General features: G+C 43.0%; 2 protein-coding genes across 6 annotated transcripts; both read right to left on the minus strand.

The window, feature by feature from the left end:
- Window positions 1-76,840: 76,840 nt before the first annotated feature.
- LOC137374121 (organic solute transporter subunit alpha-like) lies at window positions 76,841-133,123 on the minus strand. Its single transcript, XM_068039886.1, has 8 exons — window positions 132,778-133,123; window positions 101,763-101,917; window positions 98,672-98,745; window positions 95,618-95,776; window positions 85,920-86,031; window positions 85,164-85,310; window positions 78,910-79,015; window positions 76,841-77,019 (listed from the first exon to the last, which is right to left on the minus strand). The coding sequence occupies exons 1-8, from the start codon at window positions 132,851-132,853 to the stop codon at window positions 76,841-76,843; spliced, it is 1,008 nt and encodes a 335-aa protein (XP_067895987.1). The 5' UTR covers window positions 132,854-133,123.
- A 12,833-nt stretch (window positions 133,124-145,956) lies between these two features.
- On the minus strand, window positions 145,957-200,174 carry LOC137374449 (zinc finger X-chromosomal protein-like). Of its 5 annotated transcripts, none has more exons than XM_068040579.1 (10): window positions 199,371-200,174; window positions 191,450-191,533; window positions 187,178-187,275; window positions 171,850-172,425; window positions 166,568-166,726; window positions 165,618-165,761; window positions 163,292-163,333; window positions 157,143-157,280; window positions 153,908-154,048; window positions 145,957-147,910 (listed from the first exon to the last, which is right to left on the minus strand). In XM_068040579.1, exons 3-10 carry the CDS (start codon window positions 187,242-187,244, stop codon window positions 147,738-147,740), a joined length of 1,440 nt encoding a protein of 479 aa, XP_067896680.1. In that variant the 5' UTR covers window positions 187,245-187,275; window positions 191,450-191,533; window positions 199,371-200,174; the 3' UTR covers window positions 145,957-147,737. The 5 variants fall into 5 exon arrangements, with proteins under 5 accessions (XP_067896680.1, XP_067896677.1, XP_067896676.1 ...); XM_068040576.1 differs by having other exon boundaries at window positions 147,824-149,805; window positions 191,450-191,517; XM_068040575.1 differs by having other exon boundaries at window positions 147,824-149,805.
- Between the last annotated feature and the right edge of the window lie 65,181 nt (window positions 200,175-265,355).

Consider the following 265,355-nt stretch of genomic DNA (forward strand, 5'->3'; position numbering starts at 1 on the left):
CTAAAATCAAATCAAATCGCCCCTTAGCCTTCTCTACTCCAGAGTCTAGGCTAGTTTATGCAATCTCTCCTCATAATCTAAACTTTGGAGCCCTGGTAACATTCTGATGAAACTGCACTGTACTCCTTCCAGGGCCAATATATCGTTTCGAAGGTATAGTGCCCAGAACTGTATAAAGTGCTCCAAATGTTGTCATGCTAGGCCCCCACCAGCCAAGAATAAGGCACATTAATTTTGTCATGAACATTGATTTTAAGCTGTTACTGGAGTGAAGAAAGGACTTGTAAACAGATCAGCCGTGGCTGGCAAATATGTGTTTGGAAGGACAAAGCAGCCATTCCCTGACACATTCAACCTACAATGGACTTTTGATCACCAGACATTGAAGGTGGGAGTGCTTGCATTCCAGGTTGACTGCTAAAATGGCCGAATACACAAATGGACATGGTCAAACCAGCTAGTCACATGACTAACCTGCTGGGCAACCTTAGTTTTTTGAATTGGTAATAATAGTTTGGGCAGAAAGTCTGCTGGCTCCTGGGCTGAGAAGATCTCTCTTCTGCCTGCTCCCATCTCTTTCTCACAAGCCTCTGAATCCACTGAAGATACATGAACCCCAAGAGAGAAAAGTCTACGACAGCGAACAAGGTTTAAGAAGAATACTGGGCTCCAACGAAAAGCAAAATAAACCTACAATCAAGGACTCTACAGTGAACTCGAAGAACCATAACAACAACTCTTCAGATATTGCCTCAAACCTTTCCACTTTATTTTTCTTCGGCTCCTTTCTGTATCTACTTGCATGTGTGTATCGCATTTGCATGCCAGTGTGGGGCACAGTGTGTATCTGTAGGCGTTAACCAAATTAGAGTTTAAGTTTAAGTTTAATAAATTTCAACTTTTCTTCATTAAACCTCAGAAAGCCTGTTTGTGCAGGTTTCCTCGCCTTATAATTGGAAAACGGTGAACAAGGATTCACCAAAGGGGAGCTAAAAACACCTTGTTACAATAAGACCAGGTGAAGGGAACCCGAGACCTCTTTCTCAACTGGTCGTAACAGAAATTTCGATGCTAGTCTCCTGGACTTTACCCACAGACAAACGAGAGAAATTGGAAATGGGAAGCCAAATTGCTCCCAATCAAAAAAGTGCAAGTTTTAAATGCAGGTTTTCTTATGGTTGTGTGTGCTTGAATACTAACATGTCTGAAACTGAAACTAGTAGCTCTCCAAGCCAGGGTGAAGTAACTTGAGATAAGTTAAAAGCACTGTCTATGGAGGAGTTGAGGAAAATGGCTGAGCAGTGTTGGATCACTGTATGTGGCAAGGCGAGGAAGTCTGAACTCCTAAGGCTAGTGGTCAACCATTTTTCCCTTGCATCTGAAGAAGCAGAGAAACTGGGTTAGAAGTAGACCCCGACAGGGTATTGCTAGCAAAGATACAATTGGAAGAGAGGAAACTTGAATTTGAGGAGAGGGAGAGAGAAAGAATATTCTGGAAGGAATGCAAAGAACGAGAGTTGAAGCAGCTTGAGTTAACTAAGGGGTGACAGAGTAACCCCAGTGAAAGCATGGCCAATATGGACGAGCATAATTCAGGGCTGGGTACAGAATTGTTAAAAGTAGCTCAACTAATTCCAAAGTTCAATGAGGAAGATGTAGAAGCATTTTTTCTGTCCTTTGAGAAACTGGTAAGGCAGCTAAAATGGCCAGCTGAGACCTGGTCTCTCTGACTACAAAGCAAACTAACTGGAAAAGCCCATGAGGTTTATTCCCTGTTGACAGATGAGAGTTCATCAAATTATGAACTGACCAAAAATGCTATCCTCGGGGCATATAAATTAGTACCAGAAGCCTATCACCAAAAGCTTAGAACCCTTAAGAAGCAAGCAAATCAAACTTATCTGGAGTTTGAAAGAAGTATCCAGCTGGCTTTTGACCAATGGCTGAGGGCTCTTAAAGTACAGCTCAGCTATGAGAATCTCAAAGAAGTAATTCTGTTAGAGGAATTTAAACACTCTCTCCCACTCTCCATGAAGACCCATGTAGAGGAGCAGCGGGTCCAGAGAGCGCGGCAAGTGGCTGTTCTAGCCGATGAGTTTGCTTTAATTTATAAGTCGGTTTCCCAGAGGAGAACCTTTCCTAGTCACCCCCACAAATCTGAAAGGGACAAAGGGTAGGAAGGTGATAGGAACCCACGCAATCCTGGGAGAGAAGGAAAAGCCAGAGACACAGGGGGCCCTCCTGTAGCCAAAAAGGAAGGTGCTGTGAGCAAGAATGAGACCCAGAGACCTGTGTGCTTCCATGGTAATAAAGCAGGGCAGTTAAGAGCTGACTGCTGGAAACTAAAGGAAAAACCTGTAGGGTTAATCAGGGCACAGCTGCTCAGTGAACAAGGGACCCTGATGGAAAACACAGCAGAACAAGCTGTGGCTTTAACTGCAGTAAGGGTGAGACCTAGGAAGTCTACTGTTGCAATTGCAGGAAAATTTAATCGGGTTCTTGAGGGTTATCAGGGTTTTGTGGCTGAAGGGAGAGTAACCCCATACCCATCGAGTGGGGCAAGCAAGCCCATAGTGATTAAAGGGACACAGGGGCCACTAGATCCCTTTTACTGGGAAAAGGCGTGACCTTTCCACCAGAGAGTGCAGTGAACACCAAAATGGTGGTGAATGGTATTGGAGGGCAGTGTATGCCTGTACCTGTACACCGGGTGCACCTGGAGTGCGACCTAGTTTCGGGACTGGTGACCGTAGGGATTGTCCCTAGTTTGCCTGTGGACGGGGTTGACCTGCTCCTAGGTAATGATCTGGTGGGGCTGAAGGTGATAGCGCCCCCAGTAGTAAAAGAAAGACCGCAGGAGTTCAGAGAGACAGGGCAGTGACAGGAGACGGACTCCTGCAGTTTCTCTGAATTTGTAGTGGATCAGGCCATGATCAAACCAGTTCCCACAGAGGAGACTGCATTGGCACTGCAGGCAGATGACCATGAGGTCTGCCTGTCCGAGACTTTCTTTGGAAAGTTAGGAAGCCCAGGGAATGAATTAAATGGATTTTCCCTAGCTGAAGCTCAGCGAGTCGACCCTGTATTGCGAGAGTTAGCACAGGCTGCCCAATCTGAAAGTGAGGCTGAGGGAGTCCCTGATTGCTACTCTTTAAAGAATGAGGTACTGATGAGGAAATGGAGTTCTCCTCAGAGACCTGAGAGCAAGGAGTGGACAGTAATTCATCAGTTAGTGGTGCCACAGAGGTACTGGAGAGTAATATTAAGAAGGGCCCACGAGACTACAGTGGCTGTACATGCCAGTATACGAAAGACCAAAGCCCGCGTAAGACAGCAGTTTGACTGGCCAAAACTCCACAAAGATGTGGTGAAGTACTGAAGGAGTTGCCACATGTACCAGGTTGAGGGGAAACACCAACCTACAGTGAAACCTGCACCCTAAGTCCCGGTGTTAGGAGGACCCTCCAGCAGAGGGCTGCTGAACTGTAAGGGACCCCCGACGAGAACAGAAAGGGACAGCAGGCACAAGGCTGGCCAAAGATTAGACAGAGAAGGGGAAAAGGTGACCAGAAGGGCAGGTTAAAGGAAGTCCGGGAGGAATCCCGGATGAAAACCCCTACTGTCCGGTCAGCCAACCCTGAAAAATATGAAAAATTAGACCCCCACTTCCTGCTACATAAATGCAGACTCTAGAAACACCCCACCAGAGTTGCTAACAACATTTACAGGAACCTACAGAGACAAAGAAAGACCTCTAGAGGGCAGAGAAACCATGAGGGTGATGCCTCACCTAGTCAAAGTGCCACGGGGCATGCAGTAGAGTCTGCACAAATACCTGCAGGCAGGAATGTCTTCTGGGACAAAGGGGAGATTAGCAAAGAATCCTCCCCCACAGTCAGAAAAAAAGCGAACCACCCATCCCCTGAAGTCAAAAGCCTTTGCATGACTCAGCAAAGCACTGAAAGAAAGTTCAGGATAGACCCACTCACTACTCAGCAGGAACAAAGACCCTAGGCAGCCATGGAAATGAGAAAATGGAGGGGAAACTTCCCCCCAAAAAAGAGCCACATGTTCATTGGGATGCCAAAAAGGGGGCAATTAAAGCAGCACTGGCACCAAGAGAAGACAGGCTGAAAGAAGTTTTAGGATTTATGAATGAATGAGAGAAATGCATGTTTTTTTCTGTATCTTACATTTTTCCCTTGACCCTTTTAATAAAATGCACTTTTCTCAAATCGTATTTCATTCTGCTGGGTGTGGAGGTGTCATGCTAGGCCCCAACCTGCCAAGAATGAGGCACATTAATTTTGTCACGAACGTAGATTTTAAACTGTTACGGGAGTGAAGAAAGGACTTGTTAAACAGATCAGCCTTGGCTGGAAAAGACATTTGCATATTAACAGACAGTGTTTGGAAGGACAAAGCATTCCCTGACACATTCAACCCACAAAGAACTTTTGATCACCATATGTTGAAGGTGGGGGAGCTTGCATTCCAGGTTGACTGCTAAGATGGCCGAATACACAAACGGACATGGTCAAACCAGCTGGTCACATGACTAGCCTGCTGGGCAACCTTAGTTTTTTGAATTTGTACTAACAGTTTGTGCAGAATGTCTATTTGCTCCTGGACTGAGAAGATCTCTCTCCTGTCTGCTCCCATCTCTTTCTCACAAGCCTCTGAATCCACTGAAGATACATGAACCCCAAGAGAGAAAAATCTCCTACAGTGAACAAGGTTTAAGAAGAATACTGGGCCCCAACGAAGAGCAAGATCTACCGACAATCAAGGACTCTGCAGTGAACTCGAAGAACCATAACAACAACTCTTCAGATATTGCCTCAAACCTTTCCACTTTATTTTCCTTCTCTTTTGTGTCTCTATTTGCATTTGTGTATCGTGTATGCATGCTAGCTACCAACATATATAAGTTGCCCAGCCAAGATTTTATAATGGTCCATAGAGGCATAGTAAGAGAAGATTACAGAGCACAAAGGAAAATATCTGCAAGTAAAAATTGTTGGGGGAAAGGATAACAGAGAGGATAATTGTTTTATATGATTGCTAGTAACATATGAAACAAGTTTTTAAATTTGGAAATAAATATGTTGAAAGAAAAATACAATATAGTGCGTTCAAAGTAATGGAGACCACATTAAACTGGCAGTTGCCTTGGAGATTAAAATAGTTAGATATGATTCTCGAAACTGCTGCTATGTGCTATTTAGGGATTAGTTGTGGATTGCTAAAATTTTATGGGAAAATGAATTTGCTGTTTGACAATCCCTTGGCTTTGCAATTGGAGTAATTATGGTGGGTATCATTCAAAACTGTCGAGAACAGCACCAGTGTTGCTGAAAGATTTCTGGGTCACTTTATTTTGTGTATTTGGACAGAATGCTTCCTTAAAAAGGAAGCTCAGGCATTAGCTAAATGTATCTTCTTTAGCACTTAGGACATCAGTCTTCCTAGATGCACTGATATTTCAGGAGCTATACCCTTGCAATTGCTGTCTGCCTTTCCTCCTCCATGGTAGTTTTTCTTGTATAGCAAAGTTATGGAGCATGCAGCAAATATTGCGTATCCTGTGAATTGTATTGTGGTGCACCCTCTGATGTGTGACAACATTCAAGGTGCTTCTTTAGGATGACATTGTGTTCAATAATAGTCCCATGACCCCTTTTGTATTGACACGACAGATCTGTCCATGGTTGTGATAAGGATGCCTTGAGCCAGGCCTGAAAATAGCAGCCTTGATCTTCCAGGAGCCATCTTTCCAGTCTCCTCTCATATTCAAATCAGCCTGGCATAAATGATTGACACAAACTAAAAGCATCGTAGCTGCTTCTTGGAAAGTAGGCATTGACCTGCATGATATTGATAGAGTAGAATCACTTTCTGTTCCTGTAGGTCTTTGTATTATGGATAAGTGGCCAGGTGACCATATGGGGGCTATCAGCCATCCTGTTCTTTTGCAAAATCTAGTCTAGTAAAATTAGGCAGGCCTGGCAAGTCTTTGTTGTTGGTCAGTGGAAAAGGAAATGAAGGTGCTCAACCTCTTGAATAAAGCATCTGCACCTCTTTAATGTGTGTGTGGTAGCCTAGAAAGAGCTGGAGCCATAAAAGTTGAGGGCTTTTGTCATAATGATAGCTACTAGTAGTATCATTACTATGGGAAAGGTTAACTGCAGTGTCATGCCCAGTAAAGGCATGTCCTATTCATAACTTTAAACATGGACTATATTCAGCATAGCATCTTCTGAAACAGAATTTTCCTTTTAAATGAACCACAACGGACATTAAAAGTGGACATGGGCTGAAAAGATGGCCGTCAAAGGTCAACTGACCTGACCTGTACATTCAAAAACTCACGCACTCTCAGAAAGGACAAAAGAATACCTTCCAGACTAAGAGGTGTCATCAATGCCCATCCTAAAACCATTAGGAGTCATTCCTGCATTGAATGGGTTTCTCCTGAAGCAAAGAAGGTGATCGTGTTAACACTCCCCAGGATGACTGTCTTAGAACAATAAACCAGGATGGTGCTAATCAACCTAGACCTCCCCACCACCATATTTGCAAAAGGAATTGTGAGAAGTCACATAGTGGGGCAGCCACATTGGCCTCTTTTTAAAAATCTTTAAAATACAGACTGCAGGATAAAGTAGCTAGCAAACCAGACAGTACCATCGTGCCTTAAAAGAACTGGAGGCTGTAACGTCTTAAGGTCTCCGAACCTGTTCCTTTTCAAGTCCACCAGTACAGAAAACCAACCTCCTAGTGATGAGGCTACAAACAATTAACTTCGTGACCTGCTGAAAATCCACCTCTTCGAGAGAATCCTGCAATGACTTTGATGTACAACTCCAGCTATCAAATCCAGCTAACTATACTTGAGGAGTGAAAACACCTTCTTCACCGGGCCCACAACGCATGCCTTTTCCCCAAGATGAGCCAAATCACGTGACTTATGAAATATTCCTTTGCTTGTAATTTGTAAAAGAGCACTATCCTCTTTAATGGCTTTCTTTCTCAAGTGTGTGTGAGTGGTGAGTGAGTGATGTAGCGTTAGACTTTTGGGGTGAACATGTGAATAAAAATAATCCTCTTTATTTAAACCCATGAATAGCATGCTGCTGGTTATTCAAATTGGCCATACACTCAGGGTTTAAGAAACACACACATCTTCACTGATTACGGACAATAAAGGGAAAAGAACTGGGTTTCAATCCTCTATCAATTCTGTCTGTCTGTAACAGCAGATTATCCTGAACTGTGCTCAACTGTGTAACTGTTTCCCTGCTAACTGACAACCTTTAGAGTAGTGTGGTCCATGGACCAATAGTGGTCCACGAGGGTCCTCCAGGTAGTCTGTGGTCTTGTTCAAAATGTAAGTCACTGACACACAATGCCACAGCCAAGGCCATACGAGAGAACAGGTCAGAACCCTCTTCCCATCACTCACGTGACGTCACACAACCAGAGTGGCTCCTGCGTGCATGGCATGAGTTGTCATAAGCACGATGTTATGGCCACATGGTGAGGGGTGTGGGTGGTTCCCACTGTTCAACTCCTACCTGATCACGGCAAGTGTTTTGTTGTTAGGGTGTTAACCCCTTTTTATTTTATCTGCTGAATAAACAGATAGTAACAGGTTTTCTTGTAGATTTAAAGCAGAAGATTAATTATTTATTGAGCAATATGTCTTATCCTGAAATTGTCACAAATGCACCCACTCACGCATTCACTCGCACATACACAAAGAAGAAGAGACAGATAAAGAAGAAAAGGGGTGAGTGGTTTGAAGTGAGGTAGGGTTTTGGGGTTCACGGTAAACCTGTTAAATTCTCTTGGCGTTCAAGTTGTCTTAGTTGCAGGCCGAAGGTGTTTATAGATTTCTTTATTGGTTGAAAGATCAGTTTGAAGACAGGGGATCACTTCTAGTTTACTGCTGCACAAGTTGAATTATAGAATTCACAGCAGGGCGCCTTCCTTTTGGCTTGCTGGATTTTCTCCCAGCTTTCAGCTGGACAAGCTATGGTGATGCTTTTTCCTGGGTCTCTCTCTCTCCAGAGAGCTTTTTTAAAGGTCAAAAATGGTTTCACACCTTTGCCTCTCTTGGAAGACATTGATATTCCCTGGGGTGACCAACAATGGCCCAGGATGTGACTACTTCATACCTTCTTTATTTCAGAAGAACACATTCAATTCAAAAATGTCTCTTGATGAGTTCAGGATGGGTGTAATTGACACCTCTTAGCTTGGAATGTATTCTTTTGTTTGTACCAGACAGTAGACAGTTTGAGTATACAAAGGCCGGGTCTTTTGACCTTCAGTGGCCATTTTTTTGAAGCACATTGTCTATTTTTTAAAAATACCATTTTTATAACTCTTCAGGTTGAGTTCTTGTAGTTCCAATTGATGCACTTTACGTGAGTGTCATACCAAGCAACAACAATGTAGTTTAATAAGAAAGATTTATGTTACTGTTGATTTTGTTTGATGAATATAGATGTGAGATAAGTATTAGTTTCTCTGTTTGTCTGATGTGATGTGATGCGAGTGATGGGGATGAAGATTCTGACCTGTTATAAAGCTCTGGTTAGGCCCCCAACTAGAGTATTGCATCCAGTTCTGGTCACCACACTTTAGGAAGGAAGTGAGGGTTGTTGAGAGGGTGCAGAGGAAGTTTACCAAAATGGTTCCAGGGATGGAGGATTTTAGTTACAAGGTTAGGTTGGAAAAGCTAGGGTTGTTTTCCCCAGAGTAAAGATGATTGAGGAGAGATTTGGTAACACAAGATTATGACAGGTTTAGATAAGTTAGACAAGGAAAAACTGTTCCCATTAACTGATGGTACAAGGACTAGGGGAACCGATTAAAGGTTTTGGGAAAGATATGCAGGGGGAATGTGAGGAAGAACTTTTTGAGTTGTTGAGAGGGCAAATTGTGCATGTACAGGATCCAATCCAGAAAACCTGGAATCGGCAAAAGTTGTTGGTGAAGCTGAGACTCCAAGATCATATATCATCAAGACTGAAACCGGTAAGCAGATGAGAAGGAATAGAGTCCATTAAAGTGGTAATGACCTGGAACTCGCTGCCCACAACGGTGGTGGAAGCGGAGATGATCAATGATTTCAAAAGGAAATTGGATGGCTACTTGAAGGAAATAAACTTGCAGGGCTCAGGTGATTGAGTTGAGGGAGTGGGACTGACTGGATTGCTCCCCAGAGATCCAGCATGGACCCGATGGGCCGAATGTCCTCCTTCTATGCCATAAATTACGCTATGACTCTATGAAAGGCTAAATAAGGGCAGAATATCATAAGGAATTATAATCGCCCAAGATGTTGAATACAAAACCAGGGAAAGGAAAAGCAAGGAGCTATGAAGATTTCCAGCAGTAATGCAAAATGTTTTCCTTGCTCATTTGTTCAAAGGCTGACATGGTCAGTTGCTATCTTGGATCTAATTTGCAGTAATGATGTTATATCTTGTGGTTCCCAGAGCTTCTTAAATAATTACACTTTCGACACAGATACTGGAGCTTGCATCATATTTTGTCACATCTCTCCATTTATTGCAGAATGTTACAATGTGTGTTTGGTACACAGGTTGTACTGCAGTAGTGAGTGATGTGGCATTGTGGAGATATGTACATGCACTTGAACAATGTAGTTCCTAAGTCATTTTGGATAATATAACAATATAACATCACTCTTTCTTTCAAAGAAATTGCAATGCCTTTTTACTATTAGCATAACTTTTCCAAACATTATTTTTTTCTTTTCGTTTGGCAAAACTAAAGAAAACTTACAATCAACTTTTACAATTAAACTTGTAATTCTGAACACTTTATTCACGATATCACTCCGGTGGTAAAACGTTGTGCCTCCATCTCGTGGATCTGGTTGTCGTCATCCATGTCGGCAATGAGTTGGCATGCTATACGGGCAGTGTTGTACATGTTGCTTCTGGTCTTGTACAAGTTGTGCTTGATGTTGGTGATGTTGTTAATCTTGCACTGCTTGCTGGTGATGTTGGTGATGTTGTGTCACTTGTTGGTGATGTTGCTGATGACCTTCTCTGCTTTACCAGTTCTGGTGTAGGCGGAATATGGACTCTATTCCTTCTCATCTGCTTACCGGTTTCAGTCTTGATGATATATGATCTTGGAGTCTCAGCTTCACCAACAACTTTTGCCGATTCCAGGTTTTCTGGATTGGATCCTGTACATGCACAATTTGTCCTCTCAACAACTCAGGCATGTTCATTGAAACCACAGAATCAGAATCACAGAATTGTAACAGCACAGAAGGAGGCCATTCGGCCCATTCTGTCTGTACTGGCTCTCCGAATGAGCAATTCATCTAGTGCCATTCCTCCGCCTTCTCCTCATAACCCTGCACATTCTTCCTTTTCAGAGAAGTCTAATTCCCTTTTGAATGCCTCGATTGAACCTGCCTCCATCATACTGTCAGGCAGTGCATTCCAGACCTTAACCACTCGCTGCATGTAAAGTTTTTTCCTCAATGTCGTTTTTGCTTTTACCAACTCTGATTCTAAACCACTTGAGTTTTCCCAATTTATAGTTAGTTAATTGAAGCTGTGCATCAACATGATGATTCTCTTCCCACATACCCCGCCTAGCTCTTCATAGATTGCAATGTTTTCCTTCTTATGCTGTTTGTATGGTTCCCCAATTGTATCGATCTTTTTTTCGCATTAGAAATGCCAGACCAAATAAGTTCATGATGTATATATATAATATAAATATAAATAAGATAAACCCAGAGTATTACTCCAAAACAACCCTAGAAAGTAGAGCAAGAAAATATAGAATCATAGAATGATTATAACACAGGAAGAGGCCATTCAGCCCATTGTGTCCATGCCTGCTCTCTGCAAAAGCAACTCACTTAGTCCTACTCCCCTGCCTTTTCCCCATAGGCCTGCAAATTTTTACCTTCAGATAATTATCCAGTTCTCTTTGGAAGGCCTCGATTGAATCTGCATCCACCATGCTCAGGCAGTGCATCAGTGCATCAGTCTTACTTCCTCATTGTCATTTGGAGGTTGTCTTGTATCTTCTGCCATTCAATAGCTCTGCAGGCAATTTCATGTCGTCCTTGAGAGGTGTAGTTCGGAGGACAATAAGGCAAGGTTTGGGTCTTCTTTTGCCTCTCGGCATTTTATGAGAGTCTTCTTGACTATCTGGACGTGTCTTTCTGTAAAACAGTGTCCCCTTGGATAATGAGGTGATGAGGTTATGATGTTGAATCCATACTGTTCAGCAAACTCCTTAAACTCTCTGGAGGTGAATTGGGTTCCATTATCACATGTCACCCTTTCCAGTATCCCTTGCTCAGCAAGGACTCATACTGCTGTGGTGATTATTATAGCTCTCAAATCTTTCACTTTTCTGATGAATCGGAACTTTGAGTAATAGTCTGCTACTATAAGATACCATTCTTGGTTGTGCATGAATAAGTTGGTTCCCACAGTATGCTATGGTCTGGGTGGTACCTCACTAGCCAAAATCTCCTCTTTTGGCTGGGTAATTCTATACTTCTGGCATAAACTGCATGCCGATACCATTGTTTCAATGTCTTTGCAGATGCCTATCCAGTACACAGCTGATCTGGCTCTAAGCTTACACTTTCCCATTCCCATGTAGCCTTCATATATCTTCTAGAGAAGTTCTCTCTGCATTGTTTTGGGTACGATAATTTTGGATCTGGCCAGCAGAACACTGTTTTCTAGTGAGAAGTCATCTCTGATTGACCAGTACTGGTGTATTACTGGTTGTGTTTGTTGCATCTTTTCTGGCCATCCCTGAATCACTACTGAGAGAGCATATGCAACTCTTCATCTTTACAGATTTCATCTCTGATTTGACTCAATTTCAGTCGTGTCATGTTCACTAGGTGATGTATCTTTATACCTAGATATTTTATCATGTGTTTCTCATGTGGCGACGGACGAGATAGGGTATCTGCTAGCACCATTTCTCTTCCTGGCTTGTATTTCAGAGTGAAATCGTAACCATGAAGCCTCAAGAGTAACCTCTGTAGTCTTGCTGGTGCTCTACACAGATTTTTCTTGCAGACCTGTTCTAGTGGACGATGATCACTCTCCACTATGAATTTTCTCCCATAGAGATATGAATGGAATTTCTCACATCCATACACCACTGCCTAAAGCTCTCTTGCCATGTTGGCATATCTGGTCTCAGGTGATGTTAGACCTTTGAATGCGAATGCTATCACCTTTCCTTCTTGTACCAGGGCTGGTCCCATTCCTTTTGTAGAAGCATCTACTTGCAGAATGACAGGTTTCACTCTGTTGTAGTGTGACAGACTTGTCCCTTTGATTATTACATCTTTGAGTTTACTGAAACTGCTCTTATGTGACGCTGATCACTGCTACTCAACAGCTTCTCTTATCAGCTCTTGTAGGCTTGCTATGTGCTCTGACATGTGAGGTATGAAAGAGCTTATATACTGGATCAAGCCAAGGAAAGTTCTCAGCTCTTTTTTGTCTCTCGGAACTTCCATCTCAGGGATAGCTTTTTCAGGACTTGGCTTGACTCGTGTACACCATTCTGAAGAACTGGAATTTTGTCACCTTTACAATGCATTTGTCTGTGTTTAGCTTGATCCCAGCTTTTCTGGTTCTCTTCATGATGTCACGCTCATGCAAGCGGCAATTATGAACTATAAAAAATGAACTGATGAATTAACCTTCCAAAAAATTGTCACACTTCTGCTACCAGACAAAATTGAATAGGAGGTCAGGTGACCTCTCCTGTACTGCGAATATACAGAGTGACTGCTAGAGACTGAAACCATCATGATGTCTTGACCAGCCTTGAAGAAAGCATTGGAAATGCTAATGGCTCCATTCCATGTTAATGGCTACCTTTTCAACCAGTTGGACTAACAATGACCTTTGCAGACATAACGGCCGGAATTTTACCTTAATCGCTGGCTCCGGTATGGGTGGAACTCAAATGGATGCGGCCTCCGTTCCCGCGCTGCGTCTCCTGTCCACCGGCATCACGCGCGGGGCAGCCAATTAGCGGCCCCGCTGCGTAACTGAGACCTGAATCGGCTGGTGTGGGCAGGAAGATATACATCATTGGGGGCGGAGCCACATCCGGGAATGTCTGACGTAAACCCTTGAAAAATGTTTACCTCAATGAAATTGACTTGGTACTCATTCATTGTTTAAAAATCAGCAGTAGTAGTTGTGATGCACTGAGAGGCTACAGTTCTGTTAGGGCAGAAGGAGTTAGAGATTTAAACACAGGCGGAGGAAGTCATGGAAGGGAGAAGCACTTGCTCAGCCCCCCGTTTTTCGGATGCTTCACTACAGGTCCTCCCTCAGGCGGTTGAGGAGAGGCGTGATATCTTCTTCAACCCAGATGGTAGATACGACCGTCGACAGTGACAAAGAGGCTGGAGGTCGCGGAGGAGATCAGCAGCCATGACGTCGTTCGGCGCACATGGATACAGTGCCGCAAACGCCTCAATGACCTACTTCGCTCTGCCCGGGTAAGGGGCATTCTTCATTCATCTAATAGTTATTTTGTCAAGGGAGGGTGTATTTGTATTCATGATGTAATGTGGAACCCCTGGGTGATCATTGCCTGGCTGCCTCCCTCCATTGGGATGCAAGATGGGCATATGTGAGATGAACGTTATGGAGGGATTGATGAGGGCACGCTCAGCAATGGCACAGCAGTTAAAAGCCACATCAACCCATTTGGGTGATTGTGTGAAATGTGCACAAAAATGTTTGACCTAATTTTTTTCTTTCATTAGGAAAAGGGGGCACACAACGCCCGAGAGAGGTCCCGGACAGGTGGTGGCGTGGCCTGTCCAGCATTCCTCAGTAGAATGGAGGAGGACACATTGATGATAGCAGGGGAGGAAGGAGGACGAGCCGTAGCAGATGGCGAGGCCGGTGGACATGGCCATGAGGGTGAGTGATCCAGAAAGTGGTGTATTAGTGCATTTCAGGAGAGAGGGGAGGGGGCAGGGTGGGGGACCGTTGGTGGATCAATGTTGTTATGAGTTACTAATGAACATAATTAGGCTCTCAAAGTCCCATCACACTGATGTGACCATAATGGATTCAAATACATGTTCTCCACTCTGGCTTTCTGATCAAACTGATCAATATGATTTTCCCAGCAGGTGACCAACTGCATGGAACAGGAAACGTCTCAGTTGTACCACCATCCACCGCTGAGGTTGAAGAGGGTGCTTCAGAGGGCACACCATCACATCCTCGCGACGCACCAAGCACCAGCACAGATACAGACACCTCGGTTGGGATTTGCGTGTCCGTGGATTCGATTTCACATCCAGGTGTCAGCACAGCAAAGGTGCCAGGCCAGTCACTGGAGGCAGAATCCGCCGATGCCTCACACAGTTGGAGGAGTGTGGGAGGCCAGGCCAGTGCAGAGCAGCAAACTGATGACATGCCTTTGAGAACATCCATTCGGCGGGAGATGTTGCAGGTGCAGCAAGTGGTCCTTGAAAATCTGGCGGAGTTGCTTGAGACACAGCACACAATTAATCAAACTCTGGCTACATCCATCCAGAGTATGATTTCTGCTCACTCTCAGGCAATTGAACATCTAGCTTCCCCCATTGACAGATTGGCGGCTGCCGTGGAGGGGCCAGTTCTGGATGCACTTCGTGACGTCAGATCGATTGTGGCCTCCCTGGACCAGAGCACCAGAGAGCAGAATCTGATGCGCTGGCGCCAGGTCGAGGCCGTTCATCCCTCTGATGTCACCATTGAGGATTGTCCAAGCCTCACGAGGGCACAGGGGCAGCAGATCGCATATGGGAGCTCCTCTCAGGGCGCCTCTGATGCATCCTCCAGCTCCTTGCTCCCTCTGCCAGGGACATGTGATCAGCAAAATCCCAGGGTGTTACAGGGTACTCATGAGATTTCTCAGGAGAACCCTGAGATGCCAGGACCGTCACGGCCGCGAGCAAGCAGAGGACGTCCACCAAAGTCATCACAAGCAGGGCAGCAAACTGTTCAGCCACCTGCCTCTGGTGTGTCTGGTGGCGAGGGATCATGCACCTGAAAGAGCACTCGGAAAAGATTTAAGAAATCACTTTAACATCACTAATGGTTCATAGGGTTAATTGAAAGGTTTTTTATTTGAATGTGTTATAAAATATTGTAATAAATCGGGTTCTCTGAGATTTTGTCATGGCTTTGCTGAAGTCAATTCCAACATCATTGCTCAACAAAAGTAGTTCAACATGTGAGGTCTCACACCTGGGTGGCGTTCCTCATGATGTGAAGGATTGCATCATCGCATTCTCTCTCCCCATGAAGGTGAGTGAATTTGGCCTTTCAGAGCCTCACAATTAGTCTTGTCATACGGTCATCCCAATTGTGCGGAAATTTACAGACTCTCAATGGAAATGTCTGCCTCTTAAAGACACCCTTGTCCATCAAGCAGTTAGAGCCAAATTACATTCAGCTTCCTCTCCAAGACCATCAAGTCAGTGATGTCCAGCTTCATCATCAGAAACATCATCGTCATCTGATGACACATCGCGCTGACATTGTTCCACCTCCAGTGCCTCCCCATTTTCAGTCGCCAGGTTATGCAAGGCACAGCAGACGACAATTATTCTTGCAACCCTTGAAGGTGCGTACTGCAGTGCTGCACCTGAGTGGTCAAGACACCTGAACCTCATCTTAAGCAGGCCTATAGTTTATAGTCACTGTGGTGGCCGCATGGCTCTCATTGTATCGTTCCTCTGCATGACCCCTTGGATTCCTCACTGGTGTCATGAGCCATGTCTTCAGAGGATAACCCCTTGTCGCCAAGTATCCATCCCTCCATTCTGTCTGGAGGCCTGAAAAGTGCAGGTACGTGGGAGTTTCGGAGAATGAAGGCATCATGACAACTCCCAGGGTAACGTGCACACACCTGCATGATTCTCTGACGATGATCACAGACGAGCTGAACGTTCATTTAATGGTATCCCTTGTGGTTAATCAATGCCCCCGACTGACCTGCTGGGGCTTTGAAGGCCACATGAGTACAGTCATTCACGCCCTGTTCCATTGGAAACCCAGATATAGTGCTGAAGCCTCTGGCTCTCTCAGCCTCACATGTGTTGTCCGCCTTGAACATGATGAATTGGTTAGCACGTTGGAACAACACATCAGTCACAACCTTGATGCAGTGGTGCGCTGCTGCTTGTGAAACTCCGCACAAGTCTGCTGCTGAGGCTTGGAATGAGCCAGACGCATAGAAGTTAATAGATATTGTAACCTTTAGAGTGACCGGCATTGGATGGCCTCCGATTCAGTTTGAGGAAACATCCACTGCCAACATCTCACAAAGAGATGTGACAGTCTCCCGTGACAGCCGCAGTCTTCTTCTGCACTCGCGATCTGACAGCTGCAGGTAGCTGCGACGCAGCCAGTATGCCCCTCCTGGTGGGTAGGCACGTATCCTGACATGTGTTCGCTAACCAGCGACTCTGCCACCTGCTCTCCCTCCCACATCACGATGGTGCACTGGGTCAGCTTGTTGCACGTTCCCCTGCACATTTGTCCTTCTGTCCCTCATAGGGGCAAGGTCCTCCTCATCTGATGATCCACCTCCACATTGAACAATTCCCATTGCTGTACTACTCATCAGATTCTCTGACCACAGGTATTAGCTTTCAGCAGTTAGGACTGGCTCACGAGATCCCCTTCCTTTCACCACATAAATCAAAGTTGATGGGTCCCCATCAGCAGTGCAGAACACTCAGATGAATCCTTTAGCACTAGTTGCAAGTCACACACCTTGTCAGGATATACAAATAGCATTAGAATTATTTCAGAGTAAAACTGAAAATTGTACTTCCAACTCCCTCCTGAATCATTGCCTGCCGCCCTTAAGTACCTGCCGGCTGGCCGACACGCCCCACGAGCTGATTTACGGACGTTAAATCAGACTTCAGACATAAAATTGTAGTCAATTGCTTTGTAAACAACCTCAATTACCTTTCAATTACTTGTAGTCGGGCGGCGAGCGCAGTCTCGCTCACGCCCGACTTCCGACGTTGGTAAAATGAGGTCTGCGCGTAATGACGCCGGGGACACAGCCCGAAGTCATCGCGCTTCATTTTACCGTCCGGACGCCTCCGAAGAGACATGTTTAATGCCGGTAAAATTCCGGCCAGCGTCTCCAGACCCAAACTCTGGATTATAGGTGTGACAAAGCACCACTTTATCAAAATGAACAACATTCAAACACCATTGTCCAACAATGGACAAACATTCAGAGACATTGTATGAAAACACCAGGGGAGAGCAACTTTGGTCACTTGACAGAAACCAAGCCTAACAAGTTTCTTAAAAAAAAAGACTTTTCTGTGTGGAAAGTCAGAGAGTAGGAAACAGAAATCCAGCAGCCAGTGAGGCTGAGAGAGAGATCTATTCCATCCAAGAAGAAGACCTTGCTGAATATCATCTTTTAAAAAACTACCAAGAGGCAGAGACAAAAAGGTGACGTTTAAAAACTCCCCATCTAAGAGATTGAAACAGGATCTTTGTCAATGGACTGTAACTGAGAGTGAACCAAAGAAGTCAGCAGCCAAGCATCTGCCCACCTGAAACTCTCCAAAGCTTGACTCCAGGGAACCAGGGAAGAAGGGAAGAACAGCCCTGCACCATTTACATTTTCCTCCTGGGAAAACAAACAAGGTTTCACAATGAACTCTTTTTAAAAACACCAGACCTAAATGCATACTACTTTTTAATTTCTATCTTTTCTTGAGTGTGCATGTGTGCGCGTGTATGTGTGGGTGATGTTACAAATTTTCGGGTTGTTTAATTGTCATCAACAGATGAGAACTAACTGTAAATTGTATTTTTGTGCACTTGGGTGTTATTGTCAACTGCCATTATACACAACATGTTAATTTATTTTACTTCTGTGTTCCACTTGTTAAAATGGAGGAGGGAGATCATTTCACCAACAAGAGGTGGGACAACTATTTGAAGGGATCCAGTCACATGACCCAGAATTCACCCTTTTCAGCCTGCCTGGGTTTGAAACAGTATCAGTTGAGGGAACAGCTTGTTCAAAAAACACAGCTGCCTTGAAGCTGCCTCTCACTTCTCTGAGGCCTTCCTGCAAGAAGGAAAGAAGAAACCTCCATCTGCAAAACAGCAAGAAAATCTGCTCTCTGCCAGTTTTCTCTTCATCAAAAAGGATGACATCAGAAATTAAGCTGCCTCAGCTTATCTCCGAAAGTGTAAGAAGAAGAAAGTGTATGAGAAGAGATTTCAATGTCTCCTACCCCCACTCGGCATTTCCAGTTGGTTAACTCCAGTTTTGGACTTTCTGTTAATTAAAAAATGGATTCTAGTTTCAGCTGAAACCCCTGTTAGTTTGCAGTTGAGCTATTTTCTGTTTGGTAAATGTCTTTGCCCTTTTGATGCCTTTACCTTTCCTTGTATGTTTGTGAGCATGCATTGCGAAGTTAACCCCCTTCTGAGTTTGAGAGTGTCTGTTAGTAAACCCTGCTTCTTTGTTTTAACTTTAACAGCAGTGTTGTTTACAAGTCAGGGTTCAAGGGAGGAAAATTTAATCACAGTCTGCTTATGGATAAGTTGTTGAAAAGACAGAGAAATTGGTTCTAAAAATAAATTAACTACCTGTTCATAACATAATAAGCATTTATCTTTCTTTAAACCTACAAGAAAACCTGCTACAACAAAAACAAGAAATGCTGGATTCACTCAGCAGGTCTGGCAGCATCTGTGGAAAGAGAAGCAGAGTTAACGTTTCGGGTCAGTGACCCTTCTTCGGAACTGACAAATATTAGAAAAGTCACAGATTATAAACAAGTGAGGTGGGGGTTGGGCAAGAGATAACAAAGGAGAAGGTGCAGATTGGACCAGGCCACATAGCTGACCAAAAGGTCACGAAGCAAAGGCAAACAATATGTTAATGGTGTGTTGAAAGACAAAGCATTAGTACAGATTAGGTGTGAATATACTGAATATTGAACATCAGCAAGTGCAAACCTGAAGAAAAACAACCTGAAAAAAACAGTGGGTAAGCAAACTGAACAAACTAAGATGAAATGAAATAAATGCAAAAAAAGATTGTAAAAAATGTAAAAAGGAATGCAAAAAAAAAAGGAAGGAAAAATAACTAAAAATGACTAAAAATGAAAGTAAAGTGGGGGGCTGTCATGCTCTGAAATTATTGAACTCAATGTTCAGTCCGGCAGGCTGTAGTGTGCCTAATCGGTAGATGAGATGCTGTTCCTCGAGCTTGCGTTGATGTTCACTGGAACACTGCAGCAATCCCAGGACAGAGATGTGAGCATGAGAGCAGGGGGGAGTGTTGAAATGGCAAGCAACCGGAAGCTCAGGGTCCTGCTTGCGGACTGAGCGGAGATGTTCCGCAAAGCGGTCACCCAGTCTGCGCTTGGTCTCCCCAATGTAGAGGAGACCACACTGTGAGCAGCGAATACAGTATACTACATTGAAAGAAGTACAAGTAAATCGCTGCTTCACCTGAAAGGAGTGTTTGGGGCCTGGGATAGTGAGGAGAGAGGAGGTAAATGGGCAGGTATTACACCTCCTGCGATTGCAAGGGAAGCTGCCCTGGGACGGGGACGAGGTGGTGGGGGTAATGGAGGAGTGGACCAGGGTGTCGCGGAGGGAACGATCCCTTCGGAATGCTGACAGGGGAAGGGAGGGGAAGATGCGACTGGTAGTGGCATCACGCTAGAGGTGGCGAAAATGGCGGAGGATGATCCTTTGGATATGGAGGCTGGTGGGATGAAAAGTGAGGACAAGGGGAACCCTGTCACGGTTCTGGGAGGGAGGGGAAGGGGTGAGGGTAGAGGTGCGGGGAATGGGTCGGACACGGTTGAGGGCCCTGTCAACCACAGTGGGGGGAAATCCTCGGTTGAGGAAAAAGGAGGTCATATCAGAAGCACCGTCATGGAAGGTAGCATCATCAGAGCAGATGCGTCGGAGACGGAGAAACTGGGAGAATGGAATGGAGTCCTTACAGGAGGTAGGGTGTGAAGAAGTGTAGTCGAGGTAGCTGTGGGAGTCAGTGGGCTTATAATGGATATTGGTAGACAACCTATCCCCAGAGATGGAGACAGAGAAGTCGAGGAAGGGAAGGGAAGTGTCAGAGATGGACCATGTAAAGGTGAGAGAAGGGTGGAAATTGGAAGCAAAGTTGATAAAGTTTTCTAGTTCGGGGCGGGAGCAGGAAACGGCACCAATACAATCATCAATGTACCGGAAAAAGAGTTGGGGGAGGGGGCCTGAGTAGGACTGGAACAAAGAATGCTCGACATATCCCACAAAAAGACAGGCATAACTAGGACCCATGCGGGTACCCATAGCGACACCTTTTACTTGAAGGAAATGCATGGAGTTGAAGGAGAAGTTGTTCAATGTGAGAACAAGTTCAGCCAGGCGGAGGAGGGTGTTGGTGGATGGGGACTGGTTGGGCCTCTGTTCCAGGAAGAAGCGGAGAGCCCTCAAACCATCCTGGTGGGGGATGGAGGTGTAGAGCGATTGGACGTCCATAGTGAAGAGGAGGCGGTTGGGACCAGGAAACTGGAAATTGTCAAAATGACGTAGGGCGTCAGAAGAGTCACGGATGTAGGTGGGAAGAGACTGGACCAGCGGAGAAAAGATAGAGTCTAGATAGGAAGAAATAAGTTCAGTTGGGCAGGAGCAGGCTGACACAATGGGTCTGCCGGGACAGTCCCGTTTGTGGATTTTGGGAAGGAGGTAGAAGCGTGCTGTCCGGGGTTGCGGGACTATGAGGTTGGAAGCTGTAGAGGGAAGATCTCCAGAGGAGATGAAGTCAGTGACAGTCCTTTGGACGGTGGCTTGATGTTCGGTGGTGGGGTCATGGTCCAGAGGGAGGTAGGAAGAGGTGTCTGTGAGTTGGCGTTGAGCTTCTGCAAGGTAGAGGTCGGTACGCCATACAACAACAGCACCACCCTTGTCTGCAGGTTTGATGACCATGTCGGGGTTAGACCTGAGAGAACGGAGTGCCTCAAGTTCAGAGGGGGACAGGTTAGAGTGAGTGAGGGGGGCAGAGAAATTGAGACGACCAATGTCTCGCCGACAGTTTTCAATGAAGAGATCAAGAGCGGGTAAGAGGCCAGGGTGAGGGGTCCAGGTAGAGGGAGAATGCTGGAGGCGGGTGAATGGGTCTGCTGGTCGGGGGGAGGACTCCTGGTCGAAGAAGTGAGCCCGGAGGCGGAGGCGACGGAAGAAGAGCTCAACGTCATGCCGAGCGCGAAATTCATTGAGGTGGGGGCATAAGGGGATAAAACTGAGACCTTTGCTGAGTACAGAACGCTCAGCATCAGAGAGGGGGAGGTCAGAGGGTATAGTGAATACACGGCAAGGGGTCAGATCAGAAGGGGTGGGGTCAGAGGGAAGTGAAGCGGAAGGAGGATCTGGAGGGGCATTAGTCCCCATCAGCTGCTGGAGCTTGCGTTCCTTAACACCTGAAAGGAAGAAAAAAAGTTTTTTGTTAATGCGTCGGATGAGACGTAAGATGAGATGAAACTGCGGAGTAGAACAGATTTGAGATAAGGTGAGACGGTGCTGCTGGAGAGAGAGGTCCAGTGTGTGCATATGGCGGCGCATAGCACTGAGTGTGGATCTCAGGATGCGGCGAGAGTAGCAGTCCGAGGAACATTGTATTTCTCGGAGATACCTGTGATCCTGGGTGGTTTCAAAGCATGATGGGTGAAACTGCAGTTGGAATCCACGTGGAATCAGTCGGAGCCGGAGACAGTCACTGAGGAAGGAGATGTGGCTGTGAAAACGAGTTTTGGTAGATACCTTATCAAACACCAGGAGGGAAATAGAAAGCAATGAAGGTGAACAAGGTAAAAGAGACAAACGAAAATCCCGTCGGAGAGAAGAGCAGAACTTCTTCAAGGTAGGCATTCCTGGAAGAGAAGTGGCAGTGAATTAAACACTAAAATAAAAGCAAAATACTGCGGATGCTGGAAATCTGAAACAAAAACAAGAAATGCTGGATTCACTCAGCAGGTCTGGCAGCATCTGTGGAAAGAGAAAACCTGCTATTTGTGTTTATTGACCATTAAAACAATTAAGGGGTTTCAACATAATTCTAATAACACTGTCTGCGGTCAGTTGAGCGGTGAAAAGGGAAACCACCCCTATCATTTTCTACCTAACCGTAAGAATGGTTTTATGTAGATGGTAGTTATGGTCTTTCTCGTCTACACCACAGATCTGGATATCATCAGCTTTGCCGATTGCTCCTTTACATCCCTGTATGTCTCGTCTATTTTCTGCTGGAACACCTCCTGGCTCACTTTATGACCAAAAGGTAGACACAGGAATTTGTACCGTCCAAAGGGTGTGTGGAATGTTGTCAATAGCAAAGATGCCTCATCAAGCTTCACGTTCCAGTAACCATTTCTGGCATGAAGCTTGCTGAAAACATTTGTCCCTGCCAGTGCTGGTGTGATCTCTTCCAGTGTTGGAACAGTGTAGTGATTCCTCTTTATTCATTCATTAAGCTCTTTGGGATCCAGACAAATTCTTAGCTGTCCATTTGGCTTCTCTCTCACCACGATGGAACTTACTCAATATGTAGGCTCTGTGATTCTGGCAACCACTTTATTTTCTTCTATCTCTTTGAGTTCTCTTTCAAGCTTTCCTTTTAGCTCTATTGCTACTTTACGTGGGGGATGTAACATTGGGTGTCTTCTCTGGGTCAATGGTGATGTGATACTCAAAATCTGTAAAGCATCCAACTGTCTCATCAAAACACTTTACATTGGAATCAGAGCTTCTTTGCTTCTGATTGGAGGGTGCTTTTCAATGGGTGTGCTACCTTCAACCTTCATTGATGCCCCCCTCATCTCATGGTTTACCAAGATCAGCTGCAGCTCTTTACAACTGCTCAACCCCAGGAGAGCTGGACCATCTGTTTCAGTGACGTAAAATATACAGGTCTTTTCCTTTGTGCGTCTGTCTGATTTGGGTCATTCCCAGCTGTTGAATTTCAGTTCCACCATATGCCATCAGCATGACATTGCTCGGTTTTTCTTTGCATAACTATTCTCTTTCAAATTTTCAGGAAAGATCATCTGGTATAGTCTGAGTGGGATGATGTTACTCTGTGCTCCAGTGTCAAGCTTTAGCTTCAGATTTATGGTTGTGGGCTGACCTCCCACCTTGTTCCTGATCTATATGGTTGTGTAAATTTCTTTTCTCTGGGAACTTTCACATCCAGACATTTCATGTAGGTCTGTGGTTCCTATGTCAATTGCATCCTCAAACTCCCAGTTATCTTCCAGGGTATGGATGTTTTAGTTTCTTTTATTTCTCATTTGCCCCATTGCTCTGTCTCTGGTAATTCCTTTACCATCTACTTTCTTTGTCCTGCACATCTTTTTCCAGTGATTGGGCTTTCCACAAACTCTGCAGGTTGATCTATATGCGTGACATTTCTTTCTGTCTGTGAACTCATGTAGTCATCCACATCTCTTGCATATCTTTCTCTCTTTCTGGTGTACATTCCTTTGTTGCTGCTTCACCGTATCAACCCTGTTTCATTTCCCTTGACTTAACTGAATGCTAACCGTTTGGGTAATTAGCATCTTCATCTGTCTAGTCGTGGCTTCATGTTCTCTGGCAGTGTCTACAGCCTGCAATATTGTAAGCTTGTCCTTTCCAGTTAAAGCTTTTTGTACCTTAGGGTGTGCAGACCCCCAAAATGAGCTGATCAACCAACCTTTCATCAATTTCCTTGAATTTACACTTGCTGTTTCTCATCTCATTAAGAAATTGTTAATAGGCTCACCTTGTTCCTGTCTCAGCCTTTGAAATTCATAATGGTGGATCCAATGTTTTGACTTTGTCTGAAGATGTGTGCTGAATTTCTCAAAAATCATGTCTGGGTTTTTACTATCATCCTCACTCATTTCCCAGCTATTGAAAAGATCCAATCCTTTCTCGCATGTCCACAAAAGGATCGAGCTGATATTTTCCTCTTCACTAGTGCCTTTCAGAAAACTACTGAATGTCAATTTGCATTTTTGTTTAAACTTTTCGAATGCCTTCATGATGTTGTCAGCCTCCCAATTCATCATGGGCTGGAACTGCGCATTCATTGCTGCAGAAACGGCCAACTCGTTTTTTTTTTAACGCAATTTATACAGTGTTTTTTTCTGGCAGTAATTCGGGTTGTTTTTCACAATCAAATTCAACATTTACATTGCTCATTGGGTTTGAATTTTACTCACAAGCACCTTTCTGCCACCATATTATGTCTGTGGTTTGCAGAGCCTCTTAAGTAATCACACTTTAGACACAGATACTGGAACTTGCATCATATTTTCTCACGTCTCTCCATTTGTGGTAGAATGGTACAATGTGCGTTTGGTACACAGGTTGTAGCATAGCATGTGGCATTGTGGAAATATATATACATATACATATGCTTGAACATTGTCGTTTCTAAGTCTTTTGGATAATATAACAAATAACAAATGTCTGGTAAATAAATTTGGGGAGTTTCTAGGATCTAGTGTTTGTGATGCTATGCCATGATATGTAAAAAAAAAAGCAGAGTCAAAAAATAATGAACTTGAAATCAAGTAGTTTGATTGAATGCAAAATATTCTTTAAAAGAGGTTAATTAAAATGCAGTAATGGTTCGGACAATTGCAGTACAGAAATAGAAAGTTCAAGGTAATCAGATAATGACCAGATGATCTGATTTTGTGTTGTGCTTGAGGGATCAATATTGGCAAGGACAGTGGGGAGAACTCTCTTCTTCTTGCTCAAATAGCATCGTGGGATCTTTTACGTCTACTTTAGAGGGCAGACGTCTCTTGGGTTAACATCTCATCTGAAAGATGGTTAGGTAAATTACAAAGAAAAACAAATATAGATTTAAAAACTAATAAGCATTAGATGTAGGATTCCTGCAAATACATCAATTAATAATTTTCATATATATGTATATATACACAGTAAACAAAGGATGAAGGAAAGCAATTTTTTTGTGGACCTTGATTTGAGCCAAGATGAACAGTGAACCTGTATGCATTCTGTAAGTCCAATATACACATACACTATCTTTAATGGTGTGCTTCAGTAACTTTACAAAAACACTGAAAAACTTGGCTGGCAGTGACTGTTTTTGTTGATTTGTGCTCGTCTGGCCATTTGTAAATGTCACTTTCTTTGTGCATTTCTCACCACCATCCAGTTTCTTTTGTTTGGAAATGAAATCAGTGTACTGGACTGGAAAGAGCCCTGAGACACACAAATAAATATGTATTCAGGAGGCAAACCTTACTTCCAAATTAAATAGCTTGCCCAAACTTGCTTGTTTCTGCCTTTATCTTTTTGTTTACCATTCTGCCATTAATCCTATTTCTCAAAAGTCTTTTCTACTTTTGTCTGGTTTATTTCTACATTTCAAGAAAATAACAAAAGAATACAAGGAAGGTTATAAACAAGCAGTCAAAGAATTGATACTAGGGCTAGTCAGATCTCATATAGGGAAAGGGAGCAGGAAGAGAACAGCTCATTAGGAAGGTTGTGATTAACAGCAATTGAAGAAATGTCTGCAATATGGTTTCAGATGCTTGTGGAATAAAAGTGTACCCATGAATTACAGTGCGGAGTGGCTATTGGTGGGTGTGAGGGAGATGGTGACAGGAAATAATCAAAGCAGAAAAATAAAAACAGAGATAGATAAAAGCAGGGTGTTGAATTTTTGCACAATCATAATTCCCTCACAATTAAAGAAGAAAATTTCTGCTATTGTCAGAATAAACAGTGGTTTTCTTCAACAGTTTATTTAGCTCCTTGAATAACTAGTGAATACATTTTAATTTGAATACTTCTAATACAAGGATTGTCAGACTATATTTCTACTTACACAAAAAGTTTTGCAAAACTTAAAACAATATAGATCAAGTCCCATCACAAAGTTCCGTGACAAAGTCAAGGTGACAATTTTATCATTGCATACATTCCAGCAGCATTGTGTATGAGTTGAATAATGGCTAGTATTTCAACAAAGATAAAAAGGAGCAATAAAATGATCTCACAGATGGTAATCTACATGTTCTCCAGAGCAATGAACTATGAATTTAATGGTAAGTCTAAGGGCTAGGCATTAGACCGCACCAAGCCCATTTTTCAACCACTAGTAAACCCTAACAGAAAATCCGGAGCGGAACCCCGTAGGCGGTCATGTGTCACCTTTGGCATGTTTCCGGCAGTTCCTGCAGCCATACTGGTGCCAAACGTCGTGTCCTGCACTCCTTTGGACCCCACCAGAAAGGCCGAGAGGGGGGTTTTGACGACTGGGCAACTCTCAACCTCCATAAATTTGCCCAGGCATGCGCCATGGAGAGGTCACTCCATACAAACCACTGACCACCTCCAGGCGCGTATCCATTGTCTCTCGAGATAAGGAGGCCCAAAAGAAAAGAAGATGACCGACTAAGCCTCCAATCTGGTAGGAAGAAATCGCGTGCCCCTTTCCACCCAGAAGTACGCCTCCCACTAATTTGGATTGGGCTTTTCCATTGGAGTCAGGCATGCACAAATAATGAATAACTGATTTAAATTAGGACCTTGTGCTTCTTGGACCCTTTCCAGTTTTGGCCCAACAACAGGTGGCAATAACATGCAGAAAGGACCCCACACCAGCCTTATTTAAGGGCATAATGCAGAACTTACAGATTAGTTGTTGGTTTGTCATTTCAGGCTGCTAATTAACATCTGGATGTTTCTTGATGTATTTTGGCACTTTGGAAAGTTCATTTTGTCTATACCAAACAAGGTTTTGCTGGTGATGTACTTTGTTGGCTGCCCCAAATAGTTTTCCTGCACTCATGGGTGATCTTAAAAGGCTCCCTTCGGGGATGGAGGATGATGAGAAGCAGCAAGCAAGAAGGTAGACAGCAGTAGCTGATGCTGCATGAGAGAGGAGGAGGAAGACACTGCAAAGGAGGCCATATCCACAGCAAGTATTCAGGGGGCACTTCTCCATTAACTTAACTGAGGAGTAATGTCTGAGGCACCTTCACTTTGCAAAGGAGGCCGTCACTGAGTTATGTCACCTGCTGCAGCCACAACTTGAGCCTCGCACCAGAGCATGGACATCACTGTCTGTGGCTGCAAGGTCATTCTGATCCTTAACATTTGTGCCACAAGTTCCTTTCAGGCTGCAGCTGATGACATCAGTGATATATCACAGTTTGCAGTCCACCAGTGTATCGGAGAGGCCAGGCTGTCTAAACCAGGAGGAACAGCTACATTTTGTGAATCAGGAGGGGAGAGCACTAGGTTCTATCCACATAGCAGACTTCTACAGCATGCACACACATTGCTTTGCATGCTCCCTATCACTAGTCCAGCACCCTTATCATTCGTAAGGGATTTCACTCCCTCAAAGTACAGCTAGTTTGCCACCACAGGCTGCGCAGTATGCAGATTTGTGGTTGGTATGCTAGCAGCAGTTATGACTCTTTCATCCTGCACCAATCCTCTGTGATGTCATAACTCCAAATAGGCCATCAAGTTAGAGGCTGGTTACTGAACGACAAGTAAGTGCTGTTAAGAAGCAGGGCAGAGTTGTAGAGTTAGCAATTGTAGCAGTTGTAGAGCAATGTGACTGCAAGCAACGTGATCAAGCAAACATTCAGCGTGTTCAAACAATGCATCTGCTGCCTAGGTAGTTCTGGAGGAGCTTTGCAGTACACTGAGTGGGCATCCAGATTTGTGGTCATCTGTTTCAGGTTCCATAACTTTGCCATCATGAAGGACTAGCCCTTACCTGAGCAATGAGATGTGCAGCAAGAGAGGCAGAAGCATGATGAGAAGGAGAGGAGGCATCGAAAACCAGTGCCCCTAGCTGCCAGAGCTCAAAGAGAGCAGCTCATTGAAGTGTGCTTCGCTACACCACCCCCATCCTCAATGCACCAACAGTCCCACAATCTACATCACCACCACCAACAGCAAACATATTTATCAAACAACTCAATTCCATTTTTATCTAACAGTTAATACAAGTAATTATGAATCACTTTTGTGAAAGCCTTTAGTGCTTATTTTGTGTGTTTACCTACCCTTATGCTCCTACAAAGACTTTCCCAGTGGTGATAGCTTGGGAGGTGAAAGGTTGCTAAACTTCCATTGAGATGGCCCTTTCAAGGATTCTATTTCAAGTCCCTTTTCCTATCCACTCCTTGGACCGGTGCCTCTAAAGCACCACTTGAGAACCTGCAGCATGATCTATAGAATTAGCAGCCACTTCTTTGCTTCCCTGGTGTCTGCAGTCAAAATGTGCTTCTCTTTAAGAGATGCTGGCTTGTCTTTAAATGATATCAGAGCTATCCAATATCCAGCTACCCAAACAAACAAGCAGCCAATGACTAGCGTGGGTAGAACTGACTGCAGGCCTGAGTGATGATAATCAGCAAGCCGCATGAATAACAAAGCTGACGGACATGTGCAATGGAAATCATAGTTAAATCTGTTCCTGTTCTAACCCAGCCACCTACGTACCCGTTTTCAGGTGCAATCAATTTCTAGGCAATACTCTTCTAATCATTTAATTTTCCTACAAAAGCATTTAACAAGAAGTTCTGGATTCCTTTGTGGTAATGTATCCAGCTATTTCAGGATGTACAAATAGGGAAAAACTTTACAATAGTCCATCCATAATTACCATCCTTTCCTTCTCATTGGTTACTCCTCTTCCATAAAGCATATTGCCTGAGAAAAAGTAGCCATTGATGTTCCACAGGGATGTCTGCTATTTACAGTGATCATGAATGATTTAGAACAGGTTGACTGTAATAGTACTATTACATTACATGACCCTTTGGGCAGGTAACTAATAGAGAGAGGATGAACCGTCTTCAGAAAAAGTTGTACCAGTTATGCTATGATACGGCAGATAGATTTTCATGTGGATAAATATAGGATAATGCATATAGAAAAAGGCAATAGTAACATGTGAATAATATAAAAGGATCTCTTTCCATTGGTAGAGGCCAAAGACAAAACAATTTGGTGGTGATCATTGATCATACCCTGAAAGCATGCGGTCAGGTTATTATTAAAGTAAATTGGTTATTGAGCCTTATCAAGAGGGCATTGAACCACATGTCAAAACAAGTCACACTGACATTGAAAAGATCAGTGGTGATGACGGTTATGTAGAATATTTGCAGGTTTAGTTATCCTGTCTTAATGATATAGATGTTTGAGAAATAGTTTAGTTTAGTTTAGAGATACAGCACTGAAACAGGCCCTTCGGCCCACCGAGTCTGTGCCGACCATCAACCACCCGTTTACACTAATCCTACACTAATCCCATATTCCTATCACATCCCCACCTATCCCTATATATTTCCCTACCACCTACCTATACTAGGGGCAATTTCTAATGGCCAATTTACCTATCAACCTGCAAGTCTTTGGCAAATAGTTCAGACAATAGTATTATTGGAATTATTCCAGGCCAGGAGACTAAATTATGAAGAAAGGCTCAAACAACCGAACTTATTTTCACTATAGAAAGAACTAGAGGTAAAATTATATAAGCTTTCAAGGTCGTGAGAGGTATACATGAGATGATAAACAAGATATTAAATTTGGGACAATAGGCATTGGACCAACGTAGACGAGTACACAATTCCAAGCCTCACACAAGATTATAGGTTAGAAAAAGACACTCACTTCACCACGGGATAGTAGATGTTTAGAACAAATTCCCAGAGAATGTAATTGATTCAGAATCAATTGCTAGATTTAAAATGTAACTGGATCAATGTGTATTGAGAAGTAGAATTGAGGATCATTGAGGTATTGAATAACACAATAACTGAAAATTTGGGAAATACTCAGCAGGTCTGGCAGCATCTGTGGAGAGAGAAACAGATTTAACGTTTCAGGTTGATGACCTTTCATCTCTCCCCGCAGATGCTGCCAGACATGCATTTCCTGTTTTTGTTTCAGATTTCCAGCATCTACAGTATTTTGCTTTTGTATTTAATAACACTTCTTGATTTCTTTTTCAGGGAAACATACATTAATATCTCTAAAGTCAGGGATTTAACAGGTTGGTGAGGGGAATCCATGACAAAGTAATCATCACAGGATTCCAGATGGAGCAGGTTTGATGGGCTGAATGGTCTTTTCTTATATTTTTAAAAGGGAACCAATAGATTAACATTCTTTCACCATGTGAAGGACTTTCAGACTTTACTTGATTTAATTACCTGCTAAAGGAGTGGGGTTTGATTAAAAAAAAAGTGTAACTGACTGTTCAAGAGGGCATGCTGGCAAGGTTGACCAAATTCAAAAGGTTTATGCAAACTGTATATAGAAGTCGTTGCCTACGAGGGTGGTGGAAGCAGAGATGATTAATGATTTTAAAAGAAAGATGTATAGGCACTTGAGTGAAATTAACTTTCAGGGCTACAGGGATATTTTGGGGTGGCACGGGGGAGGAATGGGACTGACTGGATTCCTCTACAGAGAGCCAGCATGAACTCAATCAGCTGAATGGCCTCATTCTGTGCTATAATGACTCCAAGACGTCTGGAGGTCTACAAATAATGAGACCTAGAAAGACTGGAAAACCATTTAACCGCCAGGTGCAGTTTGCCAGCATCAGACTGTATGCATGGGAAAGAGAGAATGGAAAATTACAGAAAGAAATTATTTTTGTCAGCACGAATGGTTTAAGAGACAATCAACAAGACTGACCAGAGCTTGGTGCAGGTGTTAGACCTTAAGAATGGGAGGCAGGAGGTTGGTAGATTATTAACCTCTTACCATGCAGGACATTGGCAGAGAATTAGACTTTCAGTTTTCACAAAGCAGAATCAACCATTTAAGTTTAGAATTGTATTACTGACTTAAAGGTTGCATGCAACTCTATCTTTAAACCTGTCCTGTTAATAAGACCATTAGTTAGAAAAATTTAAAGTTTTAATTGATCTCACCTCTGATTATGCTGAAGAGTTAAGTGAGTAAAAACAGATAACTTACAGAGAGATACGGCACTGAAACAGGCCCTTCGGACCACCGAGTCTGTGCCAACTAACAACCACCCATTTATACTAATCCTACATTAATCCCATATTCCCTACCACATCCCCACCATTCTCGTACCTACACTAGGGGCAATTTACAATGGCCAATTTACCTATCAACCTGCAAGTCTTTGGTTGTGGGAGGAAACCTGAGTACCCGGCAGAAACCCACACAGTCACAGGGAGAACTTGCAAACTCCACACAGACAGAACACAGAACTGAACCCAGGTTGCTAGAGCTGTGAGGCTGCAGTGCTAACCACTGCGCCACAGTACTGCTATTTTCATATCTTACATATACAAGTATTTTATTCTGTATGTACAGCCTAGCAGTAATGGCAATTTGGGGATTCATGGATATTTTGGATTTTGCTGGATTATTTTTAAGCATCAGGAAGCATTAATGCAGGGGGAGACGGTGGTGTAGTGGTAACCTCACTGGACTAGTAATCCAGAAGTCCAGGTGAATGCCCTGGGGATACAGATTCAAATCTCAGCATGGCAGCTGTTGGAATTTAAATTCAATTAATCAATAAAAATCTGGAATTGAAAGCTAGTCTCAGTAATTGTGCCATGAAACTATTGTCGTAAAACCCATCTGGTTCACTAATGTCCTCCAGGGAAGGAAATTTGCCGTCCTTACCTGGTCTGGCCTACATGTGACTTCAGACCCACAGCAATGTGGTTGACTCTTAACTGCCCTCCGAAATGGCCTAGCAAGCCACTCTGTTGTCAAGGGCAATTAGGGATGGGCAACAAATGCTGGCCTGCCAGCGATGCCAACGTTCTATGAAAAAAAAAGGAATATTGGACTCAGGAGTTTAAATTGGTACAACTGACTCCTTGAAAGGATGCAGAGTACATGATCTACAGAAGAAGTTCACTTGATGGATTGAATGGCGATTGCTTGCTTCAAGCTTTGTTAATTCACTGAGTGAAATGAGTCAGGAAGAAAAAGGTTTCTTTCACTTATTGATAAGGAGCAACATTGAGATGTGGTAACAATTTCCATATAATGAATTTTTTTTGTATTCATTCATGGGATGAGTCATGATCTAATTGAATAGCAGAACAGGCTTGAGGGGCTTTTTTTTAATTCATTCATGGGATGTGGGCATTGCTGGCTAGGCCAGCATTGTTGCCCATCCCTAATTGCCCTTGAGAAGGTGGTGGTGAGATGGCTTCTTGAACCGCTGCATTCCTTGTGAGGTAGGTACACCCATAGTGCTGTTAGGAAGGGTGTTCCAGGATTTTGACCCAGTGACAGTGAAGGAACTGCGATATAGTTCCAAGTCAGGATGGTGTGTGACTTGGAGGGGAACTTGCAGTTGGTGGTGTTCCTATGCATTTGCTGCCCTTGTCCTTCTAGTTGGTAGAGGTCACGGGTTTGAAATGCGCTGTCTAAGGAGACTCGGTGCATTGCTGCAGTGCATCTTGTAGATGGTATACACTGCTGCCACTGTGCATCTGTGGTGGAGGGATGAATGTTTGTGGATGGGGTGCCAATCAAGCGGGCTGCTTTGTCCTGGATGATGTTGAGCTTCTTGAGTGTTGTTGGAGCTGCACCCATCAAGGCAAGTGGAGGGTATTCCATCACACTCCTGACTTGTGCCTTGTAGATGGTGAACAGGTTTTGGGGACTCAGGAGATCATGTTACTCGCCGCAGGATTCCTGGCCTCTGACCTGCTGTTGTAGCCATGGTATTTATATGGCTATTCCAGTTCAGTTTCTGGTCAATAGTAACCCCCAGGATGTTGATATTGGGGGATTCAGTGATCATAATGCCAATAAATGTCAAGGGGAGATGGTTAGATTCTCTCTTGTTTGAGATGGTCATTGCCTGGCACTTGTGTGGCACGAATATGACTTGCTACTTATCAGCCCAAGCCTGGATATTGTCCAGGTCTTGCTGCATTTCTACATGCAAATAATGTCAGAAATGTAATAGATCAGTATTATATTGGTAATGTCAATCACCAAAACTAGATATTCTTTGCTGTGTTTACTTTAACTCATTTAAAAAATAAGAATGGACAACATCTGTTGACAAATAATAATTAAATTAATGAATGTTTTGTAAATATGAAGCAGCATTTGGAGGATATTTCTTCAAGAAATATCAAAAGTTACAATAATATTAAATTTAAATTAAATTGATTTAACTAAAGGTGGCTGGAATCACAAGTTGAAAAGACCATGTAACTCTCCAACTATTTAATTTTTCCATTGCTAAGTCACTAATAAGAATTGTTAAGAATTTCTTGATCACATCAGGAAGTCTGGTATCTGAAATTCAAGTGCTAGAAAAGCAAAAGTGTTTGCCAGAAAGGACTATCATATAATGCAAGAATTGATAAAGCTGCAGAGACGTCATCCCAAAGGTGTTTTGTTGGGTTTTCTATTTCCATGGAAGAATGCACAGTATCTGAGCTCTAAAGCAAGGGTAAAAATCCTATGATCCCATGAAATCAAAATAGAATTTGGCTTACTCAGTCACATTAAACTAGTGGCCCAGTTGATATCTAAAGGCTTAGTTAAAGCAAGTGCCTATTTTACTATTTATCAGAATTTGTGTTGTAATCTTGACTACTCTCTGAAGATTCCATTAGAAAATGTGTCTCTACTTGTCAAAAGCACAATTAAACTACACCTTTTTAATTTAAATTATACCTGTTAGCCTGTAACCCCTGAGCTGTGTAGCATGTTAATCATTTATGAGGTATATCTTTTTGACTCTTACAGCTATAAATTCTTTCTGTGTGAACTCTTATCTGATTTCAAATAAAAGATTAATTGTACATAACTAATAAAAGTGATGCAAGCATTACAACAATATCTCAGAACTGCATCAACATTGCTGCTGAATTTAACCAGTTAAGCACTACAGTAGAATTTTTGAATCATATTGACATATAGAATGTTACAGCAGAACCCACACAGTCATGTGTAGCTGTTATATTTAAGCTTGATATTTCCCTTGTACTAATTAAAGAAATAAATCACTAAATTCCTGCTTGCCAAATTATGTGCTTCAATTACGTCATTCTTACACCATACAAAAAAAAATTATTGCTTGGATAAAACTTGAACTTAAGCATATCATGATCATATTTCCAGTTTTGATTTGCTTTTATGCTGTTAAAGGAATACTTAATTTAACTGTAATGCAACTTCATTCCTCATGATATTACCTTTTTAATATATATATATATATATATATATATGTGTGTGTGTGTGTGTCTGTATATGTCTACACATGCTGGAGGCTTTAGTCCAGGTGGTTAAAGGGAAAGAGGCCCTCCAGGCAAACACTGCAAAGGGAAAGGGTGAAGGTGGCTAGGGAGGTGAAATCCATGAGTTTGACCCCAAGCACCTGGCTGCATTGCTGTAAAAAGTTAAATGACCTCACACAAATAGTCAAGGTGAATGCACCTTCTAATGACACCTCCTACCCACTGCAACACCAACCTCTCATGCTGCTCAATACACCACAGCCTCATCACTCAGTAATCAGCAATCAGGACTCATGCCTAACATTTAGGTGCTCCATCTCAACCTCATACACTTACCAATGCTGCAAGCCTCACACCCACGTCTCACAGATTTATACATACTTCTAGCAGTTCAGCTATGACAGGCATATCACTGAAACATATTGCACTCACTCACTGACACCCTTCCCTCTCTTTTGCAAGACAAGGTCACACATAATAGGAGGGAACAGCAGGGAATCGCAGGGGACAGGCATGCCTGCATCGCCCGAGCCCATGGGCGGAGACAGTCCTCCGCATTATAGGATCGGCAGTGACCGAGGCCATTCCATCTAGCACTGCTGAGAATATGCAGAATGGCTCTGCATTCCTGCCTTATGTCTCTTCTCAATTCTACTTCACTCTCATCCCGCTATATGGCATGAGGTGCAAGCTGCAGATGGTGTGACCATGGACTTCTTGCTTTCCACCCCACCCCACCTTCCCTCACCCCAACTACCCTGTCTGCATAAATGCTTTCAGAGACACACCTGGCCGGCCAGTACAACCGCACCACGAAGGGTGCGAGCAAGAGCCTGACAGTCACAGCCACTAGCTCAAGAACTGACACTGCATGTACTTTAGAGGGTAATATAGAGGTGGGATCAGCAAGTGGTGAATTACTGGGCACGAGTGGTCTGCAGCCAGGGGTAAAGGATAACAGTTGTGCTAACTCCCCAGAGGACAAGGTTGTGGACAGGTTCTGCTGCAGGGACTCAGATGAGGACTTTGATGGGGCAGCGTAGAGGAGAATGCTGATGGCATGCACACTAAGATACCTGGTGCATTGGCAGGCCTGCCACAGAGCCTGCTGTAACTGTCAAGGAGCATGGAGGTGGTGGCCAACTCCATGAAAACACTCGCGGACCCAGCCATGATCCAGTGTCTGGTAGCCGATGTCTCAGCTTTCATTGCAGCCACCCAATGTCTGAGTGCTGCAGTAGACGTTCAGACTAATGTCATGAGATCCATGCTTGCTGTCATGTAAACACAGCTTGGTCCCATGCAGACTCAGATTGTTGCCATCATGGCTGCAGATACCAGTGATCAAAGGGATAAGCAGGCTCTCACAGAAGCTCAGCAATCTGTGCGCCAGTAGATTACTAAAATTGCCGAGGTGCCGCCCCAGGGGGAGTGACAGTGGTTCCGTGGTGTAGGAACCTGCTGTCTTCTCTCAGGATGACAGCATTTGGTCTCTCCCCCACCCTCCACTGCCACTCTGCCACTGCCCTTGTAGTTGCCTGTCAGCCAGAAAGCCCAGAGTGCTGCCACCCATTCCAAGGTGGTGCAGTCCAAAGCCAGGCCTTCAGGGCCCAGAGCTGCTCAAGGTCATCCTGCAAGACTATCTGGAGTCTCCCGCACTGAAAGCAGCCTTCCACCAGTAATGCTGCAGCCATTGAGGTAGCACTTGTCACTCTCACGGGAACTGCAATGATAAAAATACAAAAATAAACCGATGAATTATATAAAAAAAGAATATAAAGACTGGTACACTTGCTTTCAACAAGATGGAAGACAAAGTCACAGGACATATACCTTCTTCTGCACCGAAATACACATTCATATCTGCTAGAAATGAAACCCATTAACCCCATCTGTATTTAAATTAAACAGCTCATCAGACATGGATGTGAGCTGTCCACAAAGTGAGCTGATATAAAGGCACCAGCAGATGCTCCATCTCCAGATACAATCACTACAATGTTTTGAGCATCCCCATCTAATCAAAATGCGCTGAATTCAAAGCTATTGTATAGCCCCTCAGGCACTGGAACCTAAAGTCACACGGGCGAAATTAACACTTTATGAATTTACCTTTAAAGGTAACCTTTTTGGAGAACAAAGGAAGTTATCAGTCATCAAGTCAGCTTTACATCAATCTGGGATCTCCAGAGAGAACATCGAAGGCCATCTTGAATTCCAGCACAAGGTTGAGAGAGAGAGAGATCAATTCCAGCTAAGACAGTTGAAGCCTGCTGAGACGAGTTTCCAACCAACTACAGCAGAGAAATAAAAGAGTGCCTTTTGAACAACTCCTCTACCTGTGAAAATTGAACTAAGAAATACCAGTACCTTCTGAAGTGTTGACTGCCAGGAGACTTCAACAACCCAGCAAGGGCAAGGCAGTCAGCACACAGGCTTGCAACTTTAAAAATGTACATTTCAAGATGATCCCACAGGTTTTTCCTGAAAACAGCACACTTTTACACCTTGAATTCTTAATGCTTCTTACCCTTTACCTTCGATCTATCTTTTCTTGAGTGTGCATGAGGGACTGAATGCATGCATGGGTGGTGTTGCGAACATTTTGGGGGATTATTGTTCAATAAATATTTAATCTTCTGTTTCAAACTCACTAGAAAACCTATCACTGTTTGATTATTTAACCGACAAAACTCAAGGGCTGAAACATGAGATAAACAAAAACATTCTCTGTGGTCGGTTGGGACGTAACCAGTGGAAACCAGCCATGCCATTTCCCACCTTTCCATAAGACACTGCATAGGAACACTAGGCCAGGCAAAAACACCTGCAAGAGGCACTAAAGGATAACATAAGCCTAAATAGTTCAATTTTGTATATACTATTGGAAGTGTTGTTGGATAAAGTTATTATGGAACTTTTTATTGTGGTGTCGTTTATTCCAGGATTTTGGCCAAGAGGAAGCTGTGATGGTCTGTAGCAGAAAGTTGGAAAGGTGGGAATTGTAGAGAAACGGTGATCTGAGGATGAGATTTTAGGGGAACCGGAGTCTGATTAGCCACACATAGACAGCCAGTTCGGAGCAAAGGAGTCTCAGATGTCTCCTCCTCTTCCTCTTCCTCCTCCTCCTCACCTTCTTCCTTCTCTTCCTCTTACCCAGGCACAAAGGCCTTGTGGCAAGGACTGCACCTTCATGAGAGCAAGGTTATGGAGGATGCAACAGATCATCACGAATTTGAAGACACACTCCAGCATGTATTGGAGGGCTCCCTCTGAGCAGTCTAGGCAGCAGAACTGTTGTCAATGGTTCCTGGTGGCAGCATGGCTCTCATTGTATGTGTGCGCTGCACACTTGGTCTGATGGCAGAGGGGAGTCATGAACCATCTGTAGAGGGGGTAGCCCTTGTTATCAAGCAGCAGTCTCTAGATTGTCATGGTGCTGTTAGGATAGCAGACATTCATCGACATGATGTTATGTGCATGGTCGGACTCCAAATACATGTTAAGGGAGTGGTACCCCTTGTTGGTCTGTTAAATCTTCCCAGTGATATGTCACACCCCACAGAGCCACGTGCATGCAATCGATGGCTCTCTGCACCATTGAGAATCCTGCTACCCTGGCAATGCCATGTGCCTGGTACTCCTACTTCTCTTTGGTTAGAGCAAAGACTATGAAGTTACCTCATTAAAAGAAAGACTTGCTTTTATATAGCGCCTTTCATGACCACTGGATGTCTCAAAGTTCAATTTTTTGTATATACTATTGGAAGTGTTGTTGGAAGCCAATGAAGTACTTTGAAGTATAGTCACAGTGGTATGTAGGAAACGCAGCAAAAAATTTGTGCACAGCAAACACCCACAAACAGCAATGTGATAATGACCAGATATTCTGTTTTTTGTGATGTTGATTGAGCAATAAATATTGGCCAGGACAGCGGGGATAACTCATCTGGCATACAGGGCCTCTGTTACCTCCCTGATGCAGCGATGCATGGCTACTTGTGATATGTTGGCAATGTCTCTGGCTCCTGTCTGGAAGGATCCACCTGCATAGAAATTGAGGGCCACAGTGATGTTCATAGTCAGCTCTCCGGCTCAATGTCCTGTTGGAGTAGCTGGCTTAGTTCAATGACCACCTTCTTAGTGAATTGTCACCCCTTCAGATACTACTCCTGGCTGAAGTGAAGGTAAAAGAATACCCTTGGTGGGTATGGCCTTCTATTGAGAGCCCTCCACAGCCTACCTCTGCACACAGCTTCCCTTCTCTGCTGCCAGTGCTCCATTTCCCTTTCTTGCTGTGGCCCAAGAGGGACTGGAACTATAACCTTCATGACTGATAACAGGCTTTCTGCTGATAGGTCTTCAAAGTCCTCTGAAATCCATAGAAAAGTCCAACACCACTCTTGTCTGACTCTAATAATTTTTCATAACTCTTCCAACAGCACCGTAAACAATACTTCCACTCACTCTGTAGCTGCAAAAGAAAGTTAAGAGCATCTCACCTGAAAGTCCTATGCTGATCTCTTTAAAGAGCCCTAGTGGCAGGGTGGTAGTGGGGGGGGGGGGGGGGTGGTGGGGGGAATCCCTCATCCAGCTGAATGCATTTTCAGCTGGGGGTATTTAAGAGAGGGCGTTAATAGGATCTGCAAGGTACCAAATCAGCATTTGACACTGAGTGACATCACAATCTACCTACTTTTCATGCTTCCGGCACATGCATGGCACACCCCGCTAGCACCCATATAAGTATACAGCACCACACTAGAAGTGGTTCGGTTACTATTTTCGGCTCTCTGGGCTTCCGTAGCACTGACACCAACAACGCTACGGAAGCCAAAATTTGGGGCCTACATGTCTTTCATTTTTTAAATAAATTTTTAAACAAATACATTTTCTCTTACTGCCCCTTCTCCATCAATTTTTCATTATTCTCCAAATGTCTTAATTCAGACAGCACCAGGCTATTGTGAAGATGGTCTATACCATAGCCTTTGGCACTCCAAGTAGAATATGTGTTGAAGATTGATCAATAGCACTGCATCTGTTGTCAGTATAGAGTTCAAAAGGTTTTTTAAGTTCCTAATATCAGAGTAGCAAATTTACAATCAAATATGTGTTTCTGATGAGAAATAACACAACTACAAGAGCAGGCCATTTCGCCCTCTAGATTGTTCTGATATTCAATGAGATCATGGTTGATCTGCAACCTAAATCCATGTGCCTGCCTTTGCCTCATATACCTTAATACCTTTGATTAACAGAAATTATCTCAGATTTAAAATTAACAAGTGAAGAGATTTCCAAACTTCTAATATCCTTTGTATCTATAAGTGTTTCCTAACCTCATATCTGCAGTCCTTTGTTCTTGTATCACTCTTGATAGATCTGGCTATGTCCTGAATCCTAGACTTCACCCATCCAGCAGAAATAGTTCCTCTCCACCTCACAGAATCACAGAATTGTAACAGTGCAGAAGGAGGTCATTCGGCCCAGCGTGTCTGCACTGGTTCTCCGAATGAGCAATTTACCTAATACCATTCCCCTGTCTTCTCCCCATAACCCTGTACATTCTTCCTTTTCAGATAACACTATAATTCCCTTTTTAATGCCTTGAATGAATCTTCCTACACCACGCTCTCAGGCAGTGCATTCCAAATCCTAACCATTTGCTGCATGAAGAGGTTTATCCTCATGTCGCTTTTGCTTCTTTTGCCAATTATTTTAAATCTGTGCCCTCTCGTTCTCAATCCTTTCATAAGTTGGAACAGTTTTTCCCTATCCACTCTGTCTGGATCCCTCATGATTTTGAATACCTCTATCAAATCTCCCCTCGGCCTTCTCTTCTCCAAGGAAACAGTTTTTCCCTATCCACTCTGTCCGGATCCCTCATGATTTTGAATACCTCTATCAAATCTCCCCTCGGCCTTCTCTTCTCCAAGGAAAACAGTCCCAACTTTTCCAATCTGTCTTCATACTTCAAGTTCCTCATCCCTGGAACCCTTCTCATGAATCTTTTCTGTACTCTCTCCAATGCCTTCACATCTTTCCTAAAGTGACACGCAGTACTCCAGCTGAGGTCATCTAGTATCTTATACAGTTTAACATAACCCCCTTGCTCTTATACTCTATGCCCCTATTAATAAAGCCCAGGATATTGTAGGCTTTATGAAAGTCCTTTGTTCTTGTATCACTCTTGATAGATCTGGCTATGTCCTGAATCCTAGACTTCACCCATCCAGCAGAAATAGTTCCTCTCCACCTCACAGAATCACAGAATTGTAACAGTGCAGAAGGAGGTCATTCGGCCCAGCGTGTCTGCACTGGCTCTCCGAATGAGCAATTTACCTAATACCATTCCCCTGTCTTCTCCCCATAACCCTGTACATTCTTCCTTTTCAGATAACACTATAATTCCCTTTTTAATGCCTTGAATGAATCTTCCTACACCACGCTCTCAGGCAGTGCATTCCAAATCCTAACCATTTGCTGCATGAAGAGGTTTTTCCTCATGTCGCTTTTGCTTCTTTTGCCAATTATTTTAAATCTGTGCCCTCTCGTTCTCAATCCTTTCATGAGTTGGAACAGTTTTTCCCTATCCACTCTGTCCGGATCCCTCATGATTTTGAATACCTCTATCAAATCTCCCCTCGGCCTTCTCTTCTCCAAGGAAAACAGTCCCAACTTTTCCAATCTGTCTTCATACTTCAAGTTCCTCATCCCTGGAACCCTTCTCATGAATCTTTTCTGTACTCTCTCCAATGCCTTCACATCTTTCCTAAAGTGACACGCAGTACTCCAGCTGAGGTCATCTAGTATCTTATACAGTTTAACATAACCCCCTTGCTCTTATACTCTATGCCCCTATTAATAAAGCCCAGGATATTGTAGGCTTTATGAAAGGCCCTCTCAACCAGTCCTGCCACCTTCAATGACTTATGCACATATACACCCAGGTCCCTCTGCTCCTGCACCCCGTTTAGAATTGTACCCTTTATTTTATATTGTCTCTCCATGTTCTTCCCACCAAAATGAATCACTTCACATTTCTCCGCATTGAACTTAATCTGCCACTTGTCCGTCCATTCCACCAACTTGTCTATGCCCTTTTGAAGTTCCACCCTATCCTTTGATCACTGAAGGCAACAGCACAGGTAGATAAGGTGGTTAGGAAGGCATATGGGATACTTGCCTTTATTAGCCGAGGCATAGAATATAAGAGCAGGGAGGTTATGATGGAGCTGTATAAAATGCTAGTTAGGCCATAGCTGGACTACTGTGTACAGTTCTGGGCACCACACTATAGGAAGGATGTGATTGCACTGGAGAGGGTGCAGAGGAGATTCAGCAGGATGTTACCTAGGCTGGAGCATTTCAGCTATGAAGAGAGACTGAAAAGGCGAGGGTTGTTTTCCTTAGAACAGAGAAGGATGAGGGGGGACATGATTGAGGTATACAAAATTATGAAGGGCATTGATAGGTTAGATAGGAAGAGACTTTTTCCCTTAGTGGAGGTGTCAATAACCAGGGGGCATAGATTTAAGGTAAGGGGCAGAAGGTTTAGAGGGGATTTAAGGAAAAAAAATTTCACCCAGAGGGTGGTTGGAATCTGGAACACACTGCCTGAAGTGGTGGTAGAGGCAGGAACCCTCACAACATTTAAGAAGTATTTAGATGAGCACTTGAAACGCCATAGCATACAAGGCTACAGGCCAAGTGCTGGAAAATGGGACTAGAATAGTTAGGTGCTTGATGGCCGGCACAGACATGATGGGCCAAAGGGCCTGTTTCTGTGTTCTATGACTCTATGACTCTTCACAGCTCACAATGCTTCCGAGTTTTGTATCATCCGCAAATTTTGAAATTGTGCCCTGTACACCAGATCTAGGTCATTAATATATATCAGGAAGAGCAAGGGTCCTAACATCGATTGCTTTGGAACTCCACTACAAACCTTCCTCCAGCCCGCAGAACATCCATTAACCACTATTCTGTGTTTCCTGTCACTCAGCCAATTTCATATCTATGTTGCTACTGTTCCTTTTATTCCATGAGCTATAATTCTGCTTGCAAGTTTGTTGTGCGGCACTGTATCAAATGTCTTTTGCAAGTCCATGCACACCACATCAACAGGGGCGGCACAGTGGCGCAGTGGTTAGCACAGCAGCCTCACAGCTCCAGCGACCCGGGTTCAATTCTGGGTACTGCCTGCGTGGAGTTTGCAAGTTCTCCCTGTGTCTGCGTGGGTTTCCTCCAGGTGCTCCGGTTTCCTCCCACAAGCCAAAGACTTGCAGGTTGATAGGTAAATTGGCCATTAGCAATTGCCCCTAGTATAGGTAGGTGGTAGGGAAATATAAGGACAGGTGGGGATATGTGGTAGGAATATGGAATTAGTGTGGGATTAGTATAGATGGGTGGTTGATGGTCGGCACAGACTCGGTGGGCCGAAGGGCCTGTTTCAGTGCTGTATCTCTAAAAAAAAATCAACAGCTTGCCCTCATCAACCCTCTCTGTTACCTCTTCAAAAATCTCCAGTAAGTTAGTTAAACATGATTTTCTCTTAATGAATCTGTGCTGGCTTTCCTTAATTAACCCACATTTGTCCAAGTGACTATTAATTTTGCCCCAAATTATTGTTCCATAGAAATTTCCCCACCACTGATGTTAAACTTACTGGCCTGTAGTTGCTGGGCTTATCTTTACATTCTTTTTTGAATAAGGGTGTAACATTTTCAGTTCTCCAGTCCTCTGGCAGCACCCCTGTGTCTAAGGAAGACTGGAAAATTATGATCAGTGCCTCGGCAATTTCCAGTCTCGCTTCCCTCATCCAGCCCTGGTGCTTTACCAACTTAATTACGTCCTCTTTCACTGTGGTCTGGGTAGCCTCTTCTTCCTTGGTAAAGACAGATGCAAAGTATTAATTTAATACCTCAGCTGCCTCCATGCGTAAATCCACCTTTTAACACCCTTTTACTATTTATATGCCTATAGAAGAGCTTGGGATTCCCTCTTATGTTAGCTGTCAGTCTGTTTTCATATTCTCTCTTTGCTTCTCTTATTTGCCTTTTCACTTCCCCTCTGAACTTTCTATATTCAGCCTGGTTCTCCATTGTATTTTCTACCTGACATCTGTCATAAGCATATTTTTTCTTCTTCATCTCTATGTCTTTTGTTATCCAGGGAGCTTTGGATTTATTTGCCCTACCCTTCCCCTTCAAGGGAATATACCTTGACTGTGTCTGAACTATCTCTTCTTTGAAGGTACCCCATTGTTCAGCGAGTGTTTTTCCTGCCAACCTTTGATTCCAATTTATTCAGTTCAGATTAATTTTTACCCCATTGAAGTTGGCTTTCCCCCAGTTAATTATTCTTACTCTAGATTGTTCTTTGTCCTTTTGCATAACCAACCTAATCTTATGATACAATGATCACTGTCAACTAAATGTTCTCCTACTGATATTTGATTCACTTGGCCCACCTCATTCCCAAGAACCAGGTCCAGCAGTGCCTCCCCTCTTGTTGGACTGGAAACATACTGTTGTAGAAAATTTTCTTGAACACACTAGGAACTCTTGCCCCTCTCTGCCCTTTACACTACTATTATTCCAGTCTATATTTGGATAATTAAAGTCCCTCGTTATAACTAGTCTATCATTCTTGCATCTCTCTGTAATTTCCTTGCCAATTTGTTCCTCTTCATCCTTTCCACTAGTTGGTGACCCATAGACTACACCGAGCAATGTAATTGCACCTTTTTTGTTCCTTAGCTCCAGCCAAATAGATTCCATCCTTGACCCCTCAGGGTTATCCTCTCTCTCCAGCAATGCTCTCCTTAATCAATACCGCCACTCTTCCCCCTTTTCTTCCTTGTCTACTTTCCTTGAACACCTTGTATCCAGGAATATTTAACACCCAGTCCTGCCCTTCTCTGAGCCAGATCTCTGTTATAGCCACAACATTATATTTCCACTTGTCAATTTACACCTTGTTACAGGAATTTTGTTTTTGTGTTGAAAGCTTGGAATTCTGTGTGTTTTTCAAAACTGAGGAAAGGATTTTTCTCTACGGACATTGATTGCTAAAACTTGATGGGTTTGAACTGACTAAAATACACAGACTGCAAGGCACCTCTTTCCAAACATCTCAGCAGGGGACTGACAGATCAAGACTTATGACTGTCAAGTGACTGGATTGTTGAAGTTAGTTTCACTTTTGGATTGTGAAAAGACAAGGAGCAGGCAGTTGAAATTTGGCTGTGACCTGCCTGAAGACCAGAGAAAGACCTCTCTCTGTAAAGGAAGCCTGCATCTCTTGAAAAGAAATCCTGCATTTGAAATGTGGCTGTGATCTGCCTGGAGAGAAAAAAAAGACCCAGGAAAAAAAAGTTACTTCTCGCTGTAGAGCAAGACTGCATTTCAGAGAAGAAACCCCTGTATGTCAGAGGTAGCAGATTCCTATTGCCTCCAATCTTTGAAGAATCCCTGTCTCAAGAGTGGTTCCTGTTGCCTCTTGTGTTTTGGGAAACCCTGGAACCTGCAGAAAGCTTCTACTACTGTGTTGTTGCTGTGAGTCCTGAACAGACTGGTTGCTGCACCCTTGCTGAAAGACCTGTATGACACCTGCTGCAGACAAATTGCTTTGAATGCCTACCCATCACAAACTGGTCATCAACCTTGCCTGGAGAAACTTTGAGTGGCATATGACTATTCGATTCTGGGACACCTCACCATTCAAAAACATCCTACCAGAATGTGATAAACTCAATCATTTTATTTTTTCCTTTTTATTCCTAGGAAACAGCTGTAAACCAAAAAATCCTTTTTCCCCGGTTAAACGTTTTTTTTTAATGTACGTGTGTGTGCATGAGGGCTAAGGTAATAGAGTTTTTCATATATAGATTTATCTCATTAGTAGTTAAGACTTATTATTTCTTTTCTAATAAATAGTTAATGTTGTTGTTGTTTAAAGAAACCGGGTTTGGTGTGCTTTATTCCAAGGACAAATACAATGTCTAATTTGGCTATAATTTGGTAGGTGGAAAACTTTCTAGATATGCTGTGATGTGTGGAGGAGTGGGACTGAATTAACAGTGCATTACTCCCGCCTTGGTCATAACAACCTGTAACACACCAATCTTATTAACAACACTCCATGAATTAACATAGATGCACATTAACCCTGATTTAGACTTTATTACTTGCTCCCTTACTCTGACCCCACCTAATAACTTAAGATTCCCTACTCCAGTGCTATCTACCCTATCTGTTCCCCTTAATATCTAAAACTTATCAAATGTCTTCTGGAAGTCCATAAAAATAACATTTGTAGACATTCCACTGTCCATTGTTTTAGTCACCTCTTCAAAAACCTCAATTAGGTTCATCAGGCATGACCTATCCTTTACAAATCCATGCTGGCTCTCTCTAATTAGCTGAACATTTTCAATGTGTTCAGTCGTCCTATCCTTACTTTTAGATGCTCGTATTTTTCCGACAACAGATGTTAGGCTAACTGGTCTATAATTTCCTTTTTCCCTCTGTCACCTTTCTTAAATAGCAGTGTAACATGCACAATTTTCCAATCTGATTTTTTTTTCCTTTCAGTTATTGCACTGATTTGGCTCCATTTCCTCAGCTACATATTTCATTTAATAATTTCACCAAGATGGCAGTTAGAGGGAGATGAGAACACAGGTCCTGAAAGGTACGGCATAAATTCCTTTCCTAGCAGGACCCCTCAAAATTTCAAAACCCTTCATTACTGTTGCTCTTGTATTTTTCTCCTCAGTGTAAATAGTTTCAGTATTTCAAATCTTTTCCATTCCTGGCATCATCCCGATGAACCTACATTTTGCACTCGCTATGGCTTTCATGTACTTTCAGTATGGAATGTGCCATTTCTTCACATAGAACTCTTAACCAGAGCCTAACCATTGCCTTGTACAGCTTTATCATTATCCCTTTATTCTTGTACTCTTAACCTTTATTGATAAAATTCAGAGGCATTTTGGGTTTAATGCATAGGGGCTTATAATACAACAGTTTGCAGTTAAATTATACATCTCTTTCATTCATCCATTGCTAAATTTTCATCTGTCTTTCCACTGGTTCGGCTATTCCAGGTACTTGTGTTACTTTTGTGTAGCTGCTGCAAGAGTAAATGCATTAGTTGGGATAACATAAATTTTTAATGGAGCAAAAAGGAAACAGATTCAGTGTACTGGAGGATTTTGTGTTACAGGGAGAGAAATCAACCGAATGAAAAGGTCTCAAAATAGTCCATGCATGTTGCATAACATTTACAGAGTGATTCCTGATGCTGAACTGGAAGCCACCCTTCTGCATGGTCCATGCATACATGGTCCAGATCACATCTACCCTTACATGTGCAGTGCCAAGTGTTGGATGATGTCATGCCTGTCTGCCACGCATCCACCAATGCCAGGATTAGTTCAAGCATATGCAGATCTGCAGCATTCCATGCAGATGCATAATTTTAATCATGCATGATGTCTGGACACAGCAGTGGAAGCCTTTCCCATACGCTTGTTGATTTCTGCATCGAGAGACAGGTTACTGGTGATAGTTGAGTCTAGGTAGGTGAACTCTTGAACCACTTCCAGAGCGTGGTCGCCAATATTGATGGATGGAGCATTTCTGACGTCCTGTCCCATGATGTTCGTGTTCTTGAGGCTGATGGTTAGGCCAAATTCATTGCAGGCAACCGCAATCCTGTCGATGAGATTCTGCAGGCACTCTTCAGTGTGAGATGTTAATGCAGCATCGTCAGCAAAGAGGAGTTCCCTGATGAGGACTTTCCGTACTTTGGTCTTCGCTCTTAGACAGGCAAGGTTGAACAACCTGCCCCCCGATCTTGTGTGGAGGAAAATTCCTTCTTCTGAAGACTTGAACACATGTGAGAGCAGCAGGGAGAAGAAAATCCCAAACAGTGTGGGTGCAAGAACACAGCCCTGTTTCACGCCACTCAGGATAGGAAAGGGGTCTGATGAGGTGCCGCTATGCTGAATTGTGCCTTTCATATTGTCATGGAATGAGGTGATGATACTTAGTAGCTTTGGTGGACATCCGATCTTTTCTAGTAGTCTGAAGAGACCAGGTCTGCTGACGAGGTCAAAGGCTTTGGTGAGATCAATGAAATCAACGTAGAGGGGCATCTGTTGTTCACGGCATTTCTCCTGTATCTGACGAAGGGAGAACACCATGTCAATAGTCGATCTCTCTGCACGAAAGCCACACTGTGCCTCAGGGTAGACGCGCTCGGCCAGCTTCTTGAGCCTGTTTAAAGCGACTCGAGCAAAGACTTTCCCCACTATGATGAGCAGGGAGATTCCACAGTAGTTGTTGCAGTCAGCGCGGTCACCTTTGTTTTTATAGAGGGTGATGATATTGGCATCGCGCATGTCCTGAGGTACTGCTCCCTCATCCCAGCACAGGCAAAGCAGTTCATGGAGTGCTGAGAGTATAGCAGGCTTGGCACTCTTGATTATTTCAGAGGTAATGCTGTCCTTCCCAGGGGCTTTTCCGCTGGCTAGAGAATCAATGGCATCACTGAGTTCCGATTTTGTTGGCTGTACGTCCAGCTCATCCATGACTGGTAGAGGCTGGGCTGCATTGAGGGCGTTCTCAGTGACAACATTTTCCCTGGAGTACAGTTCTAGGTAGTGCTCAACCCAGCGGTCCATTTGCTTGCGTTGGTCAGTGATTGTGTCCCCTGATTTAGCTTTGAGGGGGGCGATCTTCTTGATGGTTGGCCCAAAAGCTCTCTTAATGCCATCATACATTCCTCTGATGTTTCTGGTGTCTGAGGCCAGCTGAATATGACTGCATAGGTGTTGCCAGTCATCATTTGCGCAGCGCCTGGCTGTTCTTTGTGCAGTGTTTCTGGCTGCTTTAAGTGCTACGGATGTTAACTCGCTGGGGGCTTTCTTGTAGCTCAACAGTGCAATGCGCTTAGCGGCTATGACAGGTTCCAGCTCTTCAAAATGAGATTGAAACCAGTCTGCATTTCTCTTCGCACGTTTGCCATAGGTGGTCAAAGCTGACTCATAGATGGCGTCTCTGATGTGGGCCCACTTGGTCTCAGCATCCCCTGTGGGAGTGTTTTGAAGGGCTTTTACAAGTGAATTTAGAAATTTTTGTAACAGCTGTGGATAAGAAATTCTGCTCGTGTTGATGCGCGGGTGGCCCTTCTGCTTGAAGTGATGCAGCTTCTTTGGTTTGAGTCTAACCTTGCTGCACACCAGGGAGTGGTCAGTGTTGCAGTCCGCACTGTGGAAGCTGCGTGTGACTTGAACACTGTTTAAGGAGGCTCGCCTTGTGATGATGAGGTCTAGCTGGTGCCAACGACGTGATCTTGGGTGCCTCCATGAAACCTGGTGACAGGGTTTAGTGTGAAAGAACGAGTTGGTGATGCAGAGGTTATGATAGGTACACAACTCAAGCAGTCTCTGTCCATTCTCATTCATCCTTCCAACACCATAGCGCCCAAGGCAGGAGGGCCATGAGCCACACTTGACATGAGTGAATACTTGAGCATTTATCTACTATTTATCTACTTGAGCATGGTGGAAAAACCCATCTGTTGCAGAGCTTGGAACATTACAGCTTTACTTTCTACATATTCCCCAACCCATGGTATCAGCACCATGAAAGAAGTATGCTCACTAATATCCTGTTTGAGCAGAAAAGCACTTTCCTTGGCCAGCAAGATTTGCTGTAGCTTTACTTACTGTGCTGATTGTCGTTCTTCTACATCAGTATAGAAGGTTGTCACATTTCTGCCATTTCAGAGATCCATTTATGCAGTGGCTTGCTCTGTGTAACTGTTAACAGTCTAGGTTTTCTTTTTCCATTAACGTAATGAAAAAGAGTTGTTCTGTTGCATTCAGTGTTTAGTTCCTGTTTCCATAATGAAATCTCTTAATTAACCATATTCTGATGTGATTGTGCCCGCAAGAATTTCAGGTTCAAATTTGGTAGAGAGAATCAGAGGAACCATGTAATGCACATGTTCATTTAAGGTAGCTTTTAATATATCTTAATAGGATATATGAATTTAATGTAACTCTATTTTGTAAATATTACTTTGAATAAAGAATTACATTCTATTACTGTGCAGTAATCCAGTTATTGATTAATTATTTGGCACCAGCATGTTGTAACATGCTTCACACACTGGGCAAAACTGTCCAGAAATGCTACGCAGTTAAGTGCCTAATTTGACAACAATGCCTTGCATTTATAGAGTGCTTTTAACATAGATAATCCCCTAAAGTGCTTCACAGAGGCATAATCAAAAAAATCACAGTGGATGTGAAAGCACTGTATGAGGTATTGGTAGGCGTGATCAGAAACTTGTGGTTGAAGAGATGCATTTTAGTGAGGACTTTAAAGGAGAAGAGGGAGGTTGAGAGATGGAGGAGTATTGGGTGGAAGGGAATTCAGAATATGGAACTTTTGTAGCTGAAGGCACAACCACCAATGGTAGGACAGAGATGGGGGGTGGGGTGTTGCACAAGAGGCCCGAGCCAAAAGAATGGGCAGGTTGAAGGGGTGAGAGTGAGGATTGTAGGACTGGAAAGGGTTACAGAGATGAGGATGTGGGAGGAGAACCAGTGCATGAAATGATTAAAGCACAATGGCAAGAATCATAAATTTAAGGTGCTGGGGAATTGGGAACAAATTAGTGTCAGCAAGGACAAGGGTGATGGCTCTGTAAGACTTGGTGAGGATTAAGAAACTGACAGCAGAATTTTGTATGCACTAAAGTTTATGCAGCCCAGGATTAGCGGGATGCAGTGACCTCAGAGGTTTACTAGGCTTGAAGAAGTTACAGAGTTGGGGAGGGGCAAGAACATGGAGCGATTTGGAAACAAGACTGAGAATGTTAAAATTGAGGTGTTATTGGAGCTGGAGCCAATGTAGGTCAGTGAGCACAAGGGTGATAGGTGAAAGGAACTCTGCAGGAGTTATGAACTAACTTGGGGACATTAAATGTTTAACCCACCACACGGATCTAGCTCACCATCCCATGTGGCATATTTACTTCCCTTTCCCAATACTTGAGGAACTTTGATGTATGTACTGTCCTGGAAAGTTGCAGATGAGGCCTGCGAAAGATATGCCACAGGCTTACCGACCTTTGCTGTGGCATGTAAGGCCTTGATTTTCAACCAAACTCCCCCTTGATTGGTGGGAGAGAGTTAGGTTAGAAGAGAGGTGCTTGAGTATTGGACCCCATGCTCCATTCCCTTCCCCAGATCAAGATGTGGAGAATAGAATGCAATGAGGCTGTGCCCTATGGGAGAAAAAAATAGACATTATTAGCAGAATGACAACCAGCAACACACTTTACTATCCAAATAAAATTATTGTACTCTCTTTCAGAATACAGCTGAGTTCAAAGTCAACATTTCTTTCCAACAAGAACAAAACAACTTGTATTTACATAGCATCTTTAATTCGATAAAATGCCCCAAGGCACTGGTCTCCTCCAACTCCACAACCCTCCAAGTTATCTGTGCTCCTCTAATTCTGGCTTCTTGTACATCCTTGATTTTAACTGCTCCACCATTGGTGGCCACACCTTCATTTTCCTAGGCCCCAAGCTCTGAAATACTCTCCCGACACCTCTCTGCCTCTCCACCTTGCTTTCCTCCTTTAACACATGGCTTAAAACCTCTCTCTTTGATCATGCTTTTGGTCGTTTAACCTAATATCTCCTTTTGTGGTTTGGTGTCAGACTTTGTTTGATAATGCTCCTGTGAAATATATTGGGCCGTTTTATTATGTTAAAGACACTATATAAGTTGTTGTTGAAATATGTCGCCAAGTCACATAAGGTATCAATGTTGTAATGAATTCCAGCTTCGTCAGAGGGGCAGGTTTTCGCAGCATCTTAAAGGAGGAATGAGACATAGAGAGGCGGAGAAGTTTAGGGAGGGAATTCCAGAGCTTAGGGTCAAGGCAGCTGAAGGCATGGCCACTAATGGTGGAGCAATTAAATGCAGGGATGCTCAAGAGGGCAGAGTTGGAGGAATGCAGAGATTTGGGAAGCTTGTAGGGATGGAGGAAATGACAGGGACAGAAAGGGGCGAGGACATGGAGGTATGAAAACAAGGATGAGAATTATTACAGGCAATGCTTAACTGGGTGCCATTGCAGATCATCAAGGATGATAGGTGCATAGGACTGCAAATTAAAAGATCTCACTGACATTTTCCATGTCGGAAGGAGCAGACATCGATTGGCGCACAATCATGACATTGGCCATGATGCTTGACACTCACACTGGAATGTGTGAGGGTCCACCCCAGATGGGAAGCATAAAGGTGGAACCAGCAGGAGCATCCATATTCATACTCCACCCGAGAAATAATGAGCTCTGTGCTTCAATGGCTGGATGACTTGCTCATGTGCCACAAGCTGCACATTCTGTCAGTTTTTGAGCTCAGAAATAAAAAAGGGGCAGCCATACTACTAGGAGTGTACTATAAACCCCCAAATAGTGAGAGGGAGATAGAAGAACAAACATGTAGGCAAATTTATGAGTGCAAAAACAATACAGCCATAATAGTTGGGGAATTCAACTACCCTAATATCAACTGAGATACAAACAGTGTGAAGGGCACAGAGGGTACAAAATTCTTGAACTGTGTTCAAGAGAACTTTTTTAGCCAGCACGTATCAAGCCCAACGAGAGGGGGCGCAATTCTAGATTTCGTCTTAGGAAATGAAGCTGAGCAAGTGGATGAAGTAACAATGGGTGACCATTTTGGAGAAAGTGATCTTAATACAGTTAGATTTAGCATTATTATAGAAAAGGACAAAGATGAAACAGGAGTAAAGGTTCTAAATTGGGGGAAGGCAAATTTTACAAAGCTGAGAGGTGATCTAGCGAAAGTGGACTGGATACAGCTACTTGAAGGAAAATCAGTGGCAAACCAGTGGGAAGCATTCAAAAGCGAGATTCTACAGGCACAGTGTACATGACCCCACAAAGAAAAAGGGTGGTACTGCCAAATTAAGAGCCCCCAGTTATCTAGAAGCATACAGGGTAGGATAAAGCAGAAAAAGAAAGCTTATGACAGTTACAAAATTCTTAATGCTTTAGAAAGCCTTGAGCAGTACAGAAAGTGCAGTGGTAAAGTAAAAAAGGAAATTAGGAAAGCAAAGAGAGGACATGAAAAAATATTGGCAGGTAAAATCAAGGAAAACGCTAAGATGTTTTATCAGTAAATTAAGAGCAAGAGAATAACTACGGAAAGGGTAGGGCCTATCAGAGATGTACAAGGTAACTTATGCATGGATACAGAAGATGTGGGCCGGGTTCTTAATGAGTACTTTGTCTCTGTCTTCACAAAGGAGAGGGATGATGCAGACATTGTAGCTAAAAAGGAGTTTGAAATATTAGATACAATAAGCATAATGAAAGAAGAAGTACTAGAGGGTCTGACATCCTTGGAAGTGGATAAATCACCAGGGCCAGATGGATTGTCTCCCAGGCTGTTAAAGGAAGCCAGGGAGGAAATAGCCGATGCTCTGAGGATCATTTTCAAATTCTCACTCGATACAGGTGAGGTACCAGAGTATTGGAGGTCTGCGAACGTTGTACCATTGTTTGAGAAGGGTGCGAGGATTAGGCCAAATAATCATAGGCCAGTGAGTCTGACCTCGGTGCTAGGCAAATTATTAGAATCAATTCTGAGAGCTAGGATAAACTGTCACTTAGAAAGGCGCGGATTAATCAGGGATAATCAGCTTTGATTTGTTAAGGGAAGGTTGTGCCTTGCTAACTTAATTGAATTTTTTGAAGAAGTAACAAGGAGGATTGATGAGGGTAGTGCAGTGGGTGTTGTCGAGATGGATTTTAGTAAGGCACTTGACAAGGTCCCACATGGCAGACTGGTCAGAAAAGTAACAGCCCATGGGATACAGGGGAATGTTGTGAGTTGGATCCAAAATTGGTTCAGTAACAGGCAACAAAGGGTCGTAGTCGATGGTTGTTTTTGCAAATGGAAAGCGGTTTCCAGTGGCGTTCCACAGGGCTCAGTGTTGGGTCCCTTGCTGTTTATGGTATATATTAAAGATTTGGACTTAAATGTGGGAGGCATGATTGGGAAATTTGCTGATGACACAAAAATTGGTTGTGTAGTTAATAGTGAAGAGGATCGCTGTAGAGTCCAGAATGATATCAATGGTTTGGTTGAGTGGGCGGAAAAGTGGCAAATGGAATTCAATCCAGAGAAGTGTGAGGTTATGTATTTGGGAATGGCAAACAAAACAAGGGAATACACAATAAACGGGAGGATATTGAGTGGGGTAGAGGAAGTGAGAGAACTTGAAGTGCATCTCCATAGATCCTTGAAGGTGGCAGGACAAGTAGATAAAGTGATGAAGAAGGCATATGGAATGCTTTGCTTCATTGGCTGAGGTATTGAATACAAAGCAGGGATGTTAGGCTGGAACTGTATAAAACGCTGGTTAGATCACAGTTGGAGCATTGCGTACAGTTCTGGTCACCACATTACAGGAAGGACATAATTGCTCTGAAGAGAGTACAGAGGAGATTTACAAGAATGTTGCCAGGGCTTGAAAGTTGCAACTATGAGGAAAGATTGGATAGGCTAGGGTTGTTTTCCTTAGAACAAAGGAGGCTGAGGTGTGACTTAATTGAGGTGTACAAAATTATGAAGGGCCTAGATAGAGTAGACAGGAAGGACCTGTTTCCCCTAGCGGAGAGGTCAATTACCTGGGGGCACAGATTTAAGGTGATTGGTAGAAGGATTAGAGGGGACATGAGGAAATGTTTTTTCACCCAGAGGGTGGTGGGTGGCTGGAATTCGCTGCCCAGATCACTGGTGGAGGCAGAAACCCTCAACTCCTTTAAAAGGTACCTGGACCTGCACCTGAAGTGCTGTAACCTGCAAGGCTGCAGAGCAGGTGCTGGAAGGGGGAATGGAATGGGTGGCTACTTTTTTTTTTAGCTGGCGCAGACAGGAAGGGCTGAATGACCTCTTTCTGTGCTGCAACTTCTCTATGGATCTATGGTTCTTTCTTTTACACACTGCTTCCTCATACTGAATGCTCCCCAGGTGTTTGATCCCTTTGGCCATCGTCATTGCTTGATGGACACCAGCTAATAATCTTGGAGCTTCAGGAGGTTCTGCATGGTTGTTTCAGTGCTGGCACTCCGCGAGGAATCAGGTGCTTGCCTGTGTCATTGTTTTCTTCCGTTGTTGTGGCCCATGAGGTGTATGGTCCTCCCAGTATGGTAGGCCACTGAGAAGAGGGCTCCACAGGTGAGGGAGGTGGAGCTGTATGCAAGCAGGTATATGACCTCAGAAGGAGCAGGAAGAGGAGGAGGCAGCCATTCATGTTTTGGACGGGCTGTCCGCAAGTGCCTGATTCGACTCCATTTCCCCTTAATCACACAGAGTGATCACCTTGCTGGATTTCAGGGGAGCTATCCATTTTGGTCCCCTTAATTCCCACAGTCAATAAAAGTCACCCTTGATAATGCACCCACCATCTGTATCACCATTCTGCATCACCGAGATCTATTCACGACTCAAATCAAAGCAGCAAAATAAGAATGACACACTGCACTATAAGTCATGTACAACTGCAGCACCTACCACTGATTCAGTCTCACTCTAGTGGAATGGATCAGTGGCTGTCCATTGTGAACTAAACATAGGTTCAGCGAGGCATACTTGAAGTGGCTGGGAATTTGGATCCTTTGTCACAAGCACTGTTGTTTGTCTGTAATAATAACAATTATCAGTTAAACAGCACTTTTAACAGAGTGAAATATCCCAAGATGCTTCAGAGATGTGCCTGCAGACCATGGTACCTGTTGAAACTTTTCCACTTTACTGCTGAAATTGTCATAACTGTCGAACTCCAACAGCACGGAAATGGACATCAGCACCTCATGATGGCTACAAATGGATCACAAGGAAAGCATCAAATTAAGGAGACAGAAAGTGTCTACGCCAGAGATAGTGTGAGCACACAAGACAACAAATTGTAGTCACAAAGCACACCTGGTTATTCATCATTTTTGGCTTTACGTTAATCTCTTCTAAGGCATCTGATAAATCATAGAATCATAGAATGGTTACAGCCCAGATACGGCCATTTGGCTCATCATGTCCTGCCAGCTCTCTGCAAGAGCAACTCAGCTAGTCCCACTCCCCAATCCTTTCCCCGTAGTCCTGCAAATATTTTCTCTTCAGGTGCTTATCTAATTCCCTTCTGAAAGCCATGACGGAATCTGCCTCCACCACACTCACAGACAGTGCAGACACATGTAAAAACGTTTTTCCTTATGTCGCGTTGGTTATTTTGAGATTTTTGTTGAATGGGAAATTGGGGTTGCGTTGCTGGAATCAAAGTCGGATGAGCCAATCACAGACAGCCCAGCCAGAAAGGGGCTGCATTGATTGCCTCCTCCCCCTCAGCTGCTTGCTATATACCTGGTGACAAGGGCTGTGCACTGATGATGGTGAGGTTGCGCAGGATACAACAGACCACAACAAATCATGAGACACACTCTAGAGAGTACTGCAGGGTTCCTCCAAAGTGGTCCAGGCTCTGGAAGCATTGTTTAAGAATCCCAGTGGTCTGCTTAATGAAATTTTGTGTGTTGTATGTAGGGCCCTACCAAATTCTCAGTCAAAATTTACACTTTCACAGTCACAGCGCTTTAAGAATCATAAATTTGATGATTTTACATTTTTTTTTTTAATTCATTCATGGGATGTGGACGTCACTGGCCAGGCCAGCACTTATTGCCTATCCCTACTTGCCCCTGAGAAGGTGGTGGTGAGCTGCCTTCTTGAATCGCTGCAGTCCATTTGGGGTAGGTATATCCACAGTACTGTTAGGAAGGGAGTTCCAGGATTTTGACCCAGCGACAGTGAAGGAACGGCGATACAGTTCCAAGTCAGGATGGTGTGTGACTTGGAGGGGAACTTGCAGGTGGTGGTGTTCCCATGTATTTGCTGCCCTTGTCCTTCTAGTTGGTAGAGGTCGCGGGTTTGGAAGGTGCTGTCTAAGGAGCCTTGGTGCACTGCTGCAGTGCATCTTGTAGATGGTACACACTGCTGCCACTGTGCGTCGGTGGTGGAGGGAGTGAATGTTTGTAGATGGGGTGCCAATCAAGCGGGCTGCTTTGTCTTGGATGGTGTCAAGCTTCTTGAGTGTTGTTGGAGCTGCACCCATCCAGGCAAGTGGAGAGTATTCCATCACACCCCTGACTTGTGCCTTGAAGATGGTGGACAGGCTTTGGGGAGTCAGGAGGTGAGTTACTCGCCTCAGGATTCCTGGCCTCTGACCTGCTCTTGTAGCCACAGTATTTATATGGCTACTCCAGTTCAGTTTTTGGTCAATGGTAGTCCCTAGGATGTTGATAGTGGGGGATTCAGCGATGGTAATGCCATTGAATGTCAAGGGGAGATGGTTAGATTCTCTCTTGTTGGAGATGGTCATTGCCTGGCACTTGTGTGGCGCGAATGTTACTTGCCACTGATCAGCCCAAGCCTGGATATTGTCCAGGTCTTGCTGCATTTCTACACGGACTGCTTCAGTATCTGAGGAGTCACGAATGGTGCTGAACATTATGCAATCATCAGCGAACATCCCCACTTCTGATCTTATGATTGAAGGAAGGTCATTGATGAAGCAGCTGAAGATGGTTGGGCCTAGGACACTACCCTGAGGAACTCCTGCAGTGATGTCCTGGAGCTCAGATGATTGACCTCCAACAAAGACAACCACCTTCCTTTGTGCTCGGTATGACTCCAGCCAGCGGAGGGTTTTCCCCCTGATTCCCATTAAGCTCAGTTTTGCTAGGGCTCCTTGATGCCATACTTGGTCAAATGCTGCCTTGATGTCAAGGGCAGTCACTCTCACCTCGCCTCTTGAGTTCAGCTCTTTTGTCCATGTTTGAAACAAGGCTGTGATGAGGTCAGGAGCTGAGTGGCCCAGGCAGAACCTAAACTGAGCATCACTGAGCAGGTTATTGCTGGGCAAGTGCCGCTTGATGGCACTGTTGATGACACCTTCCATCACTTTACTGTTGATTGAGAGTAGGCTGATTGGGCGGTAATTGGCCGGGTTGGACTTGTCCTGCATTTTGTGTACAGGACATACCTGGGCAATTTTCCACATTGCAGGGTAGATGCCGGTGTTGTAGCGGTACTGGAACAGCTTGGCTAGGGGCGCAGCAAGTTCTGGAGCACAGGTCTTCAGTACTATTGCTGGAATATTGTCAGGGCCCATAGCTTTTGCACTATCCAGTGCCTTCAGTCATTTCTTGATATCACGCAGAGTGAATCGAATTGGCTGAATTCTGGCATCTATGATGCTGGGGACTTCAGGAGGAGGCCGAGATGGATCATCAACTCGGCACTTCTGGCTGAAGATTGTTGCAAATGCTTCAGCCTTATCTTTCGCACTGATGTACTGGGCTGCCCCATCATTGAAGTTGGGGATATTTGTGGAGCCACCTCCTCCAGTTAGTTGTTTAATTGTCCACCACCATTCACGGCAAGATGCAGCAGGACTGCACAGCTTAGATCTGATCCGTTGGTTATGGGATTGCTTAGCTCTGTCTATCGCATGCTGCTTACGCAGTTTGGCATGCAGATAGTCCTGTCTTGTAGCTTCAGCAGGTTGACACCTCATTTTGAGGTATGCCTGGTGCTGCTCCTGGCATGCCCTCCTGCACTCTTCATTGAACCAGGGTTGGTCTCCTGGCTTGATCATAATGGTAGAGAGGGGGATATGCCGGGCCATGAGATTACAGATTGTGGTTGAGTACAATTCTGCTGCTGCTGATGGCCCACAGCGCCTCATGGATGCACAATTTTGCATTGCTAGATCTGTTCGAAATCTATCCCATTTAGCACGGTGATAGTGCCACACAACACGATGGACAGTATCCTCAATGTGAAGGCGGGACTTCGTCTCCACAAGGACTGTGCGGTGGTCACTCCTACCAATACAGTCATGGATAGAAGCATCTGTGGCAGGCAGATTGGTGAGGACGAGGTCAAGTATGTTTTTCTCTCGTGTTGGTTCCCCCACCACCTGCCGCAGACCCAGTCTAGCAGCTCGGTCAGTAGTGGTGCTACCGAGCCACTCTTGGTGATGGATATTGAAGGTCCCCACCCAGAGTACATTTTCTGCCCTTGCCACCCTCAGTGCTTCCTCCAAGTGGTGTTCAACATGGAGGAGTACTGAGTCATCAGCTGAGGAAGGGCGGTAGGTGGTAATCAGTAGGAGGTTACCTTGCCCATGTTTGACCTGATGCCATGAGACTTCATGGGGTCCGGAGTCGATGTTGAGGACTCCCAGGGCAACTCCCTCCCTACTGTATACCACTGTGCCACCACCTCTGCTGGGTCTGTCCTGCCGATGGGACAGGACATACCTAGGGATAGTGATTGCAGTGTCTGGGATATTGTCTGTAAGGTATGATTCCGTGAGTATGACTATGTCAGGCTGTTGCTTGACTAGTCTGTGGGACAGCTCTCCCAACTTTGGCACAAGCCCCCAGATGTTAGTAAGGAGGACTTTTCAGGGTCGACAGGGCTGGGTTTTCCGTTGTCGTTTCCTAGGTCGATGCCGGGTGGTCCGTCCGGTTTCATTCCTTTTTATTGACTTTGTAGCGGTTAGGTACAACTGAGTGGCTTGCTAGGCCATTTCAGAGGGCATGTAAGAGTTAACCACATTGCTGTGGGTCTGGAGTCACATGTAGGCCAGACCATTTCCTTCCCTCAAGGACATTAGTGAGCCAGATGGGTTTTTACAACAATCGACAATGGTTTCATGGTCATCATTAGACTAGTTTTTAATTCCAGATTTATTAATTAAATTCAAATTCCACCTTCTGCTGTGGTGGGATTCAAACCCATGTTCCCAGAGAAATACCCTGGGTCTCTGGGTTACTAGTCCAGTGATAATAACACTATGCCATCGCCTACCCCGGTGTTGCAACAAACCATGAAAATTATCTATTTACAACAAACAAAAGAGACAAAAGAGGTTTCTGGTTTCAAATGACATTTATTCTATACTGAACAACTATTGTAAAAAGCTGACTATGAACAGATCATATTCTTTACTCGCTGAAGTCAGTATTTGAATGAGAGCAAGGAGCAACCAGCAACTGTCTCTTTCTTCATTCCCTGTCTCTGTGCCACAGCAACAGTCTTGCTTGTCTGTGGACTCATCACAAAATATCGCAAAGACTCACATGCATTAATCTGACACTTCATCTCCCACAATGTGTAGCATAAACCTTCAGTCGGTAGTCCTGTCGTAGTTTATTTACACTTGACAAGCAACTACTGTTTAGTACCTTATGTAGAATGAATACCTGCAGCTTTGGATGTTCAAGTGCGTTGGCACTTGCAAAAGCATCCACAAGTTCCACTGTAACCAACGGACAATTTTTTGAGCTCTCTGTCAACTTCTTAAAAAGAGATGAAATTGATGCTTGCTTTTTGCGTATTCGGTTTCCAGCAGTGCAGTGCTCTCTTTCTGCTGTGATGGCTTATGGACTAAGTGGTGCTGAACTGTTGGCCACTGTGTGTGATCCAGCAAAACATTGCAGCTTGTACAAATCATTATTTCACCATCGGCATGCAGAATTTGGCTTCCAAATTCTTCAGTCGATGTGCTGCAGTAATAGTTGTGCTGTTTTGACTTGCTTATTTTGGCATTCTCACTTGTCTGCTAACACTTGAGACTGCTATTCTCAAAACTGCACCAAAAGCCCTCTGGGCTCCGTCATAGAGTCCTAGAGTCATTTAGGGCACATAAGGAGGCCATTCGGCCCATTGAGTCCATGCTGGCTCTCCATGGAGCTATGCAGTCAGTCCCATTCTCCGGCTTGATCCTTGTAGCCCTGCAAGTCTATTTCTCTCAGGTGGTCATCCAACTTCCTCTTGAAGTCATTGATTGTCTCCACTTCCACCACCCTTGTGGGCAGCTAGTTCCAGGTCATTACCACCCACTGCATAAAAAGGTGCTTCCTCATATTCCCCCTGCATCTTTTGCTCAAAACTTTCAATCTGTATCCCCTTGTCCTTGTACCACTTGTTAATGGGAACAGTTTTTCCTCTAACTTACCTAAGCCTGTCATAATCTTGTACACTTCTTTTAAATCTCTCCTCAATCTCTTTTGTTCTAAGGAGAACAAACACAGCTTTTCCAACCTAACCTTATAACTAAAATCCTCCATCCCTGGAATCATTCTGGTAAATCTCCTCTGCACCCTCTCAAGGACCCTTATCTCCTTCCTGAAGTGTAGTGACCAGAACTGGATGCAATACTCCAGTTAGGGCCTAACCAAACCCTTATAAAGGTTGAGCATAACCTCAGTGCCTTTGTACTCAATGCCACTTGTTACGACCAGGTGAGAAAGGGGTCTAGGGGTTCCCTCTCAACCTTTTCCTGGTTTGACCGAAACAGGGTTTAATTTTTAAAACACCATGTTTTTAGCTTCTCCTCAGTGAATCCTTGTTCACTGCTCTCCAATTGTAATGGCAAAGAAATCAACCAAACAGGTTTTCTTAGCTTTAAACAAGATTTATTAACCTTAAAATTCTAATTCGGTTAAAACTACTAAAAAATACATGATGCGACCACGCTAGCTTGCATACGCAATAAACACACATGCAGATAGAGACAGAAAAAGAGAAAGAATCAAGGGGAAAGGTTTGAAGCAATAGCTGGAGTTCATTTACTGTCTTTTGAGTTTGATGTAAAGTCTTTGATTGCAGTTTGATCTTGCCGTCTCGTTGGGGCCGAGTACACACTTTCAAACTTGTTTCAATGGTTTTCAGTTGTCTTGAAATCTCGTTGCAGTTTCATCGTTTTGTGAGAGAGAGAGAGGGAGATGCTCTCTCTTCAAGTTCAGTTGCAGTCTGACTTCCAACTGTTCTGTGAACACAATTCAAACCAAACTGGGGCCAGCAGGCCAGTCATGTAACTATCTCTTTTTTTCAGGACAACCTGCCCGGCGAGGTTTTGTGGATTCTTTCAATCCTAGTAGACATCCTAAGTAAGGAGTTGGAATGCTGACTTTCACACATTCAATGTCTGGTGATCAAAATCCATTTGGTTAATTGAATCAGGGAGCAGTTCCATTGTCTTCTCCAGGCAACTGTCTCTTAGAATGCAAATGTTTCCATCCACTGTCCTGTTAGAATGCAGGTGCGGCCATGTTTTCAGTCCAGTAAGAGTTTAAAATTAATGTTCCATATGACAAAATTAATATGCTTCATTCTTGACAGTTATGGTTTTCATCACACTCTATTTATGAAGTCCAAGGTCCCATATGCTTTCCAACCACTCTCTCAATATGTTCTGCCAACTTCAAAAATCGATGCACATGCACCCTCAGGTCCCTGTTTTCCTGTACAGTCTTTAGAACTGTGCCATCCAGTCTATATTGCCTCTCCCTAGTCCTTCTTCCAAAATGCATCACCTCACACATCAGTATTCCATCTGCCACCTCTCTGCCCGCCTATCTATGTCCTGTTATAGGCAGTTCATATCATCCTCACTGTTTGCCACACCTCCAAGTTTGGTGTCATCAGCAAATTTTGAGATTCTACTCTGTATTCCAAGATCCAAGTCATTTATATAAAACAAAAAAAAAGTGGTCCCAGCACTGACCGTTGGGTAATGCCATTGTCTACCTTCCTCCAGTCTGAAAAACAACCATTTATTATGACTCACTGTTTTCTGTCCTTAAGCCAATTTTATATCCAATTGGACACTGATCCTTCTTTTCCATGAGCCTCAATTTTGTTAACCAGCCTATGGTACCTTATCAAATGCTTTCTTAAAATCTATATAAACAACATCCACCGCATTCCTTTCATCAACCTTCTCTCTTACTTCAGCAAAAAAATTCAATTAGATTAGTTAAGCATAATCTGCCTTTTACAAATCCATGCTGGCTATCCTTATTTAACTCAAACCTCTCTAAATGTCTGTTGATATTTTCCCTGATTATTATTTCTAAAGCTTTACCCACCACTGATGTTAAACTGACTGGCCTGTAGGCTTTACACCCTTTCTTGAATAAGGGTGTCACATTTGCCACTCTCCAATCCTCTGGCACTTCCCTCGTATCCAGGGAAGATTGGAAGATTATGGAAAGCCCTTCCGCTATCTCCATCCGCTCCTTCCTTTAGCAACCTGGGATGCAAGCCATCCAGACCAGGTGACTTATCTACCCTGGGCATAGCCAGCCTTTTTAGTATCTCCCCCTCTTAATTTTTATCCTATCCATTGCCTCTTTTCTCTCTGTTTCGACTGATTTTGTCAGCGTTCATTTCCTTAGTGAACACTGATACAAAGTACTTATTAAGTGTATAAACCTTGCCCTGCACCTCTCAAAATATATTACCCTCTCTGTGCCTAATAGGCCCCACTCCTCCTCTTACTATTTACTTAGTATTTACATGCTGGTAGAAGATCTTTGGGTTCCCTTTTATTTTGGCTGGCATTCTATTTTCATATTCTCTCTTTGCCAGTCTTATTTTCCTCTTCACCTCTCCTCTCAACCTATTGTATATGGCCTGATTCTCCATCAGTCTCCATATCCAAAGGATCATCCTCCGCCATTTCCGCCACCTCCAGGGTGATGCCACTACCAAACGCATTTTCCCCTCTCTTCCCCTGTCAGCATTCCGAAAGGATCATTCCCTCCGAAATACCCTGGTCCGCTCCTCCATTACCCCCACCAACTCGACACTTCCCACGGCACCTTCCCCTGCAATCGCAGGAGGTGTAATACCTGCCCATTTACCTCCTCTCTCCTCACTATCCCAGGCCCCAAACACTCCTTTCAGGTGAAGCAGTGATTTACTTGTACTTCTTTCAATGTAGTATACTGTATTCGCTGCTTACAGTGTGGTCTCCTCTACATTGGGGAGACCAAACGCAGACTGGGTGACCACTTTGCGGAACACCTCCGCTCAGTCCGAAAGCATGACCCCGAGCTTCCAGTTGCTTGCCATTTCAACACTCCCCCTTGCTCTCATGTTCACATCTCTGTCCTGGGATTGCTGCAGTGTCCCAGTGAACATCAACGCAAGCTCAAGGAACAGCATCCCATTTACCAATTAGGCAAACTACAGCCTGCCGGACTGAACATTGAGTTCAATAATTTCAGAGCATGATGGGCCCTCCATTTTACTTTTATTTTCAGTTACATTTTTCTTTTTTATTATACATTTTTTTTGTTTATTTTATTTTATTTCATCTTAGTTTGCTTACCCACTGTGTTTTTTTCATGTTTGTACTTGCGGCTGTTCAGTTTTCAGTCCATTAACACCCTATCTGTACTAATGCTTTGTCTTTCAACACACTATTTAACATATTGTTTGCCTTTGCTCCATGACCTTCTGGTCAGCTACTCTGTGACATTGTCCTATCTACATCTTCTCCTTTGTTATCTCTTGCCCCACCCCTGCTTTACTTGCTTAAAACCTTTCACATTTCTAATATTTGCCAGTTCTGAAGAAGGGTCACAGACCTGAAATGTTAACTCTGCTTCTCTCTCCACAGATGCTGCCAGACCTGCTGAGTATTTCCAGCATTTCTTGTTTTTATTTCAGATTTCCAACATCCACAGTATTTTGCTTTTATTTTATGCATCATACAACCTCTTTTTTTCTGTTTCATCACCATCTCTACCTCCCTCATCAACCAAAAAGCCCTGTTCTTGGTTCCCCTACCTTTCACCCTTGTTGGAATGTTCCTAGCCTGTACCTGAAGCATCTCTTCCTTAAAGATAACCCATTGTTCTGATACAGCACTTCCTTCCAGTCTTTAGTTCCATTCTACCCTGGCTAGATCCCTTCTCATCACTTTGAAATTAGCCCTCTTCCAATCTAGACATTCTACCTTATTTTGTTCCTTATTCTCTGCATTACTCAGCTAAACCTTAAGATATGATGATCACTCTTAACCAAGTGCTCCCCCACAGACACTTGGTCCATTTGGCCCACCTAATTTCACAGCACCAGATCCAGCAACACCTCTTTTCTAGTTGGATTGGGAACATACTGATCAAGGAGGTTTTCCTGAACACATTTTAATAATTCCTCCCGCTCCTTACCCTTTACTCTAAAATTATCCCAAACAATATTTGGGTAATTAAAGTCCCCAAATATCACCACTGTATAGTTCTTAGAATATTGCGTGCAATTCTGGTCACCACACTACCAGAAGTTATAAGTGGCATGGACAGAGTGGATAGTCAGAAGCTTTTTCCCAGGATGGAAGAGTCAGTTACTAGGGGATATAGGCTTAAGGTGAGAGGGGCAAAGTTTAGAGGGGATGTGCGAGGCAAGTTCTTTACACAGAGGGTGGTGAGTGCCTGGAACTTGTTGCCGGGGAAGTTGGTGGAAGCAGGTACCATCGAGACGTTTAAGAGGCATCTTGACAAATACATGAATAGGATGGGAATAGAGGAATACGGACCCCGGAAGTGCAGAAGGTTTTAGTTTAGGCAGGCATCAAGATCGGCGCAGGCTTGGAGGGCCGAATGGCCTGTTCCTGTGCTGTACTGTTCTTTGTTCTTATATTAAGTACCCAGTCCTCACCATTTTTCCCCTCCCTAACTCACAGGTGTTATTACCACCTGGCTAAAGTCAGCAAACTTAGCACAGACCAGAAATTGAAATAGAACATGTTAGAAACACTTAGACAGTCAGGCAGCACAATTAGATTATTATTACTACAAGATGATCTGCATTTGAAGATAACGTCACTATAGCGGCACAGACATGACATGAGCTTGGGACCCAGAAATGGTCTGGATGTTGGCTTCCCAACCTCAGATTGAAAGTCAAGCCCAACCTCTCAGTGTCTACCCTATCAAGCCCCTTTAGAATCTTGTTTGTTTCAATGAGATCACTTCTCATTCTTCTAAACTCCAGAGGTATAGACTCAATTTACTCAGCCTTTCATCTAGGACATGAGGAAAACCTTTTTCACGCCGCGAGTGGTTAGGATCTGTAAAGCACTGCCAGAGTTTGTGGTGGAGGCAGGTTCAATTGAGGCATTTCAAAGGGAATTAGACAGTTATCGGAAAAGGAAGAATGTGCAGGGGTACAGTGAGAAAGCGGGGGAATGGCACACAGTGAATTTCTCATTCAGAGAGCTGGTGCAGACACGATCAGTTGAATGGCTTCCTTCTGTGCTGTAACAAAGTATAGGGTAATGTTTCAGATGATAACTCTTGACCAGGATTTGAACTTGGAATCGACGTGACCAGCTATACGTTGCCTTCACCAACTGAACCATCAGGGAAACAGATTCTGGCCTGGAAATTCTGTAGGATCCTCCCAGCCTCTCATCTTACCTTCAATTGGATTGACAGAAGCCCAAGAGAAGCGAGGGACTGCTGGACTGTCGGAGGTACTGTCTTTCAGATGAGATGTCAAACCGAGGCCCCATCTGGCACCTCAGGTGGACATAAAAGATCCTACGGCACTATATGGTGAAGAGCAGGGGAGGTCCCCCCATGTACAGGCCCATATTTATCTCTCAACCAATATCACTAAAAAAGATTATCTGGTCCCTATCACAATGTTGTTTGTGGGACCTTGCTGTGTGTGCAAATTGCCTGCTGTGTTTCCCACATTGTAAGTTACTGCACTTCAAAAGTAATTCATTGGTTTAAAGTGCTTTGAGATGTCCTGAAGTAATGAAAGGCGCTATGTAAATGCAAGATTTTATTTTATAGTCATTGGATAGTACAGTAAAAAAAGGAGGCCATTCAGCCCATCGAGTCTGTGGTGGCTCTATTGAAGAGCAATCCAATTAGTGTCATATCCATTCAATTTTTTCTCCTTCAATCAATTATGGAAAAAATGGAATATGAGAATAAACTAGCCAGTAATATAAAAACAGATTGTAAGAGCTGTGATAGGTATATAAAAAGAGTAGCTAAAGTAAACATTGGTCCTGTAGAAATTATCATGAGGAATAAGGAAATAGCAGAGGCATTGAACAAATATTTTGTGTCTGTCTTCACAGTGGAATACATAGGTTTCTACCAGAAATAGGCAATAACCTAGGGGCTAAAAAAGTGAGGAAATTAATATCAGCAGAGAAAAAGTATTGGAGAAACTTAAGGGACTAAAATCTGATAGAATCTGACCTGATGGACTTTTTTTTATTTACTCGTTTGGGGGATATGGGCATCGCTGGCTTGGCCAGCATTTACTGCCATCCCTAATTGCCCTTGAGAAGGTAGTGGTGAGCTGCCTTCTTGAACTGCTGCAGTCCTTAGGGTATAGGTACACCCACAGTGCTGTTAGGAAGGGAGTTCCAGGATTTTAACCCAGCAACAGTGAAGGAACAGTGATATAGTTCCCAGTCAGGATGGTGTGTGACTTAGAAGGAAACTTACAGATGGTCGTATTCCCATGCATCTGCTGCTCTTCTCCTTCTAGGTGGTAGAGGTCGCGGGTTTGGAGAGTGCTGAAGAAGGAGCCTTGGTGCGTTACTGCAGTGCATCTTGTATATGGTACATACCGTTGCTACTGTGCGTCAGTGGTGGAGGGAGTGAATGTTGAAGGTGGTAGACAGGGTGCCAATCAAACAGGCGACTTTGTACTTGATTCTGTCGAGCTTCTTGAGTGTTGTTGGAGCTGCGCTCATCCAGGCAAGTGGAGAGTATTCCATCACACTCCTGACTTGTTCCTTGTAGATGGTTGACAGGCATTGGGGAGACAGGAGGTGTGTTACTTGCCACAGAATTCCCAACCTCTGACCTGCTCTTGTAGCCACAGCATTTACGTGGCTACTCCAGTTCAGTTTCTGGTCAATGGTGACCCCCAGGATGTTGATGGTAATGCCATTGAATGTCAAGGGGAGATAGTTAGATTCTCTATTGTTGGAGATGGCTGTTGCCTGGCAATTGTGTGGCGTGAATGTTACTTGCCACTTATCAGCCCAAGCCAGGATGTCCAGGTCTTGCTGCATATGGACATGGGCTGCTTCATTATCTGAGGAGTCGTGAATGGTGCTGAACATTGTGCAGTCATCAGCGAACATAGCCACTTCTGACCTTATGCTGGAGGGATGGTCAAAGATGAAGCAACTGAAGATGGTTGGGCCTCAGACACTACCCTGAGGAACTCCTGCAGTGATGTCCTGGGACTGATATAATTGGCCTCCAACAACCACAACCATCTCCCTTTGTGCTAGGTATGACTCCAACCAGCTGAGAGTTTCCCCCTGATTCCCATTGACTCCATTTTGCTAGGGCTCCTTGATGCCATACTCGGTCAAATACTTCATTGATGTCAAGGGCAGTCATTCTCACCTCACCTCTGGAGTTCAGCTCTTTTGTCCGTGTTTGGACTAAGGCTGTAATGAGGTCAGGAGCTGAGTGGCCCTGGAGGAATCCAAACTGAGCGTCAGTGAGCAGGTTATTACTGAGCAAGTGCTGCTTGATAGCACTGTCAATGACCCCTTCCATCACTTTGCTGATTAGGAGTAGACTGATAGGGTGATAATTGGCTGGGTTGGATGTGTCCTGCTTTTTGTGCACAGGAGATACCTGGGCAATTTTCCACATTGCCAGGTAGATGCCAGTGTTGTAGCTGTACTGGTTAGTTCTGGAGCACAAGTCTTCAGTATTATTGCCGGAATCTTGTCAGGGCCCATAGCCTTTGCAGTATCCAGTGCCTTCAGCCGTTTCTTGATATCACATGGAGTGAATTGGATTGGCTGAAGACTGGCATCTGTGATGCCGGGGACCTCAGGAGGAACCAAGATAGCTCATCCACTTGGCACTTGCAGCTGAAGGTGGATGCAAATGCTTCAGTCTTGTCTTTGGCACTGATGTGCTGGGCTCCCCCATCATTGAGGATGGGGATGTTTGTGGAGCCTCCTCATCCTGTCAGTTGTTTAATTGTGCACCACCATTCATGATGGTATATGGCAGGACTGCAGAACTTAGATCTGATCCGTTGGTTGTGGGATTGCTTAGCCCTGTCTATTGCACGTTGCTTCCACTATTTGGCATGCAAGTAGTCCTGTGTTGTAGCTTCATCAGGCTGATACCTCATTTTAGGTACGCCTGGTGCTGCTCTTGGCATGCCCTCCTGCACTCTTCATTGAACCTACACCCTACGATTCTAAAAGAGATAGCTGCAGAGGTAGTGGATGCGCTAGCTATGATTTTTCAAACTTCCGTAGATTTTGGAAAGGTCTAATCAGATTGGAAGTTGACAAATGTTACATCGCTTTTCAAAAATGGAGGGAGAGAGAAAACAGGGAACTACCGGCCAGTTAGCCTAACATCAGTCGTTGGGAAAATGCTGGAATCTGTTATTAAGGAAGTCTTAATAATGCAGTTAGGAAAGCACAGTATGATTAGAACAAGTCAGCATGGTTTAACTAAAGGGAAATCCTGTTTGACAAATTTATTAGAGTTTTTTGAGGATGTAGCTAGTAGGGTAGATAAAGGGGAATCAGTAGATGTAGTACACCTGGATTTCCAAAAGGCATTCGATAAGGTGCCACGCCAAAGGTTAATAGGCAGGATAAGGGCTCATGGAGTTGGGGGTAATATATTAGCATGGATGGAGGATTGGTTAATGGACAGGAAGCAAAGTGGGCATAAATGGGGCATTTTCAAGTTGGCAGGCAGTAAATAGTGGAGTGCCGCAAGGATCAGAGCTGGGGCCTCAGCTATTTACACTCTATATGAATGACTTAGATGAAGAGACAGAGAGTAATGTGTCTAAGTTTGCTGATGATACAAAGGTAGGTGGAAAGGTAAGCTGTGGGGAGGACACAGAGCGGCTGCAAAGAGATATAGACAGGTTAAGTAAGTGGGCAACAAGATGGAGTATAATGTAGGGAAGTGTAAAGTTATTCACTTTGGTCATTAGAATAGAAAAGCAGAATATTTTTTAAAAGGTATGAAACTTATAAGCATTGATGTTCAAAGAGGCTTGGGTGCGCTTGTGCAAGGAACACAGAAAGTTAGCATGCAATTACAGCAAGCAATTAGGAAGGCAAATGGCATGTTTGCCTTTACTGCAAGGGAATTGGAGTACAGGGTTTTGGTGAGACCACATCTGGAGTAGTGTGTGGAGTTTTGGTCGCCACATTTAAGAAAGGATATACTTGCATTGGAGGCTGAACAGCGAAGGTTCACTAAATTGGTCCATGGGATGGGGCGGGGGTGGGGGGGCGGTTGTCCTATGATGAGAGGCTGAGTAAATTGGGCCTATATTCTCTGGAGGTTAGAAGAATGAGAGGCGATCACATTGAAGATACAAGAACATACAAGATTCTGAAGGGGCTGGATAGGGTAGACACTGAGAGATTGTTTCTGCTGGTCGAGGAATCTAAAAGGGAGGGACACAGTCTCAGGATAAACGGCCGATCATTTAGGACTGAGATGAGTAGAAATTACTTTACTCAAAATGTTGTGAATCTTCAGAATTCTCTACCCCAGAGGGTTGTGGATGCTCCATCATTGAATACATTTAAGGTTGGGATAGACAGATTTTTGGTCTTTCAGGGAATCAAAAGATATAGCAAACGGGCGGGAAAGTGGAGTTGAAGCCTAAGATCAGCCATGATCGTATTGAATTGCGGAGCAGGCTTGATGGGCCATATTGTCTACTCTTGCTCCTATTTCTTGTGTTCTTGTGTTCCTTTTTGTAGGCTATCAACTCTGTATCCACCACCCTATCAGGAAGTGCATTCCAAATCCTAACCACTCGCTGCATAAAAAAGCTTTTCCTCATGTCACCTGTCATTCTTTCGCCAATCACCTTTAATCTTTGCCCTCTGGTTATCAACCCTTCAGCCACTGGAAACAGTTTTCTTTAGTTATTCTAAGGGATTCCACCAATCTGCCAAAGTTACAATGGAAGACATGGAAAATTTGTGTAGAATTTCAGAGCCTTTCTCTGTAATTGTTATCTCTCGTTTAATCTATTGAATGATTTAATTTTTTGCAAAGTATTCCTCTTCTTTTCCATTCTGTCTCTCCCACATTACAAATTATTCCTGACTGAGAATGCATGCAGGCATCTGCTCCTGGATCTCTAAATACTGCTGTAATATCCCTTGTTTACCTTATATGGTTGCCTCTGACTACAAGCACAGCACCGGTGGGATGTTTGTTGTACAAAGATGCAACACAATGCTGTTGGAGTCAACCCAGTTGGAACAGTTTTCGCCACCTGTGTCTGGAAGCAAATAGGTGTCAGAGTTAAAGGTAAAGAGCAGTCACCAGCAGCTGTTGGTTCTAGAAAGTATTTAGAAAACTAAAAAGATTAAATCACTCCACAGGAGTTTAAAATATTTGCTCTCAGAATCTATTTCTTGCACAAAATAATCTGCAAGACTTTTTGGGGAAAAGGTTAGGTTTTGGGCATTTCTATTACTCTCCAGAAATTCCACACTGGCATTAGCAAGGGCTCTGAAAAGTTATGGGCCTAGATACTCGGCCATGCAGCATCAGTGTTTCAGCTGCTAACCAGCTTACTAAGGCATCAATATGGCAGGTAGGAAGTACGCAGACATTTCCGGGCTGTCATATTGGTGAAGGTAGATGTGCTGGCAGCAGGTGTGCATGCTGGCATTATTTAACAGGTAGAATCATTTATTTAAAATAGGATTCTGTGTTCTTGCAGGGCTCATTTCGGTTTTGAATGCCCTGGCACTTCATTTGCCACGTGCTTAATTTGCGCTGGAAAACATGGCGCTAACCAGCAGGTAGGCCGTCTCACCAGCGATATTTGAAGGGATCATGAAGTACTTAAGGCTAGTTGATGGTTTCTCATTTCAGCCTGCTGGTTAACATCCAGACTATTTTTGGTGTGTTTCATTCCTCTAGAAAGTTCACCTTGTCTGAACAGAGCAAGATTTTGCTTTTGTTGGCTGCCTCAGAAATAGTTTGACTCAGTCATGGGTGGTCTCATAGGACTGCCTTCAGACCTGTTGGATGAGGGGAAGCAGCAAGGAAGATAGCTCAAAGCACAAACAGCTGCCACAAGCAGCAGGAGGAGGAGACTGTGCCGGAAGCCATATATATAGGTTTTCAGGGAGCACTGATCCTAACTCAACCTTATTTCAGAGCAATGCATCAGGCACTTTGACTTCACCAAGGGGGCTGTCACCCAGCTATGTCACCTGTAGACAACACAGCCTGTGGCTGTCAAGGTCACTGTGGCTCTCAACGTTTAAGGCCTCCTTTCAAGCTGCCACATCTCCCCAGTTCGCAATACACCAGCATTTCAGGGATGTCACTGAGGCTCTTCATGCTAGGTCGTACACCAACATCCCGATCGCTATGAGCCGAGCAAAGCAGGACGACAGAGCATTAGGCTTCGCCCACATGGCAAGCTTCTCCAGGATGCAAAATACCACACCTTGCCTTGCATATTCACTGTTGTCAGCCAGGCATCATTATCAGTTGTATGGGATCGCATTCCCTTAATGTACAGCTGGTTTATAACCACAGGCAGAGCATCATGCAAATATGTGCCCATTAGTTTGACTGTAGTCATGACCCTTTCATACTATGCTGGTCCTCTGTGCTGCCTCTATTCCAAACAGGCTGCCAAGTTACAAGCTGGCCAATAGGGATCAAGGGCTGTCCCCTTCAGACATGGCTTATGACTCCTGTCAGAACCCCACACACAGTTGCAGAGCAGGCCTACAACAAGAGCTATGGTACAATGAAAAACATAATTCAACTGTCTGTGCTGCCATGGAAGCGATCAGCAAAGGCTCTATCATCTTGGGTGCCACTGAGTTGATAATGGAGCTGACCACTCAGTCCAGTTTGGACAGAATGGTCTCCATACTCTGTGCAAAGCGTTGAGACAAGTTGGAGCTAGATTCCATCATGCTTCACGACATTGTGTGCAAACTCTCTGAAAGGCTTCCCTTTTGTGATCGATGCTCATCAGTCTTCTTCAGTATCTTCAACCCTCAAAATCAATATCTGTGTCCTTTGTAGCAGAACTAGTATGTGATCTCACCCTTCGGCAAGCTGGCAAGTGTGGGCTCCTCTTCCCCTGTCCTGGTTACTGGGTTTTTGTGTCTGGTGAGACACCACATGTTGACAGCTCCTTGAATTCAGCCTCTGAAGTACATGTGGTTCCAATATCTGAACTGGTGCTTGCAAGAGTCAGATCATGTGATGGTGCATCTTCCTGAAGGCTCACCTCCAGGGCTTCCACATTCTCAGCAGCTGAAATGGAAGTGTAGAACAAAGGTTGGCTTGTGGTGTGAAGGAACAGCAGAGAGAAGTGGGTGGTGAAAGCACCTGAAGCTTGTCATGTAGAGTGTGTGGGATGAGATAGAAATCAGAAAGGGTCAAAGAAGACTAGGTATGGAAAAACCTGCGCAATGTCTCCTCCCATGCTGCCATTCACCACAGTGTCGACTCCAACCCTGTTCATGTTAGCAAGCATGCTTTCTTCGAGGGGGAAGGGGAGCGTGGGTGAACTCTTTCTCCTGCGGTGCTAGCCTGCTATTTGAAGTTGTAGGGAACCTTCTTCTGCAAGCAAAGAGTGCGTGAGCGCATGTCTTGTGAGGCGTTTAAAGAATATGCCCATCATGATTTTCTGTATATAACATGCGAGTTGTGGGTAAGTAGGGGTTGTAATAGTGATAGTGTGCGTATGAGGAGAAGATGGTGAGGTGAAGTGTGGTGCAGTGACTGCAGGAGAATGAAGGGAAGCCTTATGAGATCTGGAAATTCCTATTTCATTGAATCGCTCAGTGAATCTTTTCACATTTCTGAATTTTTCTTCTATAAAATAAAGTACAGCTGGATGTGTGTTAAGAGTTCACTCAGTTTAACAACTTGCCAAGAGTGTGTAACTGTGGAAAAAGTAAAAAAATTCCAAACAAGGTTTGCCTCAGATTGGGAATTACCGTGTTAGGAATGCTGATGGTTTACGTCTTTGTGGCTGAGATGACCGCCTCAATTTTTAATGCATAAACTTCCACTAATCAAGTACAATTAGGCATTCACTTAAATAAGCCCAAATAAGACATATTGGGTGCAAATTTTATATCCACCCTCTTGTGAAGGATATCGGCATGGGCATCCCCAACTTGCACCTGAAGACTGTGAAGGAGTGCTATCCTGCCGTCATACAGCCTAACCGGCTGGTGCAATGTCAGGAAACCGAATTTGGACCACACAGGTCCAGGCAAAGAATTTGCGTGTCACTCTTCAAACAACAAGCACCAAACTGCAAGATGGGCCCTTTACTAGCACTCCTTGAAGGGCCAGGCACCCAAATTGCAATAAGGTAATTTTTAACAGCTTCTTCTATTACAAAGTATCTGGAAGGACTCTGTGGAGTGTTTCTGCAGGCATGCTGAGGTCTTGGACGTGCCAGTGTTGCTGTATCCTCACATGGATGACATGGGTGATTTGTCCACACAAAGGCTGCAACAGGCAGAGGAGGGTAGCAGTAGCAGTGCCTCTGAGTCTGCAGTATGACAGGGAGATGGAGAAGAGGCTGTGGAGAGAGTAAGCTCTGAGTGATGCTCTGTGGTACTGGACTCCTGATGCTCCTTAACAGTGACAAGAAGCTGTCTGACAGCTCTTGATGTGCATGCCTATCAGTGCACTCCTGTATGCTGCTCTATTAAGGTCCTCATCTGAGTCCTCTGCAGTAGAACCCGTCTGCAACCTCGCCCTCTGAAGAGATGGCAAACTGCCCTTTACCCCTGGCCTTGCTGCAAGCCACTCATGCCTGGGTGACTCATCATGTGCTGATCCCAACTCTGTACTTGATTCCAAGGTACATGCAGAGTCAAAATCAGAGCTGGTGGTTGCGAGTATCAGATCAAATGACTTGGCTTCTTCATTAGTGCTGTGTTGTTGAGCTGTGTCTTCCTCCTGGGGACTCCATGACTGGGCAGGTGGCAGTTCTTAGGTGTCTGAAAGCAGGAAATCAGAAGGAAAGATTGGTGTGAGGGAAGTGGGGTGGAATGGGAAGCAAGAGGTCCGTGATCACACCATCAGCAGTTTTCTCAGCCTGTCAGATAACAGGATAAGTGTGTGATGGGAGTTGAGAAAGGTATAAGGTAGGAAACATAGCTTCATCCTCAATGTTCTCAGCAACGCTGATGCCACAGGCTCCGTTGCAGCCAGCCCCATGATACTGAGAGCCATCTTCTCCATAGGTCTCAGGAGATGCAAATGTTCTTGCCCCCGTCAGTTCTGCTCTGCTCCCTTATATTGTGACACTCCAATGAAGTACTGAAGGAGTGCTGCACTGTCAAGAGGTGCCTTCTTTTGGGATGAGATGTTAAACCGAGGCCCCTACTGCCCTTCCAGATGAGTGTAAAAGATCCAATGGCATTATTTGAAGAACAGGGAAGTTTTGCACAGTTAATATTTATCCCTCAACCAATATCACAGAAACAAATTGTCTAGTCATTATCACATTGCTGTTTGAGGTACCTTGCTGTGCACAATTTCACTAGCACTTTTCATACATTACAACAATGATTGTACTTCATTGGCTGTAAAGTGTTTTGGGATGGACTGAGCTCGTGAAAGGTGCTGTATATTCTTTTAACCATTCGACCACCACAATTTAAAATAAACTGATTTTATTTTATTAACAGGCACAAAACTACTACTGTACAAAGTATAAGTTAAAAAGGTATATAGGTAAGGAATGTATGCAAATAATTGACACATTATTCACACATTTGTTTGCTATTGTCTTTCATATACAGCCATAGACAGTATTATCCACTTTCATTTGACATTTCTTTTTTGCAGAATAATTCTGCAAAAATATTAATTTTAATACCTTATCTGTTTGACTAGGCATTAGTTACAGTATATAACTCCTGCGAACACATAATTCAGATCAGCGAAAGAGCACATAATTATTTCGCATCAGATTTCAACAATTTGCTTTGTAAAACTGCTGCTAATTTTAATGAAAACAGATAGACTTAATAATTTCGGATAGCCAGTTCCCACAACTAGACACTTTAAAACAGAGTAAATTAATATTAAATTTTTGTATGAAGAGATCTAATTTTCAATTAGTCTTAATGTATAAATAATCAGTCTCTTGCAGTACGCTGTATTTTGCACATTGAGTAAAGAATGTGTTTTCAAAGAGAAACTCAATGACAATTGTAGCATTTTCAGGTAGCAACATATAACCAGCATTTCCCAGATTTTGATTCCTACATGTTATTTTGCAGGTTTTTGAAAGTTGTGTAAGTAATATATAAATGGTGTTTTTGGTGGCATCCCTTGTTTTTTAAAAGTAAAATCCCTCAAATTGAACTTTTCCAAGAAACTACTGATTCATAAATTCCATAAGTAATATCTCAGAAAAATTACTCTGAAGGTGGGCCTGGAACAAAAAAAAAAGAATATTGTAGTGTTTCAGGAAGAAATTAGGATTTGGAAAATACTTTAAGTTCTGGAAATTTGTCATTAATTAATTGGACTGTCTTTAGTTAAATAACAAAGTTTGAGGCATAGTACAAACACTGAATAGGGTGGATGAACTGGTAACTTTAATGTATGTTTCATCGTGAGTATGCTATTCAGTAAAAAATGAACAATATTTTCACAATCCATCTTTCAGTTGTAAATTTACCAGAGTGTATTAGATTCATGTAGCTTTCTCAGCTTTAGATATGGATTCAGCCCTCATCCAGGGAGTTGTTAAGCCTTGCATTTACCAGAAATGCTGATCAGGAAAACACAGACCTGCAGCCTGGAGTTTCCATCCACTTAAATTAACAAACAGAAAATGCATGTTGCAGGCCCATTATTTCCTGTCCAGTGCTCCCCATAAGCACTGCATCTTGCTTGGAGCACGCAATCAGGTTATCAGCCTTATTGCATTTGCCAATGGTCCAAGTGGACCTGTAGAGGAATTAACAAGCTCATTTTCATTACTGTGAGAAACATGCCCTATCCATTGTGGGAGTCATCTGGTATATTATTGCAAACAGATGTTTCTATCCTGCCAAAACAATGTATGATAGCAGTAGCAAAGGGGCACAATTACGAGACAAGGCCCACCATCACCTCACTCACCCAACCTAAATATCCTTTCCCCAATCCCTACTGGTCCAGGATGCTCCTGAAAATACCATGGCTCAGGTTCCCGACCCCATTCCCCTCCTCTCCACCCCTATTCTCACTGCTCACTGGTATCATCTGGTAGCAGTAAGAATGGGCCCTAAACATTGCTAATGGAAAGTACAGGCCTCCTGTCCCCTCATGTGTTAAAATTGCTGACAATTGAAACAAATATATTAGCTACTGGGATGATGGCTGATGTTTGTAGCAGGTCAAAAAGAGCACTGAGAAACCATTAATGACATAACATGAATCCTTGCCATTAAAAAGGCCTTACACACTTGAGATTTCACCTTCTGTTATGGTACCATTCAAGTGGCTTTGGGCATCTTGTGTTTTTACTGAGGGTTGAATTTCATTTATTTCTTGTAAATTGTGTTTCCTCCTGTAATAAATTCGCGATAGCAACGTGATAATAAACATCTCCATTATCAGAAGCTGCTGATTCATATCTGGAAAAGACAGAACTGTAATTAGTTGAGTGACTTGGCATTTAGGAAAAAGATCTCTAATTACAATAGAGATTACCTAGGCCATTTGTAAAACAGTATAAATAATTCTTCGGGCAATTTTAAGAAGCTCCACTGTCAGCGTGAAGGATTGCTGGTGGCGAGCACAGGTTGGAGAATTGGCTACAGTATTCTAGCCCTATTGCTAACCTGATGATGAGGCTAGTGAGGCCCTACACCCTGAAACAAAAAAAAAATCGTGCTAGTTCAGGAAGAAATTAGGATTTGGCAAATATTTTAACTTATGGAAATTTGTCAAATTAATTTTGACTCTCTTTCATTGTAATATGTCTCAAACGTTGTCAATTAACAAGAAGAATCAACATATTTATATAGCACCTTTAACAAAACAAAATGTCCCAAGGCGCTTCACAGGAGCATTATAAAACAAAGTATGACGCCAAGGCACAAAAGGAGATATTAGGTCAGATGATCAAAAGCTTGGTTCAAGAGGTAGGTTTAAGGAATGTCTTAAAGGAGGAAAGTAAGGTGGATGACACCCAGCTCTACCTCACCACCACTTGCCTCGGCTCCTCCACTTTTGCTAAATTATCTGACTACTTATCTGACATCCAGTGCTGGATCAGCAGATATTTCTTCCAATTAAATATTGGGAAGACTGAAGCCATTGTTTTCGGTCACCGCTCCAAACTCCATTCCCTAGCTACTTACTTCATCCCTCTCCCTGGCAACAATCTGAGATTAAACCAGTCTGTTCGCAACCTTGGTGTCACATTTCACCCCGAGATGATCTTCCAACTTCATGTTTATGCCATCACTAAGACCGTCTATTTCCACCTTCGTAACATCACCTGATTTTGCCCCTGTCTCAGCAGATCTGCTGCTGAAACCCTCATTCATGCCTTTGTTACCTCTAGACTTGACTATTCTAATGCATTCCTGGCTGGTCTCCCACATTCTACTCTCGATAAACTTGAAGTCATCCAAACCTCCGCCGCTTGTGTCTTTACTCGCACAAAGTCCCGTTCCCCTATCACCCCTGTGCTCGCTGACCAACACTGCCTCCTGGTCAAGCAACGTCTTGATTTTAAAATTCTCATCCTTGTTGTCAAATCCCTCCATGGCCTCACCCCTCCCTATCTTTGTAATCTCCTCCAGCCCCACAACCCTCCAAGATATCTGTGCTCCTTTAATTCTGGCCTCTTGTGCATCCCTGATTTTAATCACTCCACCACTAGTGGTCATGCCTTCAGCTGCCTAGGCCCCAAGCTCCCTATACCTCTCTGCCTCGCCACCTCACTTCCCTCCTTTCAGACACTGCTTAAAACCTACCTCTTTGACCAAGCTTTTGGTCATCTGAATTAATATTGCCTTTTGTGGCTCAGTGTCATACTTTGTTTTCTAATACTCCTGTGAAGTGCATTGGGACATTTTATTACATTAAAGGTGCTGTATAAATACAAGTTGATGTTAATTAACGAAGTTTGAGGCATATTACAAACACTGAATTGGGTGGATGAACATTACTAGTATCTTTAACGTATGATTCACTTTGAGTATGATACTCAGTGGTAATAGAACTTTCAATTGCATGGTGAATACGTAAAAAAACTTGACATATCCATTTTCAAGCAGGGCTGCACCACAAGCAAAGCCAAATTACCCTGTCTATTTGTAAGATATGTGCTTTTATTCTAACCACACTGAACCACTTAGGAAGGTAGGAATGCACAGCACCTGTAAAACCCATGAGAGTACATCTGGCTGGTTTAAATTAATATTCACAAGTAATAAGAAATCGACATGCTTTCTTTTCAAGCAGAAATTTAGTGTATGATAGCTTTAAAATAAAATAATATCTAAATAACATACATGCTCCTCTGGCTGTGGGTGAAAGTGGAGGTGCACAGGCTATGCCACCTGCCAATGCCGTTATGTTGATAATTAAAGTTTGGAGTTGATTAAGAATGAATGAAATCTGTAGAAAAACCATCAGAAAATTAAAATCACCAAAGGTAACATAAACCATGATAACTGGACCTATATGGTAGGCTTTAACAAATTATAATTTCTCAGGCCAACCAGTTAGTTATTAAACTGATTCATAAAACTAATTCACACAAATGCAGGGTGTGTGTTACAAGTTTCAGGTCTACCTTAAATAGTCTCTCGGGTACATCAGTGATGGTCAATCACGTAAACAGGCAGAGTATCTTACTTTGTGGAGTGTGCCCGTACTGTCCAATATCTGTTTATAAGAAAGGATTGCTTTGTGATCTGAATTGGATATTGTGTCTTAAAACCTTCCCTCATGCACACTTCGCCAATCTTTCAAATGGGGGACTGAAACATTTGGTAAGTAAAGACTGGATATGAATTTTTATGCTGCTTTATTTCACAGATGACAAGTGAACATACAGAATGACAGTCAAAGAAAATTCCACTTAACTCAATTCCAATTCTCTCCTTGAGAAAATTGGGGGAAAAAATAAACCTGTCCTTTCACGTTACCTTTCTTTTTAAGATTACTTTGAACTGCAAAAACCAACCTCTTGCATTTTAGTTTCAGGCTTTGGGCACTCGGCTTACACCACATGTTTACTTGTTTTAAAAGCTGCCAGCCTTTGTGCTCCTTTAGTGGCCCATTTGTTCTTTTTTTCAGCCAGGGAGAGATAGGCTTGCCAAATCTAGCTGGAGGTAGACCTGAAGGTTTGATGACATGACATTTGACCATGTGAACATCTGTCTATGAAGATCTTTCTTTGGCCTTGAGTGTCGAGGTTGCCTTTGAAAAGGTAGGAAAGTTTGTTTTCCTTGTGTCTCCAGTTCCTTGGGTAGGTCTGGGGATTCCCCCGTCACCGTAGCAAATTGGCTCCATGGACTTTTACCACACTAAATTTCATTAAAAACTCAGTTAAAGGATGTTACGACTTTGGACTATTATTTTTGAACAGGTTAAATAAAAATCAATAAATAACTGTTAAGAGGGTAAATCAACATCTGACATGTGGGAGTCTTTCAAATGTCAGTTGATTAGAATTCAGGACCAGCATGTTCCTGTGAGGAAGAAGGATAAGTTTGGCAAGTTTTGGGAACCTTGGATAACGCGGGATATTGTGAACCTAGTCAAAAAAAGGAAGCATTCTTCGGGACAGGATTTACTCCCATTTGGAAACAAACGAACTTATTAGCGAGAGACAGCATGGTTTTGTGAAGGGGAGGTCGTGTCTCACTAATTTGATTGAGTTTTTTGAGGAAGTGACAAAGATGATTGATGAAGGAAGGGCAGTGGATGTTATCTATATGGACTTCAGTAAAGCCTTTGACAAGGTCCCTCATGGCAGACTGGTACAAAAGGTGAAGTCACACGGGATCAGAAGTGAGCTGGCAAGATGGATACAGAACTGGCTGTGTCATAGAAGACAGAGGGTAGCAGTGGAAGGGTGCTTTTCTGAATGGAGGGATGTGACTAGTGGTGTTCCGCAGGGATCAGTGCTGGGACCTTTGCTGTTTGTAGTATATATAAATGATTTGGAGGAAAATGTAGCTGGTCTGATTAGTAAGTTTGCGGACGACACAAAGGTTGGTGGAGTTGCGAACAGTGATGAGGATTGTCAGAGGATACAGCAGGATATAGATCGGTTGGAGACTTGGGCGGAGAAATGGCAGATGGAGTTTAATCCGGATAAATGTGAGGTAATGCATTTTGGAAGATCTAATGCAGGTGGGAAGTATACAGTAAATGGCAGAACCCTTAGGAGTATTGACAGGCAGAGAGTTCTGGGCGTACAGGTCCACAGGTCACTGAAAGTGGCAACGCAGGTGGATAAGGTAGTCAAGAAGGCATACGGCATGCTTGCCTTCATCGGTCGGGGCATAGAGTATAAAAATTGGCAAGTCATGCTGCAGCTGTACAGAACTTTAGTTAGGCCACACTTAGAATATTGCGTGCAATTCTGGTCGCCACACTACCAGAAGGACGTGGAGGCTTTGGAGAGGGTACAGAAGAGGTTTACCAGGATGTTGCCTGGTCTGGAGGGCATTAGCTATGAGGAGAGGTTGGATAAACTCGGATTGTTTTCACTGGAATGACGGAGGTGGAGGGGTGACATGATAGAGGTTTACAAAGTTATGAGAGGCATGGACAGAGTGGATAGTCAGAAGCTTTTTCCCAGGGTAGAAGAGTCAGTTACTAGGGGACATAGGTTTCAGGTGTGAGGGGCAAAGTTTAGAGGGGATGTGCGGGGCAAGTTCTTCACACAGAGGGTGGTGAGTGCCTGGAACCTGCTGCCGGGGGAGGTGGTGGAAGCAGGTACGATAATGACGTTTAAGAGGCATCTTGACAAATACATGAATAGGATGGGAATGGAGGGATACGGTCCCCGGAAGTGCAGAAGGTTTTAGTTTAGGCAGGCATCAAGATCGGCGCAGGCTTGGAGGGCCGAATGGCCTGTTCCTGTGCTGTACTGTTCTTTGTTCATACTGATGGTAATGTAAATAAATTAATCTATTTGCTTTAACAGTGGTATGACCATGTGCTATTTTGGGACAGCCTGGATAACCTCCAATGTAAAACAGTGTGGTTTCCGATGATGGTTAGCCCTTTATAATGCTCTCTCATTCATGCTGTGCACAAGATTACTCTCATTTCAGCTCATAGGAAGCAAGTGTCCGCATATGGATAATATATTTTTTTTACAATGAACAAGAGTAAAAAGGAAGCAATAATTGTAGCCATCTTATTGTTTTATACTATATTTTTAAAAAGTTAATATTGTATAATTTTATTTGTCTCCTCCATCAATACCATATACTTGGGCCCGGATTTTCCTGTCAGCGACAAAGTGTCAGCGTTCACTGCTGACTGCACAGAAAATCTGCATTTACCTTGTTCATAGGCTGCAGCGAGAACTTGCTCTCCCGGCTGGCAGCATGGCTCCCCCAGCGAACGTATGTTGAAGCCATGGAGCGAGGTGAATTCTGTGCGAAGCCACGCCCCCATTGGCATCACTGGAAGAAGTCACGGCCCTTAAGGTCAAGCAGTCAGTCACTGTTCAGGTTGGTACTTTATCATGATTCTAAGTAGTTTTGAACTTTTTAAAACTTTTACGTACTTTCAATCATTATTAAGTACTTTTTTAAACTTTGAAAAATTGTTATAAACTTTTAAATAGTTTAAAAAGTTTTATAAACCTTTTAAAACTTTTAAATACTCCAACAAAGTTTGGATTGAGCCTGGATATAGATTCAGGCTCTTCCAAAAGCTAGCACAGAGATAAATTTCAGATGTCCTGACAGTTCAATGAATTATCTGCATGGCCTTCAAAGATGTTTACTAGTGGAAACATTTCCCCTATTAGCTTTTGCTGCAGGTCACCTTCAACGCATGCTTACCACTTCACTTAAAAATAGAACACGTGTGTTCCTACACCTTTTCCTTCAATCATCATGTTCAGTTCAAAAGGGACTGTACAGTGACATGTCTAATCCAGCTTTGTCACCATTATCCATATCCTGTTTAGCAAATGCTTCAATATCTGCCACTCTCAGTCAATCATGTTCCATTATTTATTGCATGTTCTTAAACTTATGTAGCAATTCAAATATTTTTGTGATAGCACCATCCCGACTCTGAATTGTCACGAGTGCTTTGAATGATTTTACCTTTTCAGTTTGTACTGCATATTGGTTCATTTACATTCAAGAACCACTCAACTCAAATTAAATGTCACTTTAATGCAACTCAACAGATTACAGTCCAAAATATAAAACCAGGAGGCAATTTAGATAGCATGCTGGAATGACATCACAGGCAAATTTCGTACCCTCCTGTGTACATCACACTTCACCATCAGTGTCAGTTTATCAAAGACCATAGCAGCTAAAACTGTATGAAAGTATACCTTTGCTTCTGTCAATCCTCTCATCAGCCGTAGTTCAATGAAGAGAAAGTTACTTTAGCAATTAGTGTGCTGCAGAGATGCAACTGACAAGGAGATGTATCCATAGCTTTCTGGGACAGTAAAATATTCTGTATATCATTAGGATTATTATTGGATAGCAGGAAATGTTTTAAGACTCGAATCTAATCTTGGTTTTACATGACGGGTTTCACTCTTTCAGTTCAACCTATAAACTATGATATTATCAGAGTCCCCTCGATTAGATTACGGACCCAGAATTACTCCCTACTGTCTATAACTTAACTCTGATGAATCATAGCATCTTACAGCACAGGCATTAAACTGTTTATTTTCAATGAGTTTCTTTTAAACAGGTCTAACATGATCATCAGAATCATGCTAGGCATAAGCATAATTCTGGTTGGTAAGATGTAACAAGTGGTGTGCCACAGGGATCAGTGCTGGGGCCTCACCTTTTTTACAATTTATATAAATAACTTGGATGAAGGGACTGAAGGTATGGTTGCTAAATTTGCTGATGACACAAAGATAGGTAGGAAAGTAAGTTGTGACAAGGATATAGATAGGTTAAGTGAGTGGGCAAAGATCTGACAAATGGAGAAAAATGCGGGAAAGTGTGAAATTGTCCATTTTGGCAGCAAGAATAAAAAAGCATATTATCTAAATGATGAGAGTTTGCAGAGCTCTGAGATGCAGAGGGATCTGAGTGTCCAAGTGCATGAATTGCAAAAGGTTAGTATGCAGGTACAGCATGTAATTAGGAAAGCTAATAGAATGTTATTGTTAATTGCAAGGGAAATTGAATGCAAAAGTAGGGAGTTATGCTTCAGCTACACAGGGCATTCGTGAGACCACATACTGGTCTCCTTATTTAAGGAAGGATGTCAATGCATGGAAAGCACTTCAGAGAAGGTTTACTAGACAAATACCTGGAATGGGCAGGTTGTCTTATGAGGAAAGGTTGGACAGGCTAGGCTTGTATCCACTGGAGTTTAGAAGAGTAAGAGGCGACTTGATTGAAACATATAAGATTCTGAGGGGTCTTGACAGGATGGATGTGGAAAGGATGTTTCCTCTTGTGGGGGAATCTAGAACTAGGGGGTTACTGTTTTAAAATAAGGGGGTCACCCATTTAAGACAGAGATGAGAGTTGTGAGTCTTTGGAACTCTCTTCCTCAAAAGGTGGTGGAAGCAGTGTCTTTGAATATTTTTAAGGCACAGATAGATAGATTCTTGAAAAGCAAGGGGGTGAAAGGTTATTGGGGGTAGGCGGGAATTTGGGTTGAGGTTATAGTCAGATCAGCCAAGATCTTATTGAATGGCAGAGCAGGCTCGAGGGGCTGAGAGGTAGAGGCCTGCTTTAGGTCGGGAAAAAGAACCCGACCCGAACCCCACCGACCCACAGCAGGCCCGAGCCCGACCTGGCCCGAGCCCTTCGATTTTATACTGATCCCGACCCGACCCGACCCGAACCCGCCACTACTCGGCCCGACCCGCGCCCAACCTGACCATCCGCTTACTTCCTGACACCGAACCTGCAAGAAGCTGCAGCACATGCGCAAGACGTCATAGTGACGTCACTCGCTCACTGCGCAGACTCAGCTTCGTCCAAGACTCCCAGCTCAGGTAAGTTTTTTAACACCAATACTTACCAGCAGAGCACTTACCGTGTGTGTCCGGCCCGACCCGACCCGACTCGATCCGGACTCGGCCCGACCCGACCTGAGCCCGAAAACTGGCACCGGAAGATGAGCCCGATCCGACCCGAACCCGACACAGGTCGTCAGGTCCCGTCGGGTTCGGGTTGGGTAGCAGGCCTCTACCGAGAGGCCTACTCCTGCTTCTAATTCGTATGTTCGTATGCTGCCAGTGCCTCTTTAACGGTGGATGTGCTCCTCAGTTTACTAATATCAGCCCTAACGTGAAAAGTGGCGTAACTTATGGGCAATCAGCCCAAAATCCTGAATCACAGGTCTCTGCCGCTTTAGAAACCAGCCTGGCGGAACGATCAGCATGGCTCTCTGGAGCTGGATGTTGCAGTGCCATTGCATCCCTCAATCGTAACAAATGTCTTCGCATTCACTGCTATTAAGGAAGGAAAATCTTGGCTATTATGTCCAGTGAGCTTCAAACCAGCCTGGGAAGACATGAGAAATAAACAATGTTTTTTAAGTAGCTGCAAGGTGCAGAGTCTATTCCTACCTTATAAAGAATGAATTTGGGGATGATCTTCTGATTTTTAAGTTCACCTTTGACTTTGTTAAAAACAATTGCAATTGGCCACAGTGCAACTATTGTGGAGACACCAAGGGAAGTGTTAATCCATATTGCAGGCCCACTAGGAGAAAGCTGTAAAATAAGAAATCATATACTGTTATGTTCAGTGAAAATATATCTAACTGTTGTCAGCTCTATACTACAAAATATTTATTTTTTGTTGCATTTAATCAAACTTGAAATGGGTAAGTTAATCCAGCCTCCTTATGGAGCAGTGCTTGGCTTCCACTTGGTACCTACTCATTAATACTAACAGGTGAGATTGGTGACCCTTCATATGTGGACTAACAGCTTTGAACACATACTGTGAATCATGGGGCAACATTCCATAATGTGGCATATTGAAGAGTTATTCTGAGATCTAAGCTAGTTTTCCGTCAGCACAATTCTCTCGTCAGAAAGCTCTCTGCAGTTACTCCCTTTGAATTGAATCAATCTTTACTAAATATTACACTACAGAGGCACTGAGATATTATGGTGCATACTTTTAAAGGTAGAATTACAGCATTAATTCAGAAATGCAAACTTTTAAAAGTGTACTGCTTAGGCAGCTGCTCAGGAAAAAGAGCAAAATTTATCCATTTCTATCCTGTAATTAACATTTGTCAACTTATTACCAGTGTTTTTATTTATCCCATTCAACTACTAGCATCTAGCTCAACAGGGGAAAAAAAAACATACATCATTAAGGCTGAATGTCCCATTCACCCAAAGGACTAACGTGAAGGTCATTAGGACTGGCCGCAAGAAAGCTAGCTGAAATGTTCCCAATTTCAGCATGAACATCAGGCGCCTAAAAAGAAAGAAGCAGACATTAACATACTTAGGCAACAGTTTAAAATGGCAAATATAAGACATTAGTTTGGGTCTTCCATTTACTTTTAATATATTAACCTAATAAGGGATTTAACCTTTGGCCACTCTGTGGAGTGCCTTGGGATGTCTTTTATAAAGAAAAAGAAAAACTTGCATTTATATAGCACCTTTCATGACTTCAGGATGTCCCAAAGTGCCTTACAGCCACTTTGAAGTATAATCACTGTTGTAATGTAGGAAACGTTGCAGCCAATTTGCACACAGCAAGCTCCCACAAACAGCAATGTGATAATAACCAGACAATCTTTTTTGTCATGATGTTGATTGATGGATACATATTGGGCAAGATACCAGGGAAAACTCCCCTGCTCTTCTTCAAAATAGTGCCATGGGATTTTTTACATCCACCAGTTAGAGCAGACATGGCCTCGTCTCATCTGAAAGACAGGAGGATTTTTGATTTTTTGGATTGGAGCATCTCATTATGGGATTTTAGCATACCTACTACCAAGATAAAAAGGTGCCGTCATTTAAATTTTATATATTACATATTGTTGCAATCACTTATGCTAATATTTACCAAATAAGTAATAATGTCAAAACATTTTAATGTATTTGCTCCTTTCCATTTTTGTGGATTACTTCTATCTATCCAAGTTCCCAACACCATATTCTTTGAAATGCGGGAGTGCCAACCAGTTTATTTTTATCCATCTAACAAAGCAAAACTAAAGTAGCCATTGATTGGAATCAGTTGATTTTCCATTCGGAAACAACAGTACATATAGCTTGGCTATGATCAGCAGCTCACCATTTGGAGTACTGTCTCAGAAGAACCTATAACTGCAACTTTATAGTATTACATATCAGTGCATCACGGCATTACATAGCTTACAGTTATAAGAAAATATTGGGTTGGATATTTAGGTCCCGCTGGAACAGGAACTGAGATGGGCGGATAATGAAAATACCGGCGCCAGCCAGTGTGCCAATTTCCCGTTACCATTCCCGCCCACAGCGGAGGAGGCCGGCCCAGAGAACCCACACAATCTCCTAATGAGTGCAATTAAGGTTGTTAAAGAGCACATTGAGAGCGCATTGAGGAGCATGTTGAAATGTAGGTGGGGATGCATGCCAGATGCATCTGGTATGCCAGATCAGGGTCAGACCAGGTGCATGGAGGTGGCAACACAGTGAGGAACCAGTCATGGTGACACCAAGAAATTAGGTAGGGGCATAAAAAGAACAGCTCAGAGGGGAACTCAGCCATTGACACACAGGTGCCATCGGGAGTGCACAGGTTGTGGGGAGCGTATTTTTTAGCCACTCGGCAGAACAGGGGGTCATCGCCCTCCTGGCATCACAGATGCACAAGAGGGACATAGCTTCCAGACACAACTGGGAGGCCACCCAAGTGCACGGAAGGCTCCAGCTGGCAAACGGGCATAATTCTCAGATTTTGGGTCCAGTGGCAATGAGGATCAACATCCTAAGCAGGAACGGCAGAGCCGTGGGCATCAAAAGGGCAGAGGACAGGGACAAGAGGCAGGAAGGCAACAGAGGGCATACCCTCAGCATAGGATCTACCACCAAAGACGGAGCTACCTGGGCATGTCGGAGAACCAGTTGTGCAGGAGACTGCGACGCTCCAGGCAGATGGTCAAGCTGATTTGTGCCCTCGTCGCGGAAGACCTCACACCTCGCAGCATTGCTCGCCATACCCTGCCAGTAGCTGTCAAAGTCACTGTGACCCTGAACTTCTTTGCCTTTGGCTCCTTCCAAGGATTATCTGTGGACCTTCATGGCATCTTGCAAATGGCTGCACATCACTGCATCTCACAGGTCACTGAAGTCCTTTTTGTGAGAGCTGGGCAGTACATTCAATTCCAGACAGATGGGGCATCACAGGCACAAAGGGCAGAGGGTTTCACTCCACCGCTAGATTTCCCTCGGTGCAGGGCATCATCGATTGCAACCATGTGGCCATCAAGGCAGAAAGGCCAGTGAGATTTATCAACTGGAGGGGCTTCCACTCCCTCAACATTTCACTGGTCTATGACCACAACAAGAACTTCTTGCATTTGTGCACTTGCTTTCGTGGCACCTGCCATGATTCCTCCATCCTCCGGAAATCCAGGCTGCTGCAGCTCTTCACGCCAACCCCCAAACTACGTGGATGGATTCTAGGGGACAGGGGTTATCCCTTGAAGAGATGGTTACTCACCCCTTCATGAGGACCTGAGATGGAGGCATAGAGGCACTACAACTGAAGCCATCTGCTCACTTGGACCACTACTGAGCAGGCCATCGGGCTTCTGAAGATGTGGTTCTGGTGCCTGGACTAGTCGGGTGGCATGCTGCAGTACACTCCTGCAAGGGTTGCGTGCATTTTGGTGATCTGCTGTGCTCTGCATAACATGGCCCTCCAGAGAGGTGTGGACCTTGAAAACGGTGATGTGCTAGATCAACACAGCTCACTGGAGGAACAGGAGGAGGTGGAGGAAATGCAGAACACAGAGGTGCCCCGGCTGCACAGGGAGGTGGTCTCCTCAGGATGCCATCAACATCAGGGATCATCTGATCCAGGGACATTTCAGCTGACCCCTTCAAATCCAGGAGGACTGCATGGTTTAGAACTCAATTTGAGCTGCCTGTGAGAGCATTTCCATTGATGATGCAGCCTGGAATAGATCAACTCTTACCGCTAACAAAGGATGCACATTGCCCAGAGGTTTCCCTGCTCACGGACCTTGCTCCCCTTCACGTCATCCCTCATTTCTTGTCCCACCATTAATAAAAGGAAGCTCACACATCCGGCTTCATGTGTCAACATTTACATGGTGTTCAAAAACAGAATAAGTGCACAGTTATAGGAGAAACAAACCCCAGTGACCCATCCAGTGCTCAGCCCAATGCAGCAGCCTCCACTCATGGCCACTTCTACGCGTGCTCCCCATATGGCCTTGGATGAGGTAGAGGTTGTCTTGTCATGGTCCTGTATATTTTTTTTTCTCCAGGGAATATGTGGTATGTCTTTAAGGCTTGCAAAGGATCAGTACTGCTTTAAGAACCAGCAAGCCTCAGGAGTTGGAGAATGTACATTTTTGGTTGCTGTTGGATACAGCCATTTGGAGACTGCTATTCAAAGAGTGCATTCTCATTACCTTGGATACACCCATTTGGACTGAGCATCAAGTAATACATTTGTTACAATTCAATTTTCAACTGGCTTTTTAGTTGAAGACTGTCTGTTCTAACAGAACACAGACAGACAACTGGTGTTAGCACCTGAAAGAAGTGCTCTCAGTCATTTAAACTGAAGGAAGAGAATTTAGTCTGTTTAATTATTATCATCTCTCAAATTCTAAAAAAGTGAAGCCAAAACAGAGACCTCCGATGATTTAAACTGAAGGGAGGGAAGTTAGACTGAGAAAATCTTTTATCCCTCAAAAATTCTAAAGCCAAATTGATTCATTTAAGAAGTGTTTGCAAGTTGTTAATTGTTGAAATTCACTGAAGGAAGGAAAGCATCACTTACTGCTGGAATTAGACTACGGACTGTTCTACTGTGGAAGGACCATTTTTCCCTATCGGATGGTTGTGAGGACTTCAAGCAACATTGGACTGTAAATTTGCAAGGACTCTAATTTTTTTCTATTTTAAATGTTGTTTATATCTTCATGGTGTTTAAGAATTTAGTTTTTTTAATTAAATAGATAATTTGTTGATTTAAAGACACCTGGTTTGGTTAGCCTCATTTGGGGGTTAATAGATGGTACAATTTGGCTGGGTCTTTCTTTAATTTGGAAAATTTAAAATGATATGTTAGGTGATCTGTGGAAGGACGGGATTGAATTAACAGTGTGTTTCTCCCACCACCATCAGAATTTTGATTGAGGACTTTGACTGGAGCGGTCGGTTGTAACATATTAATTGTGTTTCTCGTTTGGGATTTGAATTACATATTAGTTGGGGGTTCGTCCACGATTTGAATAACATATTAATTGGGGCTCACTCGAGATTTGAATCACATATTCATTGGGTTTCTGGATTTGAATCATATCTTAATTGGGGCTTGCTCACAGTTGAATCATATTTAATTCGGTGGCTCGCATCTGGGATCAGAATCAGACTAATCTGGAGGGCTCGCATTTGGAATCATATTAATTGCTCTCGAGTCTGGGATCATATCAATTGGAAACTCTATTGTTGGGATCTAAATCTAACACCAATTACATAGAAATTAAAAGAACCAGGTCTCTTGTATAATAAAGTACAGTCTGTACCATTGTTATAACATTAGTGGTTGTAGAAGAGTTTTTGGGAAAGCAGAATGTTTCCCTGAGTGACTTGATAACTTTAACTAAGAACAAATTAAAAGAATTGGCAGCGAAATTGGGGTTGGAATTGAAATCAGGCGTCATAAAAGCAGAGATAATTGACATAATAGCCGAACATCTGGAAGTAGTAGAAGATGATGATGATACAGATGAAGGGCAATAGGAGGAACAAGAAAGGGAATATGAGAGACATGAAGTTAGTAGGTTTGAGAGTGATGCAGTGGTATTGGCTAGGATTCAGTTGGAAATGAAAAAACTTGAGGCAGAGAAAGAATTAAGAAAACCTGAATTAGAAAAAGAGGAAAAAGAAAAAGCATTAGCATTAAGAAAACTTGAATTGGAAAAAGGGGAAAGGGAGAAAGAGACAGCAATTTCGGAGAGAAAGTGAAAAAGAGAGGGAATTTAAGTTAAAAGAGATGGAACGAAGACAAAAGGGTAGTCTTGAATCCAGGGAAAATTTGGGTCAGGAGGAATCTGTGTTTAGATCAGGACCCAGCGAGACGTTGCTTAAATTTATACAGGCTGTTCCTAAATTCAAGGAAAGGGACATAGCGGCATTTTTCATATCTTTTAAAGAAATAGCCAAACAGATGAAATGGCCAAAAGAAAACTGGACATTGCTCATGCAGGGCAGGCTGGTAGGCAGAGCTCATGAAGCTTAGTCCATGCTTTCTGAAGAGGCTTCTGCAGATTATGAGATGGCAAAAAAGGCTATTCTCGCTGCGTAAGAGTTAGTCCCTGCAGCTTAACATCAGAAGTTTAGGAACTTATGGAGATTGACTGTGCAGACATATTTAGGATTTGAGAGGGTGAAGCAAATTAATTTTGACCATTGGATACGAGCATTAAAGATAGAAACCACATATGAGAACCTTCGAGAATTGATTCTCTTGGAAGAGTTTAAAAATTCCTTTCCTTCAGTAGTGAGAACTCATAGATAACCTGAAGGTTTTGAAAGCTAGGCAAGAAGCGGAGATTGCTGATGATTTTGAGCTTGCGAATAAGACAACCTATTTGGCCGTCACCCCCACTTTGACTGGAGCGGTCAGTCATAAGAGTCTCTGGTTAAGGCTGAAATGCGGTTGTCCTCATTGTAGAGGTGCCAATGGGGGCACGCCCAGAGGCAGCTGCACCGGAGTCAGTGCAGGGGTAGCCTCTGTCACTGGACCCTATTGCACAGATGGTCCCTCAGTCACAGGGGTCAAGGAGACCGATGATGATGGTGCCCGGTGAGGGATGGCACCCTCATCCTCCTTGGTGACTGTCTCAGACCTTGGCTGGCGTTCCGGATGGCTGGAGGGGACCACCAGCTGGGGTGCAACAGGCATCCCCTCCAAATATCTCTGCACTAATAGCACTACTGAGCAGTCCTTACCTAGAGTGTGGTATGCATTCTGTGAACATAAGTGCGCAGTTCCGTTATGCACTCCAAGTGCAGCCACATATGGCTCTCCATGAGGATGGCCACTCTCGCCAATGGAGGAGCTCATGGGTTCAAAGCCTTGTGCTATGGTGGCGCACATGAGCTGAATAGACTGCTTCATTTCAGCCCATGATCCCACACTGCCTCAGGGAATGATGACATGTGGGAGCGCATCTGTTATTGCTGGTCTAAGTACAGCCTCCTTTCTTGTGATCCCCCGAGGCCCTGCATCTGTGCCGACCTGAGCAGGGCTATGTCTGTCCTCCATTCTCCGAGGGGGAATGCCCACAGCTGCCTCTGCCTCACTCACCTCCTCCTGCACACTCGTAATGCCCTCATCACCCAGTGCCATCCATTCTATGTGTGCGCGAGGACCCAACGAGGTGACTATATCTGAGCTGGTGGAGGGTGCAGTTGTAAGATGATGGTGCTAGCTCTGAGGTCTCCTCTGGCAGCGCTTGGCCTGGTGCAGATACAGGAATCTGTCCTTCTGTCTTGAAAAAGAGATCATGAGAATTAGCCTTGGGAAGCAGAAGCCTCTGCAGTGCTAATGCTTCCCAATGCAGCTGAGTCTTTGGCCTGCTTTCATAGGATTGCCATGCAATGCACCCACTTAATCGATGTAATCCAATTTCTATTCACTCTCTCTACCAGAGATGCTCATCTCACCTTCCACAACTTGCTTGTGGTCAGCAACCCTGGCGATCTCCCTTTTCCATGGCAGCAACGATGTAAAGGATGGGGACCCCTCCCCCTGTCTGGGCCTTTTCTCGGGCATTGGTGAGCCTTTTTCTCTTGCAAGGACAAAAGAGGGAGAGAGATAAGGCACTGGTCTCTATGGCCAGTGCCAGTGTTCCTTAACATAAGAAGCTGCATGTATCAGTGCTGGCAAGTTATCAACAGCAATATGGCTCTGAGCCTTGCAGAGGGGTCAGTAAGTACACTGGGCACACACTCCTCCCATGCTCAGGTGCAGCAAGCACCCTCAGGGTCCTCAGCTGGAGTGTCTGCTGAAGGTTGAATACCCAGAGGCCTGTCATGAAGGGTCGGCATTACATTCATCTTTCCAGAATGAATAAGGTCATTGAACCACTTCCTGCACTGCACTCAGTTCCTCCTCACCACATTCTGTCTGCTCATGGTCTCCGCCACCTCGATCCAGGCCTGCTAGATTTGAGAGGGTGGCCTTGTCCTGCCACCCTCCAGAAAGAGGACCTCCCTCCTCTCCTTCACTGCCTCCAGCAGGACCTCCAGCTCTGCATCAGCAAAGTTAGGCGCAGTCCTGCCCCAGGTTCCCGATGTCTGCCATTTCTATTCCATCAGTAATACAGCAATTGTTTCATGAAACAGGAGCCACAGTAATGGCTGCCGTGGTGTGTTTAAATCAAGCCCGCTTTCTTTTTGTCCCACCTCTGTTCCTGTCCCCGTGACCACTAATTAGCAGCCCAACCCACCCTCCAGCCAATTAGCAATCTCCACCCTGACAATTGGCGCCTGTGACTGCTTCCCCCAGCGCCGCCCCCCCCCCCCCCCCCCCCCACCACCAAGGTGGGATCAGGACCCACAAACAGTCCTGACGTCCATTTCCCGACCCTGAAAGGAAAATCAGGCCCATTATGCCTGGTGCGGTAGGGATCTATACAGTCTAAACCGGGAATTGAATTTACTCGTTATCAAGCTGGACTTATATTTATACAGTCAGTGTCTATGCGCTGGAAAAAGCAAAATGCAGGTAAGATTTTGACTTAATTGGTGTTCAGTGATAGCTTCTGGAAGATCCATTGTATGCGAATATTAGATGAGGACAGGATCAAGTTTTACTGTGATGCCTTTCATGGGTGAAAATCCTATTAATACTCACTATCGACATTCACACATAAAAAATTACCACTTTGGTAAGATGTCAAAAGCTGCCAATACTCTCAGAGTTGCACTTCAACATAAAAGTGCTTTCAAAAAAAGAACTGGGGATAGAGATAAAATAGAGATTCAGGACTGGAAGACTTTCTGATTTTTGCACTGTCAACATAAAGTATTCCACGGTCAAGTATACTATAGACTCGAAGAAGAATAAAGATTCCATTTACAAACCCGTAATATGTCTTCACCCACAAACATATAAGAACATCTCACTGCATCGGTATGACATTTCCATTAGCAAAGAGTGGAAATCTGGAACACTCTCCCAAAATGGCGATGAGACTAGGTCAATTGAAACTTTCAAAACTAAGATTGATAGATTTTTGTTCGGTAAGGGAATGAAGGGATATAAAACCAAGACAGGTAAATGGAGTTGTGATACAGATGAGTCATGATCTAACTGAATAGCAAAACAGGCTTGATGGGATTTTTTTTATTCATTCATGGGATGTGAGCATCGCTGGCTAGGCTAGCATTTATTACCCATCCCTAATTGCCCTTGAGAAGGTGCTGGTGAGATGCCTTCTTGAACTGCTGCAGTGCATGTGGGGTAGGTACACCCACAGTGCTGTTAGGAAGGGAGTTCCAGGATTTTGACCCAGCGACAGTGAAAGAACAGCGAAATAGTTCCAAGTCAGGATGGTGTGTGACATGGAGGGGAACTTGCAGGTGGTGGTGTTCCCATGCATTTGCTGCCCTTGTCCTTCTAGTCGGTAGAGATCCCGGGTTTGGAAGGTGCTGTCTAAGGAGGCTCAGTACCTTGCTGCAGTGCATCTTGTAGATGGTATACACTGCTACCACTGTGCGTTGGTGGTGGAGGGAGTGAATGTTTCTGGATGGGGTGCCAATCAAGCGGGCTGCTTTGTCCTGTATGGTGTCGAGCTTCTTGAGTGTTGTTGGAGCTTCACCCGTCCAGGCAAGTGGAGAGTATTCCATCACACTCCTGACTTGTGCTTGGTGGACAGGCTTTGGGGAGTCAGGAGGTGAGTTACTCGCCACAGGATTCCTAGCCTCTGAACTGCTTTTGTAGCCACGGTATTTATATGGCTATTCCAGTTCAGTTTCTGGTCAATGGTAGCCCCTAGGACGTTAATAGTGGGGGATTTAGCGATGGTAACGCCATTGAATGTCAAGGGGAGATGGTTAGATTCTATCTTTTTGGAGATGGTCATTGCCTGGCACTTGTGTGGCGCGAATGTTATTTACCACTTATCAGCCCAAGCCTGGATATTGTCCAGGTCTTGCTGCATTCGTACATGGACTGCTTCAGTATCTGAGGAGTCACGAATGGTGCTGAACATTGTGCAATCATTAGCGAACATCCCCACTTCTGACCTTATGATTGAAGGAAGGTCATTGATGAAGCAGCTGAAGATGGTTGGGCCCAGGACATTACCCTGAGGAACTCCTGCAGTGATGTCCTGGAGCTCAGATGATTGACCTCCAACAACCACAACCATCTTCCTTTGCGTGAGGTATGACTCCAACCAGCGGAGAGTTTTCCCCCTGATTCCCATTGACCTCAGTTTTGCTAGGGGTGAATGGCCTGCTTCTGTTTCAATGTTCCACTCCTGAAAATATAGTTCTGAATTATCAGAAGTCTTTTGTGAACCATCAAGGGATGGTTGATATCATGTAGCCTCACTTCAGGCAGAACTAGAAAACTTAACGAAGAAAGCATAGTCTCATCCCATCATTGTTGGTTGGATTATGGCCCAGACCTCTAACTAAACTGATCAACATTTGTTACTCAGCCACTTAAACCCATTACCAACTCGAACTTCAATAACTCAGAATATACAGTGTGTGTCAGTTACAGGAATAACAGGCTGTGGTTCCATAGTTCCAAGAACATTTTCCTCAATAAGTCTACAGCTCACCTTGAAATCTTTGCAAAAGGTAAACAAGGACAGCAGCAGCAACAGGGTCCTGTACTAATTGCAACAGGAGTATTTTCAAAATGTTTCAGGAAGGCCTCATCACCTCCAAATTCTTCTATCATCATCTGCTGGAACTTGTGGATCACAATTGCAAAATACCTGTAGAAATAATAACATAATCCAAGAAATGTATCCTACAAATTATGGTTCACTTAAATTACTTTGTATTCTTCTTTGGTGTTGCATAATCCTGAATGTAATAAAAAGTGTCTCAATTTCCATGGCCATGAATTTCCATGGGGGTTTACACCATTTCTCTGGGAGTTCCTGCTCATCTCCCGCTGAGGGCCCAGCCTATATCTCATGCTGCACAATTTCTAGTTGCAGGAAACTTGGCAGGTGATAGTCAGTAAAAGAATCTTCCTCTGTGAAGTTCTGTTCCACTCACGAATTGGTTGATTGGACTATGAGCACTTTGGGAGGTTTGTCCCCTACCACTGCAATGGGTGTTACTAGCTCTAACATTAATTAACAGTAGAAACTAATGCTGTCCCACCAAGAGTGCAAAGCTCCCTTGTCAAGAGAAGTCAGACCTATCTTGCTGAAAAGAACAGGTTAAGGATGCATAATAGTGGGCGTCCACAAAGTGACAGGATGTAGATTTACACTCATGTGGCTGGATTTTGTGTAGGAGGTGGGTTTCCCGGTGCTGGGCCGAAAAGCCAGGGGGAACCCCACCTCTGCACTTTTTCAGGCCCCCTCCGGTCTTTGGCCATCAAATTTTAAGAAGGTGGAATCCCCGTCCCTTTAAACATTTAATAAGACAGGGATCCCGCCGCCAAGAGTTGCCAGCAAATCACAGGGCTGGCAGCTCAACAGTATCGGCAGCACCACTGGGTGCGGCGGCCACTGCCAGTACAGCAGAGGCCTCGGACTCAGGCCCTTCATTGGAACCCCGGACCCAAGGTAGGTGAGGCAGGGTCGCGGAGTTGGTCTGAAAGCTGAAAGGCCCCAGCGAGGGGGTATGGGGTGTTTGGCATTCGGTCCAGGGGAAAGGTGGTCCTGGGAGGGGTCCTCCATAGGCCATGAATTGCCCACGAAGGAGGGAACCCCCCCAACCCTGCAGGGAGGGCGCCTCGTTTTCCAAGGTGTCCTCCCCACGTGGCGGAAGCCCCACCCCCCGCTCCCGCTACTGCTAAGATCCCAGCGGCAGTGGGAAGAGGCCCTTAATTGGCTAACAGTAGGCTACTTAGTATGCAGGTACAGCAAGTAATAAAGAAGGCTAATGGAATGTTATCCTTTATTACGAGAGGAATTGAAAGTAAAAGAAGGATGTTATGCTTCAGTTATACAGCAGGGCATTGGTGAGATCACATCTCAAATACTATGTGCAGTTTTGGTCTCCTTATTTAAGGAAGGATGTAAATGCGTTGGAGGCAGTTCAGAGGAGCTTTACTGGATTGATACCTGGAATGAGCGGGTTGTCTTATGAGGAAAGGTTGGACAGACTGAACTTGTTTTCACTGGAGTTTGGAAGAGTGAGGGCAGACTTGATTGAAGTTTATGAAGATTCTGAACAGTCTTGACAAGGTGGATGTGGACAGAATGTTTCCTCTTGTGGGTGAGTCCAGAACTAGGGGGCACGGTTTCCAAATTAGGGGTCGCCCTTTTAGGACAGAGATGAGGAGAAATTTTTTCTCTCAGAGGGTTGTGCGACTTTGGAACTCTCTGCCTCAGAACGTGGTGGAGGCGGGGTCATTGAATATTTTAAAGGCGAGGTTAGATAGATTCTTGTTAGACAATGGAATCAAAGGTTATCGGGGGTAGATGGGAGTGTGGAACTCAAGACACAGATCAACCATGATCTTATTGAATGGCGGAGCAGGCTGGAGGGGCCGGATGGTCTACTTCTGCTCCTAATTCGTATGTTCGTATGCAAGGACCTCATCTGACCTCTCGGGGAGAAGGCAGTCGTCGGCCTCTCCCATCCCTGGGAAGATTGGCCCTGGGAATCCTGGCATCAGGTCTGTAGCGGCCGCTGCCACTCCAATCCTCCGCCCCCATCCCCCCCCGCCACGGAACCTGACGTGGGGCTGAGAACAAAATCCAGCCCATGATTTCTGCACACCATTGAGTTGTCAATCTCATCCATTTTATTGCCAGGCCATGCCAAGTAGAAACCAAATGTTGTCCTCAGGTTAGAGGGGAAATTGGAATGACATTCGTCACTAACTTACTATTATGCACTTATTAGCTGCAGCATTTGTCTGGAAGCAGACTGTCTAGTTGTCTGGCAGAGACCAAGGAAAAGAGGATAAGATGAATGAAATAATTGCTTTGCTATAGCTACTACAGAATTATGCCAACGCTATCACTTGAGGGATAATTCTGTAATCCTGTACTTCAAGTAGGTATCCGCACTTGTAGGGAGCATGGCTCAGAGAATCAGGTCTGCAAAGTGGCTCCCCCATCTCCAATTTGCATTCCCTGTGAGCATAGCTCACACTTGCAACAGGAAGGTCCTGAAATTACACCAAGGAACAGTAACATAAAATCATATGTCACATGAAATTTCCTTGATTTTAGCAGAAATGTTAACCAGTTTAAAATTGTGAAATCAGCCATTGCAGATAAAAAAAAGCTTTAAAGCTATACCTTACCAATCTTCTTGCTAAATTAATCTATTATTATGGTATAGCTCATAATGAAGAAATTATTTAGTAGGCAGTTGTATTCATCTGCATTCTCATTTCATTTTAGATGTTGTAAAGGGAAACAATTGCACATTTATTGGTAGTTCAGTCTTTGTTTTTGTTTTGTCCTTTAAAACTCTCATCAGAGGCAGTATGGAAACAGACATTATCCAATTCCATCTCCAGTGACCCTGAACATAGTTTATTTTTGTACAAAAATGGGAGGTTTCACTGACGGGCTCTTGATTCCTTGCTGTAGATAGTATGTAATTTTAAGGCATTTCTACTTCCCAGAATTTAATGCCGACCATTAAAATGTAATGTATACTAGGAGCAATAAAAACCCAAAAGAAATACATACACTGCTGTTGTCAAATCTGTGATCATTGATGCTAGAGGAATCCACATCCCAACACAAGATATAGACGCTATCACCTGGAACAAAAATATAAAGCAACTGTTACATTTAAATATTTTAAAAGTTAACATGCTTAAATGTTGTAAAACAGAGTTTCCAAACACAAAAGCAAAATACTGCAGATGCTGGAAATCTGAAATAAAAACAGAAAATGCTGGAAACATCTGTGGAGAGAGAAACAGAGCTAACAGACTAAATTTTCACTTCGGGGGCTGGAAACAGCAGCCAGGATTGTTTCAGGGTCCCAAATCTGCCCCCAAGAGGTAACAGTCACTCTTTGGGATTTTGACCAGGGCACCCCCCGCCCCCCTCCCTTTAATTGGTTCCCTGCTCGAATAAAGGCAGCAGGTGGGCTCTTGAAACTGGATTGCCAATCAGAGGCTTTCCAGCTTGAAAAGAGCAGCCAATAGTGGGTAAGTAACTGAAAGAGCACTTCAACATGGAGTTTAAATAAAAAACAGGAAAAGCAATGAGGCCACCACGATAGTAGTGGTGGGGTAATCCCTCTACAGGGTGACCTGTAGGCCGGCCTGGAGCACTGGACCCCGGCCTGCTGGGTGCACGCCTCTAGACAGTTAAACTGCACCCATCCTTTGTCCCCTTCACCGTCAGGTCAGACTACCTGAAGGTGCTGGGGATATGGTTCGGAAGGGCCGGGGCGTGCACCAAAACATGGGAGGAGCGAGTAGCCAAGGTACGACAAAAGTTGGGCATGTGGGGGCAGCGATCTCTCTCCATTGTGGGTAAGAACCTGGTCATCAGGTGCGAGGCGCTCACGTTGTTGCTCTACGTGGCGCAGGTCTGGCCCATACCCCACTCCTGCGCCGTGGCAGTCACCCGAGCCATTTTCCGCTTTGTCTGGGGATCTAAAATGGACCGGGTCCGGAGGGACACGATGTTCAAATCTCTGGACAAGGGCGGGAAAAATGTACCCAACGCGGCCCTCATCCTGATGACCACCTTCGTGTGCGGCTGCATCAAGCTGTGTGTAGATCCCCAGTACGCAAACTCCAAGTGTCACTACGTGCTGAGGTTCTATCTGTCCCCGGTGTTGCGAAGGATGGGCCTGGTCACATTGCCGCGGAACGCTCCGTGCAGTTGGGCGGTGCCGTACCACCTATCCTTCGTGGAGCAGTTTCTGTGGGAAAACACCTTTGACCACCGGTCCATCAGGCAGTGGTCTGCACGGAATGTCCTCAAGGCCCTACGGGAAAAGGAAATGGTGGATCCTGTCGGATGGTTCCCCGAGCAGACCGTCGAAGTCATTTGGCGGAATGCCTCATCACCAGAACTTTCAAACAAGCACCAAGACGTAGCTTGGCTGGTGGTGAGAAGGGCCCTCCCCGTCAGATCCTTCATGCACACCCGAAGTCTCGCCCCCTCTGCACAGTGCCCCCGCGTTGGCTGTGGTGGGGAAGAGACGGTCGCCCACCTCCTCCTGGAATGTGCCTTTGCAAAGCAGGTGTGGAAAGAGATGCAGTGGTTTTTGTCAAGGTTCATCCCAAGCAGCTCTGTAACACAGGAGTCTGTGCTCTATGGGCTGTTCCCAGGGACGCACACCGAGACAAACATCAACTGCTGCTGGAGGACTATCAATTCGGTGAAAGACGCCCTTTGGTCTGCCCGAAACTTGCTGGTCTTCCAGCGCAAAGAGTTGTCCACCACCGAATGTTGCAGACTGGCACATTCCAAGGTCCAGGACTACGTGTTGAGGGACGCACTAAAGCTTGGGGCAGCCGCAGCAAAGGCTCAATGGGGAAAGACCACAGTGTAAGGTTCCCCCACCAAGCTGGACTGAGGGGCTGGATCCATGGGAAACCCCTCGAACTGTATCGTTAATATTCTCAATTGCTGTAAATGTAAAACTGTAATTGACATGACAATTGTGAAAAGGAAGGGTTGGGAAGGAACTCATGACAGTATTGAAGGAAACTGATCTCCCTTGCAATGTTTGTATTTTTTGGTGCTGTTTGGAAACTGTCTGGCAATGTAATTTTTACAGATTTTTATGAATAAAGTATATTTTGGAAATAAAAAAAAAGTTAAACTGCACCCACTGTTGTGTCAGGAAACTGGAGGCCAACTGGAAAATCCCAGTCAGCCTCCACTCAGTGCCTTTAACAAGGCTTTTAATGGGTCGGGTGGCCCTGCTGGCCCAGAACCTGCCTCAGCAAAAATGTCCGGCAGCAGGAACAGGGTCAGGAAACATGCACGCCAGCTGGTGTTGGTATTTTCGAGCCCCGTTTGCCACTGTTCCTGACCTTGGTGGGGCCCGAAACTTCAGCCCAACATTTCAGGTCAGTGACCTTCCGTCAGAAAGTTCTGATGAAAAGTCACTGACCTGAAACGTTAGCTCTGTTTCTCTCTCCACAGTTGCTGTCAGACCTGCTGAGTATTTCCAGCATTTTCAGAGTTTCCAAATAGCCTGTATAAAAATACAGCAATTTCCTGAATAGGTATTTATGGATAGGAAGATATCTAATGATGTGTAAGGCACATTGACTTTGGCTTTTTAGTCACATTTTAAATAGATACCTTGTATATTACCTTTAAAATAAAGACATTTTCTTGTTATTCAGAATTTTTTTTTCTTTGTCATTGTTATTGTTATTGAAAATATTACATTGAGCATTCATGAAGGAACTTGCAACAGGACATCATGGAATTGTAATGTCTAAAAGTTAACATACTCATTTGAAATTTCTCTATCCATTATTTTAGCACAGGTGTTACCTGTTTAAATAAATGTGTTAATCCCTTGCTAAAATGAGTGAGAAGAGGAATTTCAGACAAACACATCAAATACTAGTCCGTCTTCATAATTTTAGGGCTACAGTTTTTAAAACAGAATTCCAAGCTATACCAGCACAATTTATGTGGGCAGACGGCTTTTCAATTTGAGTGAAACTTGGGTGAAATATTGTAGCAAGATACAAAAGGGGAGATTTTTGAAATCTTATGGAAAATTGAAGATAATTCCTGAAAAGCGGGAAGAGTATTCATTTCCCAGCTAGATATTGTAAAGAGTACTTACTGGTGAAACTCCGCTGACCCATATAATTGTCGCTCTCCTGATCGTGGAAGGGACTTTTCTCATCAGGTAGATAACTTCCTCAAGATACACAAGATTTGAAATTACAGCCATTAAAGTAAGAACGCTGTACAAGACGATAGTTGCCACATTTAAATCTGTTGAAAGAAACAAAGATAGTTACTTTAAATTAGCTATCTCCATTATCATTTTGATAAACAATTTCCTAAATGTATTTATAATGTCTATTTGTATTTGAATAAATTCTAGATATTGGTTGGAAAATGATCAATTAATATTTGTTATAGTATATTTTAACTTCTATAAGTGGCTAATTCTAGAAATGTATTAAGAATTTTCAACAGAAATTAAACTTATTGCAGATGTACTTTGAGCAGATGATATATAACTTGATTATACCTAGTAATTTTATTACTTTTACAGTTGAAGCTAGTTAATAATAAAGATAAAGATAGTTAGTGCCCAGGTATAAAAGATATCCTCCTACTTATTGGATTATATGCACTGAGCAAAACCCTGCTATAAATACTGTAATAATGGGAGCCAAGAGGTCTGTTAAGAAAAGGCCACGGGAACAAAATTTCTCACAGTAACTTTTCTTTCCTACAATTAACAGGAGCAATTTCATCTCCTTAGTTATATCTGTACAGATCTCTTGAATGGAAAGCATAACTATTTTGGAACCAAAGCACAGATTTTCTGCAAAAACTGCAGATTCTTGAACTCCCTATGGAATGGAAAAAATTTTAAGAGTAGAGGGATGCAATGGTAAACCTCCATATTCCTACTCGTTACTGAGGTTCCATGCATCTCCACTCTGAACTAATTGTATAACCAATTAGAAACAACCAGATGACCAAATGGGCTCAGTAGTGTACAAAAGGGCAGCATGTGCCAAGTCCTCCGGATGCCCTACAGCAGAGGTTCTCAACCCTTTTGCTTTTCTGAGGCCCCTTCTATGTTATAAAAATTTCATGGACCTCCTGTAACAACACAAGTATTTTAGCCAATATAAAAATTAGTTTTACAATTAAACATACATATTTATTAATTTTGTTTTACTTACTTAATGTGAAACTTGTTGCTGGTGCTGAGCAACAATTTTGTTAAGACATGGAGGTATTTTTGACAAGCACACGGGCATGTCATAGTCAATGTTCAGCTCGGTACTTTGTTTTCAACGATGTTGTTGCTGAAAATCCAGCTTTGCATAAGTAGATTGTACTAAATTGGGCCAACACTTTCAGTGCTGTAGAAGAAGCAATGCTGTATTCAGATGCACCATAGTGAACATGATTGTGCTTCATGTGATGTCTGCACACATGCACTTTCTAACAGGGGTCTCTGGATGGCATCAGAAGTGGGAATGCTGGCTGACCTTTTTTCTAGCCTTCCAACAGATGTTGCAGGCCCTCCTTTGCTGTTTGACTCAGGACCCTATCAAGCCAGGAGCTCCTATCCCACATCTGGCATTGCTTGTACCAGTAGGTACACCTAATCTTTATCTCCCGCATATATTTTACATATAATTGACTATATTTAATGGACATGTCTTAATGTAAATACAAACTCAGCAAAAACTGCTTTGTATTATTTACTAAGGCAGCAGTGAAAGAGAAAACCCAGTGAGGGAAAGAAAATAAAAGGGGAGATTGTTTAATCTGGGAAGAGAACAAGAGATTGGGTTGAAAAAAAAAATTACAACAGGACCAAGGCTGTGGGGAAATAAGAACGAAAACTGATTGACAAAGATGGGAGTTTGTTTGGTTTAGTCCCCGTGTTGAGTTTTTTTACCCGCAAAGGTAAATTGAGACAGCATTCAGATTCTTAATACAAAAAAAGTCAGTGGCAATAAAATAATGCAACTTGTGGTCAAAGACCACTGAACACATTATGTGGAAACGGTCGTCAGTGAGCTGAGTAAATGAACAAAGGAAAGGAAAATGCATGTTTACCTCCTGAGAAAATGATTGAAAAGAACAGGCACATGTTAAAAGCAAGCTTTAGAGCAGATACAATCCAAACTTATCTGTTCTTAAAAGCAGAGGTGGATGGTTTTGATAAACTTGTAAGAAGCAGTAAATGTAGCGTGGAAGGGAGGGGGAAAGGTTTGTCTTTGAGTATCAAAAACAATCAGAATAGTTTTGCTGAGAATATATCTGGTGATTAGAGAAAGATCACTGAGGATAATAGAGCAGTTTGGAAAGATCTTGAAAAAGATCTGTAGCCGGACAGAAACAAAGTTACGGTGTAGCCGATTCTGGGACTCATGGATAGGACTGTAAGTTTATAAATGAGGATCTATATCCTGTAATTATTTTGGGTGGACCCCTTGAAATCCTCTTATGGCTGGCCTTTGTGGGGTGGGGTGAGGTCGGGCACGGGGCCCTGGTTGAGAATAAAATAAGTCTAATTCTTTTGGTGGCAGATACTTCTCTAACTCTAAATTAAGTCATGCTGACTCCAATTCCTTACCCCCACTTTCTTACAAATCTGATAAAGTGGCCAAATTGCAGTGATTTTGTTACAGAATGCCAGCCAGACTTAATTTGGAATCTTACCAAAAACACATTTCAGCTTCAGTCCTCCGAAATTACTCCTAGCAGTTCTATGATCATATATTTTAGCAGTTTTGACTATAGGCTTCTCTGTTGCAATCTAGTTCTTGGAAGGGCACATGGTCCAATACTTTATATTAACAGTTACGATGCTTAAAGTGGTGATGGGGTGGGGAGGTAACATTTTACACATTAAACTGCACATTTTTAGAAAAAGTGTGTGGGTGCGAATTTCATCTCCATACCTCCGCTTCCAGCAGTGTTTTGCTCAGACATGCTGCACCATCAACTGCTTCTAGCGTGGTGCACCCTCTTGGGAAAGGCACCTACACGGGCATCCTCAAAGTGCGTTGGAAGGCTGTGAGGAAGGCTATCTTGATGTTACACAGCCCAGCCAGCTGATGTGATGTCAGGATGCCTAAATTGGACCACACATTTCCAAGCCAAAAATTCACGCATCACTCTGCAAATGACAAGGGTTGAGCTGCAAGATATTCCCTGCACTAGTGATACGTAAAGGGCCAGGCACCCAAATTGAGAAGTTGAGAAGGGGCATAAGGCAGGAATATAACATCATCCTCAATGTTCTTAGTGATGCTGGATGCCATGAGCCCTGTCGCAGCCGGCACCATGATGCTGTGTCATCTTCTCTGTAGGGCTCAGGAGATGCAGGCACCCTTGTCCCCTGCTGGTTCCTTCTGTGCCAGTGATTGTGTAGCACTGTATTTGGATGATGTGCATGCCATAGCTGAATAGCAGGATGTATCTGGAAGCAGCAAGAGGTGGTTGTGAGGCTGGCAGCATTGGTAGCTGTGTGAGGGTGAGGTGGAGTATTTGGATGTTAGAGGTGAGTCCTGAGTGATGGGGTGTGAATAATTCAGCAACAAGTGTGGCTGGTAGTGTGATGGGTAGGAGATGTCATGTGAAGATGCGTTCACTGACCTTGACCACCCACATGAGGTCATTGGACTTCTTGAGACATGGCTGCCAGGTTCTTGGAGCCAGATGCTGGGAATTGACCTCACTGGCCACCTGCTCCTACTCCCTTCTGAGGGTGGTCCTTGAGGGCCTCTACGGAAGCATGGCATCTCTCTTCCTGCCATCTGCAACACTAATGCTTCCAGTGCTGCATCCCCCAACTTGGAACCCTCTCGCTGCCCTGGAGTTCCATTTTCCATGTTTCAAATTCCATCAATATTATTCAGTGCAGCTTCCCGTTAGGAGGGACAGACTGCCTTTAAGAGCAGATTGGCTGCACCACTTACCACCAGCACAACGTTGATCTGCCACCTGCTGAGTGCAGTAGCAGCTGGTAGCTTGTACAGGCAACCAGTAGCAAGGAAGACGCTTGGCCCCACACTACAATCATGATCGTATGTCGGGAGCACTGAATTTATATGCTGCGCCCTTTAATGGAACCGGCGCAGGGCGTTTGCAAATTGTGACCCCCACAGCCAAAACGGGGTATGCCAATTTTTAGTTCTGTGTGTGTTTTACACATAGGTGTAACATAATAACTTGCCCATGACACAAAGAGTCTTGGGTTATCACAGTTGTTGTTGCTGCTGTCATCCCAAAGGGCCAGAGGCATCTCTCTCCGTTAGAGAGAGACAGTTAGTAATATATAGCTTGAGAAGCACCATTCCACAAGCATGGGGCAAGGCGAGGAGCTAGGCCTCTATGAACTACCACAGCCGGTATGGGGATTGAACCTGTGCTGTTAGTGTCTTTCTACATCGTAGTCTAGCCTTCTAACCAACTGATATAACTGACACCCCCACCATCCCAGTAGGAAATTGTAAAGTTTATTTCACTTCGTTGATGTATTCACAGACTTTTACATCAGATAAAGAAGCCAATTAGCCTATCGTGTCAGTGCTGGCTCTCAAAGAGCTATACATTTAGTCTCATTCTACTTCTAGTTCCTTTAAAAAATACTTCAAATATATATCCATTTCCTTGCTGAAAGCTATTATGGATTATGCTTCCACTATTGTTTCTAGCAGAGCATTCCATATTTTAACAATCTTCTGTGTGAAGGAACTTTTCCTACCCTTTCCATACTTTTGAAATTCATGACTACAGGGATTAAAACATAAAAATACAAGGTTTTCAGAACACCCACAGTACTCATTACTAATGATCTGAACTTTTATTTCACTCAGCTATCTGAATTATTCTGACTGACAACTTGATGCCACAGTTCTTTTCCATTGCACTATGGTATCACAGTCTTGGGTTTATATTAATACTCAACTCTGCCCACATTAAATTGGGAAAGTAAATCCTATTGCGCACCTTTGGGGGAAAACCTCGAAACATATACCAAACATAATGCAAGTTTGGACATCTGCAAATGCACATGTGGTTATTTTAGTGGGAATTTTAAGTTAATCTCAAAAAAGTGACTCCACAGATACAAATGGAATTGTATCAGTATCTACATATCAGTAACTGATGCTCAGTCATTGACTACATTCAAGACAGAGGTTGATAGATTTGGGGTACTAATGGATCTGGGAATAGAGTGAGAAAGTGGAGTTGAGATAGAAGATCAACCATGATCTTGGTGAATGGTGAAGCAGGCTGGAAGGCTCAAATGGCCTACTCCAGCTCCTACTCCTTATCTTCTTATGTTCTAGATGATGTGGTGAAAGATAGGAATATATCTGTTGTGGGCATGTCAAATCAATGTAGATCTAAAGAACTGTGAATGAGGATGAAGGAAGGTACAGTTAATTGGGAAAAAAATGTTTTTTCTCAATAGGAATGTCAGTCAGAAAACAGAATGGATCTTTTTAAGAAATAAAAATTAACAAGCTAAGCATAAATGTATTGATTTGGTATCTTCTATAACTGTTTAGTAAGTATCTTCTAGAGCAGAAAAAATAGTGTCAAAAGAAAGGCTTGGGTGATATAGGGGAATGAAATTGATCAGGGTCGACTGGCTGTGTGGGAAATAGAAAGATTTCCTGAGTGCCCAGTGAATGGTTCTATAATGCTGTATCAATAGCGCCCCCTGTTTCATGAGAATTGTGCACCCTTTCAGGAGAGCCAGTTTGTTCCTGGAAGCTATATGGGTGACGTGATTCATTGTTGAAGAATGCAATATGCATTATTTTGTTTGATAAATGTTTAATATATTCTGTTAATGTTTATGTTGATAAGGGTGGAGAACAGATGTTGTAAAAGGAGTGCTTTGGAAACAGAGTGCTAAAGTCGGGAATTTGGTGCAAGTGGGAGTTCTCTGGCAAGTATTTCTCAACCTGAAATTTGCTATAACATTTAGAATTTGACTTAGAACTTGAAAACAGTAACCAAAACTGCAAGTTAGTTAAGATATCTAGTTCACAGAAACTGCAGTCAGTAACAGTTAACTGCTAATTAACTGAAAGTGCTTGTCTCAATAAGGGTTAATTACTGTAGCGGGAAGCTGACTTAGCAGTTGTAACTTGGGCGTGAGTCATAAGTATGAGTGTACAGTATTTGCTACAAAAGCAAACTATTAAATTGGGAACTTGGTGCAAGTGGGAATTCTCTGCAAAGGGAGAAGGAGGTGCTTCTTTTCATTCTTTTTGTTTTGGCTGCGTTGCTGACAATGCAACAACTAGGTGGCGTAGTACTGGCACATGCGCCAATACAGCCTCATCCACTGAAATGTCACTGTCTGCCATGTCTCAGGCAGCTGCCTGAAATAAAGACGGCGCTGCTCAATTTATCATAAAAAACAAATTAAGTTCAAATCTCCTCAATTGCTGCGACTGCCGCCTCCATCCCACCCCCTACAGTACCTCACTCCCTCCTGCCATCGTGCTTCTCTTCGCCCGTCTGCTTGCCACTCGCTCCTGCCTTCGCCACTTACCCTCACACCCCCAGCTGCTCGCTCCCCACCTTGCTGCTCGCTCCCTGCTCCCTCCCACCCAGCCATTCGCTCGCTCCCCGCTCCCTCCCACCCCCTGCTGCTCTTTCCAGGCCTCGCCGCTTCTCCTCCTCAGCCACTCGCTTCCACATCGCCCTGTCACCTCTCAGCCGCTCATTCCTGCCTTGCCGATTTGGCAGATCATTCCCCGATGTCCCCCTCACACCCCGAGCACTTCTTCGGGCAGCGTGGCGGGAAGTTATCGGTCAAGGGGGAGAAGCAGTGATGCAGGAAGCGAGCAGCGGAGGGGGAAGCAGCGAGGGCGGAAGTGATCGGCCGAGGGGGGGGGAAGCGGCAAGGGGGGGAAGCGAGAGGCTGAGGGGGAAGTGGCGAGGGTTTGTGTGAGTGCTGAGGGAAGGCAGTGGGAAACTGAAAGCAGTGACTGAAGCAGGGATGGCGGGCGGGAGGAGGGTACTGTTCGGCGGAATGGAGGCAGCGATCCCGGCTATTGAGGGGTGAGGATGTCATTGTGTGGTGACATCAGTTCGTGTGCGCACACATTCAAACAGGCAAGTTGGCAAATGATCGCATGCTGATGACGTCTGCAATCGCTCTGTGTATGCTCTGCATTGCCAGGAGTCACTGTGTTTTGTTTTACCTCCAGTAGCTGATGTTTTTCTTTTGTCTAAGCTAGGATACTATAACTTGCTATTACTTTACTAAATTAGTATCTAATTAACTAATCAAGAAATAAATAAAGCTAGAAAGACATAGCAGGGCATGTGGTGTGCCGTAACTGCAACATGTGGCAGTTTGTGGAGAGCATTGTGATCATGGGATAATTTTATGCTGGCAGCGGGATTCTCAACGTCTGGAGAAATTAATGCTGAGATCCCCGCATCGCCTCTCCTACGAAGGCCCATCGAATTTAGTGCCAATCAAGCACTTAAGTGGACAGTGGAAGGCCTTCCACGGCATCAAGGACCCTGTCTCCAGAAGTCCCACCCTTGCAGAGCTACCAGCCAATCAGAGGTCAACAGCTGCAGCACCACGGCGGAGGCTGCTGCTGCAGGTGCACCTACCGGAGGGCGAAGAGCATCGCTGGAACCAAGCCTCAGGCAGGTCAGGGTGGGAGGGGCCTCGGGGAGTCACAGGGGAGGGAGCAAGGGGTGTTGGCAGCAAGGACAGGGGTGTGGCCCTCTGCGGCCTCCACCCCTTCCCAATGCTGGGTCTCTCATTCAGGCACTAAGTGTCTTTCAACGAGGGCACACCCCTCCACCCCCCACCCCACCCCCACCGGGAGCCAGGAAGCAACCTGCATGATTTTCTGTGCTGTGCTTCCCATGCAGCGACAGGGTCACTGGCTGTATGGCTAATTGTGGCTGCGGCGGAAGAAGCCGTTAATTGGGGGTTAAAATTAATATTGTAATGAATTTTTGTCAAAGTGGAAAGTAATTCCATATCCTTTAAGTGAGGCAGGAAAACCTATCATTATACTCAGGAATACAGGAGCAACCCAAACACTCTTGCTTGGGAAAGGTGTAATGTTTCCTCCAGAGAGCGCCCTGAATGCTAAAGTTTTAGTTAATGGAATTGGTGGGGGTTATACACCCGTACCTTTATATAAAGTACGCCTAGAGAGTGACCTAATATCTGGGATAGTAACTGTAGGAGTTGTCCACAGATGCCCATAGAGGGAATTGATCTGATCCCAGGAAATGATTTGGCTGGATCAAAAGTATCAGTTTCTCCTATAATTATAGGGAAACCAAATGAGGTTAAAGAATTGGAACAATTACAGGAACAAGTTTCAGGAATATTTCCTGCGTGTGTAGTCACCTGAGCAATGTCTAAACAGGTTCCATTGTCGGAGGTAAAAGTAGCACCATAAACAGATAGCCGAGTATCTGAAACCTTATTTGGGAATTTAGATAATGCAAATGAGCAAGCTGATCCAGAGTTACACAGAATGGCACAGACGGCTCTGACAGAAGCTGAGGCGAAACGAGTTCCAGAAGGCTATTATATGGCAAACGCTGTTTTGAGGAGGAAATGGAGACCGCCTCATAGATCTGTGGATGAAGACTGGACAGTTGTTAAACAAATAGTGGTACCACCTAAATATTACCAGGGATTATTAAGGTTAGCACATGACATTCCTTTTGCAGGACATCGGGGGATTCGGCAGACTAAATCACGTATAAGTAAACATTATTACTGGACAGGCCTAAAAAATAAGTGAAGCAGTTTCGTAGGGCTCAGGAATACCTTAAAGCATTCCAAGCCAATATGAAAAAATGGGCAGACAAGAATGCAAAGACCTGCAATTTTCAACCAGGGGATGAAATATTTGTGTTGTTACCGTTACGGGGGGAACCAATAAAAGCACAGTTCAGTGGCCATATAAAGTGATTGAAAGAGTGGGTAAGGTAGATTACTTGACTGACACCCCTGATCGCCGGAAGAAGAACCGGTTGTGTCACATCAATATGTTAAAGCGATATTATCGCAAGGAGGAGGATAAGCCAGTACAGGTATGTCAGGTAATGGGGACTGTTGAGAAGGAAAAGGATAGTGAGGATGAGGCAGAAGGAGGCCTCGGCAATTCTCAAATTGAACCTCCAACTCTCCGGTTAGCGAACAGAGAATGGCGAGGAAAATTGAACAACATGCTTTTGTACTTCGATGCAAAACAACGTGAAGACCTAACCAGGCTTTTCGCAACATTTAAACGAGTCTGTCGGGATAAGCCAGGATGTACAACCTCAGCCACACATGATGTGGATATAGGAGAATCTGTTTCTTTAAAGCAACATCCTTACCACTTAAGTCCAGACAAACAGGCCCAAGTAAAAGCAGAAATCCAGTACATGCTGGAAAACAACTTAATCAAACCTAGTCAAAGCAGCAGGAGTTCACTAATAGTCTTGATGCCTAAACCTGATGGGTCAACCCAACTTTGCATAGACTACAGAAAAGTCAGTGCAGTAATGAAGGCAGACTCCTACCCATTTCTGCATTTAGAAGACTGTATTGACAGAGTGGGCAACGTTAGGTTTCTTACCAAGATTGACTTGTTAAAGGGATACTGGCAAGTTTCTTTGACTCCTCGAGCCAAAGAGATATCAGCTTTTGTAACACCAGACGGTCTTTATCAGTGCTGGGTGATGCCATTCGGGCTAAAAAATGCCCCAGCCATTTTTCAAAAATTAATGAATCAGGTGGTAGCCAGTGTTCCCAAATGTGTAGTTTATCTGGATAATGTATTAATATACAGTAACACTTCACAAGAACACTTAAACCAGCTAAAAACTGTTTAAAAAATTGCAAGCAGTGGACTTCATAGTAAATCTGGCAAAAAGTGAATTCGGAAAAGCAAGAGTAACTTACCTCGGACACATAGTGGGGTAAGGACAAGTATTGCCAAAAATGGCAGAAATACAAGCCTCAGTAGAGTTCTCAATCCCTAAATCTAAACTTGAAATAATGAAGTTTTTAGGATGTGCGGTTTTTACAGGAAATTTGTACGGAACTTTAGTGCTGTAGCTGCTCCATTAACCGATTTGCTACAAAAAAAAGTAGTATGGTCCGATGAATCCCGGGCAGCTTTTGAAAAGCTAAAGGCAGTCTTAACTAATGAACCAGTGTTGGCTGCTCCAAATCTTGCTAAACCCTTCAAAATAGCGATTGATGCTAGCGACCTGGGGGTTGATGTGGTCCTATTGCAGGATGATGAATCAGGCATAGAAAAGCCAGTAGGATACTTTTCAAGAAAACTAAATTGCCACCAAAAAAAGTATTCCACTGTGGAAAAAGAAACATTAGGACTTTTGCTGGTTCTCAAACATTTCAAAGTATATGCCCGCCAAGACTACAAAGAAACACTAATTTACACTGACCATAACCATAACCATATTTGTGGAAAAATTTAAAAGTCAAAATGCTAGAATATTTAGATGGAGTTTAATATTACAGCCTTATCATTTGAAAATTGTACATATTCCGGGGAAAAACAATGTTATCGCCGACGCTTTGTCACAAATTTAACCTTAATCTACATGGCACAAAGAAAAATTCTGTCAATTATCAGTAGAGTGAATGGGGTCATGAATGTGAAACTATTTTTGGAGTATTTTTTCCAGTTTCTGTTTTACATTGTAATGAAATGCATTTTAAGAATGGCGTTTCATTTCACCAAGGGTGAAGGTGTCATGGAAGTGTAGTTTTTTTCCCGTTTAAAATAGTGTGCCTTTAAGACTCTGTTTAAAAACAGTGTGCCTTTAAAAACTAAGGGGCACAAAGTGCCAGCTGCACCTGTTTCCTAGGCAACAGCAGGAGAGAGAGGAAGCCACATGGTGTACTGTAATTTTTAACTGTGGGTAAAATCTGGCTATCACCGGTTTGAACTGGAGACCAGCGAAGCGTGCTTCACTGAAGGAAGAATTTTGTCTCTCTTAGCAGAGAAAATCTACATTTATCTTCAGACTTTGTATTGCCTAAGGAGGGAAAAACCCTGGAAAAAGGACATTTGCATTGTTGGAGGTAGTAAATTCCTTTTTACTTCTAAACTCTAAGAAGTCTCTGCTTCAGGAGTGACTCTCTGTAGTCTTTTTAAATTGCTGGAATTCTCAGTAAAGTTTCTACTGAAACACTACCAATTTTAAAATCCAAATAGACCTGTTGCTATACTCCTTGTTGAAAGAACTGTGACGCCTGCTGCAGCTGAAGTGCTTTGAACACCTATCCAGTAAAGACTGTTCATCAAATTCACCTGGAGACTTCGAGTTGCATCTGATGATTCAACTCTGGGACACCTCACCAATCGGGAATGTAACTCACCAGGATTTGCAACCCAGCCATTTCTTTATTCCTAAAAAACAGCTTTTTTAAAAAAAAACACTATTTTAAAAACTGGTTAACCATTGATTTTTGAATGCATGTTGTGTGCATGGGGGTTAAGATAAATAAGAAGTTATAAGGTCTTTAGACATAACTTTATCTCAATAGTGTTTAAGATTTGGTTTATTAATAAATAGCTGATATGTTGTTGTTTAAAGATGCCTGGTTTGGTGTATTTTATTCTGGGGGTTAATAAAATGTTTAATTTGACTAATTTCCAGTAGGTTGGAAAACTTTAATAATATGCTGCGACCTGTGGAGTATTGGGACTGAATTGACAGTGCATTACTCCCGCCTTGGTCATAACGGGAAACTACAGGCCAATTAACCTGACATCAGTCATCAGGATTTTTTTCCTTTAATTCATTCTTGGCATGTAAGTGTTGCTGGCAAGGTCAGCATTTATTGCCCATCCCTAATTGCCCATGAGAAGGTGGTGGTGAGCTGCTTCCTGAACTGCTGCAGTCCATATGGTGTCGATACACCCACACAATGTTTTCAGTAGTGGCTTGATACCACTGAGTAGCTGGCTTGTGTCAAATATTTGCTTTTTAATTGTCAGACAAACCCCACTTGCCAAGACTGAAGCACACATTATTTCACCAGGTGAAAAAATTGCAATCTCTGACTGGAACGACATTTACATAATACAAGACAATGTGGAAACAAAAGGAGCCAGTCCCTGTTTCTCCAGTACATGGAAGAGGTCAAACCAGTTCTAGTCACATGTCTAGCTGGCTGGAGCTTTTGGATTTGAACTTCCAACAAAGGATGTTGAACAGACTGTTCCATATAAGGAGCTAGTTACATGACTAACCTGCTGAGCACCCTGGGAGCTTTTTGAATTTTAAACTCCCAACAAAGGGATTTGAACTGAGACAAAGCTGTGTACTCATGGAGTAAACACCTCTCCTGGGACTGAAGCAAGAATTACAGCCTTTCCTGTCTGCCTGCCTTCATCTCTTCCCACAGAACTGAATCTTGTGAAAACATGTGAAACTCGAAGAGGGAAGGGTTTGCATGTGAAGAAAGTTTTAAGAAGATTACTGGGCCCCAATGAATCGCAAGACTTCAATCAAGGACTACAGCGATCTTGAGAAACAGTAACAAGATATTGCCTCAAACTGTTTTACTTATCTTTTCTTCTACTCTTTTCTATTCCTATCTGCATGTTTATATCGTGTGTGCATGCTAGCGTGAGCACGTCATATATCCATAGGCGTGAACCGTATTAGAGTTTGTTTAAGGTTTTAATAAATTTCCTCTTTCTGCTTTAAACCAAAGAAAGCCTGTGTGTGCTCAGTTCTTTGCCTTATAATTGGAAACTGTGAACAAGGATTCACAAAAAGGGGAGCTTTAAACACAGTGTGTTTCAAATTAAACCCTGTTACAATAAGACCAGATAAAGACAGCAAGAGACCCCTAAACACATTGCTCACCTGGTCTTAACAGAAATGCTCCTGTGAAGCGCGTTGTGATGTTTTACTATGTAAAAGGTGCTATATAAATAGAAGTTGGTGTTTATTCTCAAATATTCAACAAAACACATGATTAGGAAAAACTAAGCTTAGCACTCCATATCTCAACCACATAACAATAGTCACTGCACTCCAAGTAAGTAAATCATTGTATGAAGTACTTTTAGGCCATTTGATAAATGTGGCACATGTGCAGGTCTGTTTTTCTTCCTTTCTCATGAAAAAGACAGACTCCCTCTGTTAATTTAAACTTAATCACAACCACATGTTTTGGCAATGTTTTGCAAACACTGGCACCAATTGTGTTGTAATGAGAATGTTACCAGGCTTTCAAGGGTTAGATTCTAAGGAGATTCATAGGGCTGAATTTTACGAGCCCTCTGGAGACAGGCTGGGAAATGGGAAGCCTTGTAAAATGCCGGTGGAAGGCACTGGGATGGGAGCCTGACGTCTTCCCGCCATCATGGGATATTCTGAGGGCCGGGAACAGCAGCAGTGTGGCTGCCCACCAACTGGGGCGGGACTGGGAGGGTGGAGGCCAATGAAACCAACTAATTGGCCAATTAACAGCAATTTCCTGCCCCTGCAGTATTTTTCCAGCATCGGGATGGACCCCCACTGTGTGGGAGGCCGGCAGGTAAACTGTGGTAGCCTCCCAGCAGGTTCCCAGTAGTGGCTGCTTTCCTTTATGGCTGTTCCATGGCCCACGGAGGGGTCCTCCAGCAGCACTGGCTGCCCCCGTGACTCTGACATCACAGATGGAGCATTCACTTCACCGATTGCTGGGGCCTGCCTGCCTGGCCCCAACAGATTTTTTAAAAATTCCTACCTGTTCTTTGAGGGCGCCTCAACATGGAGGCTCCCTTTTCTTCCTGCAGCCTCAACAGCCAACTTCTATTGGTGGCACTGCTAAGGCTGCCATCCCTCTGAAATTTTGTGATGAATGGAGGGCCTAAGGTAGACAGTTGGGATTTTGAAAGTGTAGTTGTAAATGAATTAGCAGAGAGTTTCTTCCAGAGGTGGATACAGTAGGAAGTAAGGTTGAGAGGTGGAAGGCAGATGTGGATAGAAAATGATACAAGAGATCAGAGGTGGCCTTATCTGTGATTACCACAATGGGAGTAGTGAGGCCATATGAGATGGTCAAATGGGGGGGACACTGAATATATGGGCTTAGCTGTTTATTTGGAGAGAGAGATGAAGGGAGGATAGGAGGACAGTGAACTCAGAGGAGAGAAAGCATGATGAATTGAGATCAAAGTTGAAGTCATTAAGGATGAGAATTCAGTTGGCGCAGATGCTGAGGGAGGAAAGCAGTGAAGATATCTCGGTGAGAAAATGTTTACAGTACTTGACTGGGTGATAGAGAACGAGCATTTTAAATGACAGGTGGAACAAGGTGATACGCTGAAAGCAGGAGAAAGTGCCAAAGGAGTAGGAGGATAGACCAAGGTGTGATTTAGTGATAAGAGCCACACCACCACCACAAAGGTCTGGGCAGGGTAACTGGTGGAAGTTATAGCCAAGTGGGAGGCTTCAGTCAGGAAGAAAGTGTCATCACCCCTCAGCCAGGTTTCTGTCAAAGCCATGATGTTGATACATTCACAATAAGCTCATGAATGGCAAGGGCCCTGTTCACAAGTGAATGGATATTCTGGAGGGAGATGTAGAGAGGGGAGGTGATAGCCGATCTGCTGGTGGAGTCCATAGGGTCAGCACTGGGAGGGGTGAGAATGACAGGAAGGAGATTTGGGAAGTCTAGCTCCCAGCAGATATTTTGGGTAGGAAGTTCAGCAAGAAAGCATGAGTGCCTCATTGGGCCCTAAAGAGGATGCCAGGAGAGACACAGAGAGAAGTTGTAGGCTTATCTAAGAGGGAGACAAGCGTGGGATTGCAGCAGAAGAATAGGAAGGGTGAGGCGTACTGAAAGGTTGGTGTGGGGATTTGGGAGGGCAGAGTACCCAAAAAGGGAGAAATGAAAGGAGGCATGATGACAGGAGAAAGGGGTAAAAGAAAAGAAGTGAAAAGCAGTTAGAAAGAAAAGTGGTTAGATAGCGATTATTAGGATATATATATCCTGATATGTATGGGGGATCGAGAGGAGACAATAGGAGGGAGTCTAGAGTTTAAGTGAGAGATCCGGTGGTGAGATAAAGTTGATGGAGATAGGGTGATATTGGCATGCAGCATTGTTGAATTGTTGGCCAAGTTTGGAGACAGGTGTGGAGGGTGAATGAATTCCTGAAGTTATTTGAAGGGTAGCGTATCAGAGGATGTGCTGATGGGGGTAATTCCATTGGAATGAAGATCCAGAACATGTGCAGAATTGCTTGCAAGGCATAAAATATAAAAGTTGCAAAGTTGGAGATCACCATAAGATCCAAGGGTGGTGGAGAAATATACTTCAGCCCAGGAGTGTGAAGTCCAGCCAGATATCACACTGTAGCTGAAACTGAAAAATCAGTAGAACCAGGAGGCTAGTCACAGGCTCAGGAGCTAACAGCAATGGTGGGGGAAAGGGCTCTAAGCATATCAAAGTTACTTCAAAATTTAAGCAACTGTGCAGAAGATCAGAAACAAAGCAGTTGAGTCTCTCAGTGTGGTCCAGTGTAGAAGCATAGTGTTAAATTTGAGAGATGCCCAGGAATTTGGAAGCCAAACTTGAGATAAAGTCCGATAGCTCACAAACAAAGCACAAGCATGGTCGGTTGTTAGAAGTTTAAAGTGGAAATTTAAACTAGCTGTTAACTTGTAACTAGGGCTAAAATGCTCCCGCTATTTGTGCCGTCAGGGGAACCTCCTTTATGGACACTCCATGGCCCATGGAGGGGTCCAGCGGCAATGGCCGCCGCCAGGGATCAGCAACCTGTCCATACACAGACATCAGTGTTCGTGGTTAAAGATTTTGAGATCCATGACTGGTAATTTCAGGAATGAGACATTTCCCATTGGCTTCTTCTTCCAGACCAGCTTTTAAAAAAAGGCATTGTCAGTTGCACAGCTGACAGGTACTGGGAGCGGGAACAGTGGTTTCCGAACTTTGGAGTTTTCTGGTGGGTTTGAACTTTTTTTTAAAAGCCCGCTAGAAAACCTCGAATCTGTCCAAAGTTCGGAAATCACTCTTCCCACTCTCAGCAACGGTCAGCTATGAAACTGACATTGCCATTTTTTATAAAACTGACCAACCACAAAGCTGCTCTGCTGAGAGTTCCCACTCTCTGCAACTGTCAGAGAAAAAGGGACAGAGAGAGAGAGAGGGGAGGGGGGACAAAGCGAGGGGGCAAGAGACAGAGAGGGAACAGAGAGGGGGGGATAGGGAGAGTGACAGAGTTGGGGGGGGACAGAGAGAGAGAGTGGTGAACGAAAGAGAGAGGGGGAACAGAGAGATGGGGGGACAGAGAGATGGGGGGCCGAGAGAGAGAGAGGGACAGAGAAAGAGAGAGAGGGGAGCAGAGAGAAGGGAGAGAAAGAGAGACAGAGAGAGGGACAGAGAGAGGATTGGCAGAGAGACAGGGGGGCAGAGAGAGGGGGAGAGAGATAGAAAGAGGGCGAGGTCAACAGGAAGAGAGGGGGAAGAGAGAGAGGGGCAAGAGAGAGGGGACAGAGAGAGAGAGAGGAGGAAGAGAGACAGAGAGAGAGGGGTGGGCAGAGAGAGAGGGGGGCAGAGAGTGAGGGAGGAGAGATAGAAAGAGGGAGAGGGGGTCAACAGAGAAGGAGAGGGGGAAGAGAGAGGGGAGGCAGAGAGAGGGGGCAGAGAGAGAGGGGGAAAGACAGAGAGACAAAAAGAGAGGGGGAGAGAGTCAGAGAGAGAGGGCAGTACATAGAGAGAGGGGTACAGAAAGAGAGGGAACAGAGTGTGGGAGAGAGAAGGCAGACAGAGAGGGGAGACAGAGAAGGGATAGAGAGAGGGGGGGGGGACAGAGCGAGCAAGAACCACACAGGTGGGGAACAACACGGGGGCAACACAGAGCGGGGACAACACAGAGCGGGGACAACACAGAGAGGGGGGAACGTGGTGGGGGGAGAGAGACACACACAGAGTGAGAGACACAGAGAGAGGAGGGAGAGAGAGAGAGTGATCAAGATCACTACTGACAGATAGACATCTATCCGGAATCCTCCGTATCGCCACAAGTGTGCGGGCAAATATTGACTACTTGTGAAAGCAAAGCAATGCCAGGTATGTCACTAAATCAGTGTCCAACATAGTTACAGAAAGTAAGTCAATAAATTAGTCTTCTCATTTAAAGCTTTGTTGCAGTCATGTGAGGAGGGGTCGAAGGGCTCCCTCTTTTCCCTCTCCTTGTTTGACCACAACAGATTTAGTTATTTTTTAAAGTGGATGTACTGGCCAATTCAGTAAGTGTTTGACTACTTGCTATGATCATGAAAAGAACCACTCAGACAAGATTTCTTCAGTTTTACAAAGAAAGAGGTTAACTTGATGTACCTAAACCGAACTAATGAAAATTATAAACTACGCGCCAACTTTCACTCACACACACACTAGAGGTTTACACACACAAATAGATTGCAGAGTGGGGAAAGGTAGATCGGTTGAATTAGAGTCCATAGGAAAAAGGGGTATACAGTCTGTGGGCTTTGTTGATTCGGCTGGCTTCTAGCTGAATTCAGTGGTCCTGAGGCTTGTAGCTTGAGGAGGTAGATGACTGGTTTGGTGGGTCTCTTGGAGACGGCAATTGCAGATGATTTCCTCCAACAGGGTTTCTGATTGTAGCCAAAGTATGCAAAGGTGGTGAGTCAACAAGCAGAATTTGAAGCTTTCAAGCTGAAATGGAGAGACAGAAAGATGCCCACTTGGGTCTGTGCGTGTCAGAGTCCAGAAGCTTCTCCTCTCTCTGACGCAGAGAGACACAGGCTTAAAATCACAGATGGGGAGGGGCTTGTCACATCACAATCAGTTCTCTCTTGCTAAAAAGAACAGGTAGTTCCTTTAAACTTCCTGGGTCTTGGTTCTTGCTGGGAAATGAGCAGACATTTCGTCTCCCTCCTCACAAGCCTTTCAATTTAGGATAGAGTGTTGCAAATTAGGTGGCCATCCTAAACTACCAGAAAAGTCATTTTTTTAATCCATTTTTTAAACATGTCTTCAAAAATATAAATTCAGATCTCCAGTCAGTGGATTTAAAAAAATTATCATTCAACAAAGCAAGTTGGCGTGACAGCTTCTTCAGAAAAATGTACATGCGTTGTTGTTTGGATTAATAGTAAGATAAATCTTTAATGCCTTTATCGTTCTGAAATTATCTCACTGGCCCCCTATGTAAGACAAAAATTGTAATGTTCCCCCCACACAAAAAGGCTGGATACCCCTGCTCCAAGCCTTTAACCTTGTGTTTTAAAATAACCTAGCAGCTAGGTTATTTTAAAACACAAGTTTAAAGGCTTGAGTTATGTAAACTCATTTTAAAATGGCAAAAGTCACTTAGGGAATGCCTCGATATCTAGGCTCAGGCACGCATTGCTTTCACTTGAGACACAAGCTCAGTGACATGTTGAAAGTTGCTGGCCTTTTATAAATGTTGCAATTCCGTTGCTATCCATTTGGAATCACATTGTTCCAGAACTTGTATTCAGGGGAAAACAAGCAAGAAAATCCAAAGAATCTCCACAAGTCAGCACTCTAGGTTCCTCATGAATACAAGAGTAATGATCTAATGGGGCTGAGTGATATTGACAAAAACATGATGCTGCTGACCCATATACAATAATTAGTAAATACAATTATAACTGTGTAACTTTAACAAACCTTAATATATGATGAACGGTCAACAATGCCTTAACAAAAGCTATGCTGCATTTGCAGTTTTAAAAATGTTGGGGAAGACATAGTAAAAATCTATTATGTTTCAAGGACCATGTTAGAAACAGTCATTAACTGATGTATTTTTTGCTGCAAATTGAATTAAACAACAAGTTTTACAAGTATGTCAAAGATCAGTAACTGCATTGTGAATCATTTACTATCCAGTTTCAGGACAGATAACCTGAGTGGTCAATGTCATTTGAAAGTTATCTACATCATATAATTACATTATGTGAAAAGTGCACCTTTGCTAACAGGTAATAAATTTGGCTTGGTCATAAATTGGTTCATCTGGAATACAATCTTACAGTGTGACTAAACATTTTGTAACTGATCAATACATGCAATAACAACTGCTCAACTTTTTGCAGAAAAACTTTGTTAATAATGATCTTGTCAGAGCTGAATCAGAATCGAAAGTGATACAGTGAATTTAAGAGAATCGCTTTATTGGAATAACTGAAGGGCACTCTTTATTTGTAATTGTGTTTATCTAATTTTGTCACTAGCTTTGGTGAGCAAATGACATTTTGTCCATGAGAGATACTGTTATTTCTGTATTTTAAAACACAGTTTAACAGCCTGTCCAGATGAATAAACTAGTCTTGGCTACCTACTGTTAATCTCTCTGTCCCTTCCTGTCCCATTATGCTTTTCTGTTTTACATGACTCTTCTAAAGTACTATCTGCTTCATTCTATAAAATTCTCCTGTTTTGGAGATTACTGTCCTTTTGTTGGTTGCCCTGTCTTCAGACACATATTACAAGCGGGTGGAGAAGTTGCACAAACATTAGCCATCATGGGTGAAATTGTCTTGCACATCAGCAGTGTGAGAAATGGTCCGTCTTCCTATTACTAATTTTTCTACTGCCTCACCTCAATAACCACACTGTCCTTGAGTTTCATGGTTTATAGGATGAATTTGCATTCTTGTTACAGTGTGAATCCATAGAGGTCATCTGATCTTCCTCGAATTGTTTGAAGAAGTAACAAGGAAGATTGATGAGGGTAGTGCAGTCGATGTGGTCTACATGGATTTTAGCGAGGCTTTTGATAAGGTCCCATATGGCAGACTGGTTAAAAAAATAAAAGCCCATGGAATCCAGGGAAATGCAGCAAGATGGATACAAAATTGCCTTAGTGGCAGGAAACAAAGCGTAACTGCAGACGGGTGTTTTTGCGACTGGAGGGCTGTTTCCAGTGGCGTTCCCCAGGACTCAGTACTGTGTCCCCTGCTTTTTGTGGTATATATTAATGACTTGTAGGTAAATGTAGGGTGCATGATCAAGAAGTTTACAGACGACACAAAGATTGATTGTGCGATTGATAGCGAGGAGGATAACTGTAGACTGCAGGAAGATATTGAAGGTCTGGTCAGATGGGCAGAAAAATGGCAAATTGAATTCAACTCGAAGAGGAGTGAGGTGATGCATTTGACGAGGTCATACAAGGCAAAGGAAGACATGATTAACAGGAGATTACTGAGAGGTGTAGAGGAAGTGAGGGACCTTGGAGTGAATGTTCACAGATCCCTAAAGGTAGCAGAACAAGTCGATAAGGTGGTTAAGAAGGCATATGGAATCCTTTCCTTTATTAGCCAAGGTAGAGAATATAAGAGCAGGGAGGTTATGCTGGAATTGTATAAATCACTGGTTAGGCCACAACTTGAATACTGTGTGCAGTTCTGGTCACCTCATTACAGAAAGGATGTAATTGCACTAGAGAGGGTACAGAGGAGATTTACAAGGATGTTGCCAGGACTGGTAAAATGAAATTATGAGGAAAGATTGGATAGGCTGGGGTTGTTCCCCTTGGAACAGAGAAGGCTGGGGGGGAGATCTGATTGAAATGTACGAAATTGTGAGGGACCTGGACTGAGTGGATGTGAAGGGTCTATTTACCTTAGCAGAGAGGTCAGTGACGAGGGGGCATAGTGTTAGGATCGACCGCTCCAGTCAAAGCTCCCAATCAAAATATATGATTCTGATTGTGGTGGGAGAAACGCACTGTTAATTCAATCCCATCCCATCCCTCCACACATCACCTAACATACCATTTAAAACTTTCCAGATTAAGGAAAGACCCAGCCAAATTGTACCATCAATTAACCCCCGAATGAGGCTAACCAAACCAGGTATCTTTAAATCAACAAATTAACTGTTTAATTAGAATACCTAAATTCTTAAATACTATGAAGATATAAACAACATTTGAAATAGAAAAAATTAGAGTCCTTGAAAATTTACAGTCCACTGTTGCTTGAAGTCCTCACAGCCGTCCGATGGGGAAGAAAGGTTCTTCCACAGTAGAACAGTCCATAGTCTAATTCCAGGAGTAAGTGATGCTTTTCTTCCCTCACATTAAATTATCACAGATCTCTGTTTTGGCTTGACTTTTTAAAATTTTGAGAGATAATAATAATTAAGCAGACTAAATTCTCTTCCTTCAGTTTAAATGGCTGAGAGCTCTTCTTTCAGGTGTCAACACCAGCTGCCTGTGTGTGTTCTGTTAGAACAGACTGTCTTCAACTGAAAAGCCAGCTCAAAATTGAATTGTAACATATATATCCCTTGATGCTTGGTCCAAGTGGCTGTATCCAAGGTAACGAGAAAGCACCCTTTGAATTGCAGTCTCCAAATGGCTGTATCCAATGGCAACCAAAAATGCACTTTCTCAGCTCTGGAGGCTTGCTGGTTCTTAAAGCAGTACTGATCCCTTGCAAGCCTCAGAGGCACACCACATATTCCCCGGAGAAAAAAAAAACTACAGGACCATGACACCTCTGTCCCTAGTGGAATGAAATGCCATTCCTGGAATGCGTTTCATTACAATGGGTAAAAAAAGTACAAATTGAAGAAAACGCTAACATTTTTTTTCCCACGCATTTACAGATATGCAATTTTCTAAAAAAATGTTTAGACTACAGCAACACGTTCCACCAGAACATTTCGGCTTTAAATTTTCAAAAGCTTGTTCCAATTAACCCATTTTTAAATTTCCAAGCATAGTCTTCCAATTGTTTCATGTTTTCCCTCCAAGTATCCCTATTGTCCATCACCACAACCAGGTGAACTGTACAGCTAGAAGCACTGACCACTATTGGGTTTACTATTCTCTGAGAAGTTACACGAGTACCCCTTAACCTGTGTGGCATCACTTGACACTGAAAAACCCTGTCTGGTGTAAAAGAAGCTGATTTTTTCTTACCCTGGGGTGTCAAAGGAATTTGACAGTATCCCTCCAACACATCTGTCTCTTTAAGACACATTGTGTTGCCCACACTGTCCTTACAGTCCTTTAAATGAGAATTTGGATTGGAGTCTGCCTTCTTTACCACAGTTAATTTTCTAGAGTCTATGCAAGTTTGAGCTGACCCACCAGGTTTAGACATCAAGACCATCTGCGAGTTCCAGCTGTTCTGACTAGGTTCATCTAAGCTGTCCTTCAGCATGCATTGTACCTCTGCTTCCATTTGGGTCTGTCTGGCTGGATCTAAGCAACAAGGATGTCATTTTAAAGGAATGGTTCCCCCTATACCCACATCATGTGTGGCTAAGATTGTACATCCTGGCTTATCCCGACAAACTTTTTGAAACGTTGTGAAAACCCTGGTTAGGACTTCACGCTGTTTTGCCTCGAAGTGTAAAAGCCTATGGTTTAATTTTTCTAGCCATTCTACATTCGCTAATTGGCCTTTGACAAGGTCTCGCATGGTAGGCTGGTCTAGAAGGTTCGAACACATGGGATCCAGTGTCAGCTAGCCAATTGGATACATAATTGGCTTGGTGATAGGAGGCAGAGGGTGGTAATGGAGGGTTGTATTTCAGATTGGAGGCCGGTGACCAGTGGTGTGCCACAGGGATCGGTGCTGGGCCCTCTGTTGTTTGTCATATATATTATTGACTTGGATGTGAATGTAAAGGGCATGATTAGTAGGTTTGCAGATGACACCGAAATTGGTGGTATAGTGGACAATGAAGAAGGTTGTCTCAGGTTATAACAGGATATAGATCAACTGAGAAAGTGGGCAAGGGAGCGGCAAATGGAATTGAACGCAGACAAGTGTGAAGTGATGCATTTTGGGAAGTTAAACCAGAGCAGTACATATACAGTGAATGGCAGGGCCCTGGGGAGTGTTCTTGAGCAGAGAGACCTTGGGGTGCAAGTTCATAGTTCCCTGAAAGTGGCAACACAGGTAGACAGGGTGGTGAAGAAGGCGTATGGCATGCTTGCCTTCATCGGCCGAGGCATTGAGTACAAGAGTTGGGACGTCATGTTACAGTTGTACATAACATTGGTTAGGCCGCATTTGGAGTACTGTGTGCAGTTCTGGTCGCCGCACTACAGGAAAGATGTGATTAAGCTAGAGAGGGTGCAGAAAAGATTCACAAGGATGTTGCCTGGTTTGGAGGGCTTGAGTTATAAAGAGAGATTGGATAGGCTGGGTCTGTTTTCCCTGGAGCGAAGGAGGCTGAGAGGGGACATGATAGAGGTATATAAAATTATGCGAGGCATAGATAGGGTAGATAGCCAGAGTCTGTTTCCCATGGTAGGGGTGACTAAAACTAGAGGGCATAGATTTAAGGTGAGAGGGAGGAGGTTTAAAGGGGATCAAAGGGGTAAAGCTTTCACACAAAGAGTGGGTATCTGGAATGAGCTGCCTGAGGAGGTGGTGGAGGCAGGAACAGTAGCGATATTTAAGAGGCATCTGGACAGGTACTTGAATAAGCAAGGCATAGAGAGTTATGGAATTAATGCAGGCAGGTGGGATTAGTATAGCTAGGCATTATGGTTGGCATGGACGCAGTGGGCCGCAAGGCCTGTTTCTATGCTGTACGATTCTATGATTCTATGACTCTATGATAGTTGGGAGGTTCAATCTGAGAATTTCCTAAGCCTGCTCATGCCTCATCCTCACTATCCTTTTCCTTCTCAACCGTCCCCATTACCTGACATACATGTACTGGCTTATCCTCCTCACTGCTGTAATATTGTTTGAGCATATTAATGTGAGACAACCGGTTCTTCTTCCAGCGATCAGGAGTGTCAATCAAGTAATCTACCTTACCACTCTTTTGATCACTCTATATGGGCCACTGAACAGTGCTTTCAATGGTTCACCCTGTGACGGTAACAACACTAATACTTCATTCCCTGGTTTTACGGTAGGTTATGGTTTTCCCACCATTTGACAGGTATGGCATGTCCTAAAAAATTGTCTGACATCCTTTGTAAGACCTGGCCAGTAATAATGTTTGCTTATGTGTGATTTGGTCTTCCCAATTCCCCAATGTCCTGCAAAAGGAATGTCGTGTGCTTACCTTAATAATCCTTGTCGATATTAAGGTGGAAGCACTATTTGTCCAGTCTTCATCGGCAGGCCTATGAGGCGGTCTCCATTTCCTCCTCAAAACCCCATTTGCCATATAATAGCCTTCCAGAACTCCTTTCAGCTCAGCTTCTGATAGAGTCGTCTGTGCTATTCGCTAGATCTCTGGATCAGCTTGCTGTGCTGCAATGATAGACGATCTGTTAAACATCTCATTTGGATTATATAAATACCCAAATAAGGTTTCAGATACTTGGCTATCTATTTGTGGTGCCCCTTTTACCTCTGACAATGGATCCTGTTTAGCCATTGCTCGAGTTACGACACACGCAGGAAATATTCCCGGAACTTGTTCCTGTAATTGCTCCATTTCCTTAATTTCACATGGTTCCTCTGTAACTGTCGGAGAAACTGATACTTTTGATCCAGCCAAATCATTTCCTTGGAGTAAATCAATTCCCTTTACTGGTAAACTGTGGACAACACCTACAGTTACTATCCCAGATATTAAGTCATTCTCTAGGCGTACTTTATACAATGGTATGGGTATACACACCTTACCAATTCCATATACTAAAACTGTAGCATTCAAGGCATTCTCTGGTGGAAACCTCATATCATTCCCCAGCAAGAGTTTTTTGGCTGCTCCTGTGTCCCTGAGTATAATGATAGGTTTTCCTGCCTCACTTATAAAGAACAAAGAACAGTACAGCGCAGGCCATTCGGCCCTCCAAGCCTGCGCCGATCTTGATGCCTGCTGAAACTAACACCTTCTGCACTTCCGGGACCCATATTCCTCTATTCCCTCCCTATTCATATATTTGTCAAGATGTCTCTTAAACGTCGCTATCGTATCTGCTTCCACCACCTCCCCTGGCAGCAAGTTCCAGGCACTCACCACCCTCTGTGTAAAAAAACTTGCCTCGCGCATCCCCTCTAAACTTTGCCCCTCGCACCTTAAACCTATGTCCCCTAGTAACTGACTCTTCCACCCTGGGAAAAAGCTTCTGACTATCCACTCTGTCCATGCCACTCATAACTTTGTAAACCTCTATCATGTTGCCCCTCCACCTCCGTCGTTCCAGTGAAAACAATCCGAGTTTTTCCAACCTCTCCTCATAGCTAATGCCCTCCAGACCAGGCAACATCCTGGCAAACCTCCTCTGTACCCTCTCCAAAGCCTCCACGTCCTTCTGGTAGTGTGGCGACCAGAATTGCATGCAATACTCTAAGTGTGGCCTAACTAAGGTTCTGTACAGCTGCAACATGACTTGCCAATTTTTATACTCTATGCCCCGACTGATGAAGGCAAGCATGCCGTATGCCTTCCTGACTACCTTATCCACCTGCGTTGCCACTTTCAGTGACCTGTGGACCTGTACGTCCAGATCTCTCTGCCTGTCAATACCCCTAAGGGTTCTGCCATTTACTGTATACCTCTCACCTGCATTAGACCTTCCAAAATGCATTACCTCACATTTGTCCGGATTAAACTCCATCTGCCATTTCTCCGCCCAAGTCTCCAACCGATCTATATCCTGCTGTATCCTCTGACAATCCTCATCATTATCCGCAACTCCACCAACCTTTGTGTCGTCCGCAAACTTACTAATCAGACCAGCTACATTTTCCTCCAAATCATTTATATATACTACAAACAGCAAAAGGTCCCAGCACTGATCCCTGCAGAACACCACTAGTCACATCCCTCCATTCAGAAAAATACCCATCCACTGTTACCCTCTGTCTTCTGTGACTGAGCCAGTTCTGTATTCATCTTGCCAGCTCACCTCTGATCCCGTGTGAATTCACCTTTTGCATCAGTCTGCCATGCGGGACCTTGTCAAAGGCTTTACTAAAGTCCATATAGACAACATCCGCCGCCCTTTCCTCATCAATCATCTTCGTCACTTCCTCAAAAAACTCAATCAAATTAGTGAGACACGACCTCCCCTTCACAAAACCATGCTGTCTCTCGCCAATAAGTTCGTTTGTTTCCAAATGGGAGTAAATCCTGTCCCGAAGAATCCTCTCTAATAGTTTCCCTACCTCTGACGTAAGGCTCACCGGCCTATAATTTCCTGGATTATCCTTGCCACCCTTCTTAAACAAAGGAACAACATTGGCTATTCTCCAGTCCTCTGGGACCTCACCTGTAGCCAATGAGGATGCAAAGATTTCCGTCAAGGCCCCAGCAATTTCTTCCCTTGCCTCCCTCAGTATTCTAGGGTCGATCCCATCAGGCCCTGGGGACTTATCTACCTTAATGCTTTGCAAGACACCCAACATCTCCTCCTTTTTGATAATGAGATGACTGAGACTATCTGCACTCCCTTCCCTAGGCTCATCATCCACCAAATCCTTCTCCTTGGTGAATACTGATGTAAAGTACTCATTTAGCACCTCACCCATTTCCTCTGGCTCCACGCATAGATTCCCATCTCTGTCCTTGAGTGGGCCAACCCTTTCCCTGGTTACCCTCTTGCTCTTTATATATGTATAAAAAGCCTTGGGATTTTCCTTAATCCTGTTTGCCAATGACTTTTCATGACCCCTTTTAGCCCTCCTAACTCCTTGCTTAAGTTCCTTCCTATTGTCTTTATATTCCTCAAGTGCTTCATCTGTTCCTAGCCTTCCAGCCCTTACAAATGCTTCCTTTTTCTTTTTGACTAGGCTCACAATATCCCGTGTTATCCAAGCTTCCCGAAATTTGCCAAACTGGTCTTTCTTCCTCACAGGAACATGCTGGTCCTGGATTCTAATCAGGTGACGTTTGAAAGACTCCCACATGTCAGATGTTGATTTACCCTCAAACAGCCGCCCCCAATCTAAATTCTTCAGTTCCTGCCTAATATTGTTATAATTAGCCTTCCCCCAATTTAGCACCTTCACCCGAGGACTACTCTTATCCTTATCCACAAGTACCTTAAAACTTATGGAATTATAGTCACTGTTCCTGAAATGCTCCCCTACTGAAACTTCGACCACCTGGCCGGGCTCATTCCCCAATACCAGGTCCAGAATGGCCCCATCCCTAGTTGGACTATCTACATACTGTTTCAAGAAGCCCTCCTGGATGCTCCTCACAAATTCTGCCCCATCCAATCCCCTAGCACTAAGTTAGTCCCAGTCAATATTGGGGAAGTTAAAATCACCCACCACTACAACCCTGTTACCTTTACATCTTTCCAAAATCTGTCTACATATCTGCTCCTCTACCTCCCTCCGGAGTTATTCTCCCCTTTGAAAAAAAATTATTATAACACTCAGGTTTTTTATTCTTATCCTCTACACTCCTTTTAGTTTTAGCATCTGGTTTCACATTCAGAGCTGTTGTTAAAGATGACCCGTTTTGTTGCAATGGTAACACTTTGGCTTGCGAACCTCACTTCTATCCTCAGCACCTTCCTTTCTGACCTGAGGAGGTGATCCTGGGGCATTCCCAGCTGTTCCTTCTTGTCCCCGGCTACTTGCCTTCCTTTCACTCTCTCACTTTCTATCCTTCTCGGGTTTATGGGGGTGAAGGACAAAATAAGTTTATTCAGGAGCTCAAAATCATCAGCAATCTCTGCTGCTTGCCTAGCTTTCAAAACTTTCAAGTTCTCACTACTGAAGGAATGGAATTTTTAAACTCTTCTAAGAGAATCAATTCTAGATGGTTCTCATATGTGGTTGCTATCTTTAATGCCTGTTTTCAATGGTCAAAATTCATTTGCTTCACCCTCTCATATTCTAAATATGTCTGCCCAGTCAATCTCCGTAAGTTCCTAAACTGCCATCTCATAATCTGCAGAAGCCTCTTCAGAAAGCATGGTATAAGCTTCATGAGATCTGCCTACCAGCCTGCCCTGAATAAGCAATGTCCAGCTCTCTCTCGGCCATTTCATCTGTTTGGATATTTTTTCAAAGGATATGAAAAATGCCTCTACATCCCTTTCCTCGAATTTAGGAAGAGCCTGTATAAATTTAAACAACTTCTCGCTGGGTCCTGACCTAAACTCAGATTCTTCCTGACCTGAATTTTCCCTGGATTCAAGACTACTTTTTTGTCTTAGTTCCATCTCTTTTAACTTAAATTCCCTCTCTTCTCTTTCACTTTCTCTCCGAAATGCTCTCTCTTTCTCCCTTTCCTCTTTTCCCAATTCAAGTTTTCTTAATTCTTTTTCTGCCTCAAGTTTTTTCATTTCTGAATCCTAGCCAATACCACTGCATAACTCTCGGACCTACTACCTTCATATCTCTTGTATTCCCTTTCTTGTTCCTTGTATTGCCCTTCATCTGTATCATTATCATCATCATCCTCTTCTACTAATTCCAGATGTTTAGCTATTATGTCAATTATCTCTGCTTTTTTGGCACCTGATTCCAATTCCAATGCCAATTTTGCTGCCAATTCTGTTAATTTGTTCTTAGTTAAAGTTATCAAGTCACTCAGGGAAACATTCTGCTTTCCCAAAAACTCTGCTACAACCATTAATGCCATAACAATGGTATAGACTGTACTTATTCTACAAGAGACTTGGTTCTTTTAATTTCTATGTAATTATTGTCAGATTTAGATCCCAAGAATAGAGTTTCCAATTGCTATGATCCCAGACATGAGAGCAATTAATATGATACCAAACGCAGGACCCCAATTTAAATGTTATCCCAGAGACTAGTAGTTACTATGATTCCAAATGTGAGCCCTCCAAATTAGTCTGATTCTGATCCTAGACGTAAGCTACCGAATTAAATATGATTCAATTGCAAGCAAGCCCCCAATTAAGATATGATTCAAATCCAGAAATCCAATTAATATGCGAATCAAATCCCGAGCGAGCCCCCAATTAATATGTGATTCAAATCCCGGATGAAACACCCAATTAATATGATTCAAATCCCGAGCGAGCCCCCAATTAATATGTTATTCTAATATTGGATGAGAAACCGAATTAATATGTGATTCAAATGCCGGACGAGCCCCCAATTAATATGTTATGACCGACCACTCCAATCAAAGCCCCCAATAAAAATATACAATTCTGATTGTGGTGGGAGAAATTCAATCCCATCCCTTCACAGATCGCCTAACATATCATTTAAAACTTTACAAATTAAAGAAAGACCCAGCCAAATTGTACCATCTATTAACCCCTGAATGAGGCTAACAAACCAGGTGTCTTTAAATCAGCAAATTAACTGTTTAATCAGAAAAACTGAACTCTTCAACAGTACGAAGATATAAACATTTAAAATAGAAAAAATTAGAGTCCTTGCAAATTTACAGTCTAATGTTGCTTGAAGTCCTCACAGCCATCCAATGGGGAAAAAAGGTTCTTCCACAGTAGAACAGTCCGTAGTCTAATTCCAGCAGTAAGTGATGCTTTTCTTCCTTCAGTTTAAATTATCAGAGATCTCTGTTTTGGCTTGACTTTTTAGAATTTTGAGAGATAATAAATAAACAGACTAAATTCTCTTCCTTCAGTTTAAATGGCTGAGATCTCTTCTTTCAGGTTCCAACACCAGCTGCCTGTGTGTGTTCTATTAGAACAGACTGTCTTCAACTAAAAAGCCAGTTGAAAATTGAATTGTAACAAATGCATCGCTTGATGCACCTACAGAGTTGGGGCTGCTGAGCTGCTGGCCCTTTGATTGTGCGGCAGCTCTTGGGGGCCCGCTGCCATCCTTAACTGGACTGCAACCCCAGCAGCAGCATCTTAATTGGCTGCCACTGGTAATATGCCACCCCAGTTCCCACCATCAGCCCCGGCTGCAAGATTTCATCATCAGCCACAAAATTCAGCCCCAGGAGTCTCACTCCACCAGGTTGCAGTATTTGATCAGGTTTCGACAGCAGATTCAGGCTGCAGTCACAAGGGAACTGCAGCTAGGTGCCAAACAAAACCACTTCATACTGACAGTTGAGTTGTAAATGTAAAACAAAAACAAGAAATGCTGGAATCACTCAGCAGGTCTGGCAGCATCTGTGGAAAGAGAAGCAGAGTTAACGTTTCGGGTCAGTGACCCTTCTTCGGAACTGTTGTAAATGTATCCTTACTACTTGCTGATTGCACCATTAGAACGATCTTGAAGTAAGTTACAGTACTGACAAGGTACAGAAGTTCAGTTAACCCTTGACCTGCTGTATAAACTGCAATAGCATATCCTGTGATAGATGAAGGGCTTATTCTCACAAAAAATCTTATAAGGACAGAAAAGAAATCGTTGCTCCTGAACGGTTCAGAGCTAAAATTGTATGTGCTGTTTATTTTTATTTATTTATAGATACAGCACTGAAACAGGCCCTTCGGCCCACCGAGTCTGTGCCGACCAACAACCACCCATTTATACTAATCCTACATTAATCCCATATTCTCCTACCACTTACCTACACTAGGGGCAATTTACAATGGCCAATTTACTTATCAACCTGCAAGTCTTTTGGAGGTGGGAGGAAACCGGAGCATCCGGCGGACACCCACGGAGACACAGGGAGAACTTGCAAACTCTGCAATACCCAGAACTGAACCCGGGTTGCTGGAACTACGAGGCTGCGGTGCGCGCCACTGTGCCGCTGTGTTATTACTGTATGACTGGGTTGATTTACTTGTGCTGGTCTAGCAAAGTTCCTGCCTTTCATCACATCGAGGCCGGAAAATAAGCAATGCCCCTGAGCTCAGAAAGCCCGTGAGTTTTCTTCTAACTGCAGCCTCAGAACTGCCCGTCCCATCCCCTCCCCGCATCAGCTCCGCTCCTCAGCCAGTGCCGCCTGCGCCATCGAGTCTTTCCCGGGGCCGGGGAAGCAGCGGCTGAGCCGCCGGCCTCTTTCACCCTCCATCACATTGGACGGACTTCAATTCGGGGCCCGGCTCTCTGCTGCTCTGGTCATCTTGAGGTCAGTGCGAACTTCCAGTCTACTTTACATGGTCAGTTTGAGTGCAGCCTCTTTGAGAACTGGAGGAGTTAGCAGCATCTTCATTTTCTTGCCAGTGGCTGATTCACAAATCCCAATAATCATGGATTATGCCGGCAAAAACGGAATTAAAATCAATTTGTTTACTCACGTTTTAAAACATCCAAGGCTTTGGGTGGGCTGGAGTCGCAGTAAAGGTCCAGGCTCTGGTTTGCCCCGTCAGTCATTTCTCCAACACACACTAACTTTCTGTTATGATTCAGAAGACAGACTGAGACTCTGGGCTCCGCGCCGCTTTCCCAACCAGTCTGCCTGTAATTGCACACTGTCGATCTGCTCCAGCGTTCCCCACACCTTGATTCATTCTTCGTTCTCAGGAGCTCTTCAGGAGATAAACATCAAGTATCAAAGCTGTAAAGCAATCTGGAGATTACAAACTCTTAAAACTGAAATGCCAACCCCGCCTCTCCCGGCAGCGAAAGAAGAAAATGGGTCACTGACTATATGGCAGGAAAAGTACAGGTGATCCAAGTGAAAGTGGCCAATAGTGCAGTATTTCCTAAGACCTCCAACAAACCACGTTAGCGGCAACAGATTGCCTATTGATACATAGCTCTGCCCAGTAATGTTACAGCTAACTCAAAAACAACTTTGACAAAGACCCATCAATCTGTTAACTTTTTAAGTGTTGCTTCTAGGTGAATACAATTAAATTATATCGCATAGAATCACAGAATCATAGAATGGTTACAGTACAGAAGGAGGCCATTCAGCCTGTTTTGTCTCTGCAAGAGCAACTCACCTCGTCCCACTCTCCTGCCCTTTCACCATGGCCATGCAAATTTTTTTGTCCAGATAATTATCCAGTTCTATCTTGAAGGCCTTGATTGAATCTCCCTCCATCACACTCTCAGACAATGCATTCCAGGTCCTAACCCCCGACTAGGTGAAAAAGTTTTTCCTCATGTTGCCGCTGCTTCTTTTGCCAATCACAAATCGGTATTTTCTGGTTCGCAACAGTGGCGCAGTGGTTAGCACTGCAGCCTCACAGCTCCAGGGACCCGGGTTCGATTCTGGGTACTGCCTGTGCGGAGTTTGCAAGTTCTCCCTGTGTCTGCGTGGGTTTCCTCCGGGTGCTCCGATTTCCTCCCACATGCCAAAGACTTGCAGGTTGATAGGTTAATTGGCCATCATAAATTGCCCCTAGTATAGGTAGGTGGTAGGGAAATATATAGGGACAGGTGGGGATGTGATAGGAATACGGGATTAGTGTAGGATTAGTATAAATGGGTGGTTGATGGTCGGCACAGACTCGGTGGGCCGAAGGGCCTGTTAAAGTGCTGTATCTCTAAACTAAAAAACTAAAAACACTTCCACCAAAGGGAACAGTTTCTCTCTATCTACTCGGTATAGATCCCTCGTGAGTTTGAATACTTCTATCAAATCACACCCCACTGGGGTGAGATTTGCAAGCAGGGGAAGAGTATGCCAGTTTCCTAACCAGAAGATTTATTTTTAAACAGACTTGGCTCCCTAGCGGTTGGGGGACACTCCAGCAGAGGTTGCAGTTGAGGAGCAGGTAAGTTTGTGGGACTTGAGGCAGAGATGGGGAGGGGTAGGTACAGAATGGCTTTTATTGCTGCGGGGTGATCATGGGGGTTTAGAGACAGATCAGGGGTAGAGATGGGGTTTGGTGGGAAGGGACAGACTTTGGGGGGCGTGTTGGTGATTGCAGGGTGGAGGACAATGATCGCGAGGGTGCTGGTGGTCGGTGATTGAGGGGGGCTGTTGATTGTCGGGGAAGGTTGATGATTGTGGGGTTTGGTCGATGACTGAGGAAGGAGTCAATGATTGTGGGGAGAGGTCAATGATTGTGGGGGGATGGTCAATAATCACGGGGGTTTTCAGTAATCGCAGATTGCAGGGGTGGTTGGTGATTGCAGGAGGGTTGGTGATAACTGGGGGTGGGGGGGTTTGGTGATCACGGGGCAGGTCGGTGGTCATTGTGATGGGTGTCTGTGATCCGGGTGTGTCAGTGATATTGTGGTGGTGGGCAATCCGATTGAAGGCAGATCGTCCACTCATAGCAAGGAAAACAGGTTAGCTTGCGGGGCTAGGAAGAAGCACTCCTTGTCCACAAGCAGTGCTGGAAAGGCACTTAACCCTTCCGTGCACCTGTCCTTGCCTCCCTTTATCTGCAGGGTTTTCTGACGCCTGAGAAACTTAGGGTTAAATATAAAACGGAGCTAAAATCTGAATGTGCAGCCTCCTAAAAATATTTAAATGAACAATCCGTCTCCTGGGAGCGGGTTAGCTACCTGCCCACCCCCATTAAAACTGGGATCAAGCCAGTTGGGTTCAGATTTGAGATTTAATTTTTTTGGGGGGCATTATAGTTCCCTTCTAAGGTTCCATTCAAAGTTTGTGATAAAGGTGTGATTAGCCAGGCCTGAAAATGGTTGTCTTGATCTTCCAGGAGCCACTTTTCTAGTCTCCTCTCATATTCAAATTTGCCTGGCTTAAAATGAAAGCATCGTGGCTGCTTCTTGGGAACTGAATATTGACCTGCATGATATTGACAGAGTAGAATCCCACTCTGTTCCTGTAGGTGTTTGAATAATGGATAAGCGGCAAAATGGGGGCCATCAGCCATCCTGTACTTTAGCAAAATCAACAGTGTGATAAAATTAGGCAGTCCTGGCAAGCTGTTATTTCTGGTCAGTGGGAAAGAAGATGGAGGCGCTCAACCTCTTGAATAAAGCATCTGCATCTCTTTGACTTGTCTGTGGTAGTCTAGAAGGAGCTGGAGCCATAAAAATTGAGGGTTGTTGTTGCCATGATGGATAATGGCAGTGTCATCATTATGGGCAAGGTTAACAACAGATTATCCTGAACAAATGGATCAACTATGTAATTGCTTCCCTGCTAACTGTCAACCTTTAAAGGCAGTGCTATTCTGTCATTGCCAAGTGGCTTTGCCTGGTCTTGCAATTCCAATAGGTGCCACAATGGCAGGTGTGGACGGTATGCTCTTGATGTCACTTGACAATCATTCACTGTTCCTGCATATCTTACACAGCGATGTCAAGTGCCAGCAAGCACTGAACTTGCTATCAGCAGACGCTCGAAACAGCAGTTCACTTCAGGATCCCAATACTTGAGAACTTGGCTCAGCCACAGCATGTGAAATTTGTAATTTGCCATACTAAACCCTTAATGAATGATTATACTGGTAACTGCGTAGGCAATAGAGCTTATGCATGCCTTAAGTTCAGCAAGGCACATTCAATACTTCCACAACAATTTTAGAAAGGGGGAAGTCATGTGGTAAGAGAGCACTAGACTGCACCCATCACATTGCTAGCCGTTTATTTATTTATTTTTTTATTATTTATTTATTTAGAGATACAGCACTGAAACAGGCCCTTCGGCCCACCAAGTCTTTGCTGACCAACAACCACCCATTTATACTAACCCTACAGTAATCCCATATTCCCAACCGTCTACTTACACTAGGGGCAATTTACAATGGCCAATTTACCTATCAACCTGCAAGTCTTTGGCTGTGGGAGGAAACCCACGCGGTCACAGGGAGAACTTGCAAACTCCGCACAGGCAGTACCCAGAATTACTGCATACTGCTGTTAGAATCAAGGTTTATGCCAAAAGTGATTTCTGGAGTATATAGTCAATGAAAGAGATAGGTAAAATAAAATGGAAGAGTGGTAATTTGGGTATGAAAGAAAAGAGAAACTTACAATCGCACATTTATGGCCTAGGAATTCAATCACGCCATACCTGTTTTTCAGCTGCTAAGCAACCTACTAAGCTTCCTATATGGTGGGTAGGAAGCATGCACAATTCCTAGTCACATGTGAGCTACCTGCCATTTTGGATTGGCCTTTTCTGTTGGTGTCAGGAGCATACATCATAAGTATTTAAAATAATGACTATCTTATTTAAATAAGGGTCCTACACTTCTTGGACTGATTTCCAGTTTAGGCCCAGCAACATGTGGCACTAACTAGCAGGAAGGACCCCTCACCAGCCTTATTTAAGGGGATAATGCAGAACTTGCAGATTAGTTGTTGGTTTGTCATTTCAGGCTGCTAATTAACTTCTGGATGTTTCTTGGCACACGTTTTGTCACTCTGGAAAGTTCATTTTGTCTATACCAAACAAGGTTTTGCTGGTGTTGTACTTTGTTGGCTGCCTCAAATAGTTTTCCTGCAGTCATGGTGATCTCAAAAGACTCCCTTCTGGGTTTGTAGATGATGAGAAGTAGCAAGCAAGAAGGTAGACAGCAGGAGCAGCTGTTGCATGAGAGAGGAGGAGGAAGACACTGAAAAGGAGGCCATATCCACAGCAAGTGTTCAGGGGGCACTTCTCCATTAACTTAACTGAGGAGTAATGTCTGAGGCACTTTCATGCAGGCTCCCTAGCCAAGAATGAGGCACATTAATTTCATCACATGGACATTAAATTTTAAAATTGTTGCTGGGAAGAAAAGAAGGTCTATTACAAGGGGTTGCCAAACCCCTGGCTGGATAGACATGTTTTGCATACTAGCAAGCAGTGTTGGAACAAAGGAACCAATTCCTGCTCCAATGTAATACACAATGGACTTTTGATTACCAGACATTGAGGATGGAGGAGCTTGCATTCCAGGTTGACTGCTAAGATGGCCGATTACACAAATGGATGTGGTCACACGACTAACCTGCCGGGCAACTGAGTTTTTTGAATTTGAACTTGCCACAGAGAATTTGAACTCAGAAAGCTCCTGGCTCCTAGATTGAGAACATCTATCTCCTGTCTGCTCCCAGCTCTTTCTCACCAGCTTTGGAATCCATTGAAAACACATGAACCCAAGAGAGAAAAGTCTCCTACAGTGAACAAGGTATAAGAAGAATACTGGGGCCCAACAAAAAGCAAGAATTACTTACAAGCAAGGACTCTACAGTGAGCTCGAAGCACAGTAACAAGAAACTGTTCAGATATTGCCTCAAACCTCTCCACTTTATTTTTCTTCTGCACTTTTCTGTCTCTATTTGCATGTGTGTATTGCGTATCTAGCTCGCGTGGGAGGGTCATGTATCTGTAGGCATCAGCCGAATTAGAGTTTAAGTTTACGTTTTAATGAATTTCACTTTTCTTCATTAAAACTAAGAAAGCCTGTTTGTGCTGGTTTCTTTACCTTATAATTGGAAAGCAGTGAATAAGGATTCACCAAGGGGGAGCTCAAAACACAGTGTGTTTAAAAATAAAACCCTATTACAGTAAGACCAGGTGAAGGCTGAAAGGGACCCCTAAACACCTTTCTCACCTGGTCGTAATAGAAATTTGAGTGCCAGCATCTGGGATTTTACCCACAGACAAACGAGAAAAATTGAAAATAGGAAGCCAAATTGTTCCCAATTAAAAAGAGCAAGATTAATACAGGTTTTCTTGTGGTTGTGTGTGATTGAATACTAGCATGTCTGCAACTGAAGCTAGTAGCTCTCCAAGCCAGGGTGAAGTAACTTGGGATAAGTTAAAAGCACTGTCTGTGGAGGAGTTGAGGAAAATGGCTGAGCAGCGTGGGATCACTGTATGTGGCAAGACCAGGAAGTCTGAACTCCTAAAGCTAGTGGCCAACCATTTTCCCCTTGAATCTGAAGAAGCAGAAGCAAGGTTAGAAGCAGACCCAGACTGGGTACTGCTGGTAAAGATACAGTTGGAACAAACAAAATTTGAATTAGAGGAGAGGAATAAAGAGAGAGCCTTCCAGAAGCAACATGAAGTAAATTAAAGGCAGGAGAGAGAGAGAGAAATAATATTCCAGAAATAATTCAAAGAAAGAGAGCTGAAGTGGCTTGAGTTAACTAGGGGGCAACAGAGTAACTCCAGTGAAAGCATGGCCAATATGGAGGAGCATAATTCAGAGCTGGGTACAAAACTGCTAAAACTCGCTCACTAATTCCAAAATTCAATGAGGAAGATGTGGAAGAATTTTTTGTGTCTTTTGAGAAACTGGCAAGGCAGCTAAAATAGCCAGCTGAGACCTGGTCTCTTTTACTACAAAGCAAGCTAACTGGAAAAGCCCATGAGGTTTATTCCTTGTTGCCAGATGAGAGTTCATCAACTTATGAACTGACCAAAAATGCTATCCTCGGGTCATATGAATTAGTACCCGAAGCCTATCGCCAAGAGTTTAGAACCCTCAAAAAGCAAGCTAATCAAACTTATCTGTAGTTTGAAAGAAGTAAGCAGCTGGCTTTTTACCAGTGGCTGAGGGCTCTTAAAATACTGCTCAGCTATGAGAATCTCAGGGAAGTAATTCTGTTAGAGGAATTTAAAAACTCTCTCCCATTCTCAATAAAGACTCATGTAGAGGAGCAAAGGGATCAGGGAGCCCAGTAAGCGGCCGTTCTGGCCGATGAGTTTGCTTGAATTTATAAGTCAGTTTCCCAGGGAAGAACCTTTCCTAATCACCCCCACCAATCTGAAAAAGACAAAAGGTGGGAAGGTGATATCTGCCCAGTTAGTCCTGGAAGAGAAAGGAAAGCAGAAGACACAGGGGGCCCTCCTCCAGCCAAAAGAAAAGGTGATGTGAGCAAGAGTGAGACCCGGAGACCTGTGTGCTTCCATTGTAATAAAGGAGGGCATTTAAAAGCTGACTGCTGGAAACTAAAGGGAAAACGGGTAGGATTAATCAGGGCACATCCGCTCAGTGCAGATGGAGACCTGATGGAAAGCACAGAACAAGTTGTGGCTTTAACTGCAGTAAGAGTGCAACCCAGGAATCTTACTACGGCCAGTGCAGGAAAAGTTAATAGGATTCCTGAAGGTGATCAGGGTTTTGTGTCTGAAGGGAAAGTAACCCCACACCCCTCGAATGGGACAAGCAAGCCCATAGTGATTCTCAGAGACACAAGGGCCACTAGATCCCTTTTACTGGGAAAAGGCTTGACCTTTCCCCCAGAGAGTGCAGTGAACACCAAAATGGTGGTGAATGGTATTGGAGGGCAGGGTATGCCGGTACCTGTACACCGGGTGTACCTGGAGTGCGACCTAGTTTCTGGACCGGTGACCGTAGGGTTTGTCCCTAGTTTGCCTGTGGATAGGGTTGACCTGCTCCTAGGTAATGATCTGGTGGGGGTGAAGGTGGTAGCCCGCCCAGTAGTGAAAGACAGACCGCAGGAGGTCAGAGAGACAGGGCAGTGGCAGGAGAAGGTTCCCTGCAGTTTCCCTGAATGTGTAGTGGATCAGGCCATGATCAAACCATTTCCCCCAGAGGAGACTGCATTGGCACAGCAGGCAGATGACCATGAGGTCTACCTGGCCGAGACTTTCTTTGGAAAGTTAGGAGATTCAGGGAATTAATTTAATGGATTTTCCCTAGCTGAGGCTCAGCGAGCCGACCCAGTATTGCGAGAGTTAGCACAGGCTGCCCAGTGAAGCAGAGGGAGTCCCTGATTGCTACTATTTAAAGAATTAGGTACTGATGAGGAAATGGAGTTCTGCTCACAGACCTGAGGGCAAGGAGTGGGCAGTAATTCACCAGTTAGTGGTGCCACAGAGGTACTGGAGAGAAATATTAAGAAGGGCCCACGAGACTACAGTGGCTGTACATGCCAGTATACGAAAGACCAAAGCCCGCGTAAGACAGCAGTTTGACTGGCCAAAACTCCACAAAGATGTGGTGGAGTAATATAGGAGTTGCCACATGTGCCACGTTGAGGGGAAACCCCATACTACAGTGAAACCTGCACCCCGAAGGACCCTCCAAGCCAAGGGCTGGTGAACTGTAAGGGACCCCCACTGAGAACAAAAGGGGACAGGCAGGCACACGGCTCACAAAAGTTTAGAAAAAGGGGGAAAAAGTGACCAAGAGGCCAGGTTAAAGGAAGTCCGGGAGGAATCCCGGATGAAAACCCTTACTGTCTGGTCAGCCAATCCTGAAAAATTTGAGAAGTTAGACCCCACATCCTCCTATGTAAATGCAGACTCTAGAAGCACCCCACCAGAGTTGCTAACAGCATTTACAGGAACCGACAGAGACAAAGAGAGACCTCGAGGGGGCACAGAATCAGTGAGGGTTGTGCCTCACCTAGTCGAAGTGCCACAGGAGAGGGCAGTCAAGTCTGCACACAAACCTGCAGGTGAGAGTGTCCCAGAGAACAAAGGGGAGATTAACAAAGAATCCTCTCCCACAAGTCAGAAGAAAAGGGAACAACCCATCCCCTAAAGTCAAAAGTCTTTGCATGGCTCAGAGAGTTCAGGAGAGACCCACCCACTCGGACTGAGCGCAAGCAGGACCCTGAGCTTCCGGTTGCTTGCCATTTCAACATTCCTCCCTGGGATTGTCCTGGGATTGCTGCAGTGTTCCAGTGAACATTGACGCAAGCTTGAGGAACAGCATCTCATTTACCGATTAGGCACACTACAGCCTGCCAGACTGAACATTGAGTTCAATAATTTCAGAGCATGACGGGCCCCCTATTTTACTTATATTTTTAGTTATTTTTTTCATTTTCCTTTAAAAAAAATTGTTTTTGTTTATTTTATTTTATTTTATCTTAGTTTGTTCAGTTTGCTTACCCACTGTTTTTTTCATGTTTGTACTTGCGGCTGTTCAATTTTCAGTCCGTTAACACCCTTTCTGTACTAATGCTTTGTCTTTCAACTCACCATTAACATATCTTTGCTCCATGACCTTCTGGTCAGCTATTCTGTGACCTTGTCCTATCTACACCTTCTCCTTTGTTATCTCTTGCCCCACCCCCGCTTTACTTGCTTAAAAGTTTTCACATTTCTAGTTACCAGTTCTGAAGAAGGGTCACTGACCTGAAACGTTAACTTTGCTTCTCTCGCCACAGATGCTGCCAGACCTGCTGAGTGTTTCCAGCATTTCTTGTTTTTATTTCAGATTTCCAGCATCCGCAGTATTTTGCTTTTAATCTTGTTACAAGGGCATTTCTGAGACAAATCTGCATCATACTCTTCAATTACAACTGGCTCCTAAACGTCAATCAGCTGCATATGGATTTTCATTTTGGCTATGCTCGCTGCTGAGGTGGGGTATGGATAAAGGCACTGCCTCCTGGTCACAGCAACCGCAGAAGAAAAAAAATCTTGCATTTATACAGCACCTTTCATGACCTCAGAACATCCCCAATTGTTTTACAGCCAGTGAAGTATTTTTGAAATGTAATCATTGTTGGAACGTAGGAAATGCAGCAGCCAATTTACATGCAACAAGGTTCCATAAACAGCAATGAAATATAACCAGATAATTTGTTTCACTGATGTTGGTTTAGGGATATATACTGGCTACAATACTGAAAGAACTTCTCTGCTGTTATTTGAATAATGCAATGGACTCTTTTACGCCAGCCTGAGAGGGTTGACTAAACCGTGTTTTGACATTTCATCTGACAGTCCAGCACTTCCTCAGTACTGCAGTGAAGTGCCAGGCCAGATTACGTGCTCAAGTCTCTCCAGTAGGACACAAACATTCTGACACAAAAGAGAGTGCTACCACTGAGCCAAGGCCAATACCCTGATTGATACTGTCTTCTTTTCAAAAAACTATATTTAGAACGTTTTCATTAATCATTCTTAAAATAGAAAAACAATGGAATAAGTTAAACCACAAAAATATGAGCAAAACAGTGACTCATACATTATGTATGTGAAAAAATTGAAAATGTAGATTTTAAAGCTGTGACTAAAGTCTAATGTATAATACTGAGGATGCTGGGATGTGGAAGTTAGGGAGGGGTACAAATCTTAATTGAAAGGATTTGGAAAGAGCTTTTTTCTTTTAAAAAGATAAACTTATGCAGTTGTGTGTTTTTTTCTAATTACCACCAAAGCTAGACAAAATTGGTTTTCTTTATACGACCAGCTACATAAATAGATACAGTTCTTTATGTAACATGGGGGAGCAGGGGTATGGGCTTCTACAGTAAAGACCAGTAAATAAATTAAGCTGAAAAGATTAAACCAATTTGCATATTTCAATTCTACCACAGCAGTTACTGTTACTAAAAGATCTTCTTAAATAAAGAGTCAAATTCAGGAATTTTTATTAAGAACATTAGTCTTGAATAATGGTATAATTCTCCCATAATTTCCACTGGTTGTATTTTTTGGTAGTTATTTGAGTTCTCAAATAACCTTAAATAACAACATTGCAGCTGATGTAGCCATTTAGATTACATTCTATATTAACCAATGCAAATTTTCAAAATATAGAGTGCAAAGTTTAATATATAACATGCTGAATTTGCTAAGCAGCCCTGAGAATAGAGACATTTTAAAGCAAAGTCACCACAAAAAAGTTGTAAATTTCATGCTTTATCTTGTTTTGGGAAAAAACCCCAACTAAATTTATAATAAAAGCAAAATACTGTGGATGCTGGAAATCTGAAATAAAAACAAGAAATGCTGGAACCACTCAGCAGGTCTGGCAGTATCTGTGAAAAGAGAAGCAGAGTTAATGTTTCGGGTCAGTGACCCTTCTTCGGAACTGACAAATATTAGAAAAGTCACAGGTTATAAGTAGGTGAGGTGGGGGTGGGGCAGGAGATAACAAAGGAGGTCGAGATTGGACCAGGCCACATAGCTGCCCAAAAGGTCATGGAGCAAATGCAAACAATATGTTAATGGTGTGTTGAAAGACAAAGCATTAGTACAGATTAGGTATTAATACACTGAATATTGAACAGCAGCAAGTGCAAACCTGAAAAAAAAAACAGTGGGTAAGCAAACTGAACAAACTAAGATGAAATGAAATAAATGCAAAAAAAAAAGGATGTAAAAAATGTAAAAAAGAATGTAAAAAAAAGAAAAAATAACTAAAAATGAAAGTAAAATGGGGGGCTGTTATGCTCTGAAATTATTGAACTCAATGTTCAGTCCGGCAGGCTGTAGTGTGCCTAATCGGTAGATGAGATGCTGTTCCTCGAGCTTGCGTTGATGTTCACTGGAACACTGCAGCAATCCCAGGACAGAGATGTGAGCACGAGACCAGGGGGGGGGGGGGTGTTGAAATGGCAAGCAACCGGAAGCTCAGGGTCCTGCTTGCGGACTGAGCGGAGATGTTCCGCAAAGCGGTCACCCAGTCTGCGCTTGGTCTAAATTTACTTACTTTCATTATTGCTAAAATAGTTTTGCTGGGGATTTTTGACAATTTACAACTACTGGACAAAAAGCAGAGTGAGTGCCCTACAAACAGCAAGTCCCGTCATGTCTGCGAATGGCTAATTTTGTTGTCAGTCTTAAGTTTCTCGGTGTTGTGAACATAATGCATGCTGGGACCTGTAGTTCACAACTTATTGGAGACTCTTCAGCAGAATGTGATAATTCCCGGAAGCCCCATGAACAAGTTTCAGGCTTCGCAGAGAGGCTTAGATCTTATATTTTGGAGGCATTTCAAACACAGAAAATATTACTGAGTAGACACATGTAAAATAGATAATTTTGCTGATTTTTAAAATTACAACTTTTATTTATAAAGCATCCATGTGCAGAGGAGCATCTCCAACTGCTTTACAATAAGAAAATGGATAAAATTAATTTTCCGCTTGGCAATAGCAGAGAGAAATGGGTTGAACAGGGAACCAAAGGCACGATCAGAACATTTTCTTAAGATTTTTGAAAGCAGGGAGGGAGGTTGTCAAGTGAAAGAAACTGGTTTAGAAATTCCAGAGGGCAGAAGCGTGAATGAGCAGCCACCAAAATTGTTGGAAGGATCAAATGGTGAGAAGTAGCATGATATTAAGGGAGCAGAGGATAGATGTGGAGACGTAAGGGAGGTTGAAATAGTAAGGTAGGGTGGGGTGATGCCGTGGAGACTTGAAAGATGAGAATCTTAAAATTGACAGACATGGCAGGGATATGGAACATGAAGATGAAACAGGTGATGGAACTTTGGATGAGGTCCTTCAAGAAATCTAAGTTTATTGGGTAGACTAATATAGGATATGTGTATCAAGACTTTCCCCTGACGTTCACTCTGGGCAATGCGACAGACAGGAAGGAATATTTCCGCTATTACATTTCTGAGAAATAACTAGCCAAGCTATTACATGTGTTATATACTGGATTAATAATCCATCTACTCACCTCACAAGTTTCTGACTTCAGGCCGTTCGACCCACTGATATATACCCTATCATTGGAAGTGACGATTTTAATTAAGCTGGGAAATGGTTGATTTTGGGAGATAGATCTAAATCCTCTGACCACAAACTCAAATTTAGACTGGAGATACCGTGCTGTCCAGATTTTATGGGCTATGAATTGCAATATTATGGCCACATCAGTAAAGTAAAATGTGTGTGCCTGTTTTGGGTAAGCAATGGGGGTGGGGTCTGCTGAGATTCACTGTTCTTGGGTAGATGATCTTTGGCTTCTCGATAATGCCAGATGCAAGAATATCTGCAATCTGCTGTTCTATTAAAAGGGAGGAAACAGCCTGTAAATTCATCACCCTTGAATGGAAGTGATCTTGCACATTAACCTTTTCAAGATTTACATCTGGAGTGTCTTTTCTTCCTCCATCTGATAATCTAGAGGATTAAATCAAATGACACTGCAGGTTCCATTCTCCTGTACTCTGATGCAAAGGTGGCAGCATATGTTGTCCAACCTATCTTTTTATTTCCAGAGTTGCTTTTCTCCTGGTGTTCTTGTCTCATCAGAATAACCCAAATGCACTAATGCAAATATTACACCAGAGCTATTTTGTCTTTGGCCTGTGTAATGCCCCATTCCAAATACAAAACAGCTCAAGCATACTGCTGGGTAACTTATTTTGTCAGAAATGGAAGGAGGGGCTACTACTTAGTCTCAGTTTTGAATCCCCTACTGATGACATACAAATCAACTAGTAATCATGCAAGGGTCTATGGTGCAGACCACCATGCTGCTAATCCATGGCACACAATGCTAGATGAAGGTACTGTCCATTATTTCATCCAGTGCAACAATTACATGATCTGTTTTGTTCACATTTCATGTTTAGGCTGTTTTGATCTCTCCAGTAAATGTCCATTTAAAATTACTCAAAACTGACCTCAACTGTCCAGAGATCGTCATCCTGGCTGCATTAAAATCCAAGTCCAAAATGTGCAGGGACAATATGCAGTAAAAGATACATTTAAAACACCAGTAACCTGCATACATTTATTATAAAAATTGTACTTGCTACTCTTTCTAATCCCAAAGATTTAATTGTTAAAAATCTGTACAGAAATGTATTCATTACTAACAGTGAAAAATATAAATACTACCAACATACTTAGAGAGACTGTGGGGAAATTCAGTAAATGATGCAAAGGAAAATAATCTGAATTTTATTTGTTTACAGATTATATGAAGTACATTGTGAAGTACAATAATGGTCACACAGGATGGTTTTGCTTACAGGCACAGGGACATAAAATTTCCTTCTCAAATCTGCTAGCTTTTTAATTGAACACTACACTTTATCCCAGTAAAAAAAATTCTGCACCCATTCAAAAATTTCCCTCGGTGCCCCCAGAATGGATCAAATCCATTAAATAATTCAATTGTTTAACAGCTAAAAATCTTTTTCAAAGTGTGTAATTATGTCTGCATAATAAGCAACTATTAACATTAATACAGTATATGTCTTTCATTTTTAAATACATTTTTAAACATATACATTCTCTTATTGCCCCTTCGTTATTTTTTCATTATTCTCTAAAGTCTTGATAAATTGACCAGCACCAGGCCGCTGTAAAGGTGGTCTGCACCATAGCCTCTGGCACTACAAGTACAATGAGTGCTCATGCTTGATCAATAGCACAGCATCTGTTGTCAGTGTACAGTTTAAGTTTTAAGTACCTAATATCAGAGTAGTAAATTTAATGCCAAATGTGTTTCTGATGAGACAATAATGCAACTGAATTTTAATCAAGGTACAGTGGATATTATGGCGCTCATGAATTTCCATTACAAAGCACGAGAGAGAGAGACTGGAGATTGTTGCAATTAGGCTCACATTAATTTAAAAAGAATGTGAGGGGGCTGAAGATAGCCAGATAAAACAATAGAACATTTACATAAATGCTACGTAGTATCTCCTTCAGTAGACTGCAAAATCTGTTTTTTCAAGCACATTCCAAAGAAATAACAGCAGAGTTTAAGCTATTTTGTACTAAGGAGGGGAGGGGGTTAAATTGCAACGGTTAACTTTTTTTTTTTAATTGCAATGTTTTTAGTACTCCTCATATACCAAAGCATTGTGGAATGATTTCAAACAAATTTATTGTTTAAAAGTATTTTCAAGGATTGAATTAGACAACTGCTTTCTGAAAAGTTTTGATTGTGGTTAATGCTCGTGCTTCCAAAAAATCTTTTACGGTAATGGAATGTTGTCTTGCACCGTATTTTCTTTTAAATAATGTATTTTCCCTCATTTTTACCCAAAGATGTCTAATGCCTGGAGAACATAGAGGAATTAAGAGTTTTGCCAGTTATATGATTTAATTTGTAGCTTTTCCATTTGAAGTTTATTTCAACTTTCATGCCATTTATACGTTGCTCATATATACATAAGAGGCCAATTTGTTACATTTCAAACCTTGCAGGATGCTGTAGAAATTAGAAGTAGGACACTGTCTTGAAGTTCAAAAAATTATATAAAGCTGAAATTCCTGAATTTTACTGCAATTTTCTTATTTGTCTTGACCTTTCAATTTTCTCAAGTGAATATACTGTATTTGGAGATTGCTTCAGAAGATTACTCCAGTTTGTATTTTACCCAGCAGTGGTTTCTCAATACTTTAAAAGTTGTATCCTTGCTTTTTGTATTTGTGTTATAAAGATTTAGTCAGAAATAAAACACCGGTCTGTTGCTCCCCGCGCCTCCCCCCAACCCCCATTATGGCCAGGCTGAGGTACATCGTGTAAAGCAGGATACCCCACACATCTGGAGTTATTTGTTTTAAAATATAGCTTTTTAAACTCATGCAGAACAGGTACTACTAACACATACATATTTTTCCTTTAAACTGCTAATTTAAGATTAAGCTACAGTATACTACAGAAAGCACTGGACTTTTTTTTTAAAAAACATAGTGCTATTTGTTTTATTTATACAAGATAAAGACATTGGCAAAATATATTTCTGGAAAAATGTGTACACTTGTAAAAACATGAGCAATGTCTTTTTTTTTTACACAATATATGGAAAAGTAAATTAGCTGAGAGTATTCTGCCACAACAATGCCTTGCTAGATCACACGACACAGAGGAATGAAGCACATCTGGAAAAACAGGTAAAACACAGTCAGACAGAGGCCTTTAGTCTAAGGTTACGTCAGTGAAAATTTTTCTCTTTTTCAGATGAAATTGTAATAAAAATTGAAATCCTGATAAGGAATGAAGACATACTATTACCATAATAAACTGCAGCATAAGAGTAGGTGGAAAAAAAATAACTACAGCTCAAACACCAAATGAAATTTCAAAATACAGAAGGATATGCTGATAACATGGATTTCAGCCAGTCAGCAAGCAAGCAAGCACATAAACTGTAGCACTTCAACAAAACTGAGCAATGATACAAATTGATAAAGGGCCACATTTGCCATCAATAATTAATCTGAAGCTAAATTGTTCTTGTATAAAATAGCTAATTTGGGGTCCAGTAATTATGTAATGGCAGGGACCATAAAACTGTAGCTGATTGGTTGCAACTAGCTTGTTACATTTATCTCTTAAAAGAGCTGAGACCACGTTGCAAAAAATGTCTATTTAATGGATTTTTAAGTCAAAGGACATATAACTTTTCAATTTAGACTAGATCTCCAATCTATGACACAATACAAATGGAGAGGGGGAAAAAGTTAGTTCATTTATCAGAGTGAACTTAATTTCCAAGTCTTTAACAATGAATGGACACAAATATTCTTTATTGTACAATGGATGTACTAGAAGCAGATGCTTCCTAACTTGAAAACAGTTCATGGTAACCCCTCAACCAATACGGCATCCTTATGATGTCGAGAGATATGCTGGTTCTTTTCTGAAGGCCTTCGGAAGCCTTTCTTGCAGTAATCACAACGATGCGGATAGTCCTTTGTGTGAATCGAAATAACATGCCGTTTAAAGCCTGAGGCATCGGTAGTGCTATACTCACAGTACTCACACTGATAAACCTTTTTGCCACTGTGAGTCTTCATGTGCTTCTTGAGCTCAACCTGTTGTCGAAAGCCCTTTTTGCAACGTTTACATCTGAATGGCAGATCCTTGGTGTGAACTGAAAGAATATGACGACTAAGGACAAAAGGGTCTGCAATTTTAAAGTCACAGTGCCTACACTGGTGCAGTTTTTTACCCTTGTGAGTTGACATGTGCTTTTTGAGCTCTGAGGGTCGATGAAAGCCCTTGTCACACACCTCACACTTGTGAGGGTAGTCCTTGGTATGGACTGAAATAATATGGCGCTTCAAATCACTAGAGTTGGAACTTCTGTGATCGCAGTGTGTGCACTGGTGGGTTTTGTGTCCCTGATGAATGATGGCATGTTTCTGCAGTTCTTTGGCATCTGTGAATGTCATCAAACAATGCTCACATTTGAATGGCAGATCCTTGCTGTGCTTTGTCTTCATGTGAGTTTTCAGGTTTGAGGCATCAGCTGACTTGTAGTCACAGTACTGGCACTGATAGGGTTTCTCCCCAGTGTGGGTTCGCATGTGCTTTCTCAGCTCTGATGGATGCCGAAACCCCTTGCCACATTCCACACATATGTGAGGGAAATTCTTGCTGTGCACGGCCAAGAGGTGGCGATTCAGAAGCCCCTGCTCTGCAGTCTCATACTCGCAAAATTTGCATTTGTGCATCTTTGTGGCTCCCTTTTCACGGTGAACCAACTTATGGGAAACCAGAGCTCCTGGATGAGAAAAACCCTTGCCACATTCATCGCACTCATAAGTCTTCTCTACTTTGCTCATGAGCATGTGGCTCTCCAAGTGATTGTGTAAACTGGTTTTCTTGTTAGTAGTGTAATCACAGTCTGTACACTGGTATTTTTTCTTGGTCAACTGCTCTGGATGATTTTTCATGTGTCTCTTCAGGAAGCCCCTGGACTTAAATTTTTTTCCACAGATCATACATGGATAAACAGTTATAGGATGTCCATCAGGCCCTATGATGATTGCTGCATCAGAATGAAGAAAAAAAGGTCAAATGTTCAGCTCCAAATTATTATATGTTATGTGAATGTTACTTTATATGGTTAATTAGCTTAGGAGTTTCCAAGAACAAAAACTGGAATACCATGGGAATGTGTTTTACTTGAAGTTTCACTATAGATAGAAAGTTAACAACTTCATGTAATTAAATTTTAATTCTTGCCATCCCTGTAGCAATCTTTAAGATACTATATTTTCTATAAACTTTAAAATTATATCTTTTACAGAGGCTGGGTTTGCAACCTTCTCATCCTCGATTGAAATAAACCAAATTAAATCACCCCCTCAAAATAAAAGTAAAATCTCCATACTTCCTCTCCAGCCCGCAGGAGTGTTGAAAGGGAAGGTAGTGTATTCAAAAATGCTATATTCAAGATACTCCCGCCTTCATATTTCAATTGCTCAAGGGAGCACAGAGCTATACAATCCTGAACAATGCAGTTTGTTGTTAGCTGACCTAAGCCAAACGGATAGTAGGGATGCTAGTTAGCATAACATTCTTTGGCTAGGGAGAGAGCGAGAGAGAAAAAAAAATGGATCCCGTTCTTGATTGCAATGCAGTGCTCTCTGCTGGAAAGTAAATGACAGGTCAGGATAGGATTAGACAGGCTGTGACGAACATGCCTAGGTCCAACAGATTGTCGACAATTACCGTCTGGGCTCACAGAGTAAGAAAGACTGCTTGAGAGAGCTGCCAAGGCCTGTGAATCCATACATCAGTGAAAGTCAGTGGCCTATCGGAAGACAGGGTTCAGGGGTGTGGGGTTTAAAAAAAATTACTTAAAAGTATCAATGTAAATTAAAAAACCCAGATACTTCACAAACACACCAGCATTGTCCTTCATATCTCTTTACCAGCCTGGTGGGAAATGGAAAAGGTAGGTTTTGCACGTGTCTGATTAGAAGAGAGCTGTTCCTATAGAAACTTCCGAAGTTAGCCTAATTACATTAAAGTAACTGAGCTCCTGGACCATATTGTGACTGACATTGGAAGCCTATCTGGGATGGAGGGGGCCAAAAAAATTGCAGGTTGGCAACCCTCAAAGGGAACATTTGAAAAGAAAAGTTAAGTGGCTCTCACCATTTTAAAAATATTCTGTTTTTGTATTTTTACTTGCAAAGTGGATAACTTCACACTTCCTTACATTATATTCCATCTGTCATGTTCTTGCCCACTCACTTAACCTGTATGTTCCTTTGCATCCTCCTCACAACTTACTTTCACATTTAATTTTGTATTGTTGGAAAATTGCACTTGGCGCCCTCATTGAAGACATTGATCTAGATTGAAATAGCTGATCCTAGTGGTAACCCACTAGTTACAGCCTGCCAACCTGAAAATTACCCATTTACTCCTATTCTGTTTTCTGTCTGATAACCAATCCTCAATCCATGCTAATATATTACCCCACATCTCAGGAGTTCTAATTTGTGTAATAACCTCTTGTGTGGCACATCATTGAATACCAGTGAGTGGCCCAATAAACATGGAAGAAAGAAACAGAGTCAGTGGGCTAGTGATGGAGCAGCACAACACCTAACTCTCTGTTTGATGGCTGGTGTACTGAAGGTGCACAAGGACAAGATGGGTGCAAGGAGGGCTACAATGCTTGCCATTCTGAAGTATCCTTCTCAAAGATCAGCTAAGCCAGGTTTAATAGTGTATGCATGACCGACAAGATCAGGAAACAGCAAGGTAAGCCCATGCAACAGTTCCATTTATCAGGTACATGTCCAGCATATACATGCCCAAGTGCTACTGGGCCTTACCAAGCCCTTACATAACTTTGTATATGCATGATCAGCAATGCAAAAAATAAATAGTGTTATGAAAGTGTTTCTATTTTTTGAGGACTCATGGTTGAAGATTGTGGAGATGGATTCATTTGGGACTGAAGTGATTCCATAGATGCTGGACTTTGTTCCTTTTTTAAAAAAAACTGGGAGGACTTGTGCTTTCTGTTTAAAAACATTTGCTGGATGTCACGTGTCTTAAGCTAAATAAACAACAGAATGGTGGCCAGGGGGAGTTGTTTACAGAGAAGTGATATGTCAAGATTTATGGCGGTCGTGAGTGGTTACATTTTGGAATATTGTTTTGGGTCAGTTGGGTTTGTAGCCTTTTGAGAGAAACACCCAGCTCATCTTTTCTCCACCTCTTTGAGAAACCCTGCGAAATCCAGTGCATGATAGGTGAAATGCCTGATGCCGCATTTCTCCTGGAAAGCCTGCCAGTCTAATCCTCGATGTCGCCTGAAGGGAATTGCTCCAAAAAGATCCCAGTGACAGCCGTCTATACGTGTATGGGACATCAGAATAAAAGGACAACTGATATCATTCCACATCTTCTCCTTTTCCTTCAAGAATTACCAAGTATCTGGCCAAAGTATTTTTTTTGTATTTTTTGTAAAAAGATCTCTGCAGAGAAAACTTCTTTATTTTTTCTTTAACTGGTGTGTGTGTGGCTAATTTTAAAAGGAAACTTTCATATTTCAATCTGTTAAAGCTTTGCATCTTTACTGGATAGGTCTTTTATAATAAATTAATAATTTTGTTGTGTATTAAAGAAACCTGGTTGGTGGATTATATTCCAAAATAAAAAAAGAGTAAATAATTGGCCGTATTGGTAACTGGGTAAAAATTTAAATATATGTGACCTGTGCAAAAGTGGAAAGAGAGAAAGACAGTGCACTCCTCCTGTCTCAGTTGTAACAATATGCTCACATTTCAGCAATAATTGGCAATAGCACACATCTTCAAAGGGCTTCACTAAAACATTGTAGCACAACCATTGCATCATGCATTTTCATTTAATGACACCCACGATGGGCTGCAGTTCTGGCACATGTTTCTGTCAATGTTTCATGTGCTCCTTCAATTCATCATGTCAAGACTACATTACAACAATATGGCAGTTAATACAAGGCATAGGCCAAGACAGGAGAATGCCTCAGAAATTACAAGCCTTTGACTCCCTTGGAGGATGTCATCCAAGGTGACCTCGCATACAAGTGCATTGAAGAAGTAAAAGGAGATTAGTCTCTAAACCTGTCTGTAAGGGAGCAGCACCTACGGACAAGAAATGCAGACTGCAACTGGTATTTCCAGGCAGTCTCCAAAGCAAGCACTGACCAGACTTGACTGTTTCACTTGCAAGATTAGGCAGGATCAGGTGCTTTCAAAATTGTGTGGCAGCAGTCCAATGTATTAATGGGTTGGGGGTGCAGAGATTAAAATTTTCCTTGACTTTGGTTAATGACAAAAACAAAATTCCCACAGTACAAAGCCTGCTTTAACTAATTCTGGAGTATGAGGAATGAAGTTAGGTTGAGTCTAATCTAATGTCATGGCCAATGTTATGAGGCGCTTAAATATGTATGTAGGTTTGCAGCAAATTGATGCAGAAACAGTGCAGGATAAAGCAGGAGGATGCAGAAGTTTGTTTTTGATTATCATATGTCAAGTTCATGGCACCTTCTCTGGCAGTGTGAACAAATGTAGAACAGGTACTTTCTTACGATGATTGAGGGAGGAATTTCTTTTAATAAAAAAACAAATGACTAAATCCCCCAGTACTACACTCTCACACGTCTTAAAAGGTCAATTTAAGATTAACATTGGCAGAGGTTTGGAAGAACGTTAACTGTTCAGACAGGGAACAGTGCAATGATTTATGGTTAAAGGGGGATAATATTTTAAAATGGAACAGGGAAACAAGTTATGGGGATGCACGTACTCCTAGTATCAAAATGAAACAACTGTCAGAGAAGACTCCCCCATCCGAAACACCTTCCCCCTCCCCAAAGTTTAGCATTTTGCAGCTTTGGACGCAACAGGTTAGTGTACATATAGAGGACTATGAATGATGGTTCCTGGCATACTGAATTTTAAAAAGGTATCAAAAGACAATGAGAGGAAGATGAGCTAAAGACATCACTTCCTGCAGATATGTGAACAGGAAAAGTTGTCAGTTTTGTTAGGTTTGAGTTGACCACTTATTAAACAGTATCATACAAATATCCCTTCACTGCCAGCGCTGAATGTGTATTAACGAGGAAAATTCTGTACCTGTCTGATACTGTCTACTTTCAAGTCTCCTCCTTTTCCTTGACTTTGGTTTTGCCAGCCTGGTAAGCTCAGCTGTTCCATCTGCTTGTAGAAGGTGACTGGCAGTTCCATTCTTGTTCTCTATAGTATCAGAATTGTTGCCTGAGAGGACAAAATAATCTGTTTCTAGTGTTCACTTTACATATTTTATGTGGGGATTCTAATTGAATTTCGAAAATAAATTCATGTATTTTCATTATATAACTCTCATAATTCATTACATTTAGCCACTAAAGTCTAGATATATGCCTGGTCCTTTATTTAAACAATTGTATAAAAAAATAATAATATATATATATATATATATATACATATATATACAATCAATATAGAACCAGAACCACAATTGAGCTAGATAATCTGGTTTGATCTATTGTTTCCACATTCAATTCATTCTTTACAAAAAAAACTAAAACAATTTGATTTTTAATCAATTCCCCCATTTGTATTAGGTTGCATATAGTATAGAACCAAAAGATTCTTTAAATTAACTATTAATCTGACATATATTACCAACAATATGGTAATATGGAAATGCAGGATGGTAAAATGGATAAGGAAGTTGCAAATGCTTTTACAATTTTAAAGATTAGAGAATCTCCTAGAAATGAATAATTTTTCGCAAGCAAAAGTTATATGCTCCCTATAAAGGTTCTAAAAAGTTGGAAGAAGTTATGAGTGTTTACAATTCCATCAAATTTTTTTAATGAATCTTTGCAGTTAAAAAGTTGGCACTTTATAGATCAAGATCTAAATTCCCCTTCCAATTATTTTTCTCAGCACCTCACTACTTTATTTAATACAACACAAATATACATGATCTGCACTCATTATAGTGCACATTATTGCAAGTTTAAAAAATTTGTTTGAATAGAATTATTCCCTATGTAGTTAACAAATAAATAATTCTACAGAGAAGTTTTCTACTAATATAAAATGTTCAAATATAAACGCTCAGACAGGCTGGTATTGAAATTATTACTACTGTGCTGGGATCAGTGTACAGGCATCAATTTTATCAACACTGTAATACCAGTTGATTCAGAAACATTATCAAATCAGAGCCATTCCACCTGAGAAACTCAACATGGTGGATTTCCAGCAAGTTGCTTTAACAGATATAATCCATCTCTCCCCCAAAATTTCTGCTTTTAGTCATTATCCAGCAATCACTGCTGGAAAGTGTATTGGATGTTGAATGGGATAGAATTAAATTGGGGCGTGATAAATAAAGAACTTGTATTTACATAGCGCCTTTCCGAGCACCCCATAGTGGTTTGCAGCCAGTGCAGTATTTTTGAAACACAGTCACTGATGTAATGTGAAAAGGGCGGCAGGCAAATTTCCACACAACAAATTACCACAAACAATAATGCGATAATGACCAGATAATTTATTTTAATGCTGTTAATTGAGGGATAAAATATTGGCCTAGATCGCGCGCTCAAGTACAATCTTCTGACTCAAGGGCGAGTGGTATCACAAAGCCATGTTGACACCCGTGATACTACCTATGATACAATAACCTGATAACACACTAAATGCTCATGGATGAAGAATAAGCAATTAGCCACATCAATAGACATGTATGGGTTCAAAAACTGCTGTATAGAAAAAAAAATTATCGATTTCTGTTCAGTAAAATTCACATCTTGGATTAGAAATACTGATCTATTCCAGGGTGTCTTGGTAGTTTTTACTCCGTATTGGGAACTGCTAAGTCCTGTGCTTCTATTGCACATTCTAGTAGCCAGTTCAAAAAATAAACAGCAGAGTTGTCAGAAACCATCACTAACTGGTGTCTCAGTTAATGCAGATCTTCAAATCATACAATCTGCTACAGCAACTAAAACAAACCATAGCTTTGTGAGCATCAGGGCACACATCTTTGATTTAATCTTCATAGCCAAATAATGGACCCATATAACAAGTTGCAAATTTGGATTGTTTTCTTTCCAACCCCCCCTGCCAATCAGTGGTTCATTTTGATCTTCTCCTTCCAACCCAATTGCATTAATCCCACCAGGGCAGATGGTGAAATTTGAATTCAAATAATAAATCTGGAATTGAAAAGCTAGTCTAATGACCATGAAACCATTGTCGATTGTTGTAAAAACGCATCTGGTTCACTAATGCCCTTCAGGGAAGGAAATCTGCCGTCCTTACCTGGTCTGGTCTACATGTGACTCCAGACCCACCAGTAATTTGGTTGACTCTTAAAATGCCCTCTGAAATGGCCTTGCAAGTCACTCAGTTCAGAGGCAATTAGGGATGGACAATAAATGCCGGCCGAGGCAACGGCGCCCACATCCCACAAACGAAATTAAAAAAATCTTTGCATTTCCAATGGTGCCCCAAATCACACATTATTTCAATGGGACGGACATACAATGTCCTGAAACTGCATGATTATGCTGCTCTGTGATTAGCGATTAGCTAACAGGACTTCCTCTGCAAGTGGGCCTGATATTGCCTTCCTACTGCAACAAGATCTGGCCCCAAACTTATGAAATAAAAGTGTAAAATGCTGGAAATACTCAGCAGGTCTGGCAGCATCCATGGAGAGTAAAACAGAGTAAATGTTTCAGGTCAATGACTCTCGGCCCCCCCATCTCATTCCGGTCCTCTCGCTCCCCCTCTTCCACCTCGGTAACCACCACCACCCCCCCCCCCCCGACTCTCCCTCACCCTCGGTCCCCCCAGCGCGCTCACCCTCGCCCTCGGTCCCCTCCCCCCGCTCTCCCTCGGCCCCCCAGCGCGCTCTCTCTCTCGGTCCCCCTCTTTCGCACGTTGAATCCTGGCCCGCGGGCCGTTGTTGAACAACTCTGGTGTAGGAAGAGTTGAAAGAATGGGTGATTTAACAGCTTTAAAATGGGGGAGCAAAATGATGACTGGTTAGTTCACAAGCCCAGAACAATAAAATTCACCTCATCTGTCTATATGTAGAGTAAGATACCCATAGTAATCAGTGAAGTGTTCTGAGTTGGCAGAAAAAAAGTTTCAAACCCCAGCAAAGAATTGCTTTAATTTGATAAGTGCAAAAGCAAGGGGAAAAAAAATTAAACTTTCAATCAGAATCAAATGTATAAATGTATACAATTACACTGACAATAATCCCATTATATTTTTGAAATTAGTTAAATAAATCTTCACTGGTAACTAACTGCTTAAAAAAAAAATTCATAAAAATATTTACCATATGCAGTAGCCCAAGCTACAGGCACAAATGTTTTGCTTATGTCTGTGTCTTCAATTTGTTGCTCATGACCTACTGTTGCATCATCTTCCCCTACAATGACTTCCATGTAAACTTCATCTGCAATATCAGTACAACCTGTGAAAACCAGTGAACAGGCATGAAGAGTGACACAGAGAATATCTCTCAATTCCTTCAAATAAGCTCATTTTATAAACTCATCAAATGTAAAAGCAAAAATTTTCAGGGTAATTTGGATACAAACCTCTTGGAACCACAAAATTGTTATTCAGATAAACATTCCTCTAAGAGGGAGAAAAAGAGTTAACATTTCAGGTCAAAAATCTTTCATCAGAACAGGGAAAAATCAGAAATACAGTAGGTTTAAGGTGAAATGGGGAGGGTGGAAAAAGAACAAAAGGGAAGATCTGTGATAAAGTGGAAGATCGGAGAGATTAAACAAACAAGAGATGGTACTGTAGGGCCAAAGGAGGTCATAATGAGACCAGTAAAGAAACAAGATGTGGTCTAGGGGAGGTGTGAATGGCAGAATGATGAACAGCTGCTGTCCAAAAGCCAAAAACAAGAGAAAAACTGAAACATGCAAAGAAAAGGAAACAAAATGGGGACCGAGATTAGGGTCTGAAATTGTTAAGTGCTGAATCAAAAGATGAGGTGCTGTTCTTCGAGTGTCCGTTGTAGCTTGAGGACAGAGAGGTCAGCACGAGAGCAACGTGGAGAATTGAAATGACAGGCGACCGGAAGCTTTGGGTCATGCTTGTGGACTGAACAGAGGTGTTCTGCAAAGCAGTCATCCAGTCTGCGTGTAGTCTCCCCACTGTAGAGCAGAACATATTGTGGGCGGCAAATACAGTATACGAAGGTGAAAGTATATGTAAATCGCTGTTTCACCTCAAAGCGTTGGAGCCTTGGATGGTGAGAAGAGGTAAATGGGCAGATGTTGCATCTCCTGTGCTTACATGGAAAGGTGCCATGGGAAGGGGACGGGGTGTTGGGAGTGATTGAGGAGTGGACTAGGGTGTCTTGGAGGGAATGGTTCCTTCGGAATCCTGAAAGGGAGGGGGAACATGTGTACGGTGGTGGCATCATGCTGGAGATGGCGGAAATGGTAGAGGCTGATTTGTTGAACTTGGAGGCTGGTGGGGTGGAAGGTGAGGACAAGGGCTCTGGGGAAGAAGGGGTAGGGGTGAGACCAGAAGTGCAGGAAATGGTCCATTAGCTAGTTTTTCAGCCAGCACGGACACAACGGGCTGAATGGCCTCATTCTGTTCTGTAATTTTTCTACGGTTCTATGAACATTGCATTCCGAATTGCATTCTGATTGGTTTGTTTGTGTGAAGCTTGTAATATCATTGGTCATTTGTTTAGCAGCAATCACTTCAATCCATAAATCAAGCTTCAGAACACATACACAAAGGCTACAAAGTAGATTACGCCTATAATTCCCTAGAATTTAGAAGAATGAGGTGATCTCATTAAAATATATAAAATTCTTAAAGGGCTTGACAGGATAAATGCCGTGAGGATACTTCCCCTGTCTGGGGAGTCTAGGATATGGGCCAGTCTCAGAATAAGGGGTCAGCCATTTAGGGCAGAGATGAGGAGAAACTTCTTCACTTAAAGGGTTGTGAATTTCTGGATTTCTCTACCCCAGAGTGTTGTGGATGTTCAGTTGTTGAGCACATGCAAGACAAAGATCGATAGATTTTCAGGAATTAAGGGATATGGGGATAGTATGAAGGTGATGTTGAGGTAGGAGATCAGCCACAATCATATTGAATGGTGGAATAGGCTCCAAGAGCTGAATGGCCTACTTCTACTCCTGTTTCTCATGTCCGTCATGACAGCATCATGCATGTAGTGCTGAAAACCTGTGCATCAAATTTAGTCGTGCCCTTAAAAAATTGTTCCAGTATAGCTATGACAATGGCTGCTATTGAACAATATGGCAGATTACCCAGGTGTATCCAATCTACAAAAAGCAGGATAAATTTAACCTGACCAATTACTGCATTAGTAGTCTACTCCAAATCATCAATAAAGTGATAGAATCATCAATTGTGCTGTCAAATGACATACTCAACAATGCACTGTTCATGTTTCACCAAAATCATTCCAACTCTAGACCACATTGCAGCCTTGATCCAAACATGGATGCAACAGCTAATTCGACAGACAGGAGCCGCCCTCAAGGCAGCATCGAATTAAAATGGCACTAAGCAGCCCAATACTGAGGTCATTGGGGGTAAAAAGGGAAACTGTCCAGTGGCTGGAGTCATACTCAACACAGAGGAAGATGGTTTTGGTCATCGGTCATCAGTCACAGCAGGAGTTCCTCAGGGAATCCTCCTCAGCCCAATCATCTGCTTTATAATGGAGGACTGATCAAAGATAAAGTTGAGTAGATGGTCCAGCTCTATTCACACCTCCTTGAAAAACAAAGCAGTCCGAGCTAGCCTACAGCAGGACTTGGGACAATAGTCCTGGGCCAACAAATGACATTTAATGACCAGCATGAATAAGAGAAAGCCCATACGTCTTCCCTGGCCTTCAACTGCACTACCATTAGCAAGTCCCTCACATTATCAGAGTATTAACTGGACCAACGATATCAACACCATGGCTACAAGAGCAGGGCAAAGGATGAACTTTCTGCTCTGAGCAGCTGACTGCTCGAGTCCTCAAAGCCTTTCTCCCACCTAAAATGGCATGTGAAATAATACTCACCTGAAGGGTACAATTGCAACAACGTTCAATAAGCTCAAAACCATCCAGGATGGAGCAGTTCACTTGATTGGTACCCCTGTCGCCAGGCTTAATATACAATAACTCCCTCCTCCACATTACTGGCATTCGGTAGCAGCTGTACGTGGTGAGTTGGATTGCACAGTTACTTTAACAGCACCACCATCTTTGTGACCTCCATCACTGAGGAGGACAATGTTGTGGGAACTCCATTAGCTACAAGTTCTCCGAGTCACGCATGACCCGGACCTGGACATGCATCACTGCTCAGTGTTATTGGGTAAATATCGTAGAATTTCTCAGCTATCATTGTGGAGCACCATCACCACAGGAATGCAGTGGTTTGAGGAAGCCAAATGCCTTCTCAGAGGAATAAAAGCTGCTTTGCCATATCACCTACATCCCAACACCAATTTTTCTTTGAATTAAATACTGCATTTTCATATGAAAACTAAATACTTCAGTTCAGATTACAATGTTACGACCAGGTGAGAAAGAGGTCAAGGGTTCCCTTTCAGCCTTCACCTGGTCTTACCGTAACAGGGTTTAATTTTAAACACACCATTCACCCTTGGTGAATCCTTGTTCATCGCTTTCCAATTATAAGGCAAAGAGACCAGCACAAACAGGCTTTCTTAGGTTTAAAGAATAAAAGTTGAAATTTATTAAACTTAAACTCTAATTCGATTGACACCCATGGATACATGACATGCCCACACGAGCATGCATACGCGATACACACATGCAAATAGAGAAAGAAAAGAGAAGAAAAATAAAGTGCGAAATTTTGAGGTAATATCTGAAGAGTTATTGTTACGGTTCTTCGAGCTCACTGGAGAGTCCTTGATTTTCGTTGGGGCCCAGTATTCTTAAACCTTGTTTGCTGTAAGAGACTTTTCTCTCTTGCGGTTCATGTGCCTTCAGTGGATTCAGATGCTTGTGAGAAAGAGATGGGAGCAGACAGACAGGAGAGGCTGTGGCGAGCCAGCCAGGAGAAATCTTCTCAATCCAGGAGCAAACAGACTTTCTGCCCAAACTGTCTGTACAAATTCAAAAAAATCAGGTTGCCCAGCAGGTTAGGCATGTGACTAGCTGGTTTGACCATGTCCATTTGTGTATTCGGCCAGCTTAGCAGTCAACCTGGAATGCGAGCTCCCCCACAAAGAACAAAGAACAGTACAGCACAGGAACAGGCCATTCGGCCCTCCAAGCCTGCGCCGATCTTGATGCCTGCCTAAACTAACACCATCTGCACTTCTGGGGCCCATATCCCTCTATTGCCTTCCTATTCATGGATTTGTCAAGATGTCTCTTAAACGTCGCTATCGTACCTGCTTCCACCACCTCCTCTGGCAGCAAGTTCCAGGCACTCACCATCCTCTGTGTAAAAAACTTGCCTCGCACATCCTCTCTAAACTTTGCCCCTCGCACCTTAAACCTATGTCCCCTAGTAACTGACTCTTCCACCCTGGGAAAAAGCTTCTGACTATCCACTCTGTCCATGCCGCTCATAACTTTGTAAACCTCGATCATGTCGCCCCTCTACCTCCGTCGTTCCAGTGAAAACAATCCGAGTTTATCCAACCTCTCCTCATAGCTAATGCCCTCCAGACCAGGCAACATCCTGGTAAACCTCCTCTGTACCCTCTCCAAAGCCTCCACGTCCTTCTGGTAGTGTGGCGACCAGAATTGCACGCAATATTCTAAGTGTGGCCTAACTTAAGTTCTGTACAGCTGCAACATGACTTGCCAATTTTTATACTCTATGCACCGACCGATGAAGGCAAGCATGCCGTATGCCTTCTTGACTACCTTATCCACCTGCGTTGCCACTTTCAGTGACCTGTGGACCTGTACGCCCAGATCTCTCTGCCTGTCAATACCCCTAAGTGTTCTGCCATTTACTGTATACTTCCCACCTGCATTAGACCTTCCAAAATGCATTACCTCACATTTGTCCGGATTAAATTCCATCTGCCATTTCTCCGCCCAAGTCTCCAACCGATCTATATCCTGCTGTATCCTCTGACAATCCTCATCATTATCCGCAACTCCACCAACCTTTGTGTCGTCTGCAAACTTACTAATCAGACCAGCTACATTTTCCTCCAAATCATTTATATATACTACAAACAGCAAAAGGTCCCAGCACTGATCCCTGCGGAACACCACTAGTCACATCCCTCCATTCAGAAAAACACCCATCCACTGATACCCTCTGTCTTCTATGACCGAGCCAGTTCTGTATCCATCTTGCCAGATCACCTCTGATCCCGTGTGACTTCACCTTTTGTACCAGTCTGCCATGCGGGACCTTGTCAAAGGCTTTACTAAAGTCCATATAGATAACATCCACTGCCCTTCCTTCATCAATCGTCTTCGTCACTTCCTCAAAAAACTCAATCAAATTAGTAAGACATGACCTCCCCTTCACAAAACCATGCTGTCTCGCGCTAATAAATTTGTTTGTGTCCAAATGGGAGTAAATCCTGTCCCAAATAATCCTCTCTAATAGTTTCTCTGCCACTGACATAAGGCTCACCGGCCTGTAATTTCCTGGATTATCCTTGCCACCCTTCTTAAACAAAGGGTTTAATGTCTGGTGATTAAAAGTCCATTGTAAGTTGAATGTGTCAGGGAATGGTCCTTTGTCCTTTTCAAGCACGGTCTGTTAATATGCAAATGTATTTCCAGCCAAGGGTCCATTGTGGGCTGAATGCGTCAGGGAATGGCTGCTTTGTCCTTCCAAAACATGTCTGTTGATATGCAAATGTCTTTCCAGCCAAGATCTGGCAATTTTTCTAAAGCAAGTCCTTTCTTCACTTCAACAACAGTTTGAAATGTAATGTCCATGTGATGAAATTAATATGCCTCATGCTTGGCAGGTGGGGGCCTGCATGCCAACAACCATTTAAAAGTTGTAACTGAAATTTTCCTTAAACTTAAGAAAATTTAAATTAAATATTTATGTTCTTGCATTTGGTCAAGCTTTGGGCTGCTTGATAAGTCCAAGATTCCAGTTAGTAGTGTCAGCTGCTCAACTCTAAATTTTTCTTCAAATTTTGTCTGTAACTAAAACCACAGGGGATCAACTGGTATTGAAATCATTTATTTGATTACATTCAGCAGATATTATGTAAATATATGATATCTGTCTACAACCCCTGTCCAACTATAAACTTTTTCAACTAATATTAATCTCCTATGTTTTGAGTAAAAAGCATAACGTAAAATGTACAGGGAATACAGTTTAGAATAGACACAAAGCAGCTGCTCAAAATGAAGCCATAATTTTGTTAATAAACCACATAATCAGCATTCCAGAGCTGTTCCAACTTAGAACTCAATTTTAGGAAACATACAATAATAAATTTGGCACTCACTTGTTTGAAGGTAGCAGTTCTCCTCTTGTTGTGTTGTATTCACTATGACATAAGGAAATAATAATTTAACATTTGACCATTTACAAGAAAAACACAGCTTTTCCTAGGTCTAGTCAGGGCACAGCAGTGTAGTGGATATGGCATAGGAATTGAAATTCCACCATGGCAAGTTTTGAAACTGAATTCAATAAATCTGGTAATTCTAATATCAGAAAAATTATAAACAGATTGCCATTAAAAAAACTAATTTACTAATTTTTTTAAAATTCATTCATGGATGTGGGCGTCGCTGGCCAGGCCAGCATTTATTGCCCATCCCTAATTGCCCTCGCGAAGGAGGTGGTGGGCTGCCTTCTTGAACCGCTGCAGTCCATGCGGGGTAGGTACACCCACAGTGATGTTAGGAAGGGAGTTCCAGGATTTTGACCCAGCGACAGTGAAGGAACGGCAATATAGTTCCAAGTCACGATGGTGAGAGACTTGGAGGGGAACTTGCAGGTGATGGTGTTCCCATGCATTTGCTGCCCTTGTCCTTCTAGTTATTAGAGGTCACGGGTTTGGAAGGTGCTGTCTAAGGCGTCTTGGTGCATTGCTGCAGTGCATCTTGTAGATGGTACACACTGCTGCCACTGTGCGCCGGTTGTGGAGGGAGTGCATGCTTGTAGATGGGGTACCAATCAAGCCGGCTGCTTTGTCCTGGATGGTGTCAAGCTTCTTGAGTGTTGTTGGAGCTGCACCCATCCAGGCAAGTGGACAGTATTCCATCACACTCCTGACTTGTGCCTTGTAGATGGTGGACAGGCTTTGGGAAGTCAGGAGGTGAGTTACTCGCCGCAAGATTCCTAGCCTCTTGTAGCCACAGTATTTATAAGGCTACTCCAGTTCAGTTTCTGGTCAATGGTAGCCCCTAGGATGTTGATAGTGGGGGATTCAGTGATGGTAATGCCATTGAATGTCAAGGGGAGATGGTTAGATTCTCTCTTGCTGGAGATGGTCATTGCCTGGCACTTGTGTGGCGCGAATGTTATTTACCACTTATCAGCCCAAGTCTGGATATTGTCCAGGTCTTGCTGCATCCGTACATGGACTGCTTCAGTATCTGAGGAGTCACAAATGGTGCTGAACATTGTGCAATCATCTGCGAACATCCCCACTTCTGACCTTATGATTGAAGGAAGGTCATTGATGAAGCAGCTGAAGATGGTTGGGCCTAGGACACTACCCTGAGGAACTCCTGCAGTGATGTCATGGAGCTCAGATGATTGACCTCCTACAACCACAACCATCTTCCTTTCTGCTTGGTATGATCCCAGCCAGCAGTGGGGTTTTCTCCCCGATTCCCACTGACCTTAGTTTTGCTTGGGCTCCTTGGTGCCATACTCGGTCAAATGCTGCCTTGATGTCAAAAGCAGTCACTCTCACCTCACGAGTTCAGCTCTTTTGTCCATGTTTGAACCAAGGCTGTAATGAGGTCAGGAGCTGAGTGGTCCTGGCAGAACCCAAACTGAGCGTCACTGAGCAGGTTATTGCTAAGCAAGTGTCGCTTGATGGCACTGTTGACGACACCTTCCAACACTTTACTAATAATTGAGAGTAGGATGATGGGGCGGTAATTGGCCGGGTTGGACTTGTCCTGCTCCTTCAAAGAAAGGGACCTGCCATCCCACCTGGCCTACATGACTCCACACTACATTTTGACTCTTTAATCCCTTCTGAAATGACCATTCACTGGTAAGAATAAGAATAATCACTCATGAAAAAGGCCTACCTTCTCAGGGCAATTGGGGAAGGACAGTAAATGAGGCCTTGCTCACGTCACCCATGCCTCAAGAACAAAGAATTACTTTGACAAAACTGAGCGGATAAATCATGATTAATTATGTTATGTAAAAAAGAGGTTCCCCCAGAGTAATAAAGTATCACAAGCATTTCAATACATCACGAAACACCTAAATGACTTATTACACTAGTATTTTTTATTGGAAGGGTGTTCATTGTGGTTGTTCAATTGCATTTAACTCAAACACCTAGTTACAATCCTGTTTTTACAAAAACTTACAACTTAAGACTTGAATCGAGTACTAATTGGTATTATAATTACTGTCACCCAGCACCAAAATAAACCTTTTAAGCACCATTTACCTACAATTTAAGGTTGGAATTCCAAAAGAGGTCCAGGGGATAGTAAATCTATTTTGACTCCTCTAAATGCCTTTAATTTGCTAAATTTTTATTCAATTAAAAATTTGGAAGGATTGTACAGAATGTACATTTTATTTTAGTTCAATGCAAAAATTAATGTTAGATATTTGTACCAGCTACTTACTTATATCCTCATCCTCCTGGTTGGGGTCATTAACAGTCATATAAACCATCTTCTCTCGTGATATTCTGCCAATATTGCCCTGATCCAGTAATCCGACCGCATGATCATTATCAGGTTCACTTTCACCAATATCCACAGTTCCACCTTAAATTGAAGAAAAACTTAATAGTGCTCCAACATTTAAAAGGTTCCTCACAACCAACATTTCCTATCATTTTCAAAAGTTTCAATTTCTTTTAATCTTCTTCAGACCCATCATATTTTCACATTTTGTAAAATAAAATCACTTCCTATTCCTCCCAAACATTTTACACTCAGACTCGCATCAAGTGAAATTTCACAGGATGTGACTGCTCAATTACATAACACAATGCAAGGTTACAGGTTTTAGGAACTTGCCTGTGTGGAAATTGTGGACAGAAAGACTTACAATTTGACCATTGCAGGTGTATGAAGTACATGCACTGTACACACAAAGGAACAGAAGTAAGCACTACAAAGAAAGCATTGGCCTTAATTTTCAAACATTTACATTTTTGTGGTCATCTTACTTCTTTTCCACTGTCTTGTCAGCAAGCTGGAATTTGATATGTAACATTTCAACGGGAAAATGAGAGGAGCTGTAGATTTTGTAGGCTTGTGGCAATCTAAGTTCCAAACAAATACCACAAGACTACTACTACATGCAAGAATGTGAAAAAGTACATAAAAGCACATAAACTGGACTCTCTTTCAATAATTGTTACTTCTTTGTTATTCACACAACAAAGAGCCAAGCACCTTTACACAAAATCCAAGAAATCAGCTTGCCTAAAATTTTTGCCAAAAGTAACCTAGTTGAGTTACAAATTATGGTCATAACTTCCACTCCTCCCTCCCAAACTTATGCTATTAGTTTTCAGTGGGGCATAAAAAAAATACTAAAATGGCAACAACACCCAATTACTCACCCAAATCATCATCTCCATCATCTGCTTTGAAAATGTAAACTTTAATGACTTCAGAGCACGCAACATCTGCTTTTAAGTGATCGTCCTGTACTGACAGGCCACTTTCAATTTTCAGTTCACTATTTCCTTCATGTTCAATCTTTCCTCCATCATCATCCACTTTTTAAAAAAAAACATACAATTTACTATTAACTATCACCGTACACAGCCAGAAAACACTTTGACTATGACATCTTGAAACTTGCACATGCAACACACACTGACATACTTCTTGCAAACCACGTAGCACTCGATCAAAATAAACCTTCGAATGGTTCGACTGCTTCCAATAAAATTAGCGTATTTTATACAAAACAAAATATACGGCTTTCTACTAAAAACATATACACATAACAGAATTGTAATGTACAATATGAAAAAACAAGTTTAGGAAAAGTGACATTGCTCACTAGCTTTAAAACTATTTGTAGCTAAGTAAACATTCTCCAGTACCATTTTAATCAATCTTGCTCTATGAAACTACTATGTAATTAGCAAACCCAAAAATACTAATACAAAAGCAAAATACTGTGGAAATTTGAAATTAATACAGAAAATGCTGGAAATACTCAGCATGTCTGACAGCATCTGTGGAGAGAGAAACAGTGTTAACGTTTCTGGTCAATGACCTTTCATCTGATAAAATGTCATTATTAACACCATTTCTCTCCCCAAACATACTAATTTGGGAACTATCTTGCATTGCATTCCAAGAATAAAGATCTGGTGATGGAACCCCGCTAGCCTATACTACCAATTATAACCAGATACAGGGTAGTAGATGCACATCTTAGCAGATGTGTTCCCAACAACTCAACCACATGCTATGGATTTTCATATGGTTTTGTAGGTGGTTTGCATAAAACCTGTTCAGAATACACATGAGAATATTGAATGGATTGAAAAACTAATCTTCAGGCTTGATGATTCAGTTGCTGAACGCACGCATGATATAGCACTGAGACAGACAGCTTCAGATTCAATCACTGGTCTGTCCCAAGTCAGCCAATCTTTGTAGGATGGCAGCTGTTTATGCACATTATGACATAAGGTCTCAGCATTGGAGAGAAGAGGAGAAAGAAAACAATATTTCAACCAAGGCTCTCATCTTATAATCTATGGTGGAAAGGATTGTTTATGGATATGGATAAGAACAGGGACACACTTCGCTGTGATGATCTTGACAGACATTTAGTCACTGTTCTGGCTTGCTTATGAGGAAAGAGGGCTGTCAGTATCATCTGCAGAAACATATAGCACTACGAGGAGACGACAAATGGAGAAAAATGAAAAGAAAAACATTTTCACAATGCTATAATCAATTGAGCAGTAAAAATGCTATAACTACTGTAAGCTAAAATTAATGCTTTAAAAACCCTCATTACAAAAGATGTAGAAGGAGACAGCTACAGAAATTAACAAAAACAGGTTAAATGTAATGAAAAGCACAAAAAAAAGAGGAGATTTGCACCATTTAAGTGCATAGATGGCATTTTCAAGATGCATGGGCCTTGACAGCCAACTTGCATCAGGTTTTTTAAAAAAAGCCCACAGGGCGCTTGACTGGTTGACCGATTGGATCTTGAAAAGTATACATTCTTTTGCCTCATTTCCTCCTTCAGTATGACTCATGCAAAATAGACAATGGGTAAAGCTTGAAAATAAGAGCTAGTGGGAGACACTCTAAATAACTATTGATGTAGAATACCAATTTCACAGTAAATGTATAAAAATGAACATGGGAATAGACAATTTAACAAAATGTGCATAATGAAATGATTCATTTCAGGAACAATTAAGCATAGGGGATCTTTTTACAGAATTAATCTTTTGATCTGCTGTAAGCCGAGGTCAAATAGTCTGCTGACACTCTGTCTAAAGAAGGGGCCGGCAATCTTTTTTTTACCTGAAGCGCCTTTTAAAAAAAAAATTGCCTAAAATAAGAACTATTGGGAGCCGCAAGCCACAAATTCGGCATTTCTAAACCAAATGCATGGCAACTTGCCATGTGCCTCTGGTAGAATGTATAATCTGCATATACAATAAATAGAATACAAGTATTGAATTTATATATCAATGGGAAAATATCAAAATTAAAATAATCCTAACTCTGAATTATCACGCTTTTAGTGTCCTTTATAATTTTTTTCTTCATACCTCCAGTATATGCACGTTCAAGTGCTTAGATCAGCCTTTTATCCCCACAATAAAAACACGGCTCTTACTTTCTCTTGACAGTTTTTTTTTTAGGCATTTTTCAAGATAATGCGATCCAACTGGAAAAAGTTGGGAGCCACAAAAGAGATGTTAAAGAGATACATGTGACTCCAGAGTTGCAGGTTGCTGACCCTTGGTTTAGTGTCACACATAATGAATGTTCACTGACTGAGTGAGGTACCTCAGGAACCATACTTATAGTGGGAGTGCTAAAATTGTCCTTGTGCCCCAGGTTAAGAAGGGGAACTGGCAAGGAACCCTGTTCCTGATCATTATCCAGGCCTCCTACTGGAAATGAACATGCTCAGTTGTACTGTTTCCTGCAATTAAATAGCCTGCCAACATTCACTGTCAAGACTCTCACGATAACCACTTGGGTGAGGTACTTGAGGGTATCCAATGCTCGTGCAGCCATACCACACCTTGGAAAGGAGAAAAATGGTTGAGGAAAAAAAAAACACTTACAACTTAAAATAATCCGAAACTTGAGGCACGATTTTTCATGTGTCACAACAATATTCCACAAACCTGCATTAGCAGATCTCTATGACCCATATATTATTGGAAAAATGGAGTAAGCTAATCAATCCAAGTGCTGAGAGAAAAATAATATTTAACCTGACTGTTCATTTTGAAACAGCGCAATGGTTTATATGAAAGAACAAATTTGCTTTTATATGGCGCCTTTAAATTGCAGAATGTCTTGAGTATTTTACAGCCAATTAATTACATCAGAATGTAGCTTTCTAGGCAGCCAGTCTGCACATAGCAAGGTTACATAAACAACAATCAGATTAATATTAACACATTCACCTGGTTCCATTTTTATTTACCTAATCATAGCGACAGAATTACTGGCAATGGCTTCTCTTCCTGCTCCCGCACCATTACCTCTGGTGTCCCTCAAGGATCTATCCTTGGCCCCTTCCTATTTCTCACCTACATGCTGCCTCTTTGTGACATCAACCGAATATATAGCGTTAGTTTTCATATATACACCCAGCTCTAATTCACCACCGCCTTTAACGACTCCTTCGCTGTTGCTAAACTATCAGACTGTTTATCCAACATCCTGTACTGGATGAGCATAAATTTCCTCTAATTAAATATTGGAAAGACTGAAGCCTTCATTTTCAGTCCCATCTCCAATCTCCATTCCCTAACTACTGACTCCATCCCTCTCCCTGGCAACAGTCTGAGATTAAGCCAGTCTGTTTGTAACCCTGGTGTCACATTTGTCCCCGAGATGAGCTTCTGACCTCATGTTCATGCCATCAGTAAGACCACCTATTTCCACCTCAGTGACATTGCCCAGTCTCAGCTTATCTGCTGCTGAAACCCTCATTCAGCCTTCACTACTCTAGACTTGACTATTCCAACATATTCCGGGCTGGTCCCCCACATTCTACCTTCCGTAAACTTGAGGTCATTGAAAACTCTGTTCTCCGTATGTTAACTCATACCAAGTCCTGATCATCAATCATCCTTCTGCTCGTTGAGCTACATTGGCTCCTGCTCATGCGATGTCTTGATTTTAAAATTCTCATGCTTGTTTTCAAATTCATCCATAGCCTCGCCCCTTCCTATCTCTGTAATCTCCTCCAGCCCCATAACCCTTCTCTAATTCTGGCCTCGAGCAACCTCAATTTTAATAGCTCCACTATTGGTGGCCGCACCTTCAGTTTCCTAGGCCCTAAGCTCTCAAATATCCTCCCAACACCTCTCCCCTTTGCTTTCCTTTTTTAAGATACTCCTTAAAACCTACCTCTTGAACCAAACTTTTGGTCATCTGACCTAATATCTCCTTATATGGCTCGGTGTCATTGTTTATGTTATTATGCTCCTGTGAGAGAGAGAGAGAGAGAGAGAGAGAGACAGTGACACACAGAATTAACGTTTCTCTCTCCACAGATGCAGCCAGGTCTGCTGAGTATTTCCAGCATTTTTTGTTTTTATTTCAGATTTCCAGCATCTGCAGCATTCTGCTTTTATTTCAGTCATTGTATACTTGTTTTATTGTGACTGAACAAGAAGGTTCTAATTTGATTGAATTGAAACATCTTTTTCGGTGACACGATCTTAATCAAGTGTTTTCATAATGCCCATAATGTGCAGATAATTGCCATGCGTGGCATGCCACCAAGCCACACAGACTAGGAACACCCAGAGTTCAATTCCTACATCAATTTTAACAATTTTAGCCAGATGAGGCACTAGATTTACCTCAGCATTGCTGAGCTAGGGAAGAGGAAGAGAAGCAATAAAAATAGGCCAGTGCTCTTGCTCCTATTTACTAGTTAGCAGTTTAAAGTCATTTTCAGCAGTAGAGGTATTTACTCGGTCAAATTATTGTAGTATTGTAATTCAATGTAAATGATGCAGAAAAGTGGCAATTTAGTACTGAAAATGAATTAGCTAAAGTGAATGTTGTTGTAGTATAACAACCAGGAAAGGTTAAAAAAAAAGACAGAAGTAGGGTGGGTCTTGTGAAAGATAAGCGAAAAGTAATGGCAACTGTGTAAACGGTCTCAATCTTTGAGACAAACTCCGACTTCCTCACAATTAGTGTTAGAGGGTAGGGTCAGGGGTGGGGCTAGGGGATTTGAGGATGCAATTGTACAGGAAAATAGTCGTGGATTCTCCTTACCCTCCACAATGATCTTAATTGTAGGTGGATCCTTCAGTAATGTTCAACATGGTCAAGTCACATTTTAAAGTGAATAACAAGAGAATCATGCCAGCTGTACACAAATCTGCAGTGCTCTGAGTTTAGGGTTTGGAGGTGAGAGCCACAATGTCTTATTAAGTTCTATAATTACAAAACAAGCCTCACTAGAATGAATTCAACTTACACTCCCTTTCCTACATTTCAATCACAAATTACAAAATTTGTCAGCCCGAGTATCTTCAATACGATTCATAATGATACACTGAACAATACATTTAGCTAATTTTCAGGACAAAAGAATAAGACCATTAATATTTCATTTTCCATGTGCCAAAGGCCTACCTCTCTCGTCACTTACAGGAAATCATTAAATAATCCTCGCTGGTGCCTTTATTTCCTACAGGAGCCTCGATGGTGACAGGAACAGTCTCCTGACTCTGAACATGTAAACTGCGAGTGTCTATCGCAGTCTCTGTGGCAGGGTCTGTCTCCAGAACCTCTTCTATATCAGGTGACAAGGTACCCGCGACTATTTCAGCTTCTGAGACAGCAACATGCTCAACAGTAGCTATATCAGACACGTCCTCACTTGTCAGTACATGTTCTGCTACACACATGGCCTCTGAGGTGATGTCAGAAGCCAAAACATCTTCAGGGACTGTGCCCAAGGTTTCTTCTGTGGAATCCAAATCTGCGTCCAGCACTTGTTCAGGAACAATTATGGTTTCCGGCTCCTCAATAATATCAGGGCAGTGAACATCTTCAACAATATCTTCAGTGACAACATCTTCAATGACATCCTGTATTACAACAGAGTCTGAATCATCAGAGACAAAGTGGGATCCAGAATTAATAGTGGAATCTACAAAGACAGTTTCTTGAACTTCTACAAGAATATGGTGTCCATCAATGTGTTGAGAAGTCACTTCTTGAACTGGAAAACAAAAGGAAAATTTTACTTTCACAACATTTTATTAACATGCAAAAAACCCATAATGGAGTCCAATTAAAAAGATAAGTTAAGAGCTCGACATTTACATGGGATTATTCTGTACTCATTACATTTAACACCTAATCAATGTATATAGAACACAAATTTATCAATAAATTTGGCAGCTACGATTAATTTTTGTTTTTAGAATCATCTTTTATTTTTGTATAAGTATATTTTTTGACCAAGAACACACTTATTCCTCTCTGGCATACAATTCATACTAATCTGTCAAAGTACTCCTCACATTACTAGTTGTACTTTTACAGAATAAAAATGGTTCAGGAAGTGATCCTCGAGGAGCAGCATTGAGAAATCCACAACTTCTGTGCATTGCTCACCCCATGTCCTCTTCTTCCCTCAACTGCTCCAAAATCGAAGATTTAAGACTTGCAATTCCCATATCAAAAATAAAAGGAATCCAAATCTGCGCTTTTAAATCGAACACCCCATAACAGCTTGCTAGATCCACAAAATGTACATTTCTGATACCGCTGGCTGTCAGGAATTAATACACCAAGTACCAGAGTGCAGTTTACATAAAACCCCTCTGTTACTGCCATTTTTTCGATGAGTAAAGTATACTGTAATTATACATGTTCTATGAACTATAAACGTTCTGATCATGAACCTATACACAAAAATAAGCAAAATTCTATTGGTGCAGTTTCTGAGACAAGAACGTCCATGTTAATTATTCTGAATTTCTACAATTTTCAAAAGGTAGAAGAAGAAAAATACATTTACTTATAATTGCTCATCAAAATCTTGCATTCAAATGTAAATTTTAACAGGCACACATCAGGGGAATTTAAAATTGGACAGTAAATATTAACATAATATTGACAAATATATTGATATATAAGCAATCTCCAAACTGTGCATGTGATTCAGTATTAATAAAAGCATAAACAATTGAAAACTATCCTGCCCAACAAATTTTCAGCTGGTTGTATCCACTGAATAATCCCAGTAGTCATATTACAACATTATTAAACTTTAAAACAAAAATCAACCAAAGAAGAACTGGTTTAGATTTGAAGGTAATTTTCTACAGCATTTTTTATTTATGGGTTTATAAATTTTTACTATTCCAACTAAAATGGGCTGTAAACAAAATCTAATTTATATAAAAGATCTTCAACATATAAAAACAGATTTTCACAAGCATAAACAAACACAAGAATGATTACCTTCACACCAGGTACATTTAGTACAGAATAATCAATTGCAGAAAAAGTTCAACTTTACATACTTTATAGCAGACCTAATCTAAAATTAAATAATTCTGCAGTCAGTAAGGATAGGTGTAATAAGTTGAGTCAAAAATAAAAGTTGTACCTTTAAATTATCTCCAAAAACTAAACCAACGTTTCCTCCCATTTAAAATTCTGATCAGCTCACTATATAAATGAACATAGCTATCATGAGATTATGTAGCTCATCACATTGCCCATTTTTAATAGGAATGGCACTACTTGTTGCTCAGTGTTTTGAACGCCAGGCTATTAACTGCAAACTGTCCAGAAGAATGCAAAATCTGTCCTTCCAATCAAAGTCCCATTTAATTTTGTTCCGTTGTACACAACTCATTCATTTGAACGTGCCTAACCTTTAAATTTTTTGCATGGCAATGCACGTTGCGAGTGGCCTGTTTGGTATCTGCCAGGTTGCTCAGCTTACAGGAAACATTGGCTTGGATTTTGTGGTCAGTGGGGAAATCAAGGACACTCGCTGCTGACCTTGATGAAAGCCTCCTGAGAGATCTAGCAATCTCTGTGTTGAGAATTTTACCTCTCTTGCCATCCAATTAATTATACCGTTCTTTAATGGGGATTTTGAGCCTGGAGCTTCATTGATGCCATCAAGCTGTCCAAGCAGCCAATCATATTAAAAAATTCTCTCAGTTAACCAGAAAATAAAAGATACTAATATCAAAATCATTTTAAATTGATAACAGAGCCGGAACTGAGTTTCTTGTGGGACGTTTTGCTAATGTTGTTGGGGAGGGTTTAAACTAGTTTGGCAGGGGGATGGCGACTTGAGGGTAGAATTAGCTGGGAAAAAAATCAGAAATTAAAATGGAAGGCGGAAAATTAATGGATGAGTCTGGAAGACAGAGGCAACGAGGGTTAGAAAATAAAAACAAAGAGTCTGGCAGTGCTCAAGGGTATTTATTTTAATGCAAGTATAGCAAATAAAGCAGACGAGCTGAGGGCACAGATAGACACGTGGCAGTATGATATCATAGCTATTACAGCAACATGGCTTAAGGAGGGACAAGAATGGCAGTTCAACATTCCTGGTTATAGGATTTTCAGACGCGATAGGGCGGAGGATAAGAAAGGAGGGGACGTGGCAATTTTGGTCCAGGAAATTATTACAGCTGTGAGGAGGGATGATATGTTGGAAGGTTCATCAAATGAGGCCATATGGATTGAGCTAAGGAACAAAAAAAGGGCCAATCACACTGCTGGGAGTGTACTGTAGACCCCCCGAACAGTCAGAGTGAGATAGAAGAGCAGATAATTAGGCAAATCTCTGAGAAGTGCATGAACAACAGGGCAGTGATAGTAGGGGATTTTAATTACCCCAATATTAACTGGGATAGTTTTAGTGTGAAAGAAATTGAGGGAGAAGAATTCTTGAGGTGCATTCAGGAGAATTGTTTTGCCCAGTATGTAGCAAGTCCAATAAGAGAGGGCACAGTTTTAGACTTAGTTTTAGGAAATGAAGATGGGCAGGTGGAAGGAGTGGCAGTGGGAGAGCATTTTTGTGGTAGTAATCATAATTCAGTCAGTTTTAACATAATTATGGAAAAGGACAGAGATAGAACAGGAGTTAGAGTTCTCAATTGGGGTAAGGCCAATTTTACTAAACTGAGTAGTGATTTAACGAAAATGGACTGGAAACAGCTACTTGAAGGTAAATCAGTGTCAGAATAGTGGGAGGCATTCAAAGGGCAGATTCAAGGGGTTCAGGGTAAACATGTTCCCACAAGGAAAAAGGATGAGGCGGCCAAATCGAGAACCCCATGAATGTCAAGGCACCTAGAGGGTAAGATACGGCAGAAAAGGAAAGCTTATGTCCAATCCAGAGAACTCGATACTACAGAAAGCTGAGAGGAGTATAGAAAATGGAGGGATGAAAACAAAAAGGAAACTAGGAAAGCAAAGAGAGGGAGGGCATGAAAGAATATTGGCAAGCAAAATCAAGGTGAACCCAAAGATATTTTATCAATACATTAAGAGTAAGGGGATAACGAAGGAGAGAGTAGGGCCCATAAAAGACCAAACAGGTAAAATATGTGTAGGAGCGGAAGATATTGATAAGGTTCTTAATGAATACTTTGCGTCCGTCTTCATAAAAGAGGGGGACAATGCAGATACTGTAGTTGAGGAAGAGTGTGAAGTATTGGATGTTATAAACATAGGGAAAGAGGAAGTATTAATGGGGCTAACATCCTTGAAAGTTGATAAATCACCAAGGCAAGATGAAATATATCCTAGGCTGTTAAAAGAAGCAAGAGAGGAAATAGCAGAGTGTCTGACTATCATTTTCCAGCCCTCACTGGATACAGGTGTGGTGCTGGAGGATTGCAGAATTGCTAACGTTATATCTGTTTAAAAAGGGAGCGAAGGATAGACCGAATAATTATAGACCAGTCAGTCTAACCTCAGTAGTGGGCAAATTATTGGAATCTATTCTGAGAAAGGCACAGGTTAATCAAGCATAGTTAACATGGATTTGTTAAGGGAAGATCTTGTTTGACCAACTGGATCGAATTTTTTGAAGTAGTAACGAGGAAGATAGATGAGGGTATTGCAGTTGATGTGGTCTACGTGGATTTTAGCAAGGTTTTTGACAAGGTCCCACATGGCAGACTGGTTAAAAAAAAAAATCAAAAAATCCCATGGGATCCAGGGAAATGCAGCGAGGTGGATACAGAATTGGCTCAGTGGCAGGAAGCAAAGGGTAATTGTTGATGGATGTTTTAGCAACTGGAGGGCTGTTTCCAGTGGCATTCCGCAGGGCTCAGTACTGGGTCCCCTGCTTTTTGTGGTGTATATTAACGATTTGGACATGATCAAGAAGTTTGCGGACGACACAAAGATTGGCCGTGTGGTAGTTAGCGAGGAGGATAGCTGGAGGCTGCAGAAAGATATTGATGGTTTGGTCAGATGGGCAGAAAAGTGGCAAATTGAATTCAACTTGGAGAAAAAAAAGTGAGGTGATGCATTTGCAGAGGTCAAACAAGGCAAAGGAATACAAGATTAGTGGGAAAATACTGAGAAGTGTAGAGGAAGTAAGGGACCTTGGAGTGAATGCCCACAGATCCCTGAAGGTAGCAGGACAGGTCGATAAGGTGGTTAAGGCGGCATATGGAATCCTTTCTTTTATTAGCCGAGGTATAGAATACAAGAGCAGGGAGGTTATGCTGGAACTGTATAACTCATAGGTTAGGCCACAACTTGAGTACTGTGTGCAGCTCTGGTCACCTTATTCCAGAAAGGATCTAATTGCACTGGAGAGGGGACAGAGGAGATTTACTAGGATGTTGCCAGGACTGGAAAAATGCAGCTATGAGGAAAGATTAGATAGGCTGGGGTTGTTCTCCTTGGAACAGAGAAGGCTGAGAGGAGATCTGATTGAAATGTACAAAATTGTGAGGGGCCTGGATAGAGTGGAGGTGAAGGGTCTATTCAGCTTAGGAGAGAAGTCAGTGATGAGGGGGAATAGATTTAAAGTGATTGGTAGAAAAATTAGAGGGGAGTTGAGGAAAAACTCTTTCACCCAGAGGGTGGTGATGGTCTGGAACTCACTGCCTGAAAGGGTAGTTGAGGCAGAGACCCTCAACTCATTCAAAAGGAGTCTGGATATGCACCTCAAGTGCTGTAAGCTGCAGGGTTACAGACCAAATGCTGGAAGGTGGGATTAGAGTAGGTGGATCGTTTTTTGGTCGGCACAGACACTGTGGGCCAGGTGGCCTCTTTCTGTGCCTTAAACTTTCTATGATTCTAAATGTTTTTTCTAATACATAGATCAAAATAACTCTCTATATACACATAGGGTGAAAGAATGCAACCTCAGGATTTCTGTGTTAATCTGTCCATGTGCTGTGGTCAGCTTCAGAGGATAAATGTTGACAATTAGCCAACAAAGACCCCTGCACAATTTGGGCCATTGTTTCCAACTATGAGAGAAAGTCTAATTAGTTGCAGAGCTGAAATTGAGCTCACTGGATCGCATCTGTATATGATACAAGAACCACAAATCCTGGACCAATGAAGGAAGACAAGAATTATCTCTACTCCTTTCACTTCTGATCTGTGCAATATCTTGAGGCAGAAAGAATCTGGTGAAACAATAAATTGAATTTCTGGTGTTTATAACATAGAAAACCATCACAGGGTGCTTCAGAGGCATAAAGAAAAAGAGATTAGCAAAGGTCATCAAAACCTTGGTCAAATAAATTAATTTAAAAGGAGTCCTGAAGGAGGAGAAAGAAGTGGCGATGTGTGGAGGGTGGTAGAGAAGGAATTCCAAAGAGTAGATTCTAGGTGGCTGAAGGAATGGTTGCCAGTGGTGGCAAGAGGAAGATGGAACGCACAATGAGCTAGAGGTCGTCTGATTTGGTTAGTGGTCAGGGATAGCAGGGTGTGACTGCGAGGCAGGCAGGTAAGGGGATCGCGAAGGTAGAAGTGGAGCAGCCTTTGCAATTGAGCAACAAGTTCGAGGTTCTTGTAGCTTATATGGACAAGAATAAGGGCTGTAGTGTGAATGAGCAGACTGATCATGGCACCATGGTACAGGAATTCATTCAAGTGGGGGGAATTAAAAGGAATGTGGTGGTAGTAGGGGACGGTATAGGGAGGGGGATAGACACTGTTTTCTGTAGCTCAGAGCGAGAGTCCAGAAGGCTGTGCTGCCTGCCCAGTGCCAGGGTTCAGGACATCTGCTCAGGGCTGGAGAGGAACTTGCAGTGGGAGGAAGAGGATCCAGTGGTGGTGGTCCACGTTGGTACCAATGACATAGTTAGGACTAGGAAAGAGGTTCTGCATAGTAAGTATGAGCTGGGCACTAAACTAAAAAGCAGATCAAAGGAAATAATCTCTGGATTATTACCTTAACCACGTGCAAATTGGCACAGGGTAAATAAGATTAGAGAGATGAAGACGTGGCTCGAAGATTGGTGTAAGGGAAGTGGGTTCCAGTTCATGGGGCACTGGCACCAGTACTGCTGAAAGTGGAGGCTGTACTGTTGGGATAGACGTCACCTGAACTGGGCTGGGACAAGTGTTCCAGCGATTCGTATAACTAGGGAAGTAGAGGGCATTAAACTAAATAGTTGGGGGGCATATGGGGGGTGGGGGGGGGGGCGAAGGGATAGTGTAGAGGAAGATTGAGTAGATTAAAGGGAAATGACAAGGCAATAGATCAAGGTAGCAGTAAAGGCAATGATGACCAGAGTATGGTAGGAAGGGATAGTGATTACAAACATAAAAGAGTGTGACAGCAGATAGGGGCACAGTTTACAAAAACACTAAAAAAACTGAATTAAGGGCTCTGCATCTGAATGCCTGCAGCATTTGCAATAAAACAGATGAATTGTCAGCTCAAATAGAAATTCATATGTTATGATCTGATAGCCATTACAGAGACGTGGCTAGAAGGAAAGGACAGGAAGCTGGGAAAAGGTAGTGGGGTAGCTCTATTAATTAAAGAAGGCATTAGTACTATAGTGAGAGATTAGTTCTAAAGATCAAGATGTAAGATCAGTTTGGGTGGAACTAAGAAACAGCAAGGGGCAGAAAGCATTGGTCGGAGTTGTTTGCAGGCCACCAAACAGCATGGGTATAAATCAGGAAATTAGAGGTGCAAGTAATGAGAGTAATACTGTAATCATGGGGGATTTCAATCTTCTGGGTAAACTTTAGTAGTACTAATACTAAGGAAGACAAATTCTTGGAATGAATGCGAGATGGTTTTCTAGAGCAGTACGTTGAGGAACCAACTAGGGAATGGGCTATTTTAGATCTAGTATTGTGCAATGATAAAGGGCTAATTAATAATCTTCTTGTAAAGGAGCCTTTATGAAGAAGTGACCATATTATGATTAAACTACATCACTTTCATTACTTAATGTAAAATTCTATCAGAAACTAGGATCTTAAATCTAAGCAAAGGAAACAATGAAAGTATTAGGGGCAAATTTGCTATGGTGGATTGGGAAACTATGTTAAAAGGTATGATGGTAGACAGCCAATGGCTAACATTTAAAGAAGTAATACATAGTTTATAGCAAAAATACATTATTTTAACGCACAAAATCCAGCAAGGAAAAAATTGTTCCAACCACGGCTAACGAAAGAAATCAAGGTTTGTATTAGAGCAAAGGAAGAGGTATATAAAGTTGCCCCCCAAAAAAATGGTAAAACCTGAGGATTGGGAACATTTCAGAATTCTGCAAAGGAGGACCAAGAAAAAGATTAAGAAAGGGAAAATAGGATATGACAGTAAACTAGCGAGAAACATAAAAACAGACTGTAAAAGCTTCTATAGGTATGTAAAAAGGAAGAGATTAGCAAAGACAATTGTGGGTCCATTTCAAGCGGAGTCAGGAGAATTTATAGTGGGAAATAAGGAAATGGTAGAGAAACTAAACCGATAATTCATGCCTGTCTTCACAGAGAAAAATACTACAAACCTCCCAGAAATAATGGAGAATCAAGGGACTAGTGTAAACAAGTAACTGCAAGATATTAAAATTAGAAAAAAAAAGTACTAGAGAAATTAATGGGAATTAAGGTAGATAAACCCCCTGGAACAGATGATCTACATCCCAGAGTGTTGAAAGAGGTCGCAGTCGAGATAGTTTAGTTTAGTTTAGAGATACAGCACTGAAACAGGCCCTTCGGCCCACCGAGTCTGTGCCGACCATCAACCACCCATTTATATACTAATCCTACACTAATTCCATATTCCTACCACATCCCCACCTATCCCTATCACCTACCTATACTAGGGACAATTTATAATGGCCAATTTACCTATCAACCCGCAAGTCTTTGGCATGTGGGAGGAAACCGGAGCACCCGGAGGAAACCCACGCAGACACAGGGAGAACTTGCAAACTCCACACAGGCAGTACCCAGAATTGAACCCGGGTCGCTGGAGCTGTGAGGCTGCGGTGCTAACCACTGCGCCACTGTGCCGCCCGAATAGATAATAGATGCATTGGTGGTCATCTTTCGAAATTCTATTGACTCTGGAATGGTTCCTGCAGATTGGAAGGTGTCAAATGTAAACCTACTATTTGAGAAAGGAGGATAGAAAGAAACAGAGAACTACAGACCTGTTAGCCTCATCAGATTCTAGCATTTTCCCTACGTCTATTATAAAAGATGTGATAAAAGGACACTTAGAAAATAATGGTAGGATTGGGCAGAGTCAACATGGATTAATGAAAGGGAAATCATTTTTAACAAACCTTTTGGAGTTTTTTGAGGATGTAATTAGCAGAATAGATAAGGGGGAAACAGGTGGATGTGGAATATTTAGATTTTCAGGAAGCTTTTCATAAGGTCCCACACGAAAGGTTAGTAAACAAAATTAGAGCACATGAGATTGCGGGGGGGAATATACTGGCATGGATTTAGAACTGGTTAACGGACAGAAAACAGACAGTAGGAATAAATGGGTCATTTTCAGATTGGTAGGCTGTGACTAGTGGGGTACCGCAAGGATCAGTGCTTGGTCCCCAGCTATTCACAATCTAGATCAATGATTTGGATGTGGGGATTAAATGTAATATTTCCAAGTTTGCAGATGACACAAAACTAGGTGGAAGTGTGAGTTGTGAGAATGCAGCAAAGACGGCACAGTGGTTAGCACCGCAGCCTCACAGCTCCAGCGACCCGGCTTCAATTCTGGGTACTGCCTGTGTGGAGTTTGCAAGTTCTTTCTGTGTCTGCGTGGGTTTCCTCCGGGTGCTCCGGTTTCCTCCCAAAGCCAAAGACTTGCAGGTTGATCGGTAAATTGGCCATTATAAATTGCCCCTAGTATAGGTAGGTGGTAGGGAAATATAAGGACAGGTGGGGATGTGGTAGGAATATGGAATTAGTGTAGGATTAGTATAAATGGGTGTTTGATGGTCGGCACAGACTCGGTGGGCCAAAGGGCCTGTTTCAGTGCTGTATCTCTAAATAAAAATAAATAAATAAATAAAATTTAGAGAGGCTAAGCGAGTGGGCAAAAATTTGGCAGATGGAATACAATGTGGAGAAATGAGAGGTTATCCACTAAACAGAAATACAGAGTATTTCTTAACAAAGTGACTCTTGACAACCCAGTGGCCCGCCAGGACTAGGTGTGAATGCGCAGGAAAACATCAGGTACTCGCTCCCCCCCACTCAGCGACTCTCTCCCGCCCCACTGGCTGCTCGCTCCAGGCATCGACGCTTTCTCCCCCGGCCGATTATTCCCCACTCCCGCCTCCTGCCACCCTGCTCTCCAGTTGCTCGCTTTCGCCCCCACCTCTGGCCACTCGGTCAGGAAGGAGGGGTGGGGGGGGGGGGGGTGGGGGAGGAGCGTACAGCCGGAGAGCAGGATGTGGGGGAGCAAGGAGCAAGTGGCCAAAGTGTGGGGGTGTAGGGGGAAGCAAGGAGCAGCATCATACCAGAGTTCGTTGTCAAAAAAAAAAGTCAAAATAGTTAAGCAGGACACAGTCAAGAAATGATACAAATGAAGCAATGGCAGCAGCAGCAGGGTTTGTTGGGGTGGGATGGAGGCAGCGATGGCAGCCTTTTAGGGGATTTTCGGGTTGAAATTATTTTCTGAGATAAATTGAGCAGTGCCACCTTTAAACCTGGCAGCTGCCTGAACGTCACAGGAAAGCCAGGCTACGTGTCGAGGTCGGGTCGGGTCTATATCCCGAGTCCAGAATTCAGGCTCGGGTCAGGCTGGGCTGGACAGTGCTGCTTCCGGGAAGTCACGGGATCAGGCTCACCCATGATTCCCCACAGCTCCATCTGCAGGAATAGCTTGCTGCCAGAACAGATGAACGATATTCGTGTCATGTTGGGTCATGTCAGGCATGAAAAAAATTAAAGGGCTCAGGCCCAGGTTGGCTGTGGTCGGGTCGGGCCCGGCCCGGGTTGGGTTTTAATTTTATACCCGAGCCAGGCTTTACGTTGCAGGCAGCGATGTTTAAGTGGAAGAGGCTGCATTTGCGCAGGTGCTAGTACTGCGCCACCTAGTGGTTGCGTGTCAGCAAACGCAGCCATTTCTTAAATGGAGAGAAGCTGGGAAGTGTTAAACTTCAAAGGGACTTGGGTGTCCTTGTTCATGAGTCACTGAAAGCTAAAATGCAGATACAGCAAGCAATTAAGGCAGCAAATGATATGTTGGCCTTCATTACAAGAGGATTTGAGTATAGGAGTAAAGATGTCTTTCTGCAATTATATATTGCCTGGGTGAGACCGCACCTGGAGTACTGTGTGCAGTTTTGGTCTACTTACCCAAGGAAAGATATACTTGCCATAGACAGAGTGCAATGAAGGTCCACCAAACTAATTTCTGGGATGGAGGGATTGTCCTACGAGGAAAGATTAAATAGACTGGACCTTTATTCTCTGGTATTTAGAAGAATGAGAGGCGGTCTCATTCAAACATACAAAATTCTTACATGGCTCAACAGGGTTGATGTAGGAAGGATGTTTCCCCAGGCTGGAGAGTCCAGAACCAGGGGACACAAAAGGGGCAGGCCATTTAGAACTGAGATGAGGAGGAATTTCTTCACTCACAGAGTGGTGAATCTTTGGATTCTCTGCCTCAGAGGGCTGTGGAGGCTCAGTCATTGAGTATGTTCAAGATGGAGATCGATAGATTTCTACAAATTAAAAACATCAGGGGTTACGGGGATAGTGCAGGAAAATGGTATTGAAGTAGAAGATCAATCATGATCTTATTGAATGGCGAAGTGGGCTCGAAGGGCTGAATGGCATACTCCTGCTCCTATTTATGTTCTTATGTTATGTTAAGCAACCTGAAAATAGGGTTCCCAAATAAGGTTACTTTTCTCCTCTAAAATGAGCCAAGTGGTCGTTTCTTATCCCTCCGTTATCTTACATTATAGTTAACATTGTTGTCTGTCATTTTCAGCAGGAGTCACTAGTGAAATCGTGAATACTCCACCGTTGTTTCCCACTAGGAAGGATTTGGTCCTGTATGTCTTTTGACAGCTAGAGGATTTGTGAAGAGGAACTGAACAAGATGTCAATTTTCTGATTGAGACATTCTCAACGGCAAAATCGCTTCTTCCAAAGAGGAAGCAATGTGACAATTCATACGAAACAGGATCAAGAGTAGGCTACAGATGGAAGAGTGGAGAGCAAAGGAACTGTCACTAATTCTGACAAATGCTAATCTGGATATGGACAGATTAAAAAACATGAACAGCAGTCCAAGAGTTAGCCTATTCCTAATGGAGTTCCAGTGAAAACTGAGTTGATGAATCAGACTTCAAGACATCTGCACGCAATCTAAGCAGCTAACATGAGGGAGTGCTGCAGTGTCAGCGGTGCCACGTTTCAGATGACACATAGAATTATGGATTCACCTTCCTGTTCAGGTGGATGTAAAAAAAAACCCATGGCACTATTCAATGAGTAGCAGGGAGTAACAGTATCACTGTCACTACCCCTGTGACCAACTTACTCTAAGTAAATTTTAACTAAGGGAACAAGCATTTGCCAGTAAGCCCTTTTACTAATACGGTGTTATTTGTTCTGCTTTCCAGTGGCACTTCTGTCAGTTTGGCTGCCAGTAGGGTTTGAAAACAACCGGTAGCCTTGAGGATGTTATCTCCTTCTCTGGTGCGTGGGTCACAGGAGTCATTTTTCCATTGTGCAAAAAGTTCTGATATGTGCTCTGCCCCTGGGTGGTATTAGAACACAGGCTTATCACTTTCAAAGCGACAGACGTGGGCTTGACTGCAGTGCTTCCTGCTGTTTTTTTTTAAGCATACCAGCGATTGACCTGGACATGCCCAGATTTGCCACACTGGAAACATGGCGGGCAGACTCCTACTGCTTTACCTCCTGGGTTCCTTCTTTTACAAGTTGGAGACTGGTCGGGTTTTCCTTCCCTGTTCTCCTTTTCTCTCAAGCCTATTTCTACTTCTCTGCTTATCTTGCCATAGCTTGCACGAATTACTAGACCGTATTTATTCGGAGTTAGGGATGTGTATTAATTTATAGTTGGCCATTTTAACAGCTTCCCTTATTCTTGTGACTCTTTGTTCTTCGATGTGTGTTCTTATACTACCATACTACTACATCATTTCTCTCAAATTTTCATATGAGGGTTCAAACTGGAGAGATCATATTCAGTGATCAAAAGCCATATGTTTGATTCTTTCGAATTCAACACAATCTGTCTGGGTCTTTGCCGGGTGTGTCGGAATCTGTCTAAATGCTTCCGCTACTAACTCATGCATAATCAGAGGAACTCTCGTCTGATAACAGGGAAAAAGCTTCACGAGCCCTACCCATGAAATTACCTTGTAAGAAAGAGGACAGTCCAAAAATGTTTTGGCCATTTTAGCCTGGTAGCTATTTTCTCAAATGAGATAAAATATGACTCAACCTGCTCCTCATTAAATTTTGGCGTTAGCCTGGAGTGTTTCAGCACATCAAAGCTTTGCTCGGAATTTGGGATACGGTTTGAGTGGCTGGTAGCATTTTCATTTTGGGTTTGCAGTCTCTAAGTCAACTCTCTGCAATTATATTTCCTCTCGTTTCAACTGAAATTCTTAACTCTTTTTTCTTTTGTAACTGAAACTGTATTTCTTCCCTTTTCATCTGCAACTGGATTCTAGCTAGAATGATTTTTTTCAGTCTCTGCTGTCCTCTTCTAGTTCAGGGGTAAGTTTAAAATAGCTTGCTAGACTTTTCACCAGTTTAGGTTTCTTTGCTTTTTGTCTGAACGTGATTCCCACCTCTGTAGGTAAGCTTTTTAAATCTTAATATTTAATTTGTTTAACTTATTGTGGGATATATCTCCCTGCTTTACAAATTCCATAGCATTAAATGTGGTCATCTCTTTTGTTTCTAGCACCGTAGAGATAAAAAAAGAATACAAGAAAACTTGTTTATTTTTCCACAATTTTAGGTCAATTTTACTTCCGTTTTCCAAATCTGTTTATCTGGCGGTTCAGATCCTGGCTTCATCCCCCAATTTGTTATGGCCACGTGGTGTGACGTGGATTGTTCCCAATGTTCAACTCCCCATCTGTCCACAGTAAGTATATTTGTATGAGAATTTAGCCCCTTGGGTGTTTTATTTCTCAAATAAACAGACGACGACAGGTTTTCTTGTAGGTTTTAAAAAGTCAATTGTTTATTGATCAATACGCCTTATCCCAAAATTGTCGCAACCGCATCCACTCACTCACACTCGCGCACGGGAGCGCACACGATGAAACAGATAGAGAAGAGAAAGGTGGTTTTTAGTGGGGGGAAAGGTTGCGATAATCCTGTTGAACTCTCGAGAATCAAGTTCTAGATGGATTTAGGCCTGAGATGATTGTAGATTTCTCTCAATTGAAGGTTCTTTAGTTTTTTAGAGATACAGCACTGAAACGGGCCCTTCGGCCCACCGAGTCTGTGCCGACCATCAACCACCCATTTATACTAATCCTACACTAATCCCAGATTCCTACTACATCCCCACCTGTCCCTCTATTTCCCTACCACCTACCTATACTAGGGGCAATTTTATAATGGCCAATTAACCTATCAACCTGCAAGTCTTTGGCATGTGGGAGGAAACCGGAGCACCCGGAGGAAACCCACGCAGACACAGGGAGAACTTGCAAACTCCACACAGGCAGTACCCAGAATCAAACCCAGGTCCCTGGAGCTGTGAGGCTGCGGTGCTAACCACTGCGCCACTGTGCCGCCCTAGCTTTTGGGTTACCTCTAGCTCTCACTACTATATACTGTAGATGTAGGATTTTTTCAGCAGGGCACTGTGCTTCCTGGCTTGGCTGGAACTCAAGCGGTTACAAGTGGCTTCACCTTCTGTGTCAGTCTCTCTCTCTAAAACCATCACCCCTAACCTCCTGGTAGAAGACATTCTCCTCTCTTCCCCATGGTGATTGCACAATGGCCCAGAATGTGGCTACTTCACACCTCCTTTGTTTCAGAAGACGACATTCAATTCTGAAATGTTTTTAGGATAGGTGCAAGATGGGGTTCATTAGCACCTTTTGGCTTTGAAGATTTGTCCTTTGTCTTTGTCAGACTGTTTGAATACACAAAACGCCAATCCCCTTTTTCTTCAGTGGCCGTTTTGGACCATTGTTCACTTTTTAAAATAAAGGTTCATTTTTTAAAGACAAAGTCTGTTTTTCATAACTCTTCAGAGTTAGTCTGTGATTGTTGTATCGTTGCATTTCCGGTGTGTGTGACATACTTTTAAAACAATCGTGGGAGCTGTCCTATGTGCGATCATGCAACTTACATTGGCAAGTCCAAAAAGAAACACCTCAAATCAATTTCAACCCTACTTTAATAAATTTTATTCTAATCCATCAAGTTAGGACATGTACATTAAAAATGCTGCCATAAAAGATTCCAGTGTATTAAATTACTACTTGAATATTCTTAATACAAATCTCGGTTTGGATTACCTGTGTTATCAAAAATCACCTTCGGCTCCTGTTGTTGCAGTTCAAGCCTTCCTACATCTTCATCCATGGTCTGCAAATTTCATCAGTCACTGCTAAATCTGTTAAATGAATCAAGAAGCTTTCAGGATTCTCTCACTACTAGTGTTGCTATACAAATATTATTTGTTTTTCACATTGGTATATGCACAAATAGGATGGCAGATTGTTAACTAAAATCCAAACTTGGGGTAAATTTTAGAATTTTACCTCCAACTACCTACTGAACTTCATTCATAATTTCAACCATGCCATTTGAAGCAGCAACATTACCAGTTTTATGTTATTCTTTTGGGCCTCCTTATCTCGAGAGACAATGGATACGCGCCTGGAGGTGGTCAGTGGTTTGTGAAGCAGCGCCTGGAGTGGCTATAAAGGCCAATTCTGGAGTGACAGGCTCTTCCACAGGTGCTGCAGAGAAATTTGTTTGTTGGGGCTGTTGCACAGTTGGCTCTCCCCTTGCGCCTCTGTCTTTTTTCCTGCCAACTACTAAGTCTCTTCGACTCGCCACAATTTAGCCCTGTCTTTATGGCTGCCCGCCAGCTCTGGCGAATGCTGGCAACTGACTCCCACGACTTGTGATCAATGTCACACGATTTCATGTCGCGTTTGCAGACGTCTTTATAACGGAGACATGGACGGCCGGTGGGTCTGATACCAGTGGCGAGCTCGCTGTACAATGTGTCTTTGGGGATCCTGCCATCTTCCATGCGGCTCACATGGCCAAGCCATCTCAAGCGCCGCTGACTCAGTAGTGTGTATAAGCTGGGGATGTTATGGACTGTATGAAAACTGTTAAATCACAGAATAATAGAGCGCAGAAGAGGCCCTTCGGCCCATCGAGTCTGCACCGATGCATTAAAGACACCTGACCTGTCTACCTAATCCCATTTGCCAGCACTTGGCCCATAGCCTTGAATGTTATGACATGCCAAGTGCTCATCCAGGTACTTTTTAAAGGATGTGAGGCAACACGCCTCTCCCACCCTCCCAGGCAGTGCATTCCATACCGTCACCACCCTCTGGGTAAAAAAGCTCTTCCTCAAATCCCCCTTAAACCTCCCGCCCCTCACCTTAAACTTCTGTCCCCTCATAACTCACCCTTCAACTAAGGGGAACAGCTGCTCCCTATCCACGCCCCTCATAATCTTGCTTTTGTAATCTATGCCTCTATTGATAAAGGCAAGTGTCCCATATGCCTTTTTCACCACCCTATTAACCTGCCCTTCAGCCTTCAGAGATCTATGGACAAACACGCCAAGGTCCCTTTGTTCCTCGGAACTTCCCAGTGTCAGGCCATTCATTGAATACTTCCGTGTCACATTACTCCTTCCAAAGTGTATCACCTCACACTTTTCAGGGTTAAATTCCATCTGCCACTTTTCTGCCCATTTGACCATCCCGTCTATATCTTCCTGTAACCCAAGACGCTCAACCTCACTGTTAACCACTCGGCCAATCTTTGTGTCATCCGCGAACTTACTGATCCTACCCCCCACATAGTCATCTATGTTGTTTATATGAATGACTAACAATAGGGGACCCAGCACAGATCCCTGTGGTACGCCACTGGACACTGGCTTCCAGTCACTAAAACAGCCGTCTGTCATCACTCTCTGTCTCCTACAGCTAAGCCAATTTTGAATCCGCCTTATCAAGTTACCCTGTATCCCATGTGCATTTGTTTTCTTGATAAGTCTCCCATGTGGGACCTTGTCAAAGGCTTTGCTGAAATCCATGTAAATTACATCAACTGCACTACCCTCATCTACACACCTGGTCATATGCTCAAAAAATTCAATCAAATTTGTTAGGCATGACCTCCTTCTGACAAAGCCATGCTGACTATTCCTAATCAAATTTTGCCTCTCCAAGTGGAGATAGATTCTCTCCTTCAGAATTTCCTCCAATAGTTTCCCTGCCACTGACTGACTCACTGGTCTGTAGTTCCCTGGCTTATCTCTACAACCTTTCTTACATAGTGGGACCACATTAGCTGTTCTCCAGTTCTCTGGCACCTCCCCGGTGGCCACAGAGGAATTAAAAATTTGGGTCAGAGCCGCTGCAATCTCCACCCTCGCCTCCAACAGCATCCTGGGACACAAATCGTCCGGACCTGGAGATTTGTCCACTTTTAAGCCTGCCAAAACCTCCAATACCTTGTCACTCCCTATGACAATTTGCTCAAGAACCTCACAGTCTCTCTCTCGGAGTTCCACATCTACATCCTCATTCTCTTGGGTGAAGACAGATGTGAAGTATTCGTTCAACACCCTACCAATGTCCTCTGGCTCCACCCACAGATTTCCCCCTTGGTCCCTAATGGGTCCTACTCTTTCCCTGGTTATCCCATTCCCATTGATATACTTATAGAATATCTTGGGATTTTCCCTACTTTTACCAGCCAGAGCTTTCTCATATCCCCTCTTTGCTCTCCTAATTGCTTTCTTAAGCTCCATCCTACACGTTCTGAACTCCACTAATGCTTCCGTTGATTTGCTCTCCTTGTATTTGCTAAAAGCCTCTCTTTTCCTTATCGTACCCTGAATGTTTCTGATAGTTGATAGTCTATAAAGACCAGAGAAGTCGCAGATTCAAATCCAATCTCAGTTCTGGGATCCAGCAATGGGAGGGAGAACGGGAAAAATCAGTTATATTTCATTTTAGCGCTCATGGGCTAGGGAAAGTTTTTTTAAAAATATGGCAAAGTTATTCAAACACGATCACAGTTCAGCTGCAAGGGCAGAAGTGAATAGCTTAGGCACAAAAGTGATGCCTTTCAATTTTAATCTTTTGGGCCTCCTTATCGCGAGAGACAATGGATACGCGCCTGGAGGTGGTCAGTGGTTTGTGAAGCAGCGCCTGGAGTGGCTATAAAGGCCAATTCTGGAGTGACAGGCTCTTCCACAGGTGCTGCAGAGAAATTTGTTTGTTGGGGCTGTTGCACAGTTGGCTCTCCCCTTGCGCCTCTGTCTTTTTTCCTGCCAACTACTAAGTCTCTTCGACTCGCCACAATTTAGCCCTGTCTTTATGGCTGCCCGCCAGCTCTGGCGAATGCTGGCAACTGACTCCAGTTTCCAATTTTAATACCCTATTAATATTGACCATGGCTCACAGATAAAGAGGAGACTTGGCTGTGGTACTGACAGTTGCTGGCCCACATACGAGTACCCCACCCCAATATGTCTCGCTAACTTCAGGGGGGCACATGAGGGAAGAAAAAGGAAAGTCAGAAGATAAACAAAGTTATTTAATGAACAGTGTTGCAAATGGATTAAAGACTACCTTCCAGTAGTACTAACTTATGAAATGTTTTATTGTACTCAAGGAGGACTACTCAAACTCATTTCTGAGGCTCAACACCATCGTAAACAAGTTTCTCAACTATCAATTCAAGACGAATATGCATTAATAAATTACAGTCTTCCTTGAAGTGTCACTATGAGTAACTATTTACTAGTTGTTTGTGCCCAAGAACAGTAAATATTTATTCCTTCAAATTCCTATTTTAGATTTAAACAAAAAAATAAATACTGAACTATGTGTAGAAGACACAGATAACCAAAGCTTGTTCAAAATGGCACACAAGGCACACCCTCATACTCACAGATCAAGGAAATCTGCATGAATGTGTGACTTACATAGAATATTACTTGGAAAGCAACATTCAGAGATAATTACCATGAAACATCATCTGCTGGGCCCCAACTTAAAAATATTTGATCACAGACTCGTGAGAAGTTTTAATGTAATAATCATCCAGGGTAAAGCTCCACAACAAGTGCAACGTCAAATATTCATGGGTAAAATTGTAATAACTTGCTTAAAACTGAGAAAGAACTAGTCTTCTGATTGAAACTACCATCTTCACCATGTTTACAGCATTGGACCATACCAAAATATTTCTCACCTGAGCCTCACCTTCCTGCCCCTTCTGCAAACATTCACTGCTGAACACTGAGGTTCAATTAAAAAAAATTATATTTTACCATCCAGTCTCAGAAATGTGGCAATAATTGGAGCCCCAAAAAAGGCCAGCTACAATACTGATTTGAAAAAGATCTCATTTGTAACAATTCGGTATTTGTCTCATAAATTTTAAGCCATAGCCTGAACTATCCCTTAAAACCAAACATCTTTAATCTGAAAACCATTCTGGTTTATCTTTCAAGACATACTTGTTAATAGTACTGTGGTTTTAGATTTAAGCAACTTGTTTGTATTTTAATTACTTACCATTAAAAGTATTTTTTCAGTGTGTATAGATGAAGATCAGCGATTGCGGCATGTTTATCCAGGCACAGCTAAATGAAGGAGTCACTTGTTAGAAGGAAATAAAGTCCAAGTCAATTTCACCACATATATTTCATCCTTCAGAATCTATGCATTTGTTGTTGCTATATAATAAACATTTTCTGTCTGAGGGCACTGAAAGACCAAAGTGGATAGTCTTCACAATATTTCAAAGTAATTCTTTTAAATGAACTTGGACCAGACAGTATAATAAAAGCAAAACACTGCAGATGCTGGAAATCTGAAATAAACACAAGAAATGCTGGAAATACTCAGCAGGTCTGGCAGCATCTGTGGAGAGAGAAGCATAGTTAATGTTTCAGGTCAGTGACCCTTCAAAATTTTCCAGAATTCTTCTGAAGGGTCACTGACCTGAAACGTTGTGAGAGCGGTGGCCTTCTGACATGGAAGTGCCGCCTCACAGCCCCCATGATGTTAAGCACGAGGTCTGATTTAAATAGAAGGGGCAGGGTGACCGCCTCCAATGGCGTAGAGGGGGCGGCTGCTGTGCCCCCGGCAACAGCATCCACCCCAACGCCATTTTTAAAGGGCTTTAAGCCATTACCAGAAATTTTAATGTTTAAAGTTACAGTAGTACTGATTTTGTTCTGAACAATTATGATATGGAGGCCCTTCACCAACCCCCCAATGATCTTTTAATTGACCCTCATTGACAAAACTTGCCCCCTCAACCTCTTCCCACCATCCCCACAGCCAATTAAAATTATTTTCCCCGCTCTCCCACCCTGAAAATTTATTCCTCTCCCCACCCCACCAGGTTCTCGCCTCAGAACTCTGTACGGAGCTCCGAAGGCACGCAAAGTACGAACAGCGGCCATAAAATTGGCGTGGGACAGCCGCCGCCTGCAGGTAGGTCAATTTACATATTATTACTGTGTATTTACAGATTCAGATGAAGGGCCCACCGCCAACTGGCACAGGGCCACACCGAGGTCCCCCCCGCCACCGGTAATGTGCGGCGGGCCCATCTCGACATCGGGGGTCTCTCCCCGCAGAATTTTACCAGCTCCCCCCACCACCCCCCCCCCAACCTGTGGCGTCGAGGGGCTGGTAAAATTCAGCCCTATATGTGGATATGGAGGGGAAAAACTGTTGTTATGGTTACAATTTGTCCATAAGAGTGCAAGTGACAACCTAGATTGGAAACAAAAACAGAAAATGTGAGGAACACTCCACCTGTTCGGCAGTGTCTGTACAGAAACAGACAGGTTGACATTTAGAATATGGACCCTCAATTGAACTATTCAACTGAAATATCTTCCAGCTCTGACGAAATGTCAACTTGTCTGCTCTCTCCATAGATGCTGCCAGATCTGCTAAGTGTTTCAAACATTTCCTATTTTGTTTCCAATTTCCAGCATCTGAAGTGTTTAGCTTTTTGTTCAGATTTGAATTGTGACTTATGGACATTTGTGTGTAATGGTAAATATGTTTATGAACTTGCAGGAAGTACAAACGGTTCTAGATGGCACTCTTGTTCCAATTTCCTCAGCAATAAGATTTATCTCTGGTAACAGTAACGATGATACTGAGAAATCTTTTGTTACCAACAGAGGGCATGTACATACTGATATAGTAGTGCATGATTATATTAAAACTGGAATTATTTGTGTAGTCATGACAAAGTGAAACATTGACAATCAGGGTCAAAAGACAGCATGGGCAAATGTGTGTGTGAAGTCTTACAAGTGTGGTTCGAACCACCTTACACACAACAATTTCAGGTTCTAAAGCTTCAACTTTTTCCTCAGCAATTACTGAATGACAGTAAGTAGCATATAAGTAGCATAGTAATTAGATATTTCATAATACTCAGCAAACATTTATTCCAGTCAGAAGGAAGGACTCAAAGAGAACGATGAACCACCCATGGATAACAAAGGAAGTTAAGGAGAGTATCAAATCAAAAACAAAGGCGTACAATGCGGCGAAAATGAGTGGTAGGCCAGAGGATTGGTAAGTTTTGAGAAACCAGCAGTGGATGACTAAAAAACTAATAAAGAGAGAAAATTGGTTCTGACAGTAAATTGGCAAGAAATATAAAAACAAACAGTAAGAGCTTCTATGGGTATATTAAAAAGGAAGAGAGTAGCTAAAGTAAGTATGGGACCCTTAGAGGATGAGGATGGGGAATTAATAACCGGGAACAGGGAAATGGCAGATAATTTAAATCAATATTTTGCATCAGTCTTCACGGTGGAAAACACTATAAACATCCCGACAATAATAGATGAGCAAGGTGTTAATGGGAGGGAGGAACTTGTAACAATCACTATCACGAGGGAAAAGGTGCTGGACAAACGGATGGGACTAAAGGCAGACAAGTCGCCAGGACCTGATGGCCTGCACCCAAGGGTTTTAAAAGAAGTGGCTGCAGAGATAGTGGAGGCATTGGTCATAATATACCAAAACTCACTGGATTCCGGGAGGGTACCAGCAGATTGGAAAATTGTTAATGTGACACCCCTATTCAAGAAGGGAGGGAGGCAGAAAGCAAGAAACTATAGACCAATTAGCTTAACATCAGTCATTGGGAAAATGCTTGAGTCAATTATTAAAGAAGAAACAGCAGGACATCTAGATTAACATAATGCAATCAAACAGTCAACATAGTCATACGAAAGGGAAATCACGTTTGACAAATTTGTTAGTGTTCTTTGAGGATATAACAAGCAGAGTGGATAAAGGTGAACCAGTAGATGTTGTGTATTTGGATTTTCAGAAGGTGTTTGATTAGGTGCCACATAAAAGGTTATTGCACAAAATAGGAGCTCAGGGTATTGGGGGTAATGTGTTGGCATGGATGGAGGATTGGCTAACGCACAGAAGGCAGAGAGTCGGGATCAATGGGTCTTTTTCAGGTTGGAAAGCCGTACTACTGGGGTGCCACAAGGATCAGTCCTAGGGCCTCAGCTATTTACTATCTACATTAATGACTTAGAGGAAGGGACAGAGTGTACTGTATCCAAATTTGCTGACAATACAAAAATAGGTGGTAAGGCATGTCGTGATGAGGAAATAAAATCTGCAAAGGGATATAGATAGGTTAAGTGAGTGGGCAAAAACTTGGCAGATGGTGTTCAATGTGGGAAAATGTGATGTCATCCACTTTGGTAGGAAAAATAAAAAGGTAGGCTATTAGTTAGATGGAGAAAGACTACAAAATACTGCAGTACAGAGGGATCTGGGTGTTCTTGTGCATGGAACATAAAAGGTTAGCATGCAGGTGCAGCAAGTAATTAGGAAGGAAAATGGAATTTTGGCCTTTATTGCTAGGGGGTTAGAGTTTAAAAATAGGGAAATCCTGTTACAACTGTACAGGATGTTGGTGAGGCCACACCTGGAGTACTGTGTACAGTTTTGGTCCCCGTATTTAAAGAAGGATATACTAGCATTGGAGGCAGTTCAGAACAGGCTCATTAGGCTGATTCCTGGGAGGAAGGGGCTGTCTTATCAAGAATGGCTAAACAGGTTAGGCCTTTATTCATTGGAGTTTAGAAGAATGAGAGGTGATCTTATAGAAACATATAAGATTTTAAGGGGGCTCGACAGGGTAGATGTTGAGAAGATGTTTCCACTAGTGGGGGAATCTCGAACTAGCGGACATAATTACAGAATAAGGGGGCACACATTTAAAACTGAGATGCGAAGGAATTTCTTCTCTCAGAGGGTGGTGAATCTCTGGAATTCTCTGCCTCGGAGTTGTGGAGGCTAGGTCACTAAATGTATTTGAGGAGGTAGACAGATTTTTGAAATCTCGGAGTCGAGGGTTAGGCGGAGCAGGCCCGAAAGAGGAGTTGAGGCCTGAGACAGATCAGCCATGATCTTATTGAATGGCGGGGCAGGCTTGAGGGGCTGAATGACCTACTCCTGCTTCTATTTCTTATGTTCTTATATAGCAGCATTTTTCCACCTGCAAACTATGTCCTGGACCATTTTGATTAACAGAATCACTAAATGTTCCACTTCCATGCTTCTACCAGTCTGACCATCAGCAATCCATTAGTGTGCATTAACTACATAAACATGCCATTTAGTTCATGTCCGAATTCTCTCCCTTCCTAGCAAGTCAAGTGGACAGCCGTTTAAGCACGAGCAGCCTTGCGATACCTGACCCATTGCTGGTGTTCAACACTGTGTGCTGGCATAAGTGAGTGTATCACAATAGAACCCAATTTACGCTCATCTGCCAGCTGTATAGCTGGACCTTCCACTGGGGCCATATGATAGCAAATAGCAGAAACTCTAACTGATTTTCCCCTCTTTAGCCCATAAACAGAAGCCAATTATAATCTCTCATATCAGCTAACTCAGCATATGCCAAGCATCAAACCTGGATCCATTGTCTAAATTGTTCAGTATCACAGCTAGCAATGCATTTAGCTACTGAGCCATCAAGAGCTTTCATGTACTAAGTTCTAAAAACTCACCATAAGTTATCAATCTGCCATTCCCTACCACTAATATAACTGATCTAATGTAAAATTATTTTGGAGAGGTGTAATAGGTTAGATAATTTACTGCTGACAAGCTACACAACTTGCTCATACTCGGCCATCTGAATTCTGCAGTCTGACCTCATTATTCCAAAACCTTATGTTTGGGCTCCTTAAACTTGGGGACTTGCTCAGACTAATTGAATAAAAGTCCACTCTCTCTTTCTTCACGAGCTAGAAGGGTCCTATAAATTTGGACAATCTTAACCCATCACCAGAAAGTAGTCCCAGAAGACAAAACTAAGCACAAGTCAGTTAAAAAAAAATCAATAAACACAATCTCAGTTCAAGATACTAAAAGGAGTTTTTGTCTGCGAGAGATAATTGCAAAAAAATCATTCGTGCAATAAAAATATTATTTGCAGGCAGCAGTAAACAGACATGGACAGGTCCAGAAGTTCTACTTTTACAGTCGGCAATGTTATATTTAACTTGTAGTGCTTCACACAGTGAGTACCCAAAACAGGAAAATATTACTCATACCAGTGGGAAAAACAGAAATGTATAATCTGTCTTCCAAATACCAATGCAAACAATTAAGAACCGCCATAGAAAATATATTCTTTCCCAGTGGTGCGACTGAGGTACAAAATTTTTATTATATCTCTTTGTTGGCAAGCAGGTTCACAATTAACAATAATGGAAACAAAGATACTACTGAGTTGTCCAGCAAGCTTTGAAAATGCAATATTTTTCTGTTAACTCATTGATGTTCCAGGAATCCTTGATGGAAAAGGACTGGAATTCCCCATTTAATCCCCTCCTCCAGTTACACTGACTACAAAAATTCACTAATTTTGATACCTACTATATAATATTAACTAGACTTCAAAAGTAGCTCTGTGCTGATGGGAGTTTTAACTCAGTGATTAACCCCCACCCCTACTTATTTCACCTGATGGCTTAGAGATTAGTCTCTTAACCATAGAAAAAAAAGTTCCAGAAGCGACCCTCAGTCAGCCCTGAGTTAACTGATCTCAGCAAAGGCAATATACAACTGCCATAATACTTGAAGCAGTCTATCCATTTTGCAACTGCAGGATTTGGAATAAAATCAGGAGTATTAATGTTAACTGATAGTTGTAGTAACAAAAGGTTCATGCAAAATCATTGTATTTTACCACAGGAGGAACACAGCCCACATGTGTCAGCTACCCACTTCGTCCCATTTTCCAATATCACATTTTTATTCAATGTGCAAGGAGAACATAGACCAAAATCTTTAGTGTATTACACGAACAAGAACTTTAATAACTCACTAAGTCAGTATTCACACTGGAAAAAAAATCCATAATCCCCATCTATCTTTCAAAGTTCTTGAAATTACATAAATTATCAATTTAGACCTTCCATGGATAATTTTATCATAAAATTACCATGTAGAAGCATATTATCAAGAAATAACGATTGAGAGCTGCTCACAGTGGTGAATCTGAAATGATACTTTCACCTGAAAGATACTGATCACATTTATCGCCACTGTCCTGGCTAACTTGGTTCTGACTTTCAAGGCTGTGGGCTAAATACGGAGTGTACAGAACCTGAGAGAGAAAAATTGCCTTTTCATCCATCAATTAATAATTCCAAATCTAAGACAGACCAAATGATTAGGAGGGAAATTGTGTTTGTTTGGTTCCTAGTACCATCCTGTCAGTGTTAGGGCACTGCAAACTCTGCAACTCCCTCTCCTTCATTCTTGGATATATTTTCTTAGAAATAAAGCACAAAGCATTTTGTATCAATATACATAGGGAATAAGAACTGGGAATTGCAATTAATTAGACATTGGCTTTTCACCTCTGGAACCTGGACTTAATTTTAGCCCACAAACATGGGGAAAATGAAGATTCAGTAAGATCTCTGCTGTATGAGTTCTATACAAAATGAACTTGGCTGGTCTCAATTCAGTTGCGACAGTGTGAGGCAAATGATTAGGGAAAAGCAGAGGGAGTATCTAGCACTGTTGTAAATGAGTGTTTGATGTTGATATTGCGTGCTTACTTCCATCGGAAAAGTTCCAACATCTTACATAATTTTTTAAAAGTACAAAACAGCACTAAAATAACCAACTTCTTAATCAAATGACTAAGAACACTCTCACAACTTTTTCGTCAAATCAGACCATTGAGAGCATTAACAGATGGATGAACTAGTTCTGCCCGTCACTCCAAAAATGTTTTTGAATCGTTTGTGTTTGAAATATGAAGGAACCCTGTAATGCATTAAAGTGAAAAGGCGATTTTAATTAAGAACGGCTTTTTCCTCCCAATCAGAACTCTCAAAACAAAGTTTTCCTGAACGTTTCAAACCCAGGCATATTAAAAGCCATAGCTGCATTTATCCCTATTACGTAAATGAACCACCGCAGAAGTACTCTTAACCTCAGGTAGGTGAAATTATTGCTTAAAACCGTTCACTGCACTATATGGGAGGAAGGGAGAGCGGAGGTTTAAAGGCTGAGTGCCAGGGGAAGGCACCGAGGCTTAATATGAACAGACAATAAACCGGTGCAGTGCCCATTGAAAGCAGAGAGAAGAGGGCGCGAAAGCTGCCGCAGTGTCCGTCAGCCCGTGACGACAATACTGATGGAAATGGCGGCCAGTACAGGAGTCGGAACAGCTCGCACGCCGCCGTCTCTCGGGAGGCAAGCCACACGGCGAGGAGGGAAAAAATATAAACCAAAAACGCCACAGGATCGAAACTGCTCGCAAAGCAGCGGCTTCGTCTGTAGAATTTAAAATCCAGTCATAGCACGACGCGCGGGATTTTAAAAAAAAATGTTTTCCCTTGAAATGACCCGGCCACGAGATACTCGCGGTCCGATAAGGGGGGGGGGAAACAGGAGGGAAAACAAAGGTAACTCAGGAGCCGGTTGGAGGAAGGGAGGGGTTGAGAGCGACTCCATGCTGCCCCTCAGTGAGGGAAAAAGAAAACCACTCACCGCCAAGATGGCGCCGGACGCCTTTCTCCAACCCTGCCCCCAACCGACATTTTGTCTCCTACATCGGCTGCACAATGTGCTTTTGCAATAGCTCCTTCTCACCGACATTTCCCTCAAACAAAAGAAGAGCTGGCTCTGGAACAACCTTTCGCCTCGGTCTCAGCTTTTTAAAAATTTTTATTTCCCCTTCCAGTTGAACAAGCTTACGCCAAGGCCTAAAACCTCAACACGATGCAAAACCCTCGTGGCCTAACTGCGGCCTCCTCGCGGCCTACCAACCGCCATTGGTTCTATCGGCCGCTCTCGGGCTGCAGTGCGAGCGCCCACGCGCCACCGGCCGCCGGGGAAGCGGCCGCGGCTCCGGAGAGAGGCGGCCCAGTGGCTGCAGCGACACCCCTGCTCTTACCTGGTGAGTCAAGCCGGACGCCGATGGCTGAATTTCGGGACGTTTCGCTTCCCTTGTTGGCTCGCAGGCTCAGCCTTTCCTGGCTGGGCCGAGTGCTGGAGGGTCGGGTCGGGCCTAGCCCTGCCAATCAGGCTTTGTTGTTTGATGGCTGCGGGGAGGAGGAGGAGGGGCTGACTCGACTCTGCTCCTCGCTCCCGCCGCCGTCGTAATACGTAACGTCAGAGCCTAACCCCTAGGAAAATGCGGAAGAAGCAAGTGCTGTCAGGCCAGAGATGGGAAAGCGGCAAAATCCCGGAGATATTTAACGTCCCCATCAGCGACCACTCAACCCGAGCCTGGGACTCTCTCCGGAGCCGATTTGGGTGGTGGGGAGGTTCTTTAACGGACCGTCCTAGATTTTGTTTCCCTCCCCCCTCCTTTTCGTTGTCGGAATAATAAATTCAAACGTGTTCATGTGCCGGTTACTTGTCAGCCCTCGAAGCCAAACCAAAAATCCAAATTATTAGTAAAACCGTGGCCCAAACGCTGCTCCGTGCACGGATCGGTTTGTCTCTGAAGCCATTTGTGGAGATGGAGGTTAAAATTTACGCATGGAAGAATCGGCAATCCAAAGCTCAGTAATGCGACCGGGGAGGGGAGGGAATAATGTCGGTTAGTCGAGCATTAAAGAAGTTGGTCGAGGTACTGGCTCATTCGTGTATACATTTTTGTTTGATTTGCCCTTCTGCCGGAGAATTGGATTCAGCTTCTTTCGTCATCATTACACCCCGCGCCCGCCATTTTCCCCTCCTCGGTCCACCATTTTAACCCAAGATTACTTTCTGTGTTTTCTGCAATATCTCTCCGCCTCTCACTTATTTGACGTGTGGGAGCTCAAAAATTATATTCTTGAAGGGAATCATATATAAATCTTAGGACTTGCCAATATTTGATTTCTTTCCCCCACCTCTTGGGAAAATAATGCCCCAGTTCAACCTGAGAGTGGCGGGTTTGAATCTGTGCTAGGGGAAGTTTGTTGCTACAGGTGATGGTTTTGGTCTCCCTACTGTTTAACTGCAATTTCCTCCAATTAAAGACTGGATGTCAATCATAGGAGAAGAATCATAGAACATTGACGAACAGAAGGAGGCTATCTGGCCCATCATCTCCTTAGCGGTCAATTAAGAGTCCCAGCCTAATCCCACCTTCCTGCACTACAGGTTACGACTTTACAAGTAGATAACCGAGTACTTTTTAAGTGTGGTTCATTAATGTCCTTAGAGTCATAGAGTCGTACAGCATACAAACAGGCCCTTCAGCCCACCGCATCTATGCTGACCATAATGACCATCTATACTAATCCCACCTGCCTGCATTAATTCCTTATCCCTCTATGCCTTGCTCATTCAGGTACCTGTCCAGATGCCTCATAAATGTTGCTACTGTTCCTGCCTCCACCACCTGCTCTGGTAGCTCATTCCAGATACCCACTATTCTTTGTGTGAAAAATTTCCCCCTTTGATCCCCTTTAAACCTCCTCCCACTCACCTTAAATCTATGCCCTCTCGTTTTAGTCACCCCTACCATGGGAAACAGACTCTGGCTATCTACCCTATCTATTCCTCTCATAATTTTATATACCTCTATCATGTCCTCTCTCAGCCTCCTTTGCTCCAGGTAAAACAGACCCAGCCTATCCAATCTCACTTTATAACTCAAGCCCTTCAAACCAGGCAACATCCTTGTGAATCTTTTCTGCCCCCTCTCTAGCTTAATCGCATCTTTCCTGTAGTGCGGCGACCAGAACTGCACACAGTACTCCAAATGCAGCCTAACCAACGTTATGTACAACTGTAACATGACGTCCCAACTCTTGTACTAAATGCCTCAGCCGATGAAGGCAAGCATGCCATACGCCGCCTTCACCACCCTGTCTACCTGTGTTGTCCTTTGAGGAAGCAAATCTGCTGCCCTTACCTGGTCTGGCCAACTCGTGATTGCAGACTCTCGGCAATGTGGTTGACTCTTAAATGTCCTCGAAAGTAGCCTAGCAAGCCACTCAGCTGTATGAAACCGCTACAAAGTCTTAAAGAACGGAATGAAACCGGATGGACCAACTGGCATCGACCTAGGCATCAGGAACGACAATGGCAAACCTAGCCCTGTCAACCCAGTAAAATCTTCCTTACTAGCATCTGGGATCTTGTGCCAAAATTGGGACACTTGTCCCACAGACTTGTCAAGCAACAGCCGGACACAGTCATAGAATCATACCTTGCAGACAATGTCCCGGACACCACCATTACCATCCCTGGTTATATCCTGCCCCACTGGCAGGACAGACTCACCAGAGCTGGTGGCACAGTGGTAGACAGTTGGGAGGGTGTTGCTCTAGGAGTTCTCAACATTGACTTGGGACCCCATGAAGTCTCATGGTATCAGATCAAACATGGGCAAGGACACCTGCTGATTACCACCTACTGCCCCTCCTCTCCATGTTGAACACCAATTGGAAGAAGCACTGAGGGTAGCAAGGGCACAAAATGTACTCTGGATGGGGGACTTCAATGCCCATCGCCAACAATGTTTTGGTAGCACCATGACTGACGAAGCTGGCCAAGTCCGAAAGGACATAGCTGCTAGACTGGGTCTGCAGCAGGTGGTGAGGAAACCAACGAGGGAAAAACCTACTTGACCTCGTCCTCACCAATTTACCTGTTGCAGACGCATCTGTCCATGGCAGTATTGGTAGGAATGACCACTGCACTGTCCTTGTGGAGACAAAGTCCCGTCTTTACAATGAGGTTTCCACCATTGTGTTGTGTGGCACTACCATAAAGGTGATTGGTAGGAGGATTGGAGGGGACATGACGAAAAACTTTTTCACCTAGAGGGTGGTGGGTGTCTGGAATTCACTGCCAGGAACAGTGGTGGAGTCAGAAACCCATTGAAAAGGACATGCACCTGAAGTGCTGTAACCTGCAAGGCTACGGACCAGGTGTTGGAAGGTGGGATTAGATTGTGCAGCTAGATTTTACGGCCGGCGCAGACACAATGGGCTTGCCGTGCGGACATGAAGTAGTAGTCCGTTTTGACGTCTGGTGGTGAGGGTAAACCCCAGTGGAGGTCTCTGTACGTAGGAGTCCTCCCCCTTTACATCGGGGACCTGGGGTGGAGGATGCTGCACAGGGCAGTCCCGAGCAATAGATTTTTAAGTAGATTCACGGACTCCCATGCCACCTGTAATTTCTGCAGCCTGGATGAGTCTGTGTTCAATGTATATATGGAGTGTGCGAGGTTGCAGCCCCTCTTTGAGTATTTAAGGGGGCTGGTCCTCAAGTTTTGGTTGCACTTCAGCCCCATGCTCATGAACTTTGGGCCCCGGCGCAGAGTGGGGTAGGCTGGGAGGAGGATCTCCTCGTCGGTCTGCCCCTGGGCCTGGCCAAGGTGGCAATTCACAGGTCCAGGCTGCGGCCTGTTGGGGTGGGGGGGCCGTCTGCCCTGATTGCCTGCCCCTCTTCCGAGGCTACATTCGCGGCCACGTGTCCCCGGAGAAGGAACATGTGGTATCTGCTGGTTCGCTTGAGGGCTTCCACAACCTGTGGGCGCTGCAGGGGCGGGAGTTCATCATGGATGCCGAAAATGGCATTTTAATTTGAGTTTTGTTTTATTTATCTGTTTTAATAAAGTTATTTATTTAAAATGTATATAAAGGAGGGCTGAGGATAGAAAAAAAGACACGATGGGCTGAATGGCCTCCTTCTGTGCCGTAATTTTTCTCTGGTTCTATGAGACCACTATGCTAAATGGGATAGATTTCGAACAGATCTAGCAACTCAAAACTGGGCATCCATGAGGCCCAGTGGGCTATCAGCAGAATTGTATTCAACCAATCTGTAACCTCATGACTTGGCATATTCCTGACTCTTCCATTACCATCAAGCCAGGGGACCAACCCTGGTTCAATGAAGAGTGTAGGAGCGCATCAAAAGGAGCAGCACCAGGCATACTTAAAAAAACAAATGAGGTGTCAGCCTGGTGAAGGTACAACACAGGCCTACTTGCATGCCAAACAGCGGAAGCAACATGCTATAGACAGGACAAAGCGATCCCACAGCCAACGTATCAGATTTAAGCTCTGCAGTCCTGCCGCCTCCAGTCATGAATGGTGGTGGACAAATATCCCCATCCTCAACAATGGGGGAGACCAGCACACCAGTGCAAAAGACAAAACTGAAGCATTTGCATCCATCTTCAGCCAGGAGGACCGAGTGGATGCACCATCTTGGCCTCCTCCTGAGCATCCCCAGCATCACAGATTCAGCCAATCCAATTCACTGCATGTGATATCAAGAAACGGCTGAAGGTACTGGAGACTGCAAAGGCTATGGGCCCTGACAACATTCCAGCAATAGTACTGAAGACTTATGCTCCAGAACTAGCCGTGCCCCTAGCCAAGCTGTTCCAGTACAGCTACAAAACTGGCATCTAGCCGGAAATGTGGAATATTGTCCAGTTATGTCCTGTGCACAAAATGCTGGACAAATCCAACCCGAAAATTACCACCCGATCAGTTTACTCCCGATCATTAGCAAAGTGATGGAAGGTGTCATCGACTGCTATCAAGTGGCACTTGCTCAGCAATAACCTGCTCACTGACATTGTTTGGGTTCTGCCAGGGCCACTCAGCTCCTGACTTCATTTGAGCCTTGGTCCAAACATGGACAAAAGAGCTGAACTCCAGAGGTGAGGTGAGAGTGACTGCTCTAGCAAAACTGGAGTCAATGGAAATCAGGGGGAAAACTCTCCTCTGGTTGGAGTCATACCAGTCATACCTGGTTGTTGGAAGTCAATCATCTCAGTCCCAGGACATCACAGCAGAAGTTCCTCAGGGTAGTGTCCTAAGCCCAACCATCTTCAGCTGCTTCATCAGTGACCCTTTCCTCCATCATAAGGTCAGAAGTGGGGATGTTCGCTGATGATTGCATAATGTTCAGCACCATTCGTAACTCCTCAGATATTGAAGTAGCAAGGCCTGGACAGCATTCAGGCTTGGGCTGATGAGTGGCAAGTAACATTTGTGCCACACAAGTGCCAGGCAATGACCATCTCCAACAAGAGAGACTCCAACCATCTCACCTTGACATTCAATGGCATTACATAGCTGAATCCCCCACTGGGGGTCACCATTGACCAGAAACTGAACTGGAGCAGCTACATTAATGTGGCTACAAGAGCAGGTCAGAGGCTCGGTATTCTGCAGTGAGTAACTCACCTCCTGTCTCCCCGAAGCCTGTCCAACATCTACAAGGCACAAGTCAGGGATGTGATGGAATACTCTCCACTTGTCTGGATGGGTGCAGCTCCAACAACACTCAAAAAGCTCAACACCATCAAGGACAAAGCAGCCTGCTTGATTGGCACCCCATCCACCACCTTGAACATTCACTCCCTTCACCAACACCCAGTGGCAGCAGTGTATACCATCTACAAGATGCACTGCAGCAAGTCACCAAGGCTCCTTTGACAGCACCCTCCAAAACCACAACCTCTACCAACTAGAAGGACAAAGGCAGGAGTTGCATGGGAACACCATCACCTGCAAGTTCTCCTCCAAGCCACACATCATCCTGACTTGGAACTATATTGTCGTTCCTTCACTGTCGCTGGATCAAAATCCTAGAACTCCCTAACAGCACTGTAGGGGTACCTACACACCAAGGACTGCAGTGGGTTCAAGAAGGCAGCTCAACACCACCTTTTCAAGGGCAATTAGGGATGGGCAATAAATGCTGGACTAGCTAACAACGCCCACATCCCACAAACAAATAAAAAAGTTTCCGTCTCTAAAACCCTTTCAGGCAGTGAGTGCCAGGCCCCTACCACCTGGTGGATGAAAAGTTGTTCCATCATCTCCCTTCTAATCCTTCTACTAATTACTTTATGCTCCCTAGTTTTTGACCCCTGTAAGGTGAATAGGTTGTCCCCATTTACTCTAGGCCTCATAATTTTATACACCTGTTAAGTCATCCCTCAGCCTCCTCTGTTCCAAGGAAAACACCCCAATTGTCCAATTTTTCCTCATAACTAAAATTTTTCAGTCCTGGCAACTAATGACCTGCTACCCGACCCGAATCCGACGGGACCCGATGGCATGTCTCGGGTTCGAGTCGGGTCGGGTTGCACTTCCAGGTCCGGCATTCGGGCTCGGGCCGGGTCGGACATACTCTATCACAGTGGTTCCACTGTTAATTTTATTTTTTAACTAGAAAGGTGGTTTTGTTACAGTTATTTTAAGCTTGTGCAGATCAGCAAGAAAGTGAAAAACGGAGGGTAAGTTAACTGATGGTCGGGCGCGGGAAAAAATGGAAGGACTCGGGGTCGGATGTGGTTCTGTCGGGCTCGGGTCAGGTTTTCTTTTTTGCAGATCCGAGTAGCCTTTATTGGCAACGTCCTTGCAAATTTCTGCACCCTCTCCAGTGCAATCACATCTTTCCTTTAATGTGACCAGAATTGTATGCAGTACTCAAGCTGTGGTCTAACTAATGTTGTACATAGTTCTAGCATAAACTCCTGCTCTTATATTCTGTGCCTCTGTGATAAAGAAAAGCATGCAACATGCCTTCTTAACCACCTTATCAACTTGTCCTGCTACCTTTAAGGATCTGTGGATATACACTCCAAGGTCCACACTACTCAGTATGCTCCCATTTATTGTGTATTCCTTTGCCTTGTTGCACCTCCCAAAATGCATTACCTCACACTTCTTCAGATTGAATTTCATTTTCCGCTTTTCTGCCCAGACCATCTATATCTTGCTGCAGTCTAAAGCTTTTCTCTTCACTGTTAACCACACTACAATTTTTGTATCATCTGCAACCTTCTTTATCATGTCCTCTACATTTGAGTATAAATCATTAATATAAGCTACAAAAAGCAAGGGGCTGAGTACTGAGCCCTGTGAAACCCCACTAGTAATGGCCTTCCAGTCACAAAAACACCCGTCCTCCATTACCCTTTGCTTCCTGCCACTAAGCCAACTTTGGGTCTAATTTTCCACTCTCCCTTGAATCCCAAGGGCTTTTACATTTTTGACCAGCCTTCCAAGTGGGACCTTATCAAAAGCCTTGCTAAAATCCATGTAGACCAGATCCACTGCATTGTTCTCATCAACCCTACTTGTCACCTCAAAAAATTCAATCAAGCTAATCAGACACGACCTTCCCTTAATAAATCCACACATGACCTTCCCTTAATAAATCCACACTGACTTTCCTTGGTTATTCAAGGCTGTTCTAAATGAAGGTTTATACTGTCCCTTAGAATTAATACCAATAATTTTCCCCACAACTGAAGTTAAGCCAACTGTCCTATAATTACTCAGATTATCCTTCCCTTTTTAAACAATGGCACAATGTTGGCAGTCCTCCAATTCTCTGGCATCACTCCTTTAGCCAGGGAGGATTAAAATCTACAATTTTTTCCCAGCTTCTTTTAATAATCTGCAGTATATTTCATATAGGCTTGGCGATTTATCTACTTTCAAAAACTTCCAATGGATGTGGTGTACATGGATTTTAGTAAGGCATTTGATAAGGTCCCCCATGGTAGACTTATGGAGAAAGTCAGGAGGCATGGGATAGTGGGGAATGTGGCCAGTTGGATTAAGAATTGGCTAACTGATAGAAGGCAGAGAGTGGTCTTAGATGGTAAATACTCAGCCTGGAGCCCAGTTACCAGTGGCGTGCCGCAGGGATCAGTTCTGGGTCCTCTCCTGTTTGTGATTTTTATTAACGACTTGGATGAGGAAGTCGAAGGGTGGGTCAGTAAATTTGCAGATGATACAAAGGTTGGTGGAGTTGTGGATACCGAGGAGGGCTATTGTCGTCTGCAAAGGGACTTGGATAGGTTGCAGTGCTGGGCTGAAAAGTGGCAGATGGAGTTTAACCCTGAAAAGTGTGAGGTCGTCCATTTTGGAAGGACAAACATGAATGCAAAATACTGGGTTAACGGTAGGGTTCTTGGGCATGTGGAGGAGCAGAGAGACCTTGGGGTCTATGTGCATAGATCATTGAAAGTTGCAACTCAAGTGGATAGGGCTGTGAAGAAGGCATATGGGGTGTTAGCGTTCATTAGCAGAGGGATTGAATTTAAGAGCCGTGAGGTGATGATGCAGCTGTACAGGACCTTGGTAAGGCCTCATTTGGAGTACTGTGTGCAGTTCTGGTCGCCTCATTTTAGGAAGGATGTGGAAGCCTTGGAGAGGGTGCAGAGGAGATTTACCAGGATGTTGCCTGGAATGGAGAATAAGTCTTACGAGGAAAGGCTGAACATTCTAGGCCTCTTCTCATTAGAAAGGAGAAGGATGAGGGGTGACATGATAGAGGTTTATAAGATGATCAGGGGAATAGATAGGGTAGACAGTCAGAAACTTTTTCCCCGGGTGGAGCAAAGCGTTACAAGGGGTCATAAATTTAAGGTGAAGGGTGGGAGATATAAGGGGGATGTCAGGGGAAGGTTCTTTACCCAGAGAGTGGTCGAGGCATGGAATGCCTTGCCCGGGGAAGTTGTTGAGTCAGAAACTTTAGGGACTTTCAAAAGGCTTTTGGATAGGTATATGGATAAAGGAGAATGATGGGGTATAGATTAAATTGTCCTTGACAGAGGACAAAGGATCGGCACAACATTGTGGGCCGAAGGGCCTGTTCTGTGCTGTATGTTCTATGTATATCCCATCCACCTTCCTCCTTAATTATGACATCATCATCAGCCCCCTCTTTTGTGAAGACAGCCACAAAGTATTCATTAAGAACCTTATCTACATTCTCAGCCTCTACATATAGGGTCTATTCCTTAATAGACACTACTGTTTCCTTAGTTAACCTCTTGATTCTAAAACATCTTAGGATTTTCCTTGGTTTTGAGACAAGAATTCTGATAGGGATAATGTACTTTGGTCACAACAACTTGCATTTATATTGCACCTTTCAGGTAGGAAAAAAATCCAGTATGCTTCACAGCAGTGCTATCAAACAAAATTTGATACTGAGCCATGCAAGAAGATAATAGAGCTGACCAAAAGCTTGGTCAAAGGTAGGTTTTAAGGAGTGTCTTAAGGGAGGAAAGAGAGACACAGAGATTTAGGGAGGGAGTTCCAGAATTTAGGGCTTTGGTAGCTGAAGGCATAGCTCCCAATGATAGCACCATTAAAATCGGTGATGCTTAAGAGGCCAGAATTGGAGGAGCGCAGATGTATCAGAGGGTTGGTTGTAGGGCTGTAGGATATTATAGCGATTGCTTAACTGAGAGTAAGTGAGAAAAGGGATGATGGGGGAATGGGACTTGCAACAGAGTTTTGGATGACCTCAAGTTTACGGAGGGTAGAATGTGGGAGGCTGGCCAGGAGTGTGTTGGAATAGTCAAGTTTAGAGATAAAAAAGGCATGGATGAGTGTTTCACGAGCAGATCAGCTGAACTGGGTAGAAATGGATGTCAGACAAGACTGATAGAGTGAGGGGGGATAATCTATTATGGTCACAGAGGATGTTCTGGTGATCTTAGGGGAAGAAATATGATTGGAGAGATTCAATTGGAGTTGTGGGGAAAATGAGCACAGTCTTGGGAGGTGACAACACAAAGGAATTTGGAGGGCAAAGGTGGAGATGGGATTTTAGTTTGCAAGGACAGAGGGTCAAGTGTGGAGGGTGCAATTATGGTTTTGAAAGGGAGGGTTATAGTATCTGAGGAGAAGGAGCCATTTTACAATTTAGCTAACAGGCCAGCAATGAAAGTTGTGTGGTAAGCAGTTTAGTGGAAATGAGGTAAGGGAAACAGATGGTGGGTCTCATAATCAATGTGAGCTTGGAATCAGCATGAGAAGAGATAGGTGAGAAACATGGGTTGTGGGTGAGTGTAGGGGGAGTTGAACTGATATTCTCAATCTTAGTGATGATTTTCTTGTTGGAGGTGAGGATGGGAGAGATAGAAGTGAGATGTTTAAGGAGGGCATTGGTACTGGAGAGAAGCAGCTGTGGATTATCTTGCTCTCCAGGAGATCTTGGAGTAGTGAGCAGTTTTATGGTCCGACAGTACTTGAGGTGATCCAGCTAGATCTGTTGATGAATGGCTAAGCTAGTTGTGCACCTGATATTGTCAAGTTTGTCCCCCTTTGAGGGAATAAAGATGGAGGCCATACTAGGGAAATGACTGGAATTAAAGAGAGAAAATCTAATTGGAGACAAAGGCACCCAATAGGTTGAGCTGAGGAAATGGTTGAGCAAATCGAGTGCAGAAATATTGCAAAAAGGATCCAAAGGTTGGGGTGTTAGAAAGTGGCTTGGGAGATAATTCTTTCCAGGAGTGAACACAGAAAGAAGTGGAGTTAGAAAAGGGGATGTGGGTGGTGAGGAATACAAGTATGTAGCCAGAGGTAACTTTGTGGTGAGTGAGACTCTGGAGTAGAGAGACCATGGGAAAATGGCACATTTAAGACAGTGGCTATGAATAGGACAGTTTACATAAAGGGAGAGGTTTAGGGAGGATAGAGGGTGGTGAAATAAAAGGAGAGAGGTGAAGGATTGTAATCACTGATAAATCAATGTAGAGGCTGAGAGAGGATACCTTGGAGCAATGGGGTTGGCATGCTAGAAGGAGGAGAGACTAAGATGTGACTTGCTGTCAAGGACTGCATTGCCACCATAGTAGTTTGGACAGGGCAGATGGTAGAAAGTTTAGTCAGGCAAAAAAGACTTTGGTAAGGGGCAAGGTGGCACCATGTGTGACCCAGGATATCAATGCAAGCAACCACAATAAGGTCAGTGAAGTATACAAACATTCTGGAGGGAATTGAAAGCGGCTTCTTTTCTCCAGTACGAACCCCGTCCTGAAACATCTCACTCCTACTCATCAAACAAGTGGAAGAAAATTATCACTAAGATTGAAAATAAGTTCAACTTCCCCTGTCTTCACCCTGAACCAATGCTTCCTATTCCTTCTTATGCTGACAGTTAATCTGCTAGAAGAGTCCAAGGTTATCCCCAAATGGGCATGCTGGTTGGGTGAGCTGAGGAGAAAGGGGCAGTTTCATCGATGCTCATGGGAGAACTTGTAGATGCTTTGATAGGTTCTTTTGAGATTGTCAGTAGTAGTTGTGGGCTTATTCAATGGTAAGTCAAAGCTGGGAAGATGGCAGAGAGTAGGAAGGTAGAGGTGTACCTCTAGGGTAGGGTTGGGGTAGGAATTGGGAACATATCCGAGGAGGACAAAAAGAGACTTTATGTAGCGCCTTTCACAACCTCAGGACGTCCCAAAGCACTTTACAGCCAATTAAATACTTCGAAAGCATCATCGTTGAAATGTAGGCATTGGCAGGACATCAATGCAAGCATCCACAGTAATGTCACTGATGGCAAGAGCTTCATTCTCGAGTGAACATATGTTGTGGATGAAACTGAAGGGCAGTCGAGTACAGAAGCAAAGATGTCTTACTGCAGTTATACAGGGCCTTGGTGAGACCACATCTGGAGTATTGTGTGCAGTTTTGGTCATCTTATCTGAGAAAGGATGTTCTTGCCATGGAGGGAGTGCAAAGAAGGTTTAATAGGCTGATTCCTGGGATGGCAGGATTGACGTTTGAGGAGAGATTGGGTCGACTAGGCCTATATTCACTAGAGTTTAGAAGAATGAGAGGAGATCTCATAGAAATATATAAAATTCTAACAGGACTAGACAGGCTAGATGCAGGAACGATATTCCTGATGGCTGGGGAGTCCAGAACCAGGGGTCACAGTCTCAGGATACGGGGTATGCCATTTAGGACCGAGATGAGGAGAAATTTCTTCACTCTGAGGGTGGTGAACCTGTGGAATTCTCTACTGCAGAAGGCAGTGGAGGCCAAATCATTAAATATATTCAAGAAGGATATAGATATATTAATGCCAAAGGGATACGGGAGAAAGCGGGAACAGGGTACTGAATTAGACGATCAGCCATGATCATTTTTGAATGGCGGAGCAGGCCTGAAGGTCTGAACTGCCTACTCCTGCTCCTATATTCTATGTTTCTATCTACAGTAAAGTCCAAGGTGGCAGAAGTGGGTGGGTTGAGTGGGACAGGAAGAAGGTTGGCAATGTTAGCCCCTAAGTGGACATGCTGGGTGAGAAGGCTGGCGAGAGAGGAAAATGGGGAAGTTGAAATTGCTGCTCATGAATAAGTAGTTATAGATGACTTGATAGATCTTTGAAGAATGCAAATGAAATGATAGGTGACATGATTGTGTGGCAGGAAGGGGAGGAAAAGGGAGAGAAGGCACCAAGACAGGAAAAAGGAAGGTGGAAAGAATGTGCTCAGGATCAGGGTAGCAGACAATATGTGCATGGAATTCAGGTTACATAGGCATGACAGAGATGAGAGGTGACATCCTGCTTGTAGAACCACGAGGAGACCTGATATTTATTTTGTGGTTGGAATAATCAGTGCTCACCATTATTAAGGAATAAATCAAACAGCAACTTCCAGCATCCGTAGATGCACAATTAAGCATGGAAATAAGGAAGTTGCTGCCAATTTGTTCTGCTCTTCAATAAGCTGCACTACTTCAGTACCTCACTGAGAAACTTGGCATTCAAACACATGAAGGGCATGAAGTTTTATTTTTATTTTTTATTTAGAGATACAGCACTGAAACAGGCCCTTCGGCCCACCGAGTCTGTGCCGACCATCAACCACCCATTTATACTAATCCTACACTAATTCCATATTCCTACCACATCCCCACCTGTCCCTATATTACCTTGCTCTATGGCAGCGAGGCCTGGACAACGTATGTCAGCCAAGAGCGACGTCTCAATTCATTCCATCTTCGCTGTCTCCGGAGAATACTTGGCATCAGGTGGCAGGACCGTATCTCCAACACAGAAGTCCTCGAGGCGGCCAACATCCCCAGCTTATACACACTACTGAGTCAGCGGCGCTTGAGATGGCTTGGCCATGTGAGCCGCATGGAAGATGGCAGGATTCCCAAAGACACATTGTACAGCAAGCTCGCCACTGGTATCAGACCCACCGGCCGTCCATGTCTCCGCTTTAAAGACGTCTGCAAACACAACATGAAATCCTGTGACATTGATCACAAGTCGTGGGAGTCAGTTGCCAGCGTTCGCCAGAGCTGGCGGACAGCCATAAAGGCGGGGCTAAAGTGTGGCGAGTCAAAGAGACTTAACAGTTTGGCAGGAAAAAAGACAGAGGCGCAAGGGAAGAGCCAACTGTGTAACAGCCCCGACAATCAAATTTTTCTGCAGCACCTGTGGAAGAGCCTGTCACTCTAGAATTGGCCTTTATAGCCACTCCAGGCGCTGCTCCACACACCACTGACCACCTCCAGGCGCTTACCCATTGTTTCTCGAGATAAGGAGGCCAAAGAAGAAAAAAAGAATATTTCCCTAAAAATTACCTACACTAGGGGCAATTTACCTATCAACCTGCAAGTCTTTGGCATGTGGGAGGAAACCCACGCAGACACAGGGAGAACTTGCAAACTCCACACAGGCAGTACCCAGAATTGAACCCGGGTCGCTGGAGCTGTGAGGCTGCAGTGCTAACCACTGCGCGGTCCTTACCCACTAGATTTCCACTAAACACACTAGAAAAAGTTGAGGCTTTTTCATTCTGGTTTAAATGACTTTTTGATATTGTGTTAAGTCTTAATTACTACTAAACAGCCTCCCTGGCACAGAAAATTAACTCTTAAAAGTGTGGATTCGTTCAGGATTTAATTATTGTTGGCTATTTAATTTTTTAATGTTTACCTCTTTCTCTTAATCCCATCATTTTTTCCCTCTCTATTTCACTTTCTTCATATGATTTTACATTGAAATCGGTATTTGAACTTGCACTTCCTAGTTTACACTCTGGACGTCGCAGTAAAGATTCTTCAATCTGATTGGTTGAAGAGAAATGCAGTTGCTTGCCTTATTCATCCAGATCCCCTGTAGAGGGCACCGTGTTGAAATGGATCTCTAATAACATTAAGCCGCAGCACAAAAGGTCTACAGGCATTTGTAAGTGTAATTAGTGAAAATTGGTAAATCTTTTGTGCCTTTACTGATGATGTTTAGAGAATTAGAAATCGAAGGGGAGCTGAAAAAGTAAAATAGAGTTTGAGGATTACACAGTTTAAGGACTACGTCCTATTATAATAAAAGCAAAATACTGCAGATGCTGGAAATCTGAAATAAAAACAAGAAATGCTCAGCAGCTCTGGCAACATCTGTGGAGAGAGAAGCAGAGTTAACGTTTCAGGTCAGGTGACCTTTCATCAGATTATGTCAGATTTGAGATCTAAATTGATTTTCAATTTGACAAAGTTTCTTTAAAATTAGTTGAAATCTGCATGAGTCTACAAGCTGCAGCTGACTTCGTCCCTTTTAACAGAGAGGGCTGCAAATACGTTGGCCTGGATTTTGCAGTCCACGTTTGTCGCTATTGAGTCAGAATGGTTTCGGGCATGCGCATATGTGCTGAAAACTTCAAGTTGCTGTGCACTTCAATGGACTGCGGAGAATCTTCTGATGATGGTCTCACTAGGCTGCTTTGTAAAGTGGCAGGGACCCCGATTTTGTTAATTTGGGCTGATTGCCCACAATTAGCGCTGGATTGAATGTTGATTTATTTAGAGCTGGTATCAGCAGGCGTATCCACATCTGTTACTATTAAATTATGTGCAAGGAATATACCGTTTCTGTTTAACATTTGGAGGCAATTTTAAACGGTTTTGATTTCATTTGTACCAAAAGTAAATTACTGTAAATACATTGAAAGGAAAGGCTTACTTATAGCAGTATCAAACCCAACATGATATCACAACAAATATTTAACGAAATATTACACAACTGGGAAGTCCAAAGATCAGTAAATGATTTTAATATTTATAACAGAGACAATGACACCCAAAGTTTGACAGCGCTGATGTGGTGAAAACAGCTTCATTTAAGATTGCAGATAATTTCTGAGTGAAATCGTTTAATTTCATATGGTTTCTACCCACTTTTCAAGGGCTGGATATACAGTCAGTTTCGAACTGAACCAATCTACTAATTAGTTTGGAGACTACGCTGCGAAGTCTCAACGCTGAGCTCTGCTCTCGAACGGTTGTTGGACCTTAAAGCGCTGCTGCCGGCAGGAGGCCAGTGCCCTGTCACGGGAGAGCATTTCCGGTGTTCAGAGGTTTATCTCAGAGCCGCACTAACAGCTTTAGGAAACAGTAAAAAGCTGAATGCAGCCACTGACTCACGGCGCTCTGCTGATACTGGCTGGAAGGTGCTCGTGTCTTGCGCCCTGTTACCTGCTGAGCTGTCCTGGTGTGTCTCTGAGCTGAAGGGAGAAAAAGTCTAGCTCTTTGAATAATGAGTGCAGATTGTAGCATCGCAGCAACATATTCAAAGTCATTCAAAAGGTGATATTGTACATTATGAAATGAACAAGGCTGATAAAATGTTATTCATTTTGACACCTATTCAATTATGTTGATTTTAAGGATGAATTTTGATCATGATTGCAAAGTTATTTGCATGAAATATGAACTTTAAAACCACAGGCAATAAAGCATTGATATTCAGTGTGTTAGTAATATCTAAGTAGAGATCAGATAAAAATAGAATAGTTCTGAAAGAATTATGTACTTTAAAATATGCATGTGTTACGGCCATGTGGTGTGGGGTTTGGCCGGTTCCCACTGGTCAACTACCACCTGACCATAGCAGGTGTGTTTTGTTTTTAGGGTTTAAACCCTAAATGGGCAGCACAGTGGCGCAGTGGTTAGCACCGCAGCCTCACAGCTCCAGCGACCCGGGTTCAATTCTGAGTACTGCCTGTGTGGAGTTTGCAAGTTCTCCCTGTGTCTGCGTGGGTTTTCGCCGGGTACTCCGGTTTCCCCCCACCACCAAAAGACTTGCAGGTTGATAGGTAAATTGGCCATTATAAATTGCCCCTAGTATAGGTAGGTGGTAGGAGAATATAGGGACAGGTGGGGATGTGGTAGGAATATGGGATTAGTGTAGGATTAGTATAAATGGGTGGTTGATGGTCGGCACAGACTCGGTGTGCCGAAGGGCCTGTTTCAGTGCTGTATCTCCAAATAAAATAAAAAAATAAATAAACCCTTTGTGTTTATTTGTCATATAAACAGATAGAGACATGTTTTCTTGTAGGTTTAAGACAGCAAATTGGTTGGTTATTTATTGAACAATACGCCTGAACCCGAAATTGTCGGAACCGCATCCACTCACGCATTTGCTCGCACACACGAAAAGACAGAGAGGAAAAGGGTTAAGTGGTTGAAAGTGAGGATAGGTTTTGGGGGTCACGGTAAACCTGTTGAATTCTCTTTGAGGTCAAGTTCTCCGTTGCAGGCTGAGGTATTTTGTAGGTTTCTCTCGGTTGAAAGTTCAGTTAAAGCCAGTGGATCACTTCTAATTCACTGCTGTATAAGTATAGATGTAGAATTCTACAGCAGGGTACATTCCTTCTGCCTTGCTGGATTCCTCCCAGCCCCTTAGCTGGAAAAGCTGTTCTGTGATACTTCTCTCTGGATGTCTCCCTCTCTCTCTAGGTAAGGCCTTTTTAAGGTAAAAATTGATTACATCTCACCTTTTCTGGGAGACAGGTATTCTGTTCTCTGTAGTGACCAGCAATGACCTAGAATGTGGCTACCTCACACCTTCTTTGTTTCAGAAGAACCCATTCAATTCAAAAGTGTCTTTTGATGGGTTCAGGATGAGAACAATCCAGTTATGATGTTTCCACTTCACACCCTCTTTGTTTCAGAAGAATCCACTCAATTTGAGAATGTTTCAGGATAGGTGTAGGATGGGTGCAATTGACACCTCTTAGCTATGAAGGTATTCTTTGTTCTAAACAGGCAGTGTGGCAATATTCAAATGTGGCCATCTTTTGCAGCATTTTCCATTTTCTTGAAAAGGCAAAGTCAATTTTTATAACTTCAGTTTTAGTGTATAATTTTTCATCGTTTTACTTGTAAGGGTGGCACATGGGTATTTAAACCTCAAAGGTTTGCTATTCAAGTGTTAAAGCAATTATAACTAATGTGGAAATGGTTTTCATCCTTAGACAGCAGATTTGATTTCTCAGAAACTATTTTACATTTTCAGTCAGGAAAAGTTGATTAGTATTGATTAGTGCTGCCCTGGAAATATAACTATGGAAACTCCTTGCTCAGTTCAACAAATAACTATGAAGAATACAAACAGCAATGTATAATATATGAAGAGGTTGCATTATGTCAGTCTGAATGGCTACTTGATTCACTTTTATTTGAGAACAAGACATCCAATTTGGACAGTGAAGTCTCAGGCAAATTCCAAATCGAAGGATTACAAATTTAGTACATGTTTTCTGAAAGCACTTTGTCTTGGTGTAATAAGGATTATAAATCCTAGCTTTCGCACATCCTTTCTCTATATATTATTAATTACGGAAGTGGGGGGGGGGGGGGGTGCAGGGAAGAAGTTTCTTCTGAATCACTTTGGATAGTTTCAGTGGAGTTATTCCATACTAGGAGAGAGAGGGAGGGAGGGAGATATGTGTGCTACTAGTGTGAGATGGGGGTCTGAATTTAATTTATGGAAACACCATTTGCTGTTTTCTCTGATAGTTCTATGTATTTCAAGTTCTAAAATACACTATGGATTTACAACTCCTGTTGAATGCCAAGGCAGTTTGTTCAAGATAAAAACAGAAAGTGCTGGAAATGCTCAGCACGTCTGGCAACATCTGTGGAGAGAGAAACGGAGTTAATGTTTCAGGTCTGTGACCTTTCATCAGAACGCTGCCGCTTCCCTGCTGACCACAAAATCCTTTTGGCAGTGTGATTTTAATTTTGCTGTAGTGTCAGACTAGATTCACTAAATTACAACTTTTGCTGAGTTATATTGCTGAATAAGATATCAGACTTTTTTTTGAGTGAATGTTTACAAATTAATGCTATGAAATTAACCCAAATCCAACAGTGTTAAGAATATGATATCAGAAAAATTGAAGAGTATCATCAAATGCCACAGATAGCACAGTGACAAGCTGGACTAAGACTTAGCTCCCAAAGGCCCTGACCCATTCAAAGTCCTTTCTCAAAGTAACTGCAAGCACTCCTGTTTGCTATAAAACCAGCAGGCCTGGGCATTGTTTGTTTCTGAAATTGAACTTGATCAAGTATATTAATACAATTTGCTGTACAAGCAGCACATGAATTTATATAAGATCATAAGAAATAGGAGCAGGAATAGACCATATGACCCTATTCAATATGATCATGCTTCTGTCTCAACTCCACTTTCCCGTCCACTCCCCAAAACCCTTGATTCCCAGAGAAACCAAAAATCTGTTGATCTCAGCCTTAAATACACTCAAATGATGGGCCATCTATAACCCTCTGGGGAAAAGAATGCCAAAGAGTGAGAATCCTCTGAGTGCAAAAGACAAGGCTGAAGCATTTGCATCCATCTTCAGCCAGATGATCCATCTTGGCCTCCTCCTGAGGTCCCCAGCATCACAGATGCCAGTCTTCAGCCAATCCGATTCACTCCACCTGATATCAAGAAACGGCTGAAGGCATTGGATACTGCAAAGCTATGGGCCCTGACAACATTCTGGCAATTAAAGTCTGGCTCGGTATAAAAGCAAAACCCGACTCGGGCCCGACCCATTACAGCCACCCCGAACTCAAGTCAGGCCCAAGTCCTTTAACTTTTTTAAATGCCCAACACGAAAATAAAAAACATATTTTTGAACAGAAAAAGCTCATAGACTAAAACAAAAAAAAAAGTCCAGCCCGACCCGACCCAAGCCCGAATGCTCAACGTCGAATACAGACCCGACGACATGTAGTCGGGTTCGGGTCGGGTAGCCAGGCTTTACCGGCAATAGTACTGAAGACCTGTGCTCCAGAACTAGCCACACCCCTAGCCAAGCTGTTCCTGTACAGCTACAACATTGACATCTACTCAGCAATGGGGAAATTTGCCCAGATATGTCCTGTACACAAAAAGCAGGACAAATCCAACCCGGCCAATTACCGCCCTATCAGTCTACTCTGGATCATCAGTAAAGTGATGGAAGGGGTCATCAACAATGCTATCAATGCGGCACTTACTCAGCCATAACCTGCTCACTGAGGCCTCAGTTTGAGTTCCTTCAGGGCCACTCAGCTCCTGACCTCATTTCAGCCTTGGTCCAAACATGAACAAAAGAGATGAACTCAAGAGGTGAGGCGATAGTGACTGTCCTTAACACCAAGGCAGCATTTGACTGAATATGGCAGCAAGGAGCAATACTGGAGTCAATGGGAATCAAGGGGAAACTCTCTGCTGGTTGTAGTCATACATAGCACAAAGGAAGATGGTTGTGGTTGTTGGAGTTCATTCATCTCAGGCACATCAATAACAAAAGCCAGGAGCTTTTCCCACTGCACCTCCCCATACCTCCCACCCCTCTCACGCACCCCACCTCCTGGCACAGTGGATCCTCTCACCCATCTTCAAAATGTTCATTCCACCTGAACCCCTCCCTCTGGCCTTTTATTCTTTCTAGATCTTTTCATTGGGAACAGCCAGCATGACATTGGTGGTCTCAATTTCTCTGCTCCGCTCACTCATTCTAACCAACCTCACTCTGAACTTGCAGAACTTCGTTGTCTCAGGTCCAACCCTGACATTGTCATTAAATCTGTTCTCAAGGGCAGTACTGTAATTTGGTGAACGGGCTACTGCATTGATGAGATTGAATGGCAACTTTTCAGTGCTGTTTATCTGCCCCCGGACCACAACTCCACCACTGAACCTCGTATCCCAGATTGTCACTGTCCCTATCTCCTCTAGAGCTCTTCTACCTACCACCACCAAGCTCCCCCATCCCCACCCTCCAAAACCGCACAGTTCGCTTCTACCTCCTATCCAAGATCCACAAACAGGATTACCTTTCTAGACTCATCCATTCAGCCTGTTTTTGTGCCATGGAATTGATTTCTTCCTATCTTGACTTTAATTTCCTCTTCTCCAGTCTCTTTTGACTTACACTGCAAATTGTACCATCTGTTAACCCCCGAATGAGGCTAAACAAACCAGGTGTCTTTAGATCAACAAATTAACTGTTTAATTGGAAAAACTCAATTCTTAAACACAACTAAGATATAAAAGCCCTCCATTGCTTTTCCAATTTCCTGGCTCTAACTGTCCCCATTTCATTATTTACGTTGTTATTAGAACATTACAGCGCAGTACAGGCCCTTCGGCCCTCGATGTTGCGCCGACCTGTGAAACCATCTGACCTACACTATTCCATTTTCATCCATATGTCTATCCAATGACCACTTAAATGCCCTTAAAGTTGGCGAGTCTACTACTGTTGCAGGCAGGGCGTTCCACGCCCCTACTACTCTCTGAGTAAAGAAACTACCTCTGACATCTGTCCTATATCTATCACCCCTCAACTTAAAGCTATGTCCCCTCGTGTTTGCCACCACCATCCGAGGAAAAAGACTATCACTATCCACCCTATCTAACCCTCTGATTATCTTATATGTTATGATCTTGTAGTTTTTTTTCCAGGAAGAATGCAGTGTGCCGTTAAGGCTGGAAAAGGAGCAGTACTGCTTTAAGGTAACAAACTCCAGAGACTGAGTCAAAAATGCATTCTCGTTGCCTGGGATAGAGCCACTCAGGACCAAAGACACGAGATTTATTGTTGCCGATTGATGTTTGCAACTGGTTAAAACTGGCTTTTGGACACAGTTTACAGAGAAACAGACAGGCAGTTGGACCAGCATGTACTGAAGGAAATGAGAGCTCTCTCTTGGTTTATTTAAACCCTATTTATTACCCTCTCAGAATTCTGATGTCAAGCCAGATTAAATTCTTAAAAAGAAAATAACCAGTTCCTTTAATTACTGAACTGTAATTGTTGAAATTCATCGCTGGAGAAGGAAAGCAACACTTCAACTGCTGAATTAGACTACAGACTGTTCTACTGTTGAAGAACCTTTTTTTCCCCCATCGGACGGCTTTGAGGACTTCAAGCAACCTTGGACTATTCCACATCAGAAGATTTCACTTTGGCAGGAGCGTAAATATGTTTCTATTAATGTTTCTATTTTAAATGTTGTTTATATCTTAGTAGTGTTTAAGAATTGAGTTTTTCTAATTAAACAGTTAATTTGTTGATCTAAAGACACCTGGTTTGTTTAGCCTCATTCGGGGGTTAATAGATGGTACAATTTGGCTGGGTCTCTCTTTAATTTGGAAATTAAAAATGATATATTAGGCAATCTGTGGATGGACGGGATTGAATCAACAGTGCGTTTCTTCCACCACAATCAGAATTGTATATTTTGATTGGGGGCTTTAACCTGAGTGGTCAGTCCCGCTGCACCTCCATTCTCCACCAAGGCAGCCTGCAACCACTCAGCTTTTTCCCTGAATGGAGGTCCAACCAGTACCCACCCACCATCAGTCTCCTCTGTTCGATTGAACTTGTTCTTACCTTGAACAATCTCTACTCTGACTCCCCTCGCTTCCTCTATATAAACAGTTTTGCTATGGGAACACGTATGAATCCTGGCTATGCCTACCTCTGTGGGATATGTGGAACATTCTTTGTTCCAGTTCTCAGATCCCCTCCCTCATTTTTTTTTTGGTACCTTTATGATTGTATCGTTGCTGCTTCCTTTACATGGTCCATCTCTGACTCTTACCTTCCATTCCTTAACTTCTCTATCTCCTTTTCTGGGGCTAGGCTGTCAGCTAATATCTACTCTAAGCCCACTGACTCACCCAGCTACTTTGATTACACTCTCCATCCCCTACCCGCCCCCCATCCCGCCACCACCTGGATTCTTGTAAGGACTCTATTTCACTGTCCCAGTTTCTGTATCTCTGTCGCAACTGTTCTGATGATACCATCTTCCAGACCAATACTTACAATATATTTTACTTTTTCCTCAACTGAGAGTTACCTTCCACCATGGTTGACAAAACCCTGACCAGGTCCATCCTATTAGTGATTAATAGATATTTTTCAGGCTGGAAGACTGTTTGTAGTGGAGTTCCCCAGGGGTTCGTGTTGGGACCCTTGCTCTTTCTGATATACATTAATGACCTAGACCTTGGTGTACAGGGCGCAATTTCAGAATTTGCGGATGATAGGAAACTTGGACGCATTGTGAACTGTGAGGAGGATAGTGTAGAACCTCAAAAGGACATAGACAAGTTGGTGGAATGGGTGGACAAATGGCAGATGAAGTTCAATATGGAGAAATATGAGGTGATTCATTTTGATAACATCATGAAGAGACAATATAAAATAAAGGGTACAATTCTAAAGGGGGTGCAGGAGCAGAAGAACCTCGGTGTATCTGTGCATAAGTCATTGAAGGTGGCAGGACAGGTTGAGAGAGTGGTTAATAAAGCATACAGTATCCTAGGCTTTATTAACAGAGGCAAAGAGTACAAGAGTAAGGAGGTTATGTTGAACTTGTATAAGACCTCAGCTGGAATATTGCATCCAGTTCAGGGCGCCACACTTTAGGAAAGATGTGAAAGTATTGGAGAGAGTGCAGAAAAGATTCATGAGAATGGTTCCAGGGATGAGGAACGTCACTTATTAAGATATATTGGAGAAGTTGGGACTGTTTTCCTTAGAGAAGGCTGAGAGGTGATTTGATAGAAGTATTCAAAATCATGAGGGGTCTAGATAGAGTAGATCGGGAGAAATTGTGCACACTCAGGGAAGGATCGAGTAGAAGACAGCACAGATTTAAAATAATTGACAAAAGAAGCAAAAGTGACATGAGTACAAACTTTTTCACACGAGTGGTTAAGGTCTGGAATGCACTGCCTGAGAGTGTGGTGCAGGCAGGTTCAATTGAAACATTCAAAGGGAATTAGACTGTGAAAAGGAAGAATGTGCAGGGTTACAGGAGAAGGTGGGGGAATGGCAATAGGTGAACTGCTCATTCCAAGAGCAGTTGAAGAGCCAGTGCAGACAAGATGGGCCAAATGACCACCTTCTGTGCTGTAACAATTCTGAGATTTCTCACACTTCTGCTCTCACCCCTTCCCCTCCCTTCCAGAACCACAATAAAGTTCCCCTTGTCCTGACCTTCCACCTCACCAGCCTCCACACTCGAAGGATCATTCTCTGCCAAATCCACCACCTCCAGTGTAATGCCATGTATTCGCTGCTCATGATGCAATCTGCTCTACTTTGGGGAGACCAAATGTAGATTGGGTGATCACATTGCTAAACACCTCCATTCAGTCCACAAGCATGAAGATCAGCTTGCAGTCACTTGCCATTTTAATTCACCACCCCAATCCACTCTGACCTCTCTGTCTCAGCCTCCTATGCTGTTCGAGAACCTCAAGGAACGGCACCTTATCTTACAACATGCACTTTACACAGCCTTCTGGACTCAACATAGAGTTCAACAATTTCACCTCATAATCACTGCTCCCATTTTTTTTTGGACAGTAGGTGCTGGTAATGATTCTGCTGTTGTCATTTGCAACTTTTCTAGACCCATGTTTTATTTCTTTTCTTCTCTTATTACCATCCCCTTTTGCTTTGCACCATCATCCCTTTTGTTATTCAAATCACTCCTGCCTTCCAGCTGATCACAGACTTTTCATTTCTTCTCCACCCCACCCCTCCCCTCTTTCTCTGCTCCTGTGCTTGCTTAAAAAACTGTTGCATCTGTAACATTTTCCAGTTCTGTTGAAAGTTCAATGCCCTGAAATGTTAAAAGTTTCTCTCTCCACACATGCTGCCTGACCTGCTGAGTATTTCCAGTATCCACAGTACTTTGTCTTTTGTAAAAGGATCAGAATAGGTATGGGGCACTAAGGGATGAACAAAATAAACTCACAGGTAATGACAGTTGTTACAACCATGGCGGGAGTCAATTCAGTCCTGTCACTCCACAGGTCGCAGCATATTATTAAAGTTTTCCACCCAACCGGAAAACAGCCAAATTAAACACTGTAGTAACCATAAAACACTGACCACCTCCAGGCGCGTATCCATTGTCTCTCGAGATAAGGAGGCCCAAAAGAAAGAATAACCATAAAACAGACCAAAACAGATATCTTTAGACAACAAAAAATTAACTATTTCTTAAAACTAAATATTAAACACTATTAAGATAAACCTATGTCTAAAGACCTTATAAATTCCTATTTTAATCTAATTCCCCCATTCACACACCTACACTCAAAATACAGTAGTTAACTGGTATTAACATAGAAACATACAAACATAGAAAATAGGAGCAGGAGTAGGCTATTTGGCCCTTCAAGCCTGCTCCACCATTCATTATGATCAAGGCTGATCATTCAACTCAGTAACCTGTTCCCGCTTTTGCCCTCTATCCTTTGATCCCTTTAAACCCAAGAGCTACATCTAACTCCTTCTTGAAAATATACAATGTTTTGGCCTCAACTGCTTTCTATGGTAGCGAATTCCACAAGTTCACCACTCTCTGGGTGAAGAAATTTCTCCTCATCTCAGTCCTGAATGGTTTACCTCATATCCTTAGGCTGTGACCCCTGGTTCTGGACTCCCCCACCATCGGGAACATCCTTCCTGCATCTACCCTGTCAAGTCCTGTTAGAATTTTAGAGGTTTCTATGAGATCTCCCCTCTTCTGAACTCCAGTGAATATAATCCTAACTGACTCAATCTCTCCTCAAACGTCAGTCCCACCATCCCAGGAATCAGTCTGGTAAACCTTTGCTGCACTCCCTCGATAGCAAGAACATCCTTCCTCAGATAAGGAGACCAAAACTGCACACAATATTCCAGGTGTGGCCTGACCAAGGCCCTGTATAATTGCAGCAGGACATCCCTGCTCCTGTACTCGAATCCTCTGTAATGAAGGCCAACATACCATTTGCCTTTTTTACCGCCTGTTGGACCTGCACGCTTACCTTCAGCGACTGGTGTACGAGAACACCCAGGTCTTGTTGCATATTCCCGTCTCAGTTTATAGTCATTCAGATAATCTGCCTTCCTATTTTTGCTACCAAGGTGGATAACCTCACATTTATCCACATTATACTGCATCTGCCATGCATTTGCCCACTCACTCAACTTGTCCAAATCACCCTGAAGCCTCTCTGCATCCTCTTCACAACTCACCCTCCCACCCAGTTTTGTGTCATCTGCAAATTTGGAGATATTACATTTAGTTCCCTTATCTAAATCATTAATATATATTGTGAATAGCTGCGGTCCTAGCACCAATCCCTGCGGTACCCCACTAGTCACTGCCTGCCATTCGGAAAAAGACCCATTTATCCCTACTCTTTGTTTCATGTCTGCCAACCAATTTTCTAACCATCGCAATACACTACCCCCAATCCCACGCGCTTTAATTGTATACGCTAATCTCTTATGTGGGACTTTGTCGAAAGTCTTCTGAAAGTCCAAATAAACCACATCCACTGGCTCCCCCTCATCAACTCTACTGTTTACGTCCTCTAAGAATTCTAGTAGATTTGTCAAGCATGATTTCTCTTTCATAAATCCATGTTGACCCTGTCCGATTCTACCACTGTTCTCTGCTATAAAATCTTTGATAATGGACTCCAGAATTTTCCCCACTACCGACATCAGGCTGACTGGTCTATAATTCCCTGCTTTCTCTCTACCTTCCTTTTTAAATAGTGGGGTTACATTAGCTACCCTCCAATCTGTAGTCTATAGAATCTTGGAAGATGACCACCAATGCATCCACTATTTCTAGGGCCACTTCCTTAAGTACTCTGGGATGAAGACCATCAGGCCCTGGGGATTTATCAGCCTTCAATCCCATCAATTTCCCCAACACCATTTTTCTACTCATACTGATTTCCTTCAGTTTCTCTCTCTCACTAAACCCTGTGTTCCCCAACATTTCTGGTATGATATTTGTGTCCTCCTTTGTGAAGGCAGAACCGAAGTATGCATTTAGTTGGTCAGCCATTTCTTTGGTCCCCATAATAAATTCCCCTGTTTCTGACTGTAAGGGACCTACATTTGTCTTCACTAATCTTTTTCTCTTCACATACCGATAGAAACTTTTACAGTCAGTTTTTATGTTCCCTGCAAGCTTGCACTCGTACTCTATTTTCCCCTTCTTAATCAATCCCTTGGTCCACCTTTGCTGAATTCGATACTGCTCCCAGTCCTCAGGTCTGTTTTTTTTCTGGTGAACTTATCTGCCTCTTCCTTGGATCTAATGCGATCTCTAATTTCCCTTGTAAGCCATAGTTTGGCTACCTTTCCCATTTTACTTTTGCGCCAGACAGGAATAAACAATTGTTGTAGTTCATCCATGCGCTCTTTAAATGTTTGCCATTGCCTTTCCATTGTCATCCCTTTAACTAACATTTCCCAATCCATCATAGCCAACTCACGCCTCATATCTTCATAGTTTCCTTTACTAAGATTCAGAACCCTAGTCTCAGAATCAACTACATCACTCTCCATCTTGATGAAGAATTCTATCATATTATGGTCGCTCATCCCCAAGGGGTCTCGCACAACTAGATTGTCAATTATTCCTCTCTCATTACACAATACCCAGTCTAGGATGGCTTGTTCTCCAGTTGGTTTCACAACGTATTGGTCCAGAAAACCATCCCGTATACACTCCATGAATTCCTCCTCTACAGTATTGTGATGAATTTGATTTTCCCAATCTATATGCAAATTAAAGTCACCCATAATTACAGATGTTCCTTTATCGCATGCATCTCTAATTTCCTGTTTAATGCCATTCCCAACACCACCACTACAGTTTGGGGGTCTAAAAGTTAAAGTGGTTAAAAGTGGTGTTTTTAAAAATTAGCTGTTTCTTAAAGAATAAATAAATCTTTGTGGTTACGTTCCTGATGGATGAGGTATTCTAATGTGGAAATAATCAAATGCTACTCGAAGTCTTCACTTGGATTTGATGAAGCAGTTTGTGTTTGATCAGCATTCAAACTCTTTGGCCGCAGCAGTTCCTTCAGCAACTGGTCTCTTAAAAGTGTTCTTTCCTCTTCAGGCAATTAATTTGGCCTGTAGCTCCTTGTAGAATTTCTGCTGAGAGAGAATGACCAGCTTTTTTCTCTTCCGTATGCTTCGCTAGTGAATCTGGTTCAGGCCGCTTTTTTTGCCAGTTTTGCACAATCAAATTGAAACATTATACCATGTGACATCTCTCTCCTGCTGTTGCCCTGGTAACAAAATGCAGCTGTGGCACCCTGTGTCTCAGAAAATCCGAAACTTCTCTCCCTGTCTTAAAGGCACACTGTTTTTAGCAGAGTCTTAATATTTTAATCTGAAGACAAAAATAAGTCTGTGACACAGTGAAATGGCAGAAATATTGAATAATTGCTCAGATTTACCAGGGAGACGACAAGGTGGATCTGACTATAGAAGGAGAGATCAAAAAAGATAAAGACATTTAAGATAAAAATGGGGGGATAATCATTGATAAACTAATCAAACAGAGAAGATAAAACCCCTGGTCCATGCATATTCAAAGAAGTTAGCAAAGAGATAGCAGGCACACTATTACATAACCTATATGTATGAAATATATATTAAAAATTCATTAGAAAAGGGTATCGTACCAGAAGCTCCCGGAGCGGAGTGGAGAGGACCGGAGCGGACCTGTGGGGAGAATGCCAAGAGCGGAGCCTATAAATCGACCACGAGGATCGAGGCCCAGTCTCTTACCTTCCGGGAGCGGAGTGGAGAGGACCGGAGCGGACCTGTGGGGAGAATGCCAAGAGCGGAGCCTATAAATCGACCCTGAGGATCGAGTCCCAGTCTCTTACTTTCCGGAAGTGGAGCAGAGAGGACCGGAGCAGACCTGTGGCGAGTGCTGAACCTATAAATCGACCCCGAGGATCGAGACCCAGTCTCTTACCTTCCGGGAGAGGAGCGGCGAGGACCGGAGCGGACCTGTGGGGAGAACGCCAAGTGCTGAGCCTATAAATCGACCCTGAGGATCGAGGCCCAGTCTCTTGCCTTCCGGGAACGGAGAGCAGTCGAACCTCTTCCAGCCGCCGGAGTTTTGAAAAAAAAAGGCAAACAGTGACGTCAGAGGAGAGCTGCAAGGTGATTGGTTGGTGAGTAGCAGCTGTTAGAATATTTTTTTCAAAATAAGGGGAAAGTTTTTGTTGAAAATAAAACCTCTGGTGATAAGGTGATTACTAAAGTGTTTTTTTTTAAGGACTTTAGATTGAAGTGGGTAGAACAAGGCCCCTAGTATAATTAGAATTTTTTAATTAAGGGAGTAACTAATTAACCTAAGGGTAAGTTATGGCAGGAGAGCTCAGCACTGTGATATGCTCCTCCTGCGCTATGTGGAAAATCAGGGATGCTTCCAGTGTACCTGACGACCATATGCGCAGGAAGTGTATCCAAATGCAGCTACTGGTTACCCACATTACGGAGCTGGAGCTGCAGGTGGATTCACTGTGGAGCATCCGCGATGCTGAGGACGTCGTGGATAGCACATTTAGTTAGGTAGTCACACCGCAGGTAATGGCTGCACAGGCAGAAAAGAGATGGGTGACCACCAGATGGAGCAGTAGGCGCAGGCAGGTAGTGCAGGGGTCCCCTGTGGCCATCCCCCTCTCAAACAGATATATCGCTTTGGATACTGTTGGGGGGGATGACCTCTCAGGGGAAAGCAGCAACAGCCAAGTTCGTGGCACCACGGAGGGCTCTGCTGCACAGCAGGGGAGGAAAAGGGTTGGAAGAGCTATAGTGATAGGGGATTCTATCGTAAAGGGTGCAGATAGGCATTTCTGTGGCCACACACGAGACTCCAGAATGGTATGTTGCCTCCCTGGTGCGAGAGTCAAGGATGTCTCGGAGCGGCTGCAGGACATTCTGAAAGGGGAGGGTGAGCAGCCAGAGGTCGTGGTCCATATTGGTACTAACGACATAGGCAAGAAGAGAGATGAGATCCTGCAAAGTGAATATAGGGAGTTAGGCAGAAGGTTAAAAAACAGGACCTCTAGGGTTGTAATCTCAGGGTTACTCCCTGTGCTACGTGCTAGTGAGGGCAGGAATAGGAGGATTAGGCAAATGAATGCGTGGCTGAAGAGCTGGTGTAGGCGGGAGGGCTTCAGCTACTTGGATCATTGGGATCTCTTCTAGTGCAGAGGTGTACAAGAAGGACGGGTTGCATCTAAACTGGAGGGGGACCAATATCCTTGCGGGGAGGTTTGCTAGTACTACTCGGGAGGGTTTACACTAGTCTTGCAGGGGTGGGGATGGAACCCAAAGAAGTAATCTCTCCGATGAGATAGTTGAGGCAAATGGAGAGGTTAAATCAAGCAAGTCCAGTAGCCAGGCCGGGCAGGGGCAGGACAGGGAGCGTGGAAGGTCTGGTAGGCTAAATTGTATTTACTTTAATGCAAGAAGCCTTACAGGTAAGGCAAATGAACTCAGAGCATGGATCGGTACATGGGATTGTGATATTATAGCTATGACGGAAACGTGGTTGAGGGATGGGCAGGACTGGCAGCTCAATGTTCTTGGGTACCGATTCTTCCAGCGTGACAGAGGTGGAGGTAAGAGAGGAGGGGGAGTTGCACTATTGATTAGGGAGGACATCACGGCAGTACTTAGAGAGGATATCCCAGGGGGAATGTCCAGTGAGGCCATATGGGTAGAACTTAGAAATAAAAAAGGGGTGATCACTTTGATGGGATTATACTATAGGCCCCCCAGTAGTCAGAGGGAAGTGGAGGAGCATATATGTAGGGAAATCACAGATAGGTGTAGGAATTATAGGGTTTTAATAGGTGATTTTAACTTCCCTAATATTGACTGGGACTGCCTTAGTGCTATGGGATCAGATGGGGAAGAATTTGTTAAGTGTGTCCAGGATAGTTTTCTGAAGCAGTATGTGGATGGCCCTACTAGAGAAGGGGCTACACGCGACCTCCTCTTTGGAAATGAGGATGGGCAGTTGGTTGATGTGTCAGTGGGGGAGCACATTGGGACCAGTGACCATAACTCTATTAGCTTCAAGATAGCTATGGAAAAGGATAGGCCTGGTCCTCAGGTTGAAGTCCTAAATTGGGGGAAGGCTAATTTCGATGGCATCAGACAGGAACTCTCAAAAGTTGAATGGGAGAGGCTGTTTACAGGTAAAGGGACGTCTGGCAAGTGGGAGGCTTTTAAAAGTGAGATAGGAAGAGTTCAGGGCTGGCATGTTCCTGTTAGATGGAAAGGCAAGTATGGCAAGTTTAGGGAACCTTGGTTAACGAGGGATATTGAGGGTCTGGTCAGGACAAAGAAGGAGGCATATATCAGGTATAGGCAGCTGGGATCGAGCGAGTCCCTCGAGGAGTATAGAGGATGTAGGACTACACTTAAGGAGGAAATTAAGAGGGCAAAAAGGGGCTATGAGTTTTCCCTGGCAGATAAGATAAAGGAAAATCCTAAAAGATTCTATAAGAGTAAAAGGGTAGCTAGGGAGAGAGTAGGTCCCCTTAAGGATCAGTGTGGCAATCTATGTGTGGAGCCACGGGAAATGGGCAAGGTCTTAAATGAATATTTCTCTTCCGTATTTGCCGTGGAGAAGGTCATGGAAGCTAGTGAGTTCAAGGGAGGGAACACCGAAATTCTGGAGCATATCAACATTACAAAGGAGGTGGTGTTGGAGGTTTTGAAGCGCATTAAGGTGGATAAATCCCCAGGGCCTGACCAGGTGTATCCTAGGATGCTATGGGAAGCAAGGGAAGAGATTGCTGAGGCCCTGGCAGAGTTTTTTGTATCATCGTTAGCCACGGGTGAGGTACCAGAACACTGGAGGATAGCTAATGTTGTGCCTTTATTTAAGAAGGACAGCAGGGATAAACCAGGGAACTACAGGCCGGTAAGCCTTACATCAGTGGTGGGAAAGTATTGGAAAGGATTCTGAGAGACAGGATTTATATTCATCTGGAAAGGCATGGTCTGATTAGGGATAGTCAGCATGGCTTTGTGCGTGGGAAATCATGTCTCAAGAATTTGATTGAGTTTTTCGAGGAGGTGACCAAGAGGATTAACGAGGGCAGGGTGATGGACGTTGTCTACATGGACTTTAGCAAGGCCTTTGACAAGGTCCCGCATGGTAGGCTGGTCCAGAAGATTCGAACACATGGGATCCAGGGTGAGCTAGCAAATTGGATACAAAATTGGCTTGGTGATAGGAGGCAGAGGGTGGGTAGTGGAGGGTTGTTTTTCAGATTGGAGGCCGGTGACCAGTGGTGTGCCACAGGGATGGGCCCCCTTTTGTTTGTCGTATATATTAATGACTTGGATGTGAATGTAAAGGGCATGATTAGTAAGTTTGCAGATGACACCAAAATTGGTGGTATTGTGGACAGTGAAGAAGGTTGTCTAAGGTTATAACAGGATATAGATCAACTGGGAAAGTGGGCAAGGGAGCGGCAAATGGAATTTAACAAAGACAAATGTGAAGTGATGCATTTTGGGAAGTTAAACCAGGGCAGGACATATACAGTGAATGGCAGGGCCCTGGGGAGTGTTCTTGAGCAGAGAGACCTTGGGGTTTAAGCACATGGTTCCCTGAAAGTGGCAACACAGGGTGGTGAAGAAGGCATATGGCATGCTTGCCTTCATCAGCTGAGGCATTGAGTACAAGAGTTGGGACATCATGTTACAGTTGTACGTAACGTTGGTTAGGCCGCATTTGGAGTACTGTGTGCAGTTCTGGTCGCCGCACTACAGGAAAGATGCGATTAAGCTAGAGAGGGTGCAGAAAAGATTCACAAGGATGTTGCCTGGTTTGGAGGGCTTGAGTTATAAAGAGAGATTGGATAGGCTGGGTCTGTTTTCCCTGGAGCGAAGGAGGCTGAGAGGGGACATGATAGAGGTATATAAAATTATGAGAGGCATAGATAGGGTAGATAGCCAGAGTCTGTTTCCCATGGTAGGGGTGACTAAAACTAGAGGGCATAGATTTAAGGTGAGAGGGAGGAGGTTTAAAGGGGATCAAAGGGGTAAATTTTTCACATAAAGAATAATGGGTATCTGGAATGAGCTGCCTGAGAGGTGGTGGAGGCAGGAACAGTAGGGACATTTAAGAGGCATCTGGACAGGTACTTGAATGAGCAAGGCATAGTGGGAAATGGAATTAATGCAGGCAGGTGGGATTAGTATAGATAGGCATTATGGTCGGCATGGACGCGGTGGGCCGAAGGGCCTGTTTCTATACTGTACGACTCTATGACTCTAAGACTGTTGGATTGCTAATGTGATTCCTGCACTAAAAAGGGGAGATGGAACAAGTCCAGGGAACTATAGACCAGTTAGCTTTACGTTAATGGTAGGAATGATAATTGATGTCATGGAAAAAGTGTAGAAACTGGAAATATATAATAAAGAATAGTCAGCGTGGATTTCAAAGGGAAGGTCATGCAGAACTAATAGCAAAAGTAGACAATGGTAAATGATAGATATAATATATTTAGATTTTTTTTTTTTTAAAAGACCTTTGATAAGATTCCACATAATAGATTCATGATTAAGGTCAGAGCAGAATGAACAGAAGCTGGCTACAAAACAGAAACAGAGAGTAGGGGTTAGGGGTAGTTACTCAGACTGACAAAGGTGGGAAGTAGTTTTCCACAAGGATCAGTGCTGGGATCACTGTTCACCATTTACATAAATGAACTGGATTTTGGAATCAGAAGTACAACTTCAAAATTTTGATGCAATACTAAACTGGGTGGTACAGCTAATACTGAGGAGAACTGCAACAAAGTACAAGAAGATATTGATAAACTTGCACACTGGGTGTGTAATTAGCAAATTAATTTCAATATAGATAAATGTGAGATGATGCATTTTGGTGGGAAGAATAAGGAGGTCACATACTCATAGAATGATTAAAGCACAGAAGGAGGCCATTCAGATTTTTCCACTTTATATGTAGATTAAAATCACCAATGATTACTGCTGTCCCTTTATCACAAGCACCCAATATTTCTTCTTGTATACTTCATCCTGCATTATGGTTACTGTTAGGGGGCCTGTAGATCACTCCCACTAGTGACTTCTTTCCCCTACTATTTCCTCCCACATGCCAAAGACTTGCAGGTTGATAGGTTAATTGGCCATTATAAATTGCCCCTAGTATAGGTAGGTGGTAGGGAAATATAGGGACAGGTGGGGATGTGGTAGGGATATGGGATTAGTGTAGGATTAGTATAAGTGGGTGGTTGATGGTCGGCACAGACTCGGTGGGCCGAAGGGCCTGTTTCAGTGCTGTATCTCTAAACTAAACTAAAAAACTAAACTATTCCTCATCTCCACCCAAACCGACTCTACATCCTGATCTTCTGAACCAAGGTCATCTCTAACTATTGCACCAATGCCATCCTTGATTACGAGTGCTACCCCATCACCTTTACCTAGCTTCCTATTCTTCTTGAACATCATATACCCCTCAATATTCAGAACCCAATCCTTGTCATCCTGCAACCATGTCTCCTTAATGGCTATGAGATCATACTTATTTACTTGAATGTGTGCTATCAGTTCATCTACTTTGTTATGAATGCTATGTGCATTCAGATACAGAGCCTTTAGAGAGATACAGCACTGAAACAGGCCCTTTGGCCCACAGAGTCTGTGCCGACCATCGGTCATCCATTTATACTAATCCTACATTAATCCCATATTTCCTACCACATCCCCAACTTCCCTCAATTCTCCTACCACCTACCTACACTCAGGGCAATTTACAATGGCCAATTTACCTATCAACCTGCAAGTCTTTGGCATGTGGGAGGAAACCGGAGCACCCGGCAGAAACCCACACAGTCACAGGGAGAACTTGCAAACTCCGCACAGGCAGGACCCAGAACCGAACCCAGGTCGCTGGAGCTGTGAGGCTGCAGTGCTAACCACTGCGCCACCCTGTTTGGTTTTATTTTTTTTTGTTATCTTTGTAACATCTTGTCTTGACTGTTGGTGTGTTATTAGGTTTTTTCTCTCTGCCCCTTCCTACCATTCTCTGACCTTCATTTCCCACATTACTATTCTGCTCTCCTGCCTTGACTCTACCCCTTGGTTTGCTACCTCTACGGGCTTGGTTCCTCACCCCGCTTCTTTAGTTGAAAGTCCTCTCTACTTCCCTAGTTATACAGTTTGCTAGAACACTGGTCCCAGCACAGTTCAGATGCAGACTGTCCCAATGGTATAGCCCCCACTTTCCCTAGTACTGGTGCAAGTGTCCCATGAACTGAAAACCCACTTCTCCCACACCAGTCTTTGAGCCACATATTCATTTCACTAATCTTATGTGCCCTCTGCCAACTGGCATGTGGCTCAGGTAATAATCCAGAGATTATTACTCTTGAGGTGCTGTTCTTCAATTTGGTGCCTAGTTCTTCATAGTGTCCAAGCAGAACCTCTTTCATAGTCCTACCTACATAGACTTCCTTCTTGTTGGACTGGAAACATACTGATCAAGAAAATTCTCCTGAACACACTTCAGAAACTCTTCACCCTCTCTGCCCTTTACACTATTACTATCCCAGTCTATATAAGGATAATTAAAGTTCCTATTATCACTATGTAGTTTTTTTTCCACTTCTCTGTAATTTCCTTGCAAATTTGCTCCTCTATATCTTACCCACTATTTGATGGCCACAAAGAATACACCCAGTAGTGTAATGGCACCTCAAATGTAACCAAACAGATTCTGTCCTTGACCCCTCCAGAACATCCTCTCTCTTCAGCACTGTAATACTATCCTTAATCAATACTACCACCCTCCTCCTTTCTTTCCTTCTGTTTATTTCCTGAACATCTTGTATCCAGGAATATTTAGTACCCAGTCCTAACCTTTTTTGAGTTTGGTCTCTGATAGTGTCACATCATATTCCACTGTGGCTATCTGCATCTGCAGCTCACCAACCTTATTTGCCACACTTTGTGCATTCATATGCACTGTAAACCTAATTTAAACTATATTGCATTCCCTCTTAGGCTGACCCCACCTAATACCTTAAAATTTCTTACTTTAGTTTTATTTGTTTCTCCCAATCCTTCATGCACCTTATTTCTCCTCTCTAATGCTACGTCCTCGTGTCCATCTCCCATCCAATTTAGTTTAAACCCTTCCCAACTAAAGGCCGGCTACCCGACTCAAACCCGACGGGACCCGACAACATGTGTCTGGTTCGGGTTGGGTTGCACTTCCGGGTCCAGCAGTCGGGCTCAGGTCGGGTTGGGCCAGGTCGGACACGCTCTATTGTAACTGCAGATAAGTTGCTCCACTGTTAATCTAATTTTTGGACTAGATAGGTGGTTTTGTTACAGTTATTTTAAGCTTGTGCAGACAAGCAACAAAGTGAAAAACGGAAGATAGGTTAACAGATGGTCGGGTCGGGCGTGGGAAAAAAATGGAAGGACTCGGGACGGGTTGGACTTGGAGTTGGATGTGGTTCTGTTGGGCTTGGGTCGGGTTTCATTTACAGACCCGAGCCGGCCTTTATTCCCAACAGCATGAGCCAATCACGACGTGAGGACATTGGTCCTGGCTCAGTTTAGGTGCAATCTGTCTGGTCTGTACAGGTCCCGCTGCCTCCAAAACCGATCCCAATGTCCCAGGAATCTAAAGTCCTCCTTCTTGCACCATCTCTCCAGCCACACATTCATCTACTCTGACCTTCTATTTCTATACTCACTAGCGCGTGGCACTGGGAGTAATCCAGAGATTACTACCTTTTGAGGTCCTGCTTACCAGTCTCTTTTCTAGCTCCCTAAAATCTGCCTGCAGGACCTCATCCCTCTTTCTGTCTAGGTCATTGGTACAGATATGGATCATGACCTCTGACTGTTCACCCTCCCCCCTCAGTGCTGTGCAGCCGCTTAGTGACATCCTTGACCCTAGCACAAGGGATACAACATACCATCCTGGATTCACGTCTAGAGCTGCAGAAACACTTGCCTGTTCCCCTAACTATTGAATCCCTGTCAATTGCTTTCCCAATCTTCCTCTTGCCCTCTGTACAGCTGATCTTTCCATGGTGCTGTGGTCTTGGCTATGGCTGCACTCCCCAGAGGAACCATCACTCTCACCAGTATTCAGAACTGAATATTGCTTGCAGAGCAAAATGCACTCAGGGGACTCCTGCACTAGCCTCCTGGTCCTCTTCGATTGTCTGGTGGTCACCCATTCCCTCTTTGCCTGTATTCTCTCAAGCTGCAGGGTGAGCACATCCAGAAACATGCTATTCACATAGCTCTCAACATTGTGATGTACCTCAGTGAAGCCAACTGCTGCTCAAGCTCCAAAATCCAGAGCTTGAGTTCCTCCAGCTGATGACACGTCCTGCACACATAGTTGTCCAGGACATGAGAAGTGTCCTGGAGTTCCCATGTGGAACAGGATGTGCATTCCACAGGACTGAGATGCCCTGCCATGCCATTATTTATTAGACTAGCTGAACTTTAACAGAAATAAAGACTTATTAAAGAATATTTTTTTTTAAACTCACCAGCTACTTACCAATCAGCATCTCAGCACCTTCCCTTGTGCTGACATCACTTTTATTTTTTTCTTTAACCTCACTCCCTAACGTTCATGCTCCCTCCAGGCTCTGGCCACTCTGCTGCTCCACCCACAAACTCCTTCAGTTTCACTCACCTTACTTCTGGGCTCTCCGAACTTGTTAAAGAAAGAAATTACTTCCTGTTCACAGCCGATTTACTCACCCTCAGAGCTCCAGCTGTGTACTCACTGTGACATCATTGTTGACGTCACTATCAATTCTGAGAATCCTCTGGTGTTTGTGCCTAACAGCTCCTCCGTTGGTGCTCCTCATTGACTGGGGATTCTCCCTCATTGCCGCTCATTTTTAAACTGGCTGGGCTCCTCCCTCTGAGCTGTGTTGGCTGGGGATGCTCCCTCACTGCCACTCCTTTTCAAACTGCCTGGTCTCTTCCCTTGGTGCTCCACCCTCACCCCTTGGCAAATAAATCTATATGGATTATAGGAGAAAGGGATCTAGGGTACATATTCATTAATCTCTAAAAGTATCAACACAGGCTGATAAGGCCATTAGAAAAACAAATAAAGCACTAGGGTTAATTTCCAGATGGATAGAATCGAAAAGGAGAGCAGTTATGTTAAACTTGTATAGAATATTGGTTAGACAACACTTGGAGAACTTGGAACACGTTCTGGACTCCATATTTTTTTAAAAAAGGATATACTGGCACAGAACAGCATTAGCAGAATGTGGACAGAAAAATTATCAGCCACAATTTAATTCCAAGAATGGCGCTCAAAGAAGGAATAGACTAAACATAACAGACCAAATCTTGCTGTAGCAAGGCATCTAATAGCATTTGGCACTCGAGTGAACAAGGCAAGCAACTGTGTTTCTTCTTAACCAATTTGATTGAAGGATTTTGAAATTAACAGCACAAGAACAGAGAAGGAAGTGTAAATCAGAATGGGTCGTCAATACAATGTCAAATCAGGTACAGGAAGAGAAATAGAGAGGGAAGGAAAGATTAGATTGAGAAAAAAAAAGGAGACAAAGGAAAAGGTTTAAAATTTTACATTTTTCAATCCCCAACAATTAAAAGAAGAAATGAGGCTCCACGCATGTAATAGTTGATTTCAGTGCCACAGAGGCTTTTTTTAAAGCATTAATTAACCCTTATCACATTTTTAAAAGGATATTTAAACTGGATTGGACAAGATTAACTTTGTGGCAAGTTTAGTTGATATCTACTGTGAAAATACAGCAACTTCACGCATTTCACTGGTGAACCAGACAGCGAGATGCCATTTTCGTGAAAATAATGGTGGAACCTAAACAAATATTGGGTGTAACTGCGCATCTGCCCCTTGCCTGAAGTTGCTGTACCTTTTGCACATAAATAACAGCGAGTGCCATTAGGTTCACCGTTAATTTGACAGGAAAATCTGAGGCCTAGTGTGCAGACTGCATTCTATAGAGCTGACCTGTTGAATGGACTGTTAGATGCTACAACTTTGGATTCAAAGCTCGTGTGTTTTTTTTCTGGGACGGTCATTTACCAGAAATGAAACCGAAACCTCCAGAGTTCCGGAAAGGCAAAACTGGTCCAAACAAGTTTGAAACGCAATCTTATGATCAGAGGTGTGACCAGAGACATGTGACTGGAGCCCAGGTTTCAGTTTAGAAGAATATTCTGTGGTGGGTGAAAGCTAAAAAAACAGCCATCTGTTATTTTTAAAGAGAGAAGCTGTCTTGGGTTACTGGCACCAGTACTGGGGAAGGAGAGGACTGTTTCGTTGGGACAGGCTTCATTTGAACTATGCTGGGACCAATGTCCTGGTGAATTGTATAACTAGGGTTGTAGATAGGACTTTAAACTAATTAGTGGGGGGGAGGGTTCAATTGAAGGGAAGTGTAAAAAAAATCAAAAAGAAACGAGAGCAAAGGTGCTGGGTAGTGAAGAGGTGAACGGTAATCAAAGTGCGATAGGAAGGGGCAGAAAATATAAGCAGAAGAGTGCAGCAGAAATTAGAATCAGAATGAGTAATAATGGCAAAAAGTCAAAGCTTAAGGCTCTTTATCTGAATGCACGCAGCATTTGTAACAAGATAGATGAGTTGATGGCACAAATAGAAATACATGAATATGACTTGATAGCTATTACGTGGTTGCAGGGTGACCAAGACTGGAAACTCAATATTCAAGAGTATGCGACATTCTGGAAAAATAGGCAAAAAGGAAAAGGAGGTGGAGTAGCTTTGTTAATAAAGGAAGGTATCAGTGTGGTGGTGAGTAGTGATATAGGTGCAATAGATTGTGACATGGAATCAGTTTGCATGGAAATAAGGAATAGCAAAGGGAAGAAGTCACGGGTGGGAGTCCCGTGATCTAACCTCCACAATTCTCTGGGGTAAAGAATTCCAGACATTCACTACCCTCTGAGAGAAGAAATTCCTTTGCATCTGTGTTTTAAATGAGTGTCCCCTTATAGGGGAAAACTGCTATATAGGCCCCCGAAGAGTTGCCTCACTTTAGGACAAAGTATAAATCGGGAAATAACGGAGGCATGTAAGAAGGGCGCTACAATTGTCATGGGTTATTTTAATCTGCATATTGACAGGACAAATCAGTTTGGCAGAGGTAACATGGAAGACAAATTTGTAGAGTGCATCATAGATTGTTACTTAGAGCAATGCAATGCAGAACCTACCCATGAACAGGCTATTTTAGATTTAGTAATGTGGTAGGATTAATAAGAGATATCGTAGTTAAGGATACTCCAGGGGGTAGCGATCACAACGTGGTAGAATTTCAAATTCAGTTTGAGGGTGAGCAACTCGGGTCTCAAACCAGTGTCCTCAACTTAAACAAGGGCAATTATGGAAGTATGAAGAAATTGATGTCTAAAGCGGGCTGGGAAAATAGACTCGGGAAGGTCAGTGGATGAGCAGTGGCAGACATTTAAGCAGATATTTCATAACGCTCAGCAAAAATTTATCCTGGTTAAAAAGGAGGACTCGATAAGAAGGATGAACCACCCATGGTTAACAAAGGCGGTCAAGGAGAGTATCCAATCAAAAACTAAGGCATACAAAGCAGCAAAAACTAGTGGGAGGCCAGAGGATTGGGAATTTTCTCGGAACCAGCAGTGATGACTAAAAAGCTAATAAAGAGAGAGAAAATTGATTATGAAAGTAAATTAGCAAGAAATATTTAAAAAAACAGCAAGAGCTTCAACGGGTATATAAAAAGAACGAGAGTAGCTAAAGTGGGACCCTGGGAGGATGCAACTGGAGGATTGATAACGGGGAACAGGGAAATTGTAGATAATTTAAATCAATATTTTGCAGTGGTCTTCACGGGTGGAGGACACTATAAACATCCCATAGCTATCAGATAAGCAAGGAGCTAATGGGAGGAAAGATCTTGTAACAGTCTCTATCGCGAGGGACAAAGTGTTTGACAAATTAATGGGACTAAAGGCAGACAAGTCGCCAGGACCTGATGGCCTGCATCCAAGGGTTTTAAAGGAAGTGGTTGCAGAGATAGTGGAGGCATTGGTCGAAATATTCCAGAACTCACTGGATTCCGGGAAGGTCCCAGTGGATTGGAAAACTGCTACTAAGATGCCCCTGTTCATGAAGGGAGGGAGACAAAAAGCAGGAAACTATAGGCCAGTCAGCCGAACATCGGTCGTTGGGAAAATGCTAGAGTCCATTATTAAGGAAGAAATAGCAGGCGTTTAGGAAAGCTTAACACAATCAAACAGAGTCAACATGGTTTTGTGAAAGGGAAATCATGTTTGACAAATTTGCTAGAGTTCTTTGAGGATATAAGAAGCAGAGTTGATAAAAGGGAACTGGTAGATGCAGTGAATTTGGATTTCCAGAAGGCATTCGATAAGGTGCCACATGAAAGATTATTGCACAAGATAGGGGCTCATGGTATTGGGGGTAATGTATTAGCATGGATTGAGGATTGGTTAACTCACAGAAGACAGAGAGTCGGGATTAATGGGTCTTTTTCAGGTTGGAAAGATGTAATTAGTGGAGTGCCACAAGGATCAGTCCCAGGGCCTCAATTATTTACTTATATTAACGACTTGGAGGAGGAGGCAGAGTGTAATACATCCAAATTTGCTGATGATACAAAAATAGGTGGGAGGGCATGTTGTGATGAGGACATAAGGAACCTGCAAGGGGATATAGATAGGTTGAGTGAGTGCGAAAAAACTTGGCAGATGGAGTTTAATGTAAGAAAGTGAGAGGTCATGCACTTTGATAGGAAGAATCAAAAGGGAGACTATTATTTAAATGGAGACTCCAAAAAAGTGCAGCACAGCGGGATCTGGGTGTTCTTTTGCATGAAACACAAAAAGTTAGTCTGCAGGTGCAGCAAGTAATTAAGAAGGCAAATGGAATTTTGGCCATTATTGCTACGGGGTTGGAGTTTAAAAATAGGGAAGTCTTGTTACAACTGTACAGGGTGTCGGTGAGGCCGCACCTGGAGTACTGTGTACAGTTTTGGTCCCCGTATTTAAGAAAGGATATACTGGCATTGGAGGCAGTTCAAAAGAGATTCACCAGGCTGATTCCTGGGATGAACGGGTTGACTTATCAAGAATGGCTAAAAAGGTTAGGCCTTTGTTCATTAGAGTTGAGAAGAATGAGGGGTGATCTTATTGAAATGTACAAGATTCTGAGGGGGCTTGACAGGGTAGATGTTGAGAAGATGTTTCTACTAGTGAGGGAATCTCGAACTAGGGGACATAGTTACAGAATAAGGGGACACTCATTTAAAACACAGATGCAAAGGAATTTCTTCTCTCAGAGGGTAGTGAATGTCTGGAATTCTTTACCCCAGAGAATTGTGGAGGTTAGATCACTGAAAGTATTTAAAGAGGAGGTAGATAGATTTTTGAAACATCGGGGTGTTGAGGGTTATGAGAAGCTGGCAAGAAAGAGGAGTTGAGGTCTGGGGCAGATAAGCCACAATCTTCTTGAATGGCGGGGCAGGCTTGAGGGGCCAAATGGCCTACCCCTGCTCCTATTTCTTAAGTTCCTACAAGCTGGGAGCTGTTGGTTTGTTAAAAAGACAGGCTGCAGGCTGAGGAAATTGGACTCAGAGCTGACCATTGGCAAATAAGGCTTAGAGCAGCTTTCTTTGGTGACTTAAAGAGTTATCAGTGGAACCATGCCATCAGGGCGGTTGTGGGCGAGGCCAAGGTTGTTCGACAGGTCACAAGACCAAATTGTTAAAGGGAAGATTGCATCGCTCGCTATCAACTGGACTTCATTACTCCCGTATCTGCATCCTGGATGACAGGACTTGGAAAACTACCTGAAGAAGTTCCTGATTTTGGGACTGTTCAGCATCCTCTTGCTGATAGGACTGCTCAGAGAATTCATAAAGATTATCTTTGTTGCATCTCATAATTAATGTATAGTTGGTTGGCTGGCTGGCATCCTTCCATCTATGAAAGGTGATGGACACGCAGAAAACAATCCATTTAGGTGGGGTGTCTTCTCTTGGTGCACCTTTGTTGATGGCTGTGAAGGTCAATCCTCGAGAGGCAGGTTCTGCCACAAGTGCTGCATGTGAAACTGCCAAGTGACGCTATGAGTTGTTCTTGACATTGGTGCCTGTTGCCAAGCTGCTGTAGTAACTGGTCATCATGCTAGTGCACACCAGTCCACAGGATGTGTCGCCATTTTCCTCTTTCGCTAGGTAGTGACTCCCAGGTGCAATAGTCGACATTTAGGGCCTTCATGCCACACTTGCAAGCATCCTTGAAACGGAGCTTTGGGTGCCCCACTGGTCGTCTGGCCCCAGCTACCTCACCATTCAGAAGGTCCTTGGGCACGTGACAGTCTTCCATCCTGCGGACGTGTCCAAACTACTGAGGCCGCCTCTGTTTGATTAGGGACAACAAAGCTCTGCCTTTGAGAGGACTGCAACATTTGTGATTTTGTCTTGCCAAGGTGACCATAATGCGCCGCAGACATTAAAGATGGAAATTATTGAGCTTCTTTTCCTGGTAACTGTAAGTCATCCATGTTTCACAGCTATACAGCAAGGTGCTGAGAACATGGGCCTTCTAAACCATGAGCCTGGTCCTAAGGGTCAGCTTGGTGTTAGTCCATGTGTGTTTCACCAGTTGGCCAAAGGTGGTAGCTGCTTTCCCTATGCGTGCATCGAGCTCTGCATCAAGGGACAGATTGTCTGTCACCGTGGAACCAAGGTAGCAGAATTTGCTAACCACCTCCAGTGGGGTGTTACTTACTGCGATCAGGGCAGAGATGCAACACCTTGTCCCATGACCATGGTTTTCTTGATGCTTATAGTCAAGGAGAACAAGTTACAGCACAGGAGAGACAGTCCATGAGTCTTTGTAGCTGAGTTTCCATCTGAGCGACTAGCACAGCATCATCAGCGTAGAAGAGTTCTCTGATCAGGACGTGATGTTTTTTGTCTTTACTTTCAGCCTTGATAAATTGTAGAGCTTGCCGTCTGATCTAGTGTCCAAGTAGACTCCTTCCATATCTGCAAGGAAGGCGAAGGTCAGGAGCATGGATAAGATGATGCCAAACAGAGTGGGGTCTGGGACACAACCCTGTTTCACTCCATTCTCTTTTCTGAAGCTTTTGGAAGTGCAGTGTATGTTGTCATGGAAGGAGCAGATGTGACAGAGGAGCTTTCATGGACAGCCAATTTTTTCCAAAATCTTTTGTGGAGCCCTGCTCTGCTGTGTCGAATGCTTTAGTGTGATCTACAAAAATAAGGTAAAAGGGTACACTCTTGTTCCCTACACTTCCCTTGTAGCTGGTGTACAGAGAAGATCATATCCACAATAGATCTTCTGGTACGGAAACTGCACTAGGCTTGTGGGCTCACTCAGTCTGCAGGTAAATGGAGTCATTCAAGCATGACCTTCGCAAAGGCCTTCCCCGTGATGCTAAGGAGTGAAATGCCCCTGTAATTGTTGCAGTCTCCTCTGTTGCCTTTGTTTTTGTATAGTGTGATGATTTTGGTATAACCTATATATGTATGTATATAGTAGACTGTGATTTAACTGTTAGTTCATGTTTAAGTTAAGTTGATTTTGGTTTAAGTAGTAAAGTAAAATTTATAAAAGTGAAATCTTGTCCGTTTGGCTTTTTTGTTTCTTAATTGGGGTCAGTCAGTGGATTCAATTCTTTCTATGGTGAATCAGATGTTTTTAGTCTATGCAGATACAGGAAAATTAATTTGATGAAAGGTTGATTAAGATGAGAGATTTACGTTAAGCTATCAGTTTTAAATGTAAAGTGAATTTATGTATAGTTAGTGATAGAAGCTAGTGATAGTTAGGGTAAAGCACATGTAATTATGGGTTGGCACAGATGAGAAAGAAACTAGATATTCAAGCTGTAGGTACACATTAAAATTTACACCCCATGTCATTGATATACTAAAGGTTCATTTGTTAGGATTTTGCAATACTATATTTAAGTAATCTTGGTAACTGTGTCATTGTTAATTTTAATGGATATTATTCAAGATTGATGGGAAGCTGGGGTAAATTAAACAGCTGCTGCTGGCAGAATCAGAGATTTTTAAGAGAAAGAAAACTGAAGAAACTTTTAAAAATTGCAAATCTATTTTCTGAAGAAAAAAGATTTAGTAGATTGATACTTTATGCACTAAGCTTTATATATCATGGTGTTGACATGCGATTATAATAGTTTTTCAATTCATTAAGTTCTGTGCATCACTTAATTTGTAATTAAGTATTGTAATAGTTTTAGCTGATTCGGTCTGGACCTGAATGTAGTGTTTCTGCTTATCGGAAGAGACTGAACTGAAGAAATAGGGAGATGCAATTTTGATTGTTCAATTCAGCTCAGGTTATCTGTAAAATGTGAACTTCCTATTTGTAAAAGACAAGGTTTGTTCAGGGGAAATGCAGAACAAGAGTTGAAATAAGAAAACTGTTTTAAAAGCAAAGAAGTCCACTTATATTATGGTGCTGAGTGGCCAAATGAAGTGACGGGTTGCTAATTTATTATGCTAAAGAGGCAAAGGTTCAAATGTCAGACCTGTCAATAGCACAGTGCTCAATGTTTATTGTTGCATTGTATCTATTTGGTTAAAATCTCTGAGCACTTAATTCACCAGACAGCATTTCAAATATTCAAATCTCTCCTTACGATAGTCCAGTCCGAGCAGAAAAGAACGAAAATGCCTGACTCTTACCAAATCTTTGGAGCAAGTTTGGGACACAAACAACATTACAGAGGTAGAATGTTAATTAGTATGTGACAATGCGATTCTTCCAGCCATGTGAAATATCATTATTGTACTCACCTCTTGACGACTCCACTGGTATTGCTGGAGTTTGCAAAATTAGCCCAGGTGCATTAGGCAAGGGGGTGGAAGGTTATCACAGGTAGGTGGAAATGTGGAGTAATCAGTTCAGCCATGAACTTATCGAATAGCGGAGCAGGCTCAAAGGGCCGAGCATCCTACTCCTGCTCCTAATTCGTATGATTGTATGTTCTATAGACTAGTGTTAAGGAATTACAGTAGACCCACAGCCATTTGACTGCAAATACAAAAGCAGTCCTGCTTGTAATGAAAACTCTAAAAAAAAAAACTTGCATTTATATTGTGCCTTTCAGAACCACCGGACATCTCAAAGCACTTTACAGCCAATTGAGTACTTTTTGTCATGGAGTCACTGTAATAATGCAGGAAATGCGGTAGCCAGTACGTGCACAGCAAACTCCCACAAACAGCAATGTGATAATAACCAGATAATGTTTGTGATGTTGATTGAGAGATAAATATTGGCCAAGATACTGGGGATAATTCACTTGCTCTTGTTCAAAATAGTGCCATAGGTTCATTTACATCCACCGGATCAAGCGGATGGGGTTTCGGTTTAACGTCTAATCCGAAACTGGTACCTCTGACAGTGTAGTGCTCCCTCGATACTGCACTGAAGTGTCATCCTTGAATTTTGTGCTCGAGTCTTGGAGTGGGACTTGAACTTGGAACCTTGTGACTTAGAGGCGAGAATGCTACTAACTGAGCCACAGCTGACACAAATATTAAAATATAGAAATATAGTAGACCTTTATACAAGTCATTTTGAAAATCTATCTGCAACCATGATTACATACAATACTAAAATAACCCAAAACAGGAACAAACATTACTGGACTCCCTGGAGGTTTAGAGGTCAATATATCTGCTTACGCCAGATCAGGAAGGTCCTAGGTTTTATCTGTGATCTGTGCTGAGTTAGCTGATCGTAGCTTTTTAAAAATGTCATTCATGGGATATGGCGTCGCAGGCTAGTCCAGCATTTATTGCCCATCCCTAATTGCCCTTGAGAAGGTGGTGGTGAGCTGCCTTCTTGAACAGCTACAGTCCTTGGGGTGTAAGTACATCAACAGTACTGTTAAGAGGGAAGTTCCAGGATTTTGACACAGCAACAATGAAGAAACAGCAATAAGTTCCAAGTCAGGGTGGTGTATGGCTTGGAGGGGAACTTGCAGGTGCTGCCCTTGTCTTTCTAGGTGGTAGAGGTTGCAGGTTTGGAAAGTGCTGTTGAAGGAGCCTCGGTGATTTATTGCAGTGCATCTTGTAGATGGTACACAGTGGTGAAGGGAATGAAAGTTGAAGGTGGTGGATGCGATGCCAATCAAGCAGACTGCTTTGTCCTGGATGGTATCGAGCTTCTTGAGTATTGTTGGAGCTGCACCCATCCAGGCAAGTAGAGAGTATTCCATCACACTCCTGACTTGTGCCTTGTAGATAGTGGACAAGCACTAGGGAGACAGGAAGTGAGTTACTCATTGCAAAATTCCTAGCCTCTGACCTGCTGTTGTAGCTACAGTATTTATGTGGCTGAGCCAGTTCAGTTTCTGGTCAATGGTAGCCCTCAGGATGCTGGTAGTGGAGGATTCAGCGATAGTAATGCTATTGAACATCAAGGGGAGATGGCTAGATTCTCTCTTGTTTGAGATGGTCATTGCCTGGCACTTGTGTGATGCAAATGTTACTTGCCACTTATCAGCCCAAGCCTGGATGTTGTCCAGGCCTCACTGCATCTGGACATGGACTGCTTCAGTATCTGAGGAGTCGCGGATTGTGCTGAACATTATGCAATCATCAGCAAACATCTCCACTTCTGACCTTATGATGGAGGGAAAGTCGCTGATGAAGCAGCTGAATGTGGTTGGGTGTTAGACACTACCCTGAGGAACTCCTGCAGTGATGTCCAGGGACTGAGATGATTGGCCTCCAACAACCAAAACCATCTTCTTTTGTGTTAGGAATGATTCCAACCAGTGGAGAGTTTTCCCCTGATTCTCATTGACTCTAGTTTTGCTAGGGCTCCTTGAATCCACATTGCCTTGATGTCAATGGCAGTCACTGTCACCTCACTCTTGAGTTCAGCTCTTTTGTCCATGTTTGGACCAAAGCTGTAATGAGGTCAGGAGCTGAACGGCCCTGGCGGAACCCAAACTGAGCATTAGTAAGCAGGTTATTGCTGAGCAAGTGCCACTTGATAGCAGTCGACGATCTCTTCCATCACTTTACTGAAGATTGAGAGTAGACTGATATGGCGGTAATTGGCTGGGTTGGATTTGTCCTGCTTTTGGTGTATAGGACATACTTGGACAATTTTACATATTGCCATTGTTGTAGCTGTACTGGAGCAGCTTGGCTATGGGCACAGCTAGTTCTGGAGCACAAGTCTTCAGTACCATTGCCGGAATGTTGTCAGGGCCCACAGCCTTTGCAGTATCCAGTGCTGCTACTACTGGAGGAATTGGCCAAACCTCCCCACTGCTAATTGCTATCCAGGACCCCATACTGAAAGCGAGCGCATATCAAAATATATCTTGGACAGGATTAGCTTAGGTGACATCTTTCACAGCCAACAGTTTGGTAATCTGTACCGTCAAGATCATGGGTGACATACGGGAGGAAGGCTAAAATCTCCAGAACTGTACCCCAGCATCCTTTTAATACCTTAAGAATGGGAGAGAGTTGGAGGGAACAAGGAATAAATTATGTCCCTTCAAAAAACACAAATTGACAGGTCTGTAAAAAAAAAGGAAATAAGACAATCCTGGATTTTATAACATAAGTATAACACTTGCATACAGAATATTTCAAAATGCAAGCATGCTCAAAAGGATACACAAAACTAATTTTCTGTAAATTAAGTTTATAATATAAAGTCAACTAAGAGTTAAAGTTTGAAAAACAGAACAACTTTGATGCACAATATTCCTGATGTATTTTCATGCAGAAATAGACCACATTGGCTTTAAAAGGTTTGTGCAGAAAATGGCCTATGTAAACTTCCACAATATCTTGCTGTATTCAAGGCTATTTGTATTGTTACGACCAAGGTGGAAGGAGTGCAATGTTAATTCAGACCCACTTCTCCACAGGTCACAACATATCAAATTTTCCCACTTACTGAAACAGTCAACTAGATACTCTATTTGTCCCCAGAATAAAGCATACCAACCAGGTTTCTTTATTAAAAAACAAAATTATCTGATTATAAAACCAAGTCTTAACCTATAATGAAATAAATATATACGCAAATTGAAATATTAAAGCCCCGTATTTTCTATCCCAGCCCACACGCACATACCCATACATCCAAAAACTGGTTAACGAGGGGAAAAAAAGAGATTTTTGTTTACAGCTGTTACAAAGAAATAGAAGGAGCAAAAAAAAATTTGGGGCTGAGAAGCGGATATGGAAATCCTTTGTTTTGGTGAGGTGTCCCAAATTCGAATAGGTGGCTGCCATTAGGAATCTTTCCAGGTGAGGTTGATGAACAGTCTGTTTGGGTAGGCTGTCAAAAAAATTCAGCTACGGAAGGCTTCACATAGGTCTTCCAAGAGGTGTGCAGCAACAGAGGTTTCAGTACTCACACATTCGATGCAAAGTTCTTTTGAAGATGCAAAGTTTCTGCAAATATTCAGGAATTCATCAAAATACGAGACAAGAGTGCAACTTCATACAGGCTTTTGCTTTTCAAGAACAGGGATTCTTCAAAGAGAGGTAACAGTGGTCTGAATTTTCTTCTGATGCTGGCAGGTCAATATGCCAATCTCCAACTGTCTCCTTTAGTCCAAAACCCAGCTGGCTTTAAACAGTTCAAAGTGAAACTAAACATTTCTTTTCAGGCACGTCCCATGATAATCATAAATTCTGACTTGTCACAACACAAAATAGCTCTTAAGTCAAACCCCCCTGTTACGATTACTTGAAATCACATGCTTTCCAGTAAAAACTTGGTTACTGATCAACCTTTTGTTGAACTTCCTTTTAAAAAAAAACATCCAAATTTCAGCCTCTTCAGTTTTAAAATACAGATTCCATGTTTTAACAAAAAATATGGAAATTCTCGCAACAGTATCCATGTCCGAATGCTGCTCAACAACATCCACTTGTATTTATATAGCACCTTTAACATAATAAAATCCTCCAAGGTGCTTCACAGAGGCATTATAAAGTGATATATAACACTGAGCCACATGAGTTATTAGGGCAGATGACCAAAAGCTTTATCAGAGGTAGGTTTAAAAAAAAAACTCTTGCATTTATATAGCACTTTTCATGACCATCAGATGTCTCTAAGCACCTTACAGCCAATTAAGGTACTTTTGAAGTGGTCACTGTTGTAATGTAGTAGACGCGGCAGCTAATCTGTGCACAGCAAGCTGCCATGAACAATGTAATAATAACCAGATAATCTATTTTTGTTATGTTTATTGAGGGATAAATATTGACTAGGACACCAGGAAGAACTCCCCTGCTTTTTTCCAAAATAGTGGCCTGGGATCGTTTACATCCACCTGAGATGGCAGATGGGGCCTTGGTTTAACATCTGACCCAAAGACAGCACCTTTGGCAGTGCAGCACTTCCTTAGTACATCATTGGATTGTCAGCCTTGATTTTTGTGCTCAAGTCCTGGAGTGGGACTTGAATCCATAATCTTGTGACTCAGAGGCGAGTGTGCTACCAACTGAACCAAGGCTGACAGGAGTGTCTTAAAGGAGAAAAGCAAGGTGGAGAGGTACAGGAAGGGAATTCCAGAAGTTAGAGCCTAAACAGTAGCCACCAATGATGGAGTGATTAAAATCAGGGATGATTAAGAGGCTGGAATTAGAGGAGAGCAGGTATCTTGAGGGTTGTGGGGTTAGAGGAAATTGGAGAGATAGGGAGGAGCCAGACCATGGAGATTTGGAAACAAGGATGACAATTTTTAAATTGAGGCATCGCTTAACCAGGTGCCAATGTAGGTCAGTGAGCACAGCGGTGATGGGTGAACAGCACTTGGTGAGAGATAGAATACGGACAACAGTTTTTGGATGACCTAAAGTTTACAGAGGGTAGAATGTGGGAGGCTGGTCAGCAGTGCACTAGAATAGTCAAGTTTGAAGATACAAAAAAGGCATGGACAAGGGTTTCAGCAGCAGAAAAGCAGAGGTGGGGTGGAGACAGGCAATGTTATAAAGGCAGAAATAGGCGTTCTTAGTGACTAAGCAGATACGATGTTGAAAGCTTATTCAGGGTCAAATATGACACTGAGGTTGCAAATGGTCTGATTCAGCCTCAGACAGTTGCCAGGGATAGGGCTGCAGTCTGTGGCTAGGAAGCTGAGTTTGCAGTGAGGACTGAAGACGATGGCTTTAGTATTCATAATATTTAATTGGAGGAAATTTCTGCTCATCCAGTACTGGATGATGGAAAGGAGTCTGACAATTTAAAGACAGTGGATGGGTCGAGAGAGGTGGTGGTGAGGTAAAGCTGGGTGTCCTCAGTGTAAATGTGGAAACTGACATTGTGTATTCAGATGATGTTGCCGAGGCAAGCAGACAGCATAATACAGAATGTTAAGCTCCAAAGTATTTATTTATAAATGGGAGCCATTACTTGTCAAAATTGATGAGCTAACATTGTACTGCTTTCAAATGAAGCAACTGCTTTTTATTTGTTTTGTGACACTTTTGCCACATCTTAATATATCAATGCAATCTAGATCACCAGAATTAATTTAGGGAGAGACCTTTACACACATTCTGCTTTCAATGCACCCCAAAGCTTTAGCCAAGACCACCAACTCCAGTTAACACCATTGTTTTTGTTCCCCTCCTTTGATGAGCCTGCAACTTTAGGAAGAAAGGAAATTGGAAATAGGTATTAAAATTGAACTTACTGTTTAAAATCTTTGTTACGCTCACGTAAAATGCAGCGATTGAAAACACAAGAATTCAACCTGAAGTATTATTAAAATGGACTTTTAAAAAAGTGAATAATGTGCTTCAAAACGACCACCGAAGGTCAAAAGACCTGGTCTTATATATTCAAACTGTCTACTGTCTGGCAAGGACAGAAGAATACATTCAAAAACTAAGAAATGTCAATTACACCCATCAAGAGACATTTTTGAATTGAATGGACTTTTCTGAAACAAAGGAGGTGTGAAGTAGCCACATCTAGGGCCACTGTCAATTACCACGGGGAGAAAGATCTATGTCTCCCATGAAGAGGCAAGATGTGAGACTTTTAGCTTAAAAAGTAGCTCTCGGGAGGGAGGGGCAGTGAGCGTTAGATCAGCATATCGAGAGAGAGAGAGCAAGCGAAGACAAGACATTACCAAAACCTGTCCAGCTGGGAGGTGGGAGAAAATCCAGCAAGAAGGTGCCCTGTTGTGAGTTCTGCACTTCAACTTGTGCAGCAGAGAACTGAAAGTGATCCCGTCTTCAGACTGAAATTTCAACCAACAGAGAAATCTGCAAATAACCCAGGCCTGCGACTTTAAAGAAGAAACTGACCTCCGAGAAGATTCAACAGGTTACCGTGAACCCTGGAAACCTACCTCACCTCAAGCCCCTTACCTCTTTTCCTCTCCATCTAGATTGGGCGTGCGCGAGTGAATGAGTGTGCAGTTGCGACCATTTCAGGAGTGAATGTTTGCTCAATAAATAGTTAATCTTCTGTTTTAAACCTACAAGAAAACCTGTCACTGTTGTTTACTTGCCAAATAAAACACAAAGGGGTTAAACCCTAATAACAAAAACACTTGCTGCAGCCAGGTGGGAGTTGAACAGTGGGAACCACCCACATCCCTCACCACGTCGCTGTAACAAACTGGGGGCTTGAAGCCACGATCGGAACCATCGGATAAACAAGAGATTTGAAAATGGGAGGAAAATTGACCTCTAAAATTGTGGAAAAGTAACCAAACAGGTTTTCTTGTATTCTACTGGTTTTTCTCTACGGTGCTAGAAACAAAAAAAGAGATGGCCACGTTTAAAGTTAAGGAGTTTGTACAGCAGGGAGAGATATCCCATGATAAGTTAAATAAATTAAGTACTGAAGATTTAAAAAGCTTAGCTACAGAAATGGGAAGCACTTTCAAACAAAAAGCAAAGAAACCTGAAGGGAAGAGTCCAGCTAACCATTTTAAATTTACCCCTGAACCAGAAGCAGAAAACCTCAAATTGGAGTCTGAAAAGGTAGCTCTAGCTAGAATTCAGTTGCAAAGAGAGGGAATGCAATTAAAAAAAGGAAAAGGAGGAGAATTTCAGCTTCAAAAGGACAAGGCAGAGAGAGTGTTTCAACTTCAAGAGGAAAGAGAGTTTCAGTTGAAAAGAGAGGAAGTACAATTGCTGTGGGTTGAATTACAAAGGCTTCAAGCCCAAAATGAAAATACCACCAGCCACTCAAACCTTATTCCCAATTCAGAACAAAACTTAGATGTATTGAGACATTCAGACTAGTGCCAAAATTTAATGAGGAGGCGGTTGAGTCATAATTTAACTCCTTTGAGAAAATAGCTTCCAGTCTAAAACGGCCGAAAGAATTTTGGACTCTCCTCTTACATGGCAAGTTTGAGAGTAGGGCTCGTGAAGCTTTTTCTCTTATCAGAAGCAAATTCCTCTGACTATGAATAAACTAAAACTGCAATTCTAAATGCATATGAGTTAGTATTTGAAGCATACTGACAGAAATTCATACACACCAGGAAAAAACTTACAATGAATTTGAAAGAATCGAACATATGGCTTTCAATCGCTGGATACAATCACTCAAGCTAGAACCCTCATATGAAAATGAGAGAAGTGATATTGTTGGCGGAGTTTAAAAATAGCATCTCAGTTAATATAAGGACCCACATTGAAGAACAAAAAGTTCCAAGGGTAAGAGAAGCAGTAGAAATGGCCGACGATTATAAGTTAATACACAGACCTTGAACTCAGAATAAATTTGGGTCTAGTAGCTCTTACAGTCTAGGGAGAGTTAGCAGGGGTGCAGATTAAGCAGAAATGGGCTCGAGGAAAAAAAGAAGAGTAGGGAAGGAAAACCAGATCAGCCTCCAACTTTTAAAAGGAACCCAGGTGATAAACCAGTAGGGACATGGCCAATGTGTTTCCACTGTAGGAAATCTGGGCATGTCCAAGCAAATTGTTGGTATTCCAAACAACCAACAGGAGGCACTGCAGTCAAGCCAATGTCCGTAGCTATGAAAGGAGTAAGCATGTGTTCCACATAACCCAAGAACAAAGCATATACCAGAACTTTTTACAAAAAGGGAAGATGACTCCTTTTGTATCCCAGGCACCAGGCAAAAAGATGCCATCCTCAGGGATACTGGTTATTTTGAAATACAACTGGCAGGCAAGTTAACAGAAATGCCGCCCGAAAGCAGAACAAATACCACAGTATTGATAAAAGGGCTTACTGGCAAATGCTTGAAGGTTCCATAGAACCATAGAATATTTATGGCACAGAAAGGCCATTCAGCCCATCGTGTCCATGCTGGCTGAAAAAACTAGCCACCCAATCTAATCCCACCTTCCAGCAGCTGGTTCATAGCCTTGTAGGTTACAGCACTTCAGGTGCATGTCCAGGTACCTTTTAAATGAGTTGAGGGTTTCTGCCTCCATCACCATTCCTGGCAGTGAATTCCAGATACCCACCACCCTCTGGGTGAAGAAGTTTTCCCTCATGTCCCCTCTAATCCTTCTACCAATCACCTTAAATGTGTGCCCACTGGTAATTGACCTCTCCACTAGGGAAAACAGGTCCTTCCTGTCGACTCTATCTAGGCCCTTCATAATTTTGTACACCTCAATTAAGTCACCCCTTAGCCTCCTCTGTTCTAAGAAAAGCAACTCTCGCCTATCCAATCTTTCCTCATAGCTGCAACTTTCAAGCCCTGGCAACATTCTTGTAAATCTTCTCTGCACTCTCTCCAGAGCAATTATGTCCTTCCTGTAATGTGGTGACCAGAACTGTATGCAGTACTCCAGCTGAGGCCTAACCAGCATTTTATACAGTTCCAGCATTATATCCCTGCTTTTGTATTCTATACCTCAGCCAATAAAGGAAAGCATTCCATATGCCTTCTTCACCACTCTATCTACCTGTCCTGCCACTTTCAGGGACCTGTGGACATACACTCCAAGGTGCACTTCTTCTACCCCTCTCAATATCCTCCCGTTTATTGTGTGGTTCCTTGCTTTGTTTGCCCTCCCCAAATGCAAAACCTCACACTTCTCTGGATTGAATTCCATTTGCCACTTTTCCGCTCACTCAACCAAACCATTGATATCATTCTGGAGTCTACAGCTATCCTTTTCACTACCAACGACACAAACACTTTTAGTGTCATCTGCAAATTTCCCAATCATGCCTCCCACATTTAAGTCTAAATCATTTTTACCACAAACAGCAAGGGACCCAACACTGAACCCTGTGGAATGCCATTGGAAACCACTTTCCATTCGCAAAAACATTCATCGACTTCTACCCTTTGTTTCCTGTCACTGAGCTAATTTTGGATGAAACCTGCCACATTCCCCTGTATGGGCTTTCATTTTACTGATCAGTCTGCCATGTGGGACCTTGTCAAATGCCTTACTAAAATCCATGTAGATCACATCCACTGCACTAATCTCATTAATCCTTCGTTACTTCCTCAAAAAACTCAATAAAGTTAGTAAGACGTGACCTTCCCTTGACAAATCCATGCCGACTATTCCTGATTAATCTGTGCCTTTCTAAGTGGCAGTTTATCCTGTCCCTCAGAATTGATTCTAATAATTTACCCACCACCAAGGTCAGACTGACCAGCCTATATTTGGCTTATCCTTCGCACCCTTTTTAAACAATGGTATAACGTTCACAGAACTCCAATCCTCTTGGCACCTCGCCAGTATCCAGTGAGAATTTGAAGATGATCCTCAGCGCATCTGCTATTTCCTCCCTGGCTTCCTTTAACAAACTGGGATGCAATCCATCTGGCCCTGCCGATTTATCCACTTTCAAGGATGTCAGACCCTCGCGTACTCACTCTCTCATTATGCTTATCGTGTCTAATATTTCACACTCCTCTTTAACTACAATGTCTGCATCAACCCTTTCTTTTGTGAAGACAGAAACAAAAAACTCATTAAGAACTCTGCCCTCAGCTTCTGCATCCATGCATAAGTTTCCTTGTACATCTCTGATAGACCTTACCCTTTCCTTAGTTATCCCATTGCTCTTAATGTACTGATAAAACATCTTCGGGTTTTCCTTGATTTTACCTGCCAATAATTTTTCATGTCCTCTCTTTGCTTTTCTAATTTCCTTTTCTACTTCACCCCTGCACTTTCTATACTCCTCTAGGCTTTCTAAAGTATTAAGTTAAAGTTTACCTACAGAGTAAGTTAGTCACCGGGGTAGTGATGGTTGGGGTCATTCCGAGCTTACCAATGCAGTATCATATTCAGAGAAGTCCACAGAGACTAGAGAAACGGAGGGAAACACAAAACTCTGCACAGTTACAGAGGGCTGAGAAAGTCCCAAAAGTCCCACAGGGGGGCGATAGGGCCAGTAAAGATTAAAGAGGCCAAAGGAACGCCTGTAGAATTTAAAGAGGCCAAGATGGAGCCAGTAGAATTTGAAAAGGACAAGGTAGAGCCAGAAGAATTTAAAGGAGCTGAGATAAAAGCAGCAAAAGTTGAAGGAAAAGCACCAGTCATATGGTTATCTAAAACCTTCTGTAAAGATTTAAATAGTGTTACGACAGAGTTTGGAGGAATGCACTGTCTTTCTCTAGTTCCACTACTCCACTGGTCACAACATATATTTAAATGTTTTACCCAGTTACCAATATGGCCATTAATCTGTATTAGTTTCAGAAAAAAAATCTGCCAACCAGGTTTCTGTAATAAACAAAATTGTTGATTTATTATAAAACAAGACTTTTTCAACAAGAATACAATGCTTAACAGTTTGAAATATGAAATTATAAATATCTTTCTAAAATAACCAAACACACACACATATATGCACACCGGTTAAAGAAAAAATAAAGAAGCTTTCCCTGCAGAGATCAACTTTACAAAAAAAAACACTTTGGCCAAATAATTGTTAATTCTTGAAGAAAAAAAAGGATATGAAATGTTCTAGATGACTTTTGGTCTGGCGTCCTGATGCACATAGACAGGTATCACTGGGATCTTTGCAGAAGCAGTTCGTTCAGATAATGTTGAGAAGTCTTCCAGAAGCTTCTCAGGAGAAATTCTGCATCAGTTTCTCCAGCTCTCACACTGGATTCTCATTGTTTGTTGAAGAAGTGAAACAGGGTGGGTTGGTTGCTTCTCTCTCTCTTTCTGCAGGCTGCAACCCCAACTGAATGCAAAACAATCCAAAAACAAAACTCCTGACCGCCATAAATCCAGACATGTGGCTTCACTAAATCCAAACAGTTCTATAGCCCATAACACTCCGGCTGTTTATTTAGCTTAAGACATGTGACTTGCAGAATTTTTTTTTTAACGAAGTCTCAAGCGTCCTTCCAGTGACCTTTTTTAAAAAAAAGTCTAGACATCTTCAAGTATTTTCCACAGTCTTTGAAACACAAGTCCTCAAAAAAACTAATTCTGGAAGCACCTTCATGACAACAGAGACAAGGAAAGTTCCCAAACAGGCAAGCCAAGAGTGAGGGAGATGCCTCACCTAGCTGAATTGCTACAGGGGAGTAGAGTGGAAGCTGGACAATCACCTGCGGGCAGTAGTGTCCCAAAGGATGTGGGGCAGATTTGAGCAAAACCCATCCCTGAAGTCAAAGGGAAGGGAAGGTAAAATATCTTGAAGTAAGCAACATTCGTGAAAACCATCAGAAAACTAAAAGTAAGGTTAGTGTGGGTGTTCCCATTGAAGAATCAAAGGGTCAGGTTCTAAATCCAGAGCTAACTGAACCCAGCCAAATAGATTCAGAACTCACTAATGACAAATGCAGGAGGAGAACCCAGACGCCTCACAGGTGCTAAAAAATATAATTTATCACCCACTATCACGCTCGAGATAAGAATTATCAATGTGCCAGAACCTGAACTATTAAACCCATGTGTTGTGGAAACAGCAGTTAAGGGGGTTAAGGCCTGTACAGACTGTGGAATTTGCAAACAACCAAGAACAATGCAGTAATGGAAATGTGCATATTACAAGCCTTGAAACAGAAAAAGTGTCGCTCCCAAAGTACTGCAAACAGTTGCTAGAGAAATCCAACCTAGTTTCGAACCACATAGCTGGGATTTAAAAGTGGTAATCAGATTTTTAAAAAACAAATTTTCTACACAGAAGCTTTCCTGGGGAAAAACTTCAACACCTAAAAAAAGAAAATTCAATTATATGTGCCTCATCCAAAGAAAGGATGTAAAACTCAAACTTGAACAAAAAAATGGCTTTTACAGACAATGCCAGCTGTAGCAGTTGTGAGATTGAGGTGTGCATCATGTGTGCAGTAGTCTGACCCCTATTCCTTCCTACCGTCTTTCTTTCTAAACCAAAAAAAACATAAAAATGAAATCAAAGAAATAAATTTTTTTCCCTTTTGGGGGAGGTGTTACGCTCATGTAAAGTGCAGCAATTGACAATACAAGAACTCAATCTGAAGAGTTATAAAATTGGACTTTTCATTTTAAAAAGTGGACAATATGCTTCAAAATGGCCAAAGGTCAAAAGACCAGGCCTTGTATATTCAAACAATCTTACTATCTGGCAAGGACAGAAGGATACATTCCAAAGTTAAGAGGTGTCAATTACACCCATCCTGAAGCCACCGAATTGAATGGGTTCTTCTGAAATAAAGAAGGTGTGAAGTAGCTACTTCCTGGGCCATTGTCTGTCATGAGACAGAGGAAGATCTATGTCTCCCAACAGAGGCAAGATGTGAGAGATTTTGAGCTTAAAAAATAGCTCTCTGGAGAGAAAGAAACAAGGAGGACAAAACATTACCAAAACCTGTCCAGCTGGGAGAAAATCCAGCAAGAAGGTGCCCTACTGTGAGTTTGACACTGCATCTTGTGCCGCAGAGAACTGGAAGCGATCCCATCTTCAAACTGAAATTTCGACCAACCCAGAAATCTACAAATAAACCCAGGCGTGCAACATGAAAGAAATTGACCTCGGATAAAATTCAACAGGTTACCGTGAACACTGAAAATCTACCTCACTTCAAACCCCTTACCTCTTCCTCTCTATCTCTTATGTGTTTGCATGTGAGTGAATACGTGTATGGGTGTGGCTGCGACCATTTCAGGAGTGAACAATTGCTCAATAGTTAATCTTCTGTTTTAAACCTAGAACACCACCTGTCGCTGTTTATTTGACAAATAAAACACAAAAGGGTTAAAACTCTTAACAAAAACATTTGCTGCAGTCAGGTGGGAGTTGAATAGTGGAGACCAGCCACACCCCTCATCACATGGCCTTAACGTCTTATATAATAGTTTCTGTCGGTCTGCACTTTTCTGAAAGGTTGGTGGGCGATTCATCACTCAGCAGAAAGTTCATCAGTCCCGTTTTGCACTGCGACGGAGGCAAATGAAAACTTGAGATATCAGGTACAGTGGATATGTTCAAGGTTTTCACACATGCAGAGAGAGGTGAGTTTCGTATGCACTCACGATACTAACATTGAGACACTGAAGTAAAATTTAATCAATGTAATATCAAATAGAGAGACTGAGGTTTAATATAGCCAATATATTATAAAAGAGAGAGACAGAGGTAAAATATAATATAAAATGGAGAAAGACTGTAACGTATAATCAATACAATACAGGGATCACAGATGAATACCTATTTTAAAAATAGGAAACTTTTGTTGGGTTTGTAGGCCTTGGTTTGTGGAGGGTTTTGTAAGGGCCAGTGAAGTTTTGCAGTTGTGGGCTGAGGCGAAAATATAAAACAGAGACTGAGGTAAACTTTAATCAATGTAATATCAAAGAGAGAGAGATAGAGATAGAGAGACTGAGGTTAAATACAGCCAATCTTACATAATAGTTATGTCCAATTTTTGATTGGTTGGTGTGTGGAGCCTGGCAGATGTCTTGCTTAATGGCCCCCGCCACTCTTACTGGGCTCTTGACAATGACGGGGGTATGGGGGGGGAGGGGGGGGTGGTGGGGGGGCAGTGAGAGGAAGGAGAAGGGTGAGGAAAGGCATGGGAAGGGGGAAAACAGAATGGTGAGGAAGGGGGTGGCAGTGGGACAGCCTGGAAGGTGTGGAAAGTCATGGGAAAGGAATGGGAGTGCAACAGCCTGGGAGTTGTGGAATGGGAATGGAGATGATGTGAGAGGGATGTAAGGGATGGGTATGGCATGGGAAGGACGGCATGGATGGAGATTTAAAGAAGGAATGTTGCAATTATACGAATTTCACCACAAATGTTTTGCAGGTCTCTGCTAGATGTTTATAATTGCCAATCTCATACTCACTACAAGGATAGCTTGTATGAGAAGTAGAAAATGGCACACTGGTGTAAAGCAGTTGGGAGAGTTCTTCTAAGATTGGGGTAGAGTGGAAGTAGCTTTATTATCCAATTAGCTCATAAAATGCCTGACCTGATCCTGGTTGCTGAAAATGGAAGCATTTTCATTTTGCCATTGACATGCCACTTACAGCAACATAGTATTTATTTAAAAAAAATTGAAAACCATCAACTAGTCACCATAATCTTGTGCTTAATGCTTGAATGTTTCAAACCCATTAAGATTAATATGAAGTGACAAAAATGGTTATGATCAGATGGGACTTTTCACCAAGTCATTGTAAAAAAGTATTTTTGACAGTGACTAGCCATAGTTGGCTGTATTTGAACACAAGGATTTGGGTTGATTCAGAAAATTTGATTAAGATTATTTTCTCTCTCTTCCTTTTCTCCCAAGTGACCATCCCCTCTGCAAATCTTTTACATGCCTTATTGTATAACCTGCTTTGTTCCCCTAGTGGCTAAGCTTATTTAAGCCACTAAGTTGCTTAGCCGCACAGACTAATCTATGCTGAATTCAGTCAGGGTAGCTATTGGGCATCAAAATTGGCATTTGTGACTGTGTTGAGGAAGGGAAAACAGCCAGTGTTTGTTGCTCAGAAAGAGATGGGTGAAGAGATCAGGTTCAACTATGATGTCTTCCACTGTCAGTACACAATACGCTCATGCATCAAAAATGGCCACTTGGATGAAGAACCAACAATGAGTTATGGCTATAGAACTGTATAACAACAAGCAACAAAAAAAGAGGGAGAAAATTGACAAAAGGCGAGAAACAAAATCTTCAATCCACAAAGAGCAGGGTAAATCCAACCTGACTAATTACTGCCCTATCAGTCTATCTATCATCAGCAAAGTGATGGAAGTTGTCATCAACAGTGTTATAAAGTGGCACTTGCTCAGCAATAACCTGCTTACTGATGCTCAGTTTGGGTTCGACCAGGACCACTCAGCTCCTGACCTCATTACAGCCTTGGTCCAAACATGGATAAAAGAGCTGAACTCCAGAGGCGAAGTGAGAGTGACTGCCCTTGACATCAAGGCAGCATTTGACCGACTATGGCATCAAGGAGTCCTAGCAAAATTGGAGTCAAGGGAAATCGGGGGAAAACTCTCTGCTGGTTGCAGTCATACCTAGCACAAAGTAAGATTGTGGTGTTTGTTGAAGGTCATCATCTCAGTCCCAGGACATCACTGCAGAAGTTCTTCAGGGTAGTATCCGACACCCAACTGCTTCATCAATGACCTTCCCTCCATCATAAGGTCAGAAGTGGGAATATTTGCTGATGATCGCACAATGTTCAGTGCCATTTGAGACTCTACAGATATTGAAGCAGCCTGTGTCTAGATGCAGCAAGACCTGGACAACATCCAGGCTTGGGCTGATAAGTGGCAAGTTACATTCACGCCACAAGTGCCAGGCAATGATCATCTCCCCTTGCCATTACCATCATTGAATCCCCCCACTATCAACATTCTGGGGGGTGGGGGGGGGGGGGGGGGGGGTTACGGTTACCATTGACCAGAAACTGAACTGGACCAGCCATATAAATACCATGGCTACAAGAACAAGCCACAGGCTGGGAATTCTGCAGTGAGTAACCGACCACCTGACTCCCCAAATCCTGCCCACCATCTACAAGGCACAAGTCAGGAGTCTGATGGAATACTCTCCACTTGCCCGGATGGGTGCAGCTCCAACAAAACTAAAAAACCTCGATACCATCCAGGACAAAGAAGCCTGCTTGATTGGCATCCCATCCACCATCTTCAATATTCACTGCCTCACAGTGGCAGCAGTGTGTACCATCTACAAGATGCACTGCAGCAACTCACCAAGGCTCCTTCGACAGCACCTTCCAAACCTGCGACCTCTACCACCTAGAAGGGCAAGGGCAGCAGCTGCATGGGAGCATCACCACCTGCAAGTTCCTCTCCCAGCCACAAACCTTTCTGACCTGGGAACTATATTGTCATTCCTTCACTGTCGCTGGGTCAAAATCCTGCAACTCCCTTCCTAACAGCACTGTGGGTGTACGTACACCACATGGACTGCAGTGGTTCAAGGCAGCAGCTCACCACCACCTTCTCAAGGGCAACTAGGGATGGGCAATAAATGCTGGCCTAGCAAGTGACGCACACTTCCCGTGAAAGAATAAAAACAAATGTCATCAGCAAATTTAGTTACCATACATTGGTCCCTTCATTTAAGTAATTGATGTAGATCATAAATAGTTGAGGCCCCAGCACTGATCCCTGTGGCACTTCAATAGTCACATCCTACCAACACAAAAATGACCCAATTTATCCCAACTCTCTCTTCGCTAACCAATCCTCTATGCATGCTAATACATTTCCCCCATACCATGAACTCTTATTTTGTGTAACCTTTGATGTGGCACCTTATTGAATGCCCTTTGGAAATCAAGTACACCACACCTACAGGTCCCCCTTTATCCACCTTACTTGTTACTTCCACAAAGAACTCTAATAAATCAGTCAAACATAATTCCCCTTTCACAAAATCATGTTGACTCAAAATCATATTACGATTTTCTAAATAACCTCCTTGATAATGGATTCTAGCATTTTCTCTGACAGATGTTGTTAACTGGCCTATAGTTTCCTACTTTCTGTCTCCCTCCTTTCTAGAATAGAGGTGTTACATTTGCTATTTTCCAACTGCTGGGTCCTTTCCAGAATCTAGGGAATTTTGGAAGATCACAACTAATGCATCTACTCTTTCTGCAGCCGCTTCTTTTAAGACCCTAGGATACAGGCCTGGGTCCTGGGTACTTGTCAGCCTTTAGCTCTGTTAGGTTTCCTGGTGCCTTTTCCCCGATGATTGTGATTGTTTTACGTTCTTCCCTCCCTTTTACCTTGTGTCTCAAGTATCTTTGGGATTTTTTTGTGTAGACAGTCAAGACCAAAACAAAATAGCTGTTCATCACTTCCGCCATTTCCTTGCTACCCATTATTAAATCCCCAGACATTTTCTCTAGAGGACTAACGCTCACTTGAATTACTCTTCTCCCTTTTAAACACGTGTAGAAACGCTTACTGTTTTTATACTTGTAGCTACCTTTCTCACATACTCTAATTTCTCCCTTTTTTCTTTCTTTGCTGCATTTTAAAATCTGTCCAATCTTTAATCATTAAACAACTGGCTTTCTGAAATGTAATAAGCCCCAGTTCCCTGCTAAAAACAGGATATTAAAATGGCGTCCCAATACGAGTAAGTGGCTGCCTTGATCTACCACTGATCTTCACAGAATTGTATGTATGCTTTTTCTTTCAATTTGATCATATCGTTAAACTTTCTTAGTTAGCCACGGATGGTGCATCCTTCTCAGTCTTTCTCACCAGAATATATCTTTACTGAGATATATGAAATATTTGCCACTGCTTCTTTATTGTCCTATCTCTTAACCTAAATTCCCAGCTCACTTTGGCCAAGTCTTCATCCCCTTGTAATTGCCTTTATTTAGGTTTAAAACACCCACACTTCTCATCCTTAAACTGAATGCGAAATTCTATCATGTTATGATCACTGTTACCTAGAGGCTCCTTTACTATGGTCATTAATTAGACCTGTCGCATTGCACATTACCAGGTCTAGAATAGCCTGTTCCCTGGCTGGCACTAGAATATGCTGCACTCCATATCTAAGGAGGATTGGAAAATTGTGGCTAGACCTTCAGGATTTCCACCCTTCCCTCAGCAACCGAGGATTCACCCCATCTGAGCATTGCCAACCGTTTTATTTTTATCCTTTCCAACTTGGCCACTCCCTCCACCCTTTACTGAGACACTGGCAGAATTTTCTTCTTTAGTGAAGACAGATGCAAAATAGTCATTTAGTATCTCAGTTATACCCTCTACCCCCATAAGATTTCCTTTTTGATCCCTCACCAGTGCCAACCTTCCTGTGACTACCTTTCACTATTTGTATGTTCATAAAAGACTTTTGGGCTCTCTTTTATGTTACCTGCTAATCTTACTAATTCTGGCCTCTTGAGCATCACTGATTTTAATCGCTCCACTATCGGTGGCTATGCCTTCAGTTGCCTAAACCCTGGAATACCCTCCCTACACCTTTCTCCATGACTTTCCTCCTGTAAGACACTCCTTAAAACCTACCTCTTTGACCAAACCTTTGGTCATCTGACCCAATCACTTGTTGCTCGGTGCTATATTTTGGTTTATAATGCTCCTGTAAAGCACCTTGGGACGTTTTATGATGTTAAAGATGCTATATAAATACAAGTTGTGTTGTAAACTCTGCCCCTCATTTCCTTTTCCAGTGCTCCCCTGTACTACTCATATGCAGCTTAGTTCTCTACTCAATTATGAGCCCAATATTTATCATACTCTTGCTTTTTGTTTTCATTTTAATCTACATCTTTAGTCATCGGAGGAGCTCTAACTTTGGATGACTAAAGATCCAAAGTACTTTTAGGTCATCACAAATAGAATTTTATAGATTTTTTACATATCAAAAACATTATACTAGCAGAGACCCACAAAACATTTACAATGAAATTAGTATCTTTATTGCAACATTACTTCTTTAAATCTATGCCACTCCATCCTTCCCATTCCTTTCATCCCTCTCATATCATCCCCATCCTAGCCCCTTCTTCCTAAGCCATCCCTGTTCCATACCTCCCAGGCTGTCCCTGCCCCCCATGTCATTGACTCCACCCCCATGCCTCTTCCCCACCCCACCTCCCATGCCTTCCCTCACAGTCCCCCCCCCCATGCCCACCAAATCAAGCTGACAACCAATCAATCAGAAAATGTGGACAAACTGTAATATAAAAGATTGGCTATATTTAACCTCAAGTCTCTATTTGATATTACATTGATTAAATTTAACCTCGTCTTTCTCAACTTTATATTTCACTGGACCTTACAGGATTCCACAAAACCTACAAACCCAACAGAAGTTGTCCAATCTTATTGCACAAGATAGGAGCTCATGGTATTAGGGGTAATGTATTAGCATGGATTGAGGATTGGTTAACTCACAGAAGACAGAGTCGCGATTAATGGGGTTTTTCAGGTTGGAAAGACGTAACTGAGTGAAGTGCCATAAGGATCAGTCCTAGGGCCTCAATTATTTACTATCTATATTAATGAATTGGAGGAGGGGGTAGAGTGCAATATATCCAAATTTGCCAACGACACAAAAATAGGTGAGAGGGCATGTTGTGATGAGGACATGAGGAATCTGCAAAGGGATTATAGATAGGTTGAGTGAGTGGGCAAAAACTTGGCAGATGGAGTTTAATGTAGTAAAGTATGAGGTCATGCACTTTGGTAGGAAGAATCAAAAGGCAGACTATTATTTAAATGGAGACTTCAAAAAAGTGCAGCACAGAGGGATCTGGGTGTTCTTGTGCATGAAACACAAAAAGTTAGCCTGCAGGTGCAGCAAGTAATTAAGAAGGCAAATGGAATTTTGGCCTTTATTGCTAGGGGATTGGAGTTTAAAAATAGGGAAGTCTTGTTGCAACTGTACAGGGTGTTGGTAAGGCCGCACCTGGAGTAGTGTGTACAGTTTTGGTCCCCGTATTTAAGAAAAGATATACTGGCATTGGAGGCAGTTCAAGAGAGATTCACTAGGCTGATTCCTGGAACGAAGGGGTTGACTTATCAAATGACGACTTAACAGGTTAGGCCTTTATTCATTAGAGTGGAGAAGAATGAATCTTATTGAAACGTACAAGATTCTGAGGGGGCTTGACAGGGTAGACGTTGAGAAGATGTTTCCACTAGTGGGGGAATCTTGAACTAGGGGACATAGTCACTGAATAAGGGGACAATCATTTAAAACTGAGATGCGAAGGAAATTCTTCTGTGAGGGTAGTGAATATCTGGAATTCTCTACCCTAGAGAGTTGTGGCGGCTAGATCACTGAAAGTATTTAAAGAGGAGGTAGGTAGATTTTTGAAATATCGAGGAGTTGAGGGTTATGAGGAGCTGGCACGAAAGAGAAATTGTCAGGGGCAGATCAGCCATGATCTTACTGAATGGCGGGGCAGGCTTGAGGGGCCAAATGGCCTACTTCTGCTCCTATAATCTTTAAAATGGGTCTCCCTCAGCAATCTCGATATTACATTGATTATACTTTACCATTCTCCAGGTGCTTTGTAGTGAATCTATCAAAAAGCTGTCACTCAACACATGCTGTACCTTAATGTTACACCAAAATCTAAATCTACCAACTGTCAGCCTACAGGTTCAAAACTGCTTTGGACCTTACAGAACACGCCACAAAGCAAACCTACAAACCCAGAAGTTGTCCCAAGTTTTAAAATAGTCTCCCTCAGCAATCCCTATATCACAGTGATTATACTTTACCTCAGTCTCTCTCCATTTTAGATTATATTTTACCTCTGTGCCTCTCTTTTATATATTGGCTATATTTAACCTGTCTTTATTTCATATTACATTGATGAAATTTTACCTGTCTTTCTCTATTATATTATAGTCTCAACAGTGCATAGTAAACTTACCTCTCTCTACGTGTGTAAACCTTGAACTTATCCACTGTAGACCTGATCTCTCAAGTTTTAATTTGCACA

The sequence above is a fragment of the Heterodontus francisci genome, chromosome 10 (genome assembly GCF_036365525.1).
Source record: "Heterodontus francisci isolate sHetFra1 chromosome 10, sHetFra1.hap1, whole genome shotgun sequence".
NCBI classification, from domain to species: domain Eukaryota; kingdom Metazoa; phylum Chordata; class Chondrichthyes; order Heterodontiformes; family Heterodontidae; genus Heterodontus; species Heterodontus francisci.

Coding starts and splice junctions, on each gene's coding strand:
- LOC137374121 (XM_068039886.1), bottom strand. CDS start 132,853: ATGACTGACGGGGCAAACCAGAGCCTGGACCTTTACTGCGACTCCAGC. Junction 98,746..101,762: donor GGGTCAGCGGAGTTTCACCA/GTAAGTACTCTT, acceptor TTTTTGTTCCAG/GTGATAGCGTCTATATCTTG. Junction 79,016..85,163: donor CCAAATTCATTCTTTATAAG/GTAGGAATAGAC, acceptor GTTTTTCTACAG/ATTTCATTCATTCTTAATCA.
- LOC137374449 (XM_068040578.1), bottom strand. CDS start 187,244: ATGGATGAAGATGTAGGAAGGCTTGAACTGCAACAACAGGAGCCGAAG. Junction 166,727..171,849: donor GGATTATTTAATGATTTCCT/GTAAGTGACGAG, acceptor TTTTTTAAAAAG/TGGATGATGATGGAGGAAAG. Junction 154,049..157,142: donor AGCTTGGGCTACTGCATATG/GTAAATATTTTT, acceptor TTGTCCTCTCAG/GCAACAATTCTGATACTATA.